Source organism: Spermophilus citellus, assembly GCF_964194105.1.
Source record: "Spermophilus citellus genome assembly, chromosome: 7".
In the NCBI taxonomy this organism is placed as follows: Eukaryota; Metazoa; Chordata; class Mammalia; order Rodentia; family Sciuridae; genus Spermophilus; species Spermophilus citellus.
The window spans coordinates 105,700,434-105,927,221 of NC_138188.1; the positions used below are offsets into that span (position 1 = coordinate 105,700,434).

Consider the following 226,788-nt stretch of genomic DNA (forward strand, 5'->3'; position numbering starts at 1 on the left):
TTCAGTAGATCTGGGTGAGGCCTAAGATTTGCACTTCTAGCAAGATCTCAGATGATGTTTTTTTTTTAAAAAAAAAATATCAAATCCTCACTTTTATTGAAAAATGCTCATATACTGAAAGTTTCATGTGCTTCGATCACATAACTCTGCCAAGAATGTATTAGATAAAAGTAGGATCTTCCTGTGGAAAGGTCTGTGAGGAAACATAAAGGAAAAGCAATTGATGGAGTGGTAGTATTGAGGAATAACTTTTTCAGAACCTATTCCTGTTCATGCTATTGTACTATTATTTGTCTAGCATAATTTAATTTTTAATTTTATTATTGTATCTCTTTTTAAATTCTTTCCATTTTTTCACTGGTGCATTATAATTATATGCTTCTAGTCTCTGGATTACTTGAGAACCATTGCCTATGAATTTTTTTAAAATTAATTTTTTCAGTAGTTAACCTCCCTTATTCAAATCTTTTTGGGGATCTTAGCCCTCCACCCATTTGAATCTACTAAAAACTGGTGACAGAGCTAGGGTCGAGCACTTGCCTAGCATGTGTGAGGCACTGGGTTCAATTCTGCACACATATAAATAAATAAAATAAAGGTCCATTGACAACTAAAAATTTTTTTTATTAGCTACACATGACATTACAATGATCTTGGCAATTCATACATTTGAATCAATTGGGGTATAATTTCTCATTTTTCTGATTGTACAGATTGCAGAATCACACTGGTCATAGAGTCACCTATATACATACAGCAATCATAATGTCTATTCTATTCTGCTGCCCTTCCTATCCCCCCTTCCCCTCCCCTCCTAAAAAAATTTTTTAAAAAATAAAATTTATGACAACCTGATACAAGTGTTTCTGAATAAGAGAAGTTGGGAATTAGGGAAGCCAGAAACCAATAATCATTTTAAGCTCTGATTTCCATCTGGATATGAAACTCTTTTAATAACCCCAATATACTATAGGTAATATAGATTGAAGATTTAGACCCTTAATTATTCCCTTGAGGATAATGAAAGAGAACAGAAAAGAGTTGGGGGCTGAAAGAATCCAGTGAGCCAAGTAGAATGCTGAAATGCTCAGCTTTCCGGATAACATTCTAATTTCATATTATTTATTCATTTACTCAAGTATTCAACAAATAATTTTCAGTTTCTACAGTTAGACATTATGCTACTCACTAGGATAAATCAATGAAAAAAATAAACATACTTTATCACAAATGAATAGTCTATTTGCCAATATAAGCTTTGCATTAATAATTATTGAACTTGTTAATACTTTTTTAAGCTATGCAATCTTTATGAGGTTATGTTGTGCAATTTGTGTTCTATACAAACTTGCAGTACAACATGGTGAACAGGTACTAACATTGAACCCTATTTCTCCTTGCTGGGCACATAAATTCAATTGATTAAAGAAAATAGCCCCTATTTTGGAGAGAGTTGAAAATTAACCTGACCTTCAACTGTAGGATTGTGTTATCCCAGAAGGTGGGCCTTTTTTCCTAATACTTTTCCCAGAAGAACATCATTTTCTAAGACAGCATCAGGCCCTGACATGCTACTACCTTTAAATCCATTGTCATAATTCTCATTCTAATCTACAATAGGATTATTTAGCTACCAAGTTCAAATGAAGCCTTGGGTAACAGAAATATTTAAATACATTAAAATATCAAAAAGTTAGCATCACAGAATACTAACAACAGAGTACCCAGCTTATGTTTTGGGTATAGGTGAGAGCTGGATTTTTTTAATTCTTTATTAATTTTTTACTTGTTTTAATTAGTTATACATGACAGTAGAATGCATTTATGCACTTTGATATATCATACATAGGTGAGATATAATTTCTCATTTTTCTTAGTGTACATGTTGCAGAATCATATTGGTCATGTAGTCACATACATAAAGCAATAATTCTGTTTCATTCTATTGTCTTTCCTATCCCCACGTCCTCTCCCCTCCCCTTCCATCACTTCCTTCTACCTAATCTAAGGTAATGCTATTCTTCTCTAGTGCCCCTTGCCTTATTAGAGAAAACATTTGGCCTTTGGGTTTGTGGGATTGGCCTATTTTGCTTAGCATGATATTCTCCAACTTCCATCCATTTACTGGCAAATGGCATAATTATACTCTTCTTTAAAGCTGAGTAATATTCCATTGAGTGTATACATACACACATACACACACACACACCACATTTTCTTTATCCATTCATCTATTGAGGGACACCTACGTTGGTTCAATAGTTTAGCTATTGTGAATTGAGCTGCTATAAACATTGATGTGGCTGAATTACTGTAGTATGCTGATTTTAAGCCCTTTGAGTATGAGTATAAACCAAGGAGTGGGATAGCTAGGTCAAATGGTAGTTCCATTTCCAGTTTTCTCAGGATCTCCATACTGCTTTCCATAGTGGTTGCACCAGTTTTCAGTCCCACCAGCAATGTATGAGTGTACCTTTTTCCCCACATTCTCACCAACATTTATTGTTGCCTGTGTTCTTGATGATTGCCATTCTGACAGGTGTGAGATGAAGTATTTGTGTAGTTTTGATTTGTATTTCTCTAATTGCTAGAGATGTTGAACACTTTTTCATATATTTGTTAATCGATTGTATTTATTCTTCTGTGAAGTGTCTGTTCAGTTTCTCAGCCCATTTATTGATTGGGTTATTTGGCTTTTTTTGGTGTTAAGTTTTTTGAGTTCTTTATATATCCTAGAGATTAATGCTTTCCCAGAGGGGCATGTGGTAAAGATTTTCTCCCAATCTGTAGGCTCTCTCCTCACATTATTAATTGTTTTCTTTGCAGAAAAGAAGCTTTTTAATTTGAATCCATCCCATTTATTGATTCTTGATTTTACTTCTTGCGCTTTAGGAGTCATGTAAAGGAAGTCAGATCCATGGCAAAGATTTGGGCCTATTTTTTCTTGTATTAGGTGCACGGTCTCTGTTCTGGTGCCTAAGTCTTTGATCTACTTTGAGTTGATTATTGTGAAGGATGAGAGAGATTTAATTTCGTTTTGCTACATATGAATTTCCAGTTTTGCTAGCACCATTTGTTGAAGAGGCTATCTTTTCTCCAGTGAATGTTTTTGGCACCTTTGTATGACATAACTGTATTTATATGGGTTTCTCTATGTGTCCTCTATTCTGTACTATTGGTCTATAAGTCTATGTTGGTGCCAATACCATGCTGTTTTTGTTACTATAGCTCTGTAGTATAGTTTAAGGTCTGGTATTGTGATATCTCCTGCTTCAGTTTTCTTGCTAAGGATTGCTTTAGCTATTCTGGGTCTCTTATTTTTCCAAATAAATTTTATGATTGCTTTTTCTATTTCTATGAAGAATGTCATTGGGACTTTAATAGGAATTGCATTAAATCTGTATAATGCTTTTGGTAGTGTGGCTATTTGGACAATATTAATTCTGCCTATCCAGGAACAGGGAGATCTTTCCATCTTCTGAGATTGTCTTCAATTTCTTTCTTTAGTGTTCTGTAGTTTTCATTGTAGAGGTCTTTCACTCTTTTGTTAGATTGATTCCAGTTTTTTTTTTTTTTTTTGAGGCTACTGTGAATGTGGTAGTTTTCCTAATTTCTCTTTCAGTGGATTCATTGCTCATGTATAGGAATGTGTTTGATTTATGGGTGTTGGTTTTATATCCTGATACTTTGCTGAATTCATTTATTAGTTGTAGAAGTTTTCTGGTGGAATTTTTTGGATCTTCTAGATATAGAATCATGTCATCAGCATATAGTGATAGTTTGAGTTCTTCTTTACCTATTTATATCCCTTTAATTCTTTCTTTTGTCTAATTGCTCTGGCTAGAGTTTAAAATATGATGTTGAATAGAAGTGGTGGAAGAGGGCATCCTTGTCTTGTTCCAGTTTTTAGAGGAAATGCTTTCAATTTTTCTCCATTTAGAATGATGTTGGCCTTGGGTTTAGCATAAATAGCTTTTACAATGTTGAAGTTTGTTCCTGCTATCCCTAGTTTTTCTAGTGTTTTGAACATGAAGGTGTGCTGTATTTTGTCAAATGAAGAGCTGGATCTTAAGGCCACATTTGACTATTCCTTCTGTGCAATTCTTTGTGTCTAACATCCACTACTTTCTCCAAAGAATTTTGTTCTTCCTTACAAACAGTCCTCTGTTGTGTTCAGTACCTGTTTATTTTAGATAAAGGAACAAACAGAGACCTTTCCATGTAGTTACCTTTAAGGCAAAAATTATTAATTCACTTGAAATTTCACTAAGAAATTACATGCCAATAGTTTTGTGTTCCCTTCTTTAGGACTTGCTACCAGAACTCCTGAGGCAGCAGCAGGCTTTTATAGGAATGAAATACCAGCTGTGAGACAGAGGAATCAAGTACATCACTTGCCAGGTGAAGGTGAAAAAATTTTTTATGAACAAATAAAATATTTGTATCTCCACAATTTTATAAATTTTTTATAAATTTTTAAATTTTACATTTTTTCTCAAGATTTTCTCATTTATTTTGCTGAAAATAATCTGTCATGGTAAATGAAGACAGAGTACCTGAAGCAGTTGTTTAAAACAGAGATGATGATTACACAATGTATAAAGTAGAAAGAACTACAACTTTTGTGAAAGGTTTTGAAATATTCCATAGGATTTTGCTGGGGTTTTTCCCCACTCAAAATCTGAATGATCTCATCAAGCCTATAAAAAAATAAGGAGGGGTAGACAGAAAATTCAGAGAAAATTAGGAGCTCAAAAATACTGAGATTTTAAAAAATTATCCATAATTCTTTATAATACAATGAAATATTTTCTATAATCAGCAACACCTGTGGTAATCATGGAAACTCCACCAAAGACTTGTCCCTTTAGAAAGTTCTAGAATCTCAATTTTATGCACAATCATTGACATTTGATGCAGCTTATTGGGACCAAACAGACACAAACACAAATGGTACAGCCTTCTTAAATTAGGCCTTCATGGAAAAATGGTGTTTCCAGATTTGCAACTTTAAGAAATTATTTATGTTGTAGAACTCAAAGTCAATAGCCAATGAAGATAAAGATAAATGTTATTAACAATTTAATTTTCCCAGTAGTAATTTTCTTTTGTTTCTGTAGTATAACACCCTGGATATACCTTTCAAAAGAAAGCTAAAGCTTAGAGATTTTAAGTGAATAGAGGTAGAATTCAAAGATAGTTATATTTGGTTATAAAACCTATTTTTTGCTGGTACTCATTCATTAAATGAGAATAAACATTATGAGAATAAAAAAAACTATTCACTATGAATAACATCTGTGCCATGAGAAAGAAGTAGCTGAGTCATGAAGAAACAATGTTTTAAACAAAGAAATTCATAAGAATTTTAAAAATACTTTACATGAAACATTAGCAGAAAATAGCTTACCACTTACGTTCTAGGAAAAATTAATTTTGAAAATCATTTTTAGTTTTTTATAGTTCATATAATCAACATTTTATCACATTTTAGACTTATTAAACACTGCTTAAAAACTATAATCTATATTTATACAGTACTTTAGAACAAACAATGTATTTTTTATGTCTATCATCTTATTTAATCCTTACAGCAACCCCAAAAGGTTGATATTGTTCTCATTTTAGGGGGTGGAAAAATTGATTAAGGGAAAATTTCTGTAATTTGCCCAAGGTTACTCTTTAATAATGACTTAGTCTGAATCCAAATATTATTCTTTAAGTTCCTCTAATTGTTTGGTCTCAAATTAATAAGCCTTGTATGTTTTTAAAAACATGGGTTGAAAAACTCACTTATCTCTGTAAGTTTATAATTGAGGATAGATATCAAATTAAACAAAGTTTCATAATCACTGATATAATCATTGATTCATTAACACTGTCTAAATATAATTATATATTTTAAAGTAATGATAGAGTCATGAAATTAACATGTTTATGCTGGAGCAAATTCAGATGACAATATCTCTTTGCCCAGCTTTATCTTAGCCACTTTCAGAAAAATGTTTTAAAAGAGGAGGGATGCCAACAAAATTAGAATCATGTAGTCCTTTCAGGGCTTCACCATAGCGTGTTGATCCCAAAATGCTTTATTTTTTAACTTTGCCTGTATACATAACAGACTTTTTGCTCTATTTGTTTCTGGCTTAGTGAAGATAGAGACAAATGAAATTCATTACTATATTCCAGCCAGTTGATTAATTAATCCATAAATAAATTCATACATAAAATGAATTTTAATCATATGTTTTAATTAAAACCTTTTAATCAAACAACTTTTAATTTTAAATTAGATTTATTTATTTTAAAGAAGATACCTAGACCATATAGGTGGTATCTTCTGTGTCATGAAGACTGTGTTGCTTAGGCATGGCTTTAGCAGAAAAAAAAATAACCTTAACCTGTCACCTTCTATCTTTCTATTATAATAACTTTAGCAAATTGCTTAACCTTAAATGATTGCTAGGATCCAGAACATAGATGCTCAATAACACATGGTAGTGGTTATTATAAAAGAAGTGGTAAACATGCAAGGCCTAAGGAAACTCAAGGTGAATACCCATGACCTAAAACCCATGGCTAAACAGACTTTGTTTATTCCCCTTGACCATTCTAGACTTCCAAATATTAGTTGTAACTTAGCCATAGCAAGGTAGAAATCCTTCTACTGAAGATAAAAAAATAAATTCAGTTAAGAAACAACCAACTTTGAATTAGAGATTTCTAATATCTATGCTTTTTCCCATTAAACTAGTAGCCATGTTCACATTTTGAGAAAGGGTTTAACCCATTCCTAAAATTTTGATTCAGGTGTAGAACCAAGGATCTGATTAAGACCTGTTTGAAGCCAGTATGACATTCTTCTGATAAACTAAGTTGCACTCTCCATTGTCTGTGAATTAATAAGTGAGGGATTTGATACAATCAAGACACATGAAGACATCTAGGCAAAATTATGTTGTAATGTCTGAAGTTCTGTTCATATTTAGGGTATGCATAAAACCTCATCCTGGAATAGGCTATGTAAGCCATCAAACTATTTACCCTGCCTCCTTACTATAATTGAACCTAAATTTGTGAGGCATGAACATAAAAATAGATATGAATAGTTTTGCAAAGATTCATAATCTGGTGGCATTGTGGAGCCTGGTCTCATCTGATCTTTAGGCCTGAGTTTATAGATAATGTTAATTTGTATTTTGCTATAGGCCAGTCCTTTCCCTCATTTGCATCATCTTTTGTCTCCCATATCATCTTAAAAATTTCTAGGTAAGTCATAAATTGATAGATGTGATTAGGTAAGTGATCTGTGGGGATGCTTTCCTTCGAATTTTTTAAAAGTCAGATTTATTGAGATTCAATTTACGTGGAATAAAGTTCACCTTTTTTAATGAATAATTTGATTAATTTGATTTTCCTTATCTATAATTTTATTTTTATTTTCAAAAAGTATGTCACATTATGTTAAAATAATAATAATTTCCTGACATTGTGTCCAGAATCTAACAGGACTAGGATCATAAGAAATGAAACTGTTCTTAAGTCTAATTTGTGCTTAAAAACAACATCCACTGACCTCAGCTAGATGTTTGATATGATTTGCTGTATTATTTTCTGTGAGCCAAGACAGGCAGTTATTCAAGGTGTGAAAGATTTTTAAAAATCATCCTACATGAGATTGCTCAGTGTGACTTAAGGAGGCTTTTTCATTATGAATCAAATATGTGTCACTCTGGAAAATCCAGTGGAATCTTAGGAAGTTCTATTGTCTAGAGCAAAAAAATTACAGTACTATATACTTCTATTATTTTTATAACTACCAGCTTCTATTCCTGGTAGATCAGAGATTATGAGGGAAATTTTTAAATTAATCAAGAAAGGAGCCAGAAAAACACATTAACTTGAGAAAATGTAATCATAAACACTTTTTTAAACCCAGAAAAGTGATATAGCTATCCTATCCATTTCTGTATCAATATCCATATTTACATTCAATTGAACAACTAAAGACAATATGCCTTCTTGTTTGTGGAAAATGCTTCTTGTAGAAGGGTCCCAGGTAGAAGTACTATAGTTGATTAATATTCATGAAATGTTAAAATGTTGTTGCTCAAAATGTGATCTTCCAACCTCTTTATATCAGTGTAGCATGTAACACTTCTTAAAAGACAAATTTCCTCTTCAGGTGCTGGTATGTGAGAGCAGGAATCAGTTACTCTTCACTGCTCTAAAAGTTAGAACTCTGACAGATTGATAAATGGTATAGAAAAGAAGTTTGAGCAAAAATAGAAGGAAATTTTATAGCAATTTTAGTGACTCAAAATCATAATTAAAATGTTTTTATATCTTTGAAGATTTATGTAATGGGATTAGTCAAACAGATAGAATGTCAAGAATATTGTAGGAGAAATACTTGCTTATAGGATATTGGACTACATGACCTCTAAGATTCCTTTGAGCCAGGATTCTTCAGCTCTCTTTCCTATGCAGATTGCTAAGCCAATAGATGTTTCTATTTCCATTTTTTCTCCTTTGGCTAACATTATGAAATGAGACTGGTGTGTATGCTTTTGCTTAGATAGCAGTAACAAAATAAAATTTGGAAAGCTGCATTTTCATGGGCTCATTGCAACAATTTCCTTCTATTCAAACTCAATCTACTTTCCTTACCATTTGCCAATTTGTCTTAGTTCTAACATCTAGAGCAATGAAGAGAAACTAACTGATTATCACTCTCATATGCCAGATTGTAAAGTGCTCAAAGAGACTTAGTGCCACTTTCAGGCACAAATATTAATAAGTATTCTGAATACGTTTCCAATACTACTTGTTCCTTACTTTCTAAATCTTGAATATGTTTCCTTCCTCTGCTCAACCTTCCTTAGAATAAAATTGACTACTACTTTTCAGCTTTCACTGCTCAACATTCATTCAGCAAACACTTACTGTATACCTACTCTACCAATAATTGATTAGATATTGCAAATATAGTAGCTATCTTAGAAAACTCAAAATTTTGGAATTTTAATGGATAATAAAGTAAAAAGTCCAGTATAACAAAATGTATTAACATGTAATACAGGAGATGCACATCAGTTTTCACTCTCTTCATCATCATTTGTGATATAATCTTATTCATTTGTTGCAATATCTCTTTACCTATTAGATATGTCTAAAATTAAATATGAAATTACATCTCACACCACATGTGAGAGAAACTATATAGATATTCACTATTTACTGTAAGAACAATTGCTTTTCTCATGTTTCTGTTGCATATTAAAATTTTACTGCTGAATGGCAATCCAACTAATACTGGAACAATATTTGCTTCTGTGCATGTTCACTTAGTATAATATTCATCAAAATATTAATAATTATACAATAAACATACTATTCCCCACATTCCTCTTTAATTTTATATAATTAACAACTGCCTTTTTCCTTTTTCTGTTGTTTCAGTTAAAGGATCAAGAAAGTTAAGTCTGCCAACAGATCTTAAAGCTGATCTTGGTACGGTAGGCAAAAGCCAACAATTTTAAGTTTTGTTACATTCATTTGGCTGAACATTTTACCAACCAATCCATAAATAATGCAAGTCAACTAGATGGAAGTATTTAATAGCTTTCCAAAAAGGCTTTCTTAAAAATCACCATACAGTTCTGTTGGCAGCATTCAACATTTTGTTTGTTAATAATCATTTTATAAAATTGTTTTATAAATCATTACACAATAAAATATGTAATGTTTTCTTTTCTTTTTATCATGAAAATATTTTTTAAAACATTCAATTGTCACCCATGTAGACCTCTTAAGATTCTAATAATGTAAATGAACATAGTTTTCTGGGGTTATTTTTCTACTATGTATATTATATTATTTAGAATGTTATTTAACAAAAAAGAAAAAAGATTGGTACATATGGGAATGGAAATTTGCCTGTTTTTATGAAAAATACCGAAAATCTGTTTCATTTTTTATTTTTTGTGCTGGTTACAGGCTTAAGCATTGTCTCACTCTGAAATAAACTATTAATTTTATTAAATAGGTCTTCATAAATTTTTCTTCTAGAAATTTTGTCTGCTTGTTCTAATATGAGTTTTTGTTTGTTGAAATTTCATTTAATTATCTTATTTTCATTTCCTTTACTCTGACTAAAAGACATAGCATTAAACCCTACTAATATGGTTAAAATAACAAAAATACAGTCATTCATCTTTGTATTATTCCTTAGAGGTTAAAAAACTTTCACATTATTTTATTTTCATAACAACTCTTTAAGATTGTTATTATTATGCCAAATCTTCTTTTTTTCCCAGAGAAGAAACTGAGGCTATGATTTTAGTAAATCATAAAGTTAACATTTGAACCACAGGACATTGGTTTTTAATGCATTAATTTTTAAATGCAAATCAGTAACATATTATTCTCCTTAGTTCAGTATTAATATTAATTAACATTAATATTGGCCACAGAACATTGTCTCCAAACTTCATGTAGAATATTCCATCTTATTGTATCTAAATGAAATAACTATTACAATTCATATAGTTGATGTCATCTAAAATCAAATTATAAATACAGTTGACTCTCCATATATGAGTTATATATCCATGGATCAGCCAACAGCAGTTCAAAAAATGTTTTAATCCTATCTGTACTGAATGTACAGATTTTCTTATCATTATTCCCTAAAGAATACAGTATACCAATAGAGTAAAAGAGATGTTTTAAAGTGTTTGGAAGAATGTACAGAGATTAAATGCAAATTCACACCATTATATGGAAGGAACTTAAGCATTCAAGCATTTTGTGATCTATGGGGATCTAAGAACCAACATGTCAAGGATATCAAGATATAACTATAATCTTATAAGAATTTGATTAAGTGAAATAACCATAGCATTTTTAAATGCAAATCAGTAACATATCATTCTCCTTAGTTCAGTATTAATATTAATGGAATCATTATGATATTAGTATTTTACATATATAATTAATGTCAAAAGAACCAATTTTATAATTCCATTTGTTGACCTTTTTTTATGTGTCAGACACTATGTCACAGGATTTTTACATATTATCTAAGATAAAGTCTATGATATTATTCCCACTTTAAAATTTGATAAATTAATGGCACAAAAAAACTCAAACTTGCCTAAGCTCACATAACTACTAGCAAAACTTGAATTTAAATCAAGTCTATATGATTACAGTGCTTGCAGTATTATATTTCTCTATCATTTTATGTAGCATGTACTGTAAAGATGTTAAAGGAAAGCCACTTAGAGAATGATAAACTTTTCTTTTTTATTAGATGCTCATGACAATGCAATGATCTTGACATATCATACATTTGATTCAAATGGGGTATGAATTCTCATTTTTCCACGTGTACAGATTGCAGGATCACATTGGTTATATGGCCGCGTATATACATACAGCAATACTAATGTCTATTTTATTCTACTACCCTTCCTATCCCCCCTACCCTCCCCTCCCCTCCCATCACCTCTCTCTACCCAATCTACTCTGACACATTTCTCTCTTTTTTTTCTTCCTTCCCCCTCATATCATCATACTTGTATTTTGTATAACAATGAGGGTCTCCTTCCGTCTTCTGTGTAATTCCCCTTCTCCCCCCCCATTCCCTCCCACTTTTCTTCCCTATTTAGTGGTAGTCTTCTTCTCATGCTCTTCCTCCCTACTCTATTTTGAGTCACCCCCCCCCTTATATCAGAGAAGACATTCAGCATTTGTTTTTTAGAAATTGGCTAACTTCACTTAGCAAAATCTGCTCTAATGTCATCCATTTCCCTGCAAATGCCATGATCTTATTATTTTTTAGTGTTGCATAATACTCCATTGTGTATAAATGCCACATTTTTTTATCCATTCATCTATTGAAGGGCATCTAGGTTGGTTCCACAGTCTGCCTATTGTGAATTGTGCTGCTATAAACATTGATGTGGCTGTGTCCCTGTAGTATGCTCTTTTTAGGTCTTTTGGGTATAGTCCAAGAAGGGGAATAGCTGGGTCAAATGGTGGTTCCATTCCCAGCTTTCCAAGGACTCCATTCTGCTTTCCAAATTGGCTGCACCAATTTGCAGTCCTACCAGCAATGTACAAGTGTACCCTTTTCTCCACACCCTTGCCAGCAAGTGTACATTTTTCCCAACATCCTCGCCAGCACTTGGTATTGTTTGACTTCATAATGGCTGCCATTCTTACTGGAGTGAGATGGTATCTTAGAGTAGTTTTAATTTGCATTTCTCTGATTGCTAGAGATGGTGAGCATTTTTTAGTGTATTTATTGATTGAATGTATATCCTCCTCTGAGAAGTGTCTGTTCAGGTCCTTGGCCCATTTGTTGATTGGGTTATTTGTTTTTTGTTGTTGTTGTTTAACTTTTTGAGTTCTTTGTATACTCTAGAGATCAGAGCTCTATCTGAAGTGTGAGGAGTAAAAATTTGTTCCCAGGATGTAGGCTCCCTATTTATCTCACATATTATTTCTCTTGCTGAGAAAAAACTTTTTAGTTTGAATAGGTCCCATTTGTTGATTCTTGATTCTTGTGCTATAGGTGTCCTATTAAGGAATTTGGAGCCCGACCCCACGAGATGGAGATTAGGGCCAACTTTTTCTTCTATCAGACGCAGAGTCTCTGATTTGATATGAAGCTCCTTGATCCATTTTGAGTTAACTTTTGTGCATGGTGAAAGAAAGGGATTCAGTTTCATTTTGTTGCATATGGATTTCCAGTTCTCCCAGCACCATTTGTTAAAGATGCTATCCTTCCTCCATTGCACGCTTTTAGCACCTTTGTCTAATATAAGGTAGTTGTAATTTTGGGGATTGGTCTCTGTACCATTGGTCTGCCCGCCTGTTTTGGTACCAGTACCATGCTGATTTTGTTACTATTGCTCTGTAGTATAGTTTAAAATCTGGTATCACTATACCACCTGTTTCACTCTTGCTGCTTAGAATTGCTTTAGCTATTCTGGGTCTCTTATTTTTCCAGATGAATTTCATGATTGCTTTTTCTATTTCTGTGAGGAATGCCGTTGGAATTTTGATTGGCATTGCACTAAACCTACAGAGTACTTTTGGTAATATTGCCATTTTAATGATATTAATTCTACCTATCCATGAACAAGGTATATCTTTCCATCTTCTAAGGTCTTCTTCTATCTCTCTTTTTAGGGTTCTGTAGTTTTCATTGTATAGATCTTTCACCTCTATGTTAGGTTGATTCCCAAGGTTTTTCTTTTGAGGATATTGTGAATGGGGTAGTTGTCCTCATTTCCATTTCAGAGGATTTGTCACTGATATACAGAAATGCCTTTAATTTATGCATGTTAATTTTATATCCTGCCACTTTGCTGAATTCTTACTAGTTCTAGAAGTTTTTTGGTAGAACCTTTTGGGTCTGCTAGGTATAGGATCATGTCATCCGCAAATAGTGCCAATTTAAGTTCTTCTTTTCCTATCTTTATGCCTTTAATTTTTTTCATCTAATTGCTCTGGCCAGTGTTTCGAGAACTATGTTGAATAGAAGTGGTGAGAGAGGGCATACCTGCCTTGTTCCAGATTTTAGAGGGAATGCCTTCAATTTTTCTCTGTTTAGAATGATGCTAGCCTGAGGCTTAGCATAAATAGCTTTTATAATGTTGAGGTACGTTCCTGTTATCCCTAGTTTTTCTAGTGTTTTAAACATAAAGGGATGCTGTATTTTGCCAAATGCTTTTTCTGCATCTATTGAGATGATCATATGGTTCTTATATTTAAGTCTATTGATGTGGTGAATTACATTTATTGATTTCCGTATATTGAACCAGCCTTGCATCCCAGGGATGAATCCTACTTGATCATGGTACATGATCTTTTTGATTGTTTTTGTATCCAATTTGCCAGAATTTTATTGAGGATTTTTGCATCTATATTCATTAGATATTGGTCTGTAGTTTTCTTTATTTGAAGTGTCTTTGTCTGGTTTAGGAATCAGGGTGATGTTGGCCTCGTAAATGAATTTAAAAGTACTCCCTCTTTTTCTATTTCCTGAAATAGCTTGAAAAGTATTGGTATTAGTTCTTTTTAAAGGTTTTGTAAAACTCTGCTGTATACCCATCCAGTCCTGGGCTTTTCTTGGTTGGTAGTATTTTGATGGCTTCTTCTATTTTCTCCATTGATATCGGTCTGTTTAAGTTGTGTATATCCTCCTTACTCAATCTGGGCAGATCATATGACTTAAGAAATTTATCGATGCCTTCACTATCTTCTATTTTATTGGAGTATAAGGTTTCAAAATAAGTTCTAATTATCTTCTGTATTTTTGAAGTGTCTGTTGTGATATTGCCTTTTTCATCCTGTATGCTAGTAATTTGAGTTTTCTCTCTTCTCTTTGTTAGCATGACTAAGGGGCTGTCGATCTTATTTATTTTTTCAAAGAACCAACTTTTAGTTTTGTCAATTTTTTAATTGTTTCTTTTATTTCGATTTCATTGATTTCATCTCTGATTTTAATTATTTCTTGCCTTCTACTGCATTTGCTGTTGTTTTGCTCTTCTTTTTCTAGGGCTTTGAGATGAAGTGTGAGATCATTTATTTGTTGTTTTTTTCTTTTTTTGAGGAATGAACTCCAAGCAATGAATTCTCCTCTTAGTACTGCTTTCATAGTGTCCTATAGATTCTGATATGTTGTGTCTGTGTTTTCATTTACCTCTAAGAATTTTTTAATTTCCTCCTTGATGTCTTCTGTAATCCATTGTTCATTCAGTAACATATTGTTCATTCTCCAAGTGATGTAGGAGTTTTTCTTCCTGCTTTTATAGTTGATTTCCAATTTCATTCCATTATAATTGGATAAGATGCATGATATTATCTCTACTCCTTTATAATTGCTAAGAGTTGCCCTATGGTATAATATATGATCTACTTTTGAGAAGAATCCATGTGCTGCTGAGAAAAAAGTTTATCCTCTTGATGAGGTTGATATATTCTATATATGTCAGTTAAGTCTAGGTTATTAATTGTGTTATTGAGTTTTATAGTTTCTTTTTTTTACCATATGATTCGTTTTTATTTTTTTTTTTAGTCATACATGACAGCATATAGTTTCTTTATTCAACTTTTGCTTGGAAGATCTGTCCAGTGATGAGAGAGGTGTGTTAAAGTCACCCATAATTTTTGTGTTGTGGTCTATTTGTCTCTTGAACTTGAGGAGAGTTTGTTTTATGAACATAGCAGCACCATTGTTTGGGGCACATATATTGATGATTGTTATGTCTTGTTGGTAAATGGTTCCCTTTAACAGTATATAGTGTCCTTCTTTATCCCTTTTGATTAACTTAGGCTTGAAGTCAATTTTATTTGATATGAGTATGGCCATACCACCCTGCTTGAGTGGTATGATCCATGTGAGTGGTATGATTTTTCCCAACCTTTCACCTTCAGCCTGTGTATGTCTGTTCCTATCAGATGAGTCCTCTTGTAGGCAGCATATTTTTGGATCTGTTGTTTTTTGGTTTTTTTTTTAATCCAGGTTACTAGCCTATGTCACTTAATTGGTGAGTTTAAGCCATTAACATTTAGGGTTACTGTTGATATATGGTTTGTACTTTCAGTCATGTTTGTTTATTTTTGTTTTTAAATTTGGTTTGTTTTTCCTCTTTGATTAGTTTTTTCCCTTTACTGAGCTACTTCCCACTGTTGATTTGGTTGTTGTTGTTTTTTTCCTCTTCATGTAGTGTTTTACCCAAAATGCTTTGCAGTGGTGGTTTTCTGGCTGCGAATTCTTTTAACTTTTGTTTATCATGGAAGGCTTTTATTTCATTGTCAAACCTGAAGCTTAATTTTGCTGGATACAATATTCTTGGTTGGCACCCATTATCTTTCAGCATTTGAAATATGTTGTTCCAGGATCTTCTCGCTTTCAGCATCTGTGATGAAAAATCAGCCGTTAACCTAATTGGTTTACCCCTAAATGTAATCTGCCTCATTTCTCTTGTAGCTTTTAATATTCTCTGCTTGTTCTATATGTTGGATATCTTCATAATAATTTGTCTTGATGTGGGTCTCTTGTGGTTTTGTACATTCAGTGTCCTGTAGGCTTCTAGGTTTGGGACATCCATTTCATTTTTCATGTCTGGAAAGTTTTCTAAAATTATTTTATTTAACAGTTGCTCATTTCTTTGGTTTGGACCTCTGTACATTTATCTATACCAATGACTCTTAAATTTGTTTTTTTATGATATCCCATATCTCTTGGATGTTTTACTCATGGTTTCTTACCAGCCTTTCTGAGTTGACTAGACTCTTTTCGAGATGATATATTTTGTCTTCGTTGTCTGAAGTTCTGACTTCTACTTGGTCTACTCTACTGGTGATACTCTCATTTGAGTTTTTAATTTGGTTTATAGTTTCCTTCATTTCCAGGATTTCTGTTTGATTTTTTTAATAACCTCTATCTCACTGTAGAGTTGTTCTTTTGCTTCTTGGATTTGTTTATGTAATTCATTGTCGAAGTTATCTTTCATTCTTTGCATTTTCTGTCCAATATCCTCTTTAAGACGCCTTACCAACTGAATCATGTATGTCTTGAAATCTTTATCTGACCATCTCTCTGCTGTGTCCAGCATCTCCTGTAAATTTAAGCTGTCCTGCATTGTTTTTGTTCCTTTTGTTCCTTTTTTCATGATGCTTACATTTCTTTCCAGCTCTGTGTGACTGCTGTGTTACTATTTTCTCCTATACATTTGTTTTGGTTTTGTATAGCTCCAAGATCTCTCCTTTGTGATGGGAGACAATGTCTAGAGATGTTGTGTTTAATTGTAATTTAAAGTAGATTCATTAGTTTCATAAAAGGCATACAGATTCTGATGGTGTATAGAGAACTGAGGTTTGGTCTTAGGACTTTATGTTTGGGTCGAAAGATGTGATGGTATGGGGGTTAGTATATCTTAGCTACTTTGGATGATACTAATGAAGGGGGATATTAACAGGAGAATAGACAGGAGAATTTGGGAATAGACAGGAGAATTTGGGGGTAGCTAAGTACTTAGGAGCACTATAGACAGCCTCAAAACATTCACCTATTTGCATTTAGTAAATTACATGTAATAGAAGTAGTAATGCTTGGGAGGAAAGGTAGGGGAAAGGAAAGGAAGAAATCAAGAAATAGAAAGAGAGAGAGAGAAAAAAAATGCACTCTTAGAGTTCTATTTTCTTCTCTTCCAGTAGGTGGACCTGTGCTTTCTAGGCTAAGTCTCTGCCCTCAGAATGTAGGAAGCAATCCGCGTGAGGCGTCTCTCCGTCCCCAGCCGGGTGTCTCTCTAATCCCCGTTGCTTAGGGTTGCTCCTGGACTCTAGCCCCCTTTCTTCTCCTGCCCGCCAGACCCACTTCTAGGGCACTTCTCCACAGTTCTAGCTACACTCTGGGCATGCAGTTTCCTGGATGCCCTGCTCTCTTGAACGATTAGGCACTCTCTTTGTTATTCACCCAGTCCTCATGGCTGTGGAGTGCAGAAGTTGGAAACCGGCAGCCTATTCTGTCTGATTCCCTCTGATAGCCATGCACCCCGAGAGCTGGAGAGAAAGATTTTGGTTTTCACTGCTGGTGGGAGGGTTAGTTGGAAATCAGGTGCCTTTTCAGTTTCCCTCAGCTCTGATATTCACGCCCACAGACAGCTGGGGAGAGATTCTTTGAGTTATCCCAGCTGTGTGGAGGGGGAGGGGCTGAGGGTCACACAACTGTTCTGTAGCCAAATTCGCTGCAGCGCAATCCGATCTTTCAAACCCTGGTGGCGTCTGTTCTCCAATATGGTGGCCACCGGTTTCTGCCCTGGGTGTCCGGTGAGGAGGGTGGATCTGGGCCGTTTTTCTCCTACATCCCAACTTCAGATCTCAATCTGATGCCCTGTTGAGGCACGGTTGGCAGATGTTCACAGGATCCGAAGTTCCGTTTCTTTATGCTGGCTGGCAGGTCTCCACAGCGCTCAATCACCGCCAGCTGCGGTGGGTTGCTGTTCAGCTAGCCAGTACCTCCATGCATGGGGTGGCTCGGGTTTACTGGCATCTGAGCCATGTCCCTGCACCTCAGATGTTCAAACTCTTGCCTTAGGTTTCATTGTAGACCAACTTCGCTGATTATTCCTAACAAGACAGCATCCGGTCGTTCTGAATTCACTCACTGCTGGCACGGTGGTACTCCCTTCCTACCCGCTGCCATCTTCCTTCAATCTCCGATAAACTTTTCTTTAGAAAAAAATATGCATTCATTATAGTTATTCATATAATTTCCACAAATTATAATTTCTTATCTAGAATACTAAAAAAGAAAAAAAAGGAACAATACTGCTAGCCCACTCTTATACTTATCAGACACAGCAGAGGGCTTGTAATTCTAGTTGTGTTAGTCAAGCAGACATGCTGTTATTTATAAACATTTCCAGTATAACTGTCTATATCTCAAAGTCTCCAAATCTCTCCCTTATCACTATAATGAAGGGAATTTTTTTCACTTGAAAGCACTCACAATAAGTTTTATTGCATTTCTAAGAATGTTGTCATTGTTTTATTTTTACTGTAATTTTTTATTTTTTATAAATATTTTTCAAGTTGTAGATGGACACAATACCTATATTTTACTTATTTATTTTTATGTGGTGCTGAGAATAGAACCCAGTATCTCACACATGTGAGGCAAGCGCTCTACCACTGAGCCACAACCCCAGCCCTAATTTTTTATTTTTATCTGATATACAAAAGCATAAAAGTTGTACAGGTTAATCATGTGCCATATAATGTTCAATAACATATATGCATTATATTAATGTTTAAGTCAAGCTAAACATATTTATCTCCTCAAACATTCATCATTTCTTTGTGGTAAAATTCTCAAATCCTTTCTTCCAGCTTTTCCAAATGTACGGTATTTACTTGTTGTCTCAAGTCACTATACTGTGCAAAATAGCACCCTAGAGCTTCTTGTTCTTACCTTCCCAATCCTTCCCCTGACTCCCAGTGTTTCAGTTTTCAAACTCTTTTTTTCACAGATTTACGGGAAAAAAAAAGTCAGAAGGCTTATGAAAAAAAATATAAGTCTGTGTATGTGAACTTTTCCTGTGTAAAACCTTGGCATACAATATACCATAGGTTACTTGTAACACTCTTTAGTAAGATGATTTTCTAATAGTCTGTAACTCACTAGAGAAGAAGGAAGACTTTTAGGAAGGCATTTCAATGGGCCAGATAAGGACCTTAATTAGGATAACAACAATGAAAATGAAAAGGAGGCGAGAAGGATTTATTATAGAATACTTTACAGCTAATAGGATTGGGAGCACTGATGAGACATAAGAAGGAAGTAAGAAGAATCAAGGATGGCTACAGAGTGTTGAGAATAACTCATGGAGAATAAGGAAATAAAAATGAGTTTGAGTTGCTAGATGGACATCCATTTTAAATAATCAGCGAGCAATTAGAAATGTCAAGCCTAAAATAATATATGATTCATGTATATGAAGATATTAGCACTAAGCTTATGAGCTGCTCCCTGAAGACAAAATGACATTTGAGCAGCTTTGAAAGTTATATTTAACTGCTTTATTGCAATAAATCTGAACTGGAATAACTGTATAAAACTAACAATATAATAATAGTAATAATAGTAAAAACAACATATGTCAGATAACATACATATTTAGCATTTTATGAAGAAATTTTCAGATTCATAGGAAATTATAATCAGCATTTTTACATGTAATGAAAAACTATCTTATGTGCTCAGTTTTAATAAAAATATAAATGTTTCTCATTTCTAATAGAATTTTTAATTTTAAAAGAATTTAAATTAAAAGAATTCATTAATTAAAAGAATTAAAAGAATTCATTCCCTGAATACATAAAACTTAGCCTATAACATTATTAATATGGTCAGTTATATACAAAATAGGAGACTATAAATGAAATTAATCAACAGTGCACAGGGATGTAATTTCTCTATATAGCCTTGCCAATACTTGTTATTCTGGTTTTTAGAGGATAGTAGCCATCCTAATGGGTGCAGTGTGATTTCTTATAGTTTTGGTTTGCATTTCCCTCATAATTAATGATGTTGAACATCCTTTCATATTCTTCTTGGTCATTTGCATGTCTTCTTTGAGAAATATTTTCTCAAATTCTTTGCCCATTTTTAAGTTAGGTTGTCTTTTTGCTGTTGAGTTTTATGAGTTCTCTATATATTCTAGATATGCATCCTTTATCAGGTAAGTGATTAATGAATAATTTCTCCCATTATATGGGATGTACTTTTATCACTAATAGCATATTCTGATGCATGAATTTTCTAAATGTTCATGAAATCCATTTGTCTCTCTGTTTTTTTTTTTAACTTCTTGCCTATGCCTTTTGGTATCATATGCAAGAAATCATCACCAAATCCAGTATCATGAAGAATTCTTCCCTTTTTACTGTCTTCTAAGAATTTAGTCCCTAATACATTTTGAGTTAATTTAAAAATTGAGGGTACAACTTCTTTCTTTTGAATGAGAATATCTAGTTTTAACAAGCACTATGTGATGGGAAAAAAATGTCTTTATTCAATGATCTTAACAATCTTGTCAAAATTCTTTTGACCATAAATGTAAAGGCTTATTTCTGAGAGTTCTGTTATATTTCATTGGACTATATTTCAAACTTTATGCCAGCATCATTGTCACTCCCTGCTACAAGGGTACGTGGGAGACAGGCAGGATCAGCCTGTCGTCTCTGAGGCACCAGCTGTCGGAACCGCCCTCGGAGGTAGACAGAGGTAGTGACCAGCTAGTGTCTCCGGGGCTGAGCGAGAGGGTTAAGTATCGAAACCTGGCCTGCCACCCAACCTGGCCCAGAATCACACCGAGTTGGGAGATGAGTCAACCGTGAAGGTGCAATAATCTCAACTTTATTGTGTCAGGGACAAGGTTATATAGTGATAGGAGGGAGTAAGAAGATTCAGTAGCAAGAACCAATAAGGGCAGTTACATCACTATCACTAAGGGGCCTAGGTAGATTTCAGATTAAACCATTAGGAGAGACTAAGGTCAAAAGCCCAGGAACGCCAATCCAGCTAACCCATGAGGCCGCCTCAGCCAAGACCCAATAATGGCCGCGGTCCCAAGGGAGATAAAAGGTCCCAACACATCATAGTGTTTTACTTACTGTAGATCTGTAGTAAGTTTTGAAGTCATAAAGTGTGAAACTTCTAGATTTCTTTTCAAGATTTATTTGGCTACTATTCTTAGTCTCATAAATTCCATGTGAATTTTAGGATAAATTTTTCTCTTAGAAAAAAATCACTTAGATGTTTTCCATAGAGGTTTCATTGAATCTTTTCATCACATTGGGTGATTTTTAACATTATTATTAAGTCCTCTAACCCAGTGACACAGAATGTGTTCTCATTTATTTATATCTTCTCTGATTTCTTTTGATGATGTTTTGTAGAATTCATTCTACAAGTGTTGTACCTTCTTGGGTTAATCAGTTTGTTGGAGTACCGGTTTTCTTTGTACTCTCATAAGAATTTTTAAATTTCTGTAGAATATGTAGTAATGTCTCCATTTTAATTTCTTATTTTACTAATTTGAGGTTTTTTTCTTAGTCTATCTAACCAAATGTTCATCCATTTTATCAGTCTTTCCAAAGACTCAAATTTCATTTTGATTGATTTTTCTTTTACTTTTATATTCTCTATTTTATTCATCTATGCTTTAATGTTTATTGTTTCCTTCCTTCTGGTAGCTTTGGGCTTAGCTTTTTCTTTTTCTAGTTAAGTTGAAATGTAGGGTTGTTCATTTGAGATCTTTCTTTTGTAATAGAAAGACCACAGCCTTGCTGTTACTGTATTTTGATATGTTTCTGTTTTCATCTATCTCTAAATAATTTCATTTCTAATTTCTTCTTTTGATCCATTAGTTGTTTAAGAATGCTTTAATTTCTATCAATTTTTTAATTTTCCAGTTTTATTTCTGTTATTGATTTCTGATTATTCATCCCATTGATCAGAGAAGATACTTTGTATGATATCTATCTTTAAATATACTGAGACTTAATTTAGGACTTATTATATGATTTATCACTGAAAATGCCCCTGTGTACTTGAGAAGAATATGTATACTATTGTTGGTAGATAGAGTGTTATGTAATTCTGTTAGATCTATTTGGTTTATTGTATTGTTAAAGCCTTCTATTTTCTTTCTTACTCTAATTTTTGATCCATTATTGTGAGCAGGGTATTGAAGTCTCCAACTTATTTTAGAACTATTTTCCTCTTCAATTTCACCAGTTTTTGTTTCACAAATTTTGATGGTCTCTCATTAGGTAAATAAATATTTACACTGAACTTCCTTCTATTATTATTATATCTTCTTGTTCAGTTGAGCCTTTCTATAATATGTGATGTCCATTCTCTCATAATCTTTTTTAACTTCAGTTTTATTTGTCTGATATTAATATAGGTACCCTTGTGTGCTCTCGCGCGCTCTCTCTCTCTCTCTCTCTCTCTCTCTCTCTCTCTCTCTCTCTCTCTCTCTCTTTCTCTCCCTCTCTCTCTCTTTCTGTCTCTCTCTGTCTCTCTCATCAGGGATTGAACCCAGGGGCTGCTCAATCACTGAGCCAAAGCCACAGCCCTTTCTTTATAATTTTTTAAAAATTCTGAAACAGAGTCTCACTGGCTTTAAACTTGCAATTCTACTCCTTCTGCCTCCAAGCCTCTGGGATTACAGGTGTGAGCCACCACCTGGTCCTTGCTCTCCTTTGCATACTCTGCTTAGAATATCTCTTACCATCTTTTCACTTTCAGTCTATTTGTGTCTTCGTATCTAGAGTAAATCTCTTATAGGCAAAATATAATTGAATGATGCATTTTTAGTTTTCCAGCCAATCTCTGTCATTTGACTTGAGAGTTTAATCCACTTACATTTAAAGTAATTATTGGTGAGGAGGGACTTCTGCTATTTTGCTACTGTAGCTGTCCTGTATTATTTGCCCTGTAGCTTTTTTTGTACCCAATTCTTTTCATTAATGTCTTTTCTGCTTAGGTGTTGGTGTTTTTGTTGTTGGTTGTTTGTTTTGTTTTGTTATAGTGAAATGTTTAAATTCCTTTCCCATTTTCCTTGTATACATTATATAGCCATTTTCTTTAGGGTTACTATGCAGATTTACTTTTAATATCCTAAAATTATAACATTCTACTTTGAATTGATACCTGTTTAGCTTAAACAAAATGTGTGAAAAATCTTCTGCATTACAGCTTTTTTCTCAGCTCTTTCAGTTCCTGATGTTCCAAAATTACATATTTATATCATGTGTACCCCAAAACCTGAACTAATAATTTTTAATGCATTTGTTGTTAAATTAAATACCAAACAAAAATAGACCTGGAAATTATTATTGCAATAACACTGTTTTTATATTTGCCTATGAACTTTCTTTAGTTAGATCTTTATTTCCTTATGTGGCATTGAATTTCTATGCGTTGTCCTTTTATTTTACCCTACATGACTCCCTAGAATATTTCTTATAAAGCAGGTCTAATGGTAATGATATTCCTTAGGTTTTATGTACCTGGTGATACTGTAATTTCCCCCCCACTTTTGAAAGACAGTTTTGCTAAATATAGGATTCTTGGTTTGTGTTTCTATTTTCTTTTAGTACTTGAATATATTGGATTCTGCCATCCATCCTCCAAATCTTCTGAGGAGAAATATGCTGATAATCCTATTAAGGATCCCAGTATGTGACAAGTCACTTCTCTCTTAATGCTTTCATATCTTTTTGTCTCTGACTTTTGAAATTTTATTATGTGGAGAAATATGAGTCTCCTTGAGTTTACCTTCCTTGGAGTTAATTGAACTTCTCGAATGTTTATATTTGTCAAATGTCTTTCATCAAATTTTGGAGGTTTTCACCCATTATTTTTATATATATATATATATATATATATATATATATATATATATATATATGACAGCAGAATGCATTACAATTCTTATTACACATATAGGGCACAATTTTTCATATCTCCTTGTAGTATACATAGTATATTCACACCAGTTCATGTCTTCATACCTGTACTTTGGATAATAATTATCATTATTTCTTTAAATATTCTCTCTTCCCCTTTTGTCTCTCCTTATGGGACCTACCTAATGGCAGTGTTGTCCCACTTGATTATGACCCCATAGTTCACTTAGGCTCTATTGAGATTTTCTGAGTCTTTTTTTCTTTTCGTTTTCAATTTTTTTATTAATATAGAAAAACATAAAAACTATACATAGCAATGGGGTTCCATTTACTGTTTCAATACATGTATACATTTCATAATGTTTAAATAAGGTTAAACATATTAATATTCTCAAATAAATATCATTTCTTTATGGCAAATCTTTCAAAATCCTTTATTGTAGCTTTTTCAAGTGTGCAATATGTTATTGCTATCAGTAGCCACCTTACAATACAACAAAACTTATTTCTCCTAACTATACTTACTTAGTCATAAATAATAACTACAAATTTCTCCCATTACCCATCCTCTTTATCATCTCTCCCCATCCTCTACCAACTAGTATATAGTCTTGATTTCTATGGGAGCATTTCTTAGATTTACATATGCCTGAGATCATATGGTACTTTTTTTTCTGTGCCTGGCTTACTTTATATGACATAATCTTCCATTCATGTTGAATCAATGACAGAATTGCAGTCTTTTATTGCTGAATAGTATTCCATTGTGTATATATACCACATTTTTTATTCATTCATTAATTTATGAATATTCAAGTTGTTGGGTAGTGCTCTAGAGAACCTGCTGCAATGAACATGTGTATGTATCTTCCACATTCTGATTTCATTTTTTTAGATATATACCCATTAGAAGAATTGCCAGATCTTATTCTAGTTCTGCTTTCACATTTTTGAGGAACCTTCACATTCTGTTTTCCATAATGGCTATGAGAATTTACATTCCCAACAATAGTGGCAAGAGTTTCATTTTCTCCACATTTTCATCTACATTTGTTGTTTTTAGTATTTTTGATAATAGCCATTTTGACTTGGGTGGGCTAGTATCTCATTGTGGTATTTATTTGCATTTCCCTGGTTATTAGCAATGTTGATGAATTTTTCAGAGATCTTCTGACCGTTTGCATGTCTAAATATCTATTTAGATCTATAAACCATTTTTAATCAGGTTGTTCATTTTAGTTTTGTTTTGCTTTTGTTCCTTGTACATTATGGATATTTGGGGGGAAAAATTAAATCGTTTTTTACTTGTTGATAGACATTTATTTATTTATTTATTTATTTATTAATTTATATGTAGTACTGAGAATCGAACCCAGTGCCTCACACATGCCAGACAAGTGCACTACCACTGAGCCCCAGCCCCAGCCTCTGAAAATATATTTTTATAAGATTATTTCTCTCTTCCTTTCTCTTAAGAGAGAAAACATTTGACCCTTGACTATTTGAGTCTGACTTATTTTACTTATCAACAAATGACATAATTTCATTATTATTTATGTCTGAGTAAAACTCCAGTGTGTGTGTGTGTGTGTGTGTGTGTGTGTGTGTGTAGTCACATTTTATTTATCTGTTTGTCTATTGATAGACACTAGGCTGGTTTCATATCTTGGCTATTGAGAATTATGCTGCTATAAATATTATATGGAAAGCAATAGAGTAGAGGAAGAGGATTAATAGGAAAGATGGAGAGGAGGATATGGGGAAGTACTGGGGAATGAAATTTACCAAATTATGCTGTGTCTATATGTGAATAAACCACTATGTATATAATATGTGCATATTACATATAATACATATATAATTAAAAATATAATAATAAAAGAAGAGAGGTCTCTCTCTAGGCTCTCTCTTCTCTGTTCAGGATTACTCTACCATAGCCTCTGTTGGCCTGGGACCTCTAGGGGCTAGGAAGATGCTGGACACCTCAGAAGCCAAGAAATGCTATAGGTTGAATCTGTGGCTTTGCATATGCTCATCAAGTGCTCTACCAATGAGCAACAGCCCCCAGAGTTCTTATTTTATTTGAGAAAGGATCTTGATAAATTGCCAGGCTGGTCTACAACTTCTGATACTCCTGTATCTCTGATCCTTCTGTCTGATCCTCCTGGGTAGGTGGAATTCCGAGAGTCAATTCTGAGGAAACTGATGGATTTATTATCATTGACACAGAATATGATGTTAGAGAATATATCAGAGTCATACTCTTTGTAAAGCTATAATTCCAAAGGTCTTCACACATCCAACACAAAATAAAATGAATATATCTGTGAAACTGTCCAACATTCTGGCACATGGCCATTTTCTCCCAAGGAGAAGGAATGCCTTGACCCTGCTTGGCAGAATTTGTTTAAGAATGTTCAGCTATATCTTCTCACTGGCACTCTTTCCTTTCTAAGAAGCACTGGAGGTTGAAATTAACACTTGGACTACACTGAGGCTATCTATTGAAACTAAGGTATACTGATAACATAGGATTACTCACAAAAATGACTCCCTCATAAAAAACGAAAAGGAATCCATCTCAGCAGATATTCAAGTATAAGACCTCTGAACATATGAAGGAACAGGCAAAAAATAGTATCATCCCAAAATTTACAACCTCCAACAGAGGAACCCACATATATTGACAGGGATGAAATTTGAGAGGAAGACTATAAAAAACTGATCATTAAAATGATTAATGAGCTAAAAAGATCTAAATAATGAAATAAGGGAGCAAATAAAGGAAGTAAAAGACCATTTCAGTAGAGAGAGATTCTAAAAAGAAACAAATCAGAAATCCTAAAAATGAAAAACACAATAAATCAAATAAAAACCCAGTTGAAAGCATCACTAACAGAAAAGAACATCATACCTCAATGATAGGGTATATTAACAAACAAGATTAAAAAATAACCTTTCAAAGACACATCATAATCAAAATGCCCAACATAGGAAATAAAGATAGAATATTAAAACCCACAAGAAAAAATGTCAGACAGCATTTAGACATAAACCAATAATACTTCTGACTTTTCAAAATCAGACTTCAAACTCCAGATGGGCTAGAAAGGAGACAATCCAAGCTCTGAAAGAAATCAAACGCCAACTACGATTGCTATACACAGTAAAGCCATCATTCAAAAATCAAAGGAGAAACAGAACCTCTTCTCCATAAAACTAAACTGAGAGAATTCGTGACCACTAGGCCAACACTGTAAAATACTTAATACTACACACAGAAGAACTCAAAAACAAACCTCACAAGTCCTGAATGGGTGAAGATCACAAGAAGGGCAGTTAAATAAATGAAAATTCAGAACAAATTAAATATGTAAAACAAATCAAAATTTCAAGAAATAATAAACCTCTCTCCATAATAACTCTGAATATAAATGGTCTCAAATCTCTAATTAAAAGACATTGATTGTCAGAGTGGGTTAACAAATAAGACCCAATTACATGCTGTTTGATAGAGGCTCGTCTCATAGGCAAAGACATCCACAGACTGAAAAGAAAAGCATGGGGAAAAAATGTTCCATGTGAATGGAATCTGCAAACAAGCAAGAGTAGATAGTCTAATATCTAACAAAGTAGATTTCAAACAAAAAGTAAACAAGAAAGTCACTATTTACTGGAAAGGAAATAGTCCAAGAAGATATAACAATAGTAAATATTATACTCCTAATATTGGTGCACCTAATTACATAGGAAAAAAAAACATTTATTGACATCAAGACTCAGAACCCAGTACAATAATACTAGATGATTTCAAAATATCCTACTCACCAAAAGATAAGTCATCAAATCAGTACTTCTGACCTTAATACTATGAATTGAAGGAACGACATCTATAGACTGTTTCATCCACCTACATCTGTATTTACTTTTTCCTCAGCAGTATTCATGGAACCTTCTCAATAGATAATTTTTTAGATCACAAAGGAGGTCTTACTATTTCAGTCACCTTTTTCATTGCTGTGACCAAAAGACTTGATGAGAACACAGAGGAAGAAAAGTTTATTTGGATTTTCAGTTTCAGATATCTTAGTCTGTACATGGCCAACTCTATTCTTTGGGGGCTGAGGAAAATAGATCATCATGGCAGAAGAGTGTTGCACAGGAAACTGGCTCATGTCACGGCACCAGGATGCAGAGTATGGGGGGGGGGGGACTCTCCTCACCATGGGAAAAATATATACCCCAAAGGCATGCCCACAAAGACCCATCTCCTCTATCCACACCCTTCCTGCCTATAGTTGCCATCCAGTTCATCCTTACCAGTGAATTAATGCACTGATTAGATTAAGGGTCTCATAACCTAATCATTTAATCTCTAAGCCCTATTGCACATGAGCTTTTGGGGCACACTTCACATCAAAACCATAACACTTACCTATTACCAAAAAAAAATCAATATAATCGCTTACATCTTTTCAGATTATAATGGAATAAAATTAAAAATCAACAAGAAAAATTATAGAGACCACATAAACACAGAGATTGATCAATACTCTTTTTAAAAAATATTTATTTTTTTAGTTGTAGTTGGACACAATACCTTTGTTTTATTTATTTATTTTTATGTGGTGCTGAGGATCAAACCCAGGGCATCGCACACACTAGGCAAGCGTTCTACCACTGAGCCATATCACCAGCCCTGATCAATATTCTTGAATAAATAATGGGTCATAAAGAAAACAAGAGGAGAAATCTTAATTTCTAGAATCAAAAATAGTGATACAATGTACCAAAATCTCTGGATACTATGAAATGCCCACATTAAGAAAAAGAAGAAGAAGAAAAAGAAAAATCACAAAGAAACATTCTATATTATATCTCAAGACCCCAGAAAATCATGAACAAAGTAACTCCAAAACCAGTAGAAGAAGGAAATAATTAGGATCAGAGCCACAATTATAGAAATCAAGATTATAAAATTAACACAAAGAGTTAGTGTAATAAATATTTGATTCTTTGGAGAAGGTAAACAATATTAATAAACTCTTAGCCAAACTAACCAAAAAGAAAAAGAAAAAGAATACCAAAATCAACAAAATTGAAAATGAAAAGGGAAGTTTACCTTGGAAATTTCTGGAATCCACAGCATCATCAGGAGCTATTTTAAAACTTACACTCCAAAAACCTGGAAAATCTAGAAGGTATAGTTTCTAGACACATACAACTTAACAAAAATGAACCAAATGAATATAAAAAACCTAAACAGATCCATATTAATCAATGAAATTAAAGGAGTCATAAAAGCCTCCCACCAAATTAAAGCCCAGGACCAGATGGATTCTTAGCTGAATTCTACTGTATTTTTAAGGAAGAATTAATACCAGTATTCCTCAAATTATTCCACGAAATAGGAAGGGAGGAAATACACCCAAATTAATTCTGTGAAGACACATGAAGCACTGGGTATGGTAGCACATTCCTTTACAGGCATGTGGCGCAGGAGGATTGCAAGTTCAAAGCCAACCTCAACAACTTAGTGAGGCTCTAAGCCACTTAGTGAGACCCTGTCCCAAATTTTAAAAGAAGGACTGGGAATGTAGCTCAGAACCAATGTACCATTGGCTTCAATTCCTGTTCCCCCCCAAAACAAACAAAAGGACATGTCAAGCAAAGAAAATCAATATCTATAATGAATATAGACACAAAATACTTAAAAAAATATTAGCAATCTGCATTCAAAAACATACTAAGATTTTACACCACAATCAAGTTTGTTTCATGCCAGGGATCCCAGGTTGGTTCACATAGGTAAAGCAATAAATGTAATTCATCACATAAATATAATTAAGTACAAAAATCACATGATTATCTCAAATACATTAAAAGCATCTTATGAAATTCAGCACACATTCACATGAGAAGCGCTGGAGGAACTAGGGGTAGATGGAACTTACTTCAACATTCTGTAGGCTAAATATGAAAAATTAAAGTCAAAATTATACTGAACAGAGAAGAGCTGAAAGTATTTTCTCATCATTCCTACTTAACATAGTTCTTAAAACTCTAGCCAGAGCAATCAGGAAAGAAAAGGAAATTAAAGAAATACAAATGGGAAAAGTCAAATTATGTCTGTTTTCTGTTGACATAATCCTATATTTAGAAAACCAAAAAAAAAAAAACTACCAGAAGACTTAACAGAGTCATAACCATATTCAGGAAAGTGGCAGGATATGAGATCAACATACAAAAATCAATTGCTTTCTTATACTCTAATAATGAATCTGCTAAAAAAGAACAGGAAAACAATTTCATTCACAATAGCCTGGAGAAAATTAAATATCTTGGAATTGCCTAACCAATGAAATGAAAAACCTCTACAATAAAAGTTATAAACACCATAGGAAGTAATTGAAAACCTTAGAAGATGGAAAGATCTCCCATGGAGATATTGGATAGGCAGAATTAATATTGTCAAAATTTTAGGCCATATTACCAAAAGTGGTCTACTGATCTAATGCAATCCCAATCAAAATACCAATGTCCTTCTTCACAGAACTAGAAAAAACAGTCCTTTTTTATTTGGAAAAATAAAAGATCCAGAATAGCCAAAGTAATAATAATAAAAGCAATGTTGGACACATCACTATTGCAAATTATACTCTAGAGATACAGTAACAAAAACACCATGGTATTTGGCATAACAATGGACATGAAGACCTACTGAATAGAAGACACAGAGATAAATTTATAGATACTGTCATCTGATCTTTGACAAAGGTGCCAAATACATACATTGAAGAAAGAATACCCTTTTTAACAAATGGTACTAGGAAAACCGGAATATCCACATGGAGAAGAGTGAAACTAGATGCCTATCTCACCTTGCACAAAAGTCAACTCTAAGTGAATCAAAGACCTAGGAATTAGACCAGAAAAACTTTAAGTGTTAAAAGAAAACATAAGGTCAATACTACAACATATTGGTGCAGGCACCAGCTACCTTAAGAAAAATCTTAACACTGAAGAAATAAAACCAAGAATCTATAGTAGAATGGCATCGTATTTAAAAAGCTTTACGGAGCAAAGGTAACAGCATGAAGTGAGAGCCTACAGAAGGGGAGGTCTATTAATATTTGCTTTATATATTGGGATGATCCAGTATTGGGAACATATACATTTAGGATTATTCTTTCTTCTTGCTGAATTAATCCCTTTATTCTTATATAGTAACCTATTTTGTCTCTTTTTACTGCTTTGTATTTAAAAATTATTGTTATATTATTATGGCTACTTCTTTCCTTGAATTACATTTGCATGGGATATCTAACTCCATCCCTTTACTTTCAGTGTATGTATGTCCTTAAAGATAAGATGAGTTTATTGTAAGCAGTATGCAGTTGTGTCTTACTTGTTTTATTGTTGTTTATCTATTTAGTTCTTTTGTCTTTTAATTGGAGAATTTAATCTATTTACATTCATGGTAACTATTTATAGGTAAGGTTTTAGTATAGCCATTACATAATTTGTTTCTTATTTTGTTGTAGTTCCTTGCTTTCTCCATATCTTATCTTATCTTCATAATTAATTTACTCTAGTAGAATAGAATAAGAAATAAAAACACACCTGTAATCCCAGAGCTCAGGAGGCTGAGGCCAGTTCAAAGCCAGTCTCAGCAACAGCAAGGTGCTAAGCAACTCAGTGAGACTTTGTCTCTAAATAAAATATTTTTAAAAGGGTCTGGGAATGTGACTCAGTGTTTGAGTGCCCCTGAGTTCAATCCACCATGCCAAATAAAGAAATAACAACATACCCCTTTGACATATTAAAGTCCTTGAACCCTGATAACCCAAATATTTCCCCGTTAATACTATCCTAATGTTTACATAAGTTTCTTCACTCCTCTTCATTATTTTTTACTTTTCTCCTCAAACTGTATATTTTCAAATAACTTACCTTTGAGTTTACTAAATCTTCTGTTTGATCTATCCTCTTATTGATGCCTTCCAAAGTGTTTTTATTTTTTACTGAGTATATTTTTCAGCTCAAGAATTTGTTTGATTTTTTAAACTGCTTTCATCTCTTTATTGAATTTCTGTTAGAATATTGAAATGTTTCCAAATTTTCTTTAAGTTTGTTGATTTTTCCTTAAAACAATTTTCAATTCTCTTGAGTTTTTCCATGCTTATCACTATTTGTTATGGTTTGTATCTGGAATTTTTCCTAAACAAGCTCATATGTTGAAGACTTGGTATCCATACAGTAATGTTCAAAGGTGAGACTTTTAGGAATTGATTTGCATGCAAAGGCTTTAACCTCATCTACTGCATCATCAAGGATTAATCATCAATGGATTTATACTTTGGATTATTCAGAGGTAGTGGAAACTATAGGAGGTAGGACCTAGTTGAAGGAAGTAGGTCTTTGGGGATATTTCCTTTGGGACTATACCTTGTCCCTGGCCCCTTCTCTCTTCCTTTCTCTTTGTTCTTTGGCTGCCATGAGGTAAACAGCCTTCTCTGCCACATATTTTTATTGCCATGATGTTTTGCCATGCCTCAGTCAAAAAACAATGGACCAAAACCTCTGAAATCTTGAGACAAAAAAGGAAAGCCTCCTTTAAGTTGTTTTTGTCAAGTAGTTTGTCACAGTGATAAAAAGCTGACTATCATACTATCTGGTCTGTCTCTGGCATCTCATTTGAAAATCATTTTGATGCGTATTGGCATGAGCTAAGAATCAGGTGTTTATTCCAGTCTTCCTAACCTGGATTGTTTGTATCTTTCCTACCAGGAATTCCAAGCAGTCTCCTTATTTTCTCTGAGACTGTAATAATTTCTATGATTCAGAACAGGTTAGTATCCAGGTCCAGATTTGCCTGGAGCCTGCTGGTGGTGTGTCATCACTATTTCAGTACTAGAGGTCAATCTAAGCCCAGATTTGTCCCAAATACACTATTGATTTGTTGTTTAGAGACAACCAGTAGTATACTTAGAAAGAGTAGTTTATCCCCATAAGTTTCTTGCTGAGTCCAGGATAGGCCCGGATATCTTGTTGACAGTTACATCTGTGGACATATACTGCAGAATTCTGCCTGGCTATGGGTAATCACCATGGATGGACCAACCCCAGTCTCCTCTAGCACATTTCTTACCACCAATGTCACCAAGCTGTGTATACCCTGAGCCCACAACTTACCAAAACCAGCACAACACTGCAGTAAAATCAAGACCCACACTTCTATGTGCTGCTTATTGCTGAGGTGTATTGTGGCCCTAAACTACTGCAGCCAATAAAAATTGCTAATAGACTAGGGCTGCGTGTCTTCCCCTGTCACTGAAATAGTTCCAGAGACTCCATCTTCATACCAGCCTAGAGATACGGGCTGTTAGGATATACCTAGTGTGAAGTTTCACCAGCCCAGCAGTAAATCCCAGGGCAAAGTCTTGTGCTTAGTAACCTGTCTTATTCCCAACAAATGGATTTTATACTATGATATGCTGCCCAAGGTTGGGATAGTGTTGGTGAAGGCTCTCCCCTGGCCACCAGGCTGATGCTAAGCATGGTCACACCTGAGTCTCATAGGTACAGGAGCACAATCTCAGGAGAAGGAAAGTTGTGCCTCAAGCCTACTCCAAGGCTAGAAATGATGCAGATTAAAACTTAAGTCTATGCAACCAATGCACAGATCTTCTCCCGATTCCTGGGTTGGTATAGAGGCTCAATCTATAAGCTCTGGCCTGTACATGGGCCTTTAGTTTCTACCAGGTGTTGGGTATTACAATAGTGGGTCTGGCACTATAGTCCAAGATAAATCCCCTGTTATCTTTTGTGCCTTGCACCCCAGTGGGTAAAGTCTTCCTCCCTACTCTGCCATGGAGGTTAGAGGAGGAGTGGTGAAAGCAGTCATCACTGGCCTAATGCAATTTTAGTTGCTCAGTCTGCAAGTTGGTTGGAGGCTTTACCCATCACTGCATTTCTCCAATGCTGCGTGGTAGCATGGTACATTTCATGTGTAAGGCCTGATCTTAATTCTCTCTCTGACCCACTAGTGGAGGGAATGTCTCTCCATGCGGGCTGCTTGGAGTTGGGAGAGGGGTGATATGGGTTCTGAGCATTTTATAGGATTTCTTTTTCTCATATCAATTATTATTTGTTTTTACTTTTTTTCGAATTGTCCTAGAGTTTTCAATATACTTTTACAACTAATCCAAGTTCTCTTTTAAATAACATAATACTGTTTTATAGATAGTGCAAGTACCTTATAATAATATCAAAGTATTCTTAATTCTTCCTTCCTGTCCCATTATCATTGATCATTCATTTCACTTATGCACGTGCTATTCTCCTATGCTGTACTTTTTTTTTGCAACTTAGTGTATATCTGCAATTACTTAAAATGAAAAGCAAAAGAGAAAAAAAACAATTCTAAGAAATGTTATTGTGCCCTTGAGGAAAGTTTAAATATATTTAAGCAACAGAGAAAAAGGCAAAAAGGCACTTTATAACATAAAATTTCCAATATCTAGCATCCAATGAAGCAGAAGATCATAACCTATGATGAGAAAGTATTAATCAATAGAAACTGACTCAGCAATGGCACTTAGGATAGAATTTATAGACAAAGACATTAAATTATTATTTAAAATACACTCCGTGTGCTCAAGAAGGTAGAGGAAAGCACAGGCATATTAAGAAGTAAATGGAAATATCAAAAAGACCTAACTTAACCTTCTAAAAATCAAAAACATAACATCTAAGATGAAAATATACTGGATAGGCTTAATAGTGGAATTGATAACTGCAAAAAAAACCACATTACTATATGCTAAGATACACTATCCAAAATGAAACAAAAGAATGAAAAGATCCAAAATTGTTCACAGAGAATTAATGACAGGCTGGCCAACTCCATGTTGCCTAACTCAGATGAAATAAAACTCCCAGAAGGAGGGGAAAATGTGTGGTGCAGAAATAGTGTTTGAATAAGCCAAAAATGTTCCTAATTTGGTGAACAGTATAAATCCACAGATCCAAGAAACTTAATGAATTTCAAGCACAAGAAATATAAAGAAGATTGTACAAGGTACATCATAATTGGAATTCTTAAAAACATCTGGATGGGGGAAAGACATTAATATATTGAGGTACAAATATAGGAATAAATTGGGCTTCTCCACAAACTAGAAGACAGTGGAAGAACATTTTTAAACTATTGAAAGAAAAATTGTCCAACTAGAATTTTGTACCCAACAGAAATATCTTTTTAAAATGAAGGTGAAACCAATGCTTTTTCAGAGAAACAAAAGCTGAAAGAATCCAGCACCAAAAATAAAGTGCTTTAAGAAATGCTGTAGCAAGTCTTTCAGAGAGAAGGAAAACAGTTCTGAGGGTAATCTGAATCTACACAGAGGAATGAAGAGCATTATAAATGGTAAATATGTGGGTAAGCAAGAATATTTACTTCCTTGTCCCCTAACTAGGATTACATGAACAATGATGAAGGAGGGATAAAAAGAATTGACTATAAAAGTAGGGCAAGAATAAAGTTAATGTGGATTTTCAATTATTTGAATCAATTGTTTTATATTGGCTATAATTAATATGGTTAAGTGCAGAGTTTTGTATTTTATTTATCTTCATGGTTTTTAAAATCCAGTGCTCATTTTTTATTTAGTTCAACATTTATTTCATCATAGAGTCAACCTCTATGGCATAGAATTTTTAATTTTCTGGGAAATGTGTATTAAAAAATTTGTTTAACAAAACTCATATTAAATCAAATCTTTATTTGCAGTCTTCTACAAAGCCTTAGTAAGTGATAATTTTAAAAATAACTTCAGTTGAATACAATATGACATTTTTAGTAAGTCATTTCTTTAATGATGTTTTTTTTAAGTGTATAATTTTTCAAATTTGAGAATTTTTGTCTAAAATAGAGAATAGCCATGTCCCTTAACTTTAATTATTGCTTTAAGGCTGAAATTTTTAGAATGATAAATTTTCTCTACATGTTATATTACTGGACTACATGACAGTTGGACTAAATCACCAATATAATCAGGGAGCAGCTGTAAGAAATAGGAGCCATTCATTCTGGCTGGCTATGTCATGCAGAAAGAGATTAGTACAAGAAAGTATGTACTTATCAGATCCTTAAGAAACTAGAGATGTGGACTCTAAGCTTGGCCTATAGGTGTGACTTTTAGAATAAGGTCAATATACAGATGTATTAAGGGACCAGACACCTTTACTACAGGTGGAAAACCAGAACATCACTGCCAATCAACTGTTGAATTTAAGAACATATTGCTAGAAGTAAGATCAGGAATTTACCACAATAGTTGTCTTCTGACATACTAAGTGGCCTCTTGACTGGGCTCTGAAAAGTTGCTTTCAAAACCAAATAAAGCCATCATTGCAATGTCCAAAGAAGCAGAAAAATGGCTTCCATCCCATTTTAAAAATTGTTTTCCAGACACTTTGAACCCTGAGACATTGTGGAAACAGGCCAACTACCCTGAGGCCACCATTCCCAAAACTTCTGAAGCATAAACCTCTTGAAGCTGCCTCCACTGACAGTTCCCACCCATCTCAGCCTTTGCATGATTGTGGGCCAGGCATGTGAGAATACAAAGGAATCAAAGTCCCCATCCAGTGAAGCATTCTCAACTAATGCCCCCATGCCATCATGCAGATAAGATATCCACACTTACCTAGTTAGTAAAAGTCCTGGCCCACAGAATCTGTGAGCACAATAAAATTATTATTGTTACACATCAACTTTGATGGTTTTTTTGTTGTTGTTCTGTTTTGTGAGTGTGTATGTGTGTGTGTGTGTGTGCACGCGTGTGCACACAACAGAAAATAACCAAAACATAATAGCATTCATATTTTATGTGTTTTTATAAGCACTTCAAAATATTTTAAAAGACGATAATACTCAGTATATCTCTGTATAGGATATATACAACAATTTATCTAAAGCCTTTTGTTTGATTGTAAAGGATAACTGGCTTCCAATTAGTCTTTAATCTAACACTGTAGTGAATATCTTTATCAATAGATATTTGTATTTTTATTTTGTATTTAGCATTATTTCTTTATCATAAATTTCCAGAATGACTGTATCTAAGCTATAACTAAATTTCTTTCTAAATGTTTGGGTTTTTTTGTTTTGTTTTGTTTTGTTTTGTTTTTTGGTACCGGGATTGAACTCAGGGGCACTCAACCACCGAGCCCCATCCCCAGCCCTATTTTGTATTTTATTTAGAGACAGGGTCTCGCTGAGTTGCTTAATACCTCACTTTTGCTGAGGCTGGCTTTGAACTAACAATCCTCCTGCTTCATCCTCCAAAGCTTCTGGGATTATAGTCATGCTCCATTGTGCTTGGTTTTCTAAATGTTTTATACCAATTCACATCTATCTTGAATATTTAGCAAGGTGATAGAAATATTAAAAATGAAAATTCATTTCTATATATTTAAACGTTTCAACTACTAAAAAGAGTCTTTTTAAGTTAATCAGCCCTATTGAAAACAAAACTTGGGTGTGCCTGTGTGTGGTAATGTAAGCCAATCAAAAATGAGAAGCTGGGGGAAATTGGGCCACCACAGCAGATAGGGCAAAAAAAAAAAAAAAAAGAAAAAGTATATTGAGTAATATTAATTGATACTGCTCTGTTATGAGCTGAAATGAGACATATTTACATGAAACAACCACCAAAAGATGATAACATCTAGGCAGGTATGGCTTCGGTTTAGCAAGTCCAAAGAGTTCTGGCTAAGTGGATAAATTTCCCTGTTCTCAAGGCTCTGCCATACTTTTGTATGAAGAGGGCTGAAATTCATTCCACTTTCCTTTGAACAAACTGTGACCCCTAGAGCAGGGTCTCATGTCTGTGAAAAAGGAAGTTTTTTTCAAAGGATATACCCAGGGTTGTGGCTAGTTCAGAGGGGGCATGTTGTTGCCATTGCCCCTCTACAGTAGTTGCCATTTTCTAATTCATACGAAGTTGTTCATGCCAGCTGTTGACCTCAGTATTCTTCCTATTTATAAGTCTAGATTTAATAAAGAAGAGGAATCTCAGAGTTCTTGACTAAAGCTACACCATGGCTAACTCATCATGAAATACTTCTGCCTTTCCAGAGATATTATGTCAAAATGGGGAGTGATTGGTTCTAAAAGGCTTGGATCTCAGTGTATATTACATCTGCTTCCCAAACCCTACTAAATATGTCTTCAAAATTGTTATCCATTGCCAAATACTTAGCTAACCCTGTGCTCCAGTTTTTAAGCATACAGATATTAACTGAGAAAAATCTGGATTAGAATTCTGCCTACCTAATTGCCATGTAGGTAATAGGAGAAAATTTTCTGAATCCTTTTTTCTGATCTTTGATTTCCTTATCTGTATTATTAGACTGATAATAATAAAAGCACCTCTATTGCAGCATTTTTGTGAAGATTAAATGAGATAGTATTATAACGTTCCCACTATTTAAATATTTGATACATATTAACTCTCATTTAAAAAAACACATGCCAACATATTAAAATTCCTTTATCGCCCTTGACTAGCTATAAGTACATACCATATACTAGATCCATGTGTCCACTGTAGTATTAAGCATTCTTCTGCATGTAACTAACATCCTTTGAATGACCAAAGAAGCACATTTCAAAATGTGTTCTGCATATTGCAAGATTATAAGGTAATGTTTGAAACACAATTTGTTATCTTTAAGAAACATAAGAAAATATATTTTTAGTTGATTGAACCCAGGGCATGCTAGTACCCCTAGCATGACTGTAACCCCACCCTCAAGGGTTTTTTTTTCTTTTTGTTTTGTTCTTTTATCAGTTATGTCAAAACAAAGCGTAACTCACAAGGCCTAAATAAACAGTAATCTTTTGGATATGAGCAGTTTTATACTCTGGGACAAGAGTAATAATAATAATATTTTTTCAGTGTGCACTGTATGCTAGCATGTATTTGGGCATGTGACATGTACAATTACACATATGTACACATACACAAATCACAAAACTCCATGGGGCAGATAATAATATTTCAGATTTACAGATGAAGAAACTAAAGCATGGAGAATTTTAGTAATTTATACAGCTAATAAGATGCAGAACTAGAATTTATGCCCAGACAGCCTGGCTCCCAATATTCTTAATTGCCATTCTCAGCTACAAAATGTTCCTGTTCTAAAAAACTTTAAACTCTAGGTACTGAAAGTACTTCCAAGACTTACATAAATTAGAGTATATTTAATTTATGTAACAAAAGTCCAAGATTATAACTTATTTCATATTGCCATTAAATAATAAAGGACATAGTGGAGACGTAGAATAAATTTTAAACTATGTTAGTCAAATTGTAAAAATACTCCTTAAAATTAAATATATTTTAAATGTTTTGCTAATTAAAAATAGCAAGGACTGAGCCATATTTATATGGTTCAGAACAAAAGGGATTCTTACTCCTTTTCATTTGTTAATCTACTTCTTTCAGTTCCTTTATGTGAAGATTTAATTATATTTACACTGCCTTCTTCCTCTTGGTACAGACCATGTAAATGGACATTGCACAAGTCCAACTTCTCAGAGTTGCAGTTCTGGAAAACGTCTTTCTAGTGCTGATGTTTCAAAAATAAATCGGTGGGGTCCTGCAAGACCTCCGTTTCGAAAGGCTCAGTCAGCTGCTTGCATGGAGATTTCTTTACCAGTTACAACAGAAGGTAGGCTAAACATAGCAATTTTGTTGGTTACAGATAAAATTTGGTTTACAATGGAAACAAGTGTTGTGAACAAGGAATGGAAATCACATTGAAAAGATACAAATATCTACTAGACAATGAGTCACTGAGAGCCTGGTGGGGCTGCAGCTAACTCCAAATCCATTTATTACCTCACTTCCTTAGTCATCTCTAAAACGAGAATGATTCCACTATAGAGAGACTCCACACACTCTATAAAACAGAAAACCTATGCCTTAATCTATTCTCTATCCTTCCAATAAAAATTAGCATCTCTATCTGTAGATAGTTATTTAGTGTCTTACAAGCTTAATTTCCTCAACTGTCAAATGAAGGTGATCAAGAAAAAAATATTTTATTCTCAAGCTTAGAACTTCATCTTCATATATTTTAAAAAGGAAGGTCTGTTTGCTTTTTTATGGAATGAGTATGGGGCCATGGAATAAAGTACCAGAACCAAAGACTGGAGCTGTTAAGAAAGGAAAAGAAAGGGGAATCTTTTAACTTTGCTGCTGCTCTCCTGTTAATAAGAAATTTTAGGAAGAGAGAAAGGAAAAAATCATTTTAGGAAGATTTGCTATTCTAAGAATAATTCCTTATTTAATATCTCTTAAGATTTTTTTAACATTTTTTATTTTTTGGAAGTGATTGGAAACAATACCTTTATTTATTTATTTTTATGTGGTGCTGAGGATCAAACCCAGGGCCTCAAATGTGCTAGATGAGTGTTCTACCACTGAGCCACAATCCAAGCCCCTCTTAAGATTTTTGATAATCTATATTCTTCAAAATATTTAAAGTAAAACTTATTGTTCAATTTTTGTTTCTTTAACATTATGCTGTATTAAATCTGGCCCTGTGAACGTGCAGATAATGGTGTCCTCTCTCACAGGTGTCTGTGAACTTTCAAATGGTGACAAACCACCAGTTAAAAGTTTGGGAGAAATATATTAGCTGGAAGGTTAAACTAGAAGCAACACGTAAGGATTATAAAAGAAATAATACTCTTTTAATCACTTTACTAGTGCTGCCAATTTTGAGTTTTAGATATTTGTGCCTCTAATTTGTGCTGGATTCTGGAGAAATTACTGAACTCTAAGTCTCTGTCTTCAAATCTATAAAATAAATAGATTATCTACCTCTAATATCTAAGTTTTATGAAAAACTTATAAATTTGCTGAGACATAGAAAGGGAAAATTAAGAATACTATATATTTTTTCATAGAAAAATATTCTGAGGAGTCTATATTTAGTCTCTTTTACAAAAATAATTAGGAGGCACATTTGGACCTATCAAGAGGGAAAAGAGTGAAGACAGTAAAAAGAAAAATAAGAGGAGCTTATACTCTGGAGCAGTAAAAGAACAGTACAACACTATTAACATTTAATTAAAATGGGTGAGTTTATGCTTGTTGGAGTGTGCACATGAGCAAGTGTTGATAAGCAAGAGGATCTGAGGCCATTCTCTTACCTTTAAGTGGACTAAAGCCTTCTCAGAAAGATTACCACCACTGATAGGATGGCATAGTCTATAGCTCCTTTGGTCCTAGACAAAATTAGAACTAGATTTGATTCAAACAAATTCAGAAAAATACTATTTGCATTTAAAAGCCTTGGTAAAATTTTAATTTTTCCACTCATAATTTCCCCAGATCATCCAATGTGTTTGTCACAGAATATTTCAAATTGTTCCTCTTATGTCAGTAGCCATAATATTGTCAGTACATGGGAACTGCAATAAATCATTAGGAATACTTTGAACAATTGAGAGATAGGAAGGAAGTGCAATTAAAATTGTATCAGAAATTCTTATAAGCTTGACTATTCAAGTCTGCTTTCCAGCTTCAGTCTCTCCATCTTCAACATAAGCTGGTGAGCTGGATAAACTACCTTCCAAGTCAATTAATGAAGAATTAAATTCTTTCCTTTCACACTTTTTGGTTTTCATGTATTAAATTTGACTTTACTTGTTTTGTAAATACACTGATACTTCATTTTAGTCTTTTTAAATTTCCATAGAAAACCGAGAGAATTCCTATAATCGTTCCAGAAGCTCTAGTATCTCCAGTATTGACAAAGATTCTAAAGAAGCAATTACAGCTTTATACTTCATGGAATCCTTTGCACGGAAAAATGACTCTACTGTCTCTCCTTGTCTGTTTGTTGGAACCAGTCTGGGAATGGTATTAATCATCTCCCTAAACCTACCATCAGCAGATGAACAGAGGTTTACAGAGCCGGTTGTGGTATTGTCAAGTGGTAAGAGTTTTTATTCATTCATTCCCTTGTGGCTACTTTTTCAAATTTAGATATAAAGTATCAATAATTTGCATTGATTTAGGACAAAGGTTATGTATTTAAATCTTTTGTGTAATAGGAACTATTGAGAACTTCATAAAATCATATAGTGTTCCAACATTGTCATATGGTAACTTACCTATTTTTCAGGGTAAAAGAGTTATCACCATTGCTGCAGTAGTAAATTGTGGAACTGCCAACCTAATCAACACTTTGGGAAATAAGTTTCTGAAAAGCACTGAGGAAAACCTTAGCACAAATGTTGTTTTCTAAGTCACAAGGATAGAAATAAACAATCCCCAGAACTAATATAACAGATCTCTCAATTTTGTAGGGAAGTTTTTTGCCATTTGTAGCAAACAAACTCAGACCAAAAGTGATTTTAAAAATTAAAGATTTAAATTTTAGCATTTAATTTGTAAAATATTTATCATTTTTCCCTTATCAACTTAATGAGAAGCTGTCTTTTCTTTAAGTTTCAATGCTAGTTTTTATTCTTTCAAAATTTTAGTTAATAATAATGTGTCAATATCAGTCCATCAAGTATGGTAGATACATTACACAAAAGCAAAATGTAAAATAGGGAAATGAAAAAAGAGATATATGGGATCTGTATGTACTATCTGTAAAACTAAAACTGCTCTTAAAAATAAAGTCTATTAATTATAAAGGAGAAAGCTATGAGGCTGGGTTCAAATTTATTCTATAATCTACCATTGAAAGAGAGAAAGTCATAATTCATAGTAGTAAACATAAAAAATGAAAGTGGAGTTTCATAAGAAAAAATAGAGGTAATGAAAGCCATTCCAATTTTAAAGTAAAATTTTATCCTTCACCATTCCCTTACTGACCTGTAATAGTTGTTCCAGGATTCACCCTCTCTGAAATATCTATTTTTCATCCAGTACTCACTGGCCAAGCTTTTGGGTACTGTCCATGGTTGTTTTTTGCCTCTGATTAAAGGATCTGACAACTGTAAAGGAGGAAAAGTTTATTTGAGGCCTCACAGTTTCAGAGGTCTTAGTCCACAGAAGACTGGCTCCATTCCTTGGGGCTCGAGGTGATGCAGAACATCATGGTGGAAAAGTATGGCAGAGAGAAGCAGCTCACATGGTGATCAGAAAGCAGAGAGATCTCCACTTGCCAGATACAAATATATACTCCAAAGCTATGCCCCTGGTTCCCACCTCCTCCTGCTGCATCCTACCACTTCAGTTACCACTCATTTAATCCCTACCAGGGGATTAAGTCACTGATTGGGTTAAGACTCACAATCCAATCATTTCTCCTCTGAACCTTCTTGCATTGTCTTACACATGATCTTTTCAGGGACACCTCACATCCAAACCATAACAATGGTATTATTCATAGGTATAATGTTGCACATCATATCTCTAGAACTTGTCTTTTATACCTGAAATTTTATGCTAGTTTATTAGCAAGTCCCCATTTTCCCTTCTCCAAGCCCCTGGCAATCACCATTCTATTCTTTGTTTCTATGGATTTGACAATTTTAAATGTCTCCATTTATGGAATCATGCAGTATTTGTCCTTCTGTGACTAGCTTATTTCACTTAATATAAATCCTCAAGATTCATCCATATTGTTGAATAATATAGGATTTCCTTCTTTTTTAAGGCTGAATAATATTACATTGTATGTATCTATTCCTTTTTTATCCTTTCATCTCTTGGACATTCAGGTTGTTTTCACAACTTCACTATGGTGAATAGTACTACAGTGAACATAGGAGTACCCATCTCCTCAAGATCCTGATCCTGGGATACATACCCAGAAGCAGTATTGCTAGATTACATGTTAATTCTGTTTGTAAATTTTACATTTTTAATTTTACATGTTAATTCTATTTTTTGAAGAACTTTCACACTCTTTTTCATAGCAGTCTCACCATTTTGCATTCCTATTATCAGTGTAGAGGGTTCCAGTTTCTCCACACTTCACCAACATTGTTGTCTTTTGATTTTGATTTTAAATAATAACTGTCATAACAGATGTGATGTTTTATCTCATCATGGTTATGATTTGTGTTTATTTCCTTGATGATCAGTGTTGTTGAGCATCTTTGCATATACCTGTTGTCCAATTGTTCATCTTTTTTTTAATAAAGTCCATTATTTATTTATTTATTTATTTTTATGTGGTTCTGAGGATCTACGCAGTACCTCACACATGGTAGGCAAGTGCTCTGCCACTGAGCTATAGCCCAGCCCCTAACTTTTCTTTTGAAAAATGTTTACCCAAATCCTTAGCCCAATTTTTTAACAAAACAAGGTGCTAGTTGAGAAGACAAAACTGATAAACCTTTAGCTATACCAACTAATAAAAAAGGACATTTAATAAAATCAGAAATGAAGAGGAAAACATTATATAACTGATTCCATATAAACAAAAAGAATCTTGAGAGAGGACTAACAAACCGGATGACCTAAAAGAAACAGATACTTTTCTAGAAACATTTAACCTATGATGACTGAATCATGAAGAAATAAAGTCTGAATTAGACCCATAACTAGTAAGGAATTGGAATCAGTAATCAAACACCTCCCAAGAAAGGAAAACCCTTCTCTCTCTCTCTCTCTCTCTCTCTCTCTCTCTCTCTCTCTCTCTCTCTCACTTGGAGGGTTTGTTAACAAAACACATTAGTAGTGGACCCCACCCAAGAGTTTCTGATTCAGTAGGGTCTAGGGTGGAGCCTGAGAATTTGCATTTTTAACAAGCTCCCAGGTGATGCTGATCCTACAAATGAAACCTTACTTGACTCTTTTGTCTACTAATCTATTACACTTTTCTTATTACCGGTAACGCAGAGCTCCGGACAGGATAAATAACATATCTATATCTCCATGACCTCCCTATTCTCTCCTGTTACTATTAGTAAACTCTATGCTTCTAACTAGACAGAATTCTCCAGTTGTGCACTAGATTATACTCCTTTTCTCCTATTCAACAATGTCAACCCAGAAATTTTTCCTCTATTTCCTTTTTAATAAATGTGTCTTTTTCTACTGAATTAGCATACAAATATACCATTATTCCTCCCGCTAAAAAAGAAAAACCTCTGTTGAATCTATTCTCCTATTTCACTTCTTTTTTAATGCAAATTTCATTTTTGAAATGTTTGTAGTATATTCACTGTTTCTAATTTCATTCTCCCAATCTATTTTGAGCTCATTTTGATCATACTTTCTCCCATACTCAACAAAACTACCTTCATATAGGTGATCACTGACTTAATAAGTAAATCCAACGGTAAATTCTCAGGCCACATCTTACTTGACATATCTGCAATCTATTATATAAATTACCAATTCTCTCTACCTTATAACACTCATTTAGATTAAAGACCTTTATATTTATCTGTTTTGTCTTACTGTGGTCCTAACTGTTCCTTCTCAGTCTTCTTTATTGGTTCTTTCAATTCATTGCACTGGATTTAAAACAACATAATGTCCCAAGACTGACTCCTTTAACTTTTTCTCTTTTCTCTTTACATTGAAGCCCTAGAAGAAATTATCCAACCTCATGATTTTAAATGCATTTATAATCTGATGTATCATATGTTTTTATTTGTATTTATATTTATAGTTTGGACCTGTTCCCAAATTCCTGACACAGGAATCTAGATATTTGACATCCTCTTGGTTATCTAATAAACACCTCAAACTTAACATGTCCAAAACTGAGCTTCTGATAGTTCTCTTTCTTTTCCACAGTATTCCTATATATCCATTGTCAGCTGTTCTTCAAGTTGCTCAGATCAAAAACATCAGAATCATCCTTAATCTCTGTTTCTTTCCTATCTTAAATACAATTTATTAGCAAACCCTACTGGCATAACTTTCACAATGTACTCAGATCCTGGCATTTCTCACTATATCTACTGTTACACCTAGTTCAAGAGGGCTATATTTATTTTCCACCTGGATCATTATGTTAATCTCTTCACTGCTCTCCTTTTTTCCAACTTTGACACCCTTCAGAATATGCCCATCAGAAAGAATGATCCTGTTAAATGAAATTTAAGTTATATCACTCCAAGTAAAAGTCTAAGTCTTTAGCATATCCTACAAGAACCTGTATAATCTGGCACCACTCTGTCTCTCTGATTGTATCTCCTATTAGGCTTCCCTTTGTCATTCTAGAGAATTCTGAGATTTTACTCTGTGTGCAAGTTAATAAAGGTAGGTTTCCAGTTTCACAGATGCTGATGTAAGGTATGCAACTCCTATGGCAGAGACAAAGGATAATTTATTACTCACAGAAATCAGAAAAGCAGTAATTTGAGCCGGGGTTTTTTTGAGCCCTAATTACCATGGGATGATGCAAAGAAACCTTCACATTAGTATCAGTCTGCTATAGGAAACAAATTAGAAACCAAAGCAGCAGTTTTGACAAGGGCAGCTCAATGAAAAAAAAATGTCATTTTAATGCCATCAGTGTATAAGAATTGGGAGTAAGTAAAATGTCTTCTAAAATATGGGTTTCTTGACTTTTTAACCTACTTTGTGCCATGCCTACATCAAGGATGCAAAGATATTCATATAGTTATATTGATGTAGTCATAAGGTTATATTAAGAAATGCATTACTAGAAGTTTCATCATGTGAACATCATAGAGTGTACTTACACAAACCTAATGTCATCAGTCAATCAGATGTGGCCTCTTGATGCAACCAAGAGACTTAGTAACACAAATTATATGGGCTGCTGTCACTATAACACAGCATATTGTTTTACAGTAAACATTTTTGACAGAGTAAATTGAAGTAATGACAAAGTAGAGTACTATAGTAAATACTTAAAGCCGTAACATTGTCATTTATTATTATTATCAAGTATTACATACTGTGCATAATTGTATTGCTACTCTCCTATGCAATTGGCAGCACAGTAGATCTACACCAGTATCACCATAACCACATGAATAATATATTATGATGGCTGGAGCATACTAGGTGATAGGAATTTTATAGCTCCATTATACATATGGTCTTCATTGACTGAATTATACGCCATTATATGACCCATGACACTACTTAGAAAAATTTCTCTGTAGCAGGTAGTTATGAAAAGGTAGTTTTGAAAATGTGGTTTCACAGAGTAGCATACATTTTGGCATCTTTTTATACAAGGGGTTTTGAGAGAGCTGTTATTTTATACCTTGACCCTATACTAAGCACCTAAACCCCACAACCCTATCCTCTCAGTTCTAGGATTTGTACAGGTTATTTAGTTTTCAAGTGGATTTAAAAATACAGCTGAGATGTTAGATCATCTAATATTACTTTGAATTTTATAATTTTTAAGTTGTTTAAATTATAAGAAAAAGTACTTCCTAAATAGAATGTGTTTTCATCTACCACCTCTCTCTTTTTTAAGTATCTGTCACACTATATATCATATATATATATATATATACACACACACACACACACACACATACATACACACACATACATATACATATACATACATACATACATATACATACATATATACTTGAAATATATCAGCCTGGGTTAACACCCTTACTCTACATAATATGAAAGGACAAAATAAAAAAGGGCTAGTAGAATACTGTTTAGAGGATAGTCCAGCCTAAGTTACCTCCTTAGTTCTATAGAATACAGTCTTCTGAGACAAGTAAAAATCACTAATAAGTAGTGGTCTGGTGTGGATAATCAACCTTGAAGAATCCAGGTAAATGAACACTTTTTCTGAATTCAGATGTATAGGCTTGCCTGAGAGCTGAAGGTAGTTATTTTTAAAGATTTTTGTTATTCATACAATTAAAATTTCTAGCATGAACTCCAGATATTGAAATTTCATGACATTAATTGAGTGTTCAATGTCAGGAAAAGAAAAAAGAAACATATATTAGTAAATGAACCTATAAAATAAGAAAAGAGAATCAGATGATATAATTATTTTTCTGTTGAAATTATTTCAATAAATGAAAGTTATGCATTTTTCAATTTGTCTTTTATAAAATGATTTTAAAGTGGATGATATAAAATAATGAAAAATCCTGAATTAGCAATCAAGAAATCAGAATTCTAGTCCGAGCTCAGTCACTAATTTGCTATGTGACCTGGCCCAACTGTCATCATCTTCTTGGATCTATTTTCCCATTTAAATGAGAGAATTTGACAAGTTGATGTCTTAGGTTCTTTTTAGGCCTAATATTCTATGATTCTAAGTTAATGCAATGGATGAACTAAAAAATTTACTGATCTATGTATATTTGTGCAATACTATGATACTATAAACACAAATTATCATAATATAAATGTTCATTGCCCACAGATGAATAAAAGCTCTTTTAGAAAGAATTTATGTGCCAGTGATGTGAAATTGTTTTTATAGGTACATTCCTCTCATTGAAAGGAGCTGTACTAACATTTTCCTGTATGGACCGAACTGGCGGATTAATGCAACCTCCATATGAAGTTTGGAGGGATCCAAATACCATAGATGAAAATGAAAAAACTTGGAGAAGGAAATTGGTCATGAACTACTCCTCTTCATCCCAAGAAATAGGAGATCATCAGTATACAATAATTTGCTCAGAAAAACAAGCCAAAGTCTTCTCACTGCCTTCTCAGACTTGCCTTTATGTTCATAACATCACCGAGACATCTTTTATACTGCAAGCAAATGTGGTGGTCATGTGCAACAGTGCCTGCTTGGCATGCTTTTGTGCTAATGGGCATATCATGATAATGAGGTACTTGCCTTCTTTATAAATTATCTGGTAATTATAATAAAACCAGCAAGTATAATCCTAAAAGGTATATGATTAATGTGCAAGATGTTATCAAGAAGCAACCTGAGATCATGGTTTAATTATGTTTGAAAATATTTGTTGTTTAACAATCTGATGAGAGTTTGGGGATTTGTGGTGTGTTCTGTTGGGATTTTTTCCTTAAAAAATGCTCAATGCTGTGAATTAAATATATATTTTTAACTGGCATCAAGAAATCTAAGGAAAGAATGATGTTCCACTCACTCATATAGTCATTCAACAAACATTTACTGAGTATATTTAGCTTCCAAATGCTATGCTAGCACTGGAAATAAAAGATTAATAAGCTACAGGGAAACAAAGCTGTTACTTTTACTATATAGTTCATAAAAGAATATTTTTTAATTTATTGGTTCTTTACATGCCAGTAGAATCCATTTTGATATACTAATAAGAATATTAAACAGAGTTTCACCTGATCCTTATTGCTATTCTAGGACACATGAAAGTAAAGTATTATTTGCATACTTCATTTTACATGCTAATAAATTGAATTTGAGGTTGAAAGTCTAGGAAAAAAATGAGGCAGCACTGAGAAATATAATAAAAATCATCATACACTTTAAAAATAAGTTGTAAGCTCATCAACAGTATATTTCATCCTACTGTTAGTGAAATCAAATAAAATTTGTAAGACATTGAGATATTATAACTTTATGAATTCAGCAGGTAATAAGAACAGTTAAGAAGTCACTATTATTCTTTTTCATTCTCCCCTAGTTCAAAAGTCATTAAAATGGTTAAGCATTGTACTGGACCTATAAACAATATAGAAATTAGCAAAATAAATTCCTAACCCTTAAGAAGCTTACCATCTAATTGGGAGATAAGACACATACACAAGAAATTATAATGCATAATTTGGGCATAAAGGCTCAAACCGATCAGAAGGCTAAGGCAGTAAGATCACAAATTCAAGGATAGCCTGGGCAACTTAGCCATACCCTGTCTCAAAATAAAAAATTAGTTTTTTAAAAAAGGGTAAGGTATTGGGCGGAGGATGCAGCTCAGTAGTAGAAGGCCCCCGTGGGTTTAATCCCTGTACCACAAAAATTGTAAAAAAAAAAAAAAAAAAAATATATATATATATATATATATATATATATATAAATATATATATAAATTCAACAGAGGAAATATGAAATTGAATTTTCTGTTGATAAAATCGGTCCCTGGAGTTCAAAGCCATAGAATAGTTAAGCATGAATTATAAAGGAAGAGTCATTGGGAGGAAAGTAACCTAGAGAGGTAGATGGGGGGAAATTGTTGAGGACTAATTGATATAAGAAATATGGTTTTAAAGCACATGATTAACCTCTATTCATTAAGAAATATCTGTGGAGGGGGAGCTTGTGATTGACTTTTGAATTGAAATGATAACTATATAAAAGGCATGGAGGGGAAACTGGGAGGGATTATGAAGGGAAACTTGCTGTGTGTAAAGCTGTTTAGTTATGAAAGGTAATGGAAGCTGTTAAATTTGGGGGTTAGAAGAGAACTTAAGGTTATTTTTTTTTAATTTGGATATTAGTGATGCTGTTAGCAAATATGAAAGCCAGGCGCATTTGGAAAAGTTATGATAATGAGAAGTTTGAGAATGAATTGAAAATAAATATTTGAAATTTGAGGTATAGATGTCATCCAGCAGAAATTTATCAAGCAATATAGAGTCTGGACTTTTAGAAACATATTGGAAGTCTTCTGTGTGAATACATTAGTAGTTATGACAGTGACTGAGATAATCAAAAAAGGTAGTACAAAAAGTAATGAAGAAAAGACTGAGCTGAGCTTAGGAACTTGGGGCTATCTCTACATTTTATACTATGAAAGAAAGAAGAGCATGCAGCAAAGGAGATTGAGAATAAGTCATCAGAAAGAAAGGGAAAGGACCAGAATGGTTATAACTTCATGAAATAAAAAGGAGGGAATAATATCAAAATAAAGGTGGTGGGGTCAAAAGATAGCCAAATATAGCAAAGAGGTCAAGAAATTTAGGTACAAGAAAAACATTAAATCTTGCCACTACTTGGATATTAATGGCCTTTAAGAAAGCAAATCTTAGGTACATGGTGGAGGTAATTTGAGGCAGGTATATAGATGAGAGATTGGTAAAGAATAACCTGTGGACCAAATATACCCCATCCCATATCTGATTTGTACAACCTACAAGCCACAGATAGTGTTTACATTTTTAAATGGTCAAACACTTCATGATATATGAAAATTAAGTGAAATTCAGATACTTATAAATGCAGTTTTTTGGGAATACAGCCACACCCATCTGTCTGTATATTGGTCATGGCTATTTTTGCACTGCAGACTCTAAAACATTTACTATCTGGTCCTTTACCCCTATTATAGATTATTCTTTCAGAAAATTTTTCTTTTTTAAAATATTTTTTAGTTGTAGATGGTCACGATAGCTTTATCTTATTTATTTAATTTTTTTATGGTGCTGGGGATCGAACCCAGTGTCTCATGCATGCTAGGAAAGCACTCTACCTCCAAGTTATAGCCCCAGCCCCAAATTTTGTGTTTTAAAAAAGAGAGATGAAAGACAGGAAGGTAGTTCAAGGTTAAAACTAGACTTTGACATTGCTATATTTTTATTATTTTTAAATTTGGGAGACATGAACAAATTTTGAGGTATGGAGAAGTATTTAGAGATAAAGACTTGGGGAAAATGATCATTTTGTGGTCAGTTCATTTTCTTGTATATTTCTGATCATTTCTCTCTTTGTCTGATTTTTCCTTTTTGTCAAACTAGTTTTAAATATTTCCAATGAAGGTTATTTCAATCTTGTTTGAAAATGACATTTAACTCAGTTTTGAAAAAAACTGTACATTTGTGTGTGTTTTGATGTTTATTTTCATGCACACACACACAACACACACACACACACTCACTCCCCTTCTCTAAGCTACCATTTAGTCACTCAAAAATTGTCTCACTTTGAATCTTAATTATGTCAGTCGGAATTTTAGCTTAATGATGATTATTTTAACCTGTTTCTGTAAAATTTTATTATTTCTAAGATGTTATCCTATATATCTCCAAATTCTATTTAAATTAATATGTTCTATCATCTATATGAGGTGAGAGATTTCTTAATAAATGAAAAACAAGCTTTTAAACATCAGGAGTCATTGGGAAAACAATATTTCAGTCTCCCTCTGTAAAAGCTGCTTTATATGATAGTGGCTACTTTGATATTATGTTATAATGAAAACTTGTCATAATGTTTTCCTGAGGATATTTTAAAATATTTGAAAAAGAAATAATTTTGACATTATTTTAGTAATATATAATGTATAGCTAAGAAATGATGATATGTACTCTGCTGGGTGGATTGAAGAACTGAATCCTACAAATTGATCTGTTCCTGGTCTTCTTTACTTTCCCATGCTGAGTATATACCCAGGATCTTTCCAGACCCTGTCAGAATGTAACTGTCCTGAGCCCAGTCTCCTCAAGTCCTAGTTTCTGATAGGTGGAGGCAGCAATGATTGGTTGTTAAGGTCCAAATGTACCCAGAAAGAACAAATATGAGGGCTGAGGTTGTGGCTCAGTGGCAGAGCACTTGCCCCTCACATATGAGACACTGGGTTCCATCCTCAGCACCACATAAAAATAAAACAAAATAACGATTTAAAAAAAAAGAATATGAAAGACTTATCTATATGAATTCTCAAACATAGCCACTTTTAAGAACCCCCTTTGGTTAATGGACTCTGATTTTTTAAAGTGCCTCTGAATAGAAGGCACTTTTCAGTTTTAAAGCTAATTGTTTTCTAATCCTTAGCAATTAACTTGCTCTTTCACTTTTCCTACCTAAAGTGATTGTACCTTTTCAAATTTTCTTTTCTTGACTCATTTATGTTGCACACCCTAGTCAATGTAGCCTATCAGAAAAGTCAGCAGAATCTCTCCCAACCCACCTATTAATTTGATTCAATTACAGATATCTGTTGATTTTGTTGAATTATAGATATCTTAAGGGGTTTAGCTACCTGAAGGGTTATAACAGATTAATTACAATATCTTTTTTATAGATTTCAGATAATTTATTTTTACTAAGTCTTTGAAGTTCAGAGTGTAATTTATACTTTAAAACACATCTCAATTCAGACTAGCCATGGATCAACTGCATAATATTCACATGTATTTAGTTAGTGGCTAAAATATTGGGCAGTGCAGCCCTGGAATCTCAGGAAAACGCTTATTCCAATAACACAGATTTCAAGTGCCATTTTATAAAATAAAGTTTGAGGGTCAAAAGTCTAGTTACAAACTACCTTGATAAGGGAGATCAGTATCTTTTGAGGTGCTGGTCTTATGATCTGGGATAATTTAAAATTATTGAGCACACTTAGAATTAGTAGAATGATTTCAAAACTTGAGATTTAATTACAAGCCCCACTCCCACTTTTGACATTAGAGGTATGATTAAAAATCAGGTAAAAGTAGTTTTATTTTCTTCAGTGGCTCATAAAACTGGCTCTAACAACAGTATCCAAAAGGACATTCTGAGAACTATTTTAGCAAATTTATAGCTACAGCATTAGGATTAGGATGTAGCCGTGGAGTAAACTACATCAAATCTGTGGTATTCATTTGGATGTACAAATTCTGATCTATTATTGATACCTTATTCTCATTCCCTTACAGCCTTGGCTGGGTTTATTTTTTAATTGTGCTTTCAGTGCAGATACCCTAAGTGATAGGTAATTTCAGAGGGAATAAAGGAAGAGAAAGCAAAGCCACTCCATTCCCAGGCACAGTGAATTGAACCCACTCTGTGTTAAAACTTCTTCAAAGTCAGGAGTTCTGCCTAAAAGAAAGAAAGATAGACCAAGTATGCAGTCAGATACATTCTAGCATTTCTGGCAAAACCAAAGGCTACAATCATATGAAGAGAACCCATGGAATGCTGCAAAAACGTCCCAGAGATTGCTGGTCCCTTCAAGGGCATTGTTAAGCATCTGTGGATTAAGATAGAACTTTGCCCATGATTTATTTTGGGGGGGGCAGGGGCACCGGGGATTATACCCAGGGGTGCTTCACCACTGAGCCATATCCCCAGCCCTTTTTTATATTTTATTTAGAGACAGGGTCTTGCTGAATTTCTATGTGCCTCACTAAATTACTGAGACTGGCTTTGAACTGCCTCAGCTTCCGGAGTTCCTGGAATTACAGGCATGCACCACCATGCCCAGCCCTTTTTTTTTTTTTTTTTTTATGAATTTGTGTGAAAGCCTATTAACACTGAGCCTTCAAGAGAATAAAATGAAATAACCATAAAATAATGTTTTTTAAATTACTGTTTTATGTTAGGAAATGCTTTTTTCAACTTGAATATAGAATGTGGATTTACTTTTTTCCTTTTAGCCTACCTAGTCTTCGCCCAATGTTGGATGTTAATTATTTGCCACTGACAGACATGAGGATAGCACGGACATTTTGTTTTACCAATGAAGGACAGGCTTTGTATCTTGTCTCTCCTACTGAAATTCAGCGGTTAACATACAGCCAGGAAATGTGTGATAATCTACAGGTAGGTCAGGTGCATTTATTTTGTTTTTAAATGGAGAGGTTGTAAAATGAAAGGGATGTCTAAAAGCTAAAATATTATTGGGTTGCACAATAAATATGCCTTTCTTAGAACAAATCTTTAATATATATTCTTCTTTATGATCCTGCCAACTTCTGGTACAGTTCTAGGTATGCACAGAAATAATAAGAAAGAGAAAGAATATGAAGATCTTTCATTTTAACAGTTAAATATTTTTATTTTATTGCTTGCATTTGCCTGTTGAGTGTCTCTGAAAAAATTATTTCCTTCTAGATGGGAAATATGTATGAACACATGAAAATTTGTATCCAGCTCAGGGAGTTCATAGGCTTTAAAAAAAAACTTAATCTTGATCAAGGGCCACAAAAATAACCATGCTGATTAGAATTGGATATTTGTCTTTGTACATGGTGGTAAGCAAAGCCTAGAAACAGGAGAGATATAAAAGCTTATCTAATCTTGCATAAGAATGGTCACAGAATTTTAAGAGAATCTTCAAGATTTAACTGGCTCAATACCTTTACTTTACAAATTAGAAAATCAAAATCATTCATTATAATGTAATGCTGAATTATTTGTGCTATACTTGGCTCCCCTTTTGTGTGACTTTGGGCATTTTATTTAACCTACCTGTATGTGCTACCTTGGAGCATTATTACTAGAATTAGGTAAGAATTTACATAAAGCAATGAGCAGGCAGGTCATTGATGATGACCAATGAGCACAGTGCCTGGAATATATAAATCTTGTATTATGATCATTATATTGTTATTCAACAAATATTTAGGGAGTTTTTATTGTGTGTCTTGGACTTTGCAGGGTTCTAGAAATACAACAATAAGCACACAAATCCCTGTCTGCTAGGTAGAGAGATAAGTGAGCAAATATTCTATGGAAAATGCTATGTATATATCTACACCAGTACTAGGGAGACAAAAGAAGTGCATTTGGGTTGATGAGAAGAAAGGAGGGCTGGGGTTGTGGCTCAGTGGTAGAGCACTTGCCTAATAAGTATGAGGCACTGGGTTTGATTCTCAGCACCACATACAAATAAATAAAATAAAGGTCCAACAACAACTAAAAAATATTTAAAAACAAAAAGAAAGAGAGAAAGGAGGGAGCAGTTAGAGAAAGATTGTGGGCACAACTGACCTCTGAAGGGTAAGTAGGAGTTGTTCAGCTAAATTGATGGCTAGGGATAAAAAAGGTAGATATCCTAAACAGTAGTGGTATAGGTATGAAATCCTCAGGATCCAGGAAACTGCCAAGAAAGTTCAGCATTGGGAAGTGAATATTTGAGGGGTGGTGCTGGAGAATTAGTCAAGAAAAACTCTGGGAGCACCTTGTAAGATCCATAAGGAACTGAGCATTTATCCTAAGAGGTACAGGAAGTTATTAAAAAAACTTGAGCAGATTTGGTTGATAGTATGGCAGTTAGTTTTGAGGAAGCAAAACTGAAGCTGTGGAGAATAATTAGGAGTCTCTTTACAGTAAAGTTCAAGAATTGCATTGACCCAAAATAAAGGAACCAGCAGTTATGATGAAGAAAAGTTAGCAGATTCAAGAGCTATAAAGTGTAATCCATTGGCTTTGAGGGTTATTAGTCATAGGAAGAGGAAAAGCAAGGAATTTTTCTGCCTTGGGAAACTGAATAGAGGGTGCTACTCTCTCCAAAGAGTAGGACTTCTAGGAAGAAAAACACAGGGCTGGTGAGGAGAGATGATGAAGTTAGTCAAACTGGAAGTTCATTGACAAACCTATGCCTCCTGGTCTTGGTTTCTTCCTCCGTACTGATGGTTCTTAAATGTTGTGCTGCTTTAAAAAGACTTGAAAAGCAAGATAACCAGAGCAAATCTAGGTCAATTCTGATTTAGTAATTTTAAATGATTTGCATTGATATTTTCCCAGTCATTCTAAGACTCATCAAATACTGGGAATGACCTTGCCATACCTATTTTGAATTATTTCAATGATTTTTAACTATGGCATAATTTTGTATAATATAAAAATAGACCTAGCCTTCACTGAAGCCTTCTTATTTCTAAGGGAAGTCCATTCATGGTTCAGGGAAAGGAACCAGGATAGGAAAGAGGCTGTGGTAATTTTAAAAGCCTCAAATATCTAAATTGGTAGTCACTGATCATACATGGAAATTAATCTTGAGAGTGAATATATTGATTTTCCATGCTAGATATCAATAGGAGACAAAATAGAAAAAGGAAAATTTTAGAAAATCAGTTACTGTAGAAATGAAGGAAAGAAAATGGAGAAAGAAATGCTAAGGTAAGAACTGTGAGCAAAGCAAAAATCAGCAGGAAAAGCAGACTGTCTTTCATGATATACTCTTTTACCACAGTGTTATCTTTTTATCTGTTAATTCATTCTTAGTTTTATAATGCTTTTTTTCCTTTGAATTTGGTACAGGACATGCTAGGAGATTTGTTTACTCCTATAGAGACACCAGAAGCTCAGAATAGAGGCTTTCTTAAGGGACTGTTCGGTGGAAGTGGACAAACATTTGACAGAGAAGAGCTCTGTGAGTAAATTCCTAATTACAGAAATAATCTCAGAATGGAAGACATGATATTGTGTGTTTATAGTTTAATATGGGATCTCAAATTCTAGGTTACGTACTTTTTCTTCTATTATTTTGTGTGTGTACATTATAATTTCACACAGCAGTGGGATTCGTGTAACAGTCACACATGCATATGACATAGTTTGTTCAGTTTCATTTCCCAGTACATTCCCTATTACTTCCCTCCTGTCTTTTTAAAAAAAAAAGAATATGAAAGACTTATCTATATGAATTCTCAAACATAGCCACTTTTTTCTGATCCCCATCGTCTACCCTTACTGGTCTTCCTTCTTTTTTTTTTAATTTGTGAATTATAATTATACATAAAAGTGGGGTTCACTGTTTTATATTTCTATATGAACATAGCAGTAATTTGGTTGATTTCAATAGTGGTCTATCCCCCCCGCCCTCCCCTATTCCCTCCCTCTCCATTCTCTTACTGTACTCTATTGGTCTCATTTCTATTTTCATAACATCCCTTTTTTATTCCCTTTTCCTCTCTAGTTTGCACATATAAGAAAAGGCATTCAAAACTTGACTGACTCTAGCTTATTTCACTTGGCATGATGTTCTCCAGTTCCATCTATTTACAAGCAAATGACATAATTTCGTTCTTCTTTATATGGCTAAGTAAAACTCCACTGTGTATATATATACCATGTTTTCTATGTCCATTCATCTATTGATGGACAGCTGGGCTGGTTCCACAACTTGGATATTGTGAATTGCACTGCTAGAAATATTGGTATGCATATACCACTATAGTATGCTCATTTTAGTTCTTTTGTATAAAAAACAAGGAATGGAATACTGGGTCATATGGTGGTTCCATTCCTAGTCTTTTGAGGAATCTCCATTCTGATTTTCACTGTGATTGTACTAATTTATAGTCCCATCAATAGTATATACCTTTTTTTCAATATCCTTGCCATCTTACTTCTATCTTAAAAGTTTGAATATTTATTTCCTTCTGTACCATGAAAATTATTTATGTTTTCTAAACATGAATAAAATTAGCCACTTTATATTAGAAAATAGTAAAAATGATATGTATAATTCAAATAAATAACAAGCCAGCTAATAAATGTCTCACTTTTGTAGGTAGAGCATATCTGCATGACAAGGTGAAGACATTCAGTTATTAAAGTTGGAAAAACAAAGTTTAATCTGCTTGCCTATAATCACTACTGGGAAACAGATTTTTTAAATTCATAATGCAAGGTCTATTAATGTCACAGAATAAACTATTTTAAAATTTTATCAGGCAAACTGGTGAGCAATAATAAAAAATCAATAGGAAGATACTAGAGAACATTTTTATAGACAAGATGAGAATATATTTTCCAGAATATGCCATTTGGTTCCACATATTAAAGTTCTCTTGAACTTTTAACTATGCAAAAAGATCTAGGTGCTATCATACAGTAGAATATTGTTTGGCCACAAAAAAAGAATGAAATATTAATACATGATACAACATGTATAACATGTTCTAACTTTAGGAAAAAATCATGCTAAATCCAAGAAAACCAAAAAGGTCACATATTGTATGATTGATTCATTGATTGTTGAAGAGCTAGGAATCAAACCTGGGGCCTTGTACATGTTAAGCAAGTGCACTACCACTGAGCTACTATGATACCATTTATATGAAATGTACAGAATAGGCAAATTCATAGAGACTGAAAATAGATCAGTGGTTGCCTGGGCAGCGATAGAATAAACAGTGACTACTAGTGGGTTCAAGGTTTCTTTGTGGCATAATAAAAAATTCTAAAATCAGATAGTTTTGATAGTCAAAAAACTTTGTGAATACACTAAAAACCACTGAATTGTATGCTTTTTGTTGAAAAGGAAAATTCTATTATATGTGAATTATATCTCAAAAAGCCTCTTGTTTTTAAAATTTTAGATTCTATTCCAATATTATATCATTAGAAATGTTCACTAAATTTCTGCCAAGGGCTGGGGATGTGGCTCAAGCGGTAGCCTGCTCGTCTGGCATGCGTGCGGCCCGGGTTCGATCCTCAGCACCACATACAGACAAAGAAGTTGTGTCCGCCAAATACTAAAAGAAATAAACATTAAAAAAAAATTCTCTAAAAAATAAATAAATAAATAAATTTCTGCCAAGACAGCTAATTTTAATAAAAACTTTTTTGTCTCTTTAGAATAGAATGAAACTAAACTCTGTAGTTGACTGGGAAATTTTTACTAGTTTATGAAGTCACAAAATTTCAACATATGTAAATTGATATCCATCACTTATAGCCCATTCTCTAGAGGGATAAAGAGGGGAAGAGAGAGAACCTGAGGCCTACAAGCTGATACATCAGGATGAACAGAGAAGGTTGAAATAAGGACTTGGGCAGAAATGTAAGCAAATTATCAGGCTCAGACAGGAACAGATATTAGTATGGGCTAAACGTTAAGTCTCATGTTTTCAGAATTCCAATTCAGCTATGCCAAGAAATGCAGTTGTGCCATACTGTATGAAACACCACATGTACACATAAACACACACACACACACACACACACGTGTACACGTAGAGACATATAGTAATGATATTTCCCTGTCTCTCTCTTATCACTCCTCCAATGAAAATTACGACAGCAGAACTTAAGCATTTTGTTTTGGCAACAACCTTGACTATTTGAATTGCTGACAGAATTTTTTATTGCTATGTCTTGAATTTCCAGTTGGGGAAGCTACAGCAGGAAAAGCATCTCGCAGCCTTGCACAGCACATTCCTGGACCAGGTGGTATAGAAGGGATGAAAGGCGCTGCTGGAGGTGTCATGGGAGAGCTGACCCGCGCCCGGATTGCACTTGATGAGAGAGGACAGAGACTAGGCGAGCTGGAAGAGAAGACTGCAGGCATGATGACCAGCGCAGAAGCATTTTCCAAACATGCACACGAGGTAAGCTGATTAAATACATAAATGTTTAAAGTTACCACCAGTGAGGAGACCTGTAAATCCTGTTCAAGAAAGCTTAAGCGAGATGCCACATGAGTAATCCTATAACCAAGTATTATGATTGCCCCCACTTTGGGGAAATACTTTTTTAAATACTGTAAAATATATTAATAAATACTTATTTACCTCAAGGGATAATCAAAGAAAATTATCCATTGGTTCTAATACACTGATCTGTATTGTGCATCAACTGCTTAAAAAGTGTGTAGGTAGATGATGCAAGCCCCACAGGAAGGCGGGAGGGGCAGCAGTAGAGGCTGGAATCCACACCTTCCATTTTGTCTCAGGTCGTTAAAAATCATTTCCTGTCAGGTGAATCTTTATATCTTGATTTAATGTATGTTTGTTTAAAAAAAAAAAAAAAAAAAAAAAAAGAACACTTTCTGGGGCTGGGGATGTGGCTCAAGCAGTAACGCGCTCGCCTGGCATGCGCAGGGCGCTGGGTTCGATCCTCAGCACCACATAAAAATAAAATAAAGATGTTGTGTCCACCAAAAACTGAAAAATAAATATTATTTTTTAAAAAAACTCTTTCTGACATGCACTTCATCCCATAAAATAAAACAAGTTTTATTGTAAGTTTTGAGATTTACTTAGTCATGATTAGCTCAATCTGGACTTGCTTTAAATAGAACTTTCATTGATTTTTTAAGCAACTTTTGATGACTGTTTTTCTCTTTGCAGTTAATGCTGAAATATAAGGATAAGAAATGGTACCAATTCTGAACTCCTTAAGAAGAGCTGTGCCTGCTTTGAGAAACCATTATTCAGGGAAACCAAATTTATTCCCAGCATCACTATTCAACTGCTAGAAGCCAGTTTCTTCTATAAAATGTTCCATCACAATCCATCTGAAGTTATCATAAAGGAGACTTATCAAAGACGTTGTACAACCCAAAGGCTGGAACCCTGGTTAAAAATCCCAAGATAACGGCTGAATTTGTCTTTTCCCATCTTAGCATGTAATTTGCTAAGGATTTACATTTAGGAACTGCGGGAAGTCCTTTTGATTTGAAAATTCCTGTACAAACAAAAGCATTAATGCACTTAATGAAAAAAATCTTTGCATGATAAATTAACATCTTAAGAGGAAAAGAAAAAAAAGCATGTTGTGACAGAAGAAAAAAAGAATTATGGTAAACTATTTTTATAAATTGGGCCACACCCAACAATTTAAAAGTCTGCATTAGAAGACATTAATGCATTTCAAGTATATTTGCCATACCCAACTGAAAAGGAAAACAAAAGCCCAGAGTTCTCATCTGTAATTTTCATTTTACTAGGACATTATTGAATTCTATGACAGGTATCAGATTAACATTTTTCTCCCTCTTAGTATTTTACATCATTCACAATTATTAGTCATAATCGAGTATTATCAGTATAGTAAATTATTCCCAACACAATTATTTCCATTTCTGTCATCTTCAGAATGGGTTGTATTTTTAGTCATAAATCATATAGGGTTGGGTTTCCTTAAAGCATTTTTTTTTCAGCCTGACTTGTACTCTGCAGGGGAGTTGATGACAGGTTTAGGGAATAGACTATGGGAACAATGCAGTTAGCTTTGAGAACTGATTTCACAAAGGGTAAAATCTCACTCCAATTTCAGTTTCTAAAGTGATATATTTTTAAAGCTCCATTTGTATCCTTGTCTTTCAGTTACACAGTATATTACTGTTCAAACCCAGTAGGGTCTACAATCCAAGGTGCTTTTGCAGCCTGACTTTCACAGACCAAACTGGTCATTCTCATTAGTGTGATTCAGTAAAACCTCAGTTAATGTTTTGAGAAAGGGATTCTGATTTATTATATTTCTGGTTAATAAGGGCTTTCATTAGAAAATACTTTTTGGTTCAATATGATTAATGAAAATCTTTTAAAAATATAGTGATATTTTTGCAGTCTTGGCCTCAGTCATCATTATGAACAACAAAATACATATCAACAATCAACAATTTTGTCACTAATAAGGTCAACTAAGATAAGTTACCTGATTAAGCTAATAAATACCAGACACCTATTGGTTATTAAAAACTCTCAATGGAGCAAAGAATATACTTAACATGATAAAAGTTCTCAATCATGATTCAACAGAGAAGTACTAGAGATAAAACAAAATAAAGACACCAGCCATCACTAACATGATTCTGGAAGTCAAAAGTCATGGGAGTACACACACACACACACACACACACACACACACACACTTACACTTTAGGACCCATCTTATAATTTATATTTTGTTCCTTCAAAAAGAATCTTTTTAAAAATATTATAGATTTGCTTGTTGGGTTTTTACTTATCAGTTTCTTACTGGATTTACATTTCTGTTTCTTAAGAATTTACCATTTTCCTGGAGTTCAGTATATTTTAAGCCAAAACTAGTATTTGTTTAGTTTTTTTGCTTAGAAGTGGTGCTTCCTTTAAAATATTCTCCATGGTTTTGAAAAGAGCAAAGATTATTGAAAGAGTCAGAAAATGTATACTAGGATAGCATTTCTCAGAATCCTTGAATTCTCCTTATTTCTTAAAAAAGCCTCTCCATTAATCTCTCAAACTCCTATAATAGCTGTAGGGTAACAAAACCTAGCTTGGAAATATAGATATAACACATAAAATAATAAAGTGAAAATATAAAGAAACTTGAGGTGAGGATCTGGAAAATATTGGCACCAAATTGCAGCACACTGTATGTACCGTCAGTTTCAAAGACCCAGTTTTCTGTTTTTTTTCTAGACAAGCACTTTATCATTTATACATTTTAAAAATAAAAGAGTGACATATTTATTTTAGGAATGAATAAAACACTTAAGTCCATAGCAGCATTAAATTAAAGAATATCACTGAAATTCCCAGTAAGATCCAACTTGTTCTGTGCTGGGGCTATAGCTTAGAGGCAGAGCACTTTTTGACTATAAATAAGGGCCTCAGTTCAAACTCCAGCAAACTCTAGTGCGCGCACGCACACACACACACGATTTAACCTGTTATATATCAGGGTTTCTCAACAGCAGCACTATTAGCACAAAATTCTTTCTTTTGGGGGAACTGTTCTGTGTATTATAGGATGTTTGCAACACTGTTACAGTAAGAACTCCTAGTAATGGCAATCAAAAATATCTCCTGCCATTGCCAAAATTGCTCCAAGTTGAGAGCCACCATTATACATCATTTAAAGAAACAGATGGTGAAATGTGTGATATATGTCTCATATAAAAATGAATTTCATAAGTACATATTGTCTTAGCAAGGTAAATTATTATACCCAAAATTACATATGTGGTTCATAAGCAATAAAATACAATTTTGAGGAACGCTTTATGAATCATTGAAAAAATATAGCATATTTTAAAGCACACTAAGAAAATATCAAAAAGGACACTATAGCATTTCACAATAGAAGTGCTTAAAACACTAGCTTCATTAAATAGATCAAAAGTTTATATAATTAGCACATCCTTTGGAAGTAAACAGGTACTTCTATTTCCTGAAGTGCTTAAAAAGACCAGATTCTTCTAAGTAGTTTACATGTCCTTACAAAATTGTTTTTATAAGCCCTTTCTTAATGCAAGGTAACTTTATCCCAGAAGCTCCTGACTAGTAGAATTCAAATTAATGAGGTTTTACTGTATCAAAATTATTTTGTAATTCAAAGAGACAGCAATAACAAAAATCTAGTGTGGATGTGATTTTTCTCTTTGAACATTTGTGTTCTGTTGCACTGACCTTGGCATGCATACACACACACACATGTGCGCACACGCACTCACCACCACCATCTCATCATTATCATCATCTTAGGAAAATGAGTACAGTTGATCCATGTAATTTTTTGCATCTTCTCTGCTTTCCTGTGTCTTGGAACTTAAGAAAAATATTCCTAGTAACTAATACAAAGATACAGAAGAAGATGACCCTGAGCCTTGGTTGCCATCAAAATTGAAAACTGCATTGTATCTGCTAAGGTAGCGTCAGAAGATAAGACTAAACAAACTACAGTCTTGACAAGTTGACTTTACCTTCCTACGACTTCCTCAAGACATAAACCCTTTTTAGTGTTCCAGCAGAAAATGAGCCTTTCCATTCTATTTGTCAATGAGAAGATGGAAGTATTTGTTTCCCAGTTCTAAGAATAATGTGAGCAATAATCCCTACCGTACAAATTTTCCATTTTTCTTGCACTTTGGAGGGAGAATGAATGATTTATCATTTACTTTAATCCCCTTTAAAAACAGTACTGCTGACTTTGTTTCCTTCATTGAGCTCCAGACCTAGTGCTCCAGTCACCATCAGGGTCACTGTGGCTTTGGTAGGACAGTGACAGAGCTAAGCGAGATGTTTTCAAGTAATTCAGTCATAAAGACAATCTTTTTCAATCTATCGGAATTGATTCTCATTAAGTCAAATCCAGGCCTAGGCCTGTACCCACAAAATTTTTAAAGAATCAAAGGAAAAGAATTCCTTTTTATACAGAACATATATGCAGTTTTAAAGGTACCCATTATCTACATAACTCTGGGAGAAAAAAGAGTAAGAATAGATCTGAAATTAGTTGAAGAAGATTAAGGTAGGTTATTTAACATATTTGACCATAAAATGTTTGGACAGAGGAAAAAATGAAACTGGTTGGAAAAGTAAATGAAAAATCATCTCTTTGGTTTAGGATTATTGGGACAACCCAGAGTATATCTAAATGACCACAAGCTGTCCCATAGGAAAAAAGAATACTATGCCCGGAACACATTGATTCGGAGAGGACAATGCCCAAAGGAGTCAGCAGGTCATATCAGGTCTTGCTCTCTGCATTAGGAGAAATGTGATAGCCTTCACAGCTTCTTCACCTGTCTTCATCACCCAACTCCATTTTTAGATGGGTACTATTTTATGTGCACAGTGCTCTAAGTGTCACAAATAGTGGTCATGGGCTTAGATTCAGCACCATCTCTAACATGTACCATTCCAGAGGGCATCGTTGTCAACAGAATGAGTTAAGTGTGCATATTTGCAAACCACATAGCCCTGAGTGGAAGAAATTCAGGGTAGGTAAGGTCTAACTTGGAAAAGGAGGAGGAAGTGCTATTGTGGTGCATGAGTGTGTGGGGAGGGACATGGATCCTGAGGAAAGCGGGAGAGGCTTTGATGGGGAACAGAAGCACAGACAAATACCTTTATTTATATATTTATCTAGAGGAGGATCCTCAAAATTGGCTGTACATAATAATTACTTGATATTTTTAAATTCCCAATTATATCAAAATTGCTTGGAGTAGGAACCAGACATCAGTATTTTTGAAAGCACCCAGTGTGGTTCCAGTGTCCAGCCACAGTTGCTAACTACTAGATTATGACCAGCGTTATGACCATCGAAGGAAGACATGTTTGTCTTCCTTTTCCAGTGTCCCAGCCTTCCAGTGTCTGGGAAAGCAGATATAAGAGATACAATATTAACTGGATTGATACTTTTTCTGTGCCTCTCACAGAATAAAAGTATGTGTGAATTTCTGACTAGGCAGTGCCCCATTACCTCTTAATAATTCTATGATATTCTCATGTGTGACTTGCCCATAAATTATTTCACTTCAAACATACCAAGTTTTTGATTGTCTTCTACATGTGACAAAACAAGATACCAGAAATATCACGGTAAATTAAACAGCATGTGAAGCTAAATGGAAAACTGATTCTCAATGTTTGGACAATAGAAGTTCTCAAAGTAATCATTACTAAATCGGGTCCAAATTTATTATTCATTCTTCTTTTGGAGGAGACATGGGTACCAGGTACCTGTTCTGCTATAGGTATATTTTATTGGACTTGATTTAAACAAAAAGGGAAAACAACTCTTCCTTCTTGATTGTTGTCTCAATCAAAAGCTCCCAGGGCCACTTAGATTTCTTTTCTTGGTTATTATGTATTTAAATGGAAAAGAATGCCTGTAATTTACTATCTGACCTCCAGTGGCCTCAAAAGCACTTATACATTCAAAAAGGAGAGCCCAGCCTATCAAGGGCAGTAACACATAGTGAGAAAAAATTCCGAGTCATCTCCTCTAACACTGCTTCTCCTCTGGTTTGGGCCCACCCTTCTCACCTGCAAAGCCAGAAAATAAACTTGGTGGTGGTTTTGGACAATTGTACACAGGATCAAAATCTCTAATAACCTATAATTTTTAGTACTTAATTATGTGATGTTTTATTCTAGGAAATAAGAAACAGATGACACCATTGATGTATCTTTCATCTTCAGAATTTTTGCATCTTTTCAGAAAATGACAAATTACTATTTTTCTGTTGCACTCAGCAATTGTGACTATACTTAAAATTCTTGTAGTCTGTAGAGATATCAATAAAATTGTATATGTTTGTACATAGATGCTCTCTTATGTCATGATGTCATGCACTACTAGTGATTTTTGCCAAGATTAAATATGGGCAAAGGTAAGACATTTGCAAACACTGAACTATGGTTTTGCAAAGTATAAATGTTTTTAAAAGGCAGGGAGTGAGTACAAGAGCATATTTATTTGAACTGAAAAAGAGAAAGAAAAAAAAACTAAATCCAGGTCCCCAAACCTTATAGATTTTAATAGAATTTATTAATCCAAAAGTCTAAAAATAGCCATTCAAATTTTGTATCAAATTAGAGAGATGTTAACTCTTTGCTGGGAAACTTAAAAAAACTTGAGGATTTTAAATAAATTTCATCTCTGGTGAGATACAAGTGAAAATAAATTTAGTATTAGTACAGTATAAGAAACAAAGGTAAAGTAAGAAATACTTACATACTCAACATGCAGACCTTTAACTTCCTGGCTGCTTTTCTGCTCCAACAGGAAAACAAACAAACAAACAAAAAAAGCTGTTATGGGTGTCTACTGCCACCTAGTGGTCACAATGAGCATTCTTCAAATTCAGACCCAGCAATCCAGTGTGCTCTCCTGCTCCTCTGGCTTTCCTCAGTTACTTAATTCCTCTTTGGGATTTTCCTTATATTTACACTGTAGCCTTAACACACTAACTTTTTTCTTCAAAATCCTTTCTACTTGTCTCAGGAAATTTTCCCCACAATTTTCCTCTTCATATTGCTTCCATATAAAAATTGAAAAAGTAACCAACCCCCCAAAAATGTGGAGGTTTCTGTTTGTTTTGTGCTGGGGGTTGAATCCAAGAACACTTTAACTCTGAGTTAAGTCTCCAGCCCATTTTATTTGTTTATTTTGAGGCCGGGTCTAAGTTGTTAGGGCCTCATTAAATTGCTGAAATAGCCCTCAAATTTACGAGATCTCCCTGCAGCAGCCTCCCGATTCTACAGGGACTACAGGGTGTACCACCCCACCCATCTTTTTAAAAAAAGTGTTTTTAATTAAAAGAAGAAATATAAAGACAGATCCTTTAAACTACAAACACTAGTCTTCCTTTCAGAGTTTTCTCAAAAAGGACCAATTTAGTTCCTCATCTTTCAATTACAATTATGCAGGCTTCACAAACCTACATTCAATCTTTGAAATACTGATTTACTTCCTTCATCTTTCCTTCATCCTTCCTCCTTTAACTGCCAGATTCCACCCCTCTCCTAACATTCATTCAATTCAAAAGTCTACAACACAGGGTGGGGCTGGCACGTTGACAATAGCCTGCTACAACAACTGGTGCCAGGGCAAGGTGAGAGGAACAGAGAGGACAGTCTTTTAGGTGGACAGTAATGGTAGGGGTGAGGCCCGCACAGAAGCAGGGCAGAAGACAACACAGGGAGACGAAGAGATGGGTTTATAGGAAGGACTGAGCAATTAAGTAAAGATATTACAGGTATGGGGGCCAGGTTTCTTGCTGATGGAGAATAGAGAAGGAAATAAAATTAAAATGGAAAGCTAGACCTCTTATAAGTTCTATTGCACAGCAAAGTGATTAAAGTTGATTCTAATGTGTTGTATATTTTAAAAGACCTGGGGGAGATTTTTAAATGTTCTCACCACCAAGAAGTGACAGTTTAGTGATAGCCATGCTAATTAGCCTGATTTCATCATTCCATAATGCATATGTATTAAAACATCAAACTGTATCCCATAAATATATATACATATATATAGTTAATTAAAAATAATAAAACTTTTTGGAAACAAAGCTGGAATAACCCTGTAGTACTGAATTGGAATTGGAGACATCTGTGTGAATTATGTGTATGAGTGTGTGTGCGTATATCTTTATATAGTTAGATACAGATGTAGATATACTTACATAGTTTACAAATATACATGTGGAGCAGTATGTGTGTCTTGTACATATATATTTCCTAATTCTAAAAAATGAGTAGACTAGGAGCAACGCATAGCCTGGGAAGCAAAGAGCACAACTATTGCCTAGATTTTGATTTCATATACTCTTACCTGCTAAACAAACTGGAGCTCCTTGAAGAAATGGCTGATCTCAATGTTTGGACATACTTCTGTGCCAGAAAAATTAAGTATTTGACAAAAAATGGGAACATCAAAAAGAGAAGCCTACTTGAAAGGACCTACACAGACCAAGTCAAGGGTAATTTGAGCATCAAAAGCAATGATAGTAATTAAATAAAATAGGTACCCATGAATCCACACTGATATATTAATAAGTAGGGAGAAGGGAAATCTCATTCTTAGAATATCAACAAATAAATGTCAATGTAATTTTTAAATTACCATTTGATAACAAATGTAGTAATAATTTGGACAACAAATACCAGTAGATGCTAAAACTAGTGGAGGAAAGTGGGTGGAAGAATAGGATAATTACTCTAAAATAATATTTGTTAATGATAAATAAAAATGTAACTTTACACTAAAGAAACCTGGCAGACACCATGTTAACCAAGCCATGAAAGTCCTACTACCTTTAATTAAGACAGATCAACATCATGTTTTGCCTGTGAGAAGAACACAGCATCACCACTGCAATATTCCTGCCAAAATCATAAAGTTGGTCTAATTCTGAGGAAATAAGAGATGAAACTTAATTGAGTAACATTCTATAAAATGACTGCCTTGTATTAAAAATGTTCAATGTCATAAAAATCAAGGAAAGATGAATACTCCGGATTTAAGAAGATGAGAAACATAATTGCATGCAACCTGTGATCTTGGATTGGGCCGTTTTGCTATACATGACAGAATTGGAACAATTAACAAATCTTGAGTTTGATTCCCACTTGATTGGGATTCTTTGTACTATTCTTGAAACATTTATTTAATTTGAAATTATTTCAAAATAACACTATATCAATAAAAATATTTTTCATTCTGTTGTGTTACTCACACTTCAGTGACACTGTCTTCTGTCTTTCATAGCAAATGTTTAGCTGCTTAAGGCTTAAAAATGGTTTTGTGAGCTGGTTTGGGAATCCAGCCATTATTTAAATATTTTTTAAATGTATCTTAAATACACAAATAATCCATGAGTGAACATTTGTAACAGCCACATAATAAATTGAAACAAGTAAAGTGAGTGTTTCTCTTAGTCTCCTCCTCCCCTTCTCCAAGGTAATGGGTTATTTGCTGTTTCCTTCCAAACATTTTCTGTGTTGCAGCATTCTTGTTCATGTACCTGCTGTGTCTTAGGCTATCTGCTCGCATCAGTACTCAAGATTCATTTTTTCTTATTTATATTATTCCATGGTGTCAAATCATAATCTGTTACCATTCCTGAACTAGTAGACATTGGATATTTTCTAGTCTTTCAATATTACAAATAAGACTGCATGAACATTTGTACACGCATTTTACAGATGTGCGAGGGTTTAAGATGCAAAGTGGACAAGGGCGTGCTTGTTTCAACCCTTAAAACAGATGTTGTCAATTAAACTCACTGTTGTCCAGTAGGGAATAAGAATGACTGTTTTATCTTAACTATTCTTAAACATTAGTGTATATTTTTCTCACAATATGAAAGATGAAATAGCATCTTGTTATTTTAGTTGGGATTTTCTGAATACTAGTAACATCAAACACCTTTTAATGTTTAACTAAACATTTTTAATTCCCTTTCTGTAACTTTCTTCATAGTTTAAGTTTTTTTTTCTGAACAGCTGGGTCATGGCCCACTATGGAAAGATGGGGCCACCCCACTGCCTACAAAATTTGTTTTTGGATATTGAGACTTATGGCACCACACAGACCCCAAGAAAATTTGAAACTTTCTAGCCAGCAGGGCAGCTTGGGAGACTGGCTGGAGGGTTTTATTGTGGTGCACCAGGGTTTGTGGCCAGGGCCTTATGTGGTTTGAAATTCCCACTGGTGCCAAAGAAGGGAGAGTCCAGGCTTTCTTCTCAGTTTACCCAAGTATGGGGCAGAAGGGGCAGATGGTGGGATGAGACTGAACCGTGATCAGCAAACATGAAAGATGGAGTGATGGGGCTGGGGTTGTGGCTCAGTGGTAGAGCACTTCCCTAGCATGTGTGAGGCATTGGGTTCAATTCTCAGCACTGCATATAAATAAATGAATAAAAGAAAGTCCATCAACATCTAAAAAAATATTAAAGATGGAGTGATAGGCCATGTAACTATAACTGCTTTTTATTGAAACTCTGGAAATTAATGTTGCTTACTTTAATTTTTGTTTCAGACTTCATATTTTAATACATTGATGGTACATATTAATAATATTCACTGTGATTTTTCCACAAATGCATACAGCATGTATAGATCCTTATCTCCCCACCCCGTCCCAGGCACATTTCTCAGTCCCTAGTAATCGCTAATCCCTTTTTAGTTTGATTTGATTTGTAGTTTCCACTCCTGAGATAGAAAATGTGATACTTGTCTTTTTGTGTCTAACTTACTTCACTTAACATGATGAACTCCATCTGTTTTGCTACAAATGACAAAATTTCATTTTTCTTTATGGCCAAACACTTCATTGTGTATATACGCCATATTTTCAGTATCTATTCACCTGTTGATGGGCATCTAGGCTGATTCCCTATGTTAGCTGTTGTCAAAGGTGCCACAACATGGGTATGCAGGTATACCTCTATACTGACTTCATTTCCTTAGAGTATATACTCAGGAGTGGAATACCTGGATAATATGCTAGATATACTTTAAAGAACCTTTGTAGTTTTTCCATCCCCGCTGATGGTGCATAAAAGTTCTCTATTTCCTTGCCAGAATTTGTTATTTGGGGATTTTTTTTTTATCTTCTATTTTTTTGGTCATCACCATGTTAACTGAAGTGAGAAGGTATTTCATTATAATTTCAATTTGGTTAGCTAATGATATTGAGCATTTTTTCATATGATAGGTCATTTGTGTGTCTTCTTTTGAGAATTGTCTATTCAGATCACTTGCCCATTTTAAAATTGAATTATTTTTTATTAAGTTTTTTGACTTCCTTATATATTCTCAATATTAAACCTGTCAGATGAATAACTAGAAGGATTTTCTCCCATTCTGTACATTGTCTATTCATTCTATTGATTATTCCCTTTGCTGTGCATACTTTTAGTTTGATGTGATCCCATGTATCCAATTTTTTACTTTTGTTTCCTGTGCTTTTGAAGTCCTGTCTGGAAAAGCATTGCCTGTACCAATGTGTTAAGTGTTTCTCAAATAGTTTCAGGGTTTCAAGTCCTACATTAGGGTCTTTGATCCATTTTGAGTTGATCTTCTTGTACAGGGTGAGAAATAGGGGCCAAGTTTCACTGCACACAGATATTTGATTTTCCTGGCACCACCTCATGTAAGAGGCTGTTGTTTCTTAGTATGTCATTGGTGCCTTTGTCAAGAATCAGTTGGTTGTATATGCGTAGGCTTATTCCTGGGTTCCCTGTTCTGTTCCACGAGTCTGTTCTTTATCATGGAAGGTTTTTATTTCATCATCAAATCTAAATCTTCATTTTGCTGGATACAAGATTTTTGATTGGCATCCATTTTCTCTCAGAGCTTGATATATGTTGTTCCAGGATCTTCTAGCTTTCAAGGTCTCTGTTGAAAAATCTGCCATTATCCTAATTGGTTTTCCCCTGTATATAATCTGATTCCTTTCTCTTGTGGCTTTTAAAATTCTCTCCTTTTTCTGTATGTTGGGCATTTTTACTATAATGTGCCTTGGTGTGGATCTGCTGTGATTTTGTACATTCAGAGTCGTGTAGGCTTCTTGAATTTGGATTTCCAATTCATTCTTTATGTTTGTAAAATTTTCTGATATTCTTTCATTAAATAGATTGTTTATTCCTTTGGTTTGGACCTCTATACCTTCCTCTATCCCAATAACTCTTAAATTTGGTCTTTTTATGCTATCCCATATTTCTTAAGTGTTCTGCTCATGGTTTTTTTACCATTTTCACTGTGGGGTCAATGTTATTTTCAAGATTATGTATTTTGTCTTCATTGTCTATGTTCTAACTTCCAAGTGGTCTACTCTGTTGATGATGCTTTCATTTGAGCTTTTTTTTAAGAGAGAGTAGAGAGGAGAGAGAGAGAGAGAGAGAGAGAGAGAGAGAGAGAGAGAGAGAGAGAGAGAAATTTTTAAAATATTTATTCTTTAGTTTTGAGTGGATACAACATCTTCGTTTGTATGTGGTGCTAAGGTTCGAACCCGGGCTGCATGCATGCCAGGCGAGCGCGCTACCGCTTGAGCCACATCCCCAGCCCTCATTTGAGCTTTTAATGTGGTTTATTATTTCTTTAATTTCAAGAATTTCTGTTTGTTTTGTTTATTTGTTTTTTAAGAACCTCTATCTCCCTGTTGAGGTGATCTTTTGCTTCCTGTATTTGTTTATGTATATCCTTGTCGAAGTGATCTTTCACTGCCTGTATTTGCTCTCTTATATCTTCCTTGAGTTCACAGAACATTTTAACCATGTACATCCTGAAATCCTTCTCTGTAATTTCTTCTGCTGTGGCTGCCAATGATTCCAATAATTGTTTGGGGCACTTTCTTCCCTTGTCTTTTCATGTTGCTCGTGTGTCTTCCTTTCCTGCTCTGTGGGTCTAGGGTGTTATTGTTTTTACCCTGTAGGTTTGAGTACTCTTGTAGGGTTCCAAGACCTCTCCTTTGTGGGGAAGGACAATGTTAACAGATTCCAATATCAACAATATACCACCTAAGAACAATTTGTTGTTATTAAGATGTTAACAGTTTAGTCTCAATGTAGAGAAATGTTGGATTCAATTACTATTCATTTACTATCTATAATATAGCCAGTAGTTTTATAGAAGGGTTTACAGTGCTGATGGTGGACCATGAGCTAGGGGTAGAGCATAGGATGATATGCTGAGGAGGTAGGAGGTGAGGATATAGAGTTAATATATCTTAGGAAGTGTGAAAGAGATATCTAATGAAGAGGGTTAGTAGCAAGAGAATAGAAAGGAAGTAATTTGGGGTAGACAAATATGTGAGAAGACAGTAGAGAACATAAAACAAACACACGTATGTATTTAGAAAAACACAGGTTGTAAAAATAGTAAAATTTGGAGGGAGAAAGATAAAAGAGAAGAAAAAATAGGGCATATACAACACCTCTATCTTATATTATTCAGATGACTCAGTCCTCAGAATCCTATTTCATTCAAAGTTCTTGGTTTCACATATGTTAGGGATATGAGGTCTGGCGGATAGAGGGAGAGAAGAAAAAGAGAAGAAGAAAAAAATACTGGAAGGTAGAAACCAGGGTTGTAGCTAGCTTTAGAGATTGTATCTTTCCTGCTTCTCTTCTCATCCAATAGGTGGGGTCATCTGTTATAAGCTGGTGTCTCTGCCCTCAGGATGGTGGAGGTAGGTAGCCAGGGTGGGAAGGCTGGTCCTAGTGCAGGATCCTTGGAAGCAGGGAGTGCTACCCGCCAGTCCCTGCAGGGAGACTGCACCTCACGAGTCTCTTTCTGTAATCGTTCATCATCGTATGACTTGAGCGCCAGGTACTATCTCCCTCTCTTGCTTGGAGATTTCCCAGCTCCAGGTCTCTCTGTTAGGCTCCACACTTAAGCCCCATCTCCCTCTCCCTTAGCAGTTCCCAACTGAGGAAACTCTCACACCGGGGTCCCGTGGGCAGCGCCCTGGTGGCACTGCACACCTGTCCAACTGAGAGTTGTTTAGAGTTGGACTGTTACTGTGTTGGATAACCGCCGCAGGGGAGAGGGGAAGGTGGAAACCTGGTACCAGGCCAGCTGAAGATCCAATCTGTGAGCTGCCCTGCCAAATATGGTGAGAAAGGTGAGCCACGATGGAGGCGGTCTGCTCCCCAGGCCGGGGAGTCTGGTGAGCTGGGGGGAGCCAGGCGATGGTGTTGTGCTGGGGGTAGGTAGCAGCTGAGTGACCTGTCAGGGAGCGGAGCCAAGTCTGGGAGTTCTGCAGAGGTGCTGATAGGTGACTCTGCTAAGGCCCTCCCTAGCCCTGCGTTGGCTGGCACTTTGGGCTTTGGGTGTCTGGAGCCAGGAGTCCAGAGTTCTGCTGGAACGCTGAGGCTCGGGCCTTGCGGGGTCACAGTGCTGGTGATTTCTGCAGAAAGCAGCTGTATAGGGGTCCTCTCACACTCTCAGACATGCAGGATTCTGACTAGGTGATATCTGGGTCCTTCCATTAGTCTGTTCTTATACCAGTTCCAGGCTGTTGGGGATACTTAGCTCTGCAGTAAATCAGGCTTTGTGAGATCTCCAACTTTGGTTGTTTTGCTCAGGATTGCTTTGGCTATTGGGAGTCTTTTGTGCTTCCATATTAACTTTAGGGTATTTCTAGTTCTGTGAAGAATGTAATTTATATTCTCATGGGTATGATTTATTTCTTTGCTATAGAATGCTTTGAGTAGCATGGACATTTTAACAATATTAATCATTCCAATCCATGGAGGGAGGTCTTTTGACCTTTCAGTGTCTTCTTCAATTACTTTCTTCAGTGCTTTGTAGTTTTTGTTGTAAATTTTCATTATAAAAGTGAGCAAATGATACAGGGATACTGCCACATCGATGTTCATAGCAGCACAATTCACAATAGCTAGACTGTGGAACCAACCCAGATGCCCTTCAATAGATGAATGGATAAAAAAATGTGGCATTTATACACAATGGAGTATTATGCAACACTAAAAAATGACAAAATCATAGAATTTGCAGGGAAATGGATGGCACTAGAGCAGATTATGCTTAGTGAAGCTAGCCAATCCCTAACAAACAAATACCAAATGTCTTCTTTGATATAATGAGAGCAACTATGAACAGAGCAGGGAGGAAGAGCAGGAAGAAAAGATTAACATTAAACGGAGACATGAGATGGGAGGGAAAGGGAGAGAAAAGGGAAATTGCATGGAAATGAAGGGAGACCCTCATTGCTGTACAAAATTACATATAAGAGGTTGTGAGGGGAATGGGAAAATAAACAAGGAGAGAAATGAATTACAGTAGATGGGGTAGAGAGAGAAGATGGGAGGGGAGGGGAGGGGGGATAGTAGGGGATAGGAAAGGTAGCAGAATACAACAATTACTAATAGGGCATTATGTAAAATTGTGGATGTGTAACCGACGTGATTCTGCAATCTGCATTTGTGGTAAAATTGGGGGTTCATAACCCACTTCAATCTAATGTATGAAATATGATATGTCAAGAGCTTTGTAATGTTGTGAACAACCAATAAAAAAAAAGTGAGCAAATGACCTTAATAGACACTTCCTTAGTTTATTCTCAGGTAGTGGTGGTTGTTGTGTATGTGTATCTATTGGGAATGTGCTTGCTTTCATGCCTTCTTTCTCAGCGAATTTGTTGCAGGGAAAAACGAGATAAGGCACCGAAGACAGCAGGAAACAGTTTTATTTGGCTGCAGCCAAGTTCAGAGGGCACAGCTTTTGTTGTAATCAAGTAATCCCCTGAATTCTCTGAAATCAGGGAGTTTCAGAGTTTTATACCCAGCATGTAAGGGGAGAGGCTCAGAAGTTCACATAAAAGCAGCTTTTTCTTTCACTGTTCTGGGCAAATTAACCCTTCAAGGACAACACCTGAGAAGGGGAGAGCTTCTTCTCCCCTTTCTTTCCTCCCCCTGCCAGCTGTTACCATGGAGCCCACTTGTAACTTATCTTAAAAATATAGACATCTCTGTGAAGCCCAACTCAAGGTCAGAGGCCTTGTTTGCACATTTCCACAAACTACTATACTGGATATGTTTGTGAAAAACTAGTAAGGGGGTGTCCAGCGCCTGGAGTGCTGGTATCTTCTTGGCCAAGTAAAACAGTGCAACACGAAAATAGGAAGTTTATCTACATTGAACTCTTTTGCAGAGACTCTTTTGCCGACAGTCCTAAAATCAGCCATGGTGAAGAGGACTTTTCTATGGAGAAAGGGGGTGCCACTTCAAATTCATTATTAGTGTATAGAAAATCTGACTTTTCATGTTGGTTTTGTATCCTGCTGCCTTACTGTATTTCTAATAGTCTAATCATTTTTTGGTGGAGTCTTTTAAGTTTTTCTATGTATAGAATCATATCATCTGCAAATGGATTATTTTACTTCCTCCTTATTTGTCTTTCTTTCTCTTGTCTGACTATTCTGACTGAAACTTCTGGTGCTATATTGTGTAGGAGACCAACCTTACACATGACCGAGTCACAGTCCCCAGCTGGGTGCTGAGGCACTCAGTCACAGAAATGTGGCAGAGCTTTCCCCACCCTTCTTGGGTTTGAGGGTCGGTGTCTCGTGCATGGGTGTGTCTTCCTACAGCCCCACGGGTGAAGCTATGCTCACCTGTTCCTTTGTAATATAACCCCTTCCCTGTTTAGGATAGAATCTTCCATGGAAGTGCCTCGTGTGTGTCCCCTTCTCTTACTGTGCCCTTGGTGGCCTACCCAGGTGTCAGTCAACCTGCTGACAGTGGACATCATGAAGATAGACTCAGCCCCCTGAAATCTGAGCCCTTGCTTCATTTGAATAGCTTCTCCTCAATAAAAGGGTCAGCGTGTACTCTCACTCTCTCTCTTCCTGCCGACCCTTAAGGGCAGAGGAGCCGTCACAGCGACCCCAAAGAAAAAGGTATTTGTGTCTCTTGTGTGGTTATTTTGCACAGACCAGTTAGCCCAGTTCAACTGGAGTGACCCCTGAGCCTTTTAGTCACGAGAACAGAAACCCCGCAATATTGAACAAGAACAGTGAAAGTGGACACCCTTGGGGGAAATGTGTGTGGTTTTCCCCCATTCAGTGTGAGTCTTTGTGGATAGCCTTTGTTATACTGAGTCATGATCCTTCCATACTTAAGTTTGTCCAAGGCTATACTCTTAAAGGGATGTTGAATTCTATCAAATGTTTTTTCTGAATCTACTGAGATGATCATGTTTTGTCCTTCATTCTCTTTATGTGATGTCTTACAGTTAATGATTTGTATGTTGAACCATCCTTGCATCATGGAATGAAACCAACCTGACCATGGAATAGGATCTTGTTGATGTGCTGTTCAATTTGATTTGCTAGTACTTTGTGAGAATTTTGCATCTATGTTCATCAAGAATACTAGTCTATACTTTTCCTTTTTGTTGTGTCCTTGTCAGGTTTGGGTGACAAGGCCAGCATTGTTATTTGGGGATTTTTCTTTACCTTCTATTTTTTTTGGTAATCATCACCATGTTGACTGAGGTGAGAAGGTATTTCATTACAATGAAATGCTGGCCTCATAGAATGAGTTTGGAAGGGTTCCCTCTCTTTCAGTTCTATTAAAGTTTGAGAGGCATTTGTGCTAAATTGTGGTGAAATTCAGCAGTGCAGCTATCTGGTCCTGGGCTTTCCCTTGCTGGGAGACTTTTTATTAACTGACTCAACTCATTACTTGCTATTGGTCTATTCAGATGTTTTTATTTCCTCTTGGTTCAATTTTGATTAGTCATGTGTGTTCAGAAATTTGTCCATTTCTTCTAGATTTTCCAATTTTTAGCATATAGTTTTTCAAAATATCCCTAATAATTGTATTTCTGTTGTGAAAGCTCCTTTTCATATTTTATATTTCACTTATTTCAGTCTTCTCTCTTCCCCTGCCCCTCACCTTTGTTGTTGTCTTGGTTAATCTAGCCACAGGTTTGTCAAGTCTGTCTTTTCAAATAACCAACCCTTGGTTTCATTGATCTCTTGTATGTTTTAGACTATTTATTTCTTCTATTTATTGTATCTTCCCTTTTTTCCTCTGTAACAAGCAGTTGCTGGCTGTTCTGAGCCTTGAGCACCTTAGGTGCTGAGGGACACGTGGTGTGTCTTTTGTCCTCGGATTACCTATCACATCCTGATCCTAAGGTTACACTCTTCAGTGTCTTTTATGACTTAACTATTGACAATGTCACTTTTTCATACTGAGAATTTTTCTTTTTAATGTAAAGTTTCTGACTTTTGAGCTTTGTTTAAAAGAAGGCTGTTTCTTCTGTAAAGTCTTAATGTATTCTGATAACTTATTTACTTTCAATGTTGTAAATTTTCATTATAAAAATGAGCAAATGACCTTAATAGACACCTCCTTAGTTTATTCTCAGGTAGTGGTGGTGGTTGTGTGTATGTGTATCTATTGTGGATGCACTTGCTTTCATGCCTTCTTTTTCAGCGAATTTGAAATATGGATCGATAGTTTTAGAAATATAAAACATTATACTTAATGTCTTTCCAACACTAATTTGAAATGGCATTTTAATCATTTCTCATATGTGTAATCTGTTTTCTAAATTTTTGTGGGGGAAGGTAGGTACCCGGGATTGAATTCAGAGCCACTTAACCACTGAGCTACATGCCCAGCCCTATTTTGTATTTTATTTAGAGACAGGGTCTCACTAAGTTGCTTAGTGCCTCACTGTTGCTGAGGCTGGCTTTGAATTCATAATCCTCCTGTCTCAGCCTCCTGAGCCCCTGGGATTACAGGCATGCGCCACTGTGCCCAGCTGTTTTCTAAATTCTTTAGTCTGTTCTAGTGACCAATGTGTCTATTTTTATGCCCTTATCAAATTTAAATTATAACAACTTTATAATATCTCCTAATATCTGATTCAAATCTTTATTCTTTTTCAAGTTTGATTGATATTGGCATATTTTTTCTAGGTGAGTTTTAGTATACCTTTTTAAAAAATCCTATTTTAGATTTTGGAACTACAGTGGTTTATAGATTAATATATAGCTTTTGCTGGCATCACTTCTGCTGAGACATCTTTGTCCTTTAGTTCACAACCATTTTCCTCATCTATGCTGATAATTTCACCTTCACTCAGTCTTTCAGGTTGTACATTTAGAGGTTCCTAAAAACAGCAGTGTCGGCCTTCTCACAACTAGTTCCTCTAGCTGAGCATAATTCTATTTATGTTCAATTTGAAGTTCTCTCCCATTGTCTCTTTCATTTCTCTGGAAGACTTTCATCTTTATTAGCCAATTTCCATATCCAGTTTGTTTAAATGCCACGTGGTTTCATGCCTGGGAGACAGGAGTCAGCATAACTGTGTATTCTGCTCTCTGTGCATAAAGTGAACAGATGTGATTTATGTGATTCAGATATGAACAAATTCCAGTTATTGTAGATTACTAAAGTGACTAAATCTCCCCATAACACAATTCAAGTTTCAGTTATTAGATACTACCAGATCACTGATGCAGAAAGAAGGGATGTGATTGTTAATTCCTCATGATGTATGTGTTAGTTTCTAATTGCTATTAAAATGAATTATCACAAACTTACTGGCTCAAAATAACATAAATAATTGTCTTAAGTTCTGAAGTTCAGAAATATAATGACCCTAACTGGCTTAATGTCAAGGTGTTAGCAGGGATACCTCCTTTTTGGAAGTTCTGGGGAGAATCCATTTCCGGGTCTTTTCCAGCTTTTCAAGGCCTCTTTCATTCCTTGGCTCATGGTCTGTTCTTCCATCTTAAAGCCAGAAGTACAGCATCTTCAAATCTCTCTCTGACCATCTGCTTCCCTCTTGTAAGGGCTCTTGTGCTTATACTGGAATCACCCAGATAATCCCATCTTCTCATCTCAAGGTCTTCAACTCAGCATAGTCCCTTTTCCCAGGTTTCAGAGACTAGGCTGTGGATATTTGGGGGCAGGATGAGCTTATTCTGCCTAATGTACATTATTTACATAGAGATTTGTGGGCTGAAGAGCCACCAGCAAAGTCTGAACCACATGGAATTACAGTTAATATATTCTAAGAACTGAAACTTGAGTTGTGTTATAGGGAGATTTATGTCACTTCAGTAATCTGTAATAACTGGAATTTGTTCATATCTGAACCACGTAAAGCCAGGACTGCCTATTTTAAGTTTAGTTAATAGGTCAAAAAGGACAAGAAAATTCACGTGTTACAGTACATGCAGGGCCAGTGCTGAAAAAAATGAGGTACAGCTTACCCTCATATCTGAAGAACACTGATAGTTTTCTTTTGCACTGGATCTTAAGCTCACCAGAATACTAACGAGGCTAATAGCTTTTCTCTTTGAGAAATGGGGTACAGGGGAATACGGAGAGGGGGAAAAACCCCTTAAGAACTAACAAAGTCTTCCCTCAGACCTCTGCCATCTCTTGCCCACTCCCATCACTTAAAAAAAAGAACAGAGTCCCTTGTACTCTAATACCCAAATCCTGGTTGTGTGTTACACTTTACCTATGAAGCAACTTTTTTCTTTACACTGATTCATCAACATAAAAGAACTCTTCTAATAATTGATTAAGAATATAATAAATGCTTGTTGTATGCTCACTGTTGAACAAGCTACACAAAGAGTAAATAAGGGACACAGGTTTCTGATACTCTTACACCAAATAAAATTTTTAATAAAAGAAACCACTCTTAAGAAGTTTCTCATAAATTCATTTTATGTCAACAGAAAAAAAAACCAGATCAGTTCTGTACTTCTGATTGGGATTACAAAGTTCAGTCTTTGCGGCAGGCATATTCTCCCCATGTCACAGGGGCAGTGCTATGCTCAGCTGCAATAAATCTAATCTTACAGAACAGGATGTGCCTGTGAAGAGGTACAGCTCATTTTATAATACATATATAAGTATTGGAAATGTTTTCCTTCTATCAACTAGAGAAGAATAAACATTTCATAAAAATTCATTCTTAGGTTCCAACTATTCCAAGTCTTCCTACTTTATGGAATCCATAATTTATTACCATGCTAATTTAAAATACTATTTCATTAGTCTTTTAAATTAATATTGGAGGGAAAACATCACAAACAGTGCTGAACCCTGGTGGTGTACATGGAACCCCATCCTCGTCCGACTGGTCCCTGATGGGTCTGTACCAGGGGAGCCTGATTCCAGGACCCCTGAGGATGCCTCTAAGGCTGTGGCTCAGCTTTCCTAGTCAGTCAGGTAGATAAGGAGCTTAAGTGCTAAGTGCATATTTCAAGCATACGTTCTGAACCTTTTTAAAGCCCCAATTTAAATTATGAAAGGCTAATCCAAAATATTCTTTCAGAGTGAATATAATCACTGAACTTGGTATATTACCCCCTCCCTACCCTCAACATCTTTTTTACTGTTGTAGAGAAAGACCCTCACTACAGAATTATCTTAAATCTATCAAGACCTGAGAATTTGTGTTCATGAAGTAGGTGAAAGGACCGTCTTTGTTCTTCCCAGGTGACAATATCTGCACCAGGCTTCCCTGGGGCTTAGTCAACTGCAGGGTTATATATCAAAGTCCTTCAGCTCTCCCCAGCTAGCACCTATTTTCACTTTCACTTTCAATTTCACAGAAAGCTTTATGGCACTCTCCATTTCCTTCTTGACAATCTGAGCTACCTACAAAAGAAAACAATTTTTTGAGGTTAACAAACTCTGTCAGGTCAAAGGCTGTTTCCCAACCCAGCCACTGACACGGTGATAAACCAAAGGTGCTTAAAACACAATCAGAAAAGAGCCAGGAATCTCAAAAGGCCCTTCACTGATGGGCAGGAGGCCTGACAGCTTTAGCTAGAACATTCAGAGCTTGGAAACCCTCAGGGCAAGACTCCAAATTGTTAGCTTATCCTAACAAAATTATCCCAGCATCAGGGATTTCTTTACTTTTAAGATTAAGTATGAAACTGAGCACTCTTAGCTCTTCTGTAGCTGTAAGGACTCAACAAGCATCTAGTCACCCTGCAGCCCGTGAAGGGCCCCCAAAACCTCATGCACAGGAAAAAGCGAGTGGCCTCACCCAAGAGGTTTAGCTCCCTATGGAGTGAACCACACTCTGCAAAAATACCTGAACAACATCCTCTTCTGCCACTTCATATAACAGTTCATCATGAAGTTGAAGGATGAAGAAGCCGCCTCTGTTCTGGCAGAACATCCCTTGCAGTTTTCTCTTTGGTAACAATCCTATCTCAGGAAAAATCAGGAAAAATGAATAGCATGTCATTGTGCCCTGGGATAGCCTCCTTTTGATGGTCCCAACCTTGACTATCTTTAACCGCATATGACACCATAACTCATCTTCAATGACATATCTAGGTGACCTATCACTGGAGACCATTATGTTAAGCAAAATAAGCCAAACTCAGAGGAAAAAGGAAAAGAAAGGAGGTGGGGTACAGTGGGATCTCATGAAAAGCAAAGGGAGCTCTGTAGAGGAAAGGGACTAAGAGGTGGGAGGAGGGGAAGGAGGAGGAAAGTGTTGGGGAGTGATACTGGCTAAATTATATTGTTATATGGTATGCATGTATAAATATGTCACAACAAATCCCATCATTATGTACAGCTATAATGCACCAATAAAAAATGTGGAAAGAGAAAAATAACATTCCCTGCTTTGATTTTTAATATGGTAAATACAATACATATAACCCACATTAAGAAAAATTATTTGGGATCCTTAATAATTTCAAAGAGTATGAAAACATTGAGAACTGCTGAGAAATAAAATATAAAAAACTTCCCTTTTTTCTGATAATATTGTTTTCACCATGTTATAGCAGGGCCTCCATCAAGGGACAAACCTGTTCTATTGATTTGGAGCTTACCCTCCCGATGGCCATGGGACTTGAAGGTTGAGTGGAGGGTCTCTAGTTGCTTCTGAATGTTAACTGTGGCTATTTTGACTATATCAGCCGCTGATCCTTGGACTGTAGTGTTGATGGCTTGACGCTCAGCCTATAAAATACAACAGGTGCTCTATCAGATGCACCAACATGGTTTTCTGCTTGACCTGAGGGTCCACAGATCAGTATTCATATTTGCTGTCAGAATGGAAATTTGGACTGAGACATGACCCAGAACATCAACTATTAGGCTGCATCCTAAGAATAACAACCACAATGATCCACGGCTCTAGATTCTGTAGTGGCCACACATTTCCTTTAGACTAAGTGTTAAAAGTCAGGCTTGTTTCAGTTTAGAAATCTTCAGTACTCAACTAGGCCCCAAATCTGTATAGTATTTAGAATATATTCAGTAACTCAAAATTATTTTATCTTAGAAAAATATGCCATCAGTGTTCTAGCTATTCTAAACTCCTCTCTAAAGGATTTATTCCTCAAAGTACTTTTTCTTTTGCTTCTTTTTTTTTTTTTTTAACAGTTCTGAGGATTGAACTCGGTGGCAATCCACCATTAGGCTACATTCCAGACTTTTTATTTTGAGACAAGGATTTTGCTAAATTGACCAGAGTGGCCCCAAACTTGCAATCCCCCTGCTTTAGCCTCTCAAGGTGCAACGCTGTACCTAGCTATTCCTCAAAATACCCTTAATCTTATAGATGTAGGTAGAGCATCATTCTTTGTGCTGTGGGACGGAAGCACATCCCCCATACCACTGGCCTGCTCCTCCTTAATTGAGTTTGGCTCCAGCTGATAAGAATCAGTGCTTTTTATGGGCTGCTGAGGCTACATGGCTACATTAGCTGCTAGAGAAAGTGCAGATCTTGGATCTCTTGGTGATACCTTAAAACTTTCAGGAAATGATGGCTGCCAGGAGCTTCTTGGCTGGGCAATTATGGCTGCTAAAAATAATTATACCAGAACAATAGGGGAAGAGACCTGAGTTAATATCTGGTATAACCTCTCCATGAATATCACTCCTGATGCCCCAAAATTTCTAAAAAACAAATGGCAGGTGTCTACTCAATGTAACTCAGAGTTCCTCTCAAGTTCCCTGCCACCTGGCTTACAAACAACTTTTAGGAGGTTAAATAAATGTTGAAGAGGTATACCTTAAAGAAAAGAAAAAGAAAAGAAAGTAACTTGTTGCTTGTCAAATGCTAATGAATCCACTGTAAACTTGGTTGTCACTGTTTAAAGAATGACTGAATAATTTCAGTTATACTGACTCTTGATCCTTGAAACTAGACACTTCCTGTCATGATTCCTTGCTGCCTTTCTGTCACTTACAATGCCCCACCCATACCCATGCAATTTCAAGTGCTGTCCCCTATGAAAGGACAGCCTATGCTAGTTTTGGCCAATGAAATGTGAGACTGACACACAACACTACCACACACACAAAAAAGGGGGTATATCCCAGGTAAAGACTTCCAGAATGAAGAAAATGTGGAGCAAAGCCATGATCAACATGGAGCCAAACTGTAACATGAATGCACAATAAACCTTCTTGATTTAACCCACTGAAATTCTGGGGATGATTTCACTAAGCAAACACAGAAACAAATAATATATACTTTATGGCATTGTTACTTCTCTGATTCTCTTCCAAATTAAGGAAACTTGGCAGTTTGGGCTGGGTCCCACAAAGTTCAATGCTTTCATTACCAGTATTTTTTTATCTACATAAAAAAATGTGGTCTTCTGGAAATGGAAGACTTGGCCATTAAGACCAATCCTCCCACTGACAGTATCTCTGCTGAAAAAGGTAGTCAGAAAAAGCCTCTCTGAATGAGTCAGATGAAAAGCAGGTTAAAAAAAAAAAAATCTAGACTCTAGAGAACTAGGAAAGAAAGAAAACAAAAGGAAGAGATCCTGGCACTGGAGACTCTCATTTCTCCCAGAGGAACAAAAATATTCTAGAAGCAGAACCTGAGAAGCTAAAAAGCTGAGCAGAACTCTTAGTCTTTAGGATTTTAAGGAAACAAATATTTGAGTTCAGGGCCCCACAAGTATAAAAGGACCTGGTAATCATCAGGTTGCAACCCCAAACCAATACTCAAGGAAAAAAGATAAATTAAAACAGTGTGACCCTGCCATTTTGCTTCAAATCATTTCTGTCTCTAGGGTAATCCTATATTGTTGGTTTCTGGTCCTCCTGCTTCTAAGAAGCAATGATACATTTTCTCTGAATGAAAGCAAAATCATCAAACAAGATAAATTACTTCCTCAATCTTCCAATATACAATGTTTAACACTCAATACAAACTAACTAGGACAATAAGAAATTAAGACAATATAACTTTTTATGGAAAACTAAGAAAAACAAAAGGCAAAAAGAACAGAGTACAAGAATATGAGATTCACCAGTTGATCAACTATTATCAAACTTAGTCAACTCTATAATCCTGTTTGATATATTCAAGGACATAAGAAAAAAAATTTGAACTTTTCATCAGAGGGTGATATATCATAAAATGAGAACAAAACAAATTCTAGAACTAAAAACATTAAAATAACATAAACACTCAATAGGTGTTTTAAACAGCACATCAATGAATCAATCAGTGAAGTGAAAACTAAATTAAAAATATTCAGAATGCATTTATTTAAAAAATTTAAAAATTCAGAATAAAGTATGATGAAATGTAAATGTGGAAAATACAGAACAAAGAATATGAAACATAAGGGATTGAAAAAAATAAGCTTATAATTTATAACAGGAGTTCTAGAAAAAAAGAGAAAAGAATATGATGAAACAGTAGTTAAAGTAGTGTCTAACAGTTTTCCAAAGTCAGCAAAACATGTCAAACCACAAATTCAGGAAGCCTCAATTAGCCCTCCCCACAGTACAAACACAATTAAAAACCACACAGTCTTAGGCACAGGGCAGAAAATATGGTCAAAATCAGACAGAAAGAAAAATATACTGGAAACAACTGAAGGGAAAAACAGGCAAATTATAATCAATGAAGCAACAATTTAAAAAAGGATCAGCAAACTGGTCTGCAGACCAAATCTAGACCACCTCCTATTTCTACAGATAAACTTTTCTTGGAACACAGCCTCACTCATTCATGTATTATCTGTGACATCTTTTGTACTACACCAGAGGGTTGAAGAGTTGTGACCCAGAATCTAAAGCCTATTAGCATTTCCTTTATCTGATGCAGGCACCATTAAAAATGTCAAGGAAAGCTCTATTCATGGGTAATATGCTTACATTTTTCCCTCTGAGTATGAAAGGAGACAAACACACTTCTTTGGAACACTGCCCTACTTCTATTTTACATTGTCCTAGCCAGGAAGTCAAGCAGAAGCAATAAAAGGAATAAGGTTAGAAAAGTTCTATAGCAGATGTTGTGTCCGCCGAGAACTAAAAAATAAATATTAAAAATTCTCTCTCTCTCTCTCTCTCTCTCTCTCTCTCTCTCTCTCTCTCTCTCTCTCCTCTCTCACTCTCTCTTTAAAAAAAAAAAAAGAAAAGTTCTATAGTTATCAATGCAGAAGTCATCAATAAAATCAATGATTACCCTTGTTGATTCAAAAGATCCAATTAATAGTCTAGTATTCCTAAAAAGGGACATTAGTAATACTTAGCCTTTGTTGAAAAAATACATGTCATTGAAATATGAAGTTAAAAATCAGAGAAACTTCAACATACATGAGCTTTATGATAAGGGTTGTTGTCTTTGATTCCTGGCAAGTACCTTCGCCTTCCCAAAATGGTCTGAACAAAGCCATCTCTTTTACAATTCTTCACTGTCTCTTTCATGAAATGATTAATCCCTAAGAAAGAAAATACAGAAATAACTAACAACCAAAGTCATCCTTCATTTCATTCATGGGTTTCAATAGACATAGTGAAATCTATCACATTTTTGAGTTCCTAGTACATTTAATCCGTGGCTTATTGTTTCAAACTAATGCTATCTAAGCCCCTAGCTCAAGTCCCAAACACAATGACACAGTAGCATATTCAGCAACTGTATTTTGCTATTCTGTATCTGTCCCTTTTATGGAAAGAAAAAAAAAGCATATTGTATTAAAAAATCATAAGTAAGGTTAATGTTATTTTCCCCTAACAATGTCTGATGAAAACTTGACTTTAATTTAAGTTAATCTAACATGGTCAGCTAGGTGGCAGAGAGGGGAATCAGCACTCAAGATCCTCACCTGTGTACCTGGACTTGAAGGAATCAATATAGCAAGCAGCATCTTCTTCTTTAATGCCCATCTGCTCTCCTAGAGATTTAGCTCCCATCCCATAAATGATTCCATAGCAAATCTGAAAAGGAGTCATCACACTTAGAAAGCAAATTAAAAGTCATAACTATATAAAATGCAAATACAGAATTCATTAGGATTAAAATTTTTGTAAATTTTTTATTTCATGGTGGATCAAAGAAATGATGAGATCTGCTTTGATGGTTTAAATTCACAGAGGCTAATATCCACTGAACATCTGTACTACATTTTGACATCACTTTTTGAGGGGCTGGAATGAGTAAAGGAAGAGAGTAAGTGAACAGAAATTCCTGGAAATAAATACCTTCCTCAACTCACAGCCTCCTGAAATCCCACAAATTTAGAATTTGTCTGAGTTAAAAACAAATAAAAACTCCTGAGGAAATTGGGGAGCAGTGCAGGAGAATGGTCTAGGTGAGGCCACTAAAGAAACTCTGATGAAATGCAAATCAAAACCACCCTAAGATACCATCTCACTCCAGTAAGATTGGCAGCCACTATGAAGTCAAACAACAACAAGTGCTGGCGAGGATGTGGAGAAAAGGGTACACTTGTACATTGCTGGTGGGACTGCAAATTGGTTCGGCCAATTTGGAAAGCAGTTTGGAGATTCCTGGGAAAGATGGGAAGGGAACCACCATTTGACCCTGCTATTGCCCTTCTCGGACTATTCCCTGAAGACCTTAAAAGAGCATGCTACAGGGATACTGCCACATCGATGTTCATAGCAGCACAATTCACAATAGCTAGACTGTGGAACCAACCCAGATGCCCTAAAATAGATGAATGGATAAAAAAAATGTGGCATCTATACACAATGGAGTACTATGCAGCAATAAAAAATGACAAAATCATAGAATTTGCAGGGAAATGGATGGCACTAGAGCAGATTATGCTTAGTGAAGCTAGCCAATCCCTAACAAACAAATACCAAATGTCTTCTTTGATATAATGAGAGCAACTATGAACAGAGCAGGGAGGAAGAGCAGGAAGAAAAGATTAACATTAAACGGAGACATGAGATGGGAGGGAAAGGGAGAGAAAAGGGAAATTGCATGGAAATGAAGGGAGACCCTCATTGCTATACAAAATTACATATAAGAGGTTGTGAGGGGAATGGGAAAATAAACAAGGAGAGAAATGAATTACAGTAGATGGGGTAGAGAGAGAAGATGGGAGGGGAGGGGAGGGGGGATAGTAGGAGATAGGAAAGGTAGCAGAATACAACAATTACTAATAGGGCATTATGTAAAAATGTGGATGTGTAACCGACGTGATTCTGCAATCTGCATTTGTGGTAAAATTGGGGGTTCATAACCCACTTCAATCTAATGTATGAAATATGATATGCCAAGAGCTTTGTAAAGTTGTGAACAACCAATAAAAAAAAAAACGGTGTGGGATGGGAATCAGATTCCTTGCATGTAAGATTTTGTCAAAATAAACCCAAATATTATGTATAATCATAATGCTCTAATAAAAAAGTGTGATAGACCTTTAAAAAAAAAAAGAAACTCTGATGGCTATTAATTGATAATAATTACTGCCTGGGTTCACTCCTACTTCCACCATTCACAAGACATAAATCTTGCACTAACCATCTAACCTCTTTGTATTTTATTTCTTCATCCACAAAATGAAGATAGTGATACTCATGGATTGGTAAGCATTTCAGCAGTAAGTAACTGAAAGTGCAAATGTAAAATGAACACAGAAGGCCTTAGAGCTGGGGTATGCCTCTTAGCCAACAATCCTGCTCCCTGGAAAATGGGTCAGATGCCCCACAGGGCACTTGGTAAGAAGTGTCAGTGTTGATACAGGCTAGGAAGTGTGTAAGTGTGGCCTTGACCTTCTCAAGCAGGAGTAGGAATTTGCATGGATCCACTTCAAAAATACAAGTCAGCATGAAGGTTTACAGTCCTCAAAAAGCTAAAACAAAATCAGTCATTAATTGTAATCCACAGCTCAGCCAAATTTTCTCAAAAAATATTTGAGAGCACTTTCTATACAATGTATTTTAGCCCCTTGCTGTAGGCAAGTAAAAATGAAAATATGGAACTTGATATCAGGACATTTACTGACTAGAAAGAGATTTAAAATATAAAATACAACCATAAAATAAAAACATACAACCATAAACACAATGAAATACATCACTTTTAAATGAGCTTGTACTAAATACCAGGTGCTCTGACTAGCCATATTATGGTCTTAAATACACAACCATTCTGACACAGAGTGGCCTCAGATCTTAGTCTATCTCATTCTTTCTATTATTTTTACAAAGGAAAGTGTAATGAATACCATGAGATGAGTACTGAATACGGTTGGAAAGATGAAAAGACAGAAAAATGGTTCTTAAACTGAAAATAATTAAAATCACTTAAAATTTTTTGAACCACTAAATCCTTCCCATTTATATTAAACATGTCCACCAGGACCACCTGTTTTGCTTGTTGCCTCAGATCATCTCCAACAGACTGTGGGTCCATCATCTTCCATTCTGCTGCGATGCTCCTGAAAACATCAGCTCCAGTGTTTAACACATGAATGAGACGATAATCTTGAGATAAATGAGCCAAGATTCTCAGTTCAAGCTGAGAATAATCAGCAGCCAATATTAAGCCACCTGAAATAGAAATGATCTTTAAAAAGCTAGTACAAAACTCTTTTCGAGATGATATATTTTGTCTTCGTTGTTTGATGCTCTGACTTCTAATTGGTGTACTCTACTGGTGATACTCTCATTTGAGTTTTTAATTTGGTTTATAATTTCCTTCATTTCCAGGATTTCTGTTTGTTTGTTTTTTTGTATAACCTCTATACAAGTTCTCATTTAGAACTTTGAGTTCATGTGTTCAAAAGTTTTTTCAGTATAATGCAATTTGGTTCTGTATATTAGATCATTTTTTTTCTGTTTAGCTTTCAAGTATATGTAATATGTGTAAAGCTACCCTGACATCTGTCCCCTAAGCACAAAGCAGTGCTTTCCTCAGTGCTGCCATAGCACCTGGCACAATATAAAATGGTTCTTTCATGCCTCACTCACATGGCACTAGATCCTTATGAATAGAAGACTTATATTTTCTTTTCATTCTATGGAAATATTTGCAGTTTCTGGTACATAAGAAGAATAGTTGTTGAATTAATTATTAATTAACTAATGGAGAAACTGTCTAATGAGTGAATATATTAAGTGGGCTGGAGAGAAATGTACTTTGCTTCAATAGTAGACATGTAATGAAAAACATCAAGTGGTCAATAAGTAAGGAAGAGTTATTAAAAGGATTAAGATAATTTACCTATGGAGAAGAAATGAATGGCTCATACATACATAGCAAAACCAAAATAAAAAAATAAAAGCAGTGTTGGGCTGGGATTGTGGCTCAGTGGTAGAGCTCTCACTTAGCACGGGGCACCACATAAAAATAAAGGCATTGTGTTGTGTCCATCTACAAAAAAAAAAAAAAAAAAAAAAGATTCATTCTCTCTCTCTCTCTCTCTCTCTCTCTCTCTCTCTCTCTCTCTCTCCTTTAAAAAAAATAAAATAAAATCAGGGTAAAAAAATTTTTTTAAATTTTGCTATCATAAAAGAATCACTGCCATATTAAAAAAAAAAGAGTTGCTACAGATCAAGAACAGACAAAATACAAGTAAACAGTTCACAGAAATAATCAAAACTAAAGAATTTTAAACATATTAAAGAATGTTTATCTTCATTCATAATAAGAGAAATTGAAACTAAATCTAGCAAAAACAAATTTTCTTCCCTTAAATTGCAAAAAAAATGGAAGTTTGGACAATACACTCTGGCTATAGAGAAAGAAACACTGAGATGTTTCCAGGAAGTAAAATGCTGACCTTCTCATGATGACAATTTGACAATATCTATCAAAATTAAACAGGTCTGTGACTCACCAAACAAACCCACAGATTGCTGCACAGATTACCCACACATGGAATAAACCAGCTCGAATTCAAATTTCTTTACTGATATGTACAATTTAATCTAACATAAAATTTTTATTGAAAAACCCAGACAACAGTATAAATGGAATGCTAATTTTTGCAACAGGGGGAAAAAAGATTACATATTCATATTAGCTTATATTTGCTAAAGAAATATTGGCAAGGTATTCAGAATACCCTTAGGTGCAGTTATTTCTATGAAATAATTATTCTGAGAGGTTAAGCAACAGGCACTGCCCCACTATTAGCACAGAGAAGGGAGGGACATGAGGTGAGCCATACAACTGTCTCAGGTTTCTGAATGGAGACATTTCCCCTGATGTACTGAAGGACCTGGAGCTGAAACAAAGAACAATTCCTTCTGAGCTAAGGAAACAGACTAGAGTTTGGGCTTGTGAGGCACTAGAATTGGTGAGAATTCATAGAGAAAGGAACTATGCACAAAAAGAGCACCAGACGTGCATAAGAACGCCTTTGGATTTGGGGCCAAATATTAAACTGTGCTGGGAGAGTACAGGGAACCAGGAAAGAAGAAATAATTATTCCTGAAGAAAGAACCACCATAGCATAACGGTTGGCAAGAACTGCTTGGTCAAGACACACACTCTGGAATGAGAAATCCAAGCTCTGACCAGACTAGATGGAGAGACTTTCTGAACTACTTGAACACCAAGAAGAGACCCTAGAAAGATCACACCTCATTAACCAGGCTAACACAGCCCTTGAGTGCAGACTTGGAAAGTCTCAAAATGTTCAAGATTGAAAGTATATTGCTCGCCAGAACAAATGTATATCCTATTAGTGAAAACTACAAAATCCAAAGAGTTAACAAGGTAGAAACCATAATGTCCAGACACACCAAAAAATCAGAGACATATGGAGAACCAGGTAAAAGTAACTGAGCAGGAGAGAATTCAATCAATAGAAAAGTGACCCAGAAATCAGAGATAATGGAATTTTTAAAAGCTATCTAAAATGTATTCAGGAATTTAAAGAACATAATGATGAAATAGTGAATTGCAATGAAGTTATAAAAACTACAAAAAGAACCAACTGAAAATTCTAAAGTGAAAAATACAATATCTGAAATGTAAAATTGACCAGAAAGCTGTGACAATGATTAGACACTATAGAAGAAAAGATCAGTGAACATCAAACAGTCAATAGAAATTATCCCATTTAAGCACAGAGAAAAAAAATGGTGAACAGATCAAAATAAAAAGAAAAGGCTCATTTCAAATGTTGGAACTGGGGAAATCTTCCCAATGTGGCTACTAAAAATTTTCAAATTCTGATGTGCCTCACACTACATTCCTATCATGCAACAATGCTTTTAAATCCAGCCACACTCCTGTCCTTGAACTAAAAGAAGACACTCAGGACTGCATGTCTCCATAAGAAATCACCAATCAGCTCAAATAAAGAGCTCTAAAAACTTCATTGGTTAGGTCTGAACTTTGTGCGCTGGTAGATCATACTTAAAAAATGAAACTGAAAATTGCCAAGCAGGTTGTGTTATCACAGACCTCAAGTTCACCTATGGACCTCAAGTTTCTGACAGAATTGAAGATAAATTCAGAGGGTTCATCACACTCACCCGGGGTGGCCACCTTGCAAAACATCAAGAGTAAACATGCATGCTAAAAGCCGGGAGGACTCAGGAGTTCCACAGGACTTCCACATGTCTTAATGACAAATAGGTCAATGGCCAGAGACTGAGGTCAGGCAGCATAAGGACAGCCTGGGGGTGACCCCATGCCACAGGAAGCAGCAGTGGGCAGAAAGGGAGAAGAAACATGGGAGCAAACAAGTCAGAGAGACCAAAACAATAAAATCTGTGCTCTTAGAAGTCAGAGGAGGAGAGAGAGTCAGGAAGCAGAGAGTTGATGAACAGGAACAAATGCTACAGGGAAGTGCAAGAGAATGAGGACTGGCAAAATCCACTGGATTCGGCAAAGAGTTTTCGATGGCCTTAGAATCCATGATTTCAGCAGACAGCTGCCACTGAGCAGAAGAAGAAGTTGCACAGAGGGCAAATCATGAAGGCAATGATAAACGACAGCCATCAGCCTGGCAAAACCTGGGTTGATGACCTCCACTGCAGAGAGGAACGACAAGGGGTCAATGTCCCTGAGTCCCAGGGACAGCTTCAATGATTTGAAAACATTCCCACAGCAATGATCAGACAATGAGAAGCTCAAAATCCATTACCTGGAAAAGGGATGAAGGCATGGCGCATGCTCACCGCAAACGGCATCCCTCTGTCTGCAGCTTTCTTGCCCATCTGTGCCTGGTGTTCAGGGTTTGGGACGCAACTCTTCTTATTTTGTCCTCTGTGGTACAAACAACATCATCAACTGAACATGAAGCATCTCAAAAATATGAAAGGTCCAGTTTTTCAGTCCAGTCAATATTTCTGTTTAAGAAACTTAAAAACAACCCAACCTGTACTCACTTTTAAACTTAACAGGTTTTGGCAAATATTCGATTAACATTAAGTGTGATGTGTGACATTTCTACAAACAGTCCTTTCCACAAGCCAATTCTAAGACAACTGACTCTAAATTAACTCAACAAATCTCTGACCATATCTCATAAACTATCAGTGCTGTTTCTTCCTATCATGTGCGTACAGGAGGGCAGGGCAGGTACTGCTGGCATTGCTAACCTCTTCCCTTCAGGATCTGAATGAAAGTCAGATTAACTGCTGGTTGATTCAATTAATGGCCGGGGTTTTCAGCCTCCCACTATCAAATAGCTTTTCTAGAGACAAACTCAGGGTTTAAAATGGTAGCACCTAGAAAAAATGGGTATGTCTAGAACTCAAAATTTAAACTCATTTCATTATTTTGTAGAAGAGGCTATTTTTGCCATTCATACTCACAAAAGGGTATTAATACCAATACAGAGAAACAGAGCTTACCTGCCGGTGAGAAGCAGGCTTTTCCCTGGGGCCTGGGAAGGAGGGCTTTCCTCTACTAGTGTTGGCATTTTGATCTCAAAATCCCTTGGCACGTTCTGGATATTTGGTTCTGTAAAAGTTATTCGTCCTAAAATCAAGCAGGAGAAAGACATAAAATTAGAAAAAAAAAATTAATCAGCCTTGCATTTCTGAATTATCCTTTAAAATGCATGCTCTATCAATGATAAACTAGATTTAGAACAAATGAAAATTTTCATCATTTTCATGCATCTAACAATGATAACATAAGTACAAAACCATTCCAAAATAAATGCCTGTGTTCTACATTCACTTAGCTCTCTGGAAAAGTGATCCCATGCAAACTGATAAACTGAACTATTCCTGTGCTAAAATGAGTGCCCAATGTCAGCACAACAGGTTAGCAAGCACAGGAACGAGTCCAGGCAACTCAAATAGACCTTAGCAAGAATGAACATCGGAGTTGTCAAGCCAGGGTGCACAGGCCAGAGAGGAGGAAGTACAGCAGAAGAGCAGCTGGACCCTGGAGAACAATGTCACCACGGCAGGGCACTGTGCGCAGGAGTAGCAGTGAGGGGCAACTGGACCTCACTTTCAGACACCTCCTGGCTGGTTTTCTCATCAGCACTATCATTCAAGAAAACATTAGTACTGACCTGGCTGGAGACTAGAATCAGGTGTTTCTAGTAAATAACTGTTTTTAAGTGATTATAAAGCCTTTATTCCCCCCCACACACAAATTTTAATAGTTTGTTTATTATTGATTGAACTTCTTTAAAACATATAAAAAGTATTTGGGCCATTAATTTTGTTCTTGCCATTAGCAACATTAAAATCCTCTATGATGAATTATTCCCTATAATGGGCTCTTCTAGTAGCTGCTGTAAGTAATTTAATCATCCTCTGATGAATTGGACATTTTGAGTGCCTTAGACATCATTTTTCTGAATAAAAACCTAATTTTGTATTCTTTTTATTTAGCTTTTAGCACAAAATAAGTGTTTAATTAATGGTAGCTTGAAATATAATTATTATTATTAAATGTCCCCTTTTGTGTCACAAAGCTAGCAAATAGCAAAGGCAGGCATCCAAGGCTCTTTCCACCTCAGCACACTTTCTTCTTTTCTAGAATATAGTTCATATTTAGCATGCTGCCTTGGCCTATTAGTTGAATTAATAAGGTAACACTGGCAGACAAAAAAAGATTCTAAAAATAAATTATACAACATGCAAATAGCTTAGTGAAAGTGAATTCTAATCATGAAATAGTTTTGCCATGCTTAGGTAAGCTTACATTTCTAAAATATTATTATAAAATTATGCAACATTATTAAAATATATTATTTCTAAAATCAATAATAGAAAGAGAATTGACTACCTTCTGCTTTATGAGCAACAAATAAATGTAACATCTTTGAAAACCGTAGGGTGCTTTTGTTTTATCACCAAGTATTTTATTTTACACAAATTTATAAAGCATTAGCAAGTGTTCCAAAGTGATATTTAAATACCAAAAGAAATTGCTAGAAAAGACCAAGAGGTTAGCTTAATAGACACAAAGGAAAAGAGAAAGCTGTTTAGAACAAAGAATAAGGCCAGGGAAGGAAGGCAGCTCCTCTTGGTGTCTCCACTTTAAATAGTTTAGCAACTGTAAGAGATCATGTTGAGTGAAATAAGCCAGACACCAAAGACAAGTACCATATCTTCTCTCTCTCTCTCTCTCTCTCTCTCTCTCTCTCTCTCTCTCTCTCTCGTGTGTGTGTGTGTGTGTGTGTGTGTGTGTGTGTGTGTGTGTTTTAAAGTCAATCTGAATGTATCATAGTGATTATCAGAGACTGGGAAGGGGAAAGGGTAGATAAGGGATCATAGTGTACATGTAACCAAATATCATACTTAACCCATTAATATGTATAATACATGCTAATCAAAAATAAAATTAACAAAAAGATTTACAAGTGCTGATGGTAGGATTAGAGATGGTTTTTATTTTGTTGTATATAAGGTTGTGCATGTTAAAACATACTGGACCAAATAAAAATGTGGCAATGTGGAAAAAAAAAATAACAGAGGAACTAATACCAAACACTTTCCCAGAAGCATGTGCTAGTCTAAGCACTCAGCAGAATTAACCTACTTAATCCTCAGAATGACCAGTGAGGCAGGACTGTTCTGACTTTCTTTGTTATAGGAAAAAACTTAAGGCACTGAGGCAGGAAGCACCTGTCTAAAGATTCACAGCACCAGGATTCAAACTGTGATTTCTGATTCAGAGCCCACATTCCATATCACCAGTTGAAACTGCCGCCTCTATGAATGATTCGTTATTTTTAAAATATATATATGTATACATTATACATTTCTGTAAGTATAATATATATCATAACTAAAAACATTCAAGAGCTTGTGTGAAATAAAGGCAGTCACAAACCTAATTTCAAATTTATTTTCCTTGAAAATATAGTAGGTTAATACTAAAATGACTTTAAGAAGTACATTTTAAAATATTATCAAACCCATTATTTAAATTTTTTTTTTTTTTTGCAAACCACATTATGTCTTGTATTAAGAGTATCTGAAGGGCTCTTAAAACTCAGTAAAAGAAAACAAAATCCAACTGAAAAAAAAAATATATATATATACACATATATATATATAGGCAAAGGATTTGATCAGAAGAGATCTGAGGCTTTGGTTCTTACTTCTAAGCCTGCTCGGCTGGATCAGGCAACCCTGAGTCTAGAGCTGATCACGGACCTAAGATGGAAGCATTCGTGCCCCAGGAACACGAGGTTTGCCAGTCTGGCTCTTGGGCACAGGAATAGTTTCTTGCTCTGGGCAAACCCAGAAATAATTTCCTCTGATTCTTTCGGGGGATTCTCTCCCTGGTTTCTGGCAGCTTCCTCACAGGCCTGTGATGATCCTTGCTCAGCTTATGACCCAGAGGACCCCATGCAAATCTCCAGAGCTGGCTGCTGTATAGCTCTGTCTTCTTTAGTACTCTCTCCTGTGAAGTCTGAACACCTGGGCCTCCCCTAGATATCCATCACCATCAGCTCAACTCCAGGAAACCGGTGGACTGTGTTTGCAGTCACCTCACCTGCACTGTAACCCACAGTCAGAAAAATGGGGGCAACCTGTGAACAAGTTTATAACTGTCCTTTCTTCCATTGCACATCATGTTTGGCAAGTAAAGTTTTGTATTGCCTAGAGAAAGAGTGCTTCTTTTCTTTATCAGATTATATGCATACTTATTCTAGGAGGACATGAGACACCCAAAGGACTCTACAGCTTTCCTTCCCACTTCAGAAAGTAAGACACTTATACACAGATGCCCCAGAGGCCTACTGAGCTTCAGCTCTTTCCTTCTGTTTTATTAGAGCATTATAGTTATACATGGAAGTTGGGTTCATCCCGACAAAATCATACATGCAAGGAATTCAGTTTCAGTTCCCACACTCCCCCTTTTCCCTCCTGTTCTCCCCACCTCCACCTCCACCCCCATTCTCTTTTCTCCTTCCTCAACTATAATGACTTTCTTTCGGTCATCTACTTATTTATCTTGGATTGGTTCTTTATACTTACACATAAAGGTGGATTTCCCTATGGTATATGGTATATTTATAGACACACATAAATACATTCTGTTATTTCCTTCCCTTTCCTATTCCTTCCACTCTGCCACTTGATCACCTTCTTCTGCACTACTGATCTTCCCTATATCTTATCCTCCCTCCTTTCCTTAATTTTAAAATAATTTCCACATGTGAGAGTAAACATTCGACCTTTGAGTGTCTGGGTCTGGCATATTTCACTCAGCATGATGTTCTCCATTTCCATCCATTTACCAGCAAATGCCATAGTTTCATTGTTCTTTATGGCTAAGCAGAACTCCACTGTGTATATCGACCACCATTTCTTAATCCATTCATCTATTGACAGGCATCTGGGTGGATTCCATAATTTGGCTATTGTGCATTGGGCTGCCATAAACATTGAGGTGCCCACATTGCTATAGTGTGCTGATTTTAGGGTTTTTTGGATAAGTACCAAGGCGTGGGATAGCTGGGTCATATGGTATTTCCATTCCTAGTTTTCTGAGGAATCTCCATGATGCTTGAAGGAAAGAATCTTAAGAGGCTCAGGAAAGGGCTGGCACTAAGGTAAGATAAGATCATTGATGCAAGTACTGAATTCCCATGTATACTCTTAGGGGAAACATCGTGTGTCAGACACCAGTTACTCTCTATATATACTTGAAAGCAGGAAATGTATCTTAATAAAACTCATCTCAGTATCCAGGTGGTGTCTAGCTATGCTTTGCAGGAAGTACATGATTTATAAATGATGTGGAACTTCATTGAATCCAATGATCAACACTTGAATTCCCAGATTGTCACAAGCAAATGTTATATATGAATTTGATTTCACTTCAAAATTGGAAATCATTTAACATTTCTCATCACCTGTAGCTGTGTGTGACTGTGATACAGGATAGATTCTTTCCATTCCAAGAAAAGGATTCAGACGCTTTTCCCGCTGCAGGGGAAAGACCACTTTGGTAATAGCATTAGTGATTCTTCTCCACTCTAATATCAAGCCTGGTAAAGGATGTAATGCCTTTAATTTATTTAAAACATCCTGCCAAAGAAATATAGCAAGGTAAGATTAAATTTTTATCCAAATTCCATAGCAAACAAGTTTCTCTTTTAGGTAAACAATACAGTATCAAAATTAGTTTTGAGGAGCTGCGGATATAGCTCACTTTGTAGAGTGCTTGTCTCACATGCACAAGGCCCTGGGTTCAATCCCCAGCACCACAAAAAAAAAAAAAAAAAAAAAAAAAAAAAAAAAAAAAAAAAAAAAATTTAGTTTGACAAATCCTATATTCGCAATCAAAATCACTTCTAGGGTTGCTTTAGAAATCACAATAGTGGACTGGACACAGTGACAAGTGCCTGTAATCCCTGAGTTTGGGAGGCTGAGGCAGGAAGATCACAAGTTCAAGACTAGCCTGGACAATTTTGCAAGACCCTGCCTCAAAATAAAAAAAAAAAAAAATAGAACTGCTCAATGGCAAAGCACCCCTGGGTCCAATCCTCAGTACTACTGAAAAAAAAAAAAAAAAAAAAAAAGGAAAACATCACCATCTTGATAAAACTATGGTAAGTACAGGTTATAAAATGCAAACATAGTAATGCTGAGCACTATCAATTCAGATAGCTTAAAAAAAGTAAATTCAGACAGCTTAATAAAGTAAACCCACCCCACCCCCCACTAAGAAGTTACATCATCTCTTTTCTTTACACATTTTTTTTTCCTAATACCAGGATTCCTTACAAGATTGGAAGTATCCCAGTTGTCTTCCTTCTTGTCCTGATACTTACATGGTTTCCATATCAAGGAAATCAGGAGATATTTATTTTTAAAACTTTGGCATTTCCATGCAACATGGGACTTTCGATGAACCAAATAGAAACTTGTGAGATGAAAGGACCATGAGACTAATCAAAAGTCATAGAGCACAGAGCTGCAGACACTTCCCAAATGCACACAAGTCACAGTTAGTGATGTAAGGGTCAAAAATTGTACAGAATGGCAACTTGGACATCTCTCCACTGCTTCTGTGGCTGCATTTTCTATCCTTATTTTTTCAATTGAAACTTCAGTAAAAATAAAAGTAAGCCCTTTCTCTCTTCTCTCCCACTAATGCATAGAGATTCCATGTATTGTCATTAACAAATTTCCTTTGAAAATAGCAGATTTGATTTGCAAAACAAATTCATAGAACTTAAATTTTTCCCTGAAACTGGAAAAAAAATTAGTTTTCCTTCTTCTATACCATTCTCTATGTTCATATAACTATACAAGTTAAATTATACTGGAGCTCCCAGAGTAGTATAATAATAATTAAATTATGTCTGTAGATCTGAGTACATAAACCTTCACTCTGTTTTAATGTTAGGAGAGACACAACTACAACTCACATTACAGTCCCAGTTTTTTATGCTGAAATTTCTCCACTGATTTTGTGGCTACTGAATCATAAAGTATTCGTTTATTTATATCTGGGTAAGTTAAAGTGCTGGTTTACATGGGATCTTGATTTCATCAGCATTATTTCAAGACACCAAAATGCTAAAAGTAGTTCAGATTCTGCTCCGTGACTGCCCCAAAGAGCACCTTACTAGTGCTGAATCTTCTCCCCAGCCTTGACTTGCGTCCACCGTCATGCCCCCTTCTGGTAGAACCCAAAGTTTTCTTGCTGCCTTGGCTTTTCATTTCTCCATTTGGTGGCAACTTCAATTCCAAAAATAAAACCTGAAAGAAATTAATGCTTCTTTAGTCAAGAATCAAATTGCAAGTACTGTCATTCAGAAAATAGTTTTCAAAAGTTATTTGGAAAATAATCTCTACAGTTTAATATGGGTTAGGAGAACATTTCTTTGGACAATTTGGAATTATCATTTTTAATAAATGATGGTAATGAAAATTACCATCAGGTATTTTGTTCATACTCTAATTTTGGCACTTTCAAAAAATACTAACACAAGCTTTTTAAACAGGCACATGTATATGCTGTGCGAACAAATTAGTAAGACCCTGTCTCAAAGTAAAAAAAAAGAGAGAGGGCTAAGGATGTAGCTCAATAGTAGAGCAAATATGCTACTGCCTTTAAGACTTGAGGTTACTCTGAGGACTCTGAGCTCTCCTAAGTATCTTGTGCTGTGATAATCAGTGTGACTGCTCAGTCATTAACCAAAATAGAAAATCAACATGGGATCTTACACTGGCATTGTGAGATCAAAAAAGCAGAGGACACTATGGGGAAGGCTCTGAAAGCCATCTAGGCCCACCACTACAACACTGGATCCTGGAAGTCCCTAGAAGACGGCCAATACAATGTAGAAATGATGAAGGGAAGAGTAAGCACCCATGAAGAAACGGGGCCTGTACAGAGCAGGGATCCAGGCTCTGGGGCAGAGGAAAGTTCCAGGGTAAACCTAACCCTCACTAAGTCAAATTAGAGGGATTAAGATCCAGGCAATTCAGAGCATTATTTAGTATGTCTACTCTCACTTACATATCTTGAAAGGATTTGATGAACTTTGGAATATTTTTTCAGCAATAATTCAAAAAATTGAAACCATCTGCATAAGTACAAGAATTTTTTTGGACAAGTTGGCACAAGAATGGAGGGAGAGATATGCCTGTGTTTCCCTAGGACAGAAGTGCTGATAGAAACCAAGAGCTGGTTCCTGTTCACAGTAGAGGCAATGACGGGGGACTTAGGAGTGAACGGCATTGAGGTTGACTATGAGTGTTGGTAACTAGTCACAGAATTGTGTTACACAGATATGGCTATAAGCATGCACAGGAATTGAGGTTGCAACATTGAACAAATACAGTTATAGGATGCTAGTTCAATTTTAATTACATAGGCTATAGTTTTACTCAAGTATTTTCTGTGTATGTGAAATTCATATTTTAAACTTGGCAGCTTATATTTTATCAGGAAATCCTAGTGCAGATATCAAAGGGTATAAAAATGACTGGATAGGAGAAAAAAATCAAATAACTGAATACCAAAAAAAAAAAAAAATGGAGCATTACTCAAGTAACAATAAAGCAATAATCCCAGGAAGACTTATTGTGATAATAACATTAGAAATATATCACATTATATATCTAAAAGTTCTTTATCTTAAGTATCTTTCTTTGGTGAAACCTTCAAAATAAACTGTGAAAGCTTCTATACAAATTACCTCTCCAGGTAATTTCCATTTTAACATGAAGACCTGAGGAGCCAACAATAGCAAGGGCCTCCTGCTTTAGCCTGGAGTTTGGTCTAGGCCTATGATGCACTTGCCTTTGTTCCTGCCCAACCTTGCTTATGCCCAAACCCAGAGATTTCATGTTTTCAATAAGTTCCCTGTGTAATATTCTGCACAGTCAGCTAAGTATTCACTTGAGTACTTCTAAGCTAAAGAATTCAAAACATAACACACACACAAGGAAAAAAGGTATCACTGAATTCAATACAGATATACTACATTATTAAGAGAAACAAAGTTCCTTGTTTCCTTTAAAACATGTAACTCTGTGGTTTAAAAATGGGCACTTCAATTTCTATGTGATGGTCACTCTTCCAAGTATTTTACATTTATCATTTATACCTCGAAACAACCTCCATTTTACTGATGAAGAAGAAACTGAGATGTAAAGAAGTGATGTAAGGGCTGGGGCTGGGGCTCAGAGGTAGGGCACTTGCCTAGTGCGTGCGAGGCCCTGAGTTTGATCCTCAGCACCACATAAAAATAAATAAATAAAAACAAAGGTATTGTGTACAACTAAAAGAATATTAAAAAAAAAAAAAAAAAGAATTGATGTAAATGGAGGAGGCAGGACTCAAACCCCAGAGTCTGGCTTCCAAGCCTTGATCTTCATCAACATGCTACAGTACTGAATCATATCTACAAGATCCAGGAAGGTTCACACTACCAGTTGTGTTTGAAGCCCCTCAAAAACAACATGACCACCCTTAACAGTAAAAGAGTGTGATGATGTGGGGCTGGGGATGTGGCTCAAGCGGTAGCGCGCTCGCCTCGCATGTGTGCGGCCTGGGTTCAATCCTCAGCACCACATACCAACAAAGATGTTGTGTCTGCCAAGAACTAAAAAATAAATATTAAAAAAAAATTTTTCTCTCTCTCACTCTCTCTCCTCTCTCACTCTCTCTTTTTTTAAAAAAAAAAAAGAGTGTGATGAGAGGAGAGAACAGAACACCAATCTTTGAAAATAAAACAAATTTTGTCAAAATTCATGTAAGTTGACAAAGATCCTAATTAGATTCAAAACAGAAAAGTCACAAAATCCCTTTTTTTATTTGCATTTCACAAAAATACCCAATTGTCTATTCTGAAGAAAGATGTGGGCGAGAGTTTTTGAAAAGACTAACTTCATAGAGCAACAGCTACTCTGTCACAGGACCACCACGACTGATCATCTGTTCAACAAATATGTAGTGGGTGCCACCTGTGATCCAGGCAAATCTTGTCCTGGACCATGCCTGCTAGTATTCTCTACTACTTTCCTGTTTCATAAGTAAAATGTTAATTTGGTGCTGGAATATTCGATTCCCAGTGCATTCTGATTATTTTATTTTACTGATCTTTAGTGTTCAGGTAAACAAATTTAGTAAATACACACAAACACCTCATTTTAACTCTAAAAATTATGTTCTAACTTCCCTGTTCCCATGATACTACCTCGGCAATGTCATCCGCACTGGTGAAGGAAAAGCTGTGGCCGACTAGTTGATAGGCCTGAGTCTCAATTGCATCCAGCTTGGCTTGCATGATATGTTTCTGACTTTCACATTCTGCAGTACTAAAGCCAATTCCATTGAGTTCCAGCAAAGCTAAGCAGTATTGAGAAGGCATTTCTACTTTACAGAAAATATCTGAAAGAAAAAAAAGATAAGAATTAAATGTTAATTCAGCCCAGGTGACTACAGCACTGCCTAAACTACATAGAATTGGTCTAGGACAATCCAGAGATGTTACCCAAGTTATCTCACATCCCAGTCTCCTCAGCAAGTTCTCAAAACAACTATTATCTTTGTGTATGCAGAGCACAACATCTGGAATAGTCTGAATTATAGGAGACTATATTTCTCCCAAGACAATAGCTCTGCTTCTACTCTTCACAGGAGTAAGGCAGACAGCTTTGTTTGCTGAACTGACTACAAGGGGTAATTCTCTACAGTTATTTGCAATATTTCTGGTCCCAACAGAATAAATGCTTGCACAAAGGACTAAATATAGATGTTTTATATTTTCCAATGCTCTTGTCAAATAGTAAAGAAATAAGTTTCTGAAATAAAAATCAGCATCTTTCTATATGCAGACATTTCTCAACAGAGTAGACATTTTAAATCAGTTTTCCCAGTATGTTTCTTGTAATATTAATTCTAAAGATGCCCTACAAAAAGGGTGGGAGTTTAGATACTGTATATTGTGAGTTTCTGCATCTATATACTATTGTTAGATATTCATGATGACTATTAATACATTAAGGGCTCTGAGAAGACTTGAAGAAAACAAATTCCAACTTGAAGTTACTTAACCATAAAACCCTTTATTTCATGTAATGCCTATTAATATCCTAAAATGTAAGTATTCATTGAATGCACTGTGGGAAATGCTGCCCTACATCATCAAGAAAAATCCATTCCGAAGACTTCAGCTTCTAAAACCCTGAGCAACCCCGGCCCACCATGCCCAGCTCCACATGTAAACATTCTTTGACCTCTTGCTGTTCTCAATCAGCAGAGAAGGATCTCCAGAGATACCCACAGTCACCACCAAAACAAGCAAACAAATGAGAGCTCTGGCCTCTAACAGTCGGCAGAAATTAGTGGGGAGTCAGAGCCTGGCTTTTTTGAGTTAGAACAGAAATTCATGTGATGTAGGATCAGTGAAATAAAGAACTTGGGTCAAATAGGAACAGTCAGGGAAATGCCAAGTAATAGTGACAGGGAGCCAGGCTGGATCCACAGGCAGTAAGAAAGAACAGGGCTGTCATGGAGACGGAGTCCTACAGCAAAAGATGTTAAAGGGCTACAGATCCTTGACACAGTGACAGGAGGAGGAACTGAGTCTGGGACTCCTGTTCTGCAACAAAACCTCAGGATAGGCTAATGTAGTCCTTGGATGTGTATAATTTGGCAAAAGTAAAACCTTTCTACAGGAAGGCTTCTCCCCAAGTTAGTCCTTAGGGTTCCACTGATGAAATCCTGTATGAACTCACAAAGAATATGGAATACACAAATTAGCAGAGAAGTGAGGAATGGGACTATTTGGGTTTAGATATAAGGTGTCCCACAAAAAAAGCTCATGCCCGACAACACTGGAATGTTCAAAGGTGAAATAATTAGATCGTGAGAGCTGGAACCTAATCAGTGGGATCCACTTGGTGGATTAATAACAGAATGGATTACTGGGTGGTGACTGTAGGCAGATGGAGCATGGCTTGAGGAAATAAGACTGGGGGAGCGCCCGTCAGGACTCTATCTTGTCTTCCTGGCTGCTCACTTCCTCTCTGCTTCCCAGCTGCCATGAGCTGCACAACTTTCCTCTGCCACCTCTCCACCATACCAATGGAGTTGACCCCCATGGAATTAACCTCTGAAACCATGAGCCAAAATAAACTTTTCTTTCTCCAAGTTGTTCTTGTCAGTATTCTGGTCACAATAACAAAACAACAAAAATGACTAAGACAGCGACTCAACAAATTTAGATCTCTAAGATTGCAGATGTATACTCCTCACAATAGAGCACAGGTATGCATAAATCATTTACAAATAAAAGTGAACAGAAACCATGTAGAACAATAGCAAAATAAAGTGCAAACACAACAATAACCACATCAAATAGAAACACATGAAAAATGTATTTAACATTTTTTAGATACTTTTTTTTAGTTGTAGTTGGACACAATACCTTTATTTTATTTATTTATTTTTATGTGGTGCTGAGGATTGAACCCAGTGCCTCACATGTGCTTAGGTGAGCGCTCTACTGCTAAGCTACAACCCCAGCCCTGTATTTAACATTTTTACATGTAAAAATATTGAATTTTTTCACAAAAAGTAGAGATGTAAAAGAGAATTAGTAACAGCTTTATGCCAATAAATTTGAAAATCTAGAATATACAGATAAACTCTTATGGCTTAATAAAACACAATAAAAAATAATTCAATAATCCTCCAGTTAAAGAAATCAAAGTTGCAGCTAAATATCTTTACACAGAGAAATAGTTATAGGCAAATTTCACCAAACTTTCAAGGAACACATCATTCCAATAATATATAAACTCCTCCAGAATAAAAATAGGTCATATTTGCAACTCATTTCATGAAGCTAGAATAAATTTGTTATAAAAACTAAAAGACGACAAAAGAAAGAAAAGTTACCATCATTTACAACCAAGTAAATGGCAAAGTTGAGACAATATGAATGTGATCACCATTACATGTTGCTGTTTAGAGAGTGAACTTATACAATCATTCTGGAATACAGTTTAGTAGAATCTTGAATTGTTGATTATTTCTATTTTCATGACAAAGCAATCCCACACCCAAGAGAAATTCTTGCCCATATGTACCAGGAAAATGTACATGTGTAAGAATATTCATATAGAAATACTTATTATAGCAAAATGAAACTCAAAACAAACAAAACTGAAACAAATCCAAATGTTCATCATTAGGAAAATGGAGAAATTTGGGCACATTCATATAGTGACACACTACACAGCAGTAAAAATGAATAAACCACAGAAATGTACTATAATATGCATGAATCGTATAAACATGATGTGTCAATGTAGGTTCATCAACTCTAACAATGAGGGTACACTCATACATTGTTGGCAGGACTGCAAATTAGTACAAACACTCTGGGAAAGTAGGATGAAGACTCCTCAGAAAATTAGGAATGGAATCACCACATGACTCAGCTATCCCACTACTTGGTATATATCCAAAGGAGTCAAATTCAGCATAGTACAGAGAAACAGCCACATCAATGTTTAGAGCAACACAATCTACAATAGCTAAGTTAAGGAGCCAATCTAGGTGCAATTCAACAGGTGAATGGATAAATAAAATGTATTAAATTTACACAATGGAGTATTACTCAGCCATAAAGAAGAATGACTTTATGACATTTGCAGGTAAGTGGATGGATCTGGAGACTATCATGCTAACTGAAATGAGGCAATCCTGAAAAACCAAATGTCAAAGGTTCTCTCTGGTATGTGGAAGCTAACTTACAATAAGGCAGAGACTGGTGGGGGGAGAATAGAAATTCAGTGGATTAGACAAAGGGGATGAAGGGAAGGGGAGAGGGATAGGAAAAGGAAATAAGTGGAATGACTCTGACATAACTTTCCTATGGGGCTGGGGATGTGGCTCAAGCGGTAGCGCGCTCGCCTGGCATGCGTGCGGCCCAGGTTCGATCCTCAGCACCACATACCAACAAAGATGTTGTGTCTGCCGAGAACTAAAAAAATAAATAAATATTTAAAAAAAAAAAACAACTTTCCTATGTACATATATGAATAAAACACAGTGAATCTCACCATCATGTACATCCACAAGACTGGGGTCCTAATTAGAATGAGCTATATTCCATGCTTCTATAATTATATCAAAATAGACTCTACCATCATGTATAACTAAAAAGAACAAATAAAATAAAAACAAGAAACAATTGTTAATAGCTCTAAAAAGATAACAGCTCACTTTTAAAAATCTGTGAAAAGTGTCTTCCGAGCATGAATAAAAACCACTGGATAAAATTAAGACACACACACACACACACACACACACACACACACACACACACTCCCCAATCTGTAACAAAAAATCCAGGAAATTTTACCTTGAAGGTTTTCCTTCTGCAACAAAGAATTGAGTTGATTCATGGAACTGAAAGTGAGAATGGACTCTATAGACGCTCTGTACCGCCCAGAATGCTCAGTGTTGACATTCAGCCCCAGGCTTTGAATTCCTTGGCCTGTCTCCAATCCTTCTAGGAGAGGGAGCTCATGAGGAAGAAAACTGGTAACTATGCTATGAAGAGTTGGTTCCTTTGAATCTGGATCTAGTAGCCAGCATGCCACCTAAATGGGACAGAGATCAGAATGTTTTCCTGATTTTTTTCAAAGACTTTTCTGCACCCTTAAAATTAAAGGGGAAATAGATAATTCATTTATAATTTCCCTTATTATTACTTATTTAGTGGTCTTCCTGGGAAAGGAGAAGAAAAGCATAAACTGCAACAGGTCTCATTTTTGGTACCAATAACACCAGCGGCCTTCAAATAAGAAAACGTTATATACCTTTCCCATCACAACAACACTCCTGAGTGTCTCATTCTGAAGCAGGTTTGAAAACCAAGTGCCTCTCAGCCAACTGAAACAGTGTGTCTGAGAATAAAAATAGAGGCTTCTCCACCAAGGCTGAAGTGAACTAATTTACTATAATAAAAATAGGTATGTATGGTTTGGGGTTTACTTAGTTCTTTCAACATCAGAGTGAGGCATATATGTTTTACCATTAAAAGTTTATACCCAGGACTGGGGCTGGGGCTCAGGGGTGGAGCACTCGCCTAGCACGTGGGAGGCCCTGGGTTCCATCCTCAGCACCACATAAAAATAAATAAGTAAAATAAAGGTATGTGTCTAGCTACAACTAAAAAATAAATTTTTTCTTATAAAAGTTCATACCCAGAGTTTTAGAATGCCTTTATATTTTCCCTTCATCATGGGAGTCTGTCACCAGGCCCAACCAACTGGTCGGCTTCCCCATGAAATTAGGAGAATTGCAGTTTCTAACAGTAGACCCAGGAGATCCAGAACTGGATATAGAAAAAGGAAATCTAAACACTGTCAATACTTCTGAAATTTACTATATGACTCAGTTACTTATTTTGTAAGTTAAGAATAAAGTTTTTTAGAGGAATAATGAATGAAAGAAACTAATGTAAAAATTGGCTAAGGTTTCTTATACAAATGAAATTTTAAAAATTAATAGTTTATCTGCTTATATCAAGTGTTGTCATTAACCATCTGCTGGTATATGGATGGAACTGGATAAAATCATGCTAGGTGAAATAAACCAGACTCAGAAAACCAAGGGTCAAATGCTTTTTCTCATCTGTGAAAACTAGAGCTAAAGGGAAAGAAAGCAGTTGGGGAGGGGTCAGATATCATAAAGACACAAGGAAGATCAGTGGGGTGGAAGGAAGGGAAAGGGGAAGATAACTAAATAAATTTAACAGAATCATGTTATATTCATATATAAAGGTACCAAAGGAAATTTCACCTTTGTGTATATGTAGGATAGAATAATAGAGGAGTAAGAATGGGGGGAAAGTGGGAGGGAAGGAAAAGGGGGAGGTAATAGGGATTGAAATCAAATACCTTGCATGTATGATTTTGTCAAAATGAACCCAAATACTATGTATGATTCTCTAATTTTAAAAAGTGATCAATAAAACCGATTATGAAATATTTCAAGTAGTTTATAAAGAAGGTGCATAAATCTAGGATATTTTTAATGAGAGGCTCACATAACCCATATTCTTGTTTTGGATTGTAGCACATCAAAATCAAGTGACAATCTTTAAATCTGCCAAAAAAGGGGGGGGGAACACCCTAAAAAACTAGGGCTGGAGACATAGCTTAGTGGCAGAGCCATCACAGAGTATGTGCAAGGCCCTAGGTTCCCAACATCACATGAAAAAAAAAAAAAAAAAAAAAAAACCTTAAGAAACTAAAGCTCATTCTATTTTCATCAACTATTTTGTCAAATAGTATATTCTCGACTCTAAATTAACACTGCATGCATCAATAGATGGGGAAAGGATATGTCTTTAAAGATATTATAAATAAATGTGTTCTGAAAGTGTACTTTACTGCTCAGTGTATATTACAATGGCATATGTGACTCCTGATAACTTAGGATCATCATTTTGAAGAATGTGTCACACTCTGCTATTACAAAGGAACACACTCAGAGACTACTAATGTGACTTGCCTCTATAGCCCCAACTATCCTCTCTTTTGGCATCTTTTATTCATGTTCTTTTCCTATTTTCTGCCTCTGCCCTCATGAATATTTGAAAAATCCTGATTTTATATACTGAATTCTAATAGTTTTAACAATTTTCTTTTCATTTAACTTACCATGGAACAAAAACTTACAACTTAAGACCAAAATTAATTTTTTTAAAAAAGCTCTAAGCAAAATCATCAATTTTATGGTTTAGGATTTGTGACATCTATGTTTTTCTCTTCACACAGACATTTCTATTATGGTATTATATTATGTGTGCATGAGATTAGTGGATAGAGAAATGACTTCTCTAAAAGATTTACACTGAATTACTGAAGCTAAATAAATACCATGCCACTTAAGAATTAACTCTAAACACTAACGGTGTTTAAGTGCAAAAATATTAAATATAACATAGAACCTTAGGGTCTTCATAACTTTGTTCCAGAGAGATGCCACATGACCGAAGAAGAATCTTATAGATCTGGATGAAATCATAGATGATGACAGAACGTTCCTTATCAGACTCCTTCTGCAAGCATGACTGAAGATGCCACATCCTGTCTTTCACAGTCAGGCCTGGATCCAGAGAAGGTGGTACCAAACTGGCACTAATCTCTAGAGGGGAAAAAGAAAGTCTTTGTGCAAAAATTACATAAATTCATTTGAAGCCATAATCTCTAGTGGAAAGACTGAAAAGACTCAGAAGCCTAAGGATATGGTTCCAAGTAATCACAAATTTGGCATGACCTTATATGTAGATGAAGTGCTTTATAATGTAAAATTATGGTTTGGGTTAGAAGATTTATAATGCTCTGCTTAACTATATGGGACAAAATTCTAAATATCAGGACTTCTAAAATAGCTGGACATGGTGGCAGTGCTCTGGAGGTATTCTCTAATCCCAGCTATTCAAGAGGCTGAGGCAAGAGAATCACAAGTCCACGGTCAGCATGGGCAACTCAGGAAGACTTCTACCTTAAGATTAAAAAAATAAAAAGGGCTGGGAATGTAGCTCAGTGCTACAGAACACCTCTGGGTTTAATCCCTAGTACAAAAACAAACAAAAAAACTTTTAAAAAATCAAGTTAACATTTTTTCAGGAGTTAAAAATAGGTATTTTGAAATGAGTTTAAAGGGAGATATATAATATAATGTCATGTCAAAAATAAAAGGAGAACTTCAAATAACAAGTTGTTTTCTTGTAAAACAACTGAAAATATTTTATGCTTGTTGAGGAAAAAATACTATCTGATGTTCCATTCCTTGTGACTAAAACATTTGGGGTCACTCCAGGGAAACTGGGCCACGCGAAATAACCACACAAGAGACAGAGATACCTTTTTCTTTGGGGTGCTGTGACGGCTCCTCTGACCTTAAAGGTCCACATAAAGATAGAGCTAGCACTGCTGACCCCTTTTATTGAGGAGAAGCCATTCAAATGAGGCAAGGGGTCAGGTTTCAAGGGGCTGAGTCTAGCTTATGGTGTCTGCTGTCAGCAGGTTGACTGACATCTAGGAAGGCCACACCCAAGGGCAGAGTTAGAGAAGGGGACACACAAAGGGGGTTTCTATGGAACATTCTATCCCAAACAGGGCAAGGGGTAATATCACAAAGGAACAGGAGAAGTAGCTTGACCCATGGGGCTGCAGGAAGGCATGCCTACACATGAAGACACACTTGGTTGCATTTTTTACTACTCTCAAGATGGGGGCTACCGTCTTCGGCTACTTAAAAGCAGCCAGATTATAGGGAGTGACCAACAGTGCCTCCACTGATCAGGAGAGGAAAACGCTGGTCACATGACATGACGGCCTCCCACAATCTGACATCCTTATTAGTTTTGCTTCTCGCCAAAAACAACCAAACAGCTGATTATCCAAAACCCTTATCAGATCACAAAGAATTTTTCTAGATCCTTCCATTTCGAAGTCCCTCCTAAAAGCTGTGTGATTCAACACTATCAAGTGTATCTGTGTAGCTCAACATTGCCTCTGGACAAGCTCCAGACCCCGACAATGCACAGAGAAACACTAAGCAACTGCTATGGTCCAGCCTTAACAGCCTCAGAAAAACAGATAGGGGACTACCAGGGCAATGCTTCTTGTGGTCTCTGGGTGTACGTCAGTGATAGGGCACTTGCCTACCAGGTAGAAGTCCTGGGTTTAAGCCCCAGCACTGTAGGAGGTAAAAATCCTTTGAGTTAATGAATGCAATTCTGTACACACTAGCTATTCTCTAAATAAACTTTTTTTTAATCCTAAAAGGAAATCCTAGGTAATGTCAGGAAATTATTCTCAACAAAAGATCACTACACTAACAGATATTTCATTAATTATATGGTGAGTGAGTCAAATACTGATTACTTACCAGAATGCTGTTGTTCCTTCTGCAATGAGACATAATAGGCATCCCTTCCACCCCAGCATACTGCCAGTCCAACCACCAGGATGTCATCAGAGCCCTGAAGGGGAAATCCATCCTCTCTAATAGGTGTTTCCTGAAGTGAGCTAACTAAGTAAATCAAATGTGAAATAGTCAAAAAAAATCTCTAACATTAAAGATATTAAATAAATTGTTAAAACAATAACAATAAATACTATATTATGGGCAAAATCTGCAGCTCCTAAAATGTGCATTATGTAGTTAGTCATTTTTAGGTGTTATGAAAGATCTTTCTAGGCTTCCCATCAATTAAGATACTTGTTGCCATATTAATATTAAAATTAGTATTAATATTAAAATATCCTAAACATTTCTTAAGATAGACTATAATCATGATTAAAGGCATTTCAACTAAATAAAAAAATAAACTACATTTCAAATTTCTATAACTTACACACTGTAAAAACTTTAGAGCAAATCCACCAATTCTTTTTTTTATTAGTTGTTCAAAACATTACATAGCTCTTGACATATCATATTTCATACATTTGATTCAAGTGGGTTATGAACTCCCATTTTTACCCCGTTTACAGACTGCAGAATCACATGGGTTACACATCCACGTTTTTACATACTGCCATACTGGTTGTATTCTGCTGCCCTTCCTATCCTCTACTATCCCCCCTTCCCTCCCCTCCCCTCCCATCTTCTCTCTCTACCCCATCTACTGTAGTTAATTTCTCTCCCTTGTTTTTTTTTTCCCTTTCCCCTCATTTCCTCTTATATGTAATTTTGTATAACGATGAAGGTCTCCTTCCATTTCCATGCAATTTCCCTTCTCTCTCCCTTTCCCTCCCACCTCTCATCCCTGTTTAATGGTAATCTTCTTCTCATGCTCTTCCTCCCTATTCTGTTCTTAGTTGCTCTCCTTATATCAAAGAAGACATTTGGCATTTGTTTTTTAGGGCAAATCCACCAATTCTAACAATTAAAAAACTGCATTAAGAGACTTACTCCTTAGTGAAGAATTAAGTACAATTTTTTAAATCTAGAGTCAACACCATTTTCTAAAAAAGTATATCCTCCATTTACAAAAAGCAAAAACCAACCCATTTTATTTACAACTATATCCCCAATAATTAGAAAATTAACTGAATAACTTTAAAAACTGGCACAAGGAATTCAATACATATTTATTAAATTTAAGTAAGCATTTATAGTCTTCTAGCATAGAGCCTGATACAGAAAATGTGTTCAATTTTGTGCTTGATAGATAAAAAATGAAAAGTGGAATTCAATATGAAAAGTACATCAAACTTGTCATTAACACATATGTTCCACAAACTGAAGATCTGACAAATACTCAAAACTTTACGAACAAATTCATCCATACATACAAATTCAAGAACTCTAATCAAACCCGATTTCCCACAACAGGTTGACAAGCTAACTACAGCTATTCCCCACGACCCTGAACCCAAGGTTCATGCACTAAGACAAAAATACACATGGCATTATTTGATCAAAAGGTTTAACTCTCTGGAAATCTGGGAGAGTTCTGTGAGGCTTTGAAATCAAGACTTTGGTATGGAATTCATGACTATCACTGGAGATACAAGTTCTACTTGAGACAGAGTTTAGAAAATGTATCTAATGCATATTGTGAAAAACATAATACCCATTGGTTACATCCCTTTGTGGTTATATAAGTAAACAGATACTATGATTTAATAGGAAATAATTAATAAGTACTGATGATTAATTAAAAATCATGATGTTATAACATTTAAATGCTATAAATATCTGATATTAAAAATATATATTGTCTTAATTTTTATGAATTTATATCCTAATGAATATAGTACATAATGGATACATCTCCTACTGTAGGGAAACTATTAGTAATTTACCTGGGCCAAATTTAAAAAAAAAAAAAAAAAAAAAAAAAAAAAGCTGTTTTACATGTAAGTCCTAATAGGAGATAAACTAAATTTTGAATAGATGATATCTAACAACTAATACTAAACAATCTAAAGTTCACCTCAGTCCACCAACTAATTTATAGGTAAGTATGAAAAAACAAAATTTTTTTTTAAATTCTTACCTTTCTTAAACCTACCACCAATAGTAGCAGTTTTAGAAGATGTCAAACTTCTAATCTTTTCACAAGCCAGTGAGATGGAAAATCGCTTTTTGCACTGCCACTCCTTAATGAATGTTTGAAAGAGAGTTTGGTCACTTGCTACATCTATGATGGCCAGACTTTCTGAACTGCACGAGGCTGGAGTTAACTGTAATCCATCCTGTGACAACTGCAGGGAAAAACTTGTGTCTCTAACAAGATTGTCCTCCTGGAAATTGTTTCTATTCTCTAACATTAAATCTTGCTTTTTATTATCTAAAGTTGAGCCAAATGTGCAATCTTCACCAGGCTGTAAAGCGTTACTTGTTTTCTGAACTTTTACAGATGCTCCAAGCATTTCTGGAAATACCAGCTTAGAAGCAGATGCTGGAATGGGTGTAGGAGGAATGAGACCATTATCATCAGCTATCAAGCCCTCTTTACAAGGCAAGTGGAATGAGGTTTCTCCATGTTTGGCACTGCTCTCTAATGCCTCAATCTTGCTTTTTACTTCATTATTAGGGAAAATTGCAATTGCCTGTACTTGATTTGTTTCCAAATTTAAAATCACTTCTTTCCTCTCATGTAACTCTGTATTTTCACCTTTTAAACTAGACAAGTTTATAGTTGTTAATTTTGGCTTCTCATTTTCCAGAGGACTGGAAACTTTATCTAAAATCCTTTGTAATTCTGGACTTAAGTCAATTGATGCCCCTGACCATCCGAATGAATTATTTTGCCTTGTCCCAGTTAATCTGGACTTTGAAGCCTTTTCATCATCTTCATCTCCTCCAATTACTTCTCCATGCAGATGTCCATTATTCACAATCACTGAATCACTTCTACCTAATGCTTTAAGAGATACCACAGAATTACATTTCTCTTGGACAGGAAATATATCTACATTATCCAAAGCTTCAGCCATCTGAACAGAATCCACTTCTGAAAACATAATAGATTCATCATTGACACAGGTCAACTGCTGCAAAATGCCTTGATGCTCATTCACATTGGATATTTTCACTGGGTCCTCTTGTATACAAACAGAATCACTGAAATGGTTTGATGTTATTTCAGGAGGAAGGGGTTCTTTCATTTGTACATCAAGTGGTTGTTCTTTTACTAGGAAGTCTTCACTAAAACTGTCAAACAGTAAACTATCACTCATATTCAAACTTATCTCAGGACCAGGCAGACATTCTCCCTCAGTATCAGTAGGAGAGCTCTTCCAAGGAACCACAGGTGTGACTGGTTTTACCATTTCTTGAGTTTGATAACCTTGAAGAAAACTATTTAATTGTGAGTCAGTAACAGAAAGTTCATTCCCTTTAAAGCAAGGGCTATTTTCCTCCAATAGAATTGGAGAATGAAAAACCAGGCTTTCTGGAGTCAGACTATCGACCTCTTGTTCAGTGCTCTGTTTCACAGTTTCTGTGGTCTTCAGGTCCAACCTCTCTTGGTTAGTGACTCCTGGGGAATGCTGTTCACCAGAAATATGAGACTCACTGTGGAAAGGGTTCAGATCCTGTTTTTCTACACTCTTCTGTATTGTCCCTGCTGCCAGGTTGGTGTCTTTCGCTCCTGGTTTGGCATTTTCAGTTGCCATCTGTTGAATTATTTTCTCTGACTGAGTATCCAAATAGAAACTATCTTCAAAATCACAGACTAAACCTAAGTCAGAAACACAATTATTTTCAGTTTTGTTTGTTACATAAGCATTTGTTTTTTCTTTTATTCTAGAAGAATTTAGAAAATTCTCATGCTGGCCTCCTGATTTACCAAATGTTCTCATTGACTGAAATATTCCAGGGGTTACCCCACTTCTGTGTATATTATCTCCTAATGCCTGAAAATGATTTGGCTTATTTTCCTTACTCTTAAACTTTATACTTTCACATGTGATCGCAGTAACAACTGGCTCTTTATGCATATAACTACTGACTACCTCACAGGGCATTTTTCTCTGTATTATTTCTTTCTGTTTGATGTTAGTGTCTGTTGGCTTATCATGTTGCTTTTCCAGGCCCTGATTAACTGGATGACTATCATGATATACCACAGAAACATTCTGATTTTTTAAATCATTTTGTATCAGCACTGCGTTTATTTTTTCTGTTTCAACAACTGCTGATCCTCTTCCGTTTTTACTAACCACACTAGTAGCTTGACAAGTCATGGTTTTGCTTTGGGATCCTGTGACAGAACATTTCTCCAGAATATCATTAGTTGTTGTTCTTTTCTTTAAACAGCTTTGCTCTGTTTGTAACAGCAATGATGTTTTGTTGTAATTTCCCTTAGTGTAAAAAGGTACATTTTTGGCAAATGGCTGTGGACTTCTAAATTCTATATTCTTCTCATCCACGGTAAATGGTTCTTCACAAACATCAGGACTAAACATAGTCTGCCCTTTCAAATCAATTCCACGCTGCCCAGAGTCTTTCACAGGACTACCATCCGTGGACTGTTTTTGATGCTTTCTATTATTCCAAGATTGAAAGCCTGTGTTCATCTCTTCTGAACTGAAATTCAAAGCTGCTTTTTTTGTTTTCTCTAATGAGAAAGTCTGAACAACTTTTCTAGTGCCTGATTTTCCTTTGTTTAGAGATGTTCTCAGCTTCTTTTTATGTATGCCCAAAGAAGCCCGCTTTCTTGCTCTGGAAATGGAATATCTCTGATGTTCCTGATTGCCATCCTGGGAGTTACAATGAAAGGAACTTGTATGCTCTCTAGTTTTATCTAAATCTTGCACTACATCAGGTGAATGCTTAATATAAGAATCACTAAATCTTATATTACTTTTGTTCTTTGATGTTAATCTTTTATGAGAACTTGTAGTTTGGGTTATCAACGTGTGTTCCTGTTCTGACTCACTTCTGCACAGTGAATTTGTACCAGAACTTAAAGGGGAGTGAGGATCCCATTGCACTCCCATTTCAACTAAGTCCTGATGCAGAATCATTTTGGCTTCTTCTACTATAAGGGCTGCTGCTTCCCTTTCAGTTAAACCTTTTCTGCCAGTCACCCAAATAGTTCGCATATTCCGACGTTCTTCAACTGCTTCCTCTTCCTCATCCACTGCTTTTCGGGCACTATGGAAAAAGATTTTTTAAAAAAGAAGGAAATTAATGTGTTGATTAATTCATTCATACAACTAATATTTATTAAGCATTCAATCTGAGCTGTTCTAGGAATTAAAGAAATAACCCTGAAAAAGAGGGATATCTACTCTCATGACTACCTGGGGAAATCAGGAAAAAAAAAATGTTTAAACTTATATTCTATGTCATCTGAGGACAGTATAAAAAAAAATCACCAGAAAAGGGTGGGTGGTTCTGCAATTTTAAAATAGCATAATAAGGAAATGTTTAACTAAACTTCTTTAAGCAAAAGCCAAATATTAAAAATTAAAAAGGGTCATAATGTTGTCATTGAAAACAAATCATCCTACACACTATAAACTCTAGACCAAATACTGAAGAGACTGGAGAGTGGCCAAAAGAAAGCAGAAACTGGATGGGGGTTGAATGTTAGAACAAATAAATGACAGTGGGTGAATTTTCACACTTTTCACCCCAAAGTGGCTCTAGTCAGTACCATGTAGGCCCACTAAGAGTTTGGATTAAAACCTGGAGACCACTGACTGAATTCAGAACAGAGCTTAGGGTAAATATAGGAGTTAGAAATTAAAGGGGGAATGTCTAAAAATGAGAAAGTCAAAGAAGGAGACCCCAAATTCTTCATATAAACTCTGCCCAGTATATGGCTATAAATTATACCAGTGTGGGAAGACCCCAAGTAACCTGTTAAAAAGTCTGAACAGAGACTTGAGCTACTACCCACCAAGTTTAGAGTTTGAATTCACCCAAAATGACATACAATATCAGTGCTCTTCTGGGCAACATCATAGTATACAGACCCTAAAAAGTCAAACATATGTATAATTGAAATACCAGGAGGAGGAGGAAGACAGAATAGGGAGAAAATTATGCAAGAAATAATGGCTGACCAATTTCTGCTTCCAGCTAAGATGGGGTACTAGGGTCCAATTCAGCTGCTCAGGTAAAACAACTAAAAAAACTAAGGATAAGTTATAAAAGACGTTATAGCTTCCATTCTGCTTTCCCTTGGATCACCGATTCTGGGGAGGTCATCCATCATCAGATGTTTTATGGAGTGCTCCATCTGGATCACACCTGAAGCATCAAACACCAACTTACCAGAGTGGACATGAGTTTTCCCAGAAGCACACCCAAGTTAAGCCTTCAAATGACTACAGTCGTAGCCACCAACTGAGCTGCAACCTTATGAAAGACCCCAGGCCAGATCCACCAGCAAAGGTGCACCCAAATTCATTACTTACAGAAACTTCAAGATAATATATACCTAAACTGCTATTCTTAAGCCACTGTTTTTAAGTATTTTGTTACATAAAATAGAAACTTACCTAGTAAAACTATTAAACTTCAAATATATGGGAAAAGATCCCAATGCTTACACACAAAAAGATCAAATAACTTACCGGAGCAAAAGAATATGAGTACCATAAGACTTATCTGTGGGAAGCCATCCGTGAAATACATGAGGACCTCCTCTCGGCATGGATGCCAGGGAGGGATAGGCCTGGCACTGGGAACTTTCCCTAGTTCTCCCACGGCAATAGATAGCCCAATGCATGTGACCTTTCCCTCTGCTCTGCCAGAAAGGTTCCTCATAGTAGTACCAGAGATGGGCATACCCCTTTAGGAACTGAACAGCCTACCTTTATCCTATTTTGGTGAAGAACATTCTATGGAAGGCCATTGATGTTTCCTGGTATAAATAAAAAGATGCAGGCTCCATCTTTGTCCAGAATCTCAATCTGTCTGATCAGCTTGCCTGTCCTGTTCTGACATTTGCAACTACTTTTTTGTATGTTTTTTTTTTTTTCACTATTTTATTTATCTTTGCTTTTATTCCTCAGCCAGCCCATTCCACCGAGGGGAACCCCATTCCTACCACCCGTGCACGACTTGGGAGGGACTTGAACTCAAGTTACCCTGAAGGTAGTAAATTTTGTTACCCTTTTCATAGACCAGATCCCAAAACTAAGGGAGATAAGGATAATTCCTTCTAACCATAAAATCTGTAAGAATTTATAATTAAGAATCCAATTAGAACACACCAGCATGGGCCAAGGTGACCTAGAGTTGCCATGACATAGGGACTTCGAAGTCTGATGTCAGCCTGCTGTGACTAAAAAGTCAAGAGGTGGACCTAGGCAGGACTCTCCAGAACTTAGGAGGGATCCCCAATAAAACTGGAGTGCAGGAGAGGCACACTGTCCCTCTCTTCTTGAGAGGTCACTTGAGGGTCCCCTCTCCCTTTTCCTATCCCTTCAATAAACTCAGTTCCTGTTACTCTGGGCAGCTTGTCTGAAATCTTTTTTGAATTGATCACAAGAATTGGGATTTGGAAGAGACAAGATGGGGATCAGTGGGAAGTGGCTTTTCTCATAGCTCTGTGGACAATTAATACAGGTTGGAAAAGATCAAAAACTGCTGAGAAAGGACTGGGTCTAGAGCTCAGTGGAAGAGTGCTAGCCTAGCAGGTGTGAGGCACTGGGTTTTATTCTCAGTACCACATATAAATAAATAAAATAAAAATCCATGAATAAATTTTAAAAAAAAGTCCTGGGAAAATCATGGCATGGGGAATCCCAGGATCAGAGGGGCTGCCTGCCCTAAGCCAACCCAGAAGCTATTCGACCCAATAAACTGGTGCACAAATGTCACGTCTGCCAGCCAGTTCAGGAAGCCCAAGCTGGAAACATGTTAATACCTCCACGATAACTGCAGCACTAATTCAGACCAGGAACTTAGATCCATGAGTTCCGGGCTGAGACCAATACATGAATCCTGCTGACACTAACGACGAGATCTAAAGTGAGCCTACCAAATCAGGAGAATCTCTAGCACAAAGAATTTCTGCCTCATCCCATTGAAACTGGCAGAGCGCAGGACCACAGGCAGAGAGAACTTGAACAGGGAGGAGTACTTAAGCTCAGTGCTCTAAAACAGTCCTTGAGAAGCCAAATAAGGGCAGTATTGCCAAACAACAGAACAGGTGAAGCACTGAAGCACTGGGTAGAGTCCTAGAAGTGTGTTCATTCATTACGACCTGAAACACCCCACACAACAAAACACTTGGGGCAATACCAGACCAAATCCTCACCCAGGGAGCTTCACTTGCAGAAACTCATCTCACAGAACCCGACGGCAATTACACACCCTGGAAGTGAAGCCAAAAGTGTCTTCCACACACCCTCATGCTGAGAAGGGAAGCTAAGAAATGGAAAGGCAGCTGGGCACAGACACTGGTGGAGTACTCTCATTGACTATTCTGTAATTTTGTTTCCATTTTGCTGTTTTGTTTTTGAATGCACACTGATTGATACATGACAATTATTCATTTGTACACATATTTATTTATGATTTTTCAGTTGTAGCATTTTCTTGAAGATAGCTATTTTCATGCTGTTTTTTGAGGGTTAAAGTTTTTGATTAGTATATTTTGGATTTATTTTTCATTGTCTGTTTCAAAACATTGTTTTCCTTTGTTAATATTTCTCTCATTTTTCTTGCTAACAGCCAAACTCGATTGCTTGTTTGCATGCTAGCGCGCTCTCTTTCTCTTCCTTTAATTCCTTTATTTCTCTTTTTTGTTCTCCCCCCTTACAAACACATCCTATATCACCTCTGCATTTGCCCTATTCATTTCATGAATCTAAAAACCCTGTTCTACCACCCCATCACTTTCCTCTTAAAGAACTCTATCTTTAACTAGATACTTATACATATTCATATATCTTTATTTTTTCTCACTTCTACCATTTTATTTGAAGGCAGTTATTTTTCATGGAGCAATATTTTGAGGACTAAGATGTTTGATTAGCAGATATCAATTTTATTTTTGCAATTTATTATTTCATTTTTGTATTTTTTATTTATTTTATTTTATACATTGTTTTCTCTTACCTATCAGTTTCCCTCAACCCTTTTTCTCTCTTTTCCTCTGCTAACAGCTAATCTCCATTGTTCTCTCCTTCACTCTTCCTTTAATTTTTTACTTCTATTTTCTCTCCTCCTCTCTCATAATCATCACACCCTATATCACTTTTGTTCTATCTCTGATCACGACTTGGATTTGTAGACCATTTGTAAACTTAATGTTTTTGCCATGGGCAATAACTGATCATTTCATTTCTGATTATTGTGACAATAAACATTACAGATTTCATAGCAAGAGCTATTTGGTGTAATGATGTAAATTGTTTACATTGGTGGTTATTATCTGTCTCCCCATAAACCATGAGATACTGGAAACCTTCAGGGATATCTACTACCTTAAAGCAACTGTTAGATAAATAGACACCCAAACAACATGAAAAACCCAAGGAACACAATCACCCCAAACAAACCAAAATATGTCAAAAAACAGAATCTATTGACACCACTGTGATAGAAATGTCAGAAAAGGTGTTTAAAGTGTCCCTAATTAAATTGATCTGCAAGGTAAAAGATGATATAAAGCAGAAAATACAGGAAGAAAAAGATCACTTCTATAACAAGACAGAGATTCTGGGAAAGAAAAAAAAGCAAAAATCTTTGAAGTGAAAGAATGAATAAACAAAATTTAAAATTCACTGGAAATATCACAAGCAGACCAGACCACTTAGAAGACACAGTTTCAAGAAATGAAGGCAAAATATATAATCTTGAAAATAAAGTTGACCATGGAGAAAAGATGTTAGGAGAACATGAACAGAACTTCCAAGAAATAAGGGATAACAGGAAAAGATCTAATTTAAGATTTAAAAAAGATCAAACAAAGGCTCAGAGAAACAATCAAAAGAGATGCATAATACCAGAAAATTTCCTAAACCTTAAGAATGAAATGAAAAATCAAATACATGAAGCATGCAGGACCCCAAATATACAAAATTACAAGACCCACACCAAGGCAAATTATTGTGAAAATGCCAAACATACAGACTAAGGACAGAATTCTAAGCGCTGCCAAAGAAAACAAGTCACATTTAGAGGGAAATTAATTCTAATTTCAGCTGGTTTCTCAAGCTAGACCATCAAAGCTAAGATATGGAATCATATATCCCAGGCTTCGAAAGAAAATAAATGTCAACCAAGAATACAATACTCTGCAAAATTAAGCTTCAGATTTTTCAATGAAATAAAAACCTTCCAGGATAAACAAATATATAAAAATAATTCACAACCAGAAAGCCTGCACTACAAAACATTCTCAACAAAATATTTCATGAAGAAGAAATGAAAAATAAAACTGAAAATGAGAAAAGGGAGGAACTACACTAGAAGAATTGTCAATCGCAGGATAAACTAATTCAAGTTAAAAACCAGAAATAATTCAATTAGGCAAGAAATAATTCAATTCGGCATGAAAAATCAAATAAAAGCACAAGAAATTGTGAGGAAGAAGCAATATACCTGTACTTACAGAAAAAAAAAATAGTAACATACCTGGAAAACCCCACAGAATCAATGATAAAAGTAACTCAAACAATAAAGAAATTCACAAAATAGCAGGACAAGACATGCATAAAAATCAGTAGCCTTCAAATCTCAACTAATAATCATGTATACAATATCAGAGAAACACCAATTAAAATAACAATGAATATTAAATAGGAATAAATTTAACAAGAAATGTACAAAAATCTACAAGGGAAACTTAAAAAAAAAAAACAAAAAACCTCCTGGAAAACAAAGACTAAATCAAATGCAAAGAAACAACCAATCTTTGGATATGTTGACTCAACATTATACAGATATCAGTTCTCCAATTAAATTTTGATTGATCTCAATTGGCCATAAAACCCCATTAAAATACCAATGATGTTCTTAACAGAATAAGAAAGAACAGTTCTTAAATTCATCTGGAAGAATAAGACACCCAGAGTAGCCAAAGAAATATTGTGCAAGAAGAGCAATGCAACAGGAATCACAATACCTGGTCTCAAATTATAACAAAGAGGTATAATAACAAAAACAGCATGGTACCAGCATTACAAGAGGCAGGAAGTGGGGGGAAGGGGTGCTGGAGTTGTGGCTCAGTGGTAGAGTGCTTGTCTGGCATATGTGAGGCCCTGGGTTTGATCCTCAGCACTGCAAATAAATAAATAAAAATGAAAAATCCATATTAGGAAAAAAAAAAAAGGGCAGGAAGACCAATGGAACAGAATAGAAGACACAGGGCAAACCCACACACTTACAGTCATGTAATTCTTGGAAAAGGTGCCAAAATATTTGTTGGAAAAAAAAAGAAAGCATTTTTAACAAACGATGCTGAGAAAACTGGATAGCTACAGGTAGAAGAATGACATAGATCTCTATATTTAAGTCTACACAAAAGTCAAGTGTCAAATATTTAACAATTAGACCAGAAACCTTGCAAGTGCTAGAAAAAAACATAGAGTAAAAACTCTACTATGTTGGCAGGGAAAGAGAGCCCAGAAAACAATGTGTTCCACTCCACAAACAAAGCTACTCAAAATGCACAAAAGGAATTCCTCTGCTACATTGCCTCTCTTCCTTTCTCCAGGATTTCTGAATATCTGTTGTGGCTATCACCCTACAACCCTGGAGTTGACAAGTTGGCCCTGAGCTTCCTCCTTGGGCACACTCCTCCATGACCCTCATTATGCTTCTCCCACCTCCTAGAATCTTCTGCACATTGTTATCTTTCAGGCAGCAATCAAGCAATCTAGTCCCTAAGACCAGGCTGGGATCAAAAATCTTCCATTTCCTGGCTGCAAACAGAGGGCCCCTGCCTCAATCTGGAAAGTTGCTTTACCACAGAAGGATTTATGGCCCTTGACTTTTTGTTTAGGAAAATACTCAAAGACTTTTTTTTTTTTTTCATATCTCTGGTTGTATACAAAGTATGTTCACACCAATTCATATCTTCATACATGTACTTAGGATAATAATGATCATCACGTTCCACCATCATTTATAACCCCATGCCCCTTCCCTTTATAAAGGACTGGTCAATTATTTTGGAGAATGTATTCCAATTTAGTTTGTTTCTTTATGATTAAATTCATTCTCAACATTTTGGGTAATAAATATTCTAGGAGTATTGTATATTACTGCATTGAATTCTTTAAAAATCACTGAGAGTAGATTTCTAAGTGTTCTCAAGACAGAAAACTTATGTTTTGTCTCAACTTAGCCATTCTACAATACATACCTATTCAAAACTTCATGTTGAACATCATGTTGAACATGTTGAACATCATAAATTTCTCCTTGGGCACACTCAAAATTGACACATATAAATGTTGTCAATCTTAAAAATGAATTAATTTATAAAAAAATTAAAAAGCATACAACCAAAGATATGAAAACCTATGCTCTGTGTGTGTAATAATAATTATAATGCATTCCACTGTCATATATAAATAAAAAATAAATAAATTTTTTAAAAAAGAATACTGAATAGCAAGATAATATCATCCTCACCCCCCAAAAAAAATTAAAAAGCAATACAATGGCCTCATGGTATTACATGATGCACATAATACTAATTTGTCCTGCTAAATACTATCACTAATTTTGATCAATACAGGTTCTAGGCTTTCAGAAGTATAACCTTTGCAACAACAACCTCACTATAATATAGAAGTGATGTACTTGCAAACAACACTGTTTTTCAGTTGAACTTTTTAAAAATGGATCATTTGTGGCATGTTGTTACCATGTAAAGATTTTTCCATACCTGATTTTCTTTACCTCAGGAACTATCAGTACATATTTCCAAAGGTTCTATGAAACCCAAACTCCAGAGGTGACTAGCACTTTTAGAAGTTGGTTTTAAGTCACATTCTAGGTAGACTTTCCAAAGAAGTCTATCTAATTCTAAAACAGACTCCCCATCTTTTTTGTGAACTCACAAAAAGCTGGAGTTCTTTAATCTATAATGACTCCTTCAGTGTTTGTGTCCTAGCTGCTGAACTTCAGTAGACTGCTGAAAATGACAGCAATGAGAAATACCACCTAATCAGCTGGTAGCCTGACACTCAGGAAAATGATGGAAAAACAAAATCACAAATCACAGAGCACAGTAACAATGCACAACAGATTAAAAGTCTACACATTTTAATAGCTCTGCAATATATCACTAATGTACAATAAACAAAATTAATATTAGAATGACAAAGGACCTAGCTAATTTGACAAAGTTATTAAGAAAAGGTTAAAATATATTGTTTTGAAAAGTAGAAAGGACTGTAATCCCAGCAGCTCAGGAGGCTGAAGTAGGAGGATCGTGAATTCAAGCCAGCCCCAGCAAAAGCAAGATGCTAAATTCAGTGAGACCCTATCTCTAAATAAAATACAAAATAGGGCTGGGGATGTGACTCAGTGGTCAAGTGCCCTGAGTTCAATCCTGGTACTCAACCCCCATCCCCAAAAAAGTAGAAAGCATTTTCCAAAGATTTTTCTTCAAAATTGTTAAAACTTTTTAAATTACTAAATTACCTAAAACAATCACAAATATGTACAAAGAACCCTAATGCCCAATTTAAAAAGAGAGAGAGAGAGAGAGAGAGAGAGAGAGAGAGAGAGAGAGAGAGACCAAAAATTTCTACTATGATACCCTATGTATCCCTTAAAAACCCCAGGCACTGCAAAATCACACACTAAAACCATATGAGCTTAGGAGAAAAAACAAAATTGAAACAGACCACTAAAAATATAATGATCTTTGCAACCAGAGAGAACTGATAAAAATAATGTGAAAACACTTATCACAGTTAAAGTTCTACAAGTGTTTGCAACGATCATTGACTCTGAGGGACATTCTTACTTTGAGATAGACACAGGCCCTTCTGGAGGAAAACACTATCAAAAAGAACCCATGTTCATCAAACCCATAAACCTGACTTTGATTACACTGTTGCATGGCCCTCCTTATAACACTGGTTTGGATACAGACAGCTTGCAACTTCTTCCGCATTAGGGCTCTCATTAGTGAGGATGTAGTGAAAACAAAGATACCCCAGGAGAGAAAGAACCATAATATGGGCACAGGCTAGCATCCTGTCTAACAGCGATACAGAAACAAATACCTCCATCAAAGATTTTCTGCCTCTTTACCTCACCTCCCTTCTTCCCACCTGAAATCTTAAGATTATCAAAAAGAAAGGGTACATAGAGGAGGAGATATGTAAGATCCAAGAGGATAGCAAAAGACTACGCCCCATGTGTTACAAGTTCCACACCCTGGATCAGGCCAGAAATGAGTAGGAAGAAAGAAACATTGAACTGGAAAAGAGATTAATGCTTTGATTGAGAACACATTCTTAGGTACCCAAAAATAAAACTTTTAGTACCAGAAAGTAACTAAATAGTTATGAATGTGTTTGGTTCTTCATATTGGAATGAGTTCCAACAGTGACAGTTAAAAATAATTAAGTTACTCCTTGATTATATGCTGAGTCCAGCCCATACAATGAATTGGTTAAATTCCACATTCACAAAAAAAAATGTGTCAAGGAATCCTCTCCTCACAAAATGTTTTGAAGGACTAGTTTTCCAAAGAATTTCTGCAAAGAATGCATTTTAAAGTGCTCTTGGGGCTGGGGATATAGCTCAGTTGGTAGAACGCTTGCCTCGAATGCACAAGGCCCTGGGTTCGATCTCCAGCACCACAAAAAAATAAAATAAAATAAAATTAAAAATAAAGTGATCCTGACCAAAGAAAGTATATGATGAGCCCTGGATATGTAATGAAAATGAAAATTCATCAAAGACAAAAGCATTGGTACTATATTTTCATTCAATCTTTTCAGGAGAGAATTATGATCCTTTTAGAAGTGGCTTTTCAATCAGGCAATATTTATAAAATACACAAAATGAAAAGTCATCCTCAAGGAGAAAAAAGTAGTCACATATTCTTCCATTTATCAAGTATTTCATGAGATTAAGAGCAAAATATTTTAATACTTATCATTATTTAATTTCATTATCTGACATGACATTTCATAACCTTATCATTTCATAACCCTATGTAAATAAAGAGGCTTCCTCACCTTTTGAAAGGCACAGCATTTTTCAGAGCCACCTCCACCTCAGCGACATCTGCTCTAGCAAGATCTGCCACAGAAAGAAAGCCAGCAGCATAGAGGAACCTGGCCCGCTGGGCATTGAGCAAGGATACTCGAATCAGGTCACACAGCTCCCTCTGGATGCCGAACGTGAGACGTTTCTGAAACTGGGAAAGTAGTAGTTCCATGTTGTGCCAGCCCAGACGGTTGGAAAATACTGTTATCATCCCTAAGTGATAGAATAAATGTTAAGTTGATAATGTACTGATAAAAACAGAATAATAAAAAGCTCCTTATACACAAATTCTCCATTTCTTCACATGTACTTCTTTTGTTTTGTTTGTTTCCCGCAGAATTGTAAGATTTCACAAGGCCCAAGGGATAAATTAATGGAGAACAGACATATATTAAGGACCTAGAAAAATGAACACTAAATGTGCTAAATACAATAATTGTCTCTCATTAATTCTTGATTCTAAATTTAACATTTGAAAACTGAGGCAGAGCACATAAACACAAAACAAACAAAAAGCCTTCCCAGTAGTCCATTCCCCTCTGCCTTACTTTTCTTTTTCCTTTTTTGGCAGTACTAGAAATTGAGCCCAGGGTTACCACTGCACTACATCAGCCCTTTTTTTGAGCCAGTCTCTAAGTTGCTAAGGCTGGCCTCAAACTTGTGATCTCCTGCCTCAGTCTGCAGTGGAGATTAAAGGCATGCACCTATGCATCCAGCTTCTTCCTAAATTACTTAAGGAAGAGAGAACTCTAAAATACAAGTGAGGGACTCTTTCCACCTAGAGGAAGACAGCTTATTTAAATATTCAAATGCTACAAGAACTACAAAGAGTAAAATTCCAGGTTGCCATTTAAACAGCTAAACCCAATTGAAATAAAGAGGTCAGAGCAGCCAAGTGTCATGCCTTTGAGTCACCTCCCTATGAGAACATTAATCCTAAAGGCAATCTTAGATCTTTGATGCCAGTGAGTTAGAGTCCCTCCCTCCTCACCACCCACTGCCTCCATCTTCCCCTCAGCACTCCTTCATATACACACACCTTCAATCACAATGAAACCTCCTGCTCATGTAAATATATACATCTTCTAGTAGCCCGGGGTTTCCTTCCTAAGAAAGAAGGTCCCCTGATAAAATCAGACCCAGAATTCCTTGTTTGTCTAGCTCAGAGAACATGGGTTTCATATATTAAGGCACACCAATTCTTCCTAAAAGAAGAGGAAATATTGGGGAGGGAAAGAGGAAATACTAGGGGATGATATTTAACAATTATATTGCTATATTGTGTGCATGTATGAATATTTAACAACAAATTCCACTGTTAAGTACAACCATAATGTACCAATAAAAAATATGGAAATAAACAAGAAAAGAAGAGAGAATGATTTAAACAGTCAGACAAGAGTCCAGGAAATGCTTTCTGTTTGACATTCTCATTTTCAACAATATGTGTTAATCAGTACTTTGAGAAAAGGGAGACCATGATAACTTCACTTCTATTTCTTCTTTCAACAGGAAAAAAAAAAAGGAAGGAAGGCAGAAAGGAAGGAAGGAAACTAAAAATACAAACAAACAGGCCAGGTGCATGGGAGCATACCTGTAATCCCAGCAGCTCGTGAGGCTGAGGCAGGAGGACTGCAAGTTCAAACCCAGCCTCAGCAACAGTGAAGTACTGAGCAACTTAATGAGACCCTGTCTCTACATAAAATATAAAATAGGGCTGGGGATGTGGCTCAGTGGTTGAGTGCCCCTGAATTCAATCCCTAGTACCAAAAACAAACAAACAAAACAGAAAGAAGAGGAACAGTCATCAGGTTCCTAAGGAACAGAGGGGGAATAAGGCCCACTCAGCTTTGTAGCAGTTCTCTACAGGATGTGAGGCCAGAGAAGCCATAGTTTTAGATTTTCTGATGATAACAGGAACTACACAAAATTATACCACTATTAGAGAGACTTATGATAAAATGGAATTTGAACAAAAGGAATCTTAACAACCACAGTCTTCAATAAATCCAGTGTTCAATAAATGTGAAACCCTTTAACTGACCTGCATAAATAGCAGCTGACTGTTGCAAAGATTGAATTTGTCCACGATTGCATCCATATTTCTGATTTATTTCCTTTAAAGGAATTTCACTGATTAAGTCTAGTAGCACAAGACTGGTGAAAAACCTAAAAAATAAATCACCAACATTATGGTAAGAGATCACTTGTATCTACTACAAAAGTACAATGTGTGCTGCAAAGCAACTAAGAACCACAAAGACAATGGAGGGTTTAAACACTCCAGGAGGATTTCTAATAGGAAATAGGCTGGTGGACAAAGACAGATCAAAGTTTACAAAGTAAGTGTTGGCATGCAGTACAGAGCAAGGAACTAATGTCAGTTTACAAAAAAGTCCTTCATATTTCAATACTGCTAATTTTGAATAAGACTTGGTTCAAAAAATGCAATGGCACAAAAAATTAAAAGAAGACTTAATACATAGATATATGATTATCTAATCACATTTCAATAAAATCACAATCTGATTATAAAATCTGGTTTTGATTTTAAAAGCAACAATGACAAGTAATTCAAGTATATAAATCCTTATAAAATTTACACTTGAATGTGTTGTAAATAATATAATAAAAGAAAAATAATTGTATATTTCAAAGAAGCTAAAAGACTAAAATTTCCCCACCTAAGTCTTTTAATTATCTCTTCCTACTTGTAATGAATTACTTCTAAGGGTGCCCAAAGCATAATTCCAAGTGAATTCACAGTAAATTGACAGTTCTGATTCATATCTTCTTTAAGGAAGGGAAATCAGACATTCTAAAAGAGTTTCATATGTAGTGGTTGCTAAGGTATAAGGTGCAAGAAGAAACTAAAATATTTATAAATTCAGTAAACAAAAGAAACTGAAAATTTTACTATAGTTAGCAAAAATTTTTATTTTGTTGACAATTAAAGTTACCACAACAAATGGACGTTGGCTGTAAGCCAGACACTGGGTGAAGCACACTGAGTTCAGGCAACTATGTTTACCTTTTGTGGATGGCCATTTGCCGGTGCTGTTTTTCAGTTCTGGCTTCTACTTTGCCTTTCACACAGCGAGCCAAGAATCCTTCTTCAACTCCTACTAGCTCTGCCACCCTTTTCATAGAAGTTGGCAACTTTTCCCATAAACAAAAAAATCGATACCAATCAATAGTAGTCCAATCTTCAAACATAGGTGTCACCTAAAGGGAAGAAATATCAGGCATTAGCTAAAACTAGTGCATTACAGAGGGCTGGGGATGTGCCACAGTGGCAGAGCACTAGCCTACCATGTGCAAGATCTTGGGTCTAATAGTCAGCACTGGGGGAAAAAACACTACTGCATTACAAAAGGAACAAAATTATAAATCCATAAAGACAAATTTCATAATAAAGACAAAGGCCTCAGGACTTATAAAAATGTGTGATATACCTCATTTAAATGGAAACAACCTTTACTCATGAACAACTCACTGCTGGGACAAAAGAAAGACACCACTATGCATACAAACTGGATTTTATAGATCCTACAACTTTAATCTTATATCACATTTAATCACAATACCATATAATAGGTACAGTCTTAAGTATTCTGTGTAATTGCCATGAAAGAATGAGTAAAACAGAAAGAAGAGACAAAAGAAGGAGAAATCAATATTCAGAGTTGATATTTTATCTAAAATGTCCAGGATTCAACAAAAAACTATAACACATGAGAGAAAAAGTGTGTCCCAAACACAGGGGGGAAAGCAAGGCAAAAGAAATACCTATGAGAGAGTCCAGATGTTAGGATAAACAAAGACTTCAAAGCAGATGTAATAAGTATGGTCAAAGAACAAAAGAAAGTCATACTTACAGAAGTAAGACTGCATGATGGCACTGGCTCATCAGTAGAAAGCATGCATAAAGAGAACGTTATTAAAATAAGGGTCAAGGGGCTGGAGTTGTAGCTCAGTGGTAGAGGGCTTGCCTAGCACATGCAAGGCCCTGGATTCAATCCTCAGCACCACATAAAAATAAATAAATAAAATAAAGGTATTGTGTCCAACTACAACTAAAAAAATAAATATTTAAAAGAATAAAATAAAATAAGCGTCAAATGGAAATTCTGGAGTTGAAAAATACAATAACTAAAATGAATAGAGAGCTTGACCATATACCCAAGTGACATAAGAATCAGCAAAAGTGAAGATAGATTGGTAGAGATTATGCAATCTGAAAGAGGGAAGAACACTGGAGAAATACGGTAAACTTTAAGTTTGCCAACACATGCATAATGAAACTAGAAGGAGATAGAAAGGAACAGAAAAAAAAAAAAATCTGAAGAAATTATGGCTAAAAACATACTAAATTTCACGAAAACTATTAATGTGCATATCTAAGAAATTCAGTGAACTCCAATGCAGAGATCCATCCAAGATGTATCACAGTCAAAATGTTAAAAACTAAAAGATAAAATCTTGAAAGTGGCAAGGAAAACAAAGCCAGTCATCATATACAATGGACACCTAATAAGATTAAAAGCTAACTTCTGGACAATAAGAGGACACAGTTATACTGTTGAAAGAAAACAAATCCTATCAACTATGAATTCTATATAAAGGAAAACTTTTTCTTTTTTTATTTGTTCTAATTAGTTATACATGACAGCAGAATGCACTTCAATTCATTTGTACACAAATGGAGCACAACTTTCACTTCTCTGGTTGTACACAATGTAGAGTCACACCATTTGTGCAATTATACATGTAACTAGGATAATGATGACTTTCTCAATCTACCATCTTTCCTACCCCCATGCCCCCTCCCCTACCCTCACACCCCTCTATCCAATCCAAAGTTCCTCCATTCTTCCCCTGCCCCCTCCCATTGTGGATCAGCAGCCACATATTAGAGAAAACATTGGCCTTTGGTTTTGGGGATTGGCCTATTTCGTTTAGCATGATATTCTCTGCCTTCATCCATTTACCTGCAAATGCCATAATTCTATTCTCTTTTAATGCTGAGTAATACTCCATTGTATATCTATACCACAGTTTCTTTATCCATTCATCTATTGAAGGGCATCTAGGTTGGTTCCAAAAATTAGGTATTGTGAATTGTGTTGCTATAAACATTGATGTGGCTATGTCCCTGTAGTATGCTGTTTTTAAGTCCTTTGGGTATAGACCTAGGAGAGGGATAGCTGGGTCAAATGGTGGTTCCATTCCAAGTTTTCTTTCTTTCTTTTTTTTTTTTAAAGAGAGAGTGAGAGTGAGAGGGGGACAGAGAGAGAGAGAGAATTTTAATATTTATTTATTTTTTCTTAGTTCTCGGCGGACACAACATCTTCGTTTGTATGTGGTGCTGAGGATCGAACCCGGGCCGCACGCACGCTAGGCGAGCGCGCTACCGCTTGAGCCACATCCCAGCCCCCATTCCAAGTTTTCTAAGGAATCTCCATACTGCTTTCCAAAGTGGTTGCACTAATTTGCAGTACCACCAGCAATGTAAGAATGTGACTTTTTCCCCATATCCTCACCAACACTTATAGTTGTTTATATTCTTGATAACTGCCATTCTGAGAGAGTAGTTTTGATTTGCATTTCTCTAATTTCTAGAGATATTGAACATTTTTTCATATATTTGTTGATTGATTGTATATCATATTCTGAGAAGTGTCTATTCAGTTCCTTAGCCTACTTATTGATACGGTTATTTGAGTTTTTTTGGTGTTAACTTTCAGAAAACTGTCTTTCAAAACTGAAGACATAATAGATATTCTTAGATAAACAAAAATAGAAAATTTTACTAGCATTCTTTTCTTAAATGCTAAAGAAAGCTCTTCAGGTTGAAGGAAGATAACTCCAAACAGTATTTCAATTCCACTCTAAAAGCAAAGATAGCCAATAAAGATAACTGTGTGCTTCCATAAAAAAAAGATTATTAAAGTGCATAATTCCTTTTTCTCCTCTTGATTGATTTTTAAAAGCAACTATATGATCTCAAAGAATAAAGAATAGAAGTATTACCAAACCTAGAGAAAGGTGGTGAGAGAAAGATAAAGATGATGGACCATATTAGGTACATGGGTACAATCTATTTGACAATAACAGTTTAAAGGAGGCAGGAGGGGGCTGGGGATGTGGCTCAATCGGTAGCACGCTCGCCTAGCGTGCGTGCGGCCCGGGTTCGATCCTCAGCACCACATACAAACAAAGATGTTGTGCCCGCCGAAAACTAAAAAATAAATATTAAAAAAAATTCTCTCTCGCTCTCTCTCACTCTCTCTATTAAAAAATAATAATAAAAAAATAAAGGAGGCAGGAGGAAGCAAAGCTGCATTGGACTAAGGAAATGACAAAAGATGATAACTCAAATGCATAGAAATAAATCAAAAGAAACAGTAAATAGGAATGTTAACATAACAAACTCTGTAAGTATATATTTCTGTCAGCTTCTTTAAAGATATATAATGATATAAATTGCAAATGCACTGTTAGGTTTGTAATACTTAGAGTTGTAACAGGTGTGACAATAATAATACCAAAGGGAAATAGAACTGTCACTGATCTTACAGAAATAAACAGAATTATAAGAGATCTCTGTGAACAATTCACAGCCAACAAATTGGATAACATAGATGAAATGGAAAATTTTCTGGAAATACACAAACTACCAAAATTGGCTCAAGAAAAAAACCAAAATCTGTATAGACCTATAACAAGTAAAGATGTTGAATTTATCATCAAAATATTTATTCCAAAGAAAAGCTCAAGCTCAGATGGCTTGACTGGTGATCTAACAAACATTTTAAATAAGAATGCGATCCTTGGTGATTTCTTCTCAAAAATATCAGAAGGGAGGGAACACCCTAACTCATTCTATGAAGCTAGTATTATCTTCAAACCACCCAAAGACATCATGATAATGAGAACTCAGACCAGATATCCTATGAATACAGATACAACAATTCTCAACAAAATAATACCAAACCTAGCAACATATAAAAAAGCATTATGCAACATGACCAACTTGGACTGCTCCAGAAAATTCAAAATTATTAGAATACCCAGTAATCAAACACCATGTGGTTTTAATAAATCCAGGAAAAAAAAAACTTGACAAAATCTAACACTTCTTTAACTTGATAAAGTCAATCTGCAAAAACACCGCAGTCAACATACCTGATGGTAAAAGACCTTCCCTTTAAGATCAAAACAAGACAAAGATGTCTGCTTTTACCATTGCTATTCCACATTTTATAGGGGAACTAGCCAGGTCGATTAAGCAAGCAAAAGAAATAAAACACATCCAGATTAAATAGGAAGAAGCTAAACTATCTACATTTGCAGCTGATATAATCCTATCAATAAAATGTTGAAAAATACCAAGAAACCCAACAAAATATTATTAGAGATAATATTTCAAATTCAATGCATAACAGGACACAAAAGCAATACACAAAAGGAAACATTTTATGTAATTTTAATAAATAATACAAAAAACAAACTAAGAAAACAATTCCATTTATAATAGATGCAACAAAAAAAGCTTCAAAAATTATAAAATATGTAGGAATAAATTTAACAAAAGAATTGTAAAACTTGAAAGAAATTAAAGATTTAAATAAATGGAAAGACAACCCATGTGTATGGATACAAAGACTTAATATTGTTAAGTTGACAATGTTTCCCAAATTGATCTACAGATTCAAGACAATCTCTACCAAAATACAGCTAGATTTGCAGAAATTAACACTGGGGAGCAAGACTTCAACACATGAGCTATTGTGGGATGTTTCATTTCAAAACCATAACAACAACCCTCAGAAATGAAGAAAATATTTACAAATCATACAAAATCATCTAAAACTCATATGGAAATGTAAGTAATCTAGAATATTTTACTATTCTAGATTGCTAGAAAAAAAATCTTGAAAATGAAAAAACAAAGTTGGAGGACAAATACTCCCTTATTTCAAAACTCTCTACCAAGCTACAATAACCAAAACAGGATGACATGTACATAAGGATAGACACATCAATCAATTAATTAGAACTGAAAGTCCACAATAAGCCCTCAATTCGGGTGGCAGGATTGCTCTGGGCCTTACACAGGCTAAGCACACACTCTACCATAGAGCCACCTCTCTACACCTCAGCTCAAGCCCTCACTTTTTCTTTCTTTTTTTTTTTTTTTAAGAGAGAGGAGGGGGAGAGAGAGAGAGAGGAGGGGGAGAGAGAGAGAGAGAGAGAGAGAATTTATTTTTAATATTTATTTTTTAGTTCTCGGCGGACACAACATCTTTTTTGTTTTGTATGTGGTGCTGAGGATCGAACCCGGGCCGCACGCATGCCACTCCAGCGTGCTACCGCTTGAGCCACATCCCCAGCCCTCAAGCCCTCACTTTCTAGTCAACTGATTTTCAATTAGGATGACAAGACAATTCAATAGAGAAAGAATTGTGTTTTCAGCTCTAGCGCTGGGACCCCCAGATATGCACATTGTAAGGAATAAAGTAAGACATTTTCTTTACTCCCATCATAAAAACTAATCATACAAATATAGGGGCTGAAACAATCACACCCTTCAAAGGTACAAATAGGAATAAATCTTTTGACATTGGATTACTCAGTGAATTCTTAACTATGTCATCAAATGCACAAGCAACAAGAGACATCATCAAAATTTTTTTAAAAAAGCTTTTATGCCTCAAAAGACATAATCAAAAACAAAAAGACAGCCAGGTGTAGTGGTACACCTGTAATCCCAGTAGCTTGGGAGGCTGAGGCAGGAGGATTGCAAGTTCAAAGCCAGCCTCAGCAATTTAGCAAGGTCCTAACCAACTTAGTGAGAACCTATTTCAAATATTTTAAAAATTAAATAAAAAGGCTCAGTGGTTAAGAACCTGTGGGTTCAATCCCTGATGCAAAAAAAAACAAAAAACACCATGAGCTTTTTATCACTGTGACAAATACCTGGAGAAAAACAACTTGAAGGAGGAAAGATTGATTTTGTAGGAGGAAAGATTTCATTTTTATTTCAGTCTCAGAGGTTGTGTCCACAGTTGACTAGATCTATTGCTTTGGCCTGAAGTAAAGCAGATCATCATGGCAAAGGGAGGCAAAAAGAGAGAAGACAGAGGGAAGGAAGAGTTAGGGAATAAGATATAATCCTCAGGGCACACCACCAAGGACCCAGTCATTTCTACAAGGGCCAACCTCCTACAACCTCCAATCCCTCCCAATAGTCCAAATGATTAATTCATCAAATGGATTAATCCACTGGTAAGGTTAGAGCCCTCATGATCCAACAGTCATTTCCTAAAAGGTCCACCTCTGTACTGTATACACTGGGAAGCAAGACTTCAACACATGAGTATTGGGGGATGTTTCATTTCAAAACCATAACAACAACCCACAGAAAAGAAGAAAATATTTACAAATCATCCATCAATATCCAAAATACATAACAATTCTTACATCTCAATTTTAAGATATGCAAAGGACTTATTTAGGTATTTCTCTAAGGAAGACATACAAATGCCCAATTAGTACATGATGCTCAACATCATTAGTCAAACCATAATGACAGTACCTAACACTCTCTAGGCTACATTCAAAAACACAGATAAGGAAAGAACATCTTGAGAGAGGTTGAGTATTGATCCAAGCATTAATGTGAATATAAACATATAGGAACTGTATACTTGCTGGTGAGAATGTAAAATTCAACAGCCATTTTGAAAAAAAAATAGTTTGGAGTTCTCAAAATATTAAAAATAGAATTACCATTTGATTTAGCAATTCTATCCCAGGGTTATATTCAAGAAAATTCAAAACATGCATCCATGTAAAAAATTGTACACAAATATTCAGAGAAGCATTATCCATAATAGTAAAAAAGTGGGAACAACCCAAATGCCATCAAATGATGAACATATATATATATATACACACACACACACACAAAAGTTTTTGTGGTATATCCACATGATGGAACGTTATTCAGCAATTAAAAGGACTTAAGTACTGATAGATACTATAACATAGATGCATCCTGAAAATATCATGCTGAGTAAAAGAAACCAGTCATAAAAGACAACACATTATATGATTCCATTATATAAAATTTACACAATGGAAAAGTTTATAGAAACAAAAAACACCGGGAATACATTAATGATTGCCCAGGGCTGGAGGAGAATGAGGAGGCTAGAGGAAAATGTGGTTTGCTAGATATGGAGTGATGCGTTACAGGGTTTTTCCTGAGGTGATGAAAATGTTCTGAAATCACATGTTGGTAATGATTGCACAGCTCTGTAAATATATAAAAAGGCATTGATTTGTACCCTATACAAGTCATATGTAAATTATATCATAATAAAGCTGTTTAAAAAATAAATAAATGCTTAAAATCTGAGAAAATCTTCAAACTACCCCTGAGAGCCCAAAAGTAGACTTAAACAGAAGAGAAACATTCCTTTTCCTGAGCAAGGCAACTTGACAAGAAAAAGGAAGTCTCCCCCATGATCACTCACCAATTATTAATACTACCATCACTTATTATAATTATTATAATTTATTATATTAATTATATTATATTATAATTTATTACTAGAATAATTATTAGTGATACTAAAAATTTAATGATACCAATAAATATTACCAAGTTAATTCTAAACATTATATTAGAGAGTAAACAAGCATACCTATAAACAATGAAAAAGAAAAGCAATGAGGGAAAATAGCCCTACCACGTAAACATATGATAAAAGCTTTTAACTAAAACAGAGGTACTACCACACAAAATAATCTCATTGGTTTGTTGCCAGACAAACAAATAAAACAGAAAAATATCCAATTGCAGATGAAAATTAGCAATATACCCAAATTCAATGGGAAATTGGTATATAAAAGTTGTCATCTTGAATCATTGTGAATAAATGAACCTTTTAATAAAGGATGCTGGGACTGCAGATAATCATTAAGGAAAATAAGAAAAAAAATAAAGAATCATACTTCAGGATAAACTCCAAATAAAGCACAGCTCGGAATAAAAGGATTATATTTGAGGAAAATGTGAGAGAATTCCTTATTGATCTCAGAGCAAGAAAAGAGTTTCTCATTAATTCAAAAGCTCTTAACTTTAGCTGCAGTTTTTAGAATGCTCTAGATACAACACAACGAGCAAAGACAAAAAAGTGACTAAAAAGGAGGAAAATACTTTCCAGTTACACCACAAAGCATACATCTCCCTAGTATATAAAAGACCAAAAAATGCAATAGAAAAATGAGCAAATTGCCCTTAAGCATATGAAAAATGTTCACATATACTCATAATATAAAATCTATTATGTACATTTTAAATTAAATGTAAGTTAAACCTACATTCAGAAATTCAAAATCTTGACAATATAATCTATTTTTATAAGGCTGAGCAAAAAACAAATTCTATCATATTTCTCTGACAAAATTGGAAAATGATACAGACTTTATGGAGGGCAATCATGCAAAGCCAGAATCACTTGTGGTTTTCTTTACCCAGCAATCTCATACTTCCGAGAGTTTGTGCCAAAGATAAACCTTCATAAATACTAAACATTGTATGATGGCAGCATCATTTGCCATAACAAAATATTGGATACAATCCAAATGTCCATCAATAGAGAACTGATTGAATAAACATCAGTACTTGTACCCATTCAACAGAGTTACATAACTAAGAAATAAAAAAATCTCCATAAATTGATATGGAATGATTTCCAAGATACATCACATTGTAAGGAAAGGAAAATGAAGGTATAGAACAATGTATGCATGATGTCATCATCTGCAAAAGAAAGAAAGTGAAGAATATACATTACTCCTTGTTAACTTTTATAAGATGAAGCAAGAAGAGAGAGAGATCAAAACTAATGAAAACAGTCATTTACGAAGGGAGTGGGAAGACCATGTTGGAGATACAGAGTCTGGCTTCTCTGACTATTTCTTTTAATATACTTCTAACCTTTGAATCATATACATGTTTTAAATATTCAAAAAATAAAACAGAATGTGCAAAGTATAAATGTTTTAACCTAAAACATAAATGCATATTTATTTGCTAATATTTTGAGCTAGGGTCAAGCCTTCCTTATAAGACCTTCTAAGATATGTTAGAATTTATCATTGTTTTCTTAGTTAAACCACACCCACAATTCACTCTTAAGAACCCTAGCTTCTGTTTTGTAAAGTGAATTTAGAAATACATAAAAAGATAACTACAAAATAACCTATAAGCAGTATCCTGTTTTTTTCTATACTTTGTAAGTTTTTCTCAGAGCTTTTAAGGTTATCCGACTCACATATTTAATCAGCAATTTTTTTAGTAATTTGCATTCAGCCTAATTTTCACAGACATAAATTGGCATGAACAAGTTTGAGAACAAATGAAACTAACTCTTAAAGGGCATACAACTCAAGCAGCAAGAGAAGTACAGGAGTCTGCTAGCCATAAGCACTCAGCATTCCAATGCCTAGCAACGGTCTTTATTTCATAGAGGGATAGGAGTAATTAATGATTTGACAAATGACTTACATAATGCTTATAGAGAATTTACTAGAAAAAAAAGTAGATAAAATGTATTAAATATTTACTAAGATGTCAAACATTCATCAAAGACTATAAGCTCCAAGGTGGGTATTATTACTATCTCCATTTTACAAATAAGGAAAGAGCATCTTGAGAGAGGTTGAGTATTGATCCAAGGTATATGTGATGAGGCCAATAGTCAAATTATGGCAATCTGACCTAAACCTCACAAACTTGGCCACTGTATGATAAATTAGACTTATTTTTAAGGCCATGGTAGATGATTGGTAAGGCCTGCTAAGAGAATCTTCCCAGACACATTTTAGAACACAGAACTTTTGGCCCATTGATTGTCCATAGCCCATTATTATCCATTTATTAAGTATATTTGTGAAAAGAAAAAAATACACTATCTAGACAGTTCCCCTCTACTCACTATATAGTGTTTTAAAAGTACACTCCCCGATAGGCCTTCTTCATTCTAACAAAAATTTCAATTTTACCTCTCCGGAATTGCTTACCAAAGTGAATGTACATGTTTTTTTTTTTTTTTTCTTTTTAGTACTGGGGATTGAACTCAGGGGCACTCAACTACTGAGCCACATCCCAAGCCCCTATTTTTCATATTTTATTTAAAGACAGGGTCTCACTGAGTTACTTAGTGCCTTGCTTTGGAACTCACAATCCTCCTGTCTCAACCTCCCAAGCCACAGGCATTACAGGCTCACACCACAGCACCTGACTTGTATCTGTTCTTAACTGATAAAAATAATCAATTATCAAGTTCTTGCTAGAAAATATGGCCTCAAACTCTACTTTACAATTCTTATCAAAATCTTTGTTACACTAATGGAAGATGGTATAATATAAACAAACTTAAAATTCCTTTCTGCATTTATTATAGAGATTTATCAATACTATGAGTCCCAAAGTATTATTTTAGGACTAAATTTCTCATAGGCAATTTTATGCATTTTACTTTATTAATATGAAGACTAATCAAGTTTCTCTCCTTTAGTTGTTAGAAAGTTCAGAACCAAATCTGACACGAGTATATGATGTAACAGCATGCTTCTTTAACTCTTCATGATCTTATGTTAATCTTTAATTTTCTGATATCCCTTGTCTTTTGCTTTTCTTTTACATGTTGTAAAATAAATTATTTTTTATAAACTATCTCAAATCCCTTTTTAAACAGGTTGGAGAAAATGAACTAAAAGGTCACTGAAGATTTAGCTTATTTAAAACAATTCTCTCCTTGCTTTTTCTTTGCTATTCCCACCACTACTAACCTGATCAAGGAAAACAGACAAGATGTTCCCTAAGTGTTTTTTGATGCTCCAAGGTTTTAATTTTTTTTCCTTCCAATTTGCACAAATATAAAAGTTAAAAAGGCAGAACTTACCAGATAGACAATATGAAGATCATTCTCTAAAACAAAACCCTTCATTGCTCTTTGGAGGTCAGCAAAAATATCTAAGGTATCAGTTGGAGAAAGTGATGAAGAAAGGGTAGCAGAACCAAGATGTGTTGGATGATACACCTTTCCTGGTTTGGGAGTGAAGAAACACAGGAGCAAATGTTAAAAATAATATAAAATAAAACAAAACATTGTCTTTCTATATTCCTGTATTAACCTTCGCAGCTCTCATCAATTTTACAAACAGAATCTTGCCTAACATGCAGAAATTTATAAGCAAGATTTTCAGAAAAGTGAGTAGAAGATGAAACAGTGAATAAATTTTAACTGAGAAAGAACTCATATTTACCTTCTGTTCCATCACTGTCTTCTGTAATCTGGATGAATTCATTTTCCAGAAGCCACATCACACAGGCCTCGATTGCTCCAAGTTGGACAGAATCTTGATTTCTCTGAATTCCCTGCCTCCCTTCTTTAATACTCGCAGCCAAAAATGTACAAGAAGCATACATCTGCATATCTTTTGATGTACTTGCCACACCACCAACTATTATCTGATAGAAAATGTTTAAAAACTTCTGTAAATTTTTTATAAGATATACAGGCCTTCATAATATAAGAGATTTTATTCCCTTAAAATAGTTTCAGAATCTTAGATACTCTTTATTAACTCTCTTCCATTATCACACACTGAAAATATAGATAGTACCTGCTAACAACATGAAAAGTTTTCCCTCAAGGTAGGTAGACATAGTATTTGCTTATAAACAAAAATAAATGAATCATTATCCATTTGAAATTTCAGAACTAACAATACACATGAAGGAGGTAGTGATAGCTCAAGGCCATGAACCAAATCAAATGTTTTCATCCTTCCTCTAAGGCACATAGGAGAAATGCTACTATTGAATACTTCCCACACAGAAAGGTGGGAATAGGTGCAATGTTGGGACCTCTGCTGACCACGGAAATGCAATTGCTGGGAAAGAGGAAGAAAAACCACTGTTGGGAAATCCCCAGTCTTTTGATTCTGGTTTTGTGATTCTCCATGTACCTGACAGTTAGAGCTTGAGAAATGGCTTCCATATAGTGCCTGAATGGCCCCAAGATATGGCTTCCGCAAACATAAAGAATAACTCCCCAGCAACGGGGCACACATACCTAATGGGGTATTGTTTCTGTAACTAGGGTAATGGGGCTCTGTTTCTGCAACTGGGGTGCCTAGGCTACCCCAACCTGGGGGACTCTCCGATCTCTGATTGGCCCCTGCCTTTGCCCCCACCTCCCTTCTCCTTTCTCTATATAAGTCCTCTCCCTCCACAATAAACTGAGATGGTGCGCCATCTCGGCTGACTCAACTCCCCGAGGCGGTGTGATTTTTGCCAGGCAGGGTGGCGGGCCAGGTCACCACACTCACCCTCTCGCTCAGCCCGGAGACACTCACTAGCTGGTCTAGTGATTCTCCCCAACCTCTGTCGGAGGGCGGTCCGACAGTGCAAGAAAACATGAAGTCACTTATTGCAGATATTATTTTACCCATAGCTACTTTATTATATATACAAATTTGTCTCTTGCCTTCTTTTACTTTATATTGGACACATATCATCACAGAGCTTTTTAATGACCACAAAGCATCTTTTGCCATAAAATTCGTATTAATGGTATCTTGGTTTTTTCCATTTTTTTGTTATTAACTAATAGTGCTATAAAAATATTTTTTTACATTTAATTTAATATAATTTCACAAATATATTCCTGGATAAAATTCCTAGATGTGGAACTGCTAGGCAAATGGGTATATGTAGTTTCAATTTTAGCAGGTAAGGCCAAATTTCTCTCCAAAAGAGTTTCAGCAATGAATCAATGTGTCTACTTTGGACATCCTTCCTGACTCTAAGTTATCAAGTATTTTCTTTTTTTCCCCAAACCGATTAGAAAAGAATTCACGTAGAGGCACCAATATCACTAGTACTGGTGCTGAAAGCAACACCAAGGCATGCTGATATAAGCACAAAAAACATGTCTGAATCAAACTTGAAATGCTCAACAGGGGGTTACCTTTGAGGAATCTGAGCAAAAAAAGGTTTTATTTTTCTGTATTATTGTACAGAATTTGTTGTACTATTGTTGAATATTGTTGAGATTTTTCTGTATTATTGTAAACTTCTAATCATATATAGTTGTACCATGATTTTATTTTAGTGTCATAAGATATGATCGAGATGGAGGAACTGTGTACATTTTTTGTTACCTTTAACTTCAAAAAACAATAAAGAATATCTAAAAAGTGAAAAGAACCATCTGGCATTTAGTTTTTAATTATTATTTTGAAGTGAATTGATAGAGTACTAGCTAAAACACCTACAAATTCAGATTTGGGAAGGCTAAAAATATAAAATAATTTAAAAAGAGAAAGAGAGACAAGATTTTTCACATATTAGCCAGGCACAGAGGCACATGCCTGTATTCCCAGCTATTCAAGAGGCTGAGGCAGGAGGGCAGCCCCGAGTTCAGTTCCTCATACAACAACAACAAAAAGATTTTCACATACTAAAATGCTACCATGTTAACATAGGTGTAAAAGAGCCAAGTGGTAGTTTTTTGAACCCTGTCTTACCTCCAGAATAGCTCGTATCATACTGGCAGTTACTTCTTCTCCTTCTCGTCTTTGCAGACAGCTGCGAACAGGTTTTAGAGATCCCTGAAGTAGAGCTATGCCCTTTGATTTCTCAGAGTTCTTACAAACTAAGATACTCTCACCTATAAACAAAAACCATAGGTTGTCAAAACCCCAACACATTTCCATAAGATACCTGATAAAGAGAACTTAATTGGTCTTAGTTGTTTAAAAAGAGGTAAAAGATGATAATAGTTGTTACAGTCTTAGCATTATATCTAATGCTTTTACTTCTTTAACTTTGGATACAAGGAAACCATAATATGCAACCCTAAAATTTGCTACTTGGGCATAAAGATTATTTTGAGCTAAAGGCAATCAGAAAACAGAGAAAATGCTTTGTCCTCTCCCAGTCTGCCTAAAGCAACACATAAATTTCCCTTTGTGAATATGTTTCGTCTCTCCTCACCCATACCAAGAGAAGAACCCTTATCATAGGAGACAGAAGGTCCTTTTTTTTTTTTTTATTGTTTAGCTGTCAATGGATCTTTACTTTATTTATTTATATGTGGTACTGAGAATCGAACCCAGTGCCCCACACATTCTAGGCAAGCGCTCTACCACTGAACCACAACCCCAACCAAGAAGGTCCTTTTTGGGACAGGTCTGTACAAACAAATATTACTTATATAAACTTCTGCCATTAGTTTCCTATATATATAATCTTCTCCTGATTTAGTGTCCCAAGAAGATCAAACACCTTTTCCTTTGTCTTTTCACTTGTCCACAATTTATGGAGAAATATCATATAAACTATAAGACCCTAGGTCTAACAGCCTTGCAGGATCTTCATTTCCATGAAAGCTTCCATGCACATAAAAATTAAATTATCAATATTAAATGAAGTTTGCATGCCTTTTCTCCAGGTAATCCATTATCAATTATTTAGCAGGCCCCAGCTGTAGAACCTAAGTTAATACAGAAATAGCTCTTTTCCTTCAGCTAAAGGACCAACCATTATTGTTAGTAATTATTAGGTAATAGAGATACTTTAAAAACTATAAAGTAAAATTCAAATACAAATTACTAGTCACAGTGATGACAAATAAATTCAAAAACACTTATAAATAAATATCTTAAAAAGTCACATTATAATATTTAATCTAAATGCTTTAGGTTATTGTGATAATTGAGTAAATAATTATTTTCAAAACTGAATCCAATGATATGGGAAAAGCAACAGTTAAATAAGATGTTCAATAAGCAAAATGAAGGGCATGAGTGAATTTTTTATTGATTTTTTTAAAAAATAAATGACAGTGGAATGCATTACAATTTTTATTGCATATATACAGCACAATTTTTCATCTCTCTGGTTGTATATAACATATGTTGACACCAATTCATGTCTTCATACATGTACTTTGGATAATGATGTCTATCACATTCCACCATCCTTACCAACCCCCGCCCCCTCCCTTTCCTTCCCTCCCCTCTGCCCTATCTAGACTTTGTCTATTCCTCCTATGTTCCCCCTCCCTACCCCACTATGAATCAGCCTCCTTATATCAGAGAAAACATTCGGCATTTGTTTTTTGGGGCTTGACTAACTTCACTTAGCATTATCTTCTCCAATGCTATCCATTTACCTGCAAATCCCATGATTTTATTCTCTTTTATTGCTGAATAAAATTCCATGTGTATATTCATCTACTGAACACCATCTAGGTTGGCTCCACAGTTTAGCTATTGTGAATTGTGCTGCTATAAACATTGATGTGGCTGTGTCCCTGTAGTATGCTGATTTAAAGTCCTTTGGGTATAGACCGAGGAGAGGGATAGCTGGGTCAAATGGTGGTTCCATTCCCAGATTTCCAAGGAATCTCCAAACTGCTTTCCATATTGGCTGCACCAATTTGCAGTCCCACCAGCAATATATGAGTGTACCTTTTTCCCCCACATCCTCGCCAACACTTATTGTTGTTTGTCTTAATAATAGCTGCCATTCTGATTGGAGTAAGATAATATCTTAGAATAGTTTTGATTTGCATTTCTCTGATTGCTAGATGAACATTTTTTCATATATTTGTTGATTGACTGTTTATCCTCTAAATAAAACCGGCACTGTGATACTGTATCCAAACCATACCAGGCAGAAAAAGTACAGATGTACAGATGATGCTTTCCTATCACTGACTGCCAAGTTGAGAATGACAGGATAAAATGAAAGGACTATAAACTGGATAATCATTGACTACTTATCTAGACATAATTACAAAAAGAAAGGTGCCATTATGAAAAAAAAAAAAAAAGACACAAGATGCCTGCAACAGGTGGAATAGGAGCTCCCAGGTTTCACTACCAACTCATTCCCTCTCCCCAGAAAGGATCCTTTGTGAAGACCTCCAAACTTGAAAATAAACCTGAGGTATCTACATGACCACAGAATCCTACCCTGTCAGCCTCCCTCCCTCTACCCCAGCAACACACACACACACACATACACACACACACACGGAACTAAGATAAATGACTTCATTTTGACTACATCAGAGCACAGTGTCCAAAGGTCATCACAGTGCCAAAGGAGAGGCATCCCTAGGACTCATGGTTTCTATAGTAGGAAAAGAGAATCAGAAGCAGACATGTAGCTTCCTAGCATTCCACTATAATCCCAAGAAGCCCACCTACACCTAGATCACCTAGGGTCAGGTAGAAACAAAACAGGAGGTGAGCTCACAGTGACCAGCAGGCACGTCTTGGTGGAAGCTCTGTGTACCTGCCAGCAGGGGTACCTGCCTAGAAATACCAGCCAACAACATTACTGTGCACAACAGCAATGCTTGCTATGAACTGGTCACTCAGAAGTGGTGTAGGAAGTTCCGATTGGCTTGGATCCCTGGATAGCCAGCCTCCAGGTGCCGCAGTCTGGCTGGGCACAAATAACCGAGCTGCCAAAAAGCCTTGTAGGTTCAAACAGCAACTCTTTATTCCAAACTCTCACCGGCACTCTACACACACTTCTACACACACTTCCCGGGAACACACTCCCTCCACCAGGCTCCACGCGCCAATTCTCCCAGAACCCCAGGAGAACTCAATGGGAACTCCAAAGTAGGGAACTCCAAAATAGCAGGCACAGGATCCACCCTAATCCCAGCAGGATCCGCCCTAATCCCAGAGCCGCCCTATTCACAGAGAATCCTCCCTAATCCCAGAGCCGCCCTATTCACAGAGAATTCGCCCTAATCCCAGAGCTGCCCTAATCCCGGAGCAGGGTCACCTTTCAACCATTCCCTCTAACAAAATGCCAGGCGTCATTCTGACTAAACTGTGGCTCTCAACATCCAGGTCTAACCCCAATGCCAGATCCAAGACTCTGTACAGGGAGAGAGAGGACCACCACAGCACATTTCAGCAAAGAGCAAGGACTAGTTCTGCAGGACCCGCTCCGCTCCCCGGTGTGATGCTTGTGCCGCCTCTGCGGTGTCACGAGTGGGACTTTGCCCGCTGGAGTGAGGTGGCTGGGCTCCTGCACCCTGGAGGGGGTTGGACCCTGGTCACTTGCATCTGCGGGAGGGTTGGTCTCTTAGCTCAGGGGAGGCTGGGCTGAGGGCCACGTCGTAGGCTCTCCTTGCTTCCCAGTCTCTGTGAAACACAACTCAAGGTCCTATCTAGGCAGGAAGACAAACATTGACTATGCACTTCTTAGCATAGCAGCTGGTCCCATCCAGACTGAGCAGCAACTCTGCTTAACAACAAGGTCCAGCCTGCAAGTCTGGCCTCTAAAGATCTCAAATTTTGGTACCATCTGGCCAGGAAATACACCCTGGGACTCATTCCAATCATAGTCCATTGCAATGTCCAACCAGCAACTCTCCCTAATTACAGAGTTCAGACAGTTCTCACTCAAAAGCAAAGCTGAGTCAGTAGCCCCACTTGAAATTAAATCAACAGGCAGAAACCCAAAAGCAGGCTCTGACTACCTGGGTTCACTAGCAGCTGGCTCACACAGAATCATAGGTCACACTAATTAGCGAGGGTCTATCCCTTCTGAAGAACACCTATAAAGAAGGGGCTGTTTCCATACAAATTTTAAAGTTATCCTAGAGCTGTGGAGGAGCAGCTAGGTGGACTAGAGCACTGGCCCTGGCCACATGAAGCCTGCCATACCCTCTGGGGCCTGAGGCTAGGTAAGCCAGGGGTGCTGGCTGACCTTTCGTACCTGGCCTGGGCCCAGTGTAGATGCCTGCTCCACACAGTGCCACAGCCAGACACCCAAGCATGCACAATCAGACAACCTCAATCTCCTGCTTCCCCAAAAGCTGTAGAAAAACAGAACTTTGGATAGAAGGAAGTCAGAATATGCTACCCCCAAATTTGCTACTTGAGCATAAAGATCATTTTTAGCTAAAGGCAATCAGAAAACAACACAGAAGTGGAACAAACTTGAATGGAAGTTCAGGCTCAAGGTTTAACCAATAGTGTTAGTTCTTTTCCAAATTCTGATCAGCATAAATTTGAACCAACAGTGTGAACCCTAGTGCTACATAAACCTCTAGATTAGCACACTCAGGCAGTAATCCCTATGGGGTTCCCCTCTTGCCCCTGCAGGAGTTCTGTTTCTATTCATTCTTAAATAAATCCTACTCCTTTCACTCTGGCCTTCCACTGTCATGTGAATTTTATTCTTCAGATTTGCAAGACAAAATCCTTGCTGCTAGAGCTGCTAGAGCCTACTGCAATATTGGGGGCCATAGCACCCATTTAGAGCTGCAATAACTGAAAGCAGCAACACACCACTCAATGATAGTGGAGGAGAATCCAGCTTTGCCTTCAGAGCTGATGCCAGTATGCATACCCTGTTGTGATTAGCTGTTAAAACTAAAAGGGGCTTTCTTGGCTGCAGAGGCCTGCAGCTTACACAGACTCCACATACCAAAAGAAGTAGAGAAATGAGTTTTATCTCAAAATCTGGTTTCAGTATGGACACCAGGACAAGAACATAGAATTACAAAGAATCAGCAAATCATACTTCCAAAAGAAAATAAAGCTCTAACAATGGACCCTGAAGAAATGGAGAGGTATGAAATAATAGATAAAGAATCCAAAATATTTTTTAAGAAAGTCCATGAACTGCAAGATTACACAGATAAAAATTAAATGAAATTTGGAAAACAGTACATGAACAAAATGAGAAGTTTGACAAAGAAAATAATAGAAAGAAATATAAATTCTAGAGATGAAAAATATAATGACTGGATTGCAGAATACAATAGAAAACATAGCCATACAAAAACCATATGATTCAGCAATCCCACTTCTAGGTTTGTATGTCAAAAATTTGAAATCAGTGTATCAAGAGATTCTTGCATCCCTGTGTTTTCTGCAACACTATTTACAATAACCAAGTTATGGAATGAACATAAGTGCCCATCAATGGATAAAAAGATAAAGATAATGTGGCATATATACACATTAGAATACTATCCAGCCTTTAAAAAGAAGGAAATTATGGTATTTGTGACAACATGGATGAACCTGAAGGATATTATGCTAGTGAAATATTCAGGCACAGAAAGTAAATACCACATCTTTTACTTATATGTGGAATCTAAAATTTAAAAACATTGAACACAAAGGAGCAGAGAGCTGCATGGTTGTTACTAGAGGCTGGGAGTGGAAAAAATGGAGAGATGTTGATCAAAGTTTATAATATTTAGTTATACAGAAAGTATCAATATTTGAGGTGATGGATATGCTAATTATTTTGATTCAATCACTCCCTATACATATATCATAGCATCAATTTGTACCCTATAAAGATATATAATTATTCTAGTTATGATGGAACACATCTATAATCCCAGCAACTTAGAACTATGAAGCAGTGGGATCACAAGTTCAAGGTCGGCCTCAACAGCATAGGAGGCCCAGTCTCAAACTAAAAAATAGAAAGGATGTGAGACATAGGATATAACTCAGTGGCAAAGCACCCCTGAGTTCAATCCCCAATACAAAAAAAAAAAAAAAGTAATAATTAAAATTTGTCAATATCCAGCTTTTAAAAACATGAATAAAATGTCACCTGACTCTTTGTATGCCCACAAAACAACCCAGCTGAAGGAAGAAGCACTACAAAATGAGCTAACTAGTATTAGCAGTAAAATAATACGCTACTGAGTTGTTTAAATATAGAATGTAACTACTACAGATAACAAGAATTGACTATGATTTATTGACTAGATTAGTTAGAATATAAATTTATTTAAACATATTTAAACAAGATAGAATTAAATTCTTCTTACCTTCTTTCTTCCTTCCTTCCTTTCTTTCTTTTTTGGAAATGGGGTTTGAACCCAGGGGTATTTACCATTGAACCATATCCTCAGTTCTTTTATTTATTTTTTAATTTAATTTTATTTTTTTGTCACAGGGTCTCATTAAATTGCTGAGGGTCTTGATAAGTTGCTGAGATTGGTCTCAAACTTGGGATACTCCTGTCTCAGGCTCCTGAGAAATTAGTTTATTTAATTAAATGGACTACCCTTTTGGAGGATGGGCAAGATTTATGAAAATGTCCAAATAAATGCCAATATATATTTATACAGGTTCCTACCCCCACTTGTCTGGTCTCGTTTATACCACAAGAGGGAACTTGAAGCTATTTAAAATCAAACATTTATTACTGACTGTTGACCCTGAAAATCATCATTTTGACACAAAGCACCATCATCCTACAATGGAAGATTCCACATAATCTACAGATGATCTATATAAAACACCATGTTATCTAAATAAAATGCCATATACTCTCCAGGAAATGTTAATAACAATCTATGAAATGCACAGAAGTTACAAAGGTACTACACAGTATGAAAAGCGAAACTAAGCATTTAAATCTTCATGGTGAATATAAAACACCATATTCCCACATTCCCTACTTGCTTAAAGTTCTGAACAAGTTGTATGCCATCCTGATAGGAATGCAAGGTCAAAAGCTCAAAAGACTTCAAGAATTAAAAAATGAAGTTATTAAGGTATTTTTAATTCTGATGTAATACCATATGACTTAAGGCTTCATAATTAACCCAGAGAACCAATCTTCCTATTGTTCTTCATATGATAAACACAAGCTAAGGTAAATAAGACCTCCTTATCTTTTTTGTTAACTTAAAGGCCCTATGGACCTGAAGGAAGAATACCTACATAAAAAAAGACTTACATTTCTTTCTCTAGAATTGTGAATCTACTGAGAAACCAGTTTGGAGAAGGGTAGGGTGAGGCAAATAGGAATAGGAGTACCTTACTTTTTTCCCCACCCTTATAAAACATACCATTTGCATAATTTGTAGTAAAATTAGAGAAAAACAGGATAAATTTCTCTGATACCTACCATAAGGGAAATCTAATAATTTGGAAGCTTTTTTAATCATCAAAATTTTTAGGGCTTAAAAAAGAAGCAGAGCAATAATCCTTCAGATTGTAAAATGAGTCATTTGTTGCTGGGTCTGAGAATGACAGTTGTGTCCAAATACCCATCCTCTCAGTCTTCCTTTAATAAAACCCTTAAGTCCAGCACACAGCCACTCAGCTAAAGATTAGATTCCCCAGCCCCTTTAGAGTTGGGGAATATAATCATATGACTAAGTTCTGGTTAACTGTATGTGAGGAGAAATATTATAGGCAACTTCTAGGTGGTACCCATTAAAGGCTGGGCATGTGTTTATTTCCTCATCTCCCTCTTCCTGATGTTTCAAATGCAAATGATGAAAGAGAATGTGCCAAAGGATAGAAACTATACTATATTGTTGGAAAAACAAAATGAAAGACGAGGTGTCTAACACATTGCACCAGCAATATCAACCCCAGGTGGCAAACCATTATGAGAAAGAAACTAACTTCTCAGGAGGCTGAGACAGAAGGATCCCAAGTTTGAGGCCAGTCTCAGCTACTTACCAAGACCCTTAGCAATTTACTGAAACTCTGTCTCAAAAAAAAAAAAAAAATTAATTAAAAAAATTAAAAAGGACTGGGGATATTGTTCAATAGTAAAATGCCCCTGGGTTCAAACCCCAGTAACAAAAAGGAAAGAAAGGAAGGAAGAGAGGGAGGAAGAATTTAATTCTATATTATTTACATATGTTGACTTTCATTATAGCAATAAATTTACATTCTAACTAATCCAGTCACCAATAAATCATAGTCAATTCTTGTTATCTGTGGTAGTTACATTCTATAGAGTCACCAAAAGATGAAATTCTGTATCATTGCACAGAGGGAGAACAGAGGAATTTCCTGTGAGCCTAGGACTAGAGTCACAACCTTTTCATCATTGAACACTAAACCTTGTTTCATCCGTCTCTGCTTAAAGATATGTTATTTAATATTATTGATTTATTAACTGCACTTACAGACAACACTCCTATAGCTCATGCCTGAACAAAGCTAATTTAAAATATTTTTCTAGAAGGCACATCTAGACTTAATGCAGAAAGGAATTACTAGCTAGAAGTTTAACACTATATCTAGAAATCATTTTAAACAAAAATCACCACAAAAATACATAAAATTATTTAAAATGTGGCACTAAATAGTGTGGGGAGCCATTCTGACACGTGATTGGGTGACTCCCGTTAAGGGCCTGAGGCACTCTGGCTGTGTCGGAGTTATCCCGACCCTTTCCTGATGAGAGAGCCCATCCGTGTGGGGGTGTGCGTAACCACTGACCCTGGAGACCCAATCACTGACCCTGACCTTGGAGTACAGCCCCCCCCTCAACCTTCATTGGATGGAATTCTCCCCTGAATCTCTTGTCCCCCCAAATAAAAGGCTGATCCCCGGCGTGTTCGCTCTCTCTCTCTCCCCTGCTAGCCCAGAGTAATCCTCGCTGCCCTGCTGGGCGGCTGGAGGCAGGGAAACGGAGGCGAGCCGTCTTGGACCTACCATTAAAATAAGGTACTGTCTGTGTGTTTTATTTTGATCTCTTCTAACTAACTGAATGCCAGAACCTCATTAATGAAACCACTGCGCAGGCCGCGTGGTAGAATTGGCGCCCAAGAGGGGGGCATTCTGAATTAGTTAGATTGAGTGGGAGCGCGCGCTAAAAAGATTAAGGGAAAGAAATAAAGAGAAAGGAAGATAAGGAAATAGAAATAAAGAAATAAAGAGAAAATAAGGAAGATAAAGAATAAAGAGAAAAATAAGGAAGAGGTGACATTTGGGTCACAAAAGTAATAAAGAGGATAAGGAAAATAAGAAATAAGATAAGAGAAAGGAAAAAGTGACATTTGAGTCACAAAAGTACCGGGAGATATTGAAGGAAAGAGACGTTAATTTACTTAAAATGGGAAATTCTACTTCTTCGGATAAGGAAATGTATCTAACTATTTTAGACAGTATAATTAATCAGAAAGGAAAACAGATAAAGAAAACTCAGTTATTGCAATTCTTAAAGATTGTAGGTGAATATTGTCCTTGGTTTTGTGACCAAGAGTCTCCAAATTTACTTACTTGGGAGAAATTAGGAAGAAAGTTACAGAGAGTTTGTCTTTCTACTGAAATACCTGGAGGCATAAAGAATATACAAAAAACTTGGACGGCCCTAGACCAGAGTCCGTGGCCGCCAGAAGAGCTTCTGAGAGGTATTCAAAGAGCCATTAGGTCTATTCAAATGGAAAATCAGCCTGAGGCTAAGTTAATTACCTTTCCCTTGAGAACAAAAGCACTAGGGACCAAGGTTAGAAATGTGAACTTAGACTCGCAGCCCCATGCGGAGGATTCAAAGGCGCGGATCAGCCCGCTTTCCCGCCGCCGCCGGCATTTCCTCCTGGCGGGAGCCCGGGAATTCCAGGGACGGTCGCACAGTGTGACGTCACTAGCGGCGCCGACCAGGACAGTCCGCGATTTTTACCGGAACAGAGACATGGATCACAGACAGTTTTCTTAGGACCTTCAGAGACAGTTGAATTAGATCCTGAAACGGGACCAACACAAATCCCTACTGGGATTTTCGGGCCGCTTCCTGAAAATACTGTAGGTTTAATTTTGGGGCGTAATAATTTAAAGGGAGCTATTGAAGTAATACCTGGCGTGATAGATTCAGAATTTAAAGGGCAATTATATGTTACTGTAAGATCCAATTATGCCCTAAGACTCACCCCAAAGGATATTTTTGCTCAATTAATATTATTGCCTTGTGTCTCAGAAAGGCACCTGCCGGCAGATTCAGTTTCTAAACCGCCGGACAGAGTATATTGGTCCCAGTTAGTGCGACAAGAGCGCCCTTTATTAAAACTTAGAATTAATAATAAAAATTTCCTAGGAATTATTGACACAGGCGCTGATAGCTCCGTGTTGTCCAGCCGATTCTGGCCCAGGACATGGCCTCTCCATACAGCCTCAGCTAACCTAGAAGGAATAGGAAAAATTTCACAGCCTGCTCAAAGTGCCAACTATCTCCGTTGGGAAGATTCTGATGGGAACAGTGGAATATTTAAGCCTTATGTGTTAGAGTCTTTACCAGCTAATCTATGGGGAAGAGATATACTAGCCAAAATGGGACTGCTACTAGTCACCCCAAATTCTATAAGGTCAGTTGAAGAAATTAATCAGAGGTATTTTCCTGGAGATGATAGGGAAACCTTTCAGGAAAAATATCTGTTTACAAGCCAGTCTCCACGGCAAGGATTAGTAAATACTTCAGGACAAAATTTTTATTAGGGGCACTGAGTACTTCCCCGATCCTTAAGACAGCTGAAAAAATTACGTGGCTCACAGAAGAGCCTATTTGGATTTCTCAGTGGCCCATCTCAGGGGAAAAGCTTAAAATAATTCATAGATTAGTTGAGGAACAACTTCAAGCTGGTCATATTGAACCAACACTTAGCCCTTGGAATACACCTATTTTTGTTATTAAGAAAAAGTCAGGAAATTGGAGATTATTACAGGATTTAAGGGCAATAAACCAGGCAATTCGGCCTATGGGATCATTACAGCCAGGACTTCCCTCCCCCACAGCCATTCCTTTAGATTACAGCTTGATGGTAATAGATTTAAAAGACTGTTTTTTCTCTATAAGGTTACATCCTGAAGATTGTGAAAAATTTGCTTTCACTGTCCCAGCAGTTAATTTTAAGGAACCTGTTAAAAGATACTGCTGGAAAGTCCTTCCTCAGGGAATACGTAATAGCCCTACACTGTGTCAAAAATATGTTGATCAGGCAATAGATCCCATTAGAAATAGCTTCCCTGATGCATACATTATTCATTTTATGGATGATATATTATTGGCCCATGCTAATCCAGAAATACTTTCAGAAATTTTTACTCAGTTAGAGGCTTCCCTTACAACTATGGGTTTATGTCTAGCTCCTCAAAAAAATTCAAAAGGTATCTCCTTTTCAATATCTAGGTCAGATAATTCAAGGGAGTACAATCCGTCCTCAAAACCTTCAGATAAGAGTTAAGGAGTTACATACCCTTAATGATTTTCAAAAACTATTAGGAGATATTAACTGGCTAAGACCATCCTTAAAGTTAACTACTTCGGAGTTAAGTCCCTTATTTCAGATATTACAAGGAAATCCTTCTCCAACCTCTCCACGTCAACTAACTTTGGAGGCCAAAGCAGCCTTAAGGAAAGTGGAAATTGCAATTAAAAATGCACAGCTTACTAGAATAGATCCTAAAGAAATAATGTATTTATTAATATTTCCAACTGAGCATACCCCAACAGGAGCCATATGGCAAAGATTAGGAGTTATTGAATGGATCTACTTATCTCATTCCCCTCAAAGAACATTAATTCTTTTTCATGATTCTATAGCTCAATTAGTAATTAAGGGTAGAACTAGGATTTTACAATTAATTGGATCTGAGCCTGATATCATAATTATTCCATTTTCTGTTCAACAGACTAATTGGCTTTTTCAAACTTCTACTTCATGGCAGATAGCTTTTGCAGATTTCCCTGGCCAGATAGATAGCCATTATCCTCGTGATAAGATTGTACAATTTGCATCATTAACATCACTTATTTTTCCAAAGATTGTACTTTCCCATCCAATAGAGGGAGCTTTATCGGTGTTCACAGATGGTTCCAGCTCTGATAAGGCAGGTTTCTTCAGCCATGTTCACACAGAGGTAATACAAACTTCTTATACTTCAGCTCAAAGGGCAGAACTTCAAGCCCTGATTTTGGCCTTAGATTATTTTTCAAATGAGCCTATTAATATCTATTCTGACAGCTTATATGCAGTCAGAGTTACCAAAAATATTGAAACCTCAGTTATTGGGTTTACTTCATCACAGGAGTTATTTGAATTATTTCATAATTTACAAAAGACAGTGCTAATGAGGAAGTACCCATGTTTTATTACACACATCCGAGCACATGCTAACCTCCCTGGACCTTTGGTTACAGGTAATGATAAAATTGATAAATTAGTAACTTTTTGTCAACAGATGTCTTCATATGACTGTGCCCTAGCTTCCCATTCCTTGCATCATCAAAATGCTTCTAGCTTACGTAAAAAATTTAGTATTACCAGAGAACAGGCTCGTCAGATTGTAAGCCAATGCCCTAAGTGTGTTATTTACACTCCATCTCTGCCATCAGGGGTAAATCCCCGTGGTTTAAAACCAAATCAAATATGGCAAATGGATGTAACTCATATTCCTCAATTTGGTAAGCAATGTTATGTACATGTCATAGTGGACACTTATTCTAGATTTATTTTTGCCACAGCACGTACTAAGGAAAATACTCAACATGTAATTTCTCATTGCTTAGCAGCTTTTTCTGTTTTAGGGTGTCCTATGCAGATTAAAACAGATAATGCTCCAGCTTATGTAAGCTCTGCTTTTCAACAATTTTGTCAAGAGTTTCAAATTAATCATAAAACAGGAATTCCTTATAACCCCCAAGGTCAAGCCATTGTAGAACGAGCTCATTTATCTATTAAACTTCAATTACAAAAATTAAAAAGGGGGAATAAGATAATGACTCCCCAAAATAGCCTTAATCATGCCTTATTTGTTTTAAATTTTTTAAACTGTGACACAGAAGGTCACACTGCTGCTGAGAGGCAAATGTCTCCCTCGGTGACAGGCCCTTTAGGCAGAGTTCTGTGGAAAGATTTACAGACTGGTCAGTGGAAGGGCCCAGATCCGGTAATATCATGGGGCCGAGGGCATGCTTGTATTTTTCCAGAAGGTGCTTTTCGTCCTATCTGGGTGCCTGAACGTGCTATCAGACATGGAGGAGATAGAACCCAGACTCAAGCGACTGAGGATAGACACGGAGGAGCCACAACCCAGAAGGAGGAGATATCGGAAAAAGATGAAGAAAGACCAGATTGAACCAGCCGAGAAGCTGATTTCGTGGAAAGATGTGAAGAAATTGACAACCCAGGCTTCCCAAATACTTCGACGCCTAGGAAAGAACAGGACACCAGTCTTGATGGTAGCGACAGTAATTGCCCTACTGGGCTGTCAGGTAAAAGGGAATCAAGTAGACACTTATTGGACATATTTCCCAGATCCACCCCTGGTACACCCAGCTGTGTGGACTGGAGAATCTATTCCAGTATTTACTAATGACTCATTCATGATGGAAGGATTTACAGATGCTCATATTACTCCCAATCATGTGACTAGATTTAATTATTCTGGCTACAGTGCCCAATTATTATGTTGGTCACATGATAAACATGCTGGCTGTCTGAAAGTATCATTTGAAGAAAAGACAGCGATTGGTAAACCTAGACTGACAAATAATTCTATTTATGGAGACTTAAAACCTAATACTAGATCAATAATTAAGATGGGACTTTCCCATAACAAGCCAGTCATTTCTGCAAAACCTCCACCAGTACCCCACTGTCCAAATAGTTCTATAATTGAAATTGGCACCTTTCCTAAATGGATGGATTGTGTAAATACCTTTCCTGTACAACATAAGGTGTCTAAAGCTAATGGGTATATTTTAGACTGGTCTCCAAAAATTGATAAGAGACAATTACGAAGAAATTCTGCTATGACACCTGCAGGATTTGTTAGTAATATTTTGACCTATAGTGAAGGAGGTATTCAAAAAGATATTTGGCGTTTAATTGCTGCCTCAGAGTATTTACATTTTTCAGACAAACCTTTACCAAAATTTGTTGGCAAGAACTGTAAAGAGGGATCTTGCTATGGCCTAAGAGCCTGTGTCCAATCTCCTTATGTTTTAATTATTGGAAATGTAAAAGTTAGATGGATAGATGATAGATATTTTGTTACTTGTAATAAGTGCAACCTAACCAATTGTATTTCTAGGTATAATGGAGGAAAAGGAGTGCTGATACTTCATCAGCCCTCTTTTGTTTTATTACCTGCTAATATTTCAGAGCCATGGTATGCTGATGCTGGTTTACAAGTCCTGCAGCAAATTCATGCCCAGCTAACAAGACCTAAACGTGCTATTGGAGTCATAATTGTTGGTGTCTTAGCACTGGTCTCATTTATTGCCTCAACCGTCTCTGCATCTCTGACATTGTCTCAGAATATTCAGCATGCAAAATTTCTTAATAATTTAGCTCAAAATACTTCCAAGGCTCTGCGTAATCAAGTAAATATTGATGAAAGGATTGAAACTAAATTAAACGCCTTAGAGGCGACTGTTATTAACATTGGTAATGAACTTTCAGCCTTAAAATTTAAGGAAAGGCTTAAATGCCATGCTAATTATAAGTATGTATGTGTTACAGCTGCCAAGTACAATACTTCTCTCTGGGATTGGGAGAAAGTTAAAAACCATTTATTAGGTATTTGGCAAAATAGTAATAATAGCTTGGATATTCTGGAACTTCATCACCATATCCAAGACATTCAAAATAATAGAGCTGATTTTTCAGATCCTTCTTCTTTGGCTAACCAAATATTGAAGAAATTAAATGGATTCAACCCTAAAAATATTCTTAAACACTCCGCTTGGTACATTATTAGATTATTCTCTTTGCTGTTAATTCTCTTTTGTATTGTAACTATAGGATGGCGAGTCCTCCAATCAAGAATCCGGGGACTCCAGAGAGTGATCCGCCGCCTCATTGTTAAGAATAAAAAGGGGGAATATGTGGGGAGCCATTCTGACACGTGATTGGGTGACTCCCGTTAAGGGCCTGAGGCACTCTGGCTGTGTCGGAGTTATCCCGACCCTTTCCTGATGAGAGAGCCCATCCGTGTGGGGGTGTGCGTAACCACTGACCCTGGAGACCCAATCACTGACCCTGACCTTGGAGTACAGCCCCCCCTCAACCTTCATTGGATGGAATTCTCCCCTGAATCTCTTGTCCCCCCAAATAAAAGGCTGATCCCCGGCGTGTTCGCTCTCTCTCTCTCCCCTGCTAGCCCAGAGTAATCCTCGCTGCCCTGCTGGGCGGCTGGAGGCAGGGAAACGGAGGCGAGCCGTCTTGGACCTAGCATTAAAATAAGGTACTGTCTGTGTGTTTTATTTTGATCTCTTCTAACTAACTGAATGCCAGAACCTCATTAATGAAACCACTGCGCAGGCCGCGTGGTAGAAAATAGACCCTAAAAGAATGTTTATTTACAGTAGAGGAGCTGAAGGAAGAAGGCAGACTTATGACCTCAGCAGAAAAGTGTACTTGCAAAGATTCAGATTTTTTGCAGCTTTGTATATATCTGCAAAACCCCCAGAATTCTGAATAAAAAATAAAATAAGGCCCCAGATTTCTGAGCAAATTCTAATAAATGGGGAACTTCACAAATATGGAATCTGTAAATAATAAGAATCAACTATAGTTGGGGAGTTCATGTGAAAAATTGGGTGGTTCTAAAAGTCACTTTCTCAGTATCTACTCAGCTTTTAGTACCCAAAATAACCCACCTATTTTTCCATTAACACATTTTGTTTCTCTGTTGGATTTCTTAATTTCTCTTTAGTAGTTGCAAAGGTTTTTATGGTTTTTTTGATGTTGATGGGTTTTGTTTTTGTTTTTGTTTTGGTGGGGCATATATAGTATAACATTTCTATAGGAGAAAGATGAAATAACAGAATATTCTTCCTAAGTTTCTTTAACAATTTAGTAAAACATCAAATGATCTCAATGGTATAGCAGATTCAAAATAATATTTTTTTTCCTCTCTTGATATTTAGTTGAAACCAGTTTCTTCATTGCTTAAGTCAAAAACTTTTGTATGGATTGCTGGTAATATCATTGCTTGTCAGTACAAGATAAGAAACTGAAAGGGTGTTTTCAGAGCCAGAACCAATCAGGAGGAAAAAGTGGAATATAAAATGCCTATTCACAGGAAGAATTAATATTGTCAAAATGATCATACTACTAAAAGAACTATACAGATTTAATGCAATTCCAATCAAAATCCCAATGGCATTCCACATAGAAACAGAAAAAGCAATCATGAAATTCATCTGGAAAAATATGAGACCCAAAATAGCCAAAGCAATCCTTATCAAGAAGAAAGAACCAGGTGGCATCAATATACCAGACCTTACATTTACATTACAGAGTAATAGTAACAAAAATAGAATGGTATTGGCACCAACATAGACTTGTAGACCAATGGTACAGAATAGAGGACACAGAGACAAACCCAAATAAATATGTTATCTCATACTAGACAAAGGAGTCAAAAACATATATTGGGGAAAAGATAGCCTCTTCAACAAATGGTCTGGGGAAACTGGAAATCCATACACAACAAAATAAAATTAAGTTACTATCTCTCATCATGCACAAAATTCAATTCAAAGTGAATCAAGGACCTAGGAATTAGACAAGAGACCCTGCGCCTAATAGAAGAAAAACTAGGCCCTAATCTTCATCATGTCAGATTAGGTCCTGACTTCCTTAACAAGACTCCTATAGCACAAGAAATAAAATCAAGAATCAATAAATGGGATGGATTCAAATTGAAAAGCTTCTTCTCAGCAAAAGAAACAATCAGTGAAGTGAAGAGAGAGCCTACAGAATGGGAGCAAATTTTTACCACATGCACATCAGATAGAGCACTAATCTCCAAAATATATAAAGAACTCAAAAACCTAACACCAAAAAAAGAAATAACCCAATCAATAAATGGGCTAAGGCACTGAACAGACACTCTCAGAAGAAGATATATAATCGATCAACAAATATATGAAAAAATGTTCAGCCTCTCTAGTAATTAAAGAATGCAAATCAACTACTCAAAGATTTCATCTCACTCCACTCAGAATGGCAGCTATTAAGAAGAGAAACAACAATAATTGTTGGCGAGGATGTGGAGAAAAAGACACACTGATACACTGCTGGTGGAATTGCAAATTGGTACAACCAATCTGGAAAGCAGTATGGAGATTTCTTGGAAAACCTGGAACTTGACCCAGCTATCCCACTCCTCATTGTATACCCAAAGGACTTAAAAATAGTTCACTACAAAGATGCAGCCACATCAATATTTATAGTAGCACAATTCACAATAACTAAACTGTGGAACCAAAACCAACCTAGATGCCCTTCAATAGATGAATGGATAAAGAAACTGTGGTATGGGCTGGGGATGTGGCTCAAGCGGTAGCGCACTCGCCTGACATGCGAGCGGCCCAGGTTCGATCCTCAGCACCACATACCAACAAAGATGTTGTGTCCACCGAAAACTAAAAAATAAATATTAAAATTCTCTCTCTCTCTCTCTAAAAAAAAAAGGAAAAGAAACTGTGGTATATAATATATACACAATGGAATATTATTCAGCATTAAAAGAGAATAAAATCATAGCATTTGCAGGTAAATGGATGGAGTTGGAGAATATCATGCTACGTGAAGAAAGCCAATCCTAAAAACCCAAAGACTGAATGTTTTCTCTGATAAGTGGATCCTGATTCATAATGGGGGTGGGGGGAGATTATGGGAGGAATGGAGGAACTTTAGATAGGGCAAAGGGTAGGGAGGGAAAGGGAGGGGGCATGGGGATAGGAAAGCTGGTGGAAGGAGATGGACATCATTACCCTAGGTACATGTATGAAGATACAAATGGTGTGACGACTTTGTGTACAACCAGAGAAGTAAAAAATTGTGCTCCATTTGTGTACAATGAATTGAAGTGCATTCTGCTGTCATATATAACTGATTAGAATAAATAAATAAACTTAAAAAAAGAATAAAATGCCTACTCAAAAAGTATGAGGATGCTTCTCAGCTCTTAAAATCCCAGTCTGACTTCTGAGACCATATACCTAAGTAGAATTAATATCTATGAAAATTAATTAGAATTAAAGAGTTGACTATACTTGCAAACTAAAAATCATGTCTCAATTAATGATGGTTGAATGTGATGATCATTATTATCCAAAGTATATGTATGAAGACATGAATTGGTATGATTATACTATGTATACAATCAGAGATATGAAAAATTGAGCTCTATATATGTAATAAGAATTGTAATGCATTCTACTATTATATATAAGTAAAAATAAATAAGATTTTTAAAAAAGAGTAGACTATATTTGCAAACTAAAAATCATGTCCCAGCTAATGTAATAAGAAATCATCTTGATTTATGTAACACTGAATCATTTCACTGTATATACTACAAAAGAAAATCTTAATTCTACATTAGTAGAAAACCAATGGTTGACAATATGTGAAAATTGTAACTGATATTCACTATAAATATTAAGTGAATCCAAAAGGATGACATGTCCAAGTACACTGGATAATGAAGAAACAGTACAATGAGAAATGGGGCCAAGTACTAGTCAAAATTTCAAATTTGACACTGTCCCTTTTGTAATGCTACTACAATTAAATTCAAACTCACCCATTGTATCAACTCCTTTCCTGCCAGCACGACCAACCATCTGCTTGTAAGTAAGAATATCTAGAGGTCGACCACTGAAAATAGGAGTCCGAATAATCACACGACGTGCAGGTAAATTCACCCCAGAAGAAAGAGTAGAAGTTGCTGCCAAGACTCGAATGAGACCTTGACGAAAGGCTCCTTCAATGATATCCCTCTCCTCAAAAGTAAGCCCTGAAAAGAAAAGGGGGTTCCAAAAACATATTTATTAACATATAATGAAAATATACTTGATAACTTAAAACAATATACAAGCCTCTAAAGATTTTCTTTAGCTATTGTTACAACAAAAAAATCATCAGTCTATTTATTTAAGAGCATAATCTGCCACCCCTACTATACCTTCTAGATCTGAGGTCAACAAATTTTTCCTATATTTTAGATTTTGCAGAATAGGTAAACTCTGTTGTAACTATTCTACCCTGCCACTGTCACATAAAAACAGACACAGAACAAATAGGCATGATCGTGTTCCAATAAAACTTAAAAAAAAAAAAACAGATGGCAAGCTAAATTTGTAGCATACTACAGTTTCCCAATCCCTATTCTTTGGGGTGTTCTTTTAAATTTATTTTAAAATAAATTTTAAATTTTAGAAAATTTAAATAAATTTAGTAGGTTTAGTAAAATTTATTTTAAATTTTGTATCATGATATATACATAGGTGTACATGTATACATCATGATTAAAAATCACATAACAGTTACCATTTTATATATGTACTGATAAATGTTTAAAATAAGTTTAAAAGGTTAAATTCTCAACCATAGAAACTATATATTTTTTATCACATCCTTAGCACATATGATCATGGATAGAACACTTCCTGAAAAAAAAGTTATTTAATTCAATAACTGCCATAATCTCTGATTTTAAACATTCTAGCCCTCTCCAAATGCTCTATCACAATTTCTAAAATAAATTTGATTTTGATATCTCTGAGAATATTTCAGTACTCTGAGATAAAAAGATACATTCAGATGGCATAAAAGTAGCAAGCATACTCTAAATTTTAAGGAAACAGTATAGAAACATAATAATTTTAGAATTTACTTGATCCAAAAAAGCCTTTATAAGTACTATACAATACATAGACAAATAAGAATAAAACAAACAAGTTTACTTAACTTAATCATGCAATTTCTTAAAATGAAATATAAGAATATTGAGATTTAAAAAATATTTGTTAATAAGATATGTCTTGTTAATAAGTACACACAAATATCAAAATTAAGAAACTTAAGAATTTTTAGAGAGGGTTACTTGATAATAGATTATAAATATGGAATACCTGCATGATGAAATGCTACTCCCCATGGGACAGTGTTCTGTAATACAAAGTCCAGTCCCGAAGGTGAACGTTTTAACTGATCCATTACTTCCAGGAGGGCTTTTTGTTCCAGAATCACTGGTGGAAATTCAGATGGTTTTACCAATCCTGTCACATACACACAAAAAAAATAAACACCTCAATACTGTTTACCTCTTGGAGTGTTATCTCCCTAAGTCATGAGAGAGTTAAATACTAGGGAATGGGTCAAAAACTGTTGCATACTATAAAAATCTGGGGATCTTTTAAAACTACTGACCCCTGGACACTGTGATGTGATTGGTATAGGGTGTGACCTGCACATAAGGAATCTTTAATTCTTCCCAGGTTATTTTAAATGGGCACAAAAGTTCAGGAAACTCGGCATTAGAGTGATGCCAAGTCCACCAGTGTGTATGTTCGGGTAGGGGTGGGAGTCAAAGGAACTTGTTGAAGGAAGGAGATGATTACAGATACTAATTACCATTCAAAGCCCAAAATTCAAAATCCTTGCTCAATGTTTGTCCAACCAACCAGCAGTATCAGCACCACCTAGGAGTCTTATTCTCTATGAGAAGTATTCCAGCCTAATAAGAAATAACCAATCACACAATACCTGCTGGCTTTGCTCTGTGTAACCCTCTACCCCAGTAAGACTTTAACTGTCTTAAATGCAGAAAATATTATTTCATTTTTTTGTTTTTTTCCACATTTTTTCTTTTTTTTTATTGGTTGTTCAAAACATTACATAGTTCTTGATATATCATATTTCACACTTTGATTCAAGTGGGTTATGAACTCCCATTTTTACCCCGTATACAGATTGCAGAATCACATCAGTTACACTTCCATTGATTTACATATTGACATACTCATGTCTGTTGTATTCTGCTGCCTTTCCTATCCTCTACTATCCCCCTCCCCTCGCCTCCCCTCCCCTCTTCTCTCTCTACCCCCTCTACGGTAATTCATTTCTCCCCCTTGTATTATTTTTCCCTTTCCCCTCACTTCCTCTTGTATGTAATTTTGTATAACCCTGAGGGTCTCCTTCCATTTCCAAGCAATTTCCCTTCTCTCTCCCTTTCCCTCCCACCTCTCATGCCTGTTTAATGTTAGTCATCTTCTCATGCTCTTCTTCCCTACTCTGTTCTTAGTTACTCTCCTTATATCAAAGAAGGCATTTGGCATTTGTTTTTTAGGGATTGGCTAGCTTCACTTAGCATAATCTGCTCTAATGCCATCCATTTCCCTCCAAATTCTATAATTTTGTCATTTTTTAATGCAGAGTAATACTCCATTGTGTATAAATGCCACATTTTTTTTATCCATTCGTCTATTGAAGGGCATCTACGTTGCTTCCACAGTCTTGCTATTGTGAATTGTGCTGCTATGAACATCGATGTAGCAGTGTCCCTGTAGCATGCTCTTTTTAGGTCTTTAGGGAATAGACCCAGAAGGGGAATAGCTGGGAAAAATGGTGGTTCCATTCCCAGCTTTCCAAGAAATCTCCATACTGCTTTCCAAATTGGCTGCACCAATTTGCAGTCCCACCAATAATGTACAAGTGTACCCTTTTCCCCACATCCTCACCGGCACTTGTTTTGTTTGACTTCATAATGGCTGCCAATCTTACTGGAGTGAGATGGTATCTTAGGGTGGTTTTGATTTGCATTTCTCTGACTGCTAGAGATGGTGAGCATTTTTTTCATGTACTTGTTGATTGATTGTATGTCCTCCTCTGAGAAGTGTCTGTTTAGGTCCTTGGCCCATTTGTTGATTGGGTTATTTGTTATCTTATTGTCTAATTTTTTGAGTTCTTTGTATACTCTGGATATTAGGGCTCTATCTGAAGTGTGAGGAGTAAAGATTTGTTCCCACGATGTAGGCTCCCTATTTACCTCTCTTATTATTTCTTTTGCTGAGAAAAAAACTTTTTAGTTTGAGCAAGTCCCATTTGTTGATTCTAGATATTAACTCTTCTGCTATGGGTGTCCTACTGAGGAATTTGGAGCCCGACCCCACAGTATGTAGGTCATAGCCAACTTTTTCTTCTATCAGATGCCTTGTCTCTGATTTGATACCAAGCTCCTTGATCCATTTTGAGTTGACTTTTGTGCATGGCGAGAGGAGGGGATTCAGTTTCATTTTGTTGCATATGGATTTCCAGTTTTCCCAGCACCATTTGTTGAAGATGCTATCCTTCCTCCATTGCATGCTTTTAGCCCCTTTATCAAATATACGAAAGTTGTAGTTTTGTGGGTTGGTTTCTGTGTCCTCTATTCTGTACCATTGGTCCACCCGCCTGTTTTGGTACCAGTACCAGGCTGTTTTTGTTACTATTGCTCTGTAGTATAGTTTGAAGTCTGGTATCGCTATACCACCTGATTCACACTTCCTGCTTAGAGTTGTTTTTGCTATTCTGGGTCTTTTGTTTTTCCATATGAATTTCATGATTGCTTTCTCTATTTCTACAAGAAATGCCATTGGGATTTTGATTGGCATTGCATTAAACCTATAGAGAACTTTTGGTAATATCGCCATTTTGATGATGTTAGTTCTGCCTATCCATGAACAGGGTATATTTTTCCATCTTCTAAGATCATCTTCTATTTCTCTCTTTAGGGTTCTGTAGTTTTCATTGTATAAGTCTTTTACCTCTTTGGTTAGGTTGATTCCCAAGTATTTTATTTTTTTTGAGGATATTGTGAATGGAGTGGTTGTCCTCATTTCCATTTCAGAGGATTTGTCGCTGATATACAGGAATGCCTTTGATTTATGCGTGTTGATTTTATATCCTGCCACTTTGCTGAATTCATTTATTAACTCTAATAGTTTCTTTGTAGACCCTTTTGGGTCTTCTAGGTATAGAATCATGTCATCTGCAAATAGTGATAATTTAAGTTTTTCTTTTCCTATTTTTATGCCTTCAATTTCTTTCGTCTAATTGCTCCGGCCAGTGTTTCGAGAACTATGTTGAACAGAAGTGGTGAGAGAGGGCATCCCTGTCTTGTTCCAGATTTTAGAGGGAATGCCTTCAATTTTTCTCCATTCAGAATGATGCTAGCCTGAGGCTTAGCATAGATTGCTTTTACAATGTTGAGGTATGTTCCTGTTATCCCTATTTTTTCGAGAGTTTTGAACATAAAGGGATGCTGTACTTTGTCGAATGCTTTTTCCGCATCTATCGAGATGATCATATGGTTCTTATTTTTAAGTCTATTGATGTGGTGAATAACATTTATTGATTTCCGTATATTGAACCAGCCTTGCATCCCAGGGATGAATCCTACTTGATCATGGTGTACAATTTTTTTGATATGATTTTGTATCCGATTCGCCAGAATTTTATTGAGGATTTTTGCGTCTAGGTTCATTAGAGATATAGGTCTGTAGTTTTCTTTCTTTGAAGTGCCTTTGTCTGGTTTAGGAATCAGGGTGATGTTGGCCTCGTAGAATGAATTTGGAAGTTCTCCCTCTTTTTCTATTTCCTGAAATAGCTTGAAAAGTATTGGTATTAGTTCCTCTTTAAAGGTTTTGTAAAACTCTGCTGTATACCCATCTGGTCCTGGGCTTTTCTTAGTTGGTAATCTTTTGATGGTTTCTTCTATTTCCTCAATTGATATTGGTCTGTTTAGGTTGTCTATATGCTCCTGTCTCAATCTGGGCAGATCATATGACTTAAGAAATTTATTGATGCCTTCACTATCTTCTATTTTATTGGAGTATAAGGATTCAAAATAATTTCTGATTATCTTCTATATTTCTGAAGTGTCTGTTGTGATATTGCCTTTTTCATCCTGTATGCTAGTAATTTGAGTTCTCTCCTTCTCTTCGTTAGCATGGCTAAGGGTCTGTCGATCTTATTTATTTTTTCAAAGAACCAACTTTTAGTTTTATCAATTTTTTCAATGGTTTCTTTTGTTTCGATTTCATTAATTTCAGCTCTGATTTTAATTATTTCTTGCCTTCTACTTCTTTTGCTGTTGTTTTGCTCTTCTTTTTCTAGGATTTTGAGATGAAGTATGAGATCATTTATTTGTTGGTTTTTTCTTTTTTTAAGGAATGAACTCCATGCAATGAATTTTCCTCTTAGAACTGCTTTCAATGTGTCCCATAGATTCCGATATGTTGTGTCTGTGTTTTCATTTATCTCTAAGAATTTTTTAATTTCCTCCTTGATGTCTTCTATAACCCATTGATCATTCAGTAACCTATTGTTCATTCTCCAAGTGATGCATGATTTTTCCTTCCTTCTTTTATCGTTGATTTTCAGTTTCATTCCATTATGGTCAGATAAGATGCATGGTATTATCTCTACTCCTTTATATTGTCTAAGAGTTGCCCTGTGACATAATATATGATCTATTTTTGAGAAGGATCCATGTGCTGCTGAGAAAAAAGTGTAACTGCTTGATGTTGGGTGGTATATTCTATATATGTCAATTAAGTCTAGGTTGTTAATTGTGTTATTGAGTTCTATAGTTTCCTTATTCAACTTTTGTTTGGAAGATCTGTCCAGTGGTGAGAGAGGTGTGTTGAAGTCTCCCATGATTATTGTATGGTGGTCTATTAGACTCTTGAACTTGAGAAGAGTTTGTTTGATGAACATAGCTGCACCATTTTTTGGGGCATATATATTTATGATTGTTATGTCTTGTTGGTGTATGGTTCCCTTGAGCAGTATGTAGTGTCCCTCTTTATCCCTTTTGATTAACTTTGGCTTGAAATCTATTTTATTTGATATGAGTATGGACACTCCTGCTTGTTTCCGAAGTCCATATGAGTGATATGATTTTTCCCAACCTTTCACCTTCAGTCTATGTATGTCTTTTCCTATCAAATGCGTCTCCTGTAGGCAGCATATTGTTGGGTCATGTTTTGTGATCCATTCTACTAGCCTGTGTCTCTTAATTGGTGAGTTTAAGCCATTAACATTTAGGGTTATTATTGAGATATGGGTTATCCTTCCAGCCATATTTGTTTATTTATGTTACTGAATATGGTTTGTTTTCCTCTTTGATTATTTTCCCCCCTTTACTGTCCTACCTCCCACTGTTGGTTTTCATTGTTATTTTCCATTTCCTCTTCCTGTAATGTTTTGCTGAGGATTTTTTGGAGAGATGGTTTTCTAGCTGCAAATTCTTTTAACTTTTGTTTATCGTGGAAGGTTTTAATTTCATCTTCCATCTTGAAGCTTAATTTTGCTGGATACACAATTCTTGGTTGGAACCCATTTTCTTTCAGTGTTTGAAATATGTTATTCCAGGATCTTCTAGCTTTCAAAGTCTGTGTTGAGAGATCAGCTGTTATCCTGATTGGTTTACCCCTAAATGTAATCTGCTTCCTTTCTCTTGTAGCTTTTAAAATTCTCTCCTTATTCTGTATGTTGGGCATCTTCATTATAATGTGTCTAGGTGTGGATCTCTTATGATTTTGCACATTCGGCGTCCTGTAGGCTTCTAGGATTTGGGATTCTGTCTCGTTCTTCAAGTCTGGGAAGTTTTCTCGAATTATTTCATTGAATAGATTGCTCATTCCTTTGGTTTGGACCTCTATACCTTCCTGTATCCCAATGACTCTTAAGTTTGGTCTCTTTATGTTATCCCATATTTCTTGGATGTTCTGCTCATGGTTTCTTAACAGTCTTGCTGAGGTGTCTATGTTCTTTTCAAGTTGAAATACTTTGTCTTCATTGTCTGATGTTCTGTCTTCTAAGTGTTCTACTCTGCTGGTAGTATTCTCAATTAGTTTTTAAGTTGGTTTATTGCTTCCTGCATTTCTAGGATTTCTGTTTGTTTTTTATAACCTCTATCTCCCTGTATAGTTGATCTTTTGCTTCCTGGATTTGTTTATGTAATCCATTGTTAAAGAGATCTTTCATTGTCTGATTTTGCTGTCTAATGTCTTCCTTGAGACTCCAGATCATCTGAAGCATGTATCTCCTGAATTCTTTATCTGACATTCCATCTGCTGCAGATATTACCTCTTCTAACGTTGAGTTGACCTGCATTGCTTGTGGTCCTTTCTTTCCTTGTCTCTTCATACTGTTCACGTTTCTTTCTGCTTACTGAGACTGTTGTGCTATTGAATTTTCCCCCTATATATTTGTATTACTCTTGTATAGTTGCAAAGTCTCCCGCGCAGTCGCGGGCAGGGGCTCTTCTCCTCCAATTGGGGCAATGTGCCTACCACATCGGCAGGCTGCTGGGCCTGTTCTGCTGGTTGGTAGCAGGTGCGCCTACCTTGCAGGCGCGGGCGGCGGCTCTGCTCCTCTGCGGGCCGCTAGGCCTGTCCTGACGGTGGTCGCAGTTCCGCCTCCTTTGCAGTCGCAGGCAGCGGCTCTGCCCCTCTGAAAGCCACTGGGCCTGTTCTGCCGGTGGGTCGCAGGTCCACCTACCTTGCAGGTACGGGGGGGGGGGGGGCAGCTCTGCCCCTCCGCAGGCTGCTGGGCCTGTTCTGCTGGTGGGTCAGAGGTCCGCCTACCTTGCAGGCGCGGGAGGCGGCTCTGCCCTTCTGCAGGCCACTGGGACTGTTCTGTTGGTGGGTCGCAGGTCCGCCTACCTTGCAGGCAAGTGGGGTGGCTCTGCCCCTCTGCGGGTTCCTGGGCCTATTCTGCCGGTGGGTCGCAGGTCCGCCTACCTTGCAAGCGTGGTTGGCAGCTCTGCCCCTCCGTAGGCCACTGGGCCTGTTCTGTTGATGGTCACAGTTCCGCTTATCTTGCTGGCGCGGGGGGAAAGGGCAGCTCTGCCCCTCAGCAGACCGCTGGGCCTGCTATGCTGGTGGGCCGCAGATCCGCCTACCTTGCAGGCGCGGGGGGAGGGCGCGGCTCTGCCCCTCAGCAGGCCGCTGGGCTTGATCTGCTGGTGGGTCGCAGGTCCGCCTACCTTGCAGGCGCGTAGGGCGGCTCTGTCCCTCCGCGGGTTGCTGGGCCTACTCTGCTGGTGGGTCGCAGGTCCGCCTACTTTGCAGGCGTTGTTGGCAGCTCTGCCCCTCCGCAGGCCACTGAGCTTGTTCTGTTGGTGGTCAGTTCCGCCTACCTTGCTGGCGCGGGGGGAGGAAGTAGCTCTGCCCCTCAGCAGGCCGCTGGGCCTGGTCTGCTGGTGGGTCGCAGGTCTGCCTACCTTGCAGGCGCGTGGGGTGGCTCTGCCACTCCGCAGGTTGCTGGGCCTGACCTGCCGGTGGGTCGCAGGTCCGCCTACCTTGCAGGCACGGGTGGAGGGCGCGGCTCTGCCCCTCAGCAGGCTGCTTGGCCTGATCTGCTGGTGGTTCGCAGGTCCACCTACCTTGCAGGCGCATGGGGCGGCTCTGCCACTCCCAGGTTGCTGGGCCTGACCTGCTGGTGGGTTGCAGGTCCGCCTACCTTGCAGGCGTGGGGGGAGGGCGCACACCTATTTGCATTTAGACAGTTACGCGAAATGGGGGATGTAATGCTTGGGATGAAAGTTGGGGGGAAGGGGAAGGTAGGTGTTCTTGAAATGAAAGAAGGAGAGGGAGATAGATAGCATAGAGGAGAATGGAAAGAGCAGTAAAACTTGGAAGGGGAGAGAGAGAGGGAAAAGGGAGAGAAAAAATTAAAATGAAATAGGAAATAAAATTAGGTCTTAGAGATCCATTTTCTTCTCTTCCCTTAGGCAAAGCTGTGCCCTCCGGGCTGAGTTTTGCCCTCAATGTGTCAACAGCAATCCCTGTAAGGCGGTTCCTGGGAGTCTCTCAATCCTGTTGGTCCAGAGCCGTTTCACTTCTACGGCCCCTCCTCCCCTTCCTCCTGCCAGCCAGCCAGGTCCTGCTCACCGGAGGCAGTTCCCCAAGGACTTGGTTACACTTTCAGCCCCACCGAGTGCTCTATTTCCCTAACTACTGAGCACTCTCTCTGTCATTCATCTAAGCCCCAGTGCTGTGGAGCTGTGGTCTGGGAGTCAATTGTTTAATTTTTCCGGACCCCTTTGGTGGGCACACCTTCGGAATCTGGCAGCTAAGACCATTGGTGTCGCTGCTGGTGGTAATAGGAGTTGGGGGTCGAGGATCCCCTCTACTTCCCTCAGCCCCTACAGTCACAACCGCTCTGCTGGCGGTAGGAGGAGTTGGGGGTCTGAAGTGTCCTCTGTTTCCCTCCACCCCTACCGTCACATCCTCTCAGTTCGCGGTTGGGGGAGTTGGGTGTAGGGAGTCTTCTCTGCTTCCCTCTGCCCCTACAGTCACGCCCACATCACTGGCAGTAGGGGGAGTTGGGGTCGAGAGTCCTTTGGCCCTTACGGTCATGCCCACAGAGAGATTTTGAAGTTTCCCGGTTGTTTGTATCTGATGTGGGTGGGAGTCACACACCTGCTAAAGTAGATTCCGCTGGGAAGGAATCTCTTTGGCCGAACTTTGGTGACTTCCCCTCTATGCTATGGCGGGCCCCTGGCTCCTTGCCGGAGTGTCCGAAGGGAGGGGTAGAACTGGCTTGTCTCTGGTCTGACACAATCTCTGGTTTTAGTTCCCAGTTCGCTATTTAGTAAAGGGTTGGTTAGATTCCCTTCATGCTGTCTCAGGGGGGGAGCCGTGCGCCGGGTGTGCGGGGCTGTTAGTAGAGCCGGGAGGGCACGGGCTGTCTGCTGGGCCAGGCGGGGACACTTCTCGCTGCACCAGGCCACCGGGGGCTGCCTGTAGAGCCGGGCAGCTGCGGCAGCGTGGCCAAGAGCCGGGTGGGCGGGGTGGCCGTTCGCAGAGTGGGTGGGGCCACCAGGAGAGCCGGGATGGCAGGGGCCGTCTGCCGGCCAGGCGGGGACCCCTTTTGCTGAGCCAGGCCACCGGGGAGCGTCTGTAGAGCCGGGCAGCTGTGGCCACTTGGCTAAGATCCGGGCGGGCGGGGTGGCCGTTCGCTGAGCGAGAGCGGGGCCTCCTGGGAGGGCCAGGATGGCGGGTGCCGTCTGCTGGTTCGGGCGGGCCGCGCTGCTCCGGGCCACCGGCCGCTTGTAGAAGCGGCCGATGGCCGCGGGATTGGACCTCTGCACCCGCCGGGGGGCCGCCTGTAGAGCCGGGCAGCTGTGGCCGGCCGCGTGGCTAAGAGCCTGGCAGGCGGGGTGGCCATTCGCAGAGCGAGAGCAGGGCCTCCCGGGAGAGCCGGGACGGCGGGGTGGCAGGTGCCGTCTGCGGGTTCGGGCGGGCTGCGCCGCTCTGGGCCGCTGGCCGCTTGCAGAAGCGGCTGGTGGCTGCAGGACTGGACCTCTGCGCCCGTGTGGCCAGCCAAGATCCACTTGTCTGGGACAAACTGACACTTCTAATAAACCTACCAATTCCCGGCAGGTCCCCTCTTAACGGAATTTTGCTAGAAGTTCCTCAGTAGGTAGACTGCAGCTGTTCCAATGGGTCTTTCTGATCCCGTTAATGTGGAGACATTGGAATCGCTGCTTCCTCACCGGCGGCCATGTTGGATCCTCCACATTTTTTCTACTGGAGCATTATAGTTGTAAATATTGATGGGATTTGTAGTTACATATTCACACATGCACAAAATATAAGAATATGATTTGGCCAATATCACTCCCAGCACTTCCCCCCTCCCCCCCCATCCCTTGGTCACTTTTCTCTACTGATCTTCTTTTGCTTTTTGAGAAAGCCATTGCCTGTACCGTAAAGCTGGAGTGTGACCCTACATTGTCTTCTAGGAGTTGCATGGTTTCTGGTCTAATTCCAAGGTCTGATTCACTTTAAGTTGACTTTTGTGGAAGGTGACAGATAAGGGTCTAATTTTGTTCTTCTATGTCAGGAGCTGCCACATAGGAACTGAGTGCCCCTGAGCCTTGAGTAATGAGAATGTGGAGATGTGGCAAGCCAGCTGTGGGCTGTGTGTGTGTGAACTATGAGCATTGAGTGCACACAGTGGACTGAACCAACATTGCCCCTCTGTTTGGATGGGTCTCGCTCTGGTCTTTTCACTTGCTCTGCTAAGACCCCCCCCCCAACAGCTCATGAAATGGGCATGCCCTTCCTAGATGTCAGTCAATCTGCTGACAACAGACATCATGAAGTTAGACTCAACTCCTGAAACCTGATCCCTTGCCTCATTTGAGTGGCTTATCCCCAATAAAAGGGTTCAGCTCCTGCTCCTAGCTCTCTTTCCACAGACCCCTAAGGTCAGAGGAGCTGTCACAGGACCCAAAGAAAAAGGTATTTCTTTGTCTCTGTGTGATTATTTCGTGCAGCCCAGTTCACCTGGAATGACCCTGAGTGTTTTAGTTGTGGAACTCGACACTTCTACACATGTATAACCGGGTATCCCCACACCATTAGTTTAAAAGCTATCAATTCTCCAGTGTATATTTTTGTCACCTTTGTCAAGGATGACTGTACCTGTGTGGATTTGTCTTTGTGCCTTATATTCTGTACCACTGTTCAATGTATCTGTTCATCAATATCATGTAAATACAGCTCTGTGGTATAATTTGAAGACAGGAATTTTGATGTTTCCAACATTGTTTTTTTGGCTTAAAATTGCTTTGCCTAGTCCGGTAGACGCGGCGCGTGGGTGGACCGGTTTTGGCTTGCCGGCGCGTACGGAGGATTGGCAGCTTTTTCAAAAATAAAGTTTTGTTCCTGCTTGAAAAAAAAAATTGCTTTGCCTACTCTGGATCTTTTATTCTTCCAGATGAGCTTTAGAACTGTTTTTTCTAGTTCTGCGAAGAATATCATTGGCATTTTGATGGGAGGACTGCATCAAATCTGTATATTGCTTTTGGTAGTATGGCCATTTCAACAATATTAATGCTGCCAATCCAAGAACATGAGAGGTCTTTCCATCTTCTGTGGTCTTCTTCAATTTCTTTTTTCAATGTTCTATAATTTTCATGGTAGAGGTCTTTCATTTCCTTGGTTAGATTTATTCCTGAAACCTGACCCCTTGCCTCATTTGAATGGCTTCTCCTCAATAAAAGGTTCAGCACTGCTCTCTTGCTCTCTTTCTGCAGACCCTTAAGGTCAGAGGAGCTGTAACAAGACCAAAAGAAAAAGGTATCTCTGTCTCTTGTGTGATTATTTCCTGCAGCCCAGTTCACCTGGAGTGACCCTGGGTGTTTTAGTCGTGAGAAATGGAACAGTTGGCTTTGGGTCTTTTATACATAGCCGTTATAATGTTGAGATAGGTTCCCTCTTTCCCTAGTTTCTTTAGTATTTTTATCATGAATGCATGCTGAATTTGTCGAAGGATTTCTCTGCATTTGAGATTACTAAGTGATTTTTGTCCTTAATTCTGTTCATGTGATAAATTATATTTATTAATTTCCATATCTTAAACCTCCTTACATCTCTGGAATAAATCCAACTTGCTTGTAGGGTACAATCTTCTTAATGTATTTCAAAACAATTTGCTGCTGGGCACAATGGCACACACCTATAATCCCAGCGGACAAGGAGGTGGAGGCAGGAGGATCACAAGTTCAAAGCTAGCCTCAGCAATTTAGTGAGACACTAAGCAATTCAGTGAGACTCTGTCTCTAAATAAAATACAAAATTGGGCTGGGGATGTGGTTCTGTGGTTTAGTGCCTCTGATTTCAATCCCCAATACAAAAAAAAAAAAAAAAAAAAAAAAAAAAACACAATTTGCTAATATTTTATTAGTGTTTTTGCATCTAAATTCATCAGGAATATTGGTCTATAGTTTTCTTTCCTTGATGTGTCCTTATCTGTTTTTGGTATGAGTGTGATATTGACTTCATAAAATGAATTTGAAAGTGTTCCATCATTTTCCATTTCATGGAATAATTTGAGGAGTACTGGCATTGGGGTTCTGAATGCCTCCACAATACATATGCTCAGAGGTGGGGGTCTTCTGGCTGTCCACAGGTCTGCCTGTCTCATGTGCATGTCCACTGGAGCCACTTGGTTTTGGAACCAAGGGCATTGGTAGCCTCCTCCCAATACAGCCACTCTTCTTCTGAAGGTGGGCCAGAGGAAGCACTGCACACAGCAGCACAGTTCTTGTATATAGGTGGTGATCTTCCTAGTGACCCCCTTCCTGCCCCTGCTGCTGTCAACCGATTACCCTGAGGAGGTACCTTGGGTGCTCGAGCTACGGCCTTCTGCGACCCAACTACTGAGGATCAGCTATGGGCTGGTCCTGGGGTACTCAGACCTGCGGGGCATAGGGTCAGGCCTGGCGCTACACTGGGAATGGGTGTGTCCACATGGAAGAGGCAGAGAGGAATGGCAGGCACACTGGCACTTGCAGCACCCTTCTACCCTGACTGCTTGGCCTCCTCAGGATGTTGCTGTTCACAGGCCAAGGGAAGGGCAGGCTCTCTGGTACATCTGTTGGGATAAACACTGGAAGGATCTACAGGGCCTGGCAAGGCCCAACCACGCCATGGCGCACAGGCTTGGATTCTGAGACCTTTAACCTACTCAGTCCATCCTAGGTTGAAAGTATTGTCCAGCTGATAACTGTAGGCAAGCAGTGCATGGCTGGAGGAGGTGCGTCACTGGCGTCATCCCTTTGAAAAGCATTTTGTCACTCTGACTCTTTCCCTGCCCTTCTCTGTCTCATCCTATTGCCCTGAGGTGAGCATCTTTCCTCCACTGGGCCCTCCACTGAGCTGCCTCACTTTGATTCCAGAGCAAGAGTCAGCCATCTATGGACTGAGACCTCAGAAACTGTAACCTCCAGAGAAATGTTTCCTCTTCCAAGTTGTTCTTATCAGGTGTCTTGGTCACAATGATAAAAAAGCTAATTAAAACACAGCCATACACCATTGCCTCCAACTTGAAAAATATACTATTGTGTGTGTGCTGGGATGAATGGTAAGCCAGTCCTTGGGCATGCCATCCATGGGACTGGAACCTCATGACCTAACCTCCTGCTGAATGCCCACCTCTCTATACTGTTACACTGAGGCTGAAATGTCAACAGGAATTTGGTAGAGAAAAACACATTCAAACCACAGCACTTGATTAAAAAGAGCCCAGGGTGTTGCTTTCCACTCTGTTTCAGAACTAAGGGCATCGGAGGCCCTATGTGTCCCCTATGTGAGGGGAGTCCTTCAGACTGAACGGACACTTGACAGGAACTCAGATCTTTTTTTTTTTTTAAAGAGAGAGTGAGAGAGGAGAGAGAGAGAGAGAGAGAGAGAGAGAGAGAATTTTTAATATTTATTTTTTAGTTCTCGGCGGACACAACATCTTTGTTGGTATGTGGTGCTGAGGATCGAACCCGGGCCGCATGCATGCCAGGCCAGCGCGCTACCGCTTGAGCCACATCCCCAGCCCCAGGAACTCAGATCTTGATATAGACAGAAAGACCTCAGGTAAAGAAAATTCATGCAAATTTTAAAAACTAGTTCTACTTATGTTTTCTACAAGATGGAAAATAATGATATAGCAGAAAAAAACAATTTTATACTATGGTATTGAACACACAACATGTACACATGTAACCCTGTGATATCAGTAACTAAGGGGGTGGGGTTGGAGAGGTAAGGCATAGCATTCTGTATAATACTGAAGTTACACTGCTCCAATTCACATCAGAATAGTTTGTTCTTCTCATGTTAAATGCAATTCCTCAATGGGAACCACAAAAAAACTACCTGTAGAATATACCCAAATGAGAGGTGAGGGAATTATGTTTCACTACAAACATAAACTAAATAGGAGAGAAGATAATCATATAATGACATACATCATGCTGAATCAAAGCTTGTCCTGCTCTCCCTATAACGATGCAAACCACGCTGAACCATGAGCACACCCTATCCCTTATCATCCCAGCTTAGACAATTACATCATAATAATGCCATTTCTGGAGGAAGAAGGGAAAAGGTCTTATTCCTAGCTGTGGAGTCAGAAGCTAAACATATCTTTGGGGAAAAAAATTTAATCATACACTCTCTAGTTCTATTTCTCTGAATTTTTATCAAAAGGTGTTGAATTTTGTCATATGATTTTTCTACACCAATCCATACGTGTATACGGTCGTATGATTTCCTTGGCTTATCAATAAAGAACTACCAGACAAATTCTCAGTTGAGTTCTACAAGACCTTCAAAGAAGAATTAATACCAGTACTTCTCAAATTATTCTATGAAATAGAAAAGGAGGTAATTTTTCCAAACTCATTCTACGAGGCTAGTAGCATCCTGATACCAAAACCAGACAGAGACACATCAAGGAAAGAAAACCTCAGACCAATATCCCTGATGAGCATAGATGCAAAAATTCTCAATAAATTTCTGGCAAATCACATATAAAAGCATATTAAAAAGATAGTGCACCATGATCAAGTGGGGTTCATTCCAGGGATGTAAGGTTGGTTCAACATATGGAAATCAATAAATGCAATTCATCACAACAATAGATTTAAAGAATCATATAATTATATCAATAGATGCAGAGAAAGCATTTGACAAAATATAGCACTCTTTCATGTTCAAAACACTAGAAAAACTACAAATAGTATGAACATACCTTAACAATGTAAAAGCTATCTATGCTAAACCCAAAGCCAATATCATTGTAAATGGAGAAAAATTGGAAACATTCCCTTTAAAAACTAGAATAAGACAGGGATGCCCTCTTTCACCACTTCTATTTAACATAGTCCTTGAAACTCTAGCCAGACAAAAGAAATTAAAAGGATATAAATAGGAAAAGAACTTAAACTATCAGTATTTGCCAATGACATGTTTCTATACTTAGAAGATCCAAAAATTTCCACCAGAAAATTCTAAGAATAAATGAATTCAGCAAAGTAGCAGAATGTAAATCAATACCCATAAATCAAATGCATGTCTATACATCAGTGATGAATCCTCTGAAAGAGAAATTAGGAAAACTACCCCATTCACAATAGCCTCAAAAAAACAAAACAAAACAAAACAAAAAAACTTCGGAATCAATTTAACAAAAGAGGTGAAAGACTTCCACAATTAAAACAACAGAATACTAAGGAAAGAAGTTGAAAAAGACCTTAGAAGATGGAAAGATCTTCCACGTTCTTCATGTTCTTGGATAGGGAGAATCAACATTGTCAAAATGACCACACTACCAAAAGCACCGTACAGATTCAATGCAATTCCAATTAAAATCCCAATGCATTCCTCATAGAAATAGAAAAGGCAGTCATGAAATTCACTTGGAAAAATAAGTGACCCAGAATAGCTAAAGCAATGCCTAGCAATCTTTCCTAAACTCCAACAGTGATTCTGCTGAGAATGAAATTTAAAACAAACAACAACAAAACTATCCCATTCACAATACCCTAAAAAAATACATGGAAATAATCTAATCAATAGGTGAAAGATCTATACCATGAAAATTACAGAACACCAAAGAAAGAAATTGAAGACAACATTAGAAGATGCAATGCCCTCACATGTGCTTCAATAAGAGAATGAATTATTTTAAACAGCCATATTACCAAAAGCAATATACAGATTCAATGCAATACCCATCAAAATACCAATGACATTCTTCAGAGAAATAGAAAAAAAAAAAGTCCTAAAATTCACTAAGAAGCGTGAGACCCATAAAGCCAACACAATTCTAAGCAAGAAGAGTGATGCTGGAGGAATCATAATAGCTGCTCTCAAATTGTTCTACAGAGCTAAAGTGACAACAGCATTGTATTGGCATCAAAATAGGCCTGAAGACCAGTGGAATAGAATAGAAGTCATAGGAATCAAGACACATAGTTATCTGATATTTGACAAAGTTACCAAAAATATATGCTGGAGACAAGGTCTTTTTAATGAATGATGCTGGGAAAACTGGATGTCCATACAGAAAAGAATCAAAATAGATCCCTCTCACCCTACAGAAAAGTCAAGTCAAAGTAGATCAAAGACTTTTAGCAATAAGCCAGAAAACTTGCAACTGCTAGGAGAAAACACAAGTCAACATTCTATCCTGTTGGTGCTGGCACTGACTTCCTTAAAAAGACTTCTCTCTAACTCAAGTAATAAAACACGAATCAATAAGTGGAATGCCATAAAATTATAAAGCTTCTGCACAGCAAAGGAAATATTAGGAGTATGAAGAGAGACCCTACTGAATGGGAGAAGATCTTTGCCAGCTACTTCTCTGACAGGGCATTAATATCCAGAAATATAAAGAATTCAAACAGGTTAACACCAAAAATAAAATAAAAATTAAAAATAACCCTATCATTTCAATAAATGGGCAAAATAACTGAACAGATATTTCTAAAATAAAAAATACAAATGGCCATCAAATAATGAAAAAAAAAAAGTTTATCATCTCTAGCCATCAGGGAAATGTAAATTCAAACTATACTAAGATTTTATCTCATTCTAGCCAGAATGGCAATTGCTAAATTAGATCAATATATATTGCATGCTTTCATAATTATATCAAAGTGGATTCTACTGTCACTAAAAAGAATCAATATAAAAAGAGTACAAATAATAAATGATAGCAAGAATGTGGAGGAGTAGGTACACTCATACATTGTAAGTTGGACTGCATATTATTACAACCACTCTGGAAAGCAGTATGGAGATTCCTCATAAAACTAGGCATAGAATCATCATATGATCCAGCTATCCCACTCCTTGTTATTTATCCAAAAGAACTAAATTTATCATTCAATAGTGATACAGCTACATCAGTGTTTATAGCAACACGATTCACAATAGCCAAATTATGGAACTAGCCCAACTGGTTGTCAATAGATGAATGGATTAAGAAAAAGCAATAAACACACACACAAAAAAATGGAGTTTTACTCAGTCATAAAGAAGAATAAAATTATGACATTTGCAGGCAAATGGAAGGAAATGGAGAACATCATGCTAAGTAAAAAAAGCCAGACTCAGAAAAATCAATTCAATGTTTTCTCTCACATGCAGAAGCTAGAACAAAGTAAGGAGAAAGAAGAGTAGAGGTCAGATATAAGTACAGAGGCAAGTCAGTGGAGTATAAAAAGGAGATTGAGGGTAAGGCAGGAGGGTCAGTAAAATAGAGAAAATGTGGAAGGAATTCAACAAAATTATGCTTCATGCATATACACAGAGTCAATGTAATTCCCATCAAAATTCCAATGACGTTCTTGACAGAAATAGAAAAAGCAGTTGTGAATTTCATTTGGAAAAATAAGAGACCCAGAACAGCCAAAGCATTCCTTAGCAAGAAAGTGAAGAAGGAGGCATCATAATACTAGTCCTCAAAGTATACTACAGAGCTATAGTAACAAAAACAGCATGCTATTGGCACCAAGACCCCTGGAATAGAAGACATAGAGACAAACCCATATAAATATGGTTATTGCATACTAGGAAAAGGTGCCAAAAACATATGTTAGAGAAAAGATAGACTTTTCAACAAATGGTGCTGGGAAAATGGAAATCCATATGCATAGAATGAAATTAACAATGATCTCTCATTCTGCACAATACTCAACTCAAAATGTATCAAAAACCTAGAAATTAGACCAGAAACCCTGCACACACTAGAAGAAACTGTAGGCCCAACACTCCAACATATCAGCTCAGCTACTGACTTCTTGAAACAAGACTCCTTGTTAAAGCACAATAATTAAAATCAATAATCAATATATGGGATGGTATCAAACAAAAAGCTTCTTAACAACAACGAAAACAATCAAGAATGTAAAGAGAGAGCCTATGGAATGGGAGAGAATCTTTGCCACTTGCACCTCAGATAAGCTGTTAATTTCCAGGATATACAAAGAACTCAAAAAACTTAACACCAAAAACACAAATAACCCAATCAATAAATGGGCAAAAGAACTAAATAGACACTTGTCAAAAGAACAAATATTAACAGTCAACAAATATATAAAAAATGTTCTATATCTTTAGCAATTAGAGAAATACAAATTAAAACTACACTGAGATTTCATCTCCTGTTAGAATGGCAATTTTCAAGAATACAAGTAACAATAAATGTTGGTGAGGATGTGGGGAAAAGAGTCTGCTCATACATTGTTAATGGGACTATAAATTGGTATAACCACTCTAGAAAGCAGTATGGAGCTTCCTCAAAAAACTAGGAATGGAACCACCACTGACATGGTTATCCTACTCCTTGGTATATATCCAAAGGAATTAAAATCAATATACTACAGAGACTCAGTTTATAGCAGTACAATTCACAATAGCTAAGCCAAGGAGCCAAACTAGGTGCCTTTCAACAGATGAATGGATACACAAAATGTGGCATATATACACAGTGGAGTATTATTCAACCATAAAGAAGAATGACTTAATGACATTTACCTGTAAACAGATGGATCCAGAGACTATCATGCTAAGTGAAATAGACCAGTTGCAAAAAAACAAACGGCAGATGTTTTATGATATGTGGAATCTAACCTACAATAAGGGGTGAGTACGGAATAGAAGTTCAGTGGATTAGGCAAAGGGTAATGAAGGAAAGGGAGGAGGTATAAGAAAAGGAAAGACAGTGGAATGAATCTGACATAACTTTCCTACGTACATATATGAATACACCACAGTGAATCTCACTATCATGTACAAGAAACTAATTTAAAAAATAATAACTACGGATAAATGGCAGAAAAATCAATAGAGGGAACGGAGTAAGGGTAGGGAAAAGTAAGGGGAAGAAGAAATACTGGAGTCAGAATTAGAATAATGTATATTCCAATGCTCATATAATTACGTCAAAACGTATTCTACTGTCACATATAACTAAGGACCAATTTAAAAAAAAAAGAATAGATGGACAGTGTCTATGCCTATCCTTCTTTCCATTTCTTATGGAATGTACTAAACAAGAGCAAGGGCTGAGTGCTGTTAACCCCTTCTTCTTTCTGTGTTGTACACCAAGCTGCCAGTTGCAATGGCCTAAGACTAAAGCTGGGCCAAATAATTCTCAACTTCTCTTCTCCCCAGTATAAAATAGGATGGAAGAGGAAGTTCTATCAGTTGAAATTTTGTCTGCACAGACTAGATAATACACTCCCAGAGTGGGGCAGCTGTAGAGTTTTATGGGTGGAATTCCAGCAAGTGAGACTTAGATCTAATCAGCCCTCAGGGTCTTTGCTGGTTTCTGCTCTGGAGAGATTAGATCAACATACTACTAGTGCCTGGAAGTTGCCTATCTCTGTTGGGAGTCTGGTTCTCAGGAGCCTCCCAAGGATTCTACTTGCTTTGGTTTAGATATGAGGTGTTCCCAAAAACTCATGTGTGAAACAATGCAAGAAAGTTTAGGTGAATGATTGAGTTATAAGAACATCAACCCAATCCATGAATTAATCCCCTCGTAGGGATTAACTGGATGGTAACTGTAGTCAGGTAGAGGTTGGCTGGAGGAGGTAGGTCATATAGGACATGCCTTTGGGATATATATTTTGTATATGGTGAGTGCAGACTCTCTCTGCTTCCTGATGTGAGGTCTGGAGCCATTTCCCTCCACCACATTCTTCTGCCATGATGATCTGCCTCACCTTGAGCTCCAAAGAATGCAGCCAGCTGTCTGTGAACTGAGACCTCTGGAACTGTGAGCCTCTAAAACTGTTCTTTTAGTTAGGAAAAAATAAAAGCTGACTAAAACAATACTTGTGGGGGCAGAGGAGTCAATCCTTCACCCACTCTGTTGCCCATGAACATGGCCTTTCCAGGTTTCCCAGGCTTAGTCCCTGCATGTAGTCCCACCCACATGTTCAGATTCCAGACCTACTTCAGCAGATCACATGAACCAGACTCAAAGGTGAGCTCCCATTCACTTTTCCCATTTGAATCCCCCTGGGTAAAATATTTTCTGTGCCTGCTTCACTCCCATTTTGCTAGGTACACCCCAGTCTACATGGAATACATTTGCCAGGACAGTGTAGCCCTGTTTGCTCTGATCTTCCAGCTCCCACAGCACATGCAATGTGTCTACCTCAAGGTGGCTCCACCTCAGCTCTCAGTAGCCAAAGTCGTGAGTGGAGAGACACTGGGCACTTTTCAAGCACCAGTGCACAGTGCAGCTTCTGGATCAGCTAAGGGAAGGCTCCTTTTCTGATCTCAAGTTTTTCTGTACTAAATCTGTCTGTTGTGTTTCTCTCTGTGTTCCTCCTTCCTCTGTGTTAAACTACCCCTACCACTGCTGACACATCCAGCTTAGCTCCAATGTAGTCTTTTTTTTTTCCAATGTAGTCTTTCTTCTTTGTTTAATTTACCCCAAATTTCTGACTCTCTAAGAGATACTCTGACTGTCCAATATAGAGTTTTAGTGAAATCCCTCTTTCACACACCTAACAGAGAAGCAGTATTCCTGCTGCTTGAATCCCGAGCCATACAGCAACTAAGAAGGCAGGCTCCCTCTAGCCCACCATCTTGAATCCCTCAGGAACTATGGTTTCTTAAAGAATTTTTCAGACTTTTAGATATAAAAATTTATACTTTAATATCTTTTATATATTTCATAGGGATAATTTCAAACTTTAAACTTCAGCTTTATTAAAAACATGCTGTATTATTCTTCTGGTGGAAATTTCATTACAGACCAGACTCTACTCCAAGCTCTAGCATCTGGGAACCACTGCTACAGATCAAAGGAATAAAACCTCAAGAAAAGGAAATAACTATGATTCTGGTCATTAAGGAATATAACTTTTAATAGCACAATGTAAGGAAAATGAGTTAGCATGGTAGAGAAAGCATCAATTAAGAGGCAACAGGAAGAGAGAACACAATGTTGGATCAGAGTCTAGCCAATATTACTTTTAGACAAAGTTTACTTGTTGGGGCTAGGCTTGAGATATCTATTACCTGCCTTCATGATGCCACTAGTTTAGTGACGTAATAAAATATACTAATATCCTGTAACTAGTACCAGTCTCTGTCTTCCCTATATTTATCGTGGAGCCCAAAGGACCACAGGATAGTCAAAATATTGAGGCAGCAGTTTTCATCCTAGAATCAGTAAAAATAAATACTAATGTTTATAGTAATGCTCTAGATCATCATTCAAGAATTAAAAAAGAACAAACTGATAAATCAACAACCTGAATGGACCTCAAAAACATTACATTAAATGAAAGAGGTCATATAAAAAAGACATATGCATGCTGTATGACTTCATTTACATGAAATTCTTAGAAAAGGCACAAGTAATCTAAAATGGCAAAAAGCACATCAGTGTTTGCCTGGGACTGGGGACAGAGGGAAGAGACTGACAACAAAAGAGCAGAAGAAGCCAGGCGCAGTGGCACACACCTGAAATCTCAGCAGTTCAGGAGGCTGAGACAGGAGGATCATAAGTTCAAAGTCAGCCTCAGCAACCATGTGGTGCTTAGCAGCTCAGTGAGACCCTGTCTCTAAATAAAATACAAAATAGGGCTGGGGATGTGTCTCAGTGGTCATGTGCCCCTAAACCAAAAAAAAAAAAAAAAAAAAAAAGAGGAGCAGAAGAGAACATTTTAAATGATAGAAATGTTTTATGCATTGACTATAGTGGTGGTTAAACAGATGCATACATTTGTTAAAATTCATCAGATTATACACTTAAAATGGATAAGCTATATTCAATAAAACTGATTTTAGGGGGGAAGATGGCCGCTGCGTACGGGGGTTGCTGAAGTGCTGAGCCTGGTGCTCAGAGCAGCGGTTTTAAACGAGACTTCGCACAGCTTGTTAGAGCTCCTTTCACCATTACTCTGTAGTAGACCACCCGGCCAAGCAGCAGAATAAACAAAGAGATTGAAAAAGAGACGCTTGGCTCCCGGACGCTTTCCTACTCAGAGCTGTGGGCGCTTTGCGCCCATCTGCTTCCTCTCTCACTTCGATCGGGGCAGAGAAGCTGAATGGGTAATCAGCAGTGGATTGTAAGTACCTGAGGCAAAGAAAGCTCAGTACACCCCGCCCTTTTTTTTTTTTTTTTTTTGAATATTGTCTATACAGGGAGAGTTAGTGGATTGGAATTGTTGGCGGGGCTGTGGTTTCAGGGCCGAAAATCCACTCCGCGGGAGCCGCCATTTGCTTTCTGCATGCTGTCTTGATGGCCCTGTCTACACGGTCCAGCTGCCACATCTAGAGACTGGAACTGGGCTGCGTGCCGAGCCCTGTCCTCCGAAGGCTGGACCACGGCCTCAAGTGCCTCGGTCGCCTGTTCCCTGCTGCACCTTGGGGCAGAGCCTGGTCTGGGGTCGTTCGGCATCCCCCTGCGAGGGGACCCGTGCTCCAGAGGAGGGGGCTGGAGAGGCGTGGCGGCAGCCGCTTGGGCCCCGGGAGCTAGGCACGGGGCCGAGGAGCAGCGGAGGCCGCGGCAGCGCTGCTAAGGTCGCGGACAAGCGCGGCGCCCAAGAGCGCGGCCCAGAGGTGGAGGTGACGGCAGCAGGGTTTCAGTTCTAGAAAACTGGACTGAAAACAGAAGCAACAGTTTGTATAACCCCAAGATCTTGCTTATGCCAGGAAACTGTAATGGTAACATGAATATCATTGAGGAGGTCTAACATGGCGGCAGGCGCGGAGAGATCAAGTCTCTGACCTCTTCAACTGCGCGGGCATAGGGAGCTGTAAATTATCTAAAGCCTATTTGTTCAGGATCACTAGGCAATGCTGAGCTGATGTGGAGCTAGGGTGTACACTTTGGGCCCCTCAGAAAACACACACTGAGCACGAATCTGCTGCATTTAAGCCCCGGATCGCCTGCTTCTCGTGACTCAGCACTAACGATCCCACTGAAATAACTAGTCGGCCCACCTGATCTCACAGAGGTAAAAGCCAACTGAGCACCATAGCCAGACCCAGGGAATCAGGAGTGACGTGGGACTAGCGGCGCAGAACCCCCGGCTATCGCTCCCACCAGGGCTGACAACAGAGGTCCCTTGCACCAGCTACCAGGGGAGTTGCTACCTGAGGGCAAACAAATTCGCTGGGGGTCCTCAGCCCCAAGCCCTACAAACTTAGGGTCCGAGGGAGGCAAACAGAAAGGGTGTGCCCAGGCATCCATGAAAACAGGGCTCCCAGGAGCAGCAGACCCGGCGTGTAGCCAGTAATGTGGTAAGCGTCACAGGTGAGTGGGGCCTGGATTGAGGAACCACAAGAGAAGGACCTAGGCACTCAGGACTGGAGACCCGCACAGTCTGGGAAGAAGAGCTGAGGCACTGTGATTGGTTCCGACCTATCAAGAGGAGAAGCCTGGCCCAGTGGGCATAGCTCCACCTACTGGAAGAGAAGTTAATCGAGCTCTATGACTGCATTTATTATTATTATTTTTTTTTAATGATTATTATTAGTATTTTTTTTATTTTTTTTATTCTCACTTTTTGTAGTTGATGTTGTTGTTCTTTAACTTTCTTATTAATGGTTTCAATTTTTTTTAATTCTTTTTATTCTATTATTATTACTATTATTTTTTAAACTTCAATTTCCATTTTTTTATTATCATTATAATTTTTTTGTTTGTTTTAAATTTTTATTTTTTCGTTTTTTCTTTCTTTCTTTTCACTTTTTTTCTTTTGTCTTTTCATTTCTTTTCAATTTTCTTATTCCTCCTCTCTTGAATTCCACCTGCCTACACTCACTCTCTTTAGTCACTTCTTCCCTTCCCTTCTAATACCTCTCCTCCCAAGCATCAAATAAATTTATAAGAGTAAACAGTAACTCAGCAGTCAAACAGAACAAGAAGTATCATGAGCATAAAAAAGCAAGGAAGAAAAGGAGTACAAACAATGAAAGACAGCCTAAATATTCAGGAGGACCTGGAGTCATCAGAAAAATGGCCATATAAAGAACTCAAGGAACACCTTAGACAGATGGAAAGGAACCTTAAAGATCACATTGAAAATGAATTACATAAACAGATAAAAGAAGAAGTTAAGCATCTTTATCAGGAGATAGAGATTATAAAAAATAATCAAACAATAATTCTAGAAATGAAGGAAACGATAAACCAAATTAAAAACTCAATCGAGAGTATCACTAACAGAGTGGAGCAAGTAGAAGCCAGAACGTCAGATAATGAAGACAAAATATATCATCTTGAAAAGAGTCTAGCCAACTCAGATAGACTGGTAAAAAATCACGAGAAAAACATCCAAGAGATTTGGGATAATTTAAAAAAACCAAACTTGCAAGTCATCGGGATAGAGGAAGACACAGAGATTCATGCCAAGGGAATGAGTAACCTGCTGAAGGAAATAATTACAGAAAACTTTCCAGAAATAAAAAAGGAAACAGATATACAAATTGTAGATGCATACAGGACACCGAGCACACAAAATCACAGTAGACCAATGCCAAGACACATTGTTATGAAGCTATCCAATATACAGAACAAAGAGAAAATATTAAAAGCTACAAGAGAAAAAAGGCAGATTACATTTACGGGTAAACCAATAAGGTTGACAACGGATTTCTCATCACAGACGCTGAAAGCGAGAAGATCCTGGAACAACGTATTTCAAACACTGAAAGACAATGGATGCCAACCAAGAATTCTGTATCCAGCAAAATTAAGCTTCAGATACGACAACGAAATAAAAATCTTTCATGATAAACAAAAGCTAAAAGAATTTGTAGCCAGAAAACCAGCATTGCAAAGCGTCTTGAGCAAAACTCTACACGAGGAAGAAATGGAAAACAATAACCAAAACCATCAGCGGGAAGTGCCTCGGTAAAGACAGAGGACGGGGGCAAAGCTAATCATGGAGAAACAAACTAAATTAGGAAAAAAAAAAAGAGAGATAAATAATCAAACATGGCAGGAAGTACAAACCATATATCAATAGTAACTCTAAACGTTAATGGCTTAAACTCTCCAATAAAGCGACATAGGCTGGTAACATGGATTAAAAAAACAAAACAAATAGAACAATATGCTGCCTCCAGGAGACACATCTGATTGGAAAAGACATACACAGACTCAAGGTAAAAGGTTGGAAAAAATTTAACACGCACACGGTCCTCGTAAGCAAGCAGGGGTGGCCATTCTCATATCGAATAAAATCGACTTCAAGACTAAGTTAATCAAAAGGGATAAGGAAGGACATTATATACTGTTAAAAGGAACCATTCACCAAGAAGACATAACAATTATCAATATTTATGCACCAAATAATGGCGCTGCGACGTTCATAAAACAAACTCTCCTCAAGTTCAAGAATCAAATAGACCACAACAAAATAATTATGGGTGACTTCAACACACCTCTCTCACCATTGGACAGATCCTCCAAACAAAAGTTGAATAAAGAAACTATTGACCTCAATATCACAATCAATAACCTAGACTTAACTGACATATATAGAATATATCAACCATCATCAAGTGGATATACTTTTTTCTCAGCAGCACATGGAACCTTCTCAAAAATAGATCATATATTATGCCATAGGGCAACCTTCAGTAAATACAAAGGGGTTGAGATAATACCATGCACTTTATCAGATCATAATGGAATGAAACTGGAAATCAATGATAAAAGAAGGAAGGAAAAATCCTACATCACATGGACAATGAACAATACGTTACTGAATGATCAATGGGTTACAGAAGACATAAAGGAAGAAATCAAAAAATTCTTAGAGATAAATGAAAATACAGACACAACATATCGGATTCTATGGGACACAATGAAAGCAGTTTTAAGAGGGAAATTCATCGCCTGGAGGTCATTCCTCAAAAAAAGGAAAAACCAACAAATAAATGAGCTCACACTTCATCTCAAAGCCCTAGAAAAGGAAGAGCAAAACAACAGCAAATGTAGCAGAAGGCAAGAATTAATTAAAATCAGAGCAGAAATCAATGAAATTGAAACAAAAGAAACTATTGAAAAAATTAACAAAACAAAAAGTTGGTTCTTTGAAAAAATAAATAAGATCGACAGACCCCTAGCCACACTAACGAAGAGAAGAAGAGAGAGAACTCAAATTACTAACATACGGGATGAAAAAGGCAATATTACAACAGACGCTTCAGAAATACAGAAAACAATTAGAAATTATTTTGAAAACCTATACTCCAATAAAATAGAAGATAGTGAAGACATCGATAAATTCCTTAAGTCATATGATTTTCCCAGACTGAGTCAGGAGGAAACTCACAACTTAAACAGACCAATATCAATAGATGAAATAGAAGAAGCAATCAAAAGACTTCCAACCAAGAAAAGCCCAGGACCGGATGGGTATACAGCGGAGTTCTACAAAACCTTTAAAGAAGAATTAATACCAATACTTTTCAAGTTATTTCAGGAAATAGAAAAAGAGGGAGCTCTTCCAAATTCATTCTATGAGGCCAACATCACCCTGATTCCAAAACCAGACAAAGACACCTCAAAGAAAGAAAACTACAGACCAATATCTCTAATGAACCTAGATGCAAAAATCCTCAATAAAATTCTGGCGAATCGGATACAAAGGCACATCAAAAAAATTGTGCACCATGATCAAGTAGGATTCATCCCTGGGATGCAAGGATGGTTCAATATACGGAAATCAATAAATGTTATTCACCACATCAATAGACTTAAAGATAAGAACCATATGATCATCTCGATAGACGCAGAAAAAGCATATGACAAAGTACAGCATCCCTTTATGTTCAAAACATTAGAAAAACTAGGGATAACAGGAACTTACCTCGACATTGTAAAAGCTATCTATGCTAAGCCTCAGGCTAGCATCATTCTGAATGGAGAAAAATTGAAGGCATTCCCTCTAAAATCTGGAACAAGACAGGGATGCCCCCTATCACCACTTCTATTCAATATAGTTCTTGAAACACTGGCCAGAGCAATTAGACAGACGAAAGAAATTAAAGGCATAAAAATAGGAAAAGAAGAACTTAAATTATCACTATTTGCAGATGACATGATTCTATACCTAGAAGACCCAAAAGGGTCTACAAAAAAACTACTAGAACTAATAAATGAATTCAGCAAAGTGGATATAAAATCAACACACATAAATCAAAGGCATTTCTGTATATCAGCGACAAAACTTCTGAAACGGAAATGAGGAAAAATACTCCATTCACAATATCCTCAAAAAAAATAAAATACTTAGGAATCAACCTAACAAAAGAGGTGAAAGACCTATACAATGAAAACTACAGAACCCTAAAGAGAGAAATAGAAGAGGATCTTAGAAGATGGAAAAATATACCTTGTTCATGGATAGGCAGAACTAACATCATCAAAATGGCGATATTACCAAAAGTTTTCTATAGGTTTAATGAAATGCCAATCAAAATCCCAATGGCATTTCTTGTAGAAATAGATAAAGCAATCGTGAAATTCATATGGAAAAATAAAAGACCCAGAATAGCAAAAACAATTCTAAGCAGGAAGTGTGAATCAGGTGGTATAGCAATACCAGATTTCAAAATATATTACAGAGCAATAGTGACAAAAACAGCATGGTACTGGTATCAAAACAGGCGGGTGGACCAATGGTACAGAATAGAGGACACAGAGACTAATCCACAAAGCTACAACTATCTTATATTTGATAAAGGAGCTAAAAACATGCAATGGAGAAAGGATAGCATCTTCAACAAATGGTGTTGGGAAAACTGGAAATCCATATGCAACAAAATGAAACTGAATCCCCTCCTCTCGCCATGCACAAAAGTCAACTCAAAGTGGATAAAGGAGCTAGATATCAAATCAGAGACTCTCCGTCTGATAGAAGAAAAAGTTGGCTCCGATCTACAGATTGTGGGGACGGGCTCCAAATTCCTTAATAGGACACCCATAGCACAAGAGTTAATAACAAGAATCAACAAATGGGACTTTCTTAAACTGAAAAGTTTTTTCTCAGCAAGAGAATCAATAAGAGAGGTAAATAGGGAGCCTACATCCTGGGAACAAATTTTTACTCCTCACACTTCAGATAGAGCCCTAATATCCAGAGTATACAAAGAACTCAAAAAATTAGACAATAAGAAAACAAACAACCCAATCAACAAATGGGCCAAGGACATGAACAAACACTTCACAGAGGAGGACATACAATCAATCAACAAGTACATGAAAAAATGCTCACCATCTCTAGCAGTCAAGGAAATGCAAATCAAAACCACCCTAAGATACCACCTCACCCCAGTAAGATTGGCAGCCATGATGAAGTCAAACAACAATGAGTGCTGGCGAGGATGTGGGGAAAAGGGTACTCTTGTACACTGCTGGTGGGACTGCAAATTGGTAAGGCCAATTTGGAAAGCAGTATGGAGATTCCTGGGAAAGCTGGGAATGGAACTATTTTCTGAAAACCTTAAAAGAGCACACTACAGGGATACTGCCACATTGATGTTCATAGCAGCACAATTCACAATTGCTAGACTGTGGAATCAACCCAGATGCCCTTCAATAGATGAATGGATAAAAAAAATGTGGCATTTATACACCATGGAGTATTACGCAGCACTAAAAAATGACAAAATCATGGAATTTGCAGGGAAATGGATGGCACTAGAGCAGATTATGCTTAGTGAAGCTAGCCAATCCCTAAAAAACAAATACCAAATGTCTTCTTTGATATAATGAGAGCAACTAAGAACAGAACAGGGAGGAAGAGCAGGAAGAAAAGATTAACATTAAACAGAGACATGAGGCAGGAGGGAAAGGGAGAAAAAAAGGGAAATCACATGGAAATGGAGGGAGACCCTCATTGTTATACAAAATTATATATAAGAGGTTATGAGGGGAATGGGATAACAAACATGGAGGGAAATGAATTACAGTAGATGGGGTAGAGAGAGAAGATGGGAGGGGAGGGGAGGGGGGATAGTAGAGGATAGGAAAGGTAGCAGAATACAACAGTCACTAATATGGCAGTATGTAAAAATGTGATGTGTAATCGATGTGATTCTGCGAACTGTATTTGGGGTAAAAATGGGAGTTCATAACCCACTTGATTCTAATGTATGAAATATGATTTGTCAAGAGCTTTGTAATGTTGTGAACAACCAATAAAAAAAAAAGGAAAAAAAATAAAAAAATAAAACTGATTTTAAAATATAAGTGTACATAGATGTGTATATATGTTTTATACACACACACACAAACACACACATATACACACATATATACTTATACACATGATTCTTTTTAGAGTCACACCTTTGGAAATACAAAGAAAGATACAACTACTTTTCCCAGAAAAAATATGGTTGTATGCATAGTCTTCCATACAATTCAGGGGCACCAAAGATCAAAGCCCATGGATGCCAAATGAAGAATTTTAGTTTACACCTATATAAACCCAGTATTTTAGAAATCTGAGGATGTGAAGATCTGAAGAAGCCTGAGTATGTGTTCACAATTCCTATAATGATGTCAGAAGAGTAGAATCATAAAAACATAGTTTTGTAAAGAGTGCCTAGTAAGCAGGCAGTAGCAATGTGGAAGAGAATCATACTTCCTTAATATAATCACTAACATTTCTTTCAAGCAAACGTACTAAGTACGTAGGCTTTCATTACCATTGGTAACTCACCCTCAGCTTGATGGTGTAGATTATAAAACTCTCGGGCAATGATATCTGCCAGTTTCTCACACCATTTTTTTGATGGACAAAAAAGTAATACTGAATGGTTATCACGAACGGTCTCATAACACAAACTAACAACATGGTCTTCATCACCCTAAAAAAAGAAAGAGATATAACGACCTCAGTGGTACTTTTAAAACATTTTCACACCAGGTGTGTTGGTACACACCTATAATCTCAGCAACTGAGGAGGCTAAGACAGGAGGATCACAAGTTGGAAGCCAGCCTTGGCAATTTAGCAAAACCTTATCTCACAATAAAAAATAAAAAGGGGCCAAGAATGTAGCTCAGCATTCCTGGGTCCAATCCTCAGTACCACAAAAAAATTTCCTCACACCAGTTTAAAATCATTCACTTTTCTTCACAGGAAAAATTTTATTATTCAAAGGCATAATAAAAAATCAGCTACAAAGTCCATAACAAAATAGAAAACAAGCCAGGCATGGTAGCACATGTCCATAAATGTAGCTACTCAGGAAGCTGAGGCAAGAAAATTAAGAGTTTGAGGCCAACCTGGGCCACATATAAATGAAGATACTAGGTTCTGAGAAGTTTTGTGATTCAACTACTATCTCAACCTTATCAAGTATCACTATTAAATGTCAGAGGTAGGTCTAACTCCCAAATGATGTGCTTTTCATTCTATATACTATAATTATACCTACCATTTAATATAAGGTTAATTTTCCACATTACTGTTTAGTTTAAACTAAATCATAAGAAAATCTTTTCCTAGTTAAACAGAAAAATCCACAAAAATAAGTATATTCTTAAAAATGGGTATATCATATATCAGGAAACGATGGTCAAGGCACAACTACATTTCCTCCTTCACCATCACCATCAGTTCTTTAAAGTGAAACTGACTGGCTTAGTTTTAATTCTAGTGGATGTGGAACATGCATTCAACTATTTTGCAATCTCTCATTATATTCCAAAAATTGTTAAGTTGCTAGAAAATGACATTAAACACAATGATACCAAGAGCTATGATATAAAAATAATGACTTACCTTCACTTGTAGCATGGGTTGAAATTCCCTCACAAGCTTCATTGAAGAGTCATATATGGAATTTCCAATTTTTACTGACTCCAAAAGTGGTACAGGGCGAAAGTCAGTATGATAGAGTTCAGCATTCAACCAGGAAGCCACAAGCTCCAAATTAGGAAGAGTAGCACTCATTCCAACAATCTGTACAGCATTAGACAGAGGATTGGCTAAATCTGCCTGGCTGTGAAAAATAAATGAAACTCATATTAAAACACGGTATATTGGGACTGGGGTTGTGGCTCAGAGGTAGAGCACTCGCCAACTATGTGTGAGACACCAGCTTTGATCCTCAGCACCACATAAAAATAAAATAAAGATATTGTGTCCACCTATAACTAAAAAATAAATATTAGAAAAAAACACAGTATATTAACAAGAAGTGGTGCTAATAATGTTCTTGGGCATGTCCTTTGGCACACACATGCATATAATTTTTTAGGGAACAGGATCTAGGAATAAAATTACTATATCATTGATTACTGGGTCACAGATCTTCAATTTTAAGAGATAATGCCAAACTGTTTTCCAGAGAGTCTGAACCAAAGTAACACTCCCACAATATATGTGTATTCTATTGTTCCACAATCTTGTCATTAGTTAGTATTATCAATCTTTTTAATGTTAGCCATTCTGGAGAGCAAGTCGTAAACATGAAAAAGTAATTTCTATTTTTCTGATTACTAATGAGACTAGCACCATTTCATGTATACAGACCATTGGGAAACTCTCTTTCAAATGTCTATTCAAGTTCTTCATTGATATATTGGGTTATTTATGTATTTCTTATTCATTTGTAGAACTTTTAAATTTTCTGGATAGTGACTTTCCTTTTTCATTTATTTTTGCATTTAATTTTATCATTTATTTCCTTTTACTTCTGTGGCATTATTTTATTATTCTTTTTCAAAGTTTCTTGAAATAGATAATTACATTTCCTGTCTGCCTTCTATAATAAGATAAACATTTCATACTATCAATTTCCCTTTAAAAATAACTTTCACTGCATTTCACAATTTTGTTGAGATATTTTTCTAGTTCAAAACTATTTTCTAATTTCTTTTGTGATTAATTTTTTGACCCAAAATGAGCCTAAAACGTATTGCTTAATTTCCAAACATGTAGGCATTTTCAGCTTGTGCTTTGCTTATCCTTATTCTAACTCCATTCTTCTGTTGTCGGAGAATATATTTTAAGTCATTTCAAACCTTTGAAATATGTTAAGACTTTCTTTATGACCCAGCATATGATAAATCTCTTCATAAATGTTTCATGTGAAACTGAAAAGAACATGTACTCTGACATTTTTTGCTAATTATTATACATGTATCCATTAGGTCAAAATTGCTGATTTCATAGTAATATTATCATATCCATAAAGATTTGGGATACAGATGGTTATCTGCGTGTTCTATCACATACTGAGAAAGAAAAATGTGCTTAAATCTCCACAAAATGGAAAGAGCCTATTAAGTGTCCAGCAAGACATATTGGAACAAACTTTCAAAACATAGGGAAAGAAAGGAGCTCCTAAAAACTCCCAGACAGAATTTTAAAAATTTATACAAAGAATGAATGATCAGCATGGCATTGGATTTCTCAATAAAATGGGAAAGTAAAGCCATGACAATTCTGAAGGAAAAACATTCCCAATCTTGATTTTTATGTCTGGACAATCTATGAAAATAATTGCAACACATTTTCAAACACACAAGTTCTCAAACAACCGATAACCATGATAGTGTGTTCACAGAAATAAAGTGGTACTTCCGAGAAGACATCCCCACCAAAGTAAGGAAATAAATGAAGAGAAAGACATGTGATCCAGAAAGGGGGCTCTACCTGAAGTAAAAAGCAATAGAAATGAGTGATAATGGTGAAGGGAGATCCCAGATGACTGCAGCACAACACAAGTACAGACTAACCACCTTTCAGATTGGAACAACTCAGAAGGCTTTAGGACAAACATCTTCAAGATGACAACTTTGGTAGAATATCAAATGTGCTGGAATATAATGGAGATTTACACAATTGAGCAAGAGGCTATGGATATATTAGCAATAAATGCATAAGGAAACCAAGCCATTAAAAAATACATTTGTTAATTTCAGAGGAAAAAAAAGGTTTTTTAGAAAAGTAAAAGTAATCACAGTTTATAATAGCTCAGTGGATAATGGCATTCAGACAGTCACATTACTATGACACTGAATAACGATCTAAGCAAAATTAGAATATAATTATATCTAGAGAGTAGAAACAGGATCAAAGGAGAAAGAGAGACTGTACAGAATTGGGGAGAAGATGGGGTATTGTTGCATAGAGAATATAAGAGAACCCAATCTTCATGTTCCATAGTAAGAAGTCAATATAAAAGAACTCAAGGAGTAGCATTTAGAGATACTAGTGTAAAGACAAAAACAAAAACCTAGAAGATTTGAAAGTTGTTGCCACTGAGAAGTAGGAGTTGAAGAACCACTATTTGACAAAATAAGCGTTACCTGCTTAAATTATATGTAAATAAAACTGACAAACAGAAAAACTAGATTTCCAAAACCTATTGCAAAACTATGTACACTGAAATAAAGCAGTGAGCAGTCAAGTCTTAGAATGTTTACAAAGTAATCTAAAATTAGTTTATCTAAAGAATTCATTTTAGAACAAAAACTACTGTACAGTTGCTCTAAATAAGGAAAGTACTGTCCTCTTTTAGTTTAACGCCTACTTTTGCAAACATTTTTCCAACATTGTTTGAAATCTCAAGAATTCAGTTATTTCAGCTACTCACCTAGATGCTGATTTCTGAGTAATATAGCAAATCTTGGTCAGCAAAAGTTCCAGCAGATATCCTCGGTGAGAGTCTCCCAACATATGTAACTCATCCACAACCACCATTCCTAAAAAGATTTTCCAGATACCAAGTTTTACAAAATCATAATTCCAAGAAGACTTTTAAGAGATTTAACATCTTATACCCTACAGTAAGCATTTACCTTTATTTATTATAAGTGATGCAGATTTCAAACCATAAAACAAACAACAACAAAAAAAAAAAAAAAAACAGATTCCACACAATGGGCAATTCTTTTCCTGGATATATTCTAAAGCTAAAAACCAATGATTAGCTGACTTAGGTCTGTCCAAACCCAAGGAAAACTGCCTCTTGTCACTCACTTCCAAATTGGTAACCTTACAGGAATGATATATCAAAGATTTCTATGTCAGTTATATAGTGTGTCAACTTTTTTTTTAGGAGGAAACAACCATATTCACATTAGAAAGTTGTGCCAAAAAAAAAAAAAAAAACCAGAATCAGGTCAAAAAGAAACAGATGATTTTAAGGAACTTTTTAAAATATGATAGACTACTGCAAAAGATAAATATGATCATAATGTCCTCCCTACTTAGAGAATTGAACCAATCTATACACTTGAAATAATACTGAAAATTTAGTGTCAACCCATGCCTTCTTTGGTAAACATTTTTGTGACTTCAGTGTTTCACATGCACTGGTATCTCCCGCAATGGATCCCACCAAAATCAGGACCATTCAGACAACTTCCTAATGACATGGGATACTCTTTTTCCTTAGCAGTAAGGTTTTCCAAAGTCCTGCTATTTGTTGAATTATTCCAGAATTTATTCATCATCCAAAAATGTTTATTTGACCTAGTATGCCAAGCATTGCACTAGACTCATTGGAAATAACATTTAATAAGATTATTATAATCCTTAAGATATTTGACATCCAGTGGAGTCACAAGTAATAAAACAGTTGATACAAATTGTGACTCTCCTCGGACTATACCCAAAGGACTTAAAAACACCATACTACAGGCACACAGCCACATCAATGTTTATAGCAGCACAATTCACAATAGCTAAATTGTGGAGCACACCTAGATGCCCTTCAGTGGATGAATAGATTTTAAAAAAAAAATGTGGCATATATACACAATAGAATTTTACTCAGCAGTAAAAGAGATTAAAGTCATGGCATTTGAGAAGATAAATGCTAAGTGAAGTTAGCCAATCCCAAAAAAACAAAATGCTGAATGTTTTCTCTGATATAAGGAGGCTGGCTTATAGTGGGGTAGGGAGGGGGAGCATTGGAGGAATGGATAAATTCCAGATAAGGCCGAGGAGTGGGAGGGAAAGGGAGGGGGCAGGGGATTAGCAAGGATGGTGGAATGTGATAGACATCATTATCCAAAGTACATGTATGAAGACACGAATTGGTGTGAACATACTTATGTACAAACAGAGGTATGAAAAACAGTTCTATATGTGTAATAAGAATTTTGATGCATTCCGCTGTCATGTATTTAAAAAATAAAACCAATTTTTAAAAAAAGAAAATTCAACAGGGCAGAGCAAGTAGAAATAGGAAAAGGCCACACAAACGTTTTGCAGAAGTCACACTCTGTTTCTTTGTATTCAATCTGTATGCCATCTATTTTTTTTAATAGTGTTTGCTTTCTAGTAAAACATTTAATTATTGTGGTGAAAGTGGAATTTGTTTTGCTGTTTCAAAAATAAATAAATAATTAAAAAAAAAAAGACAAATTGATTGTGATTTCTTTCTCAAAGGCTTTACAGAATAGAGTCCATGTCTCATATTCTTTGATCCTGCCTCAACATTACCATGGTATTTTTGTATATTTTATTTATTAAATTGTGAAGGATTGCACTATTGTTATACATAAATACTTTTATGAGTGCATTATTATTATATATAATAGGAGGGTTCATTCTGACATACTCAAAATTGCATATAACATGATTTGCTCCATTTCAATCCCCAATACTTCCCCTTACTCTTCACTCCCCCCGCTACAATCTCCTTTCCTTACTGTTCTTCCTTCTATTTTTTGTTAATTGGTGCAATACAGTTGCACATAAAAGTGGAATTCATTGTGATATATTCATGCATACACAGCATAATTTGGTCAATGTCATTTCACAGTTCCTTCCCTTTCCCATCCTTCCCCCTCCCCCTTGAAACCCTTCCTTTACTCTCCTCCCGTTTATTTTCATGAGATCCCCTTTTTTAATTCACTATTTCTCTATAGCTTCTGCACATAAGAGAAAACATCTGACCATGATGTTTTCAAGTTCACCAGGTTCTCAATGAGTAGCTGAAATTCTTGCTGATTTTGCTACCACTATAACCATTTTATTCTAGTGCCCACATCTTAAATGGCCTTTTAGTAGTTAAAAATAAATCTAAAAAATGAGGTAGAAAATTATCCCAGGGTCCCAAATTCAAATACAGTTTCTGTGGCTCCCTATTATTTCCCTTTTGAATGGTAGTCTCTGGGTCTAGGCCTAATCAAAATATCATAGCATCAAAATATAATAATGGATACATAATACACGAATTGTGGAGAGGGCAGATCCAGCCTCAAATGCTTCTTTCTATTCCTGGTAAAGTTTAGACAAAAAAGAAGAAATGAGAAAAGACTGAGGCTCAAAGATATCATCTCTGTTTTCGAAAGTACAAAAATCCAAGGTAGTGAGATCAATAATAGCAGGACACAAAACTTGTATTTTTTAATGCAGATTTCCTAATATTACAGATGCCAATTCTTGCCTCCAGAAGTAGATGACAGATAATGGAATAACAACATGGGACATATAGAAATCACAGTAGCTCCCCTTTATTTCATCAAAAATAGCAACAGAAAATATGTTTAATTTTCTAATTTTTTGCCTGGAATGGTAGTACATACCTGTAATTCCAGCAACTCAAGAGGCTGAGGTGGGAGGTTCACAAGTTCAAGGCCAGCCTGGGCAACTTAATGAGACCTTGTCTCAAAAAGTAAAAGGGTGGGGATATAGCTCAGTGGTAGAGCACTCCTGAGTTCAATTCCCAGTAGTGCCCAAAAAAACATTTTTGTATTTTCTTACCCAGTAGATCCATCTTATTCTCCTCTATGAGGCGATTGATAAGACCATTGGCTCTCTCAATTGTGCAGACAGCAATATCCAAGGAAGAGAAATGCCCTGTTGGAGAGGTACTGCCCATGTACCCATCAACTTTTATTCCTACTTCCTGAAACAGGCTCTGAATTGAGTAAAAAGAAACAATACGGGTGGTAAAAGGTCAAAATATATCAATTACAGATAGATTCCATTCCAGAAAATAGACATAAGTATTTAAAGACATTTATCAGATTACTCTCATTTGCTCCTGGCCAGGACTTTCTGTTTTTGTTTTGTTTTAAAACCATATACTAGAAATATTAAGTTTAGAAATGACAAAGCTTAGTGCAGGAATTCCTATTAAGACAGAGTCAAATAAAATTAAGTATATCATTTTAATGATAGTATTTAATAACCTACAAAGTTCTAAGAGGTATTTATAAAAATTGGAGAAAATTTACCTTAAACACTAACATTTTTAATTTAATAAACAGAAATAAACTAGCTGATTTTAACACTAATTTAACATTTTAAGGAATTTGCTATTTTTTCTCTAGCTTCTGCACATGAAAGAAAACATCTGACCATGTTATTTTCAAGTTCACCAAGTTCTCGATGAGTAGCTGAAATTCTTGCTGATTTTGCTACTACTATAACCATTTTATTCTAGTGGCCACATCTTAAATGGCGTTTTAATAGTTAAAAATACATTTTAAAAATAAGGTAGAAAATTATCCCAGGGTCCCAAACTCAAATACAGTTTCTGTGGCTCCCTATTATTTTCCTGTTGAATGGTAGTCTCTGGGTCTAGGCCTAATCAAGATATCATAGCATCAAAATATAATAATGGATACATACATACACGAATTGTGGAGAGGGCAGATCGAGCCTCAAATGCTTCTTTCTATTCCTGGTAAAGTCTTTTTATTCTACTAAATATAGTCTTATTATTCTACTAAAGACCAATAATGGAAGAAAAGTCTTTAAAAGTTTAATTCTGTGGGACTTTAATATTAATTTTTTTTAGTTTAACTTTTTTTTTTGAGACAGAGAGAGAGAGAATTTTTTAATATTTATTTTTTTTAGTTTTCGGTGGACACAACATCTTTATTTTTATTTTTATGTAGTGCTGAGGATCCAACCCAGCACCCTGCGCATGCCAGGCAAGTGCGCTACTGCTTGAGCCACATCCCCAGCCCCAAGTTTAACTTTTAACTAACATACCTTCTCAATAAAAAGGATCCTTTCATCATTTAGTTATTTTGGGTATAAGTTGAGAAGTTGTTACCATGTAGGACCAGCTTTGTTGGCTATTTGGCCTCTGAAATAACTGTTAAAAAGATTTATAGAACCATAGAACTTTAAAGCTGTTCATTCAATAAATTTCCTCTGAGCATTTATTGAGTTAACCAATAGTGCAAAGGGTTAACATCCTCATTTTAAAAACAAAAACACTGAGGCCCAGCAGAGTGTGTGTCTGGGCTGAAGACACAGTAGTAAAACTGGAACTAAAACTCAGATTTTTTGGCCTAACAGTACAAAGATCTTTTCATTCCAATAATACATTTTTTTTTCAATGCAAACCACAACAGTAAGTTTAATCTATTTTATGAAACATTGTATTTGTGAAAATGCCTTAAAAACTGTTAGTATCATATCAATGTAAACTACTATTCACGTTTTAAGAACAGAGGAACAGGTCACAGACCTGAAGCTTTACCTAAGCTCCAATGTATCTTGTTATTCAGCCCCTAAATGTTCCTAGTGACCCTCAAACAGGATAAGATGCTTCCTTAAACACTCACTTCTTTCTACACTTCAGTCTAGTCCTACCATTTAGTTTTAACCCAGATTCTTAATTTGCATGGTTATAGGCCAATTGAAGTATTCTGTTTCCTTCCTAAGAAAAGTTTACAAATTTTTACATAATGGCTCTTTCTTTCTTATGCAATAATACTTTTTTTAAAGTTTCCCTCCATTAACTTTCAATGCTTTAATGGTCAACATTTAAATCTAGATGAGTGCAACAAGAGATTTTTCATTTGCTTATATAATTCAATTTCAAATCAATAAGCCAAGGTTGCCAATAATGGGCCTTCACTATTTCAAACTTAGTACAAGAACATTACCTGGAAATAGTACTTCTTCTCTTTAGCCACAGAAACAAAGGGAAGAATAAACAAAGCTTTCTTTCGAATTTCCAAAACCCGCTTCAAAATAAGCAATTCTGCAACAAGAGTCTTCCCCGCACTTGTAGGAGCTAAAACATGATTATTCCACAAAGTTATAACAAAAAACAAGTAACATCTGGTACATCACTTGAATGTTTTAAGCCATATCTAATACTGTGGAGCCTAAGATGACCGTATCAGGAAAGTCTCAACTAACACTTGAAATCCTTATACCCTGAAAATACCTAACTTTAAGCCAGCTTTCTAAATAGTCTCACACTAAAACCAGAGAGTAAAAAAGTTTCATATCAGCAATGAATGATGAATATTAGCAAGTACCTAGTTATACCTAAAGATTCTTCTCTTTAAATACTGAATGGCTAAAAGACCTGCTTGAGGAAGAAGATGAATACTTGTAACCTCTGATAGGAGCCAGAAGTTGAGGGAGAGGAGCTGCAAGGAAGCTTAAGGAAAGGAAACAGAACTTATGAGAAGGAAAGAGGAAAGGAATGACAAGCATGAGAAACAGCAAGTGCAAAGGCCTGGAAGAAAACCTGGCATGTTCAGGAGACAATGAGCGATTTAGTAAGCCTGGAATATGAAGTGATCTAGGGGAGTAAAAAAATAAAGAGACATAACAGAGACATGACAGAGAGTTTTATAATTCCAGAGTTTAAAGAGGTTAGACTATCCTAAAAGTAATGCAGAATGACAGATGAGTAAGGGAGTGACAAGATCATATTTGTATTTTATAAAGCTCTCTTTGGGTTGAAAGAGTGGGGCAAGAACAGAGGAAAAGGTCAAGCTCATTAAAAGATTATTCCATTATCTAAAAAAAAGACAAGGAGCTGAACCAGGCAATGGAGTTAAGAACAGAAAGAAGTAGTCAAAAGTTGTCAGAATCAAGAGATATTTAAGGTAAAAGACGCAGGGCTTTTTGATTAATTGTGTGAGCTGGTGAACACATTAATGAATGATACCCAGGTTTTGGTTTAAGCAACTGAAGTGGCTAGGTCATTCTTCCACTAGTCAGCATTTAGGAGTACTTCCTATGTGCCAAAAACTATTTTATACTCTTACACATGTGAAATAACTTAACGCTTCCTAAATACTACAAAGTATCTTCCCTCACCTCACCTCTAAACAGTTTGCAAGATTATACAGCAAGTGAGTGATAACAGTTTTTAAAGCCACCCCAGTCCAACTCCTCAGCCTGAACTTATATCTTCTAATAAGTTAATTATCTTATTCTGTTTTGTAGCCATAATGAAAAATCTGGGAGACACACAATTTCAGAGAAAACTGACACAAGGAATTGTGTCTTACCAAATGATTAATTTCTAAAATCAGAATGGTAATAAGCACAGGTTAAAAATTGCAAAAGTCAAAGTTGCCCTTGAAAACCCATGTATATCTTCTACAAAACATATTACATGTACTTTTGTACATATAACTCTATACAAAAAAGTCAATACACAAACATATAATGTATAATGTTCACACTCTGAAAAGCAACTGAGATCAAAGGAGGGAAGCAGATTTACATCTTCCATCTTAAAAATAGTAGAGAAATTAATGTGCATAAATCTAAATACCTGAATAAACTAAATTCTTTCCTTCCAAGACTTGTCCAAGCAAAAGGCACTCTGCCTGCCATTCAAACATTTTTTTTACACCAAAACTGTGATACTTCTCCAGAACTTCTTTAGGAAGTCCCCAATTTGCCAATAGCAGCTTGTCTACTTGGTCATCCAGGTCTGTTTGCTTGCATACCCCTTTCAGGAAAAACATAAACAATTAATATTTTAATTTAGTTCTAACATATAACCTTAGCAATTAGTCCTCTACTGTGTGTTGGAATTCTTATGTGTTGGAATGAAAGCACATCCTGACTTCAAGAAGCTTATGAGAAATTGACCATGTTCAGAAAGGTAAGAAAAAACTGTTATTTGTATTTACTGGCTATAATATTTTTCTTTTTCTTAAAAGCTCTAAACAAAAAATTGTGTTAGGCACAATGGATAAGGCGTTTGGAATTAGTGGTGCTCCCCACGGGAGATATGTATTCATTACAAAGCTAAGTTGAAGAAGTTTCTATTAAGTTTTAGTGTTATAACCACTGCCCCAAAACAATGAAGAATTGGGTTAATGTTCAACTGGCACCCAACCCAATCTGAGAAAACTCTACAAATCCCTTCCAGCCTTCCCCTGGGCTCCAAACTGCCTGCTATATCCGCGACCCGATAAGACGGTATAAGGATCTGTAAGGAGAAATTAGCACTCTAGAAGTAAACCCTCCCTCAGGTGAAGGGGTTTAAACGGCCCACCAGGCGGCTGTTTCTGCAAAGATCTAAAAACCCTGAAGTCACTTGAAGTTGAGTACCGCGCCGTCAGTGAAAGCATGCCTATGTCTGAACAGAAAGTGACCACAGCACCAGGCCCGAGTCACAAACGGAGGAGTGCGGAATTCCAGTGGATTGTGCCAACAAGCAAGCTCCACGCAGCGAGGACATCGTCCGGCATGTGATCTGGCGAAACTAGCCACGTATCCCGTGGCCCCCAGGGTGCACAAGAGTACCTGCACCTGCGGCCTTCAGGCTGCGTCCCAAGCCCGGGGGTGGACTCAGCACCGGCCCAGACAGGAGCTGGGGTCTGAAACCGCCGTCGCCGCCGCTTCCCGAGAATGAATCTGAATCTGATCGCCGCCGTTTTCCACTCCGATGAAGAAGATTCATTGCAGAGTCTCCTCGGCTGTTCAGGACAAGGCATCCTCCCAGCGCCCTACGGTAGGGTAGAACTCCGGCCTGATGACAGATATAACTACCATCTTCCCGCCACCGTCTTCAAACTCAGGCCTCCCAACCCATCCCGGAACCATAGAGTTTTCGGTGGAGAGAGTAATCCGAAAACCATAGAGTCAAGGGAGAAGGAGCGGCTTGCGTTGTAATCAGAGACTTCCGGCTTCCAGCCTCCTTCGTGATCAATGTGACAGAATCAGGGTGGAAGTAAAAGTAAAGGAGGATGACACCAGAATCTACATGTATAATATAGTCAGACTGGCCTAAAAATATCGTTCTCTTTTCCATTTTTAGTTTGAATAAAAACGGCTATGCTAACTTCATAAAATGAATTGCCGTAACAGGGTAGGGAAGTAGCTCTTAACATATCGGTCCTCTTTTGAACATTACACAAAACATTATTCAAGAAAACCTAGGATTTCTAATGGAACATAATTTGCGCTTTCTTCCTATGTATGACAGGAGGACAGAGACTAAGTCTGTATACAATTTCTATTTTAGCCATCATACAGTGAGGAATATGGGATCCGGAATTGGGGATTGCTGGACTACAGACCCCTTTGATAGCCGTGTGAACGCTGCAAGGATGGGGCGGTAAATGTACTTGAGGGACCTTTCTGAGCCAAGAGCCTATTAAGGAATCTGTGTTCTGTTCTATAACAAGGTGGAAGCAAATGAGTTCTGAACGCAAAGTGATGCCCGCTAATTACCTAGTTGCATAGTTCACTTCACCAAGCAAACCTAGGAGATCACAGTCCTGCTCTAAAAAGCCTGGGCTCTTCCAGAGTGCCAAAAAACCTCAAAAGGGCTAGTCCAATTAAGAAGAAGAAAAAAGACTCTAATATGTTTGAGAAATAGCACACCAGACCTTCAGTTATCATAGGAAAACCTACCTTGTTTTTTAAAAAATTGCAATATACGAAAATTCCGCAAGGTGGAAACATTACTCCATGAAAGAAACCCTTTAGTCCTGCCTTCATTTCACCCAACTATTAATGAGCATCATCTACTATTGTAGTAGGGACAGCCAAGGCAAGGCACCAAACATAGCAGGAAACAGTTTTATTTGGCTGCAGCCAGGTTCAGAGGGCACAGCTTTTGCTGTGATCAATCAATCCCCTGAACCCCGAGTTCAGGTACTTTCAGAGTTTTATACCCAGCATGTAAGGGGAGGGGTTCAGAAGTTCACAGTCTGCAGAAGTTCACATAAAAGCAGTTTTTTTTCTTTCACTCTTCTGGGCAAGTTAACCACTCAAGGACAACACCTGAGAAGTGGGGAGCTTCTTCTCCCCTTTCTTTCCTCCCCCTGCCAGCTGTTACCATGGAGCCCAATTGGCAACTTCTCCTATTTTAGAAATGTAGACATCTCTGTGAAGCCCCAGCTCAAGGCCAGAGGCCTTGCTTGCTCATTTCTACAAACTTCTATACTGGATACCTGTTTGTGAAAAACTAGTAAGGGGGTGTTCAGCACCTGGAGTGCTGGTATCTTCCCGGCCAGTGGCCAAGTAAAACAGGGCAACACAAAAATAGGAAGTTTATCTACACTGAACTCTTGCAGAGACTCTTTTGCTGACATTCCTAAAATCAGCCATGGTGAAGATTTCTGGAAAAGCCCAGTTAAGCCTTTTCTGTGGAGAAAGGGGGTGCCACTTCACTGTATGCTAGGCACTGGGTATGTGGCAATGAACTGGTGTGAAATGCTTTCCGATCTCAGAATGAAAGAGTAAAGAAGGAGACAGACAATGAACAAATAAATTAATAATTTTAAATTGTGATGTGTTCAGGGAGAAATAAAGTGTTATCGAAGAAATAAAAATTTCTTCAATAATGAGTGCTGTTTGAAATGAATGCTATAGAAGAAAATAATTCTTCGATAAAAATATCAAAGGAATCCTAACTTACAATATAGTTGTGATAGAGATTAGCAGTACAGCTCAGGAGCCAGTCAGTCTAGGGTTTAAAGACTTAACTGTGTGATTTGGGACAACTTTCTTAGCCCCTTTATGCCTGCTTTCTGATCTATATGATGGGAGTAATTATAATAACAACCTGTTTGGTTCTTGTGAGGACTGAATGAGTCAATGTATATAAAGTGCTTAGAATAGGGATGGCATATAGTAAGTCCTATTCAGAGAAAATGATATTTGTTCTAATATAGTTTTCAATATATATAGCTGGGAAGATGGGAGAAGTAGAGGGTTGCCTTTCATTTTCATCCTTTCCTTTTCCTTTGTCTGTGTGGACTTTCACCTCTTAGAAAGTTTGCATGAATAATTGAGTGACTTTTCCATTGAAATTTCAGAGGTTATATGGAAAAATAAAAATTCACATAAACTATTTTTATGAATTGACTAAAACAATTATTTATCAACTTTGAATAAATAGCTTATATGAGTGGCACTGATTTACAAAGGGCAAAAAAAGAAAGCTAGAAAATAAATGCAATGAGAGTGGTGCTGGTTAGTCTTATGTGCTCAGGATAAAGGAGATGCTCGTTAAGAGGATTTTGTGTTTAAAGTCCAGTGTTTATCAACTGAAAGAGGTCCAGTGGCTAAATATTAGGATCCCCTAAAGAGCTTTTAAAATATTCTACTCCTAACGATTCTGGCTTAATTCATCTGGTTAAAGCCCAGGTGCTGGTATGTCTTAAAAACTCCCCAGGTTTTCTAACATGCTTCTGGAATTGAGAACCACTGGTATAGCCCAGGGATGAGGCTGACTTGAATTCAGGTGACCTTAGTGAAAAAGTTTTCATCAGTGGCTTAAATCTATAGGGGACCCTGAAGAAAGACCCATTTCTCCACAATGACTCAAAGAAGTAGAAATAGCTTACAGATGCTCCTTGACTTATGATTGGGAGGGGGTGTTCTGATAAACCCATTTTAAGTTGAAAATAAGTCAAAAACACATCTAATGCACCTAATCTACCCACCATTATAGCTCAGCAACACATATAGAACATTAATTGCTTCTGCCTGGTGACTGCTTCACTGACTGGAAGCCAAAGCTCACTAAAGCTGTCCAGCATCACATTGCAAAAGAGTATCTTACCAAATTTGCAGGCCCCAGATAAGTTCAAAATTCAAAAGTTGAAATATGGCCTTTACGGATACATGTTACTTTCATGCTGTTGTAAACAAAACAAAACAAAAAAAAGGCAAATTGGGCCATATGTAACTATTTTGAGAATTTTATCTGTATTCATGGAGAGCCATAACATGAACAGTGTTAGATTTTTTGTTCCAATTATCAATATAGAAAACTTTTAGAAAAAGATGAGTAGGAAAGTCTACTGTATTTACTCATATTTTGTCTTTATATGGTCTGTATTCTTGCTTGATGTTCCAAGATTTTCTTTTAATGATTCCTTTTTTCTGTTTAGTGAATTTCAGTTAGCCTTTGGTTTTTTAGTTGTTGTTTGATTATTGTTGTTGTTTTAGGTTAGATCTCCTGGCAACAAATTATGACCATGAGCCAAAGAAACTTCTATTTTCCCATCTGATTCAAATGTATGATATGTCAATATCATTGTACTGTCATGTGTAACTAATTAAAACAAATTTTTAAAAAGAAACTTCTATTTATTTAAATGTCTAAATGATCAGGTCTATAGGGGTTTTTTTCTGCTTGCTTTTCTCTTCTTTCTTCCTTTCTTCCTTTCTTTCTTTCCATATTTATTTTGTCACTGGAGATAAAATCCAGGAGTGCTCTACCACTGAATTACATCCTCAGCCCATTTATTTTTGTTCTGAGAGAGGGTCTCACCAAGTTTCCCAGTGTGACCTCTAACTTGCGATCCTTCAGCCTTAGTCCCCTGAGTAGATGGGATTACAGACATGCACCTCCATGGCTGGCTGAGGTATTTTGTTATAATAAGGGACTGACATCCTCTTTCTATATTCTTGGGAGAATTCAAATGTACTAGATTCAAGGAACCAAGCTTGAAAGAGTGATATGAAAAGTCATTTTATTCATCTTTAATGATTGACATTTCAATCAGAAACTCTGGAGGAATGGAGTGTATATTGATGGTTGTGGGTGAGCCAGAGCAGGAGCAGCCAAGAAAGTGCAGGAAGCCCAGTGAAAAGCTGTTAGGTCTGTAGTCATCCAGGACAGAGAAGCTGGCTTGAATCAGGATGTTTGCTTTTAGTTTAGTTTATGGTACTTGATAAGCTTTGGTTTTGAGGTTCTGTGTTAATACATCAATATTTCTGATCATGCTTTTATAACTTTTGTATTTTTTGTGAAACATAAAAAGGAAGAGATTAAATAAGAGTTCAATGAATCTATTTTGAAAAAAATCTTCTAGAGAAAAACTGAGAAAGATTAAGGTATTTGACAAAATTGAGGTATCAAAAGAAAAACTCAAAAAGAAACAGAAATTCCAAGAAAAAGAGGGAGCAAGTGAGTGACAGAAATCATATAAGCACAATGAGTAAAAGAGGCCATGAAAAAGAGATAAGACTAACCTAAGTCAACAGAGATAGATGTATATTTTGATAAAAATGTTGAGAATCAGAGATTTGAGAGACTGAGACATTATCTAAGATGGGGAGGGTGGGTGCAGAGAGAAAGACTGAGTGAGAGAGAGATTGAGGGGTTTGGCGTGGAGCTTTGTGGTAGAGTGCTTGCCTCACATGGGTGATGCCATAGGTTCCACCCTAGCACCAAAAATAAAGAAAAGAGAGACATTGAGAATATAGTGGGTCACTATGGGAGCGATAAATTTAAAATATGAGTTTTGAAAGAGCTTCAGAGAGAGGAAGGGAGATAAAGGACAAATAGAGAAGAGAAGGAAAGAGGATGGAGAAGACAGGTAAAGAGGAATATAACAGGTTGACAGGTGAAACAAGTTGATGGGCACGAAAACCAAGAGACACTATAAAAGAGAAGGAGAAACTGAGAGGAAATAGAGATTTTAAGAGAGATGTTGAAATATGGTGTGATATTTCTCTGTACTGTGTTTACTCTGGAATGCCTGACAACCATCATCCCTTTTCCTGGATTGAGTCTTTAATGCCTACATCTTTTCTTTAATATTATCCATAGCTTCACATTCTACTTTTCTTTGAGTTCATTTCTCACTCTTGGCACATGGTGAATCTTCTCCTCCTCCTCCTCCTTCTTCTTCTTCTTTTTTTTTTGTAGGATGTAGAGTATGATCTCTGGTCTTTGTTTCTAGATCTTGTAGATTAATGTAAGACTTGTATCCTCTGGGCTAGCTGACAGGAGCAGGAAGGGCCTGAGTCAGAGTCCCCTCCCTAGTCCAAACAGACCTTGGCCTGGTCTGTTGTCATTATCATAGCTGATGTCAAAACTGATGTCATTATAGCTTGAAGTCAGAGTCAAGTCCATTATAGTCATAATTGACTGCCCCTTCAGCCCCAGAATAGTATTTATTACTCCATAAATAATTGCATCAACATTCAATAAGAATGAATGTATCTATGAATAAGATTTCAGTTTGAATGTTCAACATCTCTAGCAATTAGAGAAATGCAAATTAAAACTATAATGAATCAGACATAACTTTCCTATGTTCGTATATGAATACACAACCAGTGAAACTCCATATCATGTACTCCACATCCCTTAAGAATAGGATCCTAATGAGAATAAGTTATACTCCATTCTGTATATGTCAAAATACACTATACTGTCATGTAATCCTAAAAACAAATTTAAAAACTAAAAAAAAATAAAAATTTCAGTCAATTTGAGGAACACCTTGGCAAGGACGGGTAGGCAAAGAATTACAGAGAGAAAATAATTAAAGACTAAAAAATAAAAGCATCAGCCAAAATGATAAAATGTACATACCAGACTCTCTGCACTATAGCTAAACAAGTTGAAACTCAGAAAGTTACAGAGATGATAGCAGTTGAGAAATATGAAGAATAGAATAAGAATGATATAAATTTAATGTAAATCCCAGAAGAAGTCATTAGAATGAAAAAAATCACAACATTCAAGAAAAACGTGGCTCAGAAATGTCTATAATTGAACTGGCACTTCAGCTGTGCTCAGGGGTCCTAGTACACAACAATCAAGTCTATTATGTCCTATAACAGAGGGGTTGTCATCGCTCTGAATGGGAAGAACTGTGTGTCCATGCTGCAGACAGGCACTTCAGAATCCAGGTGCAGATGGTGACCACGGACTTCAAATAGATCTCTTCTATGGGTGACCAGCTGTACATTGGCCTGGTGAAGCTCACCACAGACATCTAGACAGTTGCCCAGCACCTCAAGTTCTGGCTGACCTGTATGAGTTGAAGAAAGGTCAGCAGATTAAGCCTTATACCCTCATAAGCATGATCGCCAACTTCTTCTATGAGAAACAGTTTGGGCCCTACTACACAGTGCCTGTTATTGCTGGGTTGTACCTGAAGACCTTTAAGTCCTTCATTGGCTCTCTAGACCTCATTGGCTGCCCGATGGTAAACGATCCATGGTGACCTACGAGTTTGTAGTTAGTGGCACCTGTGCTGAATAAATGTACGGGTCTGAGAGCCCAACAAGGCTCCAAAACATCTGCTTTTGTTTGTTTGTTTGTTCTGGTTTTTTTGCTTTTTTGAAAAATATTTTTAATTGCCAATGGACCTTTATTTTATTTGTTTATATGTGGTGCTGAGAATCAAACCAAGTGCCTCACACGTGCTAGGCAAGCGCTTTACAACTGAGCTACAGCCCCAGCCTCCAGAACACCTGACTGAAACCACCTTCCAAGCCATGCTGAACACTGTGGACCCCAGAGGCAGTGTCAGGCATGGGAGTCATCGTCCGCATCATTGAGAAGGACAAGATCACCACCAGGACACTGAAGGCCTGAAGGACTCACCCTGTTCACAGAATCTGGTTTTGCTTTTTCTTTCTTTCCTTTTTTTTTAAAAATAAAATAGGCTTTCTTTCATTAAAAAGGAGGGAGAAGGGGAGGGGAAGAGGGGGGAGGGAGAGGGGGAGGAGAGGGGAAATGTCCATACTTGAAGAAATTCAACAGCATTTAGAATGAAGACTTAAAATGAAACACAGAGAAGATAAATAAAGACAATCATTACCTGGACATTTTTGGAAGACTGGAAAGCATAAAAATTTTAAAAACAACTGAAATGTAAAGAAAGATTACCTACAAAGGAATAAAAGTTCAACTGTTGGCAGACTTCTAACATAAGTGAATTCTATACTCACCTGACCCATTAGCAAGAATGGCAATGTAATAAACATAATTTTAGGCAAAGAAAGTTTGAGAATATTTATAATAAAGAGACCAACTCTAGGGGCCGGGGTAGAGTGCTTGCCTAGCACATGTGTGAGGCACTGGGTTCAATCCTCAGCAACACATAAAAATAAATAAAGATATTGTGTGTCCATTGACAAATTAAAAATTATTTTTTTAAAAAGACCAACTCTAAAAGAACTACTTAAGAATCTATGTCATTAATAATAAAATAGTGCCCAAAAGATAAAGGGGGGTGAAATAAGAGATGATGGCACAGAACTTGATAAAAATATAAGTAAATCTAAATAAATATTTATGACAATAATAATAACTACTTTTAGGAACATAAAAGCAATTTTGATCTAAAATAATTTGCAAAAATAGCATGAAAGACTGAATTTTAACAAGAATTCATTGTCAAAAATCTAAAGTACATTTTATGGTTTGGTAGAATTATAAAGAAACCGAGTTTTTAATTTTAAAAACCAAAGCTGGGTATGGTAGCACCTACCTATAATCCTAGGGACTTGTGAGCCTGAAGCAAGAGGGTTACAAGTTTGAGGCCAGCCTAGGCAATTTAACAAGACCCTGTCACAAAAATTTAAAAATGTTAAAAGGCTGAAGATGTAGCTCAGTGGTAAAATGCCCCTGGGTTCAACCCCCAGTACCATGATAAATAAAGAAACAAACAAACGACAAACTCAAGTATGTATGCTTTAAAAAAAAAGTAACTTTAACACTTGCATATAACGTATACACTATTGTGCAGGAGAGAGAAAATAAAGTACAACCATTCCAAGAGAAGACTGGAAAAGCTAAAATGAACACATACAGAGAAAAAGATGGTACAAATTAAGGAGGTAGAAATAAATCTAAATATAACACTATTATCCTATCAAACGCTGATGGATTAAATCCATATTAGAATTTTCTGATTAGATTGCTGTCTTCCAGAGATACACCCAAGACTTTAAACAACATAGGTGTAAAAGTGAAGACAAGATTGTATTGAAAGAACACAGCCACATCAATGTTTATAGCAGCACAATTCACAATAGCTAAACTGTGGAGCCAACCTAGATGTCCTTCAGTGGATGAATGGATAAAAAAAAAAAGTGGCATATATACACAGTGGAATTTTACTCAGCAATAAAAGAGAATAAAATCATAGCATTTGCAGGTAAATGGATGGCATTGGAGAAGATAATGCTAAGTGAAGTTAGCCAATCCCAAAAGAACAAATGCAGAATGTTTTCTTTGATATAAGGAGGCTGACTCATAGTGGGGTAGGGAGGGGGAGCATGGGAGGACTAGATGAATTCTAGATAGGGAGAGATAGGGAGGGGGCAGGGGATTAGCAGGATGGTGGAAAATGATAGACATCATTATCCAAAGTACATGTATGAAGACACGAATTGGGTGTCAAAATACTTTGTATACAGAGATATGAAAAAATTGTGGTATATATATGTAATAAGAATTGCAATGCATTTCTGCTGTCATTTTTTAAAAATCAATAATAAACAAATAAATAAATAAATGCTTAAAAAAAAAAGAACACAGGAGCTAGACTGAAGAGTGGTCCAAGGTAGGATGTTGAGAGCCACAGCCGAAGGGGCCCCAGCAAACTTCCAGCTGCCAGCATACTTCCAGCTGCCAGCTGATGATTGGCTCACAGAGGCCCCAGCAAACTTCTAGCTGCCAACTGATTGGCTCCTCTGTGGTGATGCTCATTGGGCTATTTCCCCGCCCTTTCAGACCTCGGAGCTGCTCATTGGGGGACTTTTTTTGGCTCCACCCACACAACCCAGCCAATTGGCCTCAAGAGCAGAAGGAGTGGGGGAGGTTGAAAGGCTTGTGGGAAGCCGGTGGTGGCAGTTGGGCTCTGAAGGTTTTTCCTGGGGAGCTGTGTGGTTTGGCATGTGTGGTTCTAAAAATAAAGTTCGTTTCTTTTGACAAGTGGCTCCTGAATTGTGCCCAGCCAGACTTCGGCAGGAAGCATAAATACAAAAAGAATATTGACTGTTATTCTCAGCCACAGTTGCTCTAGACTCTAAACATACTTTATTAAATGAATAAATGAAGGGAGGGAGGTCAAAATGGATAGAGGAAGGGAGAGACATCAGGTGTGTCTGAGTAGTGTTGTTGGAGCAGTCTGAGTATGTCAAAAATTACATTTCAATGGTCTCTCACCATGAGGGCACACTAAAGAACATGCATTTCTAGAGAGAGGCACACCAAGCAGGTCTGAAAATGAGTTCTGGAGGGGGATTCGTGTTAAGTAATTGGGGGAGGTGGAAGGAGGGGAGGGAGCCAGAAGGTGGGGCTTAAGTGGTCTAACTGGATTCCAAAGTCCAAGAAACAAGATTAAAGGATGCAAATCAGCTCCACTCACTTTGAAGGGAGTTAAAAGAGATGGGGTGGGGTGGTAGGCTGAGGACCAAAGAAGCACAGGTCTGATCATGGGGTGAAAATTGGGGAATGAATGAGAGACTGCTGTTACCACAGCTACTGTACAGCGTTCCCCAAAGTTCCTAGTCTGTGCTAGTCTGGCCATCGTGGCAACTGTCAGTGTGTGTTTTGTTCTTTGAAGATTTATTAGACTTGGAAGACCATCCACTTGTGGGGGGGGGGGGCAGGCAGTAACCATTTGAGTAAATGAGGCTTCCCACTGGCATTTCTGGCTGGTTGCACCCAGCACCTTGATGGGGAAAATGCTCAAGTCCAGCTTGAGCTGGGGCCTTTTGTTTCATGTGCTAGTTTGAGCTGCATACTCTCAAAGCTCTTCCTGGGAAATGGCAGGCATTTACTTGTGTTTTCAGGAGGCAGTAAGACCTGATTCATTTCCTATTCCACTCCTCCACTGTTGAAAACTTTAAGAATTAAAGTCCTGGGCGCAGTGGCACAGGACTGTAATCCCAGCAACTCTGGAGGCTATGACAGGAAGATTGCAAGTTCAAATCCAACCTCAGCAAATTAGCAAGGCCCTAAGCAACTCAGTGAGATCCTGTCTCTAAATAAAATACAAAAAGGGCTGGAGATGTGGCTCAGTGGTAGAGTGCCCCTGAGTTCAATCCCTGGTACCAAGAAAAAAAGAAATAACTTACATTTCTTCATCTATAAAATGTTGATAAAAATTGTGTTTTATTCCGTATGATTGTCAAAGACCAAACAAATCATGCATGTGAAGCAGCTGAATATCTGGGACATTCAATAATTCTAAAGTTGTCATTGTAACTGAGTCATTTTACTACTACATATGCTCTGAGGATTGTATTGAAAAACAGATGCTTCATTAGGCTTGATTTCTTTTCAATTAATGACAGGCCCTGGCCCATCCCCTACTTTTCAAACTTTGGGGTCTCTGAAGCTCTTCCATTCCTAAAAATTATTAAGGACCTCAAAGCCTTTCAGTAGGTTATATCTTCAGATATTTACCACTATAAAAACCAAAATTGAGAAATTAAAACAAAAAAAAAGCATCACAAATGCTGTTGAGAGCCACAGTTTAGTCGGAATGACGCCTGGCATTTTGCTAGAGGGAATGGTTGAAAGGTGACCCTGCTCCGGGATTAGGGCGGCTCCGGTATTAGGACAGATCCTGCTGGGATTAGGGTGGATCCTGCTGCGCCTGCTACTTTGGAGTTCCCCTCGAGTTCTCACGGGGTTCCAGGAGAATTGGCGCAGGGAGCCTGGTGGAGGGAGTGTGTTCCCGGGAAGTGTGTGTAGAGTGCCAGTGAGAGTTCGGGAATAAAGAGTTGCCATTTGAACCTACAAGGCTTTTTGGTGGCTCTGTTATTTGTGCCCAGCCAGACTGCGACAAAATGCATTACATACAAGCTATGTTTTTTACACCCACACCCACACATAGAGAGGTGAAGGCATTGTTTTACATTATAGCAACTTTGGTTTATAGAAGACAGCAGAATTCTCTTCTGCTTTTGCATTCATCTGTTGTGATTTTTTTTTTTTTTTTTGGAGGGTGCCGGTTCGGGTTTGGTTTTGTTTTTGAAGCATAGAAGGAAATCTGACCTTCTGCAGACATTGTGTTAGAAAAGAAAGAATTCTATAGCCTTTGCAAAAGTTGTGGATAATCTTTGAAACCACAACTCAAACTCAACAAGTGATTTTTTTTTATTAGTTGCTCAAGACAATACAATGATCTTGACATATCATACATTTGATTCAGATAGGGTATGATTTCTCATTTTTCCATTTATGATTTTTTCCATTTTTCCAATTGCAGGATCACATTGGTTATATACATCCATGTGTATACATACAGCAAAGGTGATTGTTTTTTAAAGATTAGTTGTGATGTGAAATTTGGAATTATATCAATAGCCTTTTCCTACTGTTGAATTAAAAGACATTGATCTCTGTTGAACTTTGAATTTTTTATGTATGATTTTATAATATCACATACCAGTCATTTGACAAAATATTTATTTGCTGAGTTATAAAAAGCTCTTCTAAATGTGTTCTGCAATTCATTTGTGGTAGAATGAAAGTTAAAAAGTAAAATAATCTCTTATTGTTATTATGAAAATAACTGACCTCAGAAACCCCAAGAAAGTTCTCAGGTATCCACAGCGCCTAGGGAACACATTTTGAGATTTGCTGCCCAAGGTCATCCAAACTTTTCTAGCACTTACCTCTCCCACTCTCCCTCCCCTTTTCCTTCTGTCTCCCTCTGTTGTTAACTCTTCCCAAGCAAAAGTGAAAATAATCTATACTCCCTTTCCACTGACACATATCCTTCTCATAGCCAATTGTTTTCAAAAGTGAAAAAAAAAAGGACAATAAAGATGGTTCAACTTTAAAATGGTTGAGAAATGATATGCAGTCAGTGGAAACTGTACTTGGAATTTCCCCAGCTAGTGCTACTTGGTATCATACCCGGTTGTGACACTGGGAAGGGCAGCCAGCCACAGCTCCTAGTCAGCCACACAATCACAAGAGGAAATAATTCATTGTTTAAAGTGTTCTGTGCTGCTGAGCCATGACGTTTGGTAGGCTAGGTGTAGTCTACGTGTTTTCAATTTAGGATATTTTCAATTTACAGTGCGTTCATTGGGACATGATCCCATTATAGTCCAGGAGGATCTATAAACAGGTTTAAAAAAAAAAGTACTTGACTATAAAAGGAAAAGCACTCAGGGCTAAGAAAGAGCTAAGTAAACAATGTACAGTGGTTAGGGAAAAGCAGAAGGATAACTTCTATAAGTGGTTGTTGTTTAAACTGAGAAATGACAGATGAGTAGGAGTTGGCCAAGTATTAAGTGGAAAAGAATGTGGGGAAGAAGATATGCAAATAACTGGAAAGAGGAAGGTCATGATTTGTTCAAAGAATGCAAGAAGCCCAGGGTGGCCAGAGCATAGAAGCTAAGAGACAAGGGGAGAGTTCTGTAAGTGCCTAATATTTACAAGGCCAAGTCAATACAAATGGAGGTCCACATACTCTATATCTATTTGCAAGTTGTAAATTAAGCTAGTCAACTATTAAGTAAAATATGTTTGCCCTGCCCAACCTGACAAATGTATCTTCCTGGAAGTCAAGATTCAGATTTTGAATTCTTGGAATACAAAAACATGGCAATGGGTGAAAAGCTGTCCTCAGCCCTTCCCCTCATCCTCACCCCTGTCTGAATGAGAACTAATTTAGAAGTGGCAAGTATTCTAGGTCATAACGCATTTATCCAACAGACTCCATATGCAGTGGGTAGGGGCATACCGAGAGCATCCTTTTAAAGCCTCACTACTCTAAGTCTTTATCTGCCAATCAGTAATATCAGCATCCCCTGGGAACTTGTGAAGAATGCAGACTCTCAAGCTTCCCCACCCTCAGAATCTATAATTTAGCAAGATTTATAAGTGGTTTATATACTGATTAAAGTTTCAGATATGGAACTTAGGGAAGAGACTCAAGACAAGGGTTAATCTTGTCCTGGTCAGAGAACAAGGCTGCCAGGTCCTATAAAGCTCTCTAGGCCAGGATCAGTGAGGTTGTGAAATAGATTCCACTTCCTCTGAGTGTCATGGAAAGGTTACATAGTTTGACTTACTTTTCTAAGCATTAGTAGATTCCATCCATTGAGTATTACATTGCATCAGACTTTGTGATTTATAGATAGGATCTCAGTGAACCTATTTTCCTGGTTTTGACAGTGTGCACAGTTATACAAATGTTACCATAGGAAGAGGCTGGGTGAAGAGGATACAGGACTTCCCCGTGCTTTTTTTTTTTTTTTTTTTTTTTTTTACAGATTCCATGAATCTGTAACTACTTCAAAATTAAAGGTGAACTAAACCACTAGATAATGTGATAATTTTTGCGTTCAGTACTCATAGACATTTCAAATAAACTAAGAAAACAAATTTATGTCACCAGATATTTACCATATCTGAAGTTCTTGAAGCTCTAATTGTCTAATTGTCTCTCTTATGTAATATTGTTTAGCCTGAAGAACTTCCTTTAATATTCTATGGTATAGAACTACTGACCATGAATTCTTACAGTTCTGAGAATGTCTTCATTTTACCTTCTTCCTTTTTTACTACTGAGCTACATCCCCAACACATTCTTATTTTGGCATGGGGTCTTGCTAAATTGCTGAGGCTGGCCTTGAACTTAAGGGCCACCTGCCTCCAAAGTTGCTGAGATTACAGGTGTACACTACCACACCTGTTTTTACCTTCATTCTTGAAAGATATTGTCCCCGGATATAAAATTCTGAGTTGACAGCTCTCTTTCTTCAGTACTTTAAAGATTCTGTTCCACCATTTGCCTTTGTTTCTGATGAGAAATCCATGGTCACTGGTTCTCATCTTACTTTTCCTCTTTTCGTTATTAGGTTATATTTTAACAATCTCATTAAAGAAACACCCACCCTAACTCTGAGCCATAAAGATAATTCAGATATAATGATTTTGGACAAATACATCTGGAGTATTTCTCTGATGATAAAATATGAAGCAATGGAGATCTCCCTTGCCTGAGGTCATAGAGAAAACACAGACCAATTAAAACATGGACAAAGGACTTGAATAGGTACTTTACCATTGCTTTCCAGTGACAGAATGACCTCATTAGTATCCCCTTTCTCATTTAGGCTGCTTGCCTCAGATTTCAGAAAGCCTGATGTTCAGAATGACCCTGTTGGACATAATGACCAGGATGGCCAGAACTGTTTATCAACATAAATAATTCCAACTGGAACTACAGGCTCCAGCTAGTGTCAGTGAGTATACCTGGCCTTTAACCTCCTTCCCCTGTCCTTCCCTTCCCATGGGGCCTTTTCTTTAAAGTAGTTACTGATTGTTGTGTCTCATTTTCAGAAATCTATTCAAAATCTTTCCATCATAAAAGAGGAAATTTTAAATTTCAAATCAATTGATTCAATTGTTAAATAAGCTGAGAACACAAAATATAAAGCAAGTGAGAATGTTATTCTGGGTGAGAAGGTCAAAGGATAAGGAGGCGGAAATAGAAATACTTCCCTTTCCAAAGTAAGAACACTGTAGTGCAATATAGTGGGAAAATGGCAAAAAGGAAGCTCATTATATATAGTAGTAGTGTCTACATGTATACAGACATTTATTTATATAAGTTAGATACTGCTGAATTATTCTGAAATATGTATTTGTTATTAAATAATGAACTCTAGAGATTCAGATGTGTTTGTACATGTTTTCTTCTAAGAATTTTATAGTTTTAACACATTTAAGTTATAGATTTACCATCTATAAAATTCAACTCAAAGTTGAATTTTATAGATGGTAAGGTAAAGATCCTACTTCATTATTTTGCATGTAGATATGGCCAAATGAGTTTATGCAAGGATGCCAGGATGATTTGATGGGAAAGGTTCTGGGAACAAAGGTTCTGGGAAAACTGAGTATACACATGCAAAACAATGAAGTTGGATCTTTACCTTTACCATATATAAAAATTAGCTCAAGATATGTTACAGTGACCAGTGTAACTCCACATCATGGGAGTTACAAGAATGCGAAGTTATACTCCATGTATGCATAATATGTCAAAATACATTCTACTGTCATGTATAACTAAAAAGAAAAAATAAGAAAAATTTTAAAAAGAAAATAAAAACAATGTGTTAAATACCTAAATGTAAGTGCTAAAGCTATAAAACTCTTAGAAGAAAACATAGGGGAAGAAGAGGTTTATGAAACTGGATTTGACAATGAGTTCTTAGATATGACATCAAAAACATAGGCAACAAAGTAAAAACAGGTAAGTTGGACTATGTTAAAATTTAAAATTTCTGTGCATCAAATGACAAAATCAGCAGAGTGAAATGATAACCTATGAGTTATGAGAAAAATATTTGCAATATATCTGATAAGATGTTAATATCCACAATATGTAAGGAACTCCTGCAAACTTTTTTTTAGTTTTATTGATTTTATATTTTTTTAAATATGTGACAGTGGAATACATTACAGTTCTTATTACACATATAGAGTACAATTTTTCATATCTTTGTATATAGAGTATGTTCAATCAATTCAACCTTTATACATGTACTTTTGTTTGCATTACAATTCTTATTACACATATATACACAATTTTTCATATCTGTTTATATATAAAGTATTATTTTTAAGAGAGAGAGAATTTTTTAATATTTATTTTTTAGTTTTCGGCAGACACAGCATCTTTAATTGTATGTGGTGCTGAGGATCGAACTCGGGCCACACGCACGCCAGGCAAGCGCACTACCGCTTGAGCCACATCCCCAGCCCTATAAAGTACATTGACACTCAATTTGAATCTTCATACATGTACTTTGGGTAATGATGTTCATTACACTTCACCACACTTGCTAATCCCCTTCCCCCTCCCTATCCCTCCCTATCTAGAATTCATCTAATCCTCCCATGCTCCTCTTCCCTACCCCTCTGTGAGTCAGCTTCCTTATATCAGAGAAAACATTCTGCATTTGTTTTTTGGGGGGATTGGCTAACTTCACTTAGCATTATCTTCTCCAACACCACCCATTTACCTATGAATGCCATGATTTTATTCTTTTAATGTGAGTAAAATTCCATTGTGTATATATGCCAAATTTTTTTTATCCATTCATCCACTGAAGGACATCTAGGTGTGCTTCACAGTTTAGCTATTGTGAATTGTGCTACTATAAACATTGATGTGGCTGTATCCCTATAGTATGCTGTTTTTAAGTCCTTTGGGTATAGTCCGAGGAGAGGGATAGTTGGGTCAAATGGTAGTTCCATTCCCAGATTTCCAAGGAATCTCCATACTGCTTTCCATATTGGCTGTACCAATTTGCAGTCCCACCAGCAGTGTATGAGTGTACCTTTTTCCCCACATTCTCTCCAACACTTATTGTTGTTTGTATGCATAATAGCTGCCATTCTGACATGAGTAAGATGAAATCTTAGAGTAGTTTTGATTTGCATTTCTCTGATTGCTAGAGATGATGAGCATTTTTTCATATATTTGTTGATTGATTGTATATCCTCTTCTGAGAAGTATTTGTTCACTCCTGCAAACTTAACAATAAAAATCTAATTTAAAAAATGGACAAAGGACTTGAATAGGTACTTTACCAAAAAAGATATACAAATGGACAACAAATACATGAGAAGATGCTCAGCATCATTAATCATTAGGAAAATGCAGATTAAAACTACAGTGAGTCCCACAGGCCCAGGGTTGGCGGCAACATTGCCCACCCAGGGAGCTTTGAGGGGTCAGGGATGGGGCAGGGCTGCGGTTCTCAGGGCCCAGCACTTCTTGTATGAGTTGCCGCCCTGGGTCATGTGCTGCTTCTACAAAGTGATGGACGCCCTGGAACCCACTGACTGGTGCCAGTTTGTGGCACTAATCGTAGGCTACCAGATGGAGCTGTGGCAGGGCGAGGGCTCTGACAGTTCACAGCCAGCGTCCTGTGGCCCTGGATCAACCACAAGGTGCGTGCATGTGGCCGACCTTACGCACATTCTCATGCACCTGTAACTGCTGCGCGTGAGGGGGACATCATCACGTCTTGGCACCCTCCCCACCCAACTACCGCCTCCCACCCCTGCACCTTCCACCTCCCATCCCCCCACCAGCGCCACTACCCCAATGTCCAGCAACAACTCTGAACCCTTTAAGACCGGGGCCTGGAGTCCTCAAGGTTGCAGTCCTCAGCTTCCACATTCCCCCGCCCCCCAGCTTTTCCAGGCTCCCGGATTCATTCAGGTCCTGAGCTCTGCCCTATTCCAAGCCCTGCTACTGTCCAGCCACCACTGCCATCTCCAACCCCTTCCTCTACCAAGCCAAGCCCAAAGAGCCCAGTGTCCCTACTGCAGGGGGCCCACCCTCCCCATTCTGCTGGCCCCTGTGTGAGATTTCCCAGGACACCTGCAACTTCTTCCAGGAGCTCAGGATGGGGAAAGGCACTTTGGGTGTGTGTACCAGGCCGTGATAAGGAACACCATGTATGCCATGAAGAGGCTGAAGGAGTCTGACCTAGAGTGGACTGTGGGAAAGCAGAGCTTCCTGACTGAGATGAAGCAGCTCTCGAGCTTTGATCACCCAAATAGTGTGGACTTCACTGGCTTCTGTGCTGAGAGCAGCTTCTAAGGCCTTGTCTATGAGTTCCTGCCCAATGGCTCCCTAGAAGACCGTTTCCACTTCCAAACTGACACCTGCCCTCCTCTCTCCTGGCCTCAGCAACTAGACATCCTACTGGGCTATTCAGTTTTTACATCAGGATAGCCACAGCTTCACCCACAGAGACATCAAGAGTTCTAATGTCTTTCTGGATGAGAGACTGATGCCGAAGCTGGGAGACTTTGGCCTGGCTCCTTTCAGTCACTTTGCAGGGGCCAGCCCTGGCCAGGGCAGTGCCTGGCCCGGACACGCACTGTTTGAGGCACCCTGACTTACCTGCCCTAGTAGTACATCAAGACAGCCAGCTGGTTGTGGACACTGACACCTTCAGCTTTGGAGTAGTAGTGCTGGAGACCTGGCTGGCCAGAGGGCTGGCTGTAAGGACACGTGGAGCTCCGTGAGGACACATGGAGCAAGGAACAAGTATCTGAAAGACTTGATGGAAGACAAGGCCGAGGGGGTTGGAGTGGCCCTAAAAGCACCCAGACCACCCTCAAAGGAGGTGTAGCCACAGATGCATAGCTTACTCATATCACTGCCCAGATTTATAAGAAGCACCTGGACCCCAAGCCTGGGCCATGCCTGTCCCAGCTGGTCCTGGCCCTGGGTCAGCTGGTTTGCTGTGGATGCACCTCCCAGCCAAGAGGAGTCCCTCTAACCCATGATGACCAGAGGGTGTACAAGAGGCTGGAGAAGCAGCTGGCAGCAGTTGCATGGCCTCCTTGGGAGACAGAAGCTGCAAACCCTAGCCCTCCTTCCACACAGGAGAACTCCTATGTGTCTATCACTGGCAGTGCCCAGAGTGGAGGTGGCCCATAGCAGCCTCTGCAATGTTGCCAGAAGCCCCAGCCCAAGCTGCCACAAGCTCCTGAAAAGCCCCAGTCAGCCTGATGAGAGTGTATTGACTTCTCTGCTGCCTTGCACTCCTGGCACTTAACCCCAAGCTGCCCCCCAGGTCCAGCACCCCTCAAAGAGGCTGGCTTTACTCAGGGGGACAGTGCTGGAGAGTGAAGCTGAGGGAATAGCCCGGGCCTTTGGCCCACATCCATGGAAGGATTGCCCCTGGGCAACTCTGCTCCATCATCATCATCAGAGCCACTGCAGATCATCATCAACCCAGGCTGACAGAAATGGCTCAGAAGCTGGCCCTGTATGAGGTTGGGGTCCTGGACAACCTGCAGCTGCTGTCATCAAGCTCTGTCCCAGGCTTGGACCTGGAACAAGAGGGTGACGAATTTCAGAGCTGATTTGTTCACCTGAGCAGATCCCCAGACCCAGAAATCAAAGTTCTCATGGTTGGAAGTTCTTATTGCACATGACCCTCTCAGCAGCCTGCAGACAGCAGGGGTGGGGACCTGTCCTGGCAGGGAAGAGTGGGTGGTGGCCCCTGCAGCTCAAGGGGGTGCAGGCACAGGCAGAGCCAGTCAGAAGGGCTGCTAGAAGCCACTGATAGGGCAAGATATCTCAGAGTCCTTCCTTCAATCCATCACTTGAGGGCAACAAGAAGATTTCATCTAAGGGATGGGCGGGTGCATGTTAGAAAGTTGCCGAACAGGCTGGTGGCAGGAGTGGGGCTGCTGGTGTAGTGGGATCTGGCTCTCCTGAGAGATAGGCGAGCAGCCCAGATCTGCAGCAGCCCTTAACCCATCTCTGGATTTCCCCAAAACTCTGAGGAAAAGCAGCCAATCTGCACAACAGAGTAGGTGAGGCCTGGGGCCCTCCCAGCCACTGGTAATTTGGAAAGAATGGCTATCTTGTGGTCCAGTCCACTAGCAAGAACAGAGAGAGTCCTAAAATCCAAGCGAGTCTGGCAGTGCCCCCTGCCTAGAGCTTGGGTCCAAAGTCTTTACTTGAGACCCATGAGCTAGCCTAATGTGACCACCTGCTAGCCAGACTATCCCTAGGCACTGCAGATGGGCTCTAATCCCAATCAGACTCCAGAGGACAAAGACTCAGCCTCAGGCCCAGGCACTGGTCATGGCCAAGGGGCTGCTACCCAAGGTCTGATATGATGAGATACTACTTCACGTTCATTAAGTTGGTAGCTACCAAAGAAACAGAAAATAACAAGTGTTGGGGGAAGATGTGTGAAGAAATTGGAATTTTTTAAAAAAATCATTTATTTTAATGTAGTGCTGAGGATTAAACCTCACACGTGCTAGGCGAGCACTCTACCACTGAGCCACAACCCAAGCCCACCTGTGGGAATGTTAAATGGTGCACTGCTTTAGAAAACAATATGGTGCTACCCCACAAATTAAAAATAAAATTACAGGGCTGGGATTGTAGCTCAGTGGTAGAGCACTTGTCTAGCATGTGTGAGGCACTAGGTTCGATTCTCAGCACCACATATAAATAAAATAAAGGTATATTGACAACTAAAAAAAAAAATATATATATATATATATAAAATTACCACGATCCTGCCATTTCCACTTCTAAGCATGCACCCAAAAGAAATACAGTGTCTCAAAGAGTTATTTGTAGACCCCATAGTTCATAGTAGCATAAGTGTCCATTGACAGATGAATGGATAAACAAATATGATATATACATATAAGGTGATATTATTCACTCTTAGGACGGAAATTTTCACACAATGTAGAGGAACCATGAGAACATACTAAGTGAAATAAGCCAATCACAAAAAGGACAAGCATTGTTTGCCAAGGGCTTTGAGGAGACGGGAGTGCAGAGTTGTTGTTTAATGGGTAAAGAGTTTCAGTTTTGTAAGATGAAGAATTCTGAAAATTGTTTGCACAATCAATGAACAGTAAGCTAACAATTGGGTAAGCTGGCCAGCTTATGTATATTTTACAGCATTTAAAGACTGTAAATATATAAGATTTATACTATTCCAAGCTATGGATGAGGGAAAGATTATTTCACAGTCTTCTGTTGGAGAACATTTAAAATTCCTAGAAGTAAACATTCTGGGTAAAATGGTAGGAAGTATATTAAAACAAAAGATATTAAGTGTCTCTCAAATCTTGAACTACTTTACATCCCTAGTAATAGTAAATGCTGGTGTTCTCTCCTCCACATTCAATAAATGTTGATATGTAACTAAAAGCTTTGGCCACTCTTTTGGGAGAAAAATTAACTCATTTGAAAATTAATTTACATATTAAGAATTACTAGTAAAGTTGAGTATGTTTTGGAATTTTGAAAATTATTTTTCATATCCTTAATGATATTTTATGTTGGAATTCTTTTTTAAAATTTTTTTTCCAGTACAAATTCCTTAAAAAAATAAGAAAGTATTTTTGCAGTAGTTTCTCTACT

At 36.8% G+C, this 226,788-nt stretch overlaps 2 protein-coding genes and 1 pseudogene across 3 annotated transcripts in view; 2 read left to right on the forward strand and 1 right to left on the reverse strand.

Moving 5' to 3' along the window:
- Nucleotides 1-60,788, forward strand: part of STXBP5L (syntaxin binding protein 5L) — a 356,600-nt gene extending 295,812 nt beyond the window's left edge. Inside the window, exons 20-28 of the mRNA XM_081302277.1 lie at nucleotides 4,289-4,401; nucleotides 9,463-9,513; nucleotides 39,580-39,750; nucleotides 41,788-42,027; nucleotides 48,454-48,814; nucleotides 54,282-54,447; nucleotides 56,890-57,001; nucleotides 59,746-59,966; nucleotides 60,708-60,788. Coding sequence (XP_081158403.1) covers nucleotides 4,289-4,401; nucleotides 9,463-9,513; nucleotides 39,580-39,750; nucleotides 41,788-42,027; nucleotides 48,454-48,814; nucleotides 54,282-54,447; nucleotides 56,890-57,001; nucleotides 59,746-59,966; nucleotides 60,708-60,749 — 1,477 coding nt within the window. The 3' untranslated portion in view covers nucleotides 60,750-60,788. The remainder of the gene's footprint in view (nucleotides 1-4,288; nucleotides 4,402-9,462; nucleotides 9,514-39,579; nucleotides 39,751-41,787; nucleotides 42,028-48,453; nucleotides 48,815-54,281; nucleotides 54,448-56,889; nucleotides 57,002-59,745; nucleotides 59,967-60,707) is intronic.
- A 20,280-nt stretch (nucleotides 60,789-81,068) lies between these two features.
- Nucleotides 81,069-205,674, reverse strand: POLQ (DNA polymerase theta). Its single transcript, XM_081301337.1, has 30 exons — nucleotides 205,415-205,674; nucleotides 204,432-204,611; nucleotides 202,795-202,925; nucleotides 200,651-200,807; nucleotides 197,529-197,637; nucleotides 194,708-194,927; nucleotides 193,642-193,789; nucleotides 164,222-164,368; nucleotides 162,892-163,104; nucleotides 144,064-144,206; nucleotides 141,796-142,000; nucleotides 141,432-141,574; nucleotides 130,481-130,674; nucleotides 129,494-129,618; nucleotides 127,419-127,662; nucleotides 114,293-117,399; nucleotides 112,174-112,317; nucleotides 110,225-110,421; nucleotides 107,627-107,867; nucleotides 103,448-103,641; nucleotides 100,362-100,499; nucleotides 98,645-98,819; nucleotides 94,164-94,290; nucleotides 93,452-93,573; nucleotides 89,716-89,900; nucleotides 87,200-87,311; nucleotides 86,688-86,812; nucleotides 82,925-83,078; nucleotides 82,192-82,307; nucleotides 81,069-81,746 (listed from the first exon to the last, which is right to left on the reverse strand). The coding sequence occupies exons 1-30, from the start codon at nucleotides 205,569-205,571 to the stop codon at nucleotides 81,633-81,635; spliced, it is 7,767 nt and encodes a 2,588-aa protein (XP_081157463.1). The 5' UTR covers nucleotides 205,572-205,674; the 3' UTR covers nucleotides 81,069-81,632.
- Nucleotides 205,675-222,663: 16,989 nt separating this feature from the next.
- LOC308653372 (interleukin-1 receptor-associated kinase 1-like) lies at nucleotides 222,664-224,750 on the forward strand (annotated as a pseudogene). The gene is made up of 2 exons: nucleotides 222,664-222,815; nucleotides 223,025-224,750. The product of its transcript is annotated as an interleukin-1 receptor-associated kinase 1-like (transcript).
- The last annotated feature ends 2,038 nt before the right edge of the window (nucleotides 224,751-226,788 follow it).

Bases quoted from the DNA above. Each gene is read 5' to 3' on its own strand.
- POLQ (XM_081301337.1), bottom strand. From the start codon at position 205,571: ATGAATCTTCTTCATCGGAGTGGAAAACGGCGGCGATCAGATTCAGAT. The intron at 197,638-200,650 runs GTAAGAAAATAC...AAATCTTTTTAG, and splicing joins GAATAAGATGGATCTACTGG to GAATGGTGGTTGTGGATGAG. The intron at 127,663-129,493 runs GTCAGTTAAAGG...TCTATCACTTAG, and splicing joins GTCAGCTGCTATTTATGCAG to GGATGATAACAGTATTTTCC.